The sequence below is a fragment of the Acipenser ruthenus genome, chromosome 47, assembly GCF_902713425.1.
Source record: "Acipenser ruthenus chromosome 47, fAciRut3.2 maternal haplotype, whole genome shotgun sequence".
In the NCBI taxonomy this organism is placed as follows: Eukaryota; Metazoa; Chordata; class Actinopteri; order Acipenseriformes; family Acipenseridae; genus Acipenser; species Acipenser ruthenus.
The window spans coordinates 7,103,451-7,386,668 of NC_081235.1; the positions used below are offsets into that span (position 1 = coordinate 7,103,451).

Sequence of the window (283,218 nt, forward strand, 5' to 3'; positions counted from 1 at the left end):
GGGCACCTTGCTTTCACCTTGAAGGTTTTTGTTTGAGCAGCTTGTGTTTTTCATCCAGACTGGAGACTGCAAAAAGCATTTGCTTAGACCTTTGGAGGCAGCAGGCTTGTGTTAAAAAATGAGGACTGGCATTGGGAAGGTACAGATTTTCATTTGGAGCTCCTCTTAATTAGAATGAGCTCCCAATTTCCCTGGAACATCCATCCATTTAATTTAATCCCTACCTCAAAGACACAACTAGGCTTTGTCTGGTGAATTGTGAGCTACATTTACATGGAAAATATTATCATCATCTTCATCATCATCATCATCATCATTATTATTATTATTATTATTATTATTATTATTATTATTATTATTATTATTATTATTATACGGTATCCTTCTAAAACAGTGTGGTGCTATTTTTTTATTAGAAATAATATATGGACCAGTTAAAAAAAAAAAACATGTTTTTGTACTTTTCTGATTTCCATCCTGCTATGGTATCAGGGTTTTCATGCAGTCATGTATTCTGCCTGTGGACCTGGTTTCTGCCTTGTTATTTATCAGCTGCTATTACATCATACACCTCCTGCTCAAATCACGCCACGTACTGTGATGATTGTTGTTGTGGAACAAGCTGACAAGCAGGTGGAAGCATTAAATAGAGGAAAACATGATTCCTGGACGACCGCGAAGTGTTATTGTATTAGCAGCCTATTATGAGCACCGTGTGTCTCTACAGCACCAAGATAGCATTAAGAACAGCTGGATGCAGCCTTTTCACAGGGCTCTGCAACAGCTTGACAGCCATTAAGTATGTTAGAAATGTGTTTTTCTGTTCACAACAGCACTGCAAAGTGGCTAACGGGCATTGTAAATTAACCCTGTCTGTGTAGCACTGAAGATTACATTTAACCACATAACAATCCTAATTGAGGATTGCTACACTTAAAGGAGTGTTAGCCAAAGTTTTTAAATCTTTTTTTTTTTTACCTGTTATGAGCACTGTTCATATTATCCCTCCTTTAATTCTGTTGAAGATCTTTTGGTTAATTCAGGCTGGAATTTGCATACGTTTTAAAAAACTTCCTGGCATATCCTTAGTTACATAGAAAATAAAGATCAAAACAAATGAAGAACTAATAGATTCATAGTGCAATAAAAGTGGGACCAGTTATTAAAACTAATAAATAAAATAGAGGTTAGTACTCCTTTAATCAGGAGATCCTATTAACTTAAAGTAGCTACTAACCAATTATTACCGCTATGCGCTGTACAGAGCTGTACAGACTGTGTGCAGGAATATTATATCACATGTTGCCGGGATCACATGCTGCTGTATAGGAATGTGTGCTGCACCTTCCCCCTCTTGCTTTGTCCAGATTAGTAGTCAAGGATCATACTCTGTTTGTAGTGTAAGTTAGGGAGTTTACTTGGCTGAGGCAGTAGGGCTTGTGTTGTTATTGTATGACAGAAAGTGCTGGAAAACTTACCAAGAATAACAACAAGTAAAAAATAAACTTTTATTGCGGCTAATCTTAACCTCAGTAAGATAAACAAACAAAAACAAACGAACAAAGAATTCCATTCCTAGTTTATGGGAAGTAATTACAGCTCCTTCCTTGTAATGCTAGTTTTGAACTCGTTCAACTTTCTTTGGCTGCGCCTGTTTATAACAGCAATAAATAAATAAATAAATAAATAAATAAATAAAGTTTTCAAATTAAACCAACAGACCTGCATTTATCTTCTGGAAAGGAGTGATTGCTACTCCGTTGTGATTGTTCACGTGATCGAGGACGTCGGTCAAGGTTACGTTTGTGTCTGGGCAGTGCTGCTGTTGAACAGACATGAAGAGGAAATATCCAGGGTATCACATTTCACTTCACAGATAATGATTTATTAAACCTGTGATACAGAGGTGTCCTGTAAACACACATCTGACTTTTATACTTCCTAAATTATTATTTATCCAAGGAGACTTAAAGGTATTACAGGGCAGTACAGAGTTACAATGCAATATTCATATTTAAATACAGTATTTTTTACAGTAAGTGCAATAATGCTAATAGAATATAATATGAAATAGGATGCAACCAATTAGGATTACAACAAGTTTATAAGTACAATGACACAGTGGTGCAATAACACATTAGCTGAGGATCAGGTGTAAGTGTGAGCATTCATTAAACTTGAATGAATTCAGGTTCCCTTGCATGCCTTTTGAATGCCAAAAGAAGAGTTCTGGCATCCATTTGAAATCCAGTATGGATAATTTCTTTTTTTTAAATAGTGGCTTTTCTGTTTAAAAAAAGGCTTTGGCATGCTTTAACTATAACTATTACAAAAAGTTTCGCTATGGCATATTGTGTTACACAATTGGATTGGATTAAATGATTTAGGATAAATGTTTCAGATTTAAAATGTGATTGCAACAGCGAAGGATTTGCTGACTCATAAATCCTGTCGAATGCATGTAAACACTGTTAGACAATCTCAATTGTCTTCCTTTCCAAGTATCTGGAAGCCATGTGGGGTGTCCTGGCATAACCACACTTTAATTCATTATACCGTTCCTCTGATCAGCTCAGCTAACTACAAGCACCAACTGGAGAGACAAGTGTGGGGTTTGATGGCTGTAAACCTTACCAGGTGTCCTCTGAAAATACAGGGTCCTCCCTGGGTGTTGTTGAAATAATGCCTGATCTTCGGCACCTGTGCTTTTCAGAGCAACAACATTGAGATCAGCTATTTTATGCACCTCAATTAATAGGTGGGTTGGAAACTCTGCTGGGGTTCCAGTAGCTGGTGCACAGAAATGGGATTTCTATAGTTTGACAGAATACATTGGCTTCAGCAGAGTCAAAGTAAAGTCTGGAAAACAAGCAGAATGGCAAGAGGCTTGAGGTGAGAAAATGTTTCTTTAATCATCCGATTCACTGCTTGTTTCCATTACAGTAGGTGTGTGTGCCTGTTATATGTAGAACTGTCTCTAGGAAAAGGGTTACATTGTGTTCTCTAGATAATGGTTTAATCTGATTTCAAGGTCATTGACTTTGCTCAGCTCTAGGAAACTGAGGGGCCGTTACTTTGCTCTGCATTCCAGTTAGCATTGCTGTCGTTTCTATAGACTACACTCATAGGATTAAGAGAAAATCCTTTGACCACGATTGCAAACAGCAATACTTTATTATTATTGAAATTCCAGCACCTGCCAACACAGCCTAAAACTAAAACATTAAAAAACTTTCTGAAGCACAGGATCATCTCAAAAGTGCTGAACAAGGTTCTGTTCTGCATTAGTAACTTAGGTGAAGCTCGGGGGCCCCAAACACAAACAATACCACTGCAATCCAGACACATTAACAAAATAATTCCAGGGCATTTTACCCATCACTGGCAATTCATTGGTCTGACATTTCAGCACACATTGTAAAAGGTTTTTTGTAGCGATTCACTTTGAAGGTGAGCTAAAGAGAGGATGAGTTGGAGTCTGAGTGTGTGTGTTGGAGTGCACTTCATATAAAAGCTGCAGATTGATGGGAATTTGTATTGGGGAAGGTTTACCAGAACGATGGTCAGCTCCATGTCCTGTAAGCAGCAGTGTGAGGTTTTCTTTTAAGTTCACTCATACAGTGAATGGAAAGTCCTCTGTGTGCTTGTTTACTGTAGCATGAAGAACAGGCACTTCACAGCACATGGAACTTCATCACGTGCCTCCTTTCCAAGAACTGGCTGTTTGCATGCTCCTTTACAATCCGTTAACAACTATGCCTTTTTAAAATGGTTATGTTGCAAGAAATCTCATATATATTACACTATAATAAAACTTTATTAAAGCTTAATAACCATGGTACCATAATTCTTGCAGATTTGCAAACAGTTGCATAGTAAAACCAAAACAAACAAACTTTTTTTGGCACAACTTTATTTTATAAACAGCTCCAATAAATACAATTTGCGTAGAACATCTAAGCTAGCAGATACATTCACAGAAGAGTTTTACTGCCAGTTGCTGTTTTTTATATATGGATTAAATAGCATGAAAAAAGCAACCTACAGGACTGAATGCAACAACGATGGAACAGTCAAGACTCTGCAGCTCTCCCACAAAAGTTATTTCATCGTTGCCCAAGCGCTTCTGCAGAGTAAGTACTGAACTGCCACACACGAATGCTTGTTCCACAATCAGTGAACTTCCATACAGTTGAATAAACAATTGTTTAGAATTGCAAACCTGTACACAAACCAAGCAACATGAAATACTGCAGCAACACCCATTAGAGTACAGTGAACAACCCTCACAAATAAAACATTAGAAAGAATATATATATATGAATATACATTGCAGAACACAGTCTTCTTACAGGTATCTATCACGGATGACCATTTGTTTCTTTATCGAAGACAGTTTTTTTTTTTACGTAGCAAACAGACGTCAAGATTAGGAAGACTGCAGCACACTGTACACCGGCGATCACATTCAAGCGCTTTTAGCAAACCGACGAGAGGTCTACTGGTAGAACTCTTCAAACCTAGCCAACATAATGGAAGTTACTGTAATCTGGTTTCAGGAACCTGCCACCCTGCCCCTGCATCCAAACACAAAATACAGAAGAAGCATGAACATCTACTGTCAACCCCTCACCTTATTCAGCTTCAGCACAGGCATCTACAATTTCATCTTGTGAACCCGATTTGTTCTAAATCAGGTTTGTATTGTGCAATTTGTGCCAAAGTGCTTCTGTCAAACACTCTACTGTGCATTATTGCAAGTGCTTTAATACAGTACCATGTGTATCAAGTTATTAAAACAACAACACTGTTACAAACAAGTTTTTTGGTTGTTTTTATGCAACAGCCTAACCCTCAAGGCGTGCAGCATATCCCTTCCTTGTTCACGCCAGGTTTTGCTCTGGTCAGCACATGTTTTATATTGCTCTGTCTATTTTGACCCTTTCTGTGCCTTAATGAGTGACATGGGGAAAAGCATACAAAAATAAAAGAAAAAAGCCAAGCATTATAGCTCTGGAAAATATAGGTAGGCTTGGCAAAACTAGCAAATATATACAGCCTATTACACAAATATATACATTAAATAAATTCATTTCAAAGTCTCTTTGAGATGCACGATAGCCTACGCACTTTCAAGTTCCCTTTTTTACATTCTTTGACTCTTGGTAAAGCCTTGTATGTTGAACATCTTTTGAAGAAAGAGGATTTTAATCAAACTGGATTGGAGAGATTGTTTTCAATACATGGATCTCCCATGTAAAAGATAAAACACACCAGACAGGAAGTCTCACAATTTACAGGGAGCTTTTTAAAGCTATAAATGTTGGGCCCTCCGATCTCACAGGAAAAACTTGTCTTGTGGTTAAAGAGTATTTTCTAAAAACACACTTTAGTGGATTAATTTATGGACTTTGTCCGTACATTTATATAAAAAAAAAAAAAAAGTTTGTGCATGCATGTTTCAGTTAGTAATAAAATAGTGCTTTTAGTATTTAATAAATGTTTTTGTGAAAGTTAAAATTACTTGGTTAAAAACATCTTAACTCCATGCCCTGTGAATATGTATATGCATATTTAAAATCCAACTCAATCCAGTTTAAATAGGAGACCAATTTAATTTCAGTTTTTACATATCAGGAGCTCCAGTAAAATGTAAAGAAACTACATTGGTGAGGCAAGTGCTAAATATGACCCAGTAAAGCAAATTAAAATAGTAGAAACTGAAATGGAGAGATCCCTGTAAAAATGAGTATTGTCATAACGCTGAACACCTTATTGAAATGCTCGACAGCTTTATACTGAGCTTACAAATAACCACGACAACAGTCGTTGTCCAAAATATAGCTTCCAGTTCTTGCTTCCATTTATTTATTTAATAATCCATATCATCGCAATATTGCTTTTTCATTCTTTGCATCGTATTCAATTGGAGTTCATCCAGCGCTTAGCATGTCTTTTGCGTTCGTGATGCCTAGAAAAAAAAACATTACAAAATTATATTTATATATATATATATATATATATATATATATATATATATATATATATATATATATATATATATATATATAATAAGAACTTCAGTGGTTTTAGGGAACTTTGCATGTCTTGAAATACACATTTTAATAAACTGCATTGGGGAACCAATGTCTCACTCCCTTCTCATTTCTTTAATGGCCGAGACATTGGGGTAGAATATTGTCCAGTGACCTACCTTGCATGCCTCTTGCGAACCTGGTCTTCTTTAGATTTCACAAAGATAGAAACGTCCCCTCCTCTCTTCAGATCTGCAAACTCACCATCTTTGGCACTGAACACCACCCTTCATGAAAAAAAAAAAACAGAACCAGACTGTCACATATGCAACACACATAGAACATCCTCCACTAAATTTACACAAAGTGTCCCAGGTATTTTCGGTAGCGTATCAATTCTCAGCTGGGAAATTGGTTGTACGTACTTTTCTTGCGTTTCTCCCGCCTTCACTCTGAGCTTGCGGATCTTGAAGTCGTTGCTTCCCCACCAGTCGGACCAGCCGAAGTAGGAATCCTTCTCCCATTTCATCTTCACCATGAGAAGGTCTCCAATGTCCACATCGGTGGTCACCAGGAACGAGATGGTTTTGTTGGTTGACATGTCAGGTCTGCAAAAAAAAAAATTAAATAAATATATATAAATAGCTTCTTGTTCACCTTTTTCATATGATGATTTAAATGGGAGTTCTAGCCACTGAGAAACTATTTCACAGAATGTTTCCAATGAAGCTCAGAAGCTCTCATGTCCTCTAAAGCCAGCAGTGCAAGTTTTATATTATCTCAGGTGATCTTGTTATATAATAAAGTCGCTGATAGTATTGTTTATAGTCTTGCAAATTCAGTCCCTCTTATTACAATCACAGAATCAAAATACCTGCACTTAAGGTTGAAAATTATGAGAAAAATAACTTAAAGCAGTCAGCAGAAACAAGATAGGAAGATTACTTAAATTACTTACATGGAGAGGGCAATGTCCTGGACTTCATTATGTGTCCCATACAGAGACAACAGGATTGGCTGATCTGTGAAGGAGATGTTTATCCTGTTGAAGAAATGCACCTTGATCTGAAAGTGGAAAACTGTATGGAGAGACGAGGGGAAAGAACCCACGTAAGAACCCATATCAACAACTGTATCTCATCCTTAACCTATATATTCTGCTATTTTCTGAAATAGTATACCAGAAACCACCTGATCACAGCACGGTCACATCTTTATAAAGCCTAGAGCAGTTAACTGTCTAACTGGACTCTTTTGGCAGTAAAAAATAAAATGGATAGACACACAGAAGTATGAAAGTGGTGTATTGGGATCAGTATGCCAGACTGCCACTGCAACTGGGAATACCTTCACATTATGGGCTGCACTGGCAAAGCAATACTGGGAATGTGAAGGGAAAGTGGGTTTTGATTTCCTGTGCCATTATTCCTGGTTCACCATCCGACAAACGCTTGCAGACAAAACGTCCATCTCCGAAAGCCTCTTGAACTCAGGGTCGCGGTGCGATCTTCTCCCTGGCTCACCTTTGTAAGGCATCACCTCCCTGGTCTTCAGATACATCCTGGCGCTCCTCTTGTTTCTCACTTTGTTGACGTCGTAGCCCAGGGTGTTGCAGCGGTTCTTGCGGCAGCTCAGGCAGAGCCCCTTGTCGAAGGCTTCCTTGGTGTTGCAGCGGTATGCCATGCTCGGCTTCTCCTCGTTCAACAGCGAATCAATGAACAGGTGGATGGAGCGTTCATGGGAGCATTTCACGATCTGGTCCATATCTACAAATAAAAGGGAAAAAACACAAAGTGGAATTTGGTACACAGAGTCAAAGACTGTCAAAACTAGAAAAAGGGCTCAGTTGCAGACCATATTTTTCAGCCACCCGTAGCTCAAAAAACTACAAGGTGTATAGAACACACCGTTCAGTATAGGGCAGCAGTGTGGAGTAGTGGTTAGGGCTCTGGACTCTTGACCGGAGGGTTGTGGGTTCAATCCCAGATGGGGGACACTGCTGCTGTACCCTTGAGCAAGGTACTTTACCTAGATTGCTCCAGTAAAAACCCAACTGTATAAATGGGTAACTGTATGTAAAAATAATGTGATATCTTGTAACAATTGTAAGTCGCCCTGAATAAGGGTGTCTGCTAAGAAATACATAATAATAATAATAGAATAGGAAATGGCAATGATTAGTGCAATGAAAATGTGATGTGTGGTACTAGTCAATAGCTAAGCATGGCATCAGGGTGATGTACTGTATATTGCAACTATTCGGTCAATATATTATACACGGCCAACCACGTGAATACTGAAGGCTGCGATTGGTCAAAACGAGTGTCACATTTAATTATTAACCACTTGTTTCACAGACCCCAATGAGCAATAATCTCCTGGACTACCTCGCATTATTTCGTTGGCTACAATCACCTAAAAAAAAATACCTGCAAATCCATTGGCAGCAATCATGAGCATGGCTTTGTGCAGATCACAGCCTGGCTGGAAGACCCCCCCATTGGGGTAGATATCAACGTGGCCCACTGGCTTCTGGATACCAATGCTCCGGTCGGGGGAGCCCCTGGTGTAGGTGTGCAGCACATCCACAAAGTTAGCATCGTCCGGGGACAGTCGCCGCTGCTCCTCCGCGTACTCAAACGTGGGGCCGGCCGGATCGAGGCCTGAAACAAACAACAAGTTAGATGCCTGTGTCCAACTGGAACCATCTGCATTGCCGAGACCAGCAACGGTGCGATTTCAAATGGTTTACTGTCAACACCTCGTGACGTCTCACCTGTGATTCGGTTGACCTTGTTGTTTGTGAGACTGCCGGCAATGCCAGCAACGTGAGCTCCGAGACTATACCCGAGCAGATGAAACATCTCCAAAGGGTAGTTTATTTGACTCTGAAATTAGAAAACACACTTTATAATAACAATTAGGTGGGGTGGGGGAGTGTACATTTTTCAACCTCAATGATCTTACACTGTAGGAATTTCCAGATTTAGTCTGAAGTTCCCTCTCTAGTCTACCTTCAGAAACAATTTCTTTAATATTTGTTGAAAATAGCTTGACACAGTAATGTACAATGATAATAAATATAAACAAAAATCAGCCAAAACCCAGAAATCCATTCATCTCCACCCCAAAGCAAGATCGCTGCTCCTCACAAAGTTGTACAGGTAGCCCAACTTCAGAATTTTCTTCCAACCAGTACATATAGCCAATTTCAAAAGACCCCAGTTAACAACAATCTTGTACTGCCCAATTAAGGTCTGCGAGTTTAAAAGCCATGATTTCCACTTGCCTCCATCCAGTCCACGAACTTGGCCACATCTTGCCCCACTAGCTCGGTGTACGCAGCAGAGGTGGGGTAGTGCTGCTGCGCTCGGTGCAGCCAGTCCACCACGATCACGTTGGAGTGGGGCTCTCTCTCGTACAGCGCTGCCACCAGCTTGGGGATCCAACTCTCAAACAGCCCAGTCACCTGGGGAGGGAACACACTCACTCAGAGAGGGCCAAGGATCACGCTACCCGCTATGGTGAGGAGGACCTGGCTCTGACTTCCTGTTCCAGCTTTAAATTCAACAATGTGGGGGGTGGGGTTCTGCTTACTATTGTAATGAAGTAGGAAACACTTTTTATTTTCCAATCCAAGTAAATGCTCCTTTTCTTTGTAAGGCTGGCAACGCTACGGCCAGACTTTCATTCACAGCCATGACATATTAGGAGACACTGGCTGGATAATTATTATTATTTTTATTATTATTTATTTCTTAGCAGACGCTCTTATCCAGGGCGACTTACAATTGTTACAAGATATCACATTATTGTTTATATACAATTACCCATTTATACAGTTGGGTTTTTACTGGAGCAATCTAGGTAAAGTACCTTGCTCAAGGATACAGCAGCAGTGTCCCCTACCAGGGATTGAACCCACGACCCTCCGGTCAGGAGTCCAAAGCCCTAACCACTACTCCACACTGCTGCCCTGAAACATCTGTTTGCATATTCCAGCCTTATTACAGCCTTTGAGTAATTGCAGACTCTGAACCTGCTATTTAAGCTGAGGCTGCATTTTTTGTTGAGCTAGTAACATAGAACCACATAAAATAAAATCAAACCGATTTAAGGGGAGCTGGCTAGTTCTAGCCCCTGCCCACACTCGCATACAAGCTGCCAAGTGGGATTCCTGCCATTAAAGAAAGCTGGGACCACTGTACAGTTCTATTAATGCTTGCAGCGAGCAGTTCTTGGAAAAAAGAAGCACCATAGCTGTTGATATTACACACAAGAGCTCCACTTTAAGCGTTCTTAGTTGGCACACGGATGAGATGTCAACAGTTATAATGTCGAACAGCTGTGGCAAGCTTTAGCCCCCCCGTGTAAAACAGTATGGCCCCTGTGTTAGCGCACTGGTGTGGTTGGTTCTACTGTATTATAACTTGCGTCATTTCACATACACCCGGTGTGCTTGTGTTTTCAATCAACGGCTTGTCGGATGTTAAAACGAGTTTGACTTTTTTTAAGTAATGGGGTGTTCAGGACACCTCTCTTCTGCCCGTTTTGAAGTCTGAACAGAGCGGGTCATAAAAGCCTCGCTATAAAGACTCCACCCGATATATACAACTCTAGACAAGGCTGCATTGTTTTGTAGTTTATTGTAATTGAATCCAGGCTTGTGTCTATGCAAGCCAGTTTTGATGTGATGTCGTGACTTATGTTTTTTTTTATTTTTTTTTTTAAATAATCTCCTTTAGAATCATCGCTACTGTTCTATAAGCCGCAACAGCAAACAAAAAATAAAACAAGAAAAAAGGGGGAATCCCTTCGTTTCGGTACGCTCACCGTCCACCCGTGGATGACCACGAAGGTCTTTATGGTCTGGTTGAATTTGCATTGCGCGATGGTCTCAGGTTGCCCCGGGACCAGGTAACAGGTGTCATCGTCAGGAACTTCAGGCGTGCGCAGAGAGAACTTGGATTCGATGCTGCTGTAGTCTACAACCCACTCCGTGCTGTTTGCTGTAAAGGAATTCACAGGGGTTGGTACGCTTCATTGCAATGCACTACACAACTAGCGTCGATTCTGACCTCCTTCATTTCAGTAATATGTATATTTGAATCTGTATGTTGTTTCTCAAAAGCAATCGGGAACCAGCACTGGACTGCCACTCTTATAAATATATGGAATCGGTCATTTTTTTTCGTGTTTAGTGACAAGACCTGGAAGTAAATTCTACAAACTTTCACAGCGCTTTGTGCTGCTGCATTATTACCAGATTTAATGCATGCTGGTTTGAACTCCTGTGGAGTTAACTAAATGTATGGTTTGTATGGCTGCGACTTGATACTGAATTGCATTAAACTGGCCTGGCCGACAGCTTCTATAAATCCCCACCTCATTCTTTATATATCAGCACGCACGAACAATGCCGTTACTGACTGTAGCTTAAACACTGCAACTGCGTCGGTATAAAAATAACCGCTTTACAAATGTACTATCTGCGTCTCAAAAACAGCAATTACTGTACATAAAGCACGTGGTTGCAGAAGCGCATACCCGTTCTCTTCTGTGTTCGTGACAGACCTGTATTCGAGCCCTGGGTCTGGTATACTCATAGCCACGACTGTAAGACCTGGCGGTTTATGGAAATCAATTATTTCAAAACAGCAACTTCAAACGGTACAGCACTGCCCTCAGGTGGTCACAAAAAAACGAGCTCTTAATTAAAACCTAAAAAAAAGTAGTCTATTTTCAACAATAACTTATCCGCTAACGGTCGCCGATCAAGGTTGCCTGTAATAAATAAATGCAACACTTGTTTTCTAATAAAATAATTTTTAAGATCAATAATAGTCTTAGAACGCAATGGTGTTCATTTGAGCTGGAATAGTGAACAACCAAGAAGCAGACATTTTATTTATGCTACAAAAATATCATATTTAAACTAATACACGGGGGCGATTTAAAGCAATGCTTTGCAACAAAATGTAACAGAACAGAGCTAAGTACTTGACGAGTATGTAATGCAAGTTACAACACAGAAACATGAGCAACGTGTAACTATTACTGTAGCCCTTTAGAATTTCCCACATGAAATACTCCGTTCAGCAGTCACTGGTCTTTAAACAGAGAGAACGCGAAGCCACCTTTTCAGTGCCTAGGAACCAGGTTCCAGGAGACCTCGCTTGAGGCAGCTTTTCTGTATCCAGTCCCAAGTTTCCCGTGGTATGCTATGCAGTCTCCTGAAATCAAGTTCCAAGCCACAAAGCGGCTTCGAGTTCCTTACAAACTCCGCTTTGAAATCCGCTCATTTGAAACTCTCCAATATAATATATGCTTATAATTGTGCCCTACATATATATGTTACTCTTATAATTGTTATTCATTAAAATCTCAGTTTCATGGGCGTTTTTCTGCGCTCAGACAAAAAACAAAACACTTGAGTCTTGGAGCGCCAGTCTTCAACCCTGACTCGTTCAGTAACCCAGCCGTTTGAGGTTACTCTCGGTCATAACTTTAGCATACCAAATCCATGAAACTAACTTGCTACTTTTTTGGCCAAGAAAAATTTTAACAGTCCAAAAAAAAAAAAGAGAGAAAGAAAAGCAATTCTGGGTTTGTTTTTCCAAAATAAAAAAAAAATTAAAAAGTTTGAAAAATCGTAACACAAATGCACTTACTTAAAAAGGTTGCTTCAGTTGTAGTATTTGAAAGACTTGCGCACGTTTTTAACAAGTATATCAATACAATCGCCAATAAAGCATTTTTTTCTCTTCCCATATTCGTTAGAAAAATCCAGGAAAAATAGACTATTGGTTTTGCAGTATTCCAACCTAACTGTTACACTAATAATAATGCTGCTGCTGCTGCTGCTGCTGCTGCTGCTGAACCTGCGCTGTATCCTTTAATCACAGACACCCTCCCTTCCACTTTCTATATTCTGAGTGCCACACAGGCTGTCCCAAACCTTTTATGTTTGTGCTGAGCCATATGCAAATTGTTCGAATGCCATTGGTTGCAATCCCCCGAAGGCGTGGCCGCTTAATTTGATAAAGGTGATGCATTAGCGCAAGTTCGGATATCATATTGTAATGGTGCGCGTTTTTAATTGACTATATAAATACAAATAGCATAGCACACAAAACAAATCTATAAACAGACCTGTGTATTATTAGTCCAAACTGCACTAAACGCCAAGTTCGTGAAGAACTAAAAAAAAAAAAGTCAAGCGTTTTATTTTTTAAAGGTAAGATGCATTTGACAGCATTGGAAACCGACACAAGCACCACAGCTGTATATACATGGGAAAATCAAATTCCATTAATAAAAATTGTTTTTAAAACTTCACTATAATCATCTTTAATTTCATTCATACCAAAAATGGAGCCTGGTGCTTTACTTTAGTGACATCGCTGACATCATTAACGTGGATTTTAAACTGGTTTAGTTAAACTGGGTTAACGCCGTGGTTTAACCCACATTTCATTGGTCTGATCCCGGCATTAAGCAGGTGGTAAAAAAAAAGAAGAAAAAAAGTTTAGCCTATACACAACAAACCTGGAAATGTTTTATAACATCTGTATTTCCGTTAAGTGCTGTGCTTGTAATAGGAAGTGCTTTGTTTGATCTGTTTACCGCGCAGTCGGCACTCTGCACATGCTGTAAGTGCTCTGTTCTCAAGCCTGTTCTTGGCCCCATTGCATGACACTATTTATACATTTAAACTTGTTCACCCAGTCCACGTGTTTGTAATTTGTATGTATTTCTGTACTCTATTAAATGACGTGTGGGCTGGTATTGCTTTTAAGTAGGCTGCCAACTGAAATCGAATTTTATCATTTACACACCAGTTATGGACAGATAATCCTGTATTAGGTTTGCGTGAGTGTGTGTGTGTGTGTGTGTGTGTGTGAGTGTGTGTGTGTGTGTGTGTGTGTGTGTGTGTTTGTGTGTGTGTGAGTGTGTTTTTTTTTTTAATGAAATATGAGATTAAATTAAGCTACTGTTATTATCCACATAATAAAGCCATGCTATCACACAACCACAGGCGATTTTACACCTAGATCGACTCGCTCTGTAACCTATAGGTTTTATATTTTGAGTATATGAACTGGATTTTAGATGGAAAACATTTTCGCAGTAGATCATTTTAAAAAGGTATTTATAACTTTATGTAGTCTTCTGACAACTAGTTATATATATATATATATATATATATATATATATATATATATATATATATATATATATATATATATATATATATATATCTGTAATAGTTGGCATAAGAAAATCGCACGTCTGGCTGGATTGCAGCTCATTATGAAAACAAATGGTTTCATTGTAACAATCTCCACCTACAGCACACACCAGTCCGGGCAATGCTTTTCCTGTTTCTACATTTCTACACTATTCTGCCTCCTAACGCAAAAAGCGGTTAAATTCTGGTATTCTCCCGCCCCTCAGAAGGTGGGCGGTGGGTGTGGAAGGAAACCACACTTTCTCATTGGCTGGGCGGTGCTGAATGTTAACCGCCACTGGCCAGCTGGGACGCAGAGGTTATCCGTTCAATCTGATTGAGAAACAACCCGCCAGTGCGTTATTGAATTAGAAAATATCTCATCCGATTTTGCAAGTATACCGCTTTTGGTTGCGATGCTGCAATAAACGTGTAATTATGTGTCCTTTTTCATTTTTATTAATAAAAGGCTAGTGTTTTGACAAATAAATCTGCAATACGCAGCGTGCCTTTTTTGTGATATGTATTCTGCAATATGTAAAAACTGCACCAGCTATGTTCAGTTACTTTTAAGAATAGGCTATGCAATTTGAGAGTTGAGGAATGGCCACATATCATGTGTTAGCCCTTATTAAAGTTTACCACAGTCTTTCTGTACAGTATTCGTGGAGTTTCCCCCATGCTTTTCCCAGGGTTATACCATGCATTAACTATAGTTTGCCTTGGTTTGTTTTTTTAATGTGCTTTACCATACCTCGTTATAATTTGCAATGCTTGTCTATGCTTTGCCATGCATTCAACATCAGTATTGCCAGATAAATAAGGTATTGTGAAAATGATTTGTTGTCTTTAAGAGTCTGTTTCCAAGAGTTAACAGGGAGGTCCTTGTGGCATCATTGGGATTATAAGATAACAGCCTGAGTTGAAGCCTTTACCAGCTGTCTGGGTTCTTCCTATGATTTAAACAGAGTGGTAAGGGTTAGAATCCACCATCTCCTGCCAATTCAAATGAATTAGAATAGAATTAGAATTTGAATTAGAATAGAGGGCTTTATCCAAAACCTGTCCCGCTGAGGCGCACTACAAACCTTTCACACTTTTTAATTTGCTGTGGAAATCATAATGACACAACTCTGGATCTTGGATATGGGAGTGCGCGGTAATGCAAACAGAAAAATGTGTGATGGGGGGGGGGGGGGGGGCTTAAACTGATGATTTCTCAAGAACGGAAAGGCACTGAGTTAGTCTGGGAACTCTTCATATCTATTGGACCCCAGGGCTCCACCCTGGCATTGTATAATTCCTTAGGCAGGATTTTGTTGGCGAGGCACTGAGTGTCCGAGACGTTGGCACTGGCTTGTGAAGCCTGTCAACTCAACACTGCCAGTCGATTGCGATATTAAAAGCCATTTCTCTGTCTGGGGGCTGACTGGCATGCGTTCTATTGCTGTGAGTCCAGCTGCGATGCGCAGAGGTCTACAATCCCATATCAGACACGAACGAGCAGAGAAGCACATTGACCAGTGTGACCGCAGACTGAGCTGCATGGGGTTCTGAGAGTCTGGTATGAGAGAAGAGGCAAGAAACCTGGCTGCCTGTGTCATTGCATCCTTATTCATATGCTCTCGCTACCTCTCGGGCTGTCTACCCATAATAAAGGAAGCATGGGTCTCCAGTGACCCCCTTATTCTCATAGCAAAGCGTAAAAATAGCATAGCGAAAGCATATCAAAACATTGTGGCAGACAATGTTAAACCATGGTGAATACATACTATAACCATTGCAGCGATCCCAATAGGAGCCGTGTTGGTGGGGCAGAGTGAGCGCGCTCACCCCACAGTGGCTTGTGTTGGTCCTGGTCTGTGTTTAGGTCACGCCCCCTGTTGGTAGCAGCTGCTGCTGCAGCGCATGCACTAGTCTCACACTAATATCAATATATAAAACATGTCACAGTTTATTTCCATGTCATTTGTAATAATTTACATCAATTAGCTGCCGATTATGTGTGCATGTGTCTATAGAAATGATTGACGATGACAGTGCTGTCAGTGTGAAATGTATAATGTTACACCCTCAGGAAACAGACAGACAGTTGTGTAGCTGCTCATTAATCATCTTAGTGCTCTGCGGTCACAACAGAGACAGAGAGGACAGATTAGAAGAACATTACCCTTGGGGGAGATTGGGTTAATATGCTGAAATATAACAAGGATTCATGTTATCCTGTATATTTTGTCTAAAATTTTAAAAATAAAATAAAAAAAAACACAGCAACATTACAGCCAATCAGATGGCTTCCTCGCATTCTAAACCACCAAAACTGACCAATCATAACTAGGATCAGAGATGACGCCCCCTTCCCCTCCCATTTTGCATCCTTGAGGACTGTTGCATGTATCTCTTTATTAAAGCCAGACACAATAATTGAATCACCACTTCCAGTAACAATCCTGCTCACATATGGAGTTGTTTGTGGGTCTGGAGGGTACTGCTGGTCAGGAGGGTTGGAGAAGATTTTTCTGTATATCTGGAAGGCCAGCTTATCCGATTGTGATGAAACTTTCTGTTAGACGTTATTGAGAGCATTAGATTCTATGCATGCGTCTGTCTGTGTCTCTATCATTTTTGCATATAGAAAGCCGCTTATTAAATCGAGTCGAAGCTTGGTATTCACGTGTGTTTTTTGACATGTGTCCATTGAGACTAGCACATTTATTCCATTTGTGATCAAACAAACATGTTCCGTCTCTGATGTCTTTGAAGATTGGTACATCCGCCCCAGCAAATGTTTTCTCAAAGTATAAGTGAGTTGTGAAGCAGGAATGTTGTGGCACCACATAATGATTCATTAAGAGAATGGTCCATTGTTCTGGTGGAGGAATTGTATGCTTGGCTATGTTTTGAAAAAGATACAAACACATTATAGATAATATTACCCACTCAAATGCAACATTAGTAACGATTAACATTATTGACTAAACTGAGAAATTCCTCATGGGAAATTCGAATTCAGATTTAAGCACCACATACACTAGCATTTCCCACAATCCACACAGCATGAACCCGTGGTTTAGGGGTTTCCCGTCAACCTTGGATCACAAACCGTCTGTCTTTGTTTTAAAACAATCCTGTCGTTTTTTTTCCTCCCTTACTTTAAGAATACAAGCTGCAACAGCTGGCGGTGGCATTTACCTACTTATTTCAAAGCCTTTTTTTGTCATTTCAGACTAAACATCTCATTACAAAAAAAGTCTACCAGACAAAAAGTCCATTAAGATAAACCTGCTGACAACTGCAGTTTCCAAAAGTTCCTTCTCGTATGGTTCAGTGAATTGAGCTGGGCTTGCAGGTATTATTATAAAGATGTTTGATTCTGTACGTCAACCATAAAACACTGATAAAGGGTCTAGTCAAAACGTTTGTCTGCTTGGCAAGTGTCTGAAGCCTTGGTGGCACAATGGACACACACCTCCAGGGACTGGCTTGAATCTGACCTCAGGACCTGCACCGTGTTTCCATCTGCACTGTGATACTGTGATCAAGTTTAAATCTGTAATAGCACTTGTCCTGTCCAAGGTTTGACCTCTGCCTTTGTGCATTATATACATTAGACCACTTCCTCCAAGCTATTTAGGGAGACAGATTTGTGCAAGTCTTCAACCCTAACTGTAGCACGCAGAGTCCAGCTGATATAATTCTGCTGATGCATGATGATCTGTGATTTCAAAACTGCTGCTGCACTCGTCCTATGGACAGGATGTTAATTTAATATAGAAATAAGATCATGTTACACAACAAGCGTGGAGAAATCTAGCATCGGATAACGTGTTCATATTCGATGCTGTGAGTGATTGGATTGATATCGGCTCTCATTTAGTTTGTGGGTTATGCGACCCGTCTGTCTCTGTATTATTTACATGCATGGTATGTCCTCTATATATTCAAGTCGCTGCTCATGATATATCAGGTATATAACATGACAACTACAATGTTAGGATATAAACTGTTTCAGACACAGAAGTCCTTCATGAGCTAAATTGCAGTGAACAATATTGAAAAGATAACGTGAGGCCCCATGACATCCAACAACATACAGACCTCGTGTACACCCTGGCACACAGAATGTACTGACAAAGCTTCCTGTGGATATGTGCAGCCATAAGGTTGGGAGGTAACCTCCTATTATTTTTCACTTCGTTGACATTTTTTTTTTCAAGCGCTTAAAGAAACAAGGCCCTGGCAGCTAATTCTAAGTCTTTTGAAGCGCCTGCGCTAACACTAACCTCTTGAGCATTGCCAGTGCTTCTGCCCCTGGAAACAGGAAGCTGCAAGCCTGTGTTGAATGGGACCCTTCTTTGTGCAGGTATGGGATTTGTCTCCTATAGCTTGTCAAATTAAAGGCAGGCTGCTTGTGTTTTATTAAGCCCTGCTAGAAAAGGTCCTTTCTCCCCCAGACAGAGAGTGGAATTCCAGCCCAATCATTCCATTGATTCTTGCCAGCTTGAATTACATGGTGGTTGGAATCTGTATCCCATATGGAAAACTGTGGCATGTCTTGTATAGGCCACTGTACACCAAAATGGAATTTTATCACACAGGGTCTCTGGGACTAACTGGGGTATGCAGAGACCATTGTTAACACAGGGGGGCTGACAAGTGATCATCGAGTGACTCCCCCCCCCATAGAAACCAGAATTCTATGGCACTGTTTGCATCCTCTCAGCTTTGCATGTTGGTGAATGGGGGTTAATTTACAGTGCAGTGTTCCTTTTGTGGCTCAGACAGTGGAGTTAGCCTTACAAGCAAATTGTACCCTCCGAGATTGTTTAGTGTTCAGTATATAGGATTGCTTTGTATTTTGGTGTTTAACCAGTACAGCAGCATTTCAATAGGATTCCTAATGGATCTGAAGAGGTCATGCTGTTTATTAGACTATGCTATACATCCACTGTAAATAAATCTCAAATACATTATCACTATTACCTTGAATAGCTCTCTTTCAACAATATGATTGCTATTGAGAATAACAGAGACTAGATTACTGTAGGATTCATCTTTCAGTATAAAACTCTGCTGTTCAATAAGCGCATCTTAAAGGATTTTTAAAAAGGATTCAAGCTATTTTTTCTTAAGGTGACGTCATTTTTTGTTTGTAAACAACAACGGGCTCCTGCTTCTGTCACTTTCTTACGCTTTTGGCACCAGCTGCTGTTCAATTAATGTCCAGACTCCGTCTAAACACGACAGACTTGAGTTCCCATCCAGCGCGCACGCTAGCATGCATTCCAAGCACTACCGCCAACCCAAACCGACAGCTGGACGACAGAGCTGGCCTCTGAAGTCTCCGAATTACAGGGTGCAGTTAACCACAGCTTATAGGGCTCCTTCAGCACCAGCTGTGACTCTGGCTTATACTGTAAACTAGAAGTGGCTGTTTGTCACGCCTTATCTAATCAAATTCAATGCTAATGTAGTGAGACTGCAGTGGCAACACAGCAGCCCTATGTTAGGGGCAGAGGTAGCGGAATACAATACAATACAAAGTCCTTGGTGACCTTGTGGTACCTGACGCATGTCCAGGCATTCGCACGGGTGCTGTGACCTCACTAAACAGGATATCACGTTCCCTGCGGTCCTACATCAAAAAATGCAAAAAGTACCCAAGCACAAACATGTTGTACTTTGCTATGTTTTCTGTAGTACAGTCTATGTCCCTAATAAGATAGCTTGTCCAGGCAGTACTATAAAGTGAGTGAGAGATTTATTTTCTGTGGCAATGCAAGCATTAAGCAATCTAATATCAATTTTGATTTTTTGCAGCCCAAACCCAGCAACCCTGCTTGCAATTTTGAGTCTTTTCCAGCCCGGGTATAAGATAATCTCTTATTTCTCATGCTAAATGTTTTTGTTAATCATGATTGCAAACACTTTATATTTGTATACAATACTGTTGTAATAGGTGACAATTATTTGACCATCTAATATGAAAAGAAAGTGGATTTAGCGAAATAAAGTATTTTGTTGGGATCAATGTATTATAGCTAGGATACTTTTTTTTTTTTTTTTTGCAAACTAAAATATTTTTTTACAGACAACATTTTGCATCAAAGTAACATAAAATCATTACCAGCGAGAACAGATTTTTTTAAAAAAAAAACGATTTAAATTATTCCAGCATGTCTGATGTGTCTTTAATTTCGAGAAGCTTTAAGAAGCACATCTTTGGGATGTCTTTTCCCTGAACAAAACCACAAAAAGAACTGAGAATACACCTCTGCAAGCTTATCCCTGAGCTCTTGAGAAATCCCAGCATGGCCAAGGAAAATAAAAACGCCAGGATGGAATTTCAGAAGCATGCCATTCTGCTGGATAACCTTCGAATGGGAAAATACTTTCTGAAAAATTGCTCTGAGGCAAGTAGAACGATGAAATCTAGTTCTATTACTCGATAGCCACTAGAGGGCGTAGTACTAATAATTCAAATACATCACTACTCTCTATAACTCATAAGAACACCAGGTGGCACTGTTGCTTAATTAATCTATTGCAAAATACCGTTCGGCTTTATTGAACCCTTCATTGATTAGTATCATATTCACAGCGTCTATGGACCACATTCACACAGCTATTACTCCAAATTGTCATTAGCACGTTTTTTTTTCTTCAGATAGCACCCAATAAAGTTACCAAGCCAGAAATAAACAGCTCATTTTAGTAAAGTAGCTAGTGCTTTATTCCTTTCAGACACTAATAACAATTTTGAGTAACTAGCTTTGAGAATCCCGCCTTATGTGTTGACACTTTTCTGTAGTTGTCATTCAAATCTGAAATACTGCAAAGTAAAAGAGGAATGTTTTCTCCAAACCTAAACAAATCCGTGATCCTACTGAGCTAGCTGCTCATCCACTGGATGATTAATGGGCTTTTAAAATATATATTAAGTGTTTTGTTTTCATTGTGTAATATGAACATGATATGGAATATCATAAAGGCCATTTTGTCAGTATGACCAATTATCCTCGGGTAGTTCAAAATGTATAAATAGCGCAGTATCCACGACTATAATAAAATAAAATGAAATAAGATCTACTGTAAAAGACAGCAATATGGTCTCAGGTGCATTTCTTTAATGTTTGGCATTGGTCCAGTGCTAGTTGCCCTCTGCCTTGTTTCTGAGCTTGTCTTGTTTGTATTGCTTTGGTCTCGTCGTTTTGTTCTCATTCATGCTTTCGGGTACTTGGTGTGTTTGGTTTGTTTTCTCATTCTGGCTACAGTATGAAGGTTTTTATTGGGCTGTCTCCAAGTCACGCTGCCTCTTCATTGTGCAGCTTTTTCATTCTCAGCTCAAATGGAGCTCTGAGGTGTATGTGTATACAGTGCTAAACTGCATGCACGTTTCTTTAAAGAGTTCAAGAACAGTGACCCTTACCCGCAGATATTTGCATGGCAGATAGGCTGACAGCTGGCTTTGTGGTTTAATCCTATCTGGAAACGCATACACCTATTGGCTTTAGCCCCCTGTAAACAAAAAATAAAATGAATAAACCCGCCACTAGAGGGCGACAGTCACAAAGTTGGCCGTAGATTGCAAGAAAATAAACCGTTGAGAACTTCTCAAAGTTCTGAACTCCTGAGTCACTTCTAATTTCACGATTTGAGCTGAGTTAGTCATTTGGGAAGATCTTGTGGGATTTTTTTTAACAATTACCAAGAAATGTTTAACGAACACAAAAATGTATTTATCAAAACACAGCCTTACCACATTGTTAAAATCAAAGACCCTGAAGTAGTTCATGATCTCATTTGACCTGGTAAACGTGGGGTGGAAGGGCCCTCCAGGACTGGGATTGGACCCCCCTGTGCTAGGGTTTATTCGGGGTGACACAGTGGTATTGGAATGGTATCACTGGGATTTGTCCAGTCCTGTCTGTACTGCTTCTTGTCTGGTCTGCACAGGGTTTGCTGGTTTGGGTTGGGCAGCAGCACACTTCACATGCATTCCAGAGGTTGCAAAGACAGACGAGACAGAGCCAAGAGAAAGAACCAGACTCCAGTTTTCCTTTTCTCCAGAAGTAACTTCACATTAGTCCCCAGCACACTTCTGTGATTCAGGCTACAGCTACCAAGTTGGTAACAATCACTTTTACTGTTAGATTACTGCGCACAAAGACACAAAGCATGGCTACGCTAAGCTGTTTTTGGAAGGCAAGCATAATAGCAACACCGAGGGGAATGAGTCATTTAAAGAGATAATGCCGAGACTTGGAATGAATCAATCTGGTGGCGCCTGCATCTCCAGTGGGACCGTGGGACGTTACTATGGGAGGCTGAGGTGCAAACGTTTCTTTATTCTAGAACGTTAATCCTAACTGGCCAGACCTGCAATGGCAACGCTCTTCATGCAGATCAAACCAGAATAACATATCTTTTATTCTGAATGCGAGTCTTTTAATTAGGCAAAATCTACTGTGTCTGTAAAATCAACCGTGTCTGTGCTTGGATCTCATTTGCATTAATGCTTCTTTAAAATATGTTTGCCTGTTATTCTCCCTTCGCCCCTGATCCATCCTGCTTTATCAACCCCCAAATCAAGGAAACAGGGATTGCCTGAAGGCCCTTTAAACAAACGTTACCATGGTAACGTTTCACAGATAAGATCAGCTTCTATATTCTTCTAGATGTTTAAATACTTAACAGTATATTACCATACCATTAACCCTAAATGAAAGCATCTGTTAATAGGCTGAACTGTGTTTTGCAGGCTAGTTTTTTTGCATGTCATCTTTTCTGAGGAGGAAATCGCAATTTGCATTTGCTCCCTTCTGGTACCAGTTTGCTTCATCTCTTTCCAGCACAGCCCCACAGCTGTTTTGCAGTTGACCCCACACATCCTGCCCTGTTTGCAGCCCTGCAGTATCGCTGTTTTCCCCGGAACTTGGTGCACAAACCTGGTTTACTCTTCAGCTTTCTGCCAAGCTGGTCTGCGTCAGGAAATGTAGATTTCTAGTATTCTAATTAATTCAGGGGTTCGTTTGTGCCGGATCCTACATCGGCTGCCTTTTCCGATAATTATACAGTTTTGTATAAAATTAAATTTCGTTCTTCATTTCTTTCTTGTGTGTGTCGGCTTACATATTGCACCGAGCTCAGGTAGGGTTAATGTGCTGTTTTTTTTGTGCAGTGGGAGAATGTGTTTCTGGCACCCACCTATACAGGTGTGGATGAATCAAGCCTAACGCAGTGCAAACAGGATGAGGTAACACCGCTGACATATACATGAAAACACCTCTTTCCAGAGAGCTAGGTGGAGCAGTGAGCTAATGCTGCAGTCACACCTGGAGGTCACAAGTTCTCTAGCTGGGGTGACACAGGATTGATGCATTTCACATAATCCACCCTGTAAGTCAGGCACTCTAGGCAGTGCCAGGCATTCTACATTACGATGTTCTTCGTTAAAGCAGCCGGCCACACCCCTTTGCACCGCACATCAGTATGATCTGAATTTGCTCCTCTTTGCTGACAGACATTCCACTCCTGCATGAAGCAGAACCAATACGAGGCCCTTACGGGAACGCCCGGTTGTACTGCTTTTGTTTTGCATGTAAAGAGAGAAGGCTGCATCATCCGGGACTTGCACAACAAAAGGCCTGCGTAACACAAAAAGGAACCGAGAGGAGAATAAACACAAAAGAATGAAGCCAGCTTGTGGGATTGTTCTTCACTTTGCATAGCGATTGTCTGTCTGTCTGTGTTGCTGCCCAGCCTCAGAGGTGATTCACTGTAGAGTCAAGCTGGAGCCAGACAGGTACAGGCATAAAGCTGGCTCAGGGGTCACACAGTTCAAGGCAAACCTCAGAACCCATAGAAACAACACAACGCTGTAGAGCAGAGGTACTCAATCCTGGCCTTCAGGATCCAGTCCTGGTTTTTACTCCAAGCAGGTTCTAAACTAGTTCGTTAATCGGGCTTGGAATACAGACCAGGATCTCGAAGGTCAGAACTGAGTACCAGTGCAGTTCAGTGAAGTACTGCCACAAATCCAGTAAGGTGTAAGAAGTTAAACAGACAGACAGCTCTGCTGAGGTGTTAGCCTAAACTGCTTGTCTAAGTTTCTTATAGTTTACAGTGAGCTACAAACCCTGAGCGGTGCATCTTTGAACTTGGATCGTTAACACAATCAGGATTTTGTCAGATCCTCCTAGATTAACTCCATACAGTAATATACCTCCAGTTTCACTCAGAACACAATGGAGTCTGTGATCTCAAGAATGATCAGCTCCAAGTCATTTTAAATTCGCTTAATTTTGCTAAAACGACCAGGTTGATAATTATTATTGCCCATTTAAACATGTGACTATATGTCTGTAAGTCAATTGCTAATATGATTTAATAAACCAGAAAGCGCCCTTGAAAATACCCAGGCAGCAAACACATTTCAGCTACAGCCTTCAGTGTTGTTATGATGGCTCAAGTGATAGACGCTCTTAAAGAAACACCAGTGGACAGAACAGGCAAATGTATTGCAAGGGTTTCATAAAATGGTATGACCTGTTCCCAGCACTGTTCAGTAGAGAGTAATCGTGTTTCTCAGTGCAGTAGCTCATATCCTGCTACCTCCCCACCCATCTTCCCACACCCGCTATGCCCTCAGAGTCTAGTTTGCATTCCAAACGTCTCTGTTTCTTTAAATCCAGCTTTATCTCACAGAATTCCCCAGCGACAGCTCGCTTTTGGGGAGTTTTTACCATACAAGGCCTTGCTGAGCCGAGCTGACGTTTCCTGTGGGAGGGATCCTGGTTCTAGCCTGTGACAGCCAGGACCCTCCCTGCACTCCTTCCCAGCCTCCCTCCCTCTCAGGCTGCCAGCCTCCCTCCCTCTCATCCTGCCTGCCTCCCTGCCTTCCCCCTTGGCTGCTTTGCGTTAGCTTCTGCGTCGACTGTCTTTAATGACTCTTACAGTGCAGAATGACACCAGGCTCAGAGACCAACTTGCACTTGCGTTCCAGTTTCACTTCCCTCTCACAACTGCGAACTGAAAAGACAGATGAAAAAGTACAGTGCCACTGCTAGAGAATAAGCAACAGGGTTTGCATGTGATCGCAGTCCCTGGGGCTGTACTGTACAAGCACTGTAATAACCACTCACTGGCTTCAAGTTAACAACACACACAGAACGCTGCTTTATAAACCGGAAAAAGTGTTCTTTGGGGTCAGATCCAGGTCACCCAGTCCCCCAGGGCAGGACCACTCATCGCTCCACCAGTTCATTTCCTCGACTGTAATGCTCTGTTGTCTTTTGCACATACAAAAGATGTGAGGCCTGCAGGGTCCAGCCGTTGGCAAGGTGTATCTGTGGTGTGGCGAGGGGGTCAGTCTCTGGTTAGGACTGGGTGAGTCAACGAGTCATCAGTCTGGACATTTGGCGAGTTCTTTGTCAGAAAAAACAAAGAAAAAAGTTTGTTTATATAGAGCCCATTGAACAGGAAATGGCCACCCACAACATATAAACAAACCAAACTATACTTTAAAGTACTTTATAGTAAGTGGTTCACCTTTCATACTGCAGCAACTCGGAACCACAGCAAAATGACATTTGTAAGATATTTGATTTCGATTGGGTTAGCAAAGTGGGTTCACTACTTTGTGGTCCGTATTTCTCACATAGTTGTGGGGCTGTAGTTTATAAAGATTCAAAAAGCTGTTGTTGATGGAAGAAGATGAACCCGTTTTAAAAGATTTTTGTGCTTCGCCTTTGGGAACAGAAGAAATACAAAGTGATCCTTCAACAGCACAGCTTTCATTCTAATGTGTGAGCAATCTGAAAAGTCACTCGATATCCCTTTGTGCTTTTCTGGAGAGAAACTCGCTGCGGACACAGTATTAGCTGACACTCAAGTCAGCAGATGTTTCCAATCCTTTTGTTGTAAATTTTACAAGCGAAAGATTTGATGTAACATTCATGGATTTCATGCGCTTGAGTTTCAAAGTCAGGGAATCAAAATCAGATGTCAGTAATACTCCTGCAGGCTCTGCTTTAACCCATATATTACCCATTATATATATATATATATATATATATATATATATATATATATATATATATATATATATATATATATATATATATATTTTGGCCCTGCTACTGTATATTATGATTTATTTATTTGGCAGATGCCTTTAACCAAGACGACTTACAAGGGGTTTCAGGGCAGTTACAATGCAAGCTTAATATTTAAATACAGGTCTAGTTCACAGTAAGTGCAAATTATACTACTAAAATACAATATAAAAACAGGATTCAACAAGTTAGGATCCCAACAAGTTATATCTACAATGACATATTAGCAGTGCAGTAGTGCAAGGGTAGTGCATCAGCTGAGGATCCAGTAACGTGGTGCAAGTCCAGTGCAGAGCAGGAGGGGTGGATCGAGAGATCTACAAGCGCAGTCTGAACAGGTGGGTCTTGAGGAGGTGGTGGAAGGCAGTGAGTGTGTGTGCGTGTGTATGTGTATGTGTGTGTGTGTAACACTATTTACTCATAACCTGCTCGTATTTCCCACTCCAGTGTAACATTAAGACCCTGTCCTTCTCAGCCAGCCTTAGCCCAGCAGTACACAATAGCTTTGAGTTCAGAACGGCCTTGTGCTACTAGATAGTAGATAGCATTCTATTTTTACTCAAGCGTTGTTCTATATTGCAAATGTACTCTGATAATCTCTGAGAATCAATTGTGGTCAGAGCTTTAATATGTTTTCTAACACTAACTTTTATCAGCATGTAGATGGCTATGGCCAGAAATGGGGTTATTACATCGGTACTAATAATATATTGGTTATCAGTTCATGATTTTTAATCTTTTGCCAAACAGTGGAAATCCAAAAGTCTGCTTTACGTTAATTTTCTGAAACATTCAACAGAAAATAGCATGTAGCATTTTAAGCATTAAGAGATATCATAGTTTAAAAAACTCCATCCACAGCCACGGACTCTGTATCAGAACTTGTGTTTGCATGTCCACACTTCATCTTCGGTCAGAGGGTTATAAATGGAAACAAGACCTTTTATTTTTCCTTCAAGAAAACACAGAGATCCAAATAAGGAGATTGGCTGAGGGCTGCAGAGAATCCTGTCCAAGTCATTCCTTAGAAAGGCGTTGAGTGAGATCTGGAGAGGGGGGCGCACCAGAGACCTGGGCAGTCTCCAAAACCTCCAGGCAGGTTTTGTGGGAGTTTAAAGCTATCCGAAGCAGCCCCTGGACTCCACGCTCACTCTCTCGTAGGCTGTGTGTGCCCCCCTCTCACTCCTGAGTGGTGCTCTCTGTCTCTCCTTGGGTGATTCCATCTCTCTCCTCTCTCAGTCTTGGAAGCCCATCTAGAAGTATTTTTTTTTTTAAAAGTTCATTTTATTTTGTTGTTTGGAAACGCCTAACCTCCAGCCACCATGGAAGCCATAAAGAAGAAGATGCAGATGCTGAAGCTGGACAAGGAGAATGCCATCGACAGGGCAGAACAGGCAGAGTCTGATAAGCAGGCAGCGGAGGACAAGAGCAAACAGGTGAGTGTGACTCCAGGGACAGGTGGGGGAGCCAGCTTCACTCCCTGCACTCCGATACCCAAACTGAGGACACATAAGAACCAAGGGCCTGAACCTGCACTATCTCATGGGAGAACCATAGCATAGTCATTTTTAGTACTGCTGCATTACAGTGAAAATGAAGTAGCACACAGGTAGGATGCTGAATTGCTGGTTTATGTACAGCTATAGCCAAAAGTTTAGCATCACCAAGAATTTTAGGATGGATTTAACTATATGAACATAATTTTGATCTTTTATTTAACATCATGTAATCAAATAAACGACAAAATGGTATCGCAAAAGTCTAATGGCAGCCACAGTACTAGTACAGTATTTCATGTTAGATTTTGAAATGCCACATTTTAAAATTGTCAGTTTTTTCGTTAAGTCTATGCAAAACTACAAAGCGGTGTGTAATTCAATATGTTAACATAACATTATTCAGCAGGTTCCATTCGACTTCATGGAGCAAAATTAGTTAATTCTAGAGGTTAATGCAAAACTTTTGACCATAGCTGTAGGCGACACATTGACCCCCTTATCAACATTACTAAATACAGATTGTAAATACAGTGGAAAAGGGTGCATTAAACTCCCTTTTCTAGAAGACTGATGCAGAGGATGTTGCGTTATAGGGCTATGATAGTCCTTTGCTTATGAGTAATAATATGGGGGAAAAAATCAAAGCCATATAAGGAGATGCAGCACAGTCATAGATATGTGAAACTAATAACATTACCAGTTACGCAAAGCATGGCATACGTAGCACATAATCAGAGCCTTAGCTGCCAGCAGTGAGATCAAGGCGAGTTAGCTTTATGATGGGGAGCCTTCCAATTGCACGTTTTTATTTTATATAAATTACATTTTCCAATACAAATCCAAAAACAAGATTTCCCCTATAAAAAATTACCAGGCTAAATTTGCACTGCATTTTTGTAGTTTTCCAATGTTTACAGTACTATACATTTTACCATAGTTTACCATAGTTTGCCATGTTTTATTTTTGTATATGCTTTACCACACCTCTCTGGACTTTACCATGCTTATCTATGCTTTACCATTCTTTCACAATGCTTTATAATGCTTTGATAAAAAGGGTTTGCTCAAGAATATACAGAATATTCCTATGTAATCAAACACCTGCCACCATGATATATACAGTCGTAAACTTTCAGAACTTATATCAGTTGCCTTGGTTTGCCTCATTAAGATAAAAATACGGAGAATGTAGATACGCAGCAAAGCAGATAAAGACACCAGCTGTCAGCTGTCAAAAGATGATGGGAGAGCAGCCCAAGAAAGTTGAGGTCCCAGCGGATGACAGACGACTCCTTCAGACTTTCACCACAGATAAAAACAGCCCAGCAACCCGGGACTAAAGCAATGTTTATTATAGAGGCAGAGAGATAGCTGAAAATGCATGAGGATTATCCAGGGGCTCTTCAGAGAATTAATGTTACTGGACGCGACTGTGATAAAGGATACTTTAGCGTACAGTGTTCTCAGGGGCATTGGGTTTAGCTGCCTTGGTAATGCTTTCTATAAATACATTGTAATGAGCAGCTGTCACCTTTACACCTTTTATCTCAGAATGCTAAACAAATGTTTCGAATTTGCTGCAGATTGGTGGGGTTAAAAATCAACTGATCATTCAGGGTCGCCCCTCCTAAACGATGTTTTTGGCATGCCTGTGGTAAAAGCAAAGTAAAGGGGTAGTAAAACACGCAGAGCTGGAATTGAAGACAGCAGGGATATACAAACCAGAAAACGCACTGAAGTAGACTTGCTGGCCAGTGTCTTCTTCAGTATACTATATACAAACCTAGAGGCAGTTTACAGCCAACAGATTCGATTCTGACTACAGACAACACAAGGCAGACTTTAGAACTTCACAGTAAAGAGAATTTTAATGGACCTGTTTAACCTGCCTCACAGCCATCTCCTAGTCTCCTGCACTAGAAAGACCTGCTGAAAACCAGTCAAGCACCACCTCGGACCAGCATGCACCAGTGCTGGTCATTGCTGGAATCTCTCTCAGGAAAGCACAGTGTAACCATGGCAACTGCACTGTCAACTGCACACCATGGTACACCTCTATTACATAAACAGGCAATTGTAACATCAAACTAATAGGAAACAGAAAATGTCCAAATTCAATTCATAGCTGTATGCAAAAACTTCCCAGAATTTCCCAATGACCCTATATCTATAGCACCCTTTTGCTCTCTGAGAATATGTCACATGCAGCAGGATGACAATGCTATGCTAAACATGTCCCTCTGTAATGCAGGAAATGTCTAATCTGGGCCTGTATTGCAGTATTTTACCCCAGGCTGGCTGTGACGGCAGGCTCTCCAGATGTTGGTGGCTGTGGTCCTTGATAGCTGATAAAAAGCCTCTCGATCTTTGCTGTAATTCAGTGCAATGGCTTGTGATAAGTTATTGTGTGCAAGGCAATTAAAGAGGCAGGCTGACAATGTGGGTGACTGTGGGGTTAGGTCAAGCTAGGTCAAAGAACAGCAAGTCAGGACAAAACTGTGTATCTCAATCTACCGTTGCTGTATAGTTCAGATTACAATCCGCTTCCTGGTCAAATACACCACTGCTTGGATCCAGAGATTGAAATGAATAAATAGTAATAAATAGCAGTTACCAGGATAGTAAAAACTTCAAGGTTTTTCAATGACGACGGGACTTAACAGATTACAACACAGAGATGCAAAGATAACTAAAAGGTTGAGAACACCATGCAGGCCTCTACCTGCCTCTGCTCACACACGATGCCCCTAGTCCTCTGCAATGCTGTTCCAGGGGTACTGCAGGCTCAGGAGATAGAGGAAATGAGAGACGGTCAGTTACATCTGGAGAGACGCATCTTCAAACAGCGTGTGCCACTTTACATGTCCTTTGATGTGAGTTAGGGTTAGGACTCAGGTTTGGGATTGGATTTCGTACAATGAATAAGAGTGAAACTCAATAGCTTACGGAGTTCATTAGGTTGACATGGAAACAGCAGGTCCTTTCTCATATTTCCTGGGACGGTTCTTCACTGTCATGAAGTGGCCCTGGTTGCACGTTGTTACTGAAAAGGGCTTTGGGCATGTTCTGTATCTGCTAACCCTACCTTTAAAACCATTCCCACTCCTTTCCTAATAATCATGCAGCCCACGAGTGCAAGAGATTGACCTCTCCCTGCTTTGTACTGGTTGTTCACCTGGAGGCTGTTACACTGCCCTGCTAACCTGCCATAAACCAGATAGATAAACTGCCAGAAACCAGATAGAGAAGTAGACAGGGAAAATATTGATTCAGGATGATAACCTTAACTTCACAAGGATATGGAAAGGAAACGACACCAAAGACAACAAGAAAGATGAGTCAGTGCCTGAGTCTGTTGTACCCAAATACTGACCCCACCCCCCGCCCCCCCTCCCCCTTCTCTCTCCCTGTCTGCCCAGCTGGAAGATGAGCTCGTCAGCCTGCAGAAGAAACTCAAAAGCACAGAAGATGAGCTGGACAAATACTCTGAGGCGCTGAAGGAAGCTCAGGAGAAACTGGAACTGTCCGAGAAGAAAGCCTCGGATGTAAGTAGCCAACACACCAGCCCAGCCAACACGCCAACCCACTGCCTTAAACTGAGGGAACACTGAGCCACTGTGTGGCTTGGAACTTGGTTTCAGGAGACTAGGTTTCAGGCCATGGCATGGCACACCAGGGGAGACTTTGGGTTTGATCCAGCAAAGTTGCCTCAAACTAAGTCTTTCTGTCTCCCTGGATATCAGGTTTCAAGCCACTGTTCCTGAAAAAGAGTTTTTCTGTTCCCTCAGCTTTAGATCTGGCATAGAAACCTTCGATCTGAAAACTTTCACAGCATACCGTACAAGACCACGACTTCCTTATTCAATTTGTGGTTAGCACGTTTTAGTAGCAAGGACTTGCAAGTCTATCATCAAAAAGATAGAGAAACATGTCCACACACATACAGGCTGCAAGCATTCAAATAACTTATGTTAATGTGATGACTATAGAAGGCCGATAAAAAAATAAAAACCATACACCGTACCTACACAAACATTGGTTGGTCCGCACTGTAATATCTAGCCATATCTAACATTATCAATGCTGTGAATGCAACAGAACCCGCAGTTTGTGGAGAAACATAATTTAATTTAGGCTAGATAGTTGTTAGCTTGGTTTGTTTTTGTTCTCTATTAAATATAATTGGGGCAGCAGTGTGGAGTAGTGGTTAGGGCTCTGGACTCTTGACCGGAGGGTCGTGGGTTCAATCCCAGGTGGGGGACACTGCTGCTGTACCCTTGAGCAAGGTACTTTACCTAGATTGCTCCAGTAAAAACCCAACTGTATAAATGGGTAATTGTATGTAAAAAATAATGTGATATCTTGTAACAATTGTATGTCGCCCTGGATAAGGGCGTCTGCTAAGAAATAAATAATAATTCTATTCATTGAAAAAAAGGCAAGAGAGAAGACCTTTGTAATTGTGTTTAGATTTTTTTGAATAGGGGAAGTTAAGGGTAAAGTTCCTGCTTGGGGGTAGGGGTACAGTCAGGCATGTACGTGCTTAATTTCAACAACAACCCTAAATAACATGTTGTTCCTGTTGTTACTAAGCAGTAGTAATAATCGGAAGCAGCGGTATTTAAAAATAACAAAGGCCAGGTTTCACTATAGTGACGTAGGCTACAATGTTTTTTTTTTTCCATTAAAAACTTGTTTATTGAAAATAATGTTCAGCTTTCATATTGAAGCGTGTTGTGTACTACTCATTCAATCATGCCAAGTAGTGTGAAGAATTTGCTTGTATCGTTCAAGACGTTTTTCAAAACAAGTAAGCTTATTGGTGTATAAAAAACGACAATCGAGTCGCAGTCCTTCTTTCGCAGCCCGTGTCATCTTTATGGCACGTCGCTGAAATCGTAAAGTAATTAAATGTCCCTGGCAGCGGACTGTGTTGAAGTTTAAGAAAATGCATTTCCGAGCAAAACATGTTATGACATTTTTAACGAGCTGAAGAGGTGCCGGGGCCATGCCTCGTCAAACCCAGAGGTGCCAGGGCTGAGCCCCGGCCAGCCCCAGCAAGCCCCGAGATGCCGGGGATGTGCCCCAGCACAAAAATTAACCACTGCACAGCTCGTGAGGGAAAAAGACAGATGTGTACAAAGCAACTTTCCAAACCTTGGTTGCAATTCATCTCTCTCTCTCTCTCTCTCTCTCTCTCTCTCTCTCTCTCTCTCTCTCTCTCTCTCTCTCTCTCTCTCTCTCATGTTTATTGTGGCATTTATGATTCAAAACTTTATTGACCCTTCCCGGCATCTTACAGGACACACTTTGTCCGTTTCTCCGGGAGTTCCCGGGTCTGGGTGTTGATAAGGCTACATTATCTGTAGGAAGTGCTTCAGAGGGTTCGCGGCAGCTCTGGCATTCCAGCTATGCGGCTTATGCAAACAACCAGCCCCCCTCCTCCCGTGCCTAATGCAATCACTATTTCAGCCTTTTCCGCTGTGTCACATTTTTCAAGCTATAGGCTACTTTTCCATTGGAAAATTCTCAGTAACTTTAGGCAGAACCCACAGAATTCAAACTTTAAAATCTTAGCTGGTGCCCAGAGAGGATATAAAAATACACATATATACACTTCGCTCTGAAAACGAATTGCAATTAAGAGACGTGTTCACAGTTGTTGTATATGCAGTTACTGTACTATGTTTACTCTGAGGGATTTAAGCACATTATCCTTTCAGTTTGCCACATTATCAAAACCACACAAGCTCTTGGCTGCTGTGCGGGGGGGTCGGCGCTGAGGAATGTGCTGCTTCGCTGCCAGTCTGCAGTAAACTGAGACACTGCATAAGGGAAAAATAGTTCAAAATCTAGAGACCTCAGGTTCTTTCTTAACGGCCTCCGGAAAGCTACACAAGTGAAATATTGATCATTAAAACGTGACAAATTTAGTTCTTTTAGTGAAAAGGCAGCTGTATGCAGAGTCACAAGACCACTGCCAGTATCTCCCACACGTCCAGAGCAGCCTAGGCCTCACTGGTTGTGTTTGTTTGGAAAGTCTCTTCATATATATATATGTGTGTGTGTGTGTGTGTGTGTGTTTGTGTGTGTGTGTGTATTAAATCAAAACACAGTGTAAACTATAAAGACTGCCTTTAAATTAAGCTGAAGATTCACTACACTGTTTTGCCCACAATCCTTCCGTTACTATATTTTCTAAATGCAGTGTAAATATATTTTAATTGTATCAAAATGTACTTTTAAAAGCAGTTCCTAAAACAGTCCACAAAGTTTTGTCAGTGGGGGCCCAAAACGTAGTCATTTAATTTCTTTTTTTTTTTCATTTTTTTTTTTACAAAATTGTAATAAACTAGTTTAGTTTCTTATGGGTAATCACACTGACTTAAATTGCCTTCAGTTGAGATAATAAAACCATGTCCTTGAAAAAAAAAAAGAAAGACTAGGGAACTAAGGAACGCATTCCAAACGCCCGCTATACAAATGCAGAACCTAGAGGTGTGCTGTGTTGCGTATCCGGAGTAGACCCATTCGACTTAACCCCATAACTACTGCTCTACTAAGATTCAACAACTGTGTTTTACAATCCCTAATGTAGCTTTTTCAATGATCGGTATCTACAGGCTCTTTATGCAACACTTGTACACACACTGTATTGAAACATGTGGCCTACGTTATATAAATCTAATTACAAAATAACCACTATAACCATATTTTGCATACTATATGAAGGATGTTGGTTTAATAAGGGTTACATAATTGTATATAACACAATAGCAATTTCGTTTAGATAAATCGTTTAATAACTGACAAGCCTTTAACGCGTTTTAATATAACGCGTTACCCACACCCGGTTACGTAGTAACACACTGTAACAGGCCACTTTAGTTTGGACTCCTGTGTTTTCCCCAAATATGTCTAAACTGCTGGATATTTGCATACACACTGAGGAAAGACATCACCTCTCCAGCCCCCGCCCATTTTAACCCTGACCTCATCAAAAGGAAACTGCTCCCTAGGATTGGAGGAGCGCGTCTTAACTTTCCTTCCACAGTCGTGCGTTTTTGTGCGGTGCAAGGAAAATTTCTCCATCGAGAACTTCGCAACATTCCAGCAACTAATACAGATAGCGAAAGTATTGAGCCGTACGCTTTATTAAGTGAACAGTGTTAACTGGACCATTTTTTTTGTCTTCTTCAGTCGGGGGGGGAAAAAATATATATTTTTGTACGTTTTAGTACACTTGGAAAAAAAAGCAAATTAGACGGGAAATATAAACGTTTTAATCGTCGAACGTTGTTTTGTTTTTTTTTATAAATATATAATTTTTATTTTATTTGTGTACTTATTTTTTAAACTCGATTTATTTTGTCAAAAGTTAGTGTTTTTTTTAAAAAAAAAAAAATCTCAGAAAAACAATGGCAGGTTTGAACTCATTAGATGCTGTAAAAAGAAAAATCCAGAGTCTGCAACAACAAGCGGACGATGCCGAAGACCGAGCTCAGGAACTCCAGAGAGAAGTCGACAGCGAACGGGAACTCAGGGAAAAAGTGAGGACACGTTTACTTTTATTTTGTTTCTTAAAACTATTCTTAACTTTTTTTTTTTTCCTAACTCTTCCTTTAAAAAAAAGTGGTTTTTGTTTTGGTTTCTCATTCAGTTTTTCCAATAGCGAGTCTGTTAAAAAAAAAAAAAAAAAAGCCACGTAAATTCATTGATTCAGCTTGCAGTATCAGGGTACAATAGAAGGCGTTGGCTGTGCAGTCAACATTGGCAAATTTAATTGCGGTCATTTCCGAAGCGTCCTAACGCCAGCAGTGTATACGCCTCGTCCATTGGAAACACCGCACGGAGTTAAATGGATTATTTCAGCGTTATATAGCACCTAGCTTCCTGTAGTAGATTAATACGTGTATTATTATTATTATTATTATTATTATTATTATTAATTCAGTTTTAGTGTTGACAAAACTGAATTTCTAAACTGGAGGTCTTTCCTCCTCATTCGTAACCCATTTCTAAAAGCTGTACCTTTTTGTTTAGTTAATGAACGTTACCTTTGACCTTAATCAGCCTTGTCTTGCTTTTCACTGCCTATGTATGTGAGGCAATAGATTTGTGTGCACAAAGTTGTCGAGGGACTGGCAGAAACCCATAAATCTGTACACTGAGTCTACGCTGCTTTTAACAGAACACCTTTTTAAACGTAGAGGCGTGCGAGTGCAAATCCAGCCCGTGTAGTCCAGTGCGTTATGCAGTCCTGCTGCGCGTTATTTCTGAGTCACAGCGAAAGCAGGATGTCGGTTTTGTTTCTTGTGTTGCTTCAGGCCAGGTGACACTTGTGTGGGTAAAGCACCTACAGACAGCTGAACAGTACTAAGGGATTACAACCCTGAGGCAAATGTACGCAACCCAGCCTGTGCAATATCCTGGCTGTTGGTCTTCTAAGAGCATTTCCTAGACTGCCCCATCGTGCAGAATCACCAAGCAGCATTCATGTAGTTAAACTGGGAAGAGGCCAGTTGTGCATTCCAATGCTGGAGAATACCAGCCATGTAAGAGTTATCCTGAATGAGGATAATCATGTTTTCTTTTTGCTCATTCCCTTGAGATACTAGGGTGGTGTAGGAAGTGGCACATGAAATCATACATGTGGTGTTTTTATGCTCAATCAAAATTCAAAGGTAAAGTGTATTCGACATTAGACTTCTTCTGTGAACTGGACTTCAGTGTTTCAGTAGAATCCCCGAGATGAAACCAGATGGAAAGAAGACAACTTGGGAGTGAAAACACATGGTTTCAGAACCCCTAGACCCGTCCCGAGTCATTCTCCATTCTCTTATCAGTCTGCAGCATCTGAGCGCAACTGTGTACAGCTCAGACATGGAACATAAGTCAGGCTAAAGCTTGGTACTGCAAGACCCCTTGAGTTTTTAGCACGCTGTTTATTTTTAAATCTGAATTACCATTTTTGAAACTGAAAATAGCCAAGGGGTTTTAAAAGGCCGGCCGCAAACATTTTATGTGATGCACCATGGGAATGTGTCTGGATTCCAGAGGATGGATGGGAGGGAGGGATGGAGGATGGGGGGGTTGGTTTATGACTGGATTCCATCCCTTGTGAAATGGTGTAGGGCGACCGGGAGGGTTGTGGCTGGTTGGGACTGCTACAGAGCTGAGAGATCCTTGCCTGTGAGCTGACCCAGGGGGCAGGGTTTGGGGGAGGGAGCCTGAAGCTGCTTCCAGTTTCTCCTCAGGAGGCTAGTCGCAGGTCAGAAGGGTGTGAGGAATCCCAAAGTGGGGATAGAGAGGAAACGCAGGCCAATTCACAAGATTAAAATGAAAACTAAAATGAATAACGCCACAACATTTTCAAACTCAGGGATGGACATAAGACTCCTATTGCATAGCAGTTTCACCCATTCCACAGTTTCACACATGCTTGAGTAGCCACAGTGTATAGGTAACACGCTCAGGTGTGTCTTCTTAACTCATCGTAAAACCAGGAACGGACCAAACTGCTGTGCAATGAGTCTTATTTCCATCCCTGCAAACGAATGTATTGGAGTTCAGAAAGTTTCTGTGATGAAGTGGGAGTCCAGTAGCTTACTGGCCTCTTCATACAAGTTAGGCAGCTGTAATGTGATTCCCACAGGTGTACTCCCCTGCTCGCCTTTTCTGATTTGGAAGTGGTTTTAAAGTCATCAAACTAATTTACTGTCTTCGTGAATTAAAAATTCTGCAACTTTGCATTGAGCCTTGAATGTGTGCAGCCCAGTCAGTACAGACCTGGGAGTCCCATCCTATCTTCTCTATAATAGAGCTTTGTCAGTCTGGTAGGATTTCCTGTTATGGAATGCAAAGAAAGTTATGTAAATATATTTAAAAGAAAATCAAAGCCATCCAATAATATTTCAGACGGCATTCCCTCCTCACTCGGCACTTTCCAGGTTCAGTCCAGCCTCTCCCTGTCCTGCTGTATCTCATCAGCACTGACCAAAACAAATCTAGGTGGTCTTCATGCCCAGCCGATTTTAACATGGGAAATCTGTACACAGAACTGGGCAAGCACAGCTTGTAAGCCGATAAGATTCACGTCTCCATTCATCCGCTCAGTCAGAGCCTTGTATCCCATCAGTGAACAGTGTCCTTTATAAATTACACATCAAAACCTTTGCTAAGCCATTACTGTACCATTTTCTGTTTTTAATTCCCTGCAAGAGAAACCCAAGGCTCCACAGGATTTTAAAGATCAAGTCATTATATTTTCTTAGTCTTATCCCCATCCTCCCTTAGAGTCTTCTTGACATGCGTTAGATTATTTCTCAGTAATGTAATCAGAATTCTGCAAATGCTGAAAGTTGACAGTTGCTTGTTGCAATGTGTATCCTGGTTGGGTTTCATTGCATTCTCTTTAAAGGAAATAACCATTCACAGTATACTGCCCTGTTCTTGTTTTGCTGAGGTTTTGAGGTTTGTAGTTTTGGCTTTACTTAGACCAGCAGGATGAGTTGAGGGGACAGGTCTACTAAACACACTTTATTTTCCTCAAAGAGCTGAAAAACTTGACCTGACATGCACGGTTGTGTTACCGAAACAAAATAAGGAGATAGCAGGAATAAAATGCAGTAAGTGGCTCATTGGCTCGCCATTCCTTCACGGCCGATGCTACAGGCATGGTTTGTGCGCCTTGCCTTTCCTCCACAGGTTCCCAGTTCAAAGTCAAACAGATGGTTCCATTTAGATTTTCATGCGATTTACTCTCCCATCTTCCTGTGATTTTTACAGCAAACATTCTCTGGCCATATAAGGAGTGTGGTTTTGTGTGCTGGAGAATGCTTTGTGGAAGAGGTGGGGCGAGCGAGAGAAAGAAAGAAAAAGACAGAGAGAGAGAGTTCTCATCCTGAAAGTAACGCCCCCTATCTAGGAGGGAGGCAGGAAGGAGGATGTTGGTTGTGCGCATGGGCTGTTTTTTTTAACATTCTTTTTGTTTGGTTTAAGGAGGGTAACCATATGAGTCAACATAAACCATTAAAAAAAAAAAAAAAAAACATATGGAGCCTTTCAAACCTGGTCATTTTTCCTAAAGAGACTTGCTGATACCCTAAGAATTCTTCTCAACTTCCCCGCAGTGTTTTAATGACCTTGCTGGTTTATTTTCGCTTGGGGCGGGTTTCAGTTCTCTCCACATAGATAAGACTCAGACAGACACAGCACTGCAGGCTCAAGCCTGCTCTCTGTACAGACAGGGCAGATAACCCGTCTCTCTCTAATCCCTCTGCTAATGTCCAAGAACAAAGGCTGCAGATACAATCGGGCTCCCCTGCTGATATCTGTGATGTGGGTTAAGTAGGAAACTTCCAGATCTATCAAGAACTGAACTGAGCAAACGGTTTTAACTGGGTGTTGCTTTGTACAACTGCCCCTTCCCCCATCACAATTGCAAGACCTAAACCAGATCTGTAAGAGCATTTAATCTATCAATATTGTGACCGTGTGGAGTAATGCACAGCAATGTGTTGCATATTACAGGGTTAAGGAACATCATTTTGATTTACATTATTACAGTCTCCTGGTGAGATGTAGGACTCCCTTTGTGTAGCTGTGTGTGCAGCTCAGGGTTTTACTGTGAGCACGATAATATACCTGATCTTGTAATCTCGAGTCAAACTCACAGTAAAGCCTGGAGTGGCCCTGGCTGCTGTGCAGTAGGAGTGCAGCTGGCTTCAGAGGGTTCATTTAGATGCACCGATGAGAGTGATTTGCACCGATGCTGCAGCTGTCATCACTGTGTAGGATGAAGTCAGTATGGTGACTCTCGCAGCAACTCTGTCCCTTTTGATTTTCACCCCTATCCTCAACCGGAAACTGGGAAGATTAAACCAATGTTTTATACTGTAGCCGTCCTTCTGAAAATGCTCAAACAACGTCCTGAGTAAATGCGTTCAGTTATTAGTCTCAATGTCTGACCGGTTTGTCATGCCTACACTGCACTGAGCTACTTAAACCAACACGGTTCCCATAAGGTGATCCAAAACTTCTTCTAAATCAGTTCATAATCACAGATGAAATACTTCAAAGGCTTTCCCTGCAGTCATTCCTGCAACTGTATAAATATAATGCCTGGCTGGAACGATCAAGAATATAAATACAACCAAGCCTAACTGTTATTGCGTAACATTGTGCTTTTAGATATGTGTAGGGCAGTGTAAACACACACACCCCCTTTACCAAGGTGTCCCATTACACTCTCCTCTAGTGTGCAGTGTGTGATGCCCTGCTCTTAGGAATCCTGCCCCATGCACGCAGTCTCTAGATTGGCTTGTGCACATTTTTTGCACAGCGGTTAAGATGCTGCCTTGGGTGTGGTCGTTGGTTGATGCCCGCCCTCCTTTTATATATATTTGAGGCTAAGAAAAAAATGCAATGCTGTGCATTTTCAGACGGGAACAGAAATTGAAAGCAGGCACGGAATGAGCCGGGTCCTAATGACATGTTATAGTGCATGAGGGAATGGATAAAGCATGCTGTACAAATCTCCTAATTGCAGGTTCCCTGTGCTCTGCTCAGTGGAGCTTGTGTGCCAGATCCTCGCGTATTCGTGTTGAATTTCCAGAGCGTCGCTTCCTCTCTCCACGCTCCACGTTGGAATTTAAGACCAGATTGACAGATGTGCCTAAAATGCAGCCCTTCCTGCTTAAGCAGTTTTGATACACAGGCGACTAAAAATCCCTTTTACTATCCTGTGTCCTGATAAAGACCTTGCTTGATCCATCTTACCTAATCTACACCGCCAGTGTACGTTTTGAACTAGACACAAAACAAGCACAGCATTGTTCTATTGGGTACTGTGATTTCCTTTGGATGACTTGCAAACCATAATCTGATTTTAGTAGAATACCAGTTTCTATCACATGTCCTCCCAGATAACTTTATGATTTCTGTGTCATACAGGGATGGAAATAAGACTCCTATTGCACCCATTCCAGGTTATAATACTTGATTAGAGTGTATCTAACAAGCTCAGGTGTGTCTTATTAAACTCCTAGTAAAACCAGGAAGGGATCAGACCGCTATGCAATGGGAGTCTTATTTCCAGCCCTGTCAGGCATTCACACATGGATAGGCAGTTGATGCAATCCAGTTTGATTACACAGGTGCTGTAAAATGCTCCAGTAAAAGTCTGCGGCTTATCCGGGCGGGGTATAGGCTGATCGAATGAAACCTTTCTTGTAAGCTGACCCGTGTGTGATTGTGACGGGGTGTGTGTGTGTGCGTGCTCTGGCTTTGCTCTGACCCCTGATCTCCCGTGTCTGTGCAGGCTGAGGGAGATGTAGCCGGACTGAATCGCCGTATCCAGCTGGTGGAGGAGGAGCTGGACCGAGCCCAAGAGCGCCTGACCACTGCCCTGCAGAAACTGGAGGAGGCGGAGAAGTCAGCGGACGAGAGCGAGCGGTCAGTACCGGGGTCCACGGTGACCTCAAAACATTAGGAGCTAGAACCGGGGTGGCCAACCGTGGTCCTGGAGAGCCACAATCCTGCAGGTTTTCTGGTTATCTGTAAATCATCCATGGCTAAAGACTTGGGAGAAATGTTGTTGGTTCAGTTCGGTAAAATGAGAACTCGGGTGGAATGAAAACCAGAAGACCCTGCGGCTCTCCATGAACAGGGTTAGCCACCCCCTGAGCTAGAGTCTCAAAGCTGAAACAAAAGGATAATCGCATCCAATAAAGTTACATGAAACTCGGACATTGTGGTCTATTACCTTGTTTCTTTGGCCTTTATCCAAGGAGACTTACAGGTGTTGCAGGGCAGTACGGGGTTACAGTGCAAGCTTAATATTTAAATACAGTGCAGTTTACAGCAAGCGCAAATAATACTACTACAATACAACAGGAACTAGGATGCAGCAAGTTATATCTGCAATGACATAGTAGTGCAAGGATAGTGAAAACACACGGCTCTGACACCCAGCGTCATCTTCTTTCTCCCCACCGCCAGAGGGATGAAGGTGATTGAGAACCGAGCGATGAAGGACGAGGAGAAGATGGAGATGCAAGAGATGCAGCTGAAGGAAGCCAAGCACATCGCCGAGGAGGCTGACCGCAAATACGAGGAGGTCAGCTGAGCCCTTCCAGTATCTCTACAGCTCCCCACCGCTTTCACAATCCCTTCGGTTCATCCCTGTTATTCGGTGGGAGGGGTTTTCAAATCTGTCAGATCACGAAACAGAGGGAGCACTGCATTTGTTGTTTCCAAAATTCATTGCCGTTTTAGTTGAACACAGAACATGATGTTAAAACACTTTCCCAGTTACAAAATCTCATCCTATCCCCCCCACCAATTTAAACAATTTCAAATTTTTTTTTTTAATGATATCATCTACCCAATGTATGGATTCTGTAGAAACCAGGGAAAACAACTGGCATTTAAATAGTGTTCTGGAACCCTCTGCTCAAGTCCATAGGTTAATCCTGCATGCTGTTGCAGAGATTCATGCATAATGTCTTAAGTCTTTACTAAACCCCCTGTGTGTTCTGTAACTTTTCCAGGTTGCTCGTAAACTGGTTATTCTGGAGGGTGAGCTGGAGCGAACCGAGGAGAGAGCAGAGATCTCCGAACTGTAAGCTCATTTTGTTTCTCTGAATCTTCATTAATGGGGGGGGTGTGTGGATTCAGGGCTTGATGGACTTGGAGCCCAGAGTTCTCTCACAGACACGGCATGTTAACGTAACGTTATTCAGCAGGTTTCATTCGACTTTATGAAGCAAGATGAGTTGATTCTATAGGGTGATGCAATGCTTTTAGCCATAGCTGTACACCTGGCTTTCCCGTCCCTGATTTTGTCTGATCAGATTCACAGTGTGGCTCACTGTGGGCTCTTGGGACACCACAACCCCACACTGAAGTTGTCCCACTTTCTCAGTTGTAACCTCTCGTGCTCAACATGAATTACCTGGCAGGTCTAGACACACATTCTGAATTGGAACAGTAGAGCATACCTGCATGTCTCAGCACAGCATGGGGCTCTCCGCTTCACAGCTTAACACTTTGAGGCTCTGCCAAGAGTGCTGATTAGGTGCAGATTGTGAATGTCTAATGGCTGCATGAAGCTCCTCATGAGAGGCAACAGAAATGCACAGATCCCTCCCAGCTCACTTCTGGAAGTAAAATAAGCTTATACCCTTAGATCACTTTAATTTTATTTAGTTTATTATTGGCACTGTAAGTGTCTACTTACTGTGCAGAGATCAGCTTCTCTATTGAAGTAGTTCAGTGCTATCTCAGTGCTACTGTTTCAGATTTAGACTGCAAACCTTGATGCCTTGATGCTTTTTCCATGATGTCCATCCTGGACAGGTTGTGAAACGAGCCTGTGGACACGCTCGCAGTCTCAATTTAGATTTTCCAAGGCTGACATTTCAGCTAACATGAGGGCTGTACAGCCTTTCCCAGGATTCCATATGAGACTTTGTAACTCTTCCTGTTTCCTGTTTGTCGCAGGAAGTGCAGTGAATTGGAAGAAGAATTGAAAAACGTCACCAACAACCTGAAGTCTCTGGAAGCCCAGTCTGAGAAGGTAAGAATCCTGGGTGTCGCTTACAAGCAGCACGAAGGAGAATATTCTCACTCCTAACAATGGAGGGCAGTGCTTCAGTCCAGCAGCAGTTATTCAGTGTGGAATGGGAACTGCTGCAGTAATGTGGGACAATCAGTCCATGTTCAATCACTGTTATTAGCAGTAGTTGCACTTCACATAGGGAAGCAAACTCGTATTTCTCTTTTCCAGTTCTGAGCATTGCAATGGTCTACAAGCTTGATGCAATATAAACTTGAAATGCTGTTAAAATCACGCACTGTTCGTATGCTCTTTTTGTTTAAGATTCCAATTTGATATATACATATACATCTTTTTTTTTTTACTTCTTTGCAGTACTCTGAAAAGGAGGACAAATATGAAGAGGAAATCAAGGTTCTCAGTGACAAGCTGAAAGAGGTGAGTTCACCCTTCAAGCGACGCTGTGGCGCCTTCTGTGAGGCTTCTCTGTAAAGTGGCTCTACACATGCTGTGCTGCACTAACTCCTGCTCTCCCTACAGGCTGAAACCCGGGCTGAGTTTGCTGAAAGGACCGTCACCAAACTGGAAAAGAGCATTGATGATCTGGAAGGTAGGAAACACATAATTCTCTGTTGCGCGGTCTCTGAGTTTGGCTGTTGAGTGCGCTGTGTTGGGTGTTCTCTGCTGTGGTGATTCTGAGCAACACCTGGCACTGACAGTAGGTGGCGCTCAATGTTTCTGTTTCTAAAGCAATTCAGGGATTGAAGTCAGACTCCCACTGCAAAGCAGTTTGATCCGTTCCTGGTTTCACTACCACTTTAATAAGACGCGCACAAGCCTATACCTATACGCTGTGGCTCATAGTAAAACCTGGAATGGGTGAAACTGCTATGCAATAGGAGGCTTATTTCCATCCCTGCAATTTCAGATCCAGTGTGGTGCTCCTGTTCATAAATAATATTTAAAACCATGACTGATAAATGAAGGTTGTAAAACACCTTTTCACACCTTTACCAGCAGGTGTCACCCTAGCGCTGGTGGCTGAGGAGAGCTGGACTTTAAAAAGCCTTCATTAATCTGGTTTAAGAAAACGGTTTCTCTTACCTATGAAAATACATATGAAATCTCTGAACAGATTAGCATTTGAAATGCCTGTACTTATTTACGTGGTGTTTTTGAGAGGCAGATTGCTTTAGTCAGTGGCGTACTACAGCTTGTTTGTTCCGAGAAGCTTCTTCTTAAGAGAGATGCCAGGCAGTAAGCCCGCTCTCTAGCATCTGGCAGCCGTTCCTGAATATATAGAAGTGCTGGAATTCAAAGTGGAACACAAACAAGTCCAGTCCCAGCCGGGGTTTAAAGTTACAGTTGAAATGGAAAATTGAAATGAAATCGGTGAAAATGACCTGGTGCTGAACTGGAGAGAAAAAATGTTAACGGAATATCGAGGCCAAAAAAAAAAAAAAAAAAAAAAAAAAGGTAGCTTGTCACGCAAGTCGCTTTGTAATCATTAAATCCACGTAAATGTTGTGATTGAGACACTAATTCATTCCCAAGATGTAGTAGAAAACTATCAGTTCATTTTAAATGGTATTCCCCCATTCGCCACTTAATAATAAGGCAAGCTTGTAGCTTTATTCCACCACCTCTGGCTGGAAAGGATTGGATCCCTGGGGCTTTTACTCCTGGAGGTCCGGGGAGCAGCATGTGGTCTTTGCCTCCAGGCAGCTGGAGGATTTATTAAACGTTTGTTAAACGTTCTATATTAATTAATAGCCCGCATACTTTGAGACTGCATTACAGATGGTGGCTGGTGAATGATTACCTAACGGTTAGATATAATGCATGCTTGCTATTGGCTGCAAGCCCAAATGCTTTTGATTGGCTCAAGCTGCAAAGCCCAGGAGAATCTGCTCTTGTTTTGTCCAAAAACTGAATAGAAATCTAAATCGCCCATTTGAACTTATTTATATAGCAGGAGCCGCCACCACTGGTCAAATGTAATAAATGCAATCTCTGTGACTCTGCGAAGTGGCATCATGCTTTAAATGCAGCAAAGAGGGTTAACCCCTTCAGGGACACAAGGAACTGAGCGGTGACTCCTTACAATACATTTGAGAGCGACTCAAGCATCACGAGGAGGAAACTGACAATTTGGATGACTGGATACAAAACAATTTTAAACGTGTTTTGTGCGCCTCATTGCAGAAACGTTAGCATCATTTATATTTTGCGGGACACCTATGTTCCTTGTACCTTTAAAGGGTTACATCCCTACTAGAGATTGAAGAGAATCTTACTCAGATATATTTTTGGTGGTGTTCATTTCTCTAATGTTTCTAACCTGTTTTTCCCTTTTCTCTTTTATATGCTGTCCTGTCTGCTCCATGTGTTTCTCCTTTGTTTCCGTGCTATTCCTTGTTCTACGGACCTGCTCCACCCTTCCTCTACCCTCTGCACTTTGACCTCTAGACGAACTGTACACTCAGAAACTGAAATACAAGGCGATCAGCGAGGAGCTGGACCACGCCCTCAACGACATGACCTCCTTGTAAACGACCTTTCAGCCCCAGCGGCAGCGCCTGCCTTTCTAATCTCCTGTTTGTCTAAAACGTTCGCCCTTCGATCTCTCTGTAAATGTCTAATAAAGTTCTTTCTGTTCTAGAAACGCTTTCTCTTTCTTTCTCTCTTCTTGCTTTGTGTTCGTGGTTCAGTGGTGACACAGACGACACGGACAGTGACTCCTTGTCAAAGCATTATTCTAGTTTGAGAACTAAGCTGCTGATTCACTACTGCAGAGATTCTCAGTCTTTTGAAGTTTGGAGGGGTCGGTCCCTTTACAAAATGTATTTTTTAAGATAGGGATTTCCTGCAGAGAATTGAGGGAAAGACAGATCGCAAGCAAAAAAGAGAGAGTACTGCAGTACAAGTAAATGATTAATGTATATGATGTGACTAGTGAACTCCTGCTCTTCTAGATATCTCTGCGTAACAGGCGGTGTTGTGTGATACACTGCCATTACAGATTCAGACCATGTTTCAAATGAACAATGTTTACCATGTATTAGTTCCAAATACCCACATTACATTCTGCATTGAACGTTATTGTCTAGATACACTGTGTGCCTCTAGTATTAATAGATTATTTATTGATCAGATTACCTGAATCCCCGGAGACAGCCCTCTGACTGATTCACCGATGATCCTGGAGGCATTCGGGGCTCTCTGTCTGTGTCGCCTCCATGCCTGTTATTTATACCATACGGGCTTGGGACAGACGAGACCACAGTCTGTTTCTGTTATACAAATTATCAATAGAATTCAGCCCTTTAGCTGTTACTCCATTCAAGTGCTTATCATATTTCATTCCATACATTTCTGCACATACTTTATCTTTGCAATCATTTTAACCAATACATTTTACTCTCCTATGATTCCAAATACATTTGCATTCTACCTGAGAATTATTGTAGTCAGAATCACCAGACTAGGAGCAACACGGTTCTGCTAATGAATGAAATTTAACCACGCTCCCTTTTTTCTAACAGAAAAACTGTCCAGTGCCAAAGAGGAGAACCTGGGAATGCATCAAGTTCTGGATCAGACTCTGCAAGAACTCAACAGCTTATAAACCCCCCAAAAATAAAACAAAACGGCAGCAAAACAAACCTGAAAAGGAAGAAACAGGAACAAAACAAGCAAGCGACATTCCATGGATTTTCAGCTTCATTCCACGTTTCAGGCTGAAATCTCAAATTTCCAGAAAAGAAAGAATGCAGAAACAAGTCAACGTATGTTATGCCTTTACCTGCAGCGTAGAAAACACATTCTCTCTCTATCTATCTATCTCTCTCTCTCAGCACTCAGATCCCCCCAAAAATGAATCCCCCCTCATTGATGTTTACAGGTTCCCCAGTAGAATTTGTGTTTCCAATCTGTAGATTACAGGGACCTGAATTAACAATGTTTTTACCTTGAAACACTAGTATTTCAGACAGGCGGAATATACAGAAATGTACATAGTAATTGTGACTATTGTATTTTCTCAAAGATAGCACAAAGTTCAAGCAAGAAGGACCAACTCTGAACCAAAGCTCCCTATATCAGTATATTGTTGAACTCAAGAATAATTCTCATTTTTTATTATTTTTTTGTACGTTTTTATCAGTGTGAGGGAAATGTTCAATTCTTGGTTTCCAGCGTGATTATGTACAGTACCTCACATCTTTCTCACTGACACTGTATGAAACTATTTCACCTTTCTTAGCTTTGAATCCAATACATTTTTATGAAAAAATGCCTGCCTTGTAGCCTTGTGTGTTTTTTTAATTTTTTGTTTTGCACAGGACTGGAAAATTCCCAGTGATACCATTCCAATACCAGTGTGTTACCCTGAATAAACCCTAGCACAGGGGTGTCCAATCCCAGTCCTGGGGGGCTGTTCCACCCCAGGTTTACCAGGTCAAATGAGATCGTGATCTACTTCAGGGTCTGGATGGAGGATTCAATATTTTATTTAACATCATGTAATCCAAGAAACTACAAAATGGTATTGAAAAAAGTCTACTGGAAGCCATAGTAGTAGTACAGTATTTCATGTCACATTTTTGTCAGTTTTTTTTCGTTAAGTATATGGAAAACATTATTCGGCAGGTTTCATTCGACTTTATGAAGCAGAATCAGTTAATTCTATACAGTGATGCAAAATCTTTGTCCACAGGTAGTTTGAACTCTGTGTGACACAGTAACTTATTACATGTTTTACTGAACTAGGCATGTGATGTTAAACATGTTTATAATCAACGGGGCTTGTAAAAGATAGATTGTATGGCTCGTTTGTATGTATTAATTGATTGAAATAACAGAACTCAAATTCATGACTAAAGTCTGCCCCCTAGTGGACTGTGTTAGTACATGCAGCACGGTAGTTGAACTTCGAGGAAGTGCAGTCCCCTTGGTAAACAAGCAACCCAATGGTCCACAATGAAATGAGTGCTGAAACATCTTATTACACTCTACCCTGTGGAGGTTTGACAGATTTTTTTTTTCCATAAAATCAACACATGCCGTGAAACCAATTAAATGTAAAAACACTAAATAGCTCGTGGCCTTACGCCTGTTTCAGACCGGTATAGCTAGAAAGATTATAACTCCGTAAAGTGACCAAACAATGCATTCAGAACCAGAAACACGCTGATCACTTTACAGACATTCAGCCCCATTGAAAAATGTTGGGTAAGGTGTTTTTTTTTAGGAAGGATTATTGATCGCTTACTGTAATATCCGTGAATGTACCGCGTACGCTATGAGTGTGCTGTTACTCGTACTCGGAATTGCTTTTAAGAAGTATTTACTGTCAGGTATTCAATAAATCCATTCATTATGCTGTATTTCTAGTCTATTAAAACTCTGCTGAAACACAATTTGCTGCTCATTAAACCGAGGCTTCAGCCAGCCTCTGGCATGTAGCATGAAGGAATGCCGGTGTAATCTATACCACGGATCAGCAGCACTTCAATCAGGACACGCATTCACACACACAGAGAGGCCAGCTTGCAAAAATTCCAGGGAGAAGCAATCCTTCAAGATGCCCCCCCCCCCCCGCTAGTTGTTTACTCCTGGAAAAAAGATACATATTAATGATGTCATTTTGAAGTAGTGAAGCAATTCTGTGAAGGGGTACATGTATTATTAGCTAATACACCCCCAGTTAATTTGATTGAAGCTTAGCCATTGCTACTTAAGGCTACACCCTTTTACGATTGCACTGTAAGGTTGCAGTTGACCATGCATACACAATGCATTGTCATACTTGGGTTTATTTTACCATGCTTTCACTGTGCTACTGCACTTCGCTCTGATTTTGTCATTACATACAGCAGTAAACTTTTATTAAGGAGTTAATACTCATACAGAAAACTGCTGCAAGACTGGCACACTACTGACCTCTAGTGGAAAAGATTGTGCATCACGTTTGGTGCACGCCCGAGAACAACATTTTTAAACAGATCTGATGAAAGCGTGTATCGCATTAGAAAAATCTTTCAAACTCACCTGCACTGTATAAAATTAGTTCTGCACAGCTTGTTCGTGTTCAGTAATGTCTGCTTAGTGTCTGTTTGTCTTTAGTCAAGACTAACTGCAACATTTAATGAGATTTCTGGACCTGCATCAGATTTATGAACTACGGATGCATTTCACTGATTTACAGAACAAATTCGGTCTGCACACTTTTGAATGAATGAATAAATGAGACTATTACCCTCCCTTTCATTTAAAACAGCAAGCTTTATTTGAATTGTATTACAGGAGACCTGTAGATGTATCCAGACTCACATTCCCCTTAAAAAAATCAGCACTGAAAACCCCCTGTATGATTAAAAGCATTTTTAAAAGCAACTGAAGGGCAGTGATTTTGGTTTAGAATCTTCAGCTCCAGGTTCCTATGTACCCAGAAGAAGCAGGACTGCCTTCTCTGGTTCCTAATCAACGCAGTCCACAACCCAACAAGCAGGACAGTGAAGGCTGGAAGTCACACCCCAAGGGGTGCAGATTGGGAATTGAAGAGAAATCACTTTCCTTCTTAAGCCTCGAAAGGAAACGATCAGTGTGGTTTTCTTCTAAAGGAGCAACCTATACAAAGACAAACACAAGCCAGAACAGAGATAGTCAGCGACTCTTTCCAATGTGGTTGGGAAGCACAGGGGCATAGCACTAGGGAAGGGTGATAGACAGACAGAGTGTCACATTGCTGTTGAACGTTTCATTTTATTTTGACTTGGATAAAGCCGAATTCACCCTGCCACAACATTATAAAGCCACTTCCTGTGCAACAGGTATTAGATCCCCACCTGACCCCATACAAGAAGCGTGTGGGCAACAGGGAGTAAATCTATAATGATGTTACGAGGAAAAACCAGCCTCAGATAAAGTCTGTTTGCGTGCCAAAGAGATGAAGCAAAACTGCGCTGAAAGCATGGATTTCTATTACCCTTTTTTTGAAAGATCCACTCAGAAACTATGACCAAGGGGCCACTACTGCACAATATAATACGCAAGCTGCTTTTCCAACCTTCTGTGAGTCGACACTTCCCTCCTTTGGGCTGGCACAGAACGTAGGAGCACCCCCCGCACGGCACAACCCTCTGCGCATGGCTGAACACCGTAGTGATCCTGTAGCAGCCTGGAGGGGAAGAGCATGGGGAGAGTAAATGATGGACATGCCATGATCCATTCTGGGCTTTATTACAAGCTGAATCAGCCACAGTGTATCGGTAACAATCTCAGGTGTGTCCACTAATGCAGCTCGCTGTAAAACCAGGAATGGGTCACGCTGCAGGGATTAAAATAGACTCCCTTTGCATAGAGGTTACATCTATTCCTGGTTTTCCTAGGAGTTTAATAAGACACACCTGAACTTGTTTACCTATGCACTGGGGCGAATCAAGCTGGTATTAAAACCTGGAATGGATTAAACTGCAATGCAACCGGAGTTTTATTTCCATCCCTTAACTGCCAAGTAATGGGATTCTTCATATTCTTCTCTCTGAAAGATGATCGGTTTCTTTATAAATACTAACAGAAGACGCTGAGATAAGACATCACATGATATTAAGTCAACAGGTCCTTTTCAGTTGTAAACACACACAGTACAGGGTAAAGGTTGCACCTTGTCATTTACTTGTTACTGAAGACAAATATAAAAGTTTGCTCAAAGCTGTTATTGAGAGCAAGCGACAACGTATTTCCTAGTCCTGTCCATAACAAACTTTTTAAAAGAGATTTTACAAAAGACTAGACCCAAACAATAAAGTAATGCAATTCACAGTGCTGTTGGCACTCTCCAGTTTTGTTTTCTAATTTTGCAACACATAAATAGGAGTTAATTAAAGACCGGTAGAAACTGAAAATACACGCCTTTCAACTTGTTAGTTAAGGGAGATTACTATTACTGTGTTATTCACTTTCTGAACATAAGAGCTGCTCAATTGAAATGGGTGATACTGCACGGAGCTGATCAATTGAAATGGGTGATACTGCATGGACTGTCTCAATTGAAATGGGTGATGCTGCATGGACTGTCTCAATTGAAATGGGTGATACTGCATGGAGCTGCTCAATTGAAATGGGTGATACTGCATGGAGCTGATCAATTGAAATGGGTGATGCTGCATGGTTACCTGTCAAAGAGCTAGTGAAGACTCACCTGGACATTTGACATCCATGAAGTAAGAGTTGGGACTCTGTACCAGTCGCTTCTTCTTGTGTTTCTGTCTTTCCACCTCAGCCAGGGGGTGCATCAGGTCCTTCGCAAGCTACAAGAAGCACGGGATATGGGAGTAAGATACCAAAAACATATCGTCCCAGATGTCACCATGACCAACACCCACATTATAATGTATAAAGGTATCCAGACCACCCAAGGGACCTGCATTTCATGGGTCAGACTCGCACATTGACATTAAAACCTGCAGACCTGCGACAGTCCTTGTACAGCCCACAAAATAAAACGTACCGTGAACTCCCTGTATACACTGTACTCTCTGAAGATGTTAGAGTCATCACAGACAAAAATATCCCATTTTGGGATAATTCTGTATTACAAAATGCATCAACTAGCCTATTACATTTTTCGACGGTATACCAACATCTGTACAAACACACACATAAATATAGTTGTCATTCAGTTAAAAAAAAGGAAAAAAAGGCATTTTTGCGTGACACCTGTCATGACACTAAATAATTTAATCAACGGACCTTTCCACGGCCAAATGACCCTGGTGTAGGAGATCAAACAATTCTTCTGTATGGATATTTAACACCTGCAGTGTCCGTTTCACGTCTAGAAATCAGCTTCTCTACTCGATAGTCAAGCAGTCGTACCTTTTAAGTCTACGGTACTGCCTCTTTCACTTTAACTAACTGCTTGTCATAGAAAACACTTGTCACTCCACTATTCAATCAGCGCCGATACAATGTGATCAAAATGGTTATTCATTACTGCAAGATCCACACGCGTTTCACTGGGAGCCCCCATTTCGAAACTACCCGCAATTAATTGCTATTCACAGACCGAGCAGCGTCTTCAAAATCTGTGCATTTGCTCAAAGCACATTTGGCGATTTGATTATATCGCTTTACTCAAAGCCCGAAGAAGCTGTCTCTCTTCTTTTCTGTTTCGTTGTTTGTTTTGTTATTTTCCATTTCGTAATGTGAGCAAAATAATTTGCTCAAAGACCGAAAATAACCTTTTTCTTATTTTCTGTTTCGTTCATTGCTTGTTTGGCGAAATAATTTGGCAGTTTTTGAGCAAAATAATTTCGTTCTTTGATCATTTGTAAATGTTCAGATCGCGAAAATGGTTATTTTTGTCGGTGACTGACCGGATCCTAACAAAGACCCCCTTGTCATTAGACATGCCCAGACATGCAGCAAACTACACACGCTCTACGTGATACAGTAACCAATGATACTACACAGTATTCTCCAAATCAAATCTGTTTATACTGACGACAGTATATATTAACTGTATATTTTACAAAAACAAAAGATATGTTTTAAAAAAATTAAAGTGACGAATATGATTCCTAGCCTATTGTATTGTTTGTATTACTAGCATATGCGACGCAAAACAGACCAGACTCTAAAAACACACAGAACATGTTTATGTTATTACATGTGTAATGTTATTGTTATTACATGAAGAATGTGCCGTTCCTTTATGGAAATAAATAAATACCGTAGAAACTATGCGGAAATTCTCAGTGTAAAACATAAGCGCATTTCCTGTTGTGGTTTTCTAACAGGTATCATATGGTACACATTACATTTTCTCAAACACAAATTACGAACCCGGACGACTTGAAGATGAAGGAAAAATGTACTTTTAAAATGACCGTAATTATTACATTAATTTAGTATTTGTTAAAGCTAAAACAACTAGACGTTTTCACTCTGGCTTATGCCCCCCACTTACCGGCATTGTGGTTTTCTTTAAGTAGTTCACTTTTTGCTTACTTCGTTTTCTGTCCAACTCACACTCAGACAGGACAAAGTCAAGCCTATTATTACTGAACGGTCTGTTTCTTGGATAAACAGATACACGTGTGTCTTCTGGGGTTTCCCCGCCTCCACAGCAGGGCCATAACAAAGACGTCATATTTCTTAAAGGGGTAACCTCATTTATTTTCAATACATTATATTGTGTGTTTTAAAATTGTATTTTGATAAGTCTGTGTGTTAGGAACTGCTCTTCAATTCTTCAAATGCCTGCCATAGACATATGTAATTTAGGCTAGATCAACCAAACTGTTTTAATAATCTGCAATAAGCACCAGCGCCATCTAGTGCGAAAGGTTGACTCTATGGCAAAATCAGCCGAAGTGTCTGTATGGTAAGAGGCGTGCCATACACATATATTCTATTTTATACAGACATACCCTTTTTTCAGTTTTTTTTTTTTTGTGGTTTTTATTTTGACGCACATACTGAAAACCCTTCACAATTGTTTTATTTCATAATAAGACATGCATATGGCAGTTTAAGTTTTAATATATAGGTAATACACATTCCAATAATAATAATAATATCAACTATCCCATTATCAGCACAATCTGCCAAAAACAAAACACATTATGCATTATAAAATATAGATAGGAAACTTAACCTGGTACAATTGCGCACACAGCGACTGAAGTGTGTTCTGGTTACCTTCTATCGTGGTAAAGTATGTTCTGCAAACAAAAGCGGTCTTTCATATTTTAAACATTATATTTCAAGCTCGGTTATTTACTATGCACTCATTTATTTGTAACCTGTGGTTTTTTTTTTTTCAGTGGGTTGGGCGGCACAGAATGCAGCTCCAGCGTGATGACGTCAGCCCCGCTGGAGTTCCGGAGCCACGACGACGGGGGCAGACCTCCCGGTGAGTGACGTCGCGGACAACCAATCCGACCTTCACTTTCGCGGCGGGTCGGTGCGCGACGCAACTACTCTCCAGTGTCGGGCGGGATTTCCGTAACGAGGAGCAATAATATGGCGAAGACTTACGACTACCTGTTTAAATTGCTGTTAATCGGGGACTCCGGCGTCGGGAAGACCTGCGTGTTGTTCAGATTTTCAGAAGATGCCTTTAATTCAACGTTTATTTCAACTATAGGTAGGTGGGGCTTGTGTTTTGTTTTAGTCTGGCCGGTACTAGACTGATGGCGATTGCGCCGGGTAGAGAAGAGCCAGCGGTGTGCCAGTCAGCAAAATCTCACATAACCAGAAATGAAATTAAAACCAGGACCCACCACCCTGCGCTACATCCGTCACACGACGTATTTAGTACCGAATGATACTCAGTTTGCTGGAAATGTAGGGTATTTGGTGATTTGTGTTATTACGGAATTGTGGGCACAAAAATGTCAAGCTAGTGTTTGCAGCATATCCTATCCGTGCTAAAGGACTAAGCTGTGTGTTTGAAGTCTCTGTCTCCCTGGTAACATAATAACTACACGGTAGTATTCAATACAAATAGAAAACACTGTGGTCCCGATTCGAGTTAAAAGCAGTTTTAAAGTAAGTTGACGTGGTTCACTTCTAAGATCAGGGGAAGTGTGTTTTATAAGTTCTATCCGGTTTCATTTGTCGTCCGGTGGTGACGGTGTAATATTGCACTCTGCTGAAAACAAAACTGGAAGCTTGGTTTTAATATTGCAGAGAGCAGCAGACACATCCTTTTAAAGGGATAAAAACAAACTGGACTGTCAACAGGTTTTGCTTTTGACAATAAAGTGCTTTGCTTTTAAAATGTCAATAACCCTTCCCTGCTGTATGATTCTTTGATCTCTCTGAGCGGCTCTGGGTTCTGTTGCACCAGCATTGATTGAATAAGGATATATTTTTTAACTTGTTTTGAACTTGCTGGGCCTTCCTAGTTCCATTCAAATCACGTGACAGTTCAACTTTCCACTTTGCCAGCCCCACCCACTTTTTCATTTTTTTTTTTATTGATGCCTTTGTCAGTATTCTAATTCCAGTGGGAACTGTGACGATTTTCAATTGTGATTTGAGCGTTTTAAGTTCTGTATGAATCACCTAAAATATCACTGTCACTAAAGCACACAATTCCCAATTATGCAGAGTTTCCAGCCTGCTGTTTCATCAGAATAACCAGGAGATTGAACTGATAATAAACGGGAAGGAGCACAGCGAGTGATTAGGACTGCATTGAACTTTAGACTTCGGTAAATAAATCCATCAACTGAATGTAAAAATCCTTTTTTTTTATTACCTGGGGTGATCTTGGTAATGCTGGCACTTGTTTGCCTTGTGTTATCGTAATGGAAATAACTGGGTGGGACAAAAGCATTGGGAGATAAAGCAATGAGGCAAGCCCTCAAGGCTCTTTCCATTTCTCTCCAGGGAGCTTTGTGATACAGGACCTGCTTACACCCAGGCAGCAAAGAAATCCATCACGCTAAATTAGATTGAGAACATCTGCTTTAAACAAAAGACCTGGTATTGTCTCCCCACACGTGGGATATTTCAAATTACTGGACGCTCATCAAAACTTCAGCTGTGGAAAAAAAAAACAAATACAGCTGTGGTCTTGCATCACCCTATAGAATTAACTCATGCTTCATCAAGTCGAATGAAACCTGCTGAATAATGTTACGTTAACATATTGAATCACACACCGCTTTGTAGTTTTCCATATGCTTAATGAAAAAACTGACATTTAAAAAGTGACATTTTGAAATCTAACATGAAATACTGTACTGCTGTTCTGGCATCTGGTCTGCCTTTTACTATATCATTATGTGGTTTCTTTTGATTACACAGTGTTATCTAAAAGATAAATTCTAGGTGATGCAAAACTTTTGTCCATAGCGGTACTGTTTTAAACAGGGCTTCCTTTGACGTTAAAGCGCTTCGTTGCTTGGCCCACTTCATCTAACTTTAGTTTTCTGCATGTGATTGGTGGTGAAGGAGTATGACTTCATTCCTTAAAGAGTCAGCTGTTGAAGGAGTTTGAGAGGCAGTAATACTGCCCTGCTGTTTAGGCGAGGGTTCTTCACTTGCAGAGTATTGGGCTGGGATCCTTCACATGTTAAATGACGCTGTTCAGCAGTTTGCCCTGTGGTTAACTTCAAATGAGGTACATCACAGCATATTGCAACTCCTGTTGAGGATTTCCTGTTCAGAGAAAGAGAAGATGAAAGCCAGCCTGCTGTCCGTGGGGTTTGTCTCTCGGACTGCTTTATTTGTCACGTATCAACTTTGATTAGATAAAGTGTGTCGGATTGTTGGGTGTCTAGAAGTTCCCTAAATTTAGGGGCAAAGGGATGATCAGCAACTTTAAAAACCCTGACGCTCACCCGTAGAAAAGAGGAACAAAGTCAAATGAAATCTAGTTGCATTCGCTTATAGGCTTCCTTCACGAGCTTCCTGTAAGGAGGCTCGTTTATTCTTTGAGAGTGTCTGTGCGCTTGCTGGTCCCTCAAGAAAAAGCGATTAACAGCGAGTGTCTTAAAGGAGGGCGTTGTAAATGGTATGTCTTGACACTGCTGTAAAACTAATGCGTTCTGTAAAACTTCATTTCTAAACGTGCCCTGCGGTAGAATTATCTTTCAGCATCAGTCATGCGTCTCTGAGCTCCTCAGACACCCTGCACTACAAACAGGCTAGGGAGAAGCTGTGCTGACATAAACCTAAAGGCTGCTTGAAAGCGTTGCTAAACTTGTACTCCTCTGGGTCTTTGCATTTGGCGTGTACGTAATTGCAAGCAGTCCGTTGTTTTCCATAGCTCGTGTCTGTGATCCTTCAGTATAATAAAGCAAGAAATCTGATTTGAAGAGGAATCATTGGGGCTGTTCTTCTTTCTCTAATTAAAAAAAAAAAAAAAAATCTCCTTTAATTTATACCCGCCTGCCCCCAGTAGTTTTAACACTCAAGCCTATTTTCCGTCCCACTGTCGCAGGTCTGTCTGAAAATGAGGTGTTTTAAATAAGGTGGGGCGACAGTGTCTACCAGAAGATAATAAATAAGCTTTGGCTCATCGTTAAAGGTATGTGCGTCAGCCTCCCTCCCCCCTTTCAGACAGTACCTGCTGCTTGGACCTTGGAGAGAGCTGCGTGCTTTAGTGGGGGTGTCTGGTGATGATCACCCGTAGGGTTTGAAGGTGAAATGCTCTGTAATTACACCAGCACAGTAAATAAACCCGCCATGTGGGGACTGAAACAACATCCTTCCTTTGTGAGAGGCTGCTGTCGCTGCCGCAGAGGTTACACTAGGTCTCTGTGCTACGATAATTAGTGGCTTGCTGCTTCATCTGTAGTGTGCTTTTACTTCCTGATCTTTTGGTCCCTTTCAGATAGCGTTTGTGCTCCGTTAACTATCAGAAGTAGGGGTATTCAGAGTTTACAGGGCTATACTGTGCCATGGATGTTTAAAAAAAGTTTCTTGCAGTATTTAGAACTGCCTGCTGCCGTGGAGAGTCACAATGTTAGTTGCTTCAATGCATAGTCTTTTTAAAATTCAGGTTAATAATGTTTATTGTGAAGTAGCTGAGATTCCGAATTCAGCTTGTAAAATACAGCACAGTATTCTGGACAGAAATGCATTGGTGTGACTTTAATACTGTGGGAGATCGAAGACAAGCTCAATTTTACGTCAGTTATAGTGATTGATGTCAGATTCAGTGGCAGTGCAGCTTAAGGTACAGGAAAACGACCCAGGGAATATCTAAAGGCTGTTAAAGGGAAATATGCTTCTGGTTAAATTGGTAATGAGATTTGACCTTCGGATCTACAAGCATGAAAAATAAAAAAAACCAAAAAAACATAAGGTTCAGGATTATCTAAGTACAGGTTTGACTGGATGAGTTCTTGCATGAGACGAAATACGATTGTATACTTTTTCCTAATTTTTTGTGTGCAGCAGACTGAATGTGAAAATACAAAATCATGACTGGTGTTCTGTGGTCTTTTTTCTAGGTATTGATTTTAAAATCAGAACAATAGAACTGGACGGCAAGAAGATCAAGCTACAGATATGGTACGTGCTTGAAATGTCATATTGTTTCATCCTTGAAGTTGAGTCACCTGTCATTTTTAAAGAGCATCTTTTATATTTTCTAATATTAGATTTCTTACCTGTTTTATAGAATATGTCTGTTTTGTATAATTTTTCTATTGATGTTTTGACTTGAATCATTATTTTCCAAGCCTAAATAACTAATAACTATAAATACAGGGAAGCATATTGATGTTGCACAGGAATTTGCGCACATGTATTCAGTAAGGAGCACAATGCTACCACACCCCCTTTTCAGAAGCAATTCTTACAAGTTAATGAGCATGGTGAATAAAAGTATGAAGGAACTGCAGATGACGTACATACAGGAAGTGTCCCTTTTAATGGAGGTCTTGTATGTGCGCTGATTTTAACCAGCTTGCTGAACTTGTACATTTCAGGGACACAGCAGGGCAAGAGCGATTTCGAACAATCACGACGGCGTACTACCGAGGAGCTATGGTAGGTGGCTTGCTGCTGACTTGAAGATCGTTCGCAAGGTTACGGGTAGAAAAGCATAATGCGACAGATTGATAACTCGCGGAAGCATCTACCGCAGGAACTGCAGGAAAGGATCTTTTTTACTTCATCTGTACGTCTGCATGCACGGATCTAACCTACTTGTTTTGCTCTCCAGGGGATCATGTTGGTGTACGACATCACCAACGAGAAGTCTTTTGACAACATCAAGAACTGGATACGGAACATAGAGGAGGTAGGTCTCTCGAGAGCTTGTGCTTGTTCTGCAGTGGTGGTAGTGAAAGAAGCGCTTGAGTTTAACCCGTTTTGTTTTGACGCAGCACGCCTCCGCTGATGTAGAGAAGATGGTCCTGGGAAATAAGTGTGATGTAAATGAGAAGAGGCAGGTTTCTAAAGAGCGAGGAGAGAAGGTGAGGCGAAGCATCGAGAGCTCCAACTACTGTTGTGTCCTGTGAACTTTAATCAGGCTTGCAGTGTGGTGAAGGCTAAGCAATGACGTCTTTTACTCCAAGCACAGTTCGGCCGCGGTGTCCGTTCCTTGCAAAGTGATTTTAATTTTCGCTAATGGTTAATACTTCCTACAGTAACTTCATATTATCTTTCGCTGGCTGTTTGTTCGTCAAGCCCAGAGGTGATTTAATCCTGCGCACATTTGAAAGAGCTCATTGAAATTGTTATCGTCTTAATTTTTGTTTTGCAGCTGGCATTGGAGTATGGAATCAAATTCATAGAAACCAGCGCAAAGGCAAATATCAACGTGGAAAATGTGAGTAAGGATTTCAGTAATATCCTTTTTTATAAAGTTATAGCAATCGCTAAAATTCACTGATATCTCAATGTTACCAAAACCTGTTTCTCTTTGTTTTGTTTTTTTAGGCGTTTTTAGCTCTTGCCAGTGATATCAAAGCAAAAATGGACAAGAAATTGGTAAGAACCTTTTAAGTTGTTGTTTTAAAGTTCCTAAAGCTTAGAAAAGGTGTTTCATCTTGCACTTCATATGTTCTACTCTAGTTTATTATGCGATGGGGGTCTGATGCCTTCTTGACATCTTTAGTTTAACCCTTTAAGGTACAAGTGACATACATGTCCCACAAATAAAAAAAAATAACTTTCTTATTTTTGCAATGGGGTGCACGAAACAGGGCCGGATGCCTTTTGATCACCTGAATGGTCCGTTTCCTCCTCGTGATTCTTGAGTCGCTCTCAAATGTATTTTAAGAAGAAATCGTTTGAACAGCTGCGTGATTCCTTGTGTACCTTAAGGGGTTAATCCACTTGCTTTTGCTAAATTGATAAACGCATGAAAAGATTGCTTCGATTTGAAACAAGTGGTGAGCTGATTTCTTTTTTTTTTTTTTTTTGGTTCCCCTCTTAGGAAGGCAACAGTCCACAAGGCAGCAATCAAGGGGTGAAGATCACCCCAGAACAACAGAAGAAGAGCAGTTTCTTCCGCTGTGTCGTGCTGTGAGGGTCCGCAGCCTTGCTGGAGCCCTGCACGGCTCAACCAAACCAGACTGCGCTTGCTCCCAGTGCCCTCCCTCCTCCCTCCTACCCCCCCCTCCCCCCCCGGATTCATCCACTCCCCTACAGGTCCTGCGCTACTGCGGACAGCCACACTGAGATTCAACCATTACTTCCAACTTGTTTGGGTGTCTTCTGCCAGGGAGGCGGGGTTAGGGTAGAGTGGGGTTCAAAGAGGAACTGCACCGAAGCGGGAAATGTCTGTGTCGTCTTAGCAAAACAGCAGAACTGTTTTTGAGTTCTCTCTGATGTTGTTAAATCTGGTTTTACTCTTCAAGGTCTGCACAGAGCGACCAAGTCCCCTCCCACTTTAGAATTATGAAACCTTGATGAATTCTATCCATTCCACGCAGGGTGTTTTAATCCCTCTGAGTACCTTGTCAGGTGAGCGAGTTTCGAGGTTTTAAACATGCATCCAGCTCAGGGCTCAGGAGCACATTCCTAGTTGATCAAATCACTCTTGAGACAGTAAACGACGATATTCACTCTCTTTCAACGCTCTGCCTTTCTGAAATGCAATAAAAATGATAACACAGCAGCCTCTATCATTTTATTGCACTTTGAACGCGCCGACATTTCCCCGTTGGGTTCAGTTCCTTTGTTAATAAATATTAGAAATCTAAGACTATTTATTTTTTGCTCTTATTGTATATTCAGGCTGAAGTCTGCAAGATTTCTTCACCTTTCTTGACAAATCAGCTCTGGTTTTCATATAGGAGGCAAATTACTTAAAGGAAAAAAAAGAAGTGTTTTGCTTTATTAAGCGTTCTTTCCTTTATTCCAAAAATAATTCTGCTCCTTAATTTCACGCCCATCCACATTCCTTGAAGACTAGATGCCTCCTATTATAGATGGTAGGTTTATATTCCATTGTTTTAATGGACGCTTAATTGTTTTTGGCTTTGAGGGCTTGGCTTAATTTTCAGAATATGTTTTTCAGCAGTTTAGTTTTGAAATAATCTCTCCCGTGAAATTTAACTCTGATTCATAAACTTTTCGTGCGTTTTCAAAAATGATATTGCATAACAATTTAATATTTTTTTATTTTTTTATTAAAATGGTAAGCCAGTATCCATACTAGATCCATCCTACAAACGCTTTGTCTTTTCATTTTGTAACTTGCCTAATTTGTTGTGTTAATTAAACAGGTGTTTTATAATCATTCATTTCAACTAGAGAGAGCACTAGTATTTTTTTTTTAAATCTCCCAACCACACTTCTAAGAAAGTATGACTAAAATCCTCCACCTCTTGAGCGTTGGTTAGTATTTACCCTGCTTCACTTGCACTTGAGAAAGCTTAGGGTGATTTGAGAGAAAGGACAAAGGATTTCTAATTTATTTTCATAGACTGGGGACCATTTTTAATTTTTTTTTTCTATCCCTGTCCTCATCTTGCAGTCCCTTTCCATAAAGACAGTGGATTGATTTAATTGTGTGAACCAGATTTTGTTAACAGTATTCAGTGCATGCTTTTCACTTCTGTCTTCGCACCTTCTAATAAAAACCACTGATTTTTTTGCTTGAGAGAGGTTTGCAAATTCAGGAGCCTGTTCAAACAAACCAGCAAAGTATCTCTCTACTCGCAATACAGATGCAAACCTTCCTAAAGGAAGCCGCTTGTGTGTAAATACCCAGCAGTCAGGTGCTCTACCATGACAGTCCCATGGGGGAAGAGGAATTAATCTGGGAGCAATTCCACAGATGGATTAAAGGGTCTTAAAGAGTAAAACTACCATTGTGATTGTGCAAAACCACGGCATGCACAACAGGAAGCGGTGGGAATGTTGCAGCTTGTTGGGGAACTCTTTGACTCAAGCATGCCCGCTCCATTCCCCTCCTTTCTTAACCAGCAGACTCCTTCATCCGTTGCAATCACTCTTAATTCAGTTTGTCTCTCTTTATTTGTGTTGTGTATTCAAGGGGCTTGCAGTGAAGGAGGCTGGATTACATATCCCTGGCTTTTGATGTTACTGTTCAGGCTGTGTTGCGATAAGTGTCATTGTACCAGTATGTATGCATACATTAACTCTTGTAGATTCTATATTGTTGGGTAGTTACGACCCGTACTTGTTTGAAAAGCTGTACTATAAGCATGCCATACAGTATATTTAATTTTTGCTGGCATAACCTTTGCTTTCAATATTCTCAAGTCAAATCATACAAAAACTAGGTTTGCCAACCCCAATTTATAATGGTAATAAAATAAAATTAGCCCAGATACTTATTATATATACATTTGACAGCATGTACACATACTTATAAATTGATTTGTATAATATTTCAGTACAGATAGCAAGACCAATAAATATCAATGCACAATACTGGCCTCTGTTGGCAACAGGTGGGACTGCGGGCAGTGTTTGTGAGTTTTATTGAGTACAGTAGTGTGTGAACTAGCTGTCACTTGCAATAGTGACCTGAAATCAAAGTAATCAGTATTACATTAGACCCAGAAGGGTTTTACTTGCTTGAATAACTAGTTATGTGTGTTTCTCTAACGATGCAGCCCTGCAGCCTAAAAGAATATCATTTGACACTTAACAAGATACTTAGGTTCTGCAAAACATGAAAGACTTGAGGCCCAATGCACTTTATAGCCAATTGTTTTAATGATGGCTATTGCATTAACCCATTGGATCTGTGCTTTTAAAGAATGGCTTTAATTACTTCATCACGGCTAGTGAATGCTTTGTAGCTTTAGACATGGTATATATTGACCCGAGTACAGACCAATGCAACTCCCTTAATTTAAAAGGATTATTCTCCAAATGAATCTTGATGTTTAATGAGTGCCTTTTTACTTGCATGGCTGAAGACTCACCCATTTGAATCACATTTGACTGTCTTTCGGATATCAGGATCTGATCTTCAGAATCGTACCCCTCCTCTCTCCGTCGCAGGCCACAAGCAGCAGGTGCTGATATTCTGTTTAGATGTCTGTGTTGGATTCCAAGTAGGGCTTACATTTATACCCGAGGGCAACCTGCACTTGTTCTTGTGGGAGATCTTGTACTGAGTCTTTTCTCTATCCATTATGTGGTTAGCCAGTGAGTGATTGTGTTTTTTTTTTTTTTTTAAAGCTGTTCTTTTGACCACTTCAGTGCTGTGTTAAAGGGATGATCAGGAGTTTTCCCTAAAGACACTCCAATTCCCAGCATCCCTTTGTGATTGCCCATTGACGCTCCTTATTTTATCTTACCAACAGGTGGTGTCCGTCTCTACTTCGATACTGCTTTTTAAAAGATTCTGCACTTGCTAGAACTGCTTTCAGCGTTTAAATACTTGCTGTTCTGTCCTATGCATCTTGCAACAGCAGTAAAAAAAAAAAAAAAAAAAAAAATGAAAAAGTGTATGCAGTCCAGCACTGAAGGATCCAAATACTGCACAACTGTTTAAACTGGGAATGCATTATTTTTATTTTTTTGTTTTGCTACTGCATCTGTAATACTTAAAAGATGAATTTTTCTTAGTCTCTTCTTCCTCTTCGAAAAACTGTAAAAGGAGGGTGGATCCAGAGGCAGTATTGTTTACAATGCTTTTTGTTTTTCTTTGCACACTCCATCGCTTATTAGCTTTAAAAATAAAAGAAAAAAGTACTGTGTCCGAAAAAATAGATTCCAGTGTCAATATTCATGTATGAGAATGTTTTTGGTTTTATTTTGTTTTTACCAGCGGATTGCTATCCAATCATTCGCATAAATGAAACACTTTGCATTCATCATCTCTGTGTCATTTTATTACCTTGTTCCACCTTCTCCTTGATTTTTTATGATGTTTGCCATCGCTGATTGTGATCCTGGGCTCTAATGCACAATATTGAGTTATCATGTTCCTATAGATCTGCCTCTTACCTTTGAGCTCGTCTGGCAAACCGCCTAGCTCTGAGTAGAGTACAGGAGGCTGTGTGGTCCAGTGGCTAAAGAAAGGGGCTTGTAACCAGGAGGTCCCCGCAAATCCCACCTCAGCCACTGACTCACTGTGTGACCCTGAGCAAGTCACTTAACCTCCTTGTGCTCCGTCTTTCGGGTGAGATGTAATTGTAAGTGACTCTGCAGCTGATGCATAGTTCACACACCCTAGTCTAAGTCGCCTTGGATAAAGGCGTCTGCTAAATAAACAAATAATAATAATAGACTTCCTCATTGCATGCAAACCAGGAGACAATGAGGCCTATTCCTGAGTATATAGAGGGTGAGCATGTGGGACAAACCTGGATGAAAGGCCTTATTGTCACATGATTTGAATGGAATGAGGCAGTCTGTTCAGTTCCAGGCTGTTAGCATTCTCCAGACAAGCTCACAGACCAGTAAAGACAGAGAAACTCGATATTGGATCAAGGGAACCCAGAACCACGCAACAGTATTGCAAACATCATCCAAAGGCAAGGGAAAGGTGACCAGATGAGTTGAATTACATGTGTGCTTTTTAAGCACGTCCCAATTGTTTAGCCCCACCAAGCAGTTGCTATTACTCAAAAGACCCTGAGGTTGACCATGTGAAGTATATTTGGTGAATTACCATGAATATGCAGAACATGTTGAAATATCTTTTACACTCTGTTTGTATTTGGTTGAAGTGGCTGATTGTGTTTTAATATTTTTGTATTATAATTTTTTTTTTGTATAACTTGACATTCCTTTGGCTTGATCACTCTTTTTTTTTGTCTTTATTTTGTGTTGATCGTATGTAAAGGGTATGTGGGGAGAACGTAATCGCGTTCCAAAGACAATTGCAAATAACATTTACCTGAAAAAAAAAAAAGTCACAAATGATCTACTTGGATTGTACTGTACTTTGTAAAAAATAAAAAATAAAAAAAAAATAAAAATCTTACTGAATTTATCTACAGATATTGTAGATTATGTGTACTTTTGATGATTTATTAAAATAAGATTCTTTTAAAACTAGTGTGTGCGGTTATTTGATTATTTTTTTGATCTATAAATGGTTTCTATACAAAGTATTCAGAAATAAATAATGACCCTGTCACACAGATTGTTATAATGCACACGGTCCTGATCACAGCTGTGACATCATGTGGCTTCGACTGGAACTGCAAGCTCATCCCACGCATGCTCAGTTGGATTTGGTCCCGTGGATTGTGGTGGTCCTGGGAGACGCCTGCAGCCTCTGTCATGCTGGGTACGATTGGGCAGTGTTGTTGGATAGAGTTGGCCGGCAGTGATGCAGCTTTGTATAACACTGCAGGAATGACATGGCACATCACGTGATCAACCTTATGCAATCTCTCTCTCTCTCTCTCTTTCTCTCTCTCTCTCTCTCTCTCTCTCTCTCTCTCTCAATAAATGAATACACCGGTATGTCCCCATTCCTTTGTTGACGCATCAGTGCTTTAAGAAGCTTCCTCTGGGAAGTCCGGTGGTGACATTGTCTGGGTATTCCCTCTGTGTCAGTCAGGCCATCTTGCTAGAGCTAGGCTGTGTGTTTAATAAGTAAGATTCGGTTAAACTTCCTGAGCCATTTATTTCAACTGTTTCAGAGTCGCTAAAGCTTTAATTGAATTGATGAAGAAAAACAAAAGTCCCAGTTTTTCACTCTGGAAATCTCGTAACCCTCTGCTTGGATTCTGTCATATTATGGGGTGGAAGTTCTTCCAAACACTCCTCTTTCCTGACATAGCAAGAAAGTTATATGAATAGAAATATCTGCTGCATCAATACATTGTTTTAGGGAAAATACGCAAGCATGATCGAGCATTTTCTGTGTATAACTTTACATTTGCAGTCTTGCGGATTTTTTTTTATATGTAGGCCTACATGATTGGTCAGTGATGTGTCGTTAAGTTTATTACAAACACGCGTAGGTTTTATTATCCAGCTACCACTCTGCGACTACCCACGTGTCAAAATCAAGTCTCTGTTTATGAGGAAACGAAACTTATATAATCTTAAATGGGCGTTGCCTCGGCTTGATAATTAACGTCGTCACACAGCATTGCTATCTGTTTAGCAACGCAGTAGCCGCAAGTCCCTTGAGCGATACACTTACTGTAAATGAGTAAACATTTATTCATTAGTTGTTGTTTTTTTCAAATTAAAATGCCATTTGGTTTGAAGGGATGTCTGATTGCATAGAATCAACGTGCGTGCCGGTGTTTGCACACCTCACCTGTCTTAACCCCGCCCCTTTCAACCCCGAAGAGACAGGTGCAGGAACTGCACTCCTTTCACAAACGTCTCGTTCACTGAGCACACGAAGTGGAGTTTTCAGACAGGTAAGTTCCCAGGCTTTGAAAACGCCGGATTTCATATTAGAATGTATTTGATTCTTAGCAATAATTTGTTTCTACTTTTTTGGGGAGCGTCGTTTTAGTTATTCGGGTTACCTCTGATCAAGCTAGAGACGCGAGGGTATAAGCGCCATCGACTGTAACAGGAGCACCTCGAGCTGGGTGCGCTTGTCTTAATTCACCTACATTATATAATTTATTAACAATTCATAATAATACATAAGTACTTGTTCACTTACAGCAGAGCCGAATAGACGCGAGTCTTCTGTACTGTATGCGGGAAAGGAACCAACAAAATTATATAGGAAATTATTATTATTATTATTATTATTATTATTATTATTATTATTATTATTATTATTATTATCGATGTTAGATACACAGAGTTATTTTTTCATCATTTGCAAACTATATATACTCAAAATGAATATATATGTACTCTCTATATATACTCTCGTGTAATGGCAATCATTATATATCTATATATATATATATATATATATATATATATATATATATATATATATACACTTTTTTTCATGAAATGTATTTTACTTCCTGTAATCCATACAGACGTACAGTATGATTCATCATGCTGGATTGTTTAAAATATGACATACTGAACTACAATAGGGCTGTGTGAAACTGATTGTCATGGGACAGGTATTGCTCCCGCAGCTTATTAAATATATTGGTAACCCTAAAACTTAAAAACCCAGACTGTCACTTGCTGGTGTGTTGATACCCCAAATACGACCCTTTATTCTGTCATCTTACTCCCCCAAAAAACATGCTTCCCCGGGCTGTTGAAATGGGGATCTGACTGCTAAGACCATGCATTGAATTGGTTGTCTTTCCAAAGTGGAGATGCCTTGGTCCCGCTGTGTATACCAAGCCTCAATGTGTTTAATATTGAAGGCGTTTAGTAGCCTATAGGATTCACGGTAAAACACGTTTACTGAGGAAGGAGATAAGAAATGTGTCGGCAGCAGTATTATTTGAATATTAAAATTATCCCGGAAAAAGGACTTCTTTGTAGTTTGCATTATTTTCCAGACTGAAATTATTAAAAGCTGTTACCTAACAGTAATGCAGTGTAGCATTGCGCATGGCATTGTATTTGAAGGGGCTGTATTAAAGTACCAGTCCTATTGTTGTCAGGATGTTAACAATGAAAAGAAAAATGACACGCACATTATTTAAACGGTTGTAGCGACTCATTAAGAGCTTAACTGAGCCTTTTCTGCTTATTATTATTATTTATTTATTAGCAGACGCCCTTATCCAGGGCGACTTACAATTGTTACAAGATATCACGTTATACATTATTTCACATTATACAGATATCACATTATTTTTACATACAATTACCCATTTATACAGTTGGGTTTTTACTGGAGCAATCTAGGTAAAGTACCTTGCTCAAGGGTACAACAGCAGTGTCCCCCAGTGGGGATTGAACCCACAACCCTCTGGTCAAGAGTCCAGAGCCCTAACCACTACTCCACACTGCTGCTAGTTGTATCGATCCTGTTATTGTCCTTTGTTATTCAACCAGACCACAATAAAGGTGTGATTCCAGTAATAGTTTTTTAACTTAAATAATAAATAAGCAAATAATTGCTGCTAGCTGCAATACTTAACGAGTGTTTGCTAGAGACGACGTAATGCAATGATCTTTTATAAAGGAATTCCCTATTGTTACTATGGTATTTGAATGCGCTCCTGATACGCTCCCTTTTGCTAAAACCCTCTGTTTGTCTGTGCTTAGAAATAATGACGTTTAAAAGAAGTTCAACAGAATCCGGTCTATTTTAATCTTAATAACGCCACCCTAAAAATAAACAAGCCATTCCTATACCGCACCGCACTGGATTTGAACGTGTCTGGTGATGTTAATGATGGGTCAATTCAAAGATATGTGATTCAGAGTCTCGGTTGAATCTCTGAGTCACATGACCACCTGGTGCACATTTTCCATATTAAATAATGGTGACTTTTTGGAAGCTTAGTCCAAATACAAGAAACCCTTCTATTCCGATTCAGTGGTCCCGACACATCCAAATACTGCCAACTAACACTAAGTGCAGAAGATGTTTTGAACATTTATGAGGTGGCAAGAAAATATCATATGCTTGGCCCCCTTATTAAATGCCTGAGCTGTCTTTTTTATTTTTCTCAAGATCATAAAAAAACATAAATAAACCATAAACTGTACGCATGCTATTGATTGTCATAAAATGAGAAAAATGAAAGCGGTATTGAGCTTCCAAAGCTCATTACGCTGTATGTATTTTCCTTTCCTGGAGCTGCCTATGAATGAGATTAGCTAGTTCGAGGACACATCTGACATGCAAATTCTAGCTAGAGTGTATGTTTTGCGGCTTCTCAGTGTCAGTGGGGTGCAGTGGCTTGTATTTGTATGTTCCTGTCTGATCTGTTTGAAAATCAAAAAACAGAACAACTTAAACAGCAGTGAACTGTTAAGTTCCGCATGACGTTTATTTAAACGGTAAACAAGCAAATATTCAATTCTTTACATTTCCCTTGTATACGTTTTATGACGCTTGCAATTACAGATGCAGCAGGTAATGGATTTATTGATTCATCTTAAAACTTATACCGGAAAACTTTTTTTTTTTTTTTCAGATCCTTCTCAAGCTGATTTCTGACCCCTTTGCCTTGATCAGATCCCAGAAAGAATGGACAATCCTGGAATCTGCAGGAAACGCGACGCTGCGATAAAGTGGTTCACGGAGTTCCAGGTGGATTGCGTAATGAGGAATGGTGTTATTCCCGAATGGTTTCATGGAATTATCACAAGGAAGTAAGACCTAAAAAAACAACAGTTTTGCTCCAGATTTTACCCATTATATATATATATATATAGATAGATATAGATAGATAGATAGATAGATAGATAGATAGATAGATAGATAGATATGCATGTTATACTCATGTGCCTTGATGTTTTTGTTGTCTCAGGGATGCAGAAGATTTACTGCAGAATAAAACTGCTGGTTGTTTCTTGATCAGGGTCAGTGAAAGTCGCATCGGGTATACCTTATCTTACAGGTAAGAACATATCATTTTCTATCTGAATCAAGTGCATTCAAAGTATATGATTATAAACCACTGCAGTAGTTCCCAGGTGTACAGGCAGCATTTATTTTTATATTAGAAACAGTCAAATAAAGAAAATCTAATGAAACGCTCTTAGAAAGGTCTGTGTAAGTATTACCCTAATGAATTGGGAACCAGACCTGATCCTGATGCAGAAGCACACTAGTACTGGAACTGCTATGCAAGCAGAACTGCCATATGAGACTGTTGGGATAACATGGGAATGCCAAAATATAAACAGGAGTCATTCTTCCGATGGGCGCTTCTGGAACGCGGACCCTTATTTCTACCAGGGATCGTTAACGACAGTGGACAACAAGAGATATAAACGTGTCATGTCGAGATCACGTCATTTCAAACCTTTCTGTCACGATCACGGTATAAATGATCTCAGAATCTAGACATAAGCACTTTTTAGTTTCATGTCCTCAATGAGCCACTGTGAATGGTATGTGTCTCTACCATAATAAGAATGTTCTTTCCCCGCACGTAGAACTGTGGATTGCTGCAGGCACTTCATGATTGATGTGCTGAGGAACGGCCAGTATACTATCGTGGGAGAGGCCACGTCCTACAGATCTCTAGACCAGCTGGTGGACTTCCACCAAAGAATTCCGATCCTGCCTTACAATGAGATTCTAACTGTTCCTTGTGGGCAGGTAAGCATCCAGTGTAACATAAGAGCACGTTTTTTACATGAGGGCAAAGACAACTGGGAAGATGGTTCTTGTCCTAAATAGAATATAATCAATCTGCATGCTTTTCTCTACACACGAGTGGAGTTGGGGTGAGGTGGGGGGGGGGACTGGTGATTCACTGTCAGTGTACCTTTGATCCAGTAAGTTACAAAAAACGTAACTGCTTTTTCAGTTGATAATTGACAGCCAGATATTATATTATATGAAAAGCATCCTGCCTTTTTTTTTACTTTGCAGATCTCGAAAGATGACGCTGATTATACAGAGCTGCTGTTTTCAAAGAAGAAGCCCTCCATTGCTCACAATCAGATTCCCCTTCCATTACCAAGGTGCTTTCCAAACTCTCAGGCAGCTCCAGAACTCCGCTCACTCAGGGACGTGCCTCCACCCCTCCCGTCACGACATTCACTCCACCGGTCGAGAGACCAAGACCTCAAAACTAGGGATCCGCAACCCTCAGCTGGATTTAAGGACGCCTTCCCTGTGAATAGACTTTACCCCAGTCTTAACAAGGAGCTGGCTTCCATGAACCTCCTGAATGATGCCAGAGTAAGTGGGGTACATCAAGGCAGTGTTACATTTAAAACTATCTCTAATACACCCAGACCTTCGCACTATTTCAACCGTACTTCATACCCCAGACGTTCCCTACTACATTGACATAATGATGGAACAGAGGTCTCTTACTGGATTATAATGGACCTAAAAATGACTTTGACGTGTCAAGTGATCTGTGTAATGCAGGGTCCATTATCACAGAGAGACTGCCTAATGTCTAGAATGATCACTGCACAGCAACTTTTACCTTGCTCCAATAGCCAAACTTGAAAAGTGACCTTAACAGCTGAGTCTTTGTGATTGACGACATGACTTGACTTGCAGCTGCATGCTTCTTTAACCTGCCGATACATCATTGCTTCTTTCTGTCTGTATTTATTTTTTTTATCCACTGTCGAGTATTGGAAGGTGGCGATTCAATGAGACAGCTGAGCATTGTCCGTGTGTATTTCAGATTTCAGATGATAAACCTGAGCACTTACCCTGGAAGAGCTTGTCAAAGAGGTCCCAGAGCACAGAGGCGATTTTCAAAGAGGCACCCCCACTACCACCAAGGACTCTGCTGCCTCCCAGTAGGGCACAGGAGCCCGCTCCAGCAAAAAGGACTTTTCCCACGGAAATCCCTTTGACAAATTCCACCGCCACCGAGAGAGAGGCAAGTAAAGCCCCCGGCAGTGGGATCTTCTCCGGCGAACGACTTTGCAAGGTGAAGAACGTCATAAAAGAAATGGAAAAAGAATTCAGAACACAGAGCACCACCATCAACCTCCTGGGTTTAAAAAAGAACTCCCTGAAAAAGAAAGGGGGAGCCGCGGAGACACCCGGACATTCAGAGCCCTTTCAGGCAAAATCTGCAGAGAGCTGGCCCGATAAGACCAGTGATTTCAACTCAGGCTTCCAGGGGACCAGCAAAGAGGCTAAAAACATTGGTAAAGACAGTGGTAAAAAGCAGCCAGCTCTCCCACTGGAATATCATCAGCCACCTCCATTTGCCCCAGGATATTATTGATTATTTAAAATAAATAAATTGGAACCTCATAACGTGTAACAAAACAGCGTTAAATGTACTTCTTGTTCTGTTCATGAGACTCAAATGATCAACTCTCTGGATCACTGCTGGTTTTCACACGACAATGGAAAAGGGAAGCCTGGACTTCAACATGGAACTGATCAGTTGCATCCTGATGATCACGCAGGAGCAAGCAGGACACAGTTAGATGTGACTCGGCAATCTTCACATAAACTCATTAATGTTTCCGAAATTTACGTGCAGATTCTGGTGTGTTAAACAGTTATCAGATACAATATTTAATGAAATACATCTTAGTGTTTTAGACATTAAAAAAAAAAACTCTAGATGAACTATTTGTCAGGGAATTTTAGCTTTAATGTATATTAAAAATAAAACAAAATGATTTTACAAAGACATTTTATTTATGTAAATATTAAACACACATATGAACTTACAATAAATAATAGCATATATATATATATATATATATATATATATATATATATATATATATATATATATATATATATCGTTTTTATATGTTACATCAGATTTGATTTTGTTGTGGTAGTTTGTCAGTTTGCATATTTGGTGTGACGTTTTGTAATATTGCTTTTATATATATTTATGTGAGTTCTGTACAGCCTCATCTTTTAGGTTTTTGCTGCCATTTCCAGTTAAAATTCCACCTGTAACAAAACTCAGTATTGTCTTTGCTTTTTTCATCTTAGATTTAGTTCCATCTTCCAATGCAAAGTTCAAGACTTAAGTTCAGAAGACTGTGTATTTTAAAACATGTGACCACCTATCTACCTTACCTTTCATGGCTAGGACAGGATTTTTCCTAACTTGGTATCACAGAAGCATTCCCTAAATCAGCAGTGTCTACGATTTCCTAAGTGTCTCATCCTTTCCTAACATTAGTTAGAGAATCCTGTCTAATGTGTATCTTATTAGTAAACGATTGCTCGAGTCTGAACAACAGATGGAGGAGCTTCGGGTAACTGACGCTGTCAGAATCACCACACAATAGAAACGCTTTTAAGTTATGGCGTCTGCACTCGGATCAGTTGCGACAAAGATAAACAGGGCTCAAGGCTTGTGGCGACATTGCACTGGCTGTTTCCACCGTCTGTGGTAACCATCGGATGGCTGATGCAGTCAAAAACAATTAGAGAGTCTGCGGTAGTGATTTAAGGACTGGAGTACAGCCGCAGCTAGTTGAACCTGGATGTTAATTTCGATATTATAGTGCTGCTGACATGCTTGCTAATGATTGCCAGTGTAAAACCTGGTTGACAGAAGAACAACAAAAAATGTAGGAAAAAATAGCGGTACACAATCCTGGAGACACGTGCACCATCCCAGCAACCAGCTTTTACATCCAGGGTTTTAGAAGACTATTCTTGGTCCTTCAGTCTCTTTCTGTCTGGTGCAGAAAAGCCTCATCAGTGTCTGCTGGTTTAATTATAACCCCTTGGAGTCCACATGGCCATTCCTCATATTCTGATATGAAACGTACTGTTGAGCAAAAATAGAGGAGGCTTAAAACAAAAAAACAGGACATTTCTAAATGTTTGCAGACAATAGACTTTTTGGTATGCTAAACAAAAATAATAGCCATTGCAATGTAAGTTTAAAACAATTGTAATTAGAAATCTCAGAACTTTTATGTAAATAAATATAGAATTGTAAGTAATTGCTCTGTTTACCAGTCTCTAATCACAATAAAAATCTGATCATTTGGCATTAGCTTGGCAGATGACCTTGCCTGTATGGTAGCGCCTTCACGATGCAGTCAAGTATCAGTTTGCTTTTCTAACGTTGGTATGAGTGCTCAACAGACCTAACTCAGCTGTTTGGTTCGAGGTCATGCGAGCTTCATGGCAGCCCAGGATTCAATGGACTTATTTCCATATGGGATTCAGTTGAAAGTGATTTGAAATCGACTTCGTCTGACCTGCAGCACCTGGATATCAAAGTTATTTAAAATGGGACAAGTTTGGAATATGCAAATTCGGCCAGTCGCTCCAATGGGGGAAGTGACTTAACAAGTTATCCCTGTGCAAATGAGTGCATATTTTTTGTGCAGATGGAAACAGTGTGAGTGGAGTTTGAGCTGGAGGGCTGGAGGACGTGCTGTGCTTCACCTGAGGAAGTCGGGGGCGCGCGCGATCATGTGCTGGAAGTCCTCCAGGGAGAGCCTGCCGTCATTGTCCAGGTCGGCCTCGTCCATCACCTTCTCGCAGACCAGCCGCACCTCCTCTGGGGTCAGCTCGTTCCGGGTCAGCCTCGTCAGCGTCTTCTCGAGGTCCGACTTGCAGATGTAATCATCGTCATTGAAATCTGAAAAAGACAGCAGAAGATTCTTGCACTGGTCGCTTTGGTTCTGTCCGTCCCTCCATTCAAGAGCTAAGTCACTCACAGGGCTACAGCAGAACCAGGGGCTTGGTGAGCTCAACACCTGAAGGGCTGGTCTTTGTCCTCTAGGGTTCAGTAGCTCCCTGACATCTGTTGTCAAGCTCCTGGGTTTAGAAGGCGATTGGCCTGTATTGTTGTGTATTGTGACCGCTGCTGCATTCTGGGATACATTTGTAAATGAATCACCCTTTTCCAACATGTATAAATAATTTCCCTGGACTTGCCAAGGCCTTTATTACGCGATACTGTGATGTGATAAATATTGTCTCTTGATAAGGTGAAGTGCTGTTTAAACCCGATACTCCTTCTTTTCTTTTCTTCCAATCAGCGTCCGTAATCACTCATTTACTGTACTGACACACCGCCGTTAGCTGCCAATGTCTCAATGCCTCTTCTTTTAATAATAAATGAAAACTTTCCTTGACCCATGACTCGGCCCCGTGCTTTAGAACAGCTTGATCTGTCAGCATGCTTTAATTAGAAAAAGTTGGCACACTAACGCACACGCAGGGGTTTGAAAACCGGGACTTTAATATAATGGGCTTATAAATTATTCCTAAATGTCTTTTTACTGCCTATTATTGTCGGGTTGTCTCATTTAAAGCTCTGAGTATCCCTATTCTTTCTGCCTCGGCACAGTGGGATTAGCAAGGTAAACGCATAAATTACTGCGTCAGACCACTCTACTGAAAGAAAGCCTTACATAACTTTGTCTCTTTCTTTTAAAATAATGAATGCATTAGTTACTATAATTTCCTTCTGCTTATATTGCTAAACCACAGTGGTTAAACAAAAGGGAGGTTCAAATCCCGGCTCAGCCACTGACTGATGTAACCCCCTTGTGCTCTGTCCTTCGGATGAGACATAAAACTCTTGTTTTATGTCTGTTAAAACAAGAGGTCCTGTTTTTAGTGACTCTTCAGCAGCAGTTGTTGGTGTATAGTTCACCCCCTAGTCTCTGCAAGTCGCTTTGGTTAAAATACTGCATACTCACCGTAAATTTTAAAAGCATAGTATGCTTTCAGATCTCTGGGTGCCATTTCACTCAGCACTGAAAACATGTCCAGGAAATCATCCAGGGTCATGTTCCCCTCTCCGTCCTCTGAGAAAACCTCTGCAATCCTCTGTCGGAAAGGGTTGTCCTGCAGTACAGAGAAAGAGGATGTTTTACCCTTAAAAACCCATGCTGTTAATTCAAACTGGGAGACCGAAAGGAGAAAGGAACAGTAAGTGGATTGGAGGTGGATTCCAATATATAAGTAAAACAAATAGCTCTTTATTAAAGCAAATCAGGTTCGAGAACCTTTAAATCTGGGAGTACTTGCATTTCCGGGTCTTCACCAAGATACTGTGCTGTTCTTCGACAGCCCAGCTTCCCTCCCTGCATCCAGCTGTCCTTAACTCCCTAACACTCTGTATTCTGCACTGCTCCGCAGACCCAAAAAACCTAAAACACACTGCAGAACTTACAATTACCCAGACTGACAGTGTTAAAACAAAATGCTAGGTATATTACATAGGAATCCTAGAACTTCCTCATATAAAACAATAGCAATAAAATCAGGGTAGTACATTGCATTTTGGGAGTTTATATGCTGATAAATTGAAATCACTGTGATGAATAATATTTATTCAGCTCTTTCATAGGTTTTATTCTGGCAGAGACATTTGGCTTCAAATGGGAACCAATTATTTATACAGTAACAGCCCTTACAAACTAGAGCACACCTGTATTGTGTCTAAAGGGCTGGGTAATGGCTTCAATTGCCTATAATGGGTCTTGCACAGTATGCAGTGCTCCAACGTGGCAGGTATTAAGTTTCTGATGCCCCCTCCAAGACTCCTCTCAATTAGTAGGAGATGAATTATTGAGTCTAATAGCGAGCCTGGGATTAGAATCCTTGGCTATTACAATGCTGTGCATACCTTGAGCTCAGGCATGCTGGTGATCAGCTCATAAGGAAGCTTCACATCTGGCTTACTGGTGTAGTCCAGGGGAACAAGCTGTGGAGCCAGGTCTCGGTATCTGTGGAAGAGTCTGGAAAAGAAGGCAAAGGAACCACTAGGAATGCTGGGGAGCGGGGTACCCCCAGAGCTGATGGCAACGTCCTGTTTGAGTTGGACAGCGACAGATAGAAGAAAATGAGATTTTTTTTTTTTAATTGAACCCAAGATACTAACGCTGCTGTATTTCAGATCTACACAGATTAAAGACCTGATTATATCGACCGAAGCAGAAATTGCAAAAGGAAAGTAACATAGAACGGGACATTGCACAGGTAATAGTTTCATAAAGCCGTCTTACCTTAGAATTTCTTTTCTTGTGAAAAATGTACAGTCCTAAAAATGAAAAAAGGTGACAGCAGATTGGTAAGAGATACATCAAGCTCATTTGTGCCTTTATTTTGTATGTATAGTATAGTGGGCAGTTCAATGGAAATCACTAAGTAGATCTATAGCATCAATTTAATAGGTAAGTTAAATAATATACTATACTGCCATAGTATATAATGCAATTGAAGAACTATGAGCATTCCATAATAGATAGAAAACAACAGATTCTAGGGTCAGTTCTAATTAGATCTTCTTGTGGAATAGACTCATAAGAAGTGTCTATCAAAATCATACAAGTGGTTGCCAAGACATAGTCTTCATTATCTCAGCATCTCAGAGGTGTGCAATAGATCTAGGCACACTGTAGCACTGTTAAAGATTTGCTGTGTTTGCATCTTTAAAATCTGTCAGTGTGTTTCAGAACGTATACTGTATTCTCTAAAGTATTCTACAATATGCAGCCATCACACTGTCTTGTAAATGGAACATCTAGTTTCCAGTTATTACAGCTGGAGAAACAAGTGAGGATTGTATTCTCGACAGCTTTCACACAGCACTTTAACGTAAAAGGAACTCAGAATTTGAACCATGCAAAAGATGAAAAACCTGGTTTTAAACTCACACACTCACATTCTGATCTCCCTCTCAGCAGATGGCAACCCAGCATGCACACAATCACACAAACACACAAATCTACGGTATGCAGTGAACAGGAGCAGCAAGTGGTTTGATCTGAAAACCTTGAAAAAAAACAAACCTTTACTTAAAATAAAAACCAGAAAGCTGAACTGACCTGATATGCGTCTAGCTGTTCTGCTGTAAATATAGTTTGTTTGTTCCCCATTCTCGAGCGCAGGTCCTATGTTCCGTGGCCATTGCTGTGGTTGTGCCCAGTGCCTTTATAGCAGCTCTAGATATTTCAGATATGACAATGCTCAAACAAAGGACCTGTGGCAGCGTGCGGATCAGGTATCCCCCCTTTATTTCACTGTAATAATGGAAGCGTTTCATCGATTCTTTGATCTGAATAGAACCAGCTTTAGAATTAAAAAGGGCTCCCGTCCAACATTCATACAGCCTTGCACCAACCCCTAGCACGTCTCTCTCGGCTGTGCCTACCGCATGCTCACCCAAGAGTCATGTTACACCTCATAGATTAATGCTATAAAGTGTCCTGTGGAGCTGTGCATCACCTGCTGTAATGGAGAAAATAAAACCCAGGACAGCTGTATAAAAAAACCAACACAATTAAAACAGCATGGCTGCACTTGCTGATATTAGAGACTTGGGATGTCTGGGATGTCTAGTCATTTTATCAGGTCTGCCATTTTGTTGATGAGAAATTGGTATGGTCATTTTCAATTCACATATCCCTGCTATGTGGAGGAATTGAAAATACCTTAGTTCAGATAAGATGAGGTGAAGAAAACTCCTGGTTAGAGAACTGAAAACTTAATTCCAGTCTGGAACTTCCGTACACAATCATGCTGAGAGATTAGGTTCTAGAATGCAACTCCATGGTCTTCACTGGAGGTTAGTTACCCATGCCAGACCCAACTAGAATCAACCTTTCCCCAAGTTGGTCTGGTTGCAGGTAACAGGTACAGATAAAGTTCAGCACAGTAAATGAACTGCAGTTTCCCCTTGCTTTTCTCATGGTCATACAGTACGATGCATTTACCATAGTTTACCAAGGTTTTTAACCAGATTAAAAAATTTAAAAACAGTTGATTACACAGTAATGTCACAGTATTGGCTTTTGTATTTAAGTTTCACCACAAAGACAAGCCCTATTGTATTGCTGTCCTGTGTGTATTTTTAGTTTGAAATTTCAGCAGAATGGGTTCAACGGGTGGTCATCATGACATCACAAGGGCAGGGTTCCGGTATTTTTATATCAAATTGACTCAATAAATAATTGATCACAAAAAGTATCAACTTGATTCTCCTGAAATATGCATGGACGTGTGCTTGATACATCAATAGAACATCATAAGACATTTTCAATACTACATATATATATATATATATATATATAATTTCGATATTGATCTCCCTGCACAAATCGGTACAGTAGTCGCCCATGCAGTTCAAACGCCCAGTGAAGACCTCATGAATTATTAATGACATCGCCCAAGCAGCTCATGAATAAATTATTTTCTTGTCGGTGTTGAGGGCAGCAGGTCTGCTCAGCCTCTTCATTCAGTCGGGAGAGGAGAACTCTTCAAACTGGTAACGATGGCACATATCCCGGGACTCCCAGTCACCGCAGTTGTGGTAAGTTTACCTGAAAGAACAGGAATGCATTTGTAGTTACTTTAAATAACTTCATTTTTGAACCGGTAGGCCCCCCAAAAAGCCTGAGACTTTCCTGTGTGCCGCTGCGGTAAGGGCGGTGGTGGAAGCTAGCAAATCTGCAGTTTGAAAAGCTTTGCAGAAATGATTTGATTTTGTCTGATGGGAACTATTGCGGTTTCGATACCGCACTTCTGTCATACTCTGCTTCAAGTTCAGCTGGTACTTTGAAATCTAGAGTACTGCACTTTTAAATATGGAGTAATATAATTTGACAAAGTGAGAGGCCAATTAAAATCAAACGTGTTGTAAAGATTCACCGTCCAATTAGAAATGCGCATGAGATTAGATCGCAAGTGACAAACAATTGAATTTTGAAATATCGGGCATTGTTTTGTCTCAAGAGTCCTAATGCTGAGATTTCTATAAACGGTTCAATTTTCAATATAGTGATGATGTTATCAGTACTTGAAATTCATGCATTTTGAAGATTCAGTCGCACCCACGATTCCACTGTAAAAATGAAATAAATTAAATATGGCGAAAAAACGGAATCGGATTCATGTTTTAATGCAAGGAAAGCTACGAGAAACGTAAAACATTATTACTGTAAACGGTGCTTGTTAAAAAAAAAACACGTCTTGTTAAAACATAATAAATGACGTAGTGTGTTTGCTTTGTTTGTGTCTCTGAGGGAGTGTCTCTGGGCTGGAGAGCGTTTTGCACACATTAGTTTTTATAATTAGGTCACATATTTTTAACTGCAGTCAGATTTTTTTTGCATTCTGTTTGCTTATTGACAGAGTGGGCGCGGTTGTTTTGAGTTTTAATATCGCAGTCCACTGAAGAATTTTAAAATAAAAACTACAAATACTAATACTTAGGGCAGCAGTGTGGAGTAGTTGTTAGGGCTCTGGACTCTTGACTGGAGGGTCGTGGGTTCAATCCCAGGTGGGGGACACTGCTGCTGTACCCTTGAGCAAGGTACTTTACCTAGATTGCTCCAGTAAAAACCCAACTGTATAAATGGGTAATTGTATGTAAAAATAATGTGATATCTTGTAACAATTGTAAGTCGCCCTGGATAAGGGCGTCGGCTAAGAAATAAATAATAATAATAATAATAATAATAATAATAATAATAATAATAATAATAATATGCAGTCCATTGTGGTACATTCAAGACCTTACTGTGTTTACAGTACAGAAAAGTTACGAACAGACTCGGCTAACCCGAACACGCCTTACAATAACAGTTTGTATGATGTTGCTAGGTGGAGATTTTATATTTTATAACATGCTACCGCTGCAAGAGAGTTTCAAAGCTTCCTGAAGAAGCTAAAACTTTTTATTTTGTATTTTTTTAATTCTATTTAAAAAGTTCCCTTCCAAGGTGTTTGCCTGACTGGCCGATAAAAACAGGTTGAAGTGTTGTTTTTGACTCCAGTCCAGACATCAGAAAATCGTGTGTTTTAAAATCAGGCAACACATCACCTTAGCAACGGGTCATATTGATCTTTTTAAACAGCGCTGTTGCTAATGGGACGGTTCCTTGAATTAGGGTGACGTCATCTTAAAGTATGTTTACTACGTTAGCAGGTGGAAAATATTAATGGGCAGCACAAGGCTTTGTTGAAACACAAAGTGGTTTAGTGGCGACGTTAATTTCGAGATGTCACAATACAATAGAAATGTATTTTTATATAGCGCCCTTCACGCCATGGAGCCCCAGAGCGCTGTACAAAGTTGAAAACAAAACAAGAGAGCTCATATACGTACAATCCACTCCCAGCTACAGCCAATTATATATATATATATATATATATATATAATATATATATATTCATTCACACACAACAGGAGGAAAAAGCAGTGGCTCTTGCTGGCTGATTATCCCCAATGCGCTCCCATGTTCCAGAAAGGCAGATCACTCCATAAATTAATGACATATTTATAGAGCCTATTTATGCATAGGTTTTTTAATCTGTCTGGAACATAAAAAAGCAGGAAAAATCATTACAGTTGATGCTTTTTTTTTTTTAACACCAGCGAGCGTATCTCTTTGGTTCCAATACTGTAGGCTTTGTTTATTGAAATGAAATAGCGTAGCAGAGGTTAGTGCTCCAATGCGTGGATCTGATGTGCTGAATACGATGACACACGGTCTTTATTTGGAGGGAGATGTAAATGCTGATGGCAGATCACAGTTCCTGAAGGGGTTGGGGAATATGTGTTTTTAAATAGATAGAGCGTCTCTGCAGGTATTGCATGCCAGGCCCTTGTCATCGTCTCCCACACAATGCAAATGTCATGCCGGGGATGGCTGATTAGCTGCAGAGTGAATGCCAGGCGCAGCAGCGGCTTGTTGGAATCTAATGCACAGCTGGCTTGGCACAATATCCAAAGCTGTGCGTTTTTTTTTTGTTTGTTTTTTTTGTAAACTTTTTTTCATACCGATCGTGTTCCTGTAAGCCTGTATCCGCTTTAGATACGGCACAGGAGCGGACATGTTTTAAAGTCTTTGGCAATTTCCGCATGACGTAACCGTTTGTGCATAATTATTAGACGCAACACTTTTTTTTGGTTAGGATTAGATCTATATAGTGCCGGCCATTGGTGTTTTACAGATTTTAATAGACCGAAATAAACCAAAGAGACTCGTATTCATGGTTGGCGTTTTATTTTGTTTAAATCAGTTTTTTTAAATCGTTTTTTTTCTTTCAAATTATGGAAACATTTTAATAGTAGCGTAGTTGTAGCTCTAACTCCAAATAAATGTAACGTTCTTGGGATGTTGCAGATGGAGGTTTGTGAATAGTTAGGAATCAAACCAAATTACTCACAATCTTAAATTAATACACAAATAAAGCACATTATCTGTCATTGCGCTGTGCTGCCAGTGTGAAAGCCATGCGTTCCTGAGGAGCGTGGCGTGGGTGTGGCTGCGGGGTTAGCATTCCCAGCTGACAAGATCATCTGGGGCATTTTCCAATATCCCTGGGTGCGGCTTTACAGTTCAGTCATTAGCATCCATTTCCTTATATGGAAGGAGGGTTTTAAAATGTGTTCAATTTGTTATGCTCTATAGCTTTTCATATATATGTGTGTGTTTTATGTAAAAGGAAGTGGTGCATGCTATCAGACACTGATGAAATGTCTCTCTTGTTGTTTCAGCAACGTATTGAGATTCATAAACTGCGCCAAGGGGAGAACCTGATCCTTGGGTTTAGCATAGGAGGGGGAATCGATCAAGACCCAGGACAGAACCCCTATTCCGAGGACAAGTCTGACAAGGTGGGTCGATTTTAACATGTACAGATCCTCTGTGATGATGCAGTAGGATACAGTGCGTAGCCTCGGGACCATCTTCATACAGTTCAAAGATCGAGACGCAGCATTTAGATGTAGTGTCTGATATTGTGTGGGGTGATTAAACTGTCAATTGAGGGGCAGCAGGGGAAAAAGACTTGCAGAGTGTTTCGTGAAAGGTGGGCTTGGTCTGTGTACTGTTGGGTAGCCAGTAGGTTTAGTGTAGTGGGCTGAGCCTCCAGTTATAATTGTTACAGACAAGTTTGTTAATCATCCCCTTAGTATTGAAAATGCTATTGTGTGGAATACTTTGTTCAGCGATTACAAGTTCCAAATAACTGCAGTGCAGCCACGGACAAAAATGTTGCATTGCCTAGAATTTAAGGATTGAGATATATATATATATATATATATATATATATATATATATATATATATATATATATATGAACATAATTTAGATATTTTATTTAACATCATGTAATCAAAGAAACTACAACGTGATATCACAAAAGTGATTGTATTGTGATGATGATGATGATGATGATGATGATGATGATGATGATGATGAGCGTGTTTTGCTGCAGGGTATCTATGTAACCAGAGTGAGCGAGGGCGGACCAGCTGAAGTAGCAGGTCTACATACTGGAGACAAAATTATGCAGGTACTGTGAAACGATCGCCACCTTGGAACTTGTGTCGGAGTGTTTGCTGTTCATCTGACCTGGACCAGCTTTACATCCCAGGAATCTTCAGGGCTGATTTCCAGTCAGTGTGCTCCCAGACACGTTCTCAGGTTTAAAGCTGCACTGTCCCACAATCAGTTTAGCAGCATAATATAACACGTGGCTGTCTGAGGGCAGCACTGTGTCCTAGTGCGGCTTTCCTTACATTGTGCTTCGGTGTTTAATTTACACACGGACAAACCTACCCCTGTAGAACACATGCGTTGGTGGAGGGTGGAGACAGGTATGGCACATATACAGTAGTGTTACCCATAATATTAGGTAACTAAAGGAAAATATATCTGGGTTACTGTACTTTCAAAATGAACCCTTTTAGAAGTGTTTCCATTGCTTTTTGCAGGTGAATGGCTGGGACATGACTATGGTAACCCATGATCAGGCACGGAAGAGACTCACCAAGAAAAACGAAGATGTGGTGCGACTGCTGGTGACGAGGACAAATCTGGAGACCGTTGTCCGGCAATCGATGCAATAACTGACTGGACGGAGACCAAAACAAATCCATATTTATAATACATATCGGTCACGTAGAGGGTGGAGGTATAGAAAGGGCTAACCAGAAGTGGCAGTTCACGTGAACAAAGGTTTCTGTCTTTGTTGATTTTTATTTTAAATTTTAATTTCATGCCTTACTACCGTTTCGTGATCTACCTGTTTACTATGCAAACAGAAGAAGAGGCAAAAAAAAAAACTAATACAGGGGCTACCTGAGTGAAACAAGACTAGTGCTAATTGGGAAACCAGTGTGGTATATCAAAGTAAAACAGAATTTAAACACTATTAGGCGTTTCAGTGTGCTCTTCCAAATGTTCCAATGGCACACTGATCCAGATCTGCATGTCGATGTACACGATACTGTGCAGGCGTAGAACAAACGATTCCTTTTAAGTATGACGTTTTCAACCCACTAAAAGTGCTGTAAGCAATACCTTGTGTTGTAAACACAGTCATTCTCACTAGAAAGCTTTAAACTACAACCTGTGCTGGGAAGAGCTCATACTTTCAACAAATTATTATTATTATTGTTTCATTTCATACATCCATACATAATCGATACCAAAGTGCAGTGTAAAATAACACCGTGATTAACGTCACCACATGAGTGCACACTAGGAGAGTCCCAGGTGCTAGTGGGAAACAGTGTCTGGTGTGGTGCTGTCTGTATTATCTAACCATTCTTCTAATGCCTTTGAACTTGCTGTGTGAGCTAAACTGTAAGAGATGGGTTTCATTAGAGGGAACAATAACATGCCACCAAGTGCCTTTGTTCCTTTTCCTTTAAAAGCGGACTTTTGTTTTTAAGTCGAAGTCACAGACAAGCTAATAATTACCGTGAAAAAAAAATGGACTTTGTTTGAGTGCAGTCTATTTCCTGGCCCAGGACTTGGGTTGCTAAAAATCAGGTTTTTAAAATGATTGTAATCCAGTTTAATTAGGCTCTTGCTCATGAGGAAAAGATGGCACACAAATCTATTAGTCCCTTTATGTAACTGACTGCATGGGCGTTCTACCTGAGATACAGTACCAAGCCATATTAGATATCTTCTATACAGTACCTTCCTTAATTTCTTTTAAAAGCGTTAAATCTGCTTTTGCTTTTCAGTAACTCTGCCCACAGCGCTTCCTTTAAGACAGCAGGTAATGTCAATCAGAACATTTCTAACACTAATTTGCAATAATTCCAACTGTATTTACTCAGTTAAATGTCATTTTTATTGTAGGCTTTTATGTTATAACACTAATTGTTCTGATCTGTGGTAGCTAATGATTATGTCCAGGGTAGCAGCTTGATGCTGTCGCCTGCCTAATAACTACTAGATTTCCTGATTTGTACTGCTGAAAATAATAAAATTTCTCAAAACGTATTCATCTTTGAATTATTCATTTGCTGGTCCATTACATGTTTAATAGGTGTAACTAAATGATCGGTCTTACAGGTCTTAATTGGTTTGGTTTAAGATGACGGGCTACCTGTGACAAGAATCTTACAAAACAAACAGGCAAAATGAAGTGATCAGGGTAGGAGTAAGAATGTGTTTTAATATTAACAAGCTGCCAATAGTTTTAAATTCTACCTTTATACATGTATACCATCATGAAACAGCTGGCACTCTTGGCCCTTCCAACACTGTCCTTTAATTATTAAACTGAGCAATTAAACTTCTGTCCAAGTCCTGGAGTACTTGATTATAAGTAATAATAATAATGCACTTGCAGGAATGTAGTTCTAAACCCCTGTGCGTCCAGCACTAGAACTGCACTCCCCAGCATGATGAACACTGGAGTCATTCGTCTCTATACTTATTTTTTTTTTATCAGAGTTGGTTCTTCTCACAAGTGGTAGCTAAAGGAAAGCTACTGGACCTTGAAAAGCAGAAGCACTGAGGTTCTGAAATTCAAAAGCAATGTAAAAAAACTTTTCAGAAAACATGAGAACACTAATCGCGTAGACTGCAGTTACATTTAATCATAAAAGACCAAAATGGTGATCTACAGGCAACTTTAAAATTATTTAAATTTTATTAAAAAGTCACATTAATTTAAATTGATTCTGATTATATATATATATATGTATATATTTGCTTCAGTGATAGAAAAGGCACTTGTTTCACATTATTTTGTACATGACAAAATAAAAAAAAATTTTACAGAAAGGCTCCAACATACATTAGCTTTTACAAAAAGATCTACAACTGCATTAAACATACAGAAAACTCATATACAACATCTTTATATAGTGTGATTTGTGGACAACTCCTTCTTTCAACAATTATATAAAGGGTTAGTATAATCTTGCTTATAATTTCCACCCTGTAGCTAGCTACTGCCTGCTTCTTTGTCATTCATTCAGATCGTTCTGTGCAGGTCACAAATGCATCGTACACTTGGTATACCGATTAGTGTAACATTAGCTCAACTGTGTGCCTCTGTGACCAGTAGGTGGGTCACTTTCATCACTTGCTTGATTAAAAACCAAAGCTGTACTATTCAGATCCCTAAAATAGTGTGTAACTAACTCCACAGCCAATGCAAAATCAAACTGAACGCATTAGCCTTGTTCAGTAAAGACACTGCAGGCTTTTTTTTCTGGCCTGGGACATGAATACATCTTTGTATACCTGCAAAGCTTTTAAACTAACACTGCCCAGTGCTTTGCATCGGTAAGCTTGGTTTCTCTGGATATGCTATGTAGTCTCCTCTCATGATCCTGGATAATGAGCAGAGTGGACATCATCTCACTAGTAGAAGCTAAGAAAGTTTCAATCTGTATAGCACTATCTTCTACTCCACAGCTGGTCTTAGCAGCTTAATAATTGTCCTCATCAGTGTTATTTTTTAGTTAGTTTGCAAGTCTAAAAACAATTAAAATGGGTGGTACCAAATCAATGTTATTCAGATCAGTTGTTATTATAAATATTCACCTCAACTGAACTTTGATGTAGGTCAAAATGTTTTTTTTTTTTTTTTGTCGAATTCTAAATTATCACAAAAAAACAAACTAAAAAAATGACTTTGCTCATATTTACAAATACATTTACAGTAACCGTAAACCAGATGCTGCTATGAAATCAGAAACAATTCTTTCCCTTTAAGCAGATTTGGATTTCTCACTTAACCTTCTACGCTGTTTAAGATTATTTTAAATGGGATTTATTTCCTTACTCCCATCAGAACCATATTATACAGATTATTATTATTATTATTATTTTACAGTTGGCAACTGTGTTAACAGTACGTTTTATAAAAAAAATCAGTTATCTTTTCATAATATGAATATTTCAATAGAATTCCATGTGTTATGTATACTTACATATTAGACATGTTTTTGTAATAATATAAAGATTTAAAGTATTCATTAACCCCTTAACGTATACGAGGAATTGAGTGCTTGTTCAAACGGTTTCTTCTGAAAACATTTGAGAACAACGCAAATATCACGAGGAGGAAACTGACAATTAGGATGAGCAGATCCAACCTCAGTAAATCTGAAACCACGTTTCGTGCAGCTCACTGCCAAAAATAAGAAAGTTAGCACCATTTTTATTTGTGGGACACATAGGTCCCTTTTACCATAAAGGGTTAAAAAAAACAGCCTGTTTAAAAACATCATTCATGTATCTTCTAAGGCTGGAGTGCCACATCCACCACTGGCATGTGTCTGAAATTCATAAGGACTCATGCACGTGTTTTGCACAATCAATGGTAGCCAACTGAGGTCTGCAGATGCTGGTGTCCATGCTGCTCCAATATGCAACTGGAGTCTTGTTTTCGAGAGTGCACAACCCCAACAAACCCACTGCCTAGAGGAAATCCACTTGCAGAGACTGTTTGTGTCTTTACCTGATGCATTGATTCGCTGCTGCTAGGGAATCATAAACTTGCATCTATGCTTAGGACGCTGTGGTTTGCAGTAGCTCGAGCCCTGTTTAGAGATGCCAGGGCATGAAAGACACAACACAAGAATGGATTGGATTGCTGTGCACCAGTACTGGAAAGGCACACAAAGGGGGGTGTGGAAGGGAAATGGAAACAAGGGGAGTTGTTACTGGTTCTACCCCAGCAGGGAACGGTCCCGCGAGGACACTGTGCTTCGTTGAGTTTCGGTGGGCTAGTCCATAGGCTGGTATTCAGCTGTTTTTTGTCGATACAAGCAGTAGTGCTGAGTTATGAACAGAACGTCAAACAAGATTGAGAAGACTCCCAAACCGAACTTTGTCGGGTCTCCAAAAATCAACATCCACTGATCTGAAACAAAAATAACACATATACGTACAGAGTTTAATAACAATAATTCTTAGTCACTCCTCTCCTATTTTATTCTAGCTCACTTGTATAAGGTTTGGCATTCCCTGGTCTTTGCTCGTAAGAGATTTGGGTTGAGAGGTCTGCACAGAGCTGCTCTGAATCATTCCTTGTCCCTTTGCTTGCATTCGTATCCTTTCTTTGGCACAGCCTCGGGGTCCTGGAATTGCCTTCCGGCTTCCACTGTGTCGTTGTCAAGCCTCTCTGGGTTTAAAACTGCTGTTCAGCATCCTCTGTGCTTGAGATCAACTCGTTTAACTGTTGAGATGTGCCTGTGCTAAACTAAACTAACAGGAACATTAGACCAGCTGTGTGTTTTGTGCTTACCGTTGTTGAATGACTGCAAGAACATCTGTATCAGACTGAAGCTCCCTCCTGTGAAATCCAGCAAGACGTTTCCGATACTCCAGCCAACCGTGCTTTTCCTCCGGTAGTTCATGTACGCCTGCACGAGAAAAGTTCAGCAAACTCCCCTGCTTTGTGCTTGCATAGCTGGTTCATACAGTAACACCCCCTTCCCTCCCGCAAGCAGGCATGTCACTTAAAATTACACCGTGGGAATGAAGCTACAAATGGTAGGGGAAGTCTTTTTTTTTAAATCTATATTCATATTTGATACACAGGTTAAGTCTGATGTACCAAAGAAACCACAAAAAAAACATGCATAAAACCAATAAAATAAATGCATTAGAGCCTTCACGGTTTATCAGTCTCTTACCTGTGGAATGTATTTGACCAGTGTGACCCCCAGTTTAATGTAAGAGAAGTAATACAGGTATTCCAGCCAGGTGATAGTACCTGCGACCGCCACAAACAGGGTGAAGAAGGCAAACGCCCAGGCGATCACCAGCAAACCAATAGCCACCTTTGAGACTCTCTGCTCACCTCTCTGTATTGGACAAGCAGAACACTGGTTACAGTATAGAACTTCATCTGTACCTTCATAAACTGAATCATCTGCTCTTTAAGAAACTGCCTGTACCATAATCGCTACGTGCCTGGGATGGAAATAAGACTCCTGTTGCATTGCAGTTTCACCCATTCCAGGTGTTAGCCATAGCGCAGCTCAGGTGTGTCTTGTTAAAACGCCTAGCAAAACCAGGAATGGATCAAACTGCTATGCAATGGGAGTCATATTTCCCTCCCTGCATGCTTCTTTCCTGCTCTCTCAAGTCACAGACAGGGATACCGTAATGGACTAAATACTCAAACCAAGGCCATGTGCTCCCCCAACATCGAGATGGGCGGATGTTGTAGGGCAGGGCGCACACAGCCCAGATCAAGTAGACAAACGTTTCATCCAATGTCTTTTATTAGTATAATGAGCTCAAGGGTTTTGTGGAGAAATATTTAGGTACGTCCTATAGAACTATACACAACACTCACCTCATAGAGACAGCACTGACAGATAACTACAACAGTAAGAGCAACTGCGTGGAGACTGAAGAAAACATCATTAGCTTCCACAGGATTCACCCCGTTGGGGCTGCGCTTCAGAAACTCCTCCTAGAAGAAAAAAAAAAAAAAAAAATCACACAGTTAATATCCAGATACCGTTATTAATTCCAAGGATGGCAATAAAACGTGTATTGCACAGCAGTTCCATCCATTCCGGGTTTTAATAAATGTTCGATTAGCCCCAGTGTGTAATAGGTGACAAGCTCAGGTGTGTCTTATTAAACTCGTAGAAAAAGCCAGGAACGGATCAAACTGCTGTGCAATGGGAATCTTATTTCCATCCATGCATTTAGATTTCATAAATGATTAAATCTGTAAGGTTTGTGAATTGGTCTCAAGACAACCTTGAATTATTATGAAAGAAATGTTGTCCGCCTGCAAAAAGTTGAACATCCATTAGATGGCGCCAGATACACACAAGATGTTTTCTTATGCCGCTAAGTGTACTCCATGTGGCTCAGTAAAATTCTCATGGCTCCCTTTATCAACTTAATTTAGGGGGGTGAAAAGTTCTAACGTACCTTTACATAGGGCACCCAGAACATACCCACGTTGAACACGCTGTATGCAATGAACCCTGTGAGGTTTAATGCCAAGAAGTCAAAATTCAACCCTATGACACTGTAAAGGAAAAAGATGCAAACAATATAACATAAACTGAGCATTATATGCCGAGTCACTTACAATAGGACATTGATTTAACATCTCATCTGTAGGTTAAATGACTTGCTCAGGGTCACACAGTGAGTCTGTCAGTGGTAGAGGTCGGATTTGAACCGGTGACCTTCTGGTTACAAGCCCTGGACTTTAACCACTGGACCACACTGCCTCCTTAATATATATCATTTCGGTCAGTCCTCTCAGTACGCACGCACCAATCACTACAGGTGTGAGATATGGTACAGTAAATAAGAACACGATTTCTAACTGCAGACTGCTTTAGAACTGCTTAAAAAAACATGACTTGTCATCTGTGTGTAACTAATTGCATGCTGAACAGCAGTTCACGTCCAGAACCCCATTGCAGGATGGGAAAGGAGTGAAAACTGCCGTGCCAGGTAATAAAGGAAGGTAAAGATGGTCAACTTGTAGCGTAAAGAAACGGAACCCCACCTTTTCCTTCTCCAGTTCTCCACGACCTGCGGATAAAACGAGATGGACCAGGCCAGGAAATAAATCCAGCCAATCACCTGGTTGACGATTTCAACAGCGGAACTCCGTACTACCAGGAAGCGAATTCGAGCGGGAGATCTGAAAGGCACAGGTTTAGAAAAAATGTTTCCACCTCTCCAGATTACAGTGGTGTGGCAGTCAGGCTATGGCAAAATACAGCCTAGCGTTCCAGGTCTTACCCGGTGTAGTTTGAGTTGTTGCTGTTCAGGTAAACAGTAACCTGGCCTACATGTTTAGCTTGGACTCCGAAGCTTGTAGAGCTTGCTTCAGGTGGTAATGTTACCTGTAAAACAACAACGCATGACGTCAGTTTCACTTACAGTGACAGGTGCAGAAGTGCAAGCAGCTGATGTTGAAACGAATGCGTTTCTTTTTTAAATATTCCTTTAACTTTACAGTAAAGAGTTTTGAGCAGATCCATCACACACATGCACACTCTTTACAGTGGCTCAGTTCTGTGTTGTATTTTACTAAAATACAGACCACACTGTGAAAGCTTCGTAGCTGCACTCTAACAAGTTCCGTTTTTTTTAAATTCCGGTTTCTCTGTGGGTATCACTTCCCTAAAACTTTTGCATATGTTTTCCTTGCAGCCGTGGTAGGATGCAGATGACAAATGCAGATTCCGTTATAGATTCTCAAAGATAAAAATGAAAATGAAAAACGCGGTTCGCCATTTCACATTTCTATGGTAAGTAAGCAATGGCTAACAAAGACTTAAGTTCCCCCTCCATCCCCTATTTTAAACGTACCTGGTCTGGGAGCTGAACGACGGTTGTGTTTTTTGAAGAATAGGTGATATTAAAAGTGATCTCAGTTCTCACACCTAGCGGGGAGCTGCGTGTGGGAGAGAGAAACACAAGCAGTGTTGAAGTGAGCTCTGCACTAGATCATAACCTTGAGCAATCTTAAGCAAACTAAGAACACTACGTTCAAACCAACACAAGACTAAAGCACAGTTCAGCATCCCATAAAAGAAACAAGCCTAAATAAGATCTTCAGGGCACTTCCACGTACCTCCATCCGATACTTATATTCCTTGAACTGTGGTTTTCTAGTATCACAGCTGCTGGAACTGAGAGGATCACGGTAGCATCTGAGAAAGAAGGAAATGAGATTAGCATGTCAAAGAAATGCCACCACTTTGTAGTCACTGACTTGATGGGAATGATAAATCTCATCTGGCTGCCCGGGAGGCATTTTGGTTCAAGTGGTAATATTTGGGATATGGTTGGTATCAATGTCAGTTTTAGTATTCATTCGACATGTCTTGGCAGTCGCTAAATAGGGATTTGTAGTTCATTATCAGGTTTTAGCACACATGGTAACCTTAGTGGCAATTTACAAACCCAGTATATATAACATGCAAGTTAAAGCTGTACTTGGATGAAACCCATTCCAGGTTTTAATACGAGCTTGATTAGTCACAGCGTGTAGGTAATAAGCTACGGGTGTGTCTCATTAAACTCATAGCAAACTTACCACACCCCGCCAGCATGTGTAAAATGAAGCCCACAGAAGGCAGAAGCCAGCAGTTTTTCATCTTCGTTTTTCTGCGGCAGGGATACACACAACAAACAAATACAAATAATGAAGTGAAATGTCCTTTATTGAAGTAACCGTGGAGTTGTTGAAAATTAGACGCGGTTTCAGTTTTATGTTGTTACAGCACATTGTGTGGGAGACTGGCGTAAACAGTGTTGGGGAGTACCCGGGGAGAAAGAACGGGAACTCGGACCTGGGATACAGGTAGGTATTGTTTTCAGTTCCCCAAAGAGATGCAACAAACCTGCCAGTTTTAATAACAGTGAATAAAAAAACAAAGATATGTGATCATATGTGGCTCACATATGACTGACAGTTCAGAGTGCTTGCTTGACACAAGAACTATTAACTGAGAACTAGCAGCCAGATCACGCGTCACCATACAGAGCTCTGAACTTGTTCCATAATACGCAATAATTTAAATGTTAACTGACCGTTTAAAAAAAAAAAAAACAATAACAATATTAACTTAATTTGTTGAATTATATGTCGAGTCTTCTGAGAACGCATTTCAAAACAAATAAATAACAATTTCTTACCAACTAACGCCGACCCAAGCTGTTCTTTCAACAATTACAATTACACCTTCCTGGTCGGAGTGGCTTAGTCACATGACCATTTTTAGTTTTTCACGTGACACGGCGTACTCTGCCTACGGAGGAGAAGGTCCAGCCAATCGCGTCAGTCTGTTTAGTCAGGTGGCGAATGGCAAGCGTCGTACGGTCTTATAAGTGACTCAAAAACAAACCAGTACTGGACTCTAGTGCCAGTGCCTCGACCTAGCCTGAATTAAATGTTTTAAGCCACGTAAGTGTATCGCAGCCCCCCAGCCTGAATTAAATGTTTTAAGCCACGTAAGTGTATCGCAGCCTGTGTTGTGTAAACTCTTTGGGAAGCGTAAGTAGAATATATGTCCATATTCCAAGTATAGTAATGCGTAGTTGAAAGCAAAACGATAAACACGGGCATGTAATACACTCGCACACATCCATTATCCAGTGTCAGTTGAGGACGTTTGGTGTCACATTTGTAGGTGTTATGTGTTTTACCTATTAATATTATAAATGAAATAATAAATAAATAAATAAATAAAAATAACAGGCAAACTGATTCTAAGTGTTTTGGTAGATGCGTCTGCTTCGAAATACTCTGAAACAAGGTGTCTGCGTTTTAAAGGTACCGCACCTTATCTGACCACTAGAGGGCAACGTTTCCCCTTCAGAATACCTGTGGAGTAAAGACTGGAACTGAAGCAGTATTGGGAGTAGGTATTGTGGCGCATAGGGCTGATTTTTTTTTTTTTTTTTTTTTTTTCAGATAAAAATGCGCGCTAATGAGGAATAACAAGCTTTGAGAATCTCGCCCGTATTTGCAGCACATGTTTCTGTTGTTATAGCAGAGAACACACAGGCTTCAGTTAGTAAAGACTTTTCCTTTAAATCATTATGAGCTAAATAATAAATAAATACATAACCAAAGAGCCAGAACTAGAACCAAATCTTGCTCTTAATTGTATTATTACTTGTACTGTGATTCTTGAAATGTGTTTTTGTTTACGACTGTAAGTCGCCCAGGATAAGGGCGTCTGCTAAGAAATTAATAATGATACAATAATGAAATAAATCAAATAAAAAACACACACTGTGTAATTCTAAAACCAATAAGAAACAACTTCGAACTACTAACACATCCCTGAATTATCCGATTAGTTTATTTCTGGCTCACAGGCTACAAAGTGACAGCCAGCATTCTGCTCCGCTGAGACACAATAATTTGTTAAATAAGCATAAAAAATATGATAATCATATGCTCGAGGTGGTACTGAGTAAAAACACACACAATAAACCACACGTTTAAACTTGTATACTGTGTGTCTGGCCCGGGTTTAAATGTACCGTCCGTGTTATTCCAGGTGGGTCTATGATCAATGGAGATTCACTTCATAAACTGTTCCTTTACGTGTTTAGTTTGTTTTTTTAAAGCTACTGCAGGTAAAGATAATGCATCACAAAGCTCAGGTAACATCATCAAATGCACTATAATATTTCAGTTCTACGGGGCAATGGTAGCACGGTGCTGTGACGTCATACTTTGACGTTCCAATGATATCACAATGACCAAACACGCGCAGGTAATCCATTGCAGCGCTCGACTACCAAATTAAACCACTGTGCAAAACGTGTTCCAAATCCTATTCCAAGGCGTTTGCTCTGTGTTAGATTCGCTTATGCATATAAACCGGACGCTCGTCTGTGTTCCAAAACCGCCGCTTTTTATTACTTTAGCAGAATAACGCAACATCGCGCAACGGATACAGGTCTCACTATGCTATACGCCACCTTACACTGCACTAAACTCCACTCGCTCTGCTACGGGGGCTCTTAAAGCTCATCCCGCACGCCCTGTTATTAAAGTAGTGCAAACAGAGTAATACAATGCTAGCTAATTCAGCAACACGTCACTAACACCGTGTTACAATATAAAGGAACAGAGAAACATTTTCTTGCACTGGTAATGCTGCAGTCTGCTAATGGCATTGCTAGGGTTTAAACAGGGCAACAGCATCCAGCTTTGTAAACGTACGCCAATGGGGTTTTTAACACATTTTATCTTCCAGTAGCAGTCAGTAGTAACCTAACCTGTGTTAAGCTCGTGTAATGATGCGTGTTGGAACAAATGGGCTGCAGATGCCTTAAGAATTAAAATACTGCAAACAGAAGTATTCTCTGCTGGTCCCACTCAGAAAAATAAGATCACAGCGAAACCCGTAAGAGATCAACCTCTGTGATATTGGATAGGCCTGTATTATATTCTCGGTGAGACTGGACAAGTTTTTCACTTCTAAAACCCATGTTGTGTAAGATATTTTGGGATGTTACTTTTTTGTCGTTTTGGAAGAGGAATCATATCGTTGTTTTTGCTAAAGAGGGCATTCTTTTTAGCATTGTTCCCACTCTGTGGTATTCAATAGCCCTCACACCTATCCTAGTTAAGAATTCAATAATAATAATAATAATAATAGCTAATTGTTCAATAGCTTTCCTGAAACAGACGGCCTGTTGATCTGTATAGCAGATCAGTAACCAGGATGATGTTAAAATGACGCCTTGAAAATCACAGGGCCACCTTTCCAAGGCGTATCCCCTATTCTGTTTTTTATTTTTAAAGAAAAAAAATCGTGTTAATGTTACAAAATGAGAAACAAAACATGATAAAACTGCCAGAACACAGCAGTAAACCTTCAGAAGGGCAGAGCCTCAACCAAAAGGGTAGCTGTGCTGAGATGGGGGAGGCAGTGGGTTTCAAAAGTCAGTACAAAATCAGCCACCAGGTTGTATTTCACCTGCCTGCTGGTTAATCTGGAAATTCATCCTAGTGTGTTCGGGGCTTCCCCAGCTTGTTTTATTATGAGTCAGTCTGTCTGCCCCATCATAGTTTTATATAGGTTCACGTTCAGACCACTGCGTGAATGTTAATCATTGAAAAGAGAGTTTCACCTTTGCTTCATATCCAGCATGTCAATGTCAATAAAATGAAACAACACCATTAGCTGTTATTAATCAGTCACATATTGTTCAGATGAAACGTTTTGTGAGAATTCTGAAACGAAACAATACTAAACGAACGCAGATCATAAATCACATCAGGGACTGTAATAACACGAATCTAATAAAGTGCTGACATGTTTCAAACAGCCCTGGGGTCGTCCAAAAAGACTGTTGATTCATTAAATGCTGCTCATCGGGCCAATTCTTGCATTGTCGGAACGTGACAATGCCATTCAGTCAATCCATCAGTGTTGGTCCTCTTTCACTCACTGCCGGGAACTGACTGCAGCTCTGACAAACCTTATTAAACAAACAAACAAAACTGTGGGTCCCCGGGTGGCTCACCTGGTAAAAGCTCAGAGGAGCGCAGGGGGAGCGTTCTGTCCTGGCTGTGTGAAGTCACCGGTCTTCGCTGGACATTCTGAAGCTGGCTCGGTCGTGGGATCGGAGGACGCCCGCTGAACCTTCAGTTCTCCTGAGGTGTGCGGGGAACCGCTGCGGTGAGGGGAAGACAATTATTGGACCTATAATATTGGGGAGAAAATCGGGGGGGGGGGGGGGGGGGGGTAAATAATTGGGCGCACTAAATTATATAAAAAAAATAACTCATTGTAGGTACATCAATTAGCGGGTAGGAATTATAATTGACTTACAAACTGTATTTGATTAGGGATAATACCTGTAGCAGAGTTAAGAATAGCATTGGGGTTTTCACCAGAAGTTGACGTTTGTTTCGTGAGCTGGCCAGCTTTGACACAAGACTGTCACGTTGTTAATTCTGTCTGCTTGCCAAAGACCTTCTGTACTGTGCAAGGGTGCATATCTGCAGGCTTTGCAAAACACACAAATGCCCCAAAAATAAATACCTTTCCTGGCTGAACATACAGTGTACATGCACACAAATCGCCGCTTTAAGGCAAACCAACAAATGGATTATAAGGAATTTTCAGCTCTTGCAGAGAACCGATCACACGAGAACTGATCGCTATTGGCCGGTCTTCCCGTCAGATGCTGTACAGCAGCTGCGATTGCCTGGAGCTTAATGTAACTGTCAGCCTGTCTGACGCACACACTATGCTGGCGTTTGATAATATTTCACAACATGCCTGTACCCACACATACAGCTCTGGCCAAAAATGTTGCATTACCGTCAATTTTAGGATTGAGACTTACTTATTATTTTTTTTAAACTACATGAACATAATTTAGATTTTTTTTTATTTAACATCCTGTAATCAAAGAAACTGCAAAATGATATTGCAGAAGTCTACCGGAAGCCATAATAGCAGCACAACAGTATTTCATTTTAGATTTTGAAATGACACATTTTTTTAATAGTCATTTTTTCGTTAAGTATATGGAAATCTACAAAGCGGTATGTATGTCAATATGTTAACGTAACATTATTCAGCAGGTTTCATTCGACTTTATGAAGCAATAAATAGTGTGGTCAGGGCTGTACAGTACACCCATCCATCTGCTCTTGTGGTTTATCATCTCATGAGAATCCCTCAATGGAATATGTACAGTTCCGGTGTTCTAGTTTTGACATTCTAGAATGCTGCTATTGTTTTCTTTATTCCTACTATTACTACTACTAATAGTATTATTAATAATAATAATAATAATAATAATAATAATAATAATAATAATTCGTTTTTAGGTTGCAACCTTCAATATTACCAGTTAAAATATTTAACGTTAATTAGGTTTACTAACAGGTTTACTCCTAAGTTTTATGACTTGTATCATTTGTAGGTGTGTTTGCACTTGCATTTTTTTGGGGACAGACCCATGGGGTGAAGCTCGAGAACACAAAGCAATATAAATAATAATAATAATATATATATTATTTATTTCTTAGCAGACGCCCTTATCCAGGGCGACTTACAATTGTTACAAGATATCACATTATTTTTACATAAAATTACCCATTTATACAGTTGTGTTTTTTACTGGAGCAATCTAGGTAAAGTACCTTGCTCAAGGGTACAGCAGCAGTGTCCTCCACTGGGGATTGAACCCACAACCTTCCAGTCAAGAGTACAGAGCCCTGACCACTGCTGCCCTATATATATATGAAATGAAGGACTCTGTCAGCATAGACCTAAACCATAAAGCAGTCAGCTACAAGGGAGTTAACTGTGGAAGTTACTAGTTCTGAATTTGCAGCTCTGGAGCCTGTTGAAAAGATCCACCAATCAACTGTCTCACCTTTGATTTGCAAACATGGAAGCTTTCCCCAATGATGACTGATGAAGATGAATTCCAGCTACTTGTCTCCAGAAACCCGAGACGAGAGCTTATGAAATGGAAGAGTCTAAACAAAGAGGAAAGCTATCAAATGTGCATTTGGGAGCATTTCACAGATTAATTACACAACGCTGGCCGCTGTGATGGCTCTGCATACAGGCACAAGGCCCTGGACAGCTCTAATGGGGGCTGGATGAGTGATGGGGGGAGCACAGGCACCACTGAAACGCTGGCATCAGGCTTTGAACTGCATAGCTGTTAAACAGGAGGCTTCGAGAGAGGCTTTGTCAGAACATGAAACGGCCTGATCGAACCACGTGGGTTCCAGGAAACAGCTTGTTTTTTTGTTTTTTTTTTAAAGTCTGAATTGAAGCCAAAGGAGTGTGGTTGAAGACCATTATGAAAACCAGCACCAGGTTCTAGTAAAGTCTAAATGGTCCTGTAGTCTTGCTTTCTGGTAAACTGCCTTTCTTTACAATACTACCCTCCAAAGACCTTCCTATTGGACTATGCATTTACCTTGTATTACTTTGTGAGGGATATCCAGCTCTTTCTGCACATTTGAAATAAACAGCAGCTGTGTCATAAATACACACACCACCTCATTGCAAAGTAGATTCTTAACCTTCCTTGTCGCCCCTCGTCTATCGGGACAGAACCCTTTGCACTTTGCCAGGCTTTTACCACGTTTTACCACGGCAAACTTTTAGAAGGAGCTCTTTATTCGGACCCAGTTGTTTGCCATCATGGTTAAGAACTCGGTGTACTCCTTTCACCTGGTGGTTTGAGTGAGAGACCAGGCAAGGGAAACGCTCTCGATAGTTGGATATTCTGACTCCAGAATACAAACTGACCCAGGTGTGTAAATATGAGAGAGTGTAACAAGCTCAGAACATTGTCAGGGAGCCAGATTCAAGTCTGGGAGCTCTTTGCATTGAGAGAAATAATTCCATACTGCTCTCTGTTATCTCGCTAGAAATACATTTCTTGTTATGCACATGCTTGTATTATCTTCAAGTTGATATCATATATTACCTGTTAATCATTGTTATCTTTAAGAAATGATTTACTTGATATATATTGATTCGGATAAAGAAGTACGTATGTTTGGAGAGGTTACACAACATGCTCCTTCTATTATATCAGTATACGGGTTTTGAATGGATAGACTTTTCATTGTTTCAGTCAAAGTTCTTTAAGGGTACAAGGTACATTTCCTTGAGTCCCTAAATGTCTTAATGAGGAGGTTGAAAATTCATGACTAAAGGTCTTCGGTGGATGGCTGAGAGTTATTTAGACTATTGTGATGACACACGTGTTTACTTAAGAACATTGAAGGGTGACAATTGAAGCCTTCTTTCACTGTGCTAAGAGCGGATTTCCATTTTTGACTAATAATGTTGTGGCTCCTGTATGACCTGCTCTTAGTTAACATCCCCAGCCCCACACTGTGTTCATTAGATACCCTGCATATTCCCAGGGCTAGACTGGGCTACCAAGGTAGGAAGCAGCCCCTGACTCCACAGCTCCAGCCAAAAGCTTTGCATCACCCTATAGAATGAATTCATTTCGCTTCATGAAGTCGAATGAAACCTGCTGAATGATGTTACGCTTACATATTGAATTACCGGGCTGCGTTTATGTTCATTACAAAGCAAGAAAGGGAAAGACGTGACTCACTTACCACTGCAAAGAAGTTAGACTAAAATACAGACACCCTAGAGCATGGAAGTGCACCAGCCTGTGGGCAGGTGCTTCACACAGCAGTGACCTTCAAATACATTCCTTGAAGAGCAGTTTCCATTTCCTGGGGGACTTGCGCTCCAGTCTAGACTTCTTTCAAATGTTCGCACTAGTATTTTACTAATCATGAGCACACTATTACAATACCAGCTCCTGTATAGCCCAGCCTGGAGCTTTGCCTCGTATTCAATCACTCTAAATAGAACAGAATAAGTGGAACTTTTGAGAACTGATCGCTATTGCCTGCTAATACATATTAGAGCAGGCTTGTCCAATCCGGTCCTGGAGTGTTATTCCACTCCAGGTTTTACAGGTAAAAGGATATAGTTAACTACTTCAGGGTCTGGATGGGGGTTTAATTGGTTCACTTAAACAATTTAGAACAGGGTTGGAACAAAGACCAGGAGCTGAAGGGCTAACTTTGGCCATCCCTGCATTAGAGGATACACACTTTTGTCTTTGTGTAGAAATCCACCTAAGTAAACAGCTAGTACTGTATATTGTCGCCATGGTGAATTATGCTCAGTATTAAATAACTGGGCTGTTTAAAAGCATTATACAATCTGTTACTGTCAAGTCTCATATTTGAAAAAGAAAAAATAACTGCCATTCAAAAAAAAAAAAAAAGTATATTTATATAATATGTACTGTATATGCATTTCACCAGTAAATGTGCTGGGCTGCTATAGTTTATGATTGACAAACCGTGCCATTATATAGTGCAAATAGGTTCTTGTAAGAAGGAGAGGGGGTTTTGAGTGCACAGGGGGTGAGGGAGGCCTGACACTAACGATTATCAGAAATCTAATCTTAGGTGAGGCAGTCCAGAATGAGTAATAATCAGGGTCATAATGCCGTCGTTATGTTAATGATCATTGTAATCAAGTCATAATACCAAATCAGAACAGAAACAGAAACATCAGAACCAACGACAGGACATGCTGTGCAGGTGGGGTTTGGGTAAGGAATTGTAATAAAGGTCGTCCACTAGTTTATTCAAACGAGTTCAAAAAAGTCCCTGTATCTCCCTGCCGATAAATCTATCTGGATCAAAGACGTTCACTTCTCAAATAATTTGGCGAAGACATGTTTGAACGGGGGAACATTGCTATCATTAAGTAGAAAACGCTATTTCCTGCCCCAGGTCTTTCACAATTCATGCAGTATAAATGATGGTTGAGAGCTTATAGATTTAGCAGTGATAGGTATTGCAAAACTATTTAGCTGAGAAAACACCTCAAGCGATCCCTGGCACTGTGCTTTTTAAGGATTAAGAATCTTGCCAAAATATCTTCTTGAAGTATGAAGTTCACCGGCGTGATCCTTACTTTGTGTACTTTGAAGGATCAATTCACTTTTATAACCTTATTAAACCCATTATTCTCCCTGGTACGCTATTGAGCAGTGTGGTGTTGATGTTTCGCAGGAGGTAATACTCACTGTCATTACTGTTTTTAGCACCCCAGAGTAGACATTTCTGTCTTCCACTGACTTCGCTTGTTATTTACTGCAGACAGGATAGTCTCTTGAGTTGCAACACAGCTCCTTTTTCAAGAGCATCCTGGATACATCAAACAAACAATCGGTTTCAACAGCCCCCCTTGTACACACTGTGTGCGCCTTGTAAATAAACGAAAGAGAGAACATCTTGTAACAGCAGCAATACTCAACAACAGTGCCAACTCACAGAAGACAAAAGCTTCCTCTTTAACATTGGCAAGCCAAGACAAACTAGAAAAAACTGAATGACGTCTGCGTGTTGAAAAAGACTACGACAGAGATGCTCTGTTACCATTAGCAGCACAGTCAGCAGTCTCTAAGCATTGTGTTTCGGGGTGCCTTTAGAAAGCCAGAGCCCAAGATCATCATTATTGAAGAGTAAGTAGCGGTGCTCCAAATAATTTAGCAGCGCACTGCTACAACTCCTTAAATGATGTACCTGTCATTTTTCTTTTCATCGTTAACATCCTGACAACTTTTTACACTTATAACTTTAAAGTCTGTTTCAAAGCTCTTTTCAAAGTGTCAGCTCTAGTGCACTGGGGTTTGAGATCTGTCCTCTAAATCACTGCAGGAAAAGCAATAATAAAATAATAATAAAAAAAAAACATAACAAGAGATATCATGGATTGTTATTGCTGTGTTATCTGTTTGACAATGTGGGCAATAATACACCTACACTATCAGTGCACTAGAGCAGACATCATTGTTTCTTTAGTTATGTTTTTTTTTTCGTTATAGTTATAGGTATGATTTTTTATTTGTTATAGTTATTAGTTTAATTTGAGTTATAGTTATTATTACAGTTAACTAAACCGTTCTAATTGAAATAACATTTGGTCACAGCGGAGCTGTATGTATAGATAAAGATCCTACACACATTGAAAATGGTCTCAAATAAACACAGACTTTTATAGCATACATTTACAGGTAAAAAATAACATGCACAGAACAAAACTAGAGATAGTTGAACAGAACTAACTTGCAGTTATTATTGGGAGTCTGAGGTCCACCCCTCTCCTGCTTCAGGACAGCTGGACTCAGAGTTACTGGAAGGCAGGCGGGCCGCTTCGTCCTGCCGCGGAGACTTCAGCCGTCGGTCAGGGTATTGTGCACAATATTCATTAAGCAGGGGCGTAGCTAGGAATAGATTTTTACTGAGGCAAAAATCTAATTTTTGTCTAAAAAAAACACCCCTGTTCATGAAGCCTAGAGACTATTAATTATTATTATTTCATTCTTAGCTGACGCCCTTATCCAGGGCAACTTACAATTGTTACAAGATATCACATTATTTTTACATACAATTACCCATTTATACAGTTGGGTTTTTACTGGAGCAATCTAGGTAAAGTACCTTGCTCAAGGGTACAGCAGCAGTGTCCCCCACCTGGGATTGAACCCACGACACTCCGGTCAAGAGTCCAGAGCCCTAACCACTACTCCACACTGCTGCCCAAATTAATGCAAAGTGACCCACCTTGGATGATGTTTGAAATTTCATGACACATATTTTTTTTAAACAAATCTCCCAGCAAAAACAACACCAACCTTGGTTTGCTGCTACTGAAGGTAATGCTGAGACTAGTGACACTGATGCTACTGCTGGGACTGGTAACACTGGTGCTGCTACTGCTGGAACTGGTGCTGTCACTGCTGGCAATAGAGTTTGCCAATCCTCCTATGGCCTGATCTATCTAAACACTGTAACACTTCCTCCAGGGACATGGCTCTGTGGACATATAGCAGGACAAGGCCGTTCAGTCTATGTTCACGCATACTTTTTTTGTTTGTTTGGGAAAATGGGGAAATGTGGCATTTCAAAATACTAGCTATACTACTATTATGGCTTCCGGTAGACTTTTGCGATATCATTTTGTAGTTTCTTTGATTGCATGATAAATAAAAAATCTAAATTATGTTCATATAGTTTTTTGTTTTTTTTTTTTCAATCCTAAAATTCTAGGTGATGCAAAACTTTTAGCCATAGCTGTAGGTCAAAGCACTGCATACCTGACCTGCATGTCCTAGGTTATTTAACCTGGAGAGTGACATTCTCTCCACTCTCAAAACCTTCCCTTCTGTGGTTAACAGCTAGCTGCCCACTTATCAAATCCTTTCTCGATAAAAGAAGGATTGCTCTGTGTTCACCACAACAGCAGCCAAGTCTTGTTATGATCTGCGCCGCACTTTCGTTTGCTTTATCAGATAAACATGCAAGTGTTCCGGTAAATTGAAGGCGCATTTTAAATTTATAGCCTTTTTGTTTCACGTCCGTAAACATTCTGCAAGTATCTAAAACAACAAAACACAAACCCGCAAAAGCAAACATGAAAACAAAACAAAGAACATTTTTTTTTCTGTTTTGACTTGAAAGCCTTATATTTCCAGAGAAGTGCAAGTGAAGCATACAGGAGCTGTCCGGGCAGGAGCTGTACACCTGAAACCAGTTTGGGGTCACCTCCAGGGGAAGCAAGCTGTCAAAATGAAATAGCGTCAGATAAAATGTGAGGAAAGCTCGCTCATGAAAAATGCGTATCAAAAATGATTGTTGTACAACTTCACATAAATCATTCCGGTTGCTGGGGTACGTTACAATTTGCCGAAAATACAACACAATAAGCGTTTGGTTTGGTCTTACTCCTTTATCTGTTACAGCAGGCTTATCTATTGTAAATAAACCACAGTCTCTTTTATTATTATTATTATTACTATGATAGCAAATTTCAATTTGAATGCGTCAGGTTGTGTTTAGAGATATATTCTTTATTCTTTATTTTTTTATTATTACATTTGACTGCAAAGATGATAATAATTTTGACATCCAACATCAGAATCGGGTTACAGATCTCAAGTGTGATAACTAGCATCAACATTCCATCCCACTTGTGCTGTTTAAACGGAGCCCAGATTCTGTTCAAGTCCTAGTTCCTCTTTTCTGTAAATGAAAGTACTGCCCTCAGACCCTTGGCTCGCTCTTTCATCTTTCATCAGGACTTTCATCTCCTGGTCTCTGAAGTTCCAGGAAAATGATTCCCTAAAGTATTTGTTTATTGGCTTTAATTGACAAGGTACAATTGGTGGTTTGGCTTTCCCTATGGTTCCATCCAAACAGCCCTGCTGGAAAGAACCTCAAAAGTACTGACCCTTGTTACAATTTATTACTGTAAAAGCAAAGAAAAGTGAAGTAAAGCACAGTGATAGCAAAAAAACATAATTGTGGTAAAACTGTGAGCTTTGGGTAAATGGGAAAAGCATGGTAAACTGCTAGTCAATTTAGAGATTGCAATATACAGTGAGCATATGTTTTATAAGATTCTGTTACTGTCACTTCCTTGTAGTTCTGTTGCATTGTCCTGGGAAGATCCGGAGAATTTCTTCAGGTTTCTTGTAGTTCTGTTGCATTGTCCTGGGAAGATCTGGAGAATTTCTTCAGGTTTCTTGTAGTTCTGTTGCATTGTCCTGGGAAGATCTGGAGAATTTCTTCAGGTTTCTTGTAGTTCTGTTGCATTGTCCTGGGAAGATCTGGAGAATTTCTTCAGGTTTCTTGTAGTTCTGTTGCATTGTCCTGGGAAGATCTGGAGAATTTCTTCAGGTTTCTTGTAGTTCTGTTGCATTGTCCTGGGAAGATCTGGAGAATTTCTTCAGGTTTCTTGTAGTTCTGTTGCATTGTCCTGGGAAGATCTGGAGAATTTCTTCAGGTTTCTTGTAGTTCTGTTGCATTGTCCTGGGAAGATCTGGAGAATTTCTTCAGGTTTCTTGTAGTTCTGTTGCATTGTCCTGGGAAGATCTGGAGAATTTCTTCAGGTTTCTTGTAGTTCTGTTGCATTGTCCTGGGAAGATCTGGAGAATTTCTTCAGGTTTCTTGTAGTTCTGTTGCATTGTCCTGGGAAGATCTGGAGAATTTCTTCAGGTTTCATGGAGTCTACCTGGAGCACAGGATATGGAAGGCTAAAGACATTTTGGTAAAAACAAAAATTAGAGTCTATGAGTCAACCATTGTTCCAGCTATGGGTCAGAATGCTGGAGCATGGGAAAATCTCATGAGCAAAAAATATTAAGTGTGGAAGAATACTGTGGAGAATACTTTTAAAATAAATAAACCTCCTGTTCCTTCTGTTCTACTTACCACTCGAGGCATCTTAATTCCGTAATGTCACTGGAATTCTGTTACAATGTTTGTATATATTGTGGATTACTTTGGAAGTGTGGGTTAAGCTTCATGTCTGGGTTTTTATATTTCCCATGGCTTTTTCTAACTTTGTTTTCAAGAGTTTCTTCATTGCATTGCACTAGGCGATAAACACTCTTATAAAATATGTAACAAACAACTTTGGAATACCTTAGAGCAGGGGTCTCCAACCCTGGTCCTGGAGAGCTACTGGGTCTTCTGGTTTTCATTCAACCAAGCTCTCAGTTACTTAATTATTGGCTTAATTAGTCATGATTAACAGGTGTTCCGGATCTTTAGCCATTGATGACATATACACCTATAAAACCTGAGGATTTGGGGCTCTCCGGGACCAGGTTTGGAGACCCCTGCTTTAGAGTCTTAGACCCTGCATCTACTGCAGCGTGCTTCCAGCACTCAGTACAGACTGGTTTTACATGGTAGCCTTGCAGCACAGGAATATAGAACCATTTCAAGTCCATAACAGCGACTCTCATGGAATAAAATTCACACCTGGTCATTCTGCATTGGAGATAAAGTTATAACTTTATACATGATTAACAGACGACTCAACAGAGTATGGAAAGATGCATGCTGGGAATAACAAGAAGAGACAGGAAAAGGAAGGAATCGATAAGAGTGCAAACAAAAGTATGCAATGTTATTATAAGAGAGAAAAAACTGAAATGGCAGCGTGGGACATGTAGCAAGAAGAACAGACCATCGCTGGACCAAGGAGATACTAGACTGGATCCCAAGAGATATAAAGCGACCAAGAAGAAGACCTCCAGGAAGATGGCAAGATGAAATTAGGAAACACGCTGGAGCAACGTGGATGAGGGACGTGGCAGACAGGCTTTTGTGGAAGAATCTTGGGGAGGCCTTCATCCAGCAGTGGATTGAAAAAAGGCTGAAGATGATGATGATGATGAAGATGATGATGATGATGATATATGATTATCTCTTCAGGGATAGATATTTAATAAGCAAGCTGTCAGGGTGGAGTAAAACAGGAAAGAAATGTCTCTGATCACCACAAACCAGTACGGGTGGCCCAACACATTTTTGCTGTATACACATATTATGTTTAAAAATACATGAGTTACTGTTTGGCAGCCCGTCTATGATCTAGCAGATGGATATTCAAAGCTGCAGTGTAATGTTTCATTTCTAACTGTTTATATATAAAAAATAAAAAACAAACTTGTAAGTGCAGCTGCTGATGTTGTTTCTTACTAATTTTGCAACAATAATATTTAGTAAAAAGCTAACAAATCATGTTTGTGTGTGTGTGTGTGTGCGTGTGTGTGTGTGTGTGTATGTATGTGTGTGTGTGTGTGTGTGTGTGTGTTTGTGTGTGTGTGGATATAAACATGAAATCCAGGTGGGCTAACTGATAGTTTACCTGAGACAGATCACCATGGATACGGGGGTGGGGAAGTGGTGGTGGGGGTGGAGAGAGCGGAGGTGAAGCTCTGCTTATATAATGGACTGGTGGAGCTTACAGAGTACTGCCACCGACTGACAGACAGACAAACCAGATCACTACCAATCAGAGGCTTGTTGAAGCAGCATCCCCAGCTGAATATTGTAAGTATTTGTTATATTGCATGCTGTGCATTTCTTTATAAACTAAACCGCACTGAAATATGAAGCAATAGTCATTCACGTCTACAATACAAGCTAAAAATGACTCTGGTGTGATTAACACAGTAGCACATTGTTCACCACACAGCACCAATACTGAGAGTAGGCAATGCTGTAGTGCAGTATTCTGTACAGTGATTATTACAGCTATGGACAAAAGTTTTGCATCACCCTGTGGAATGAACTAATTTTGCTTCATAAAGTCGAATTAAAATCTGCTGAATAATGTTAAGTTAACATATTGAATTACACACCGCTTTGTAGTTTTCCATATACTTTGAAATTGAAAAATGTGACATTTCAAAATCTAACATGAAATACTGTACTACTATTGTGGCTTCAGGTAGACTTTTGCAATATCATTTTGTGGTTTCTGTGATGCCATGATGTTAAATAAAAGATCTAAATTATGTTCATATATATATATATATATATATATATATATATATATATATATATATATATGGCCGTAGCTTTAGAGTGAGAGCTAAGGGCTGGCACATTATTGTATTTATAAAGGAATACATTTATAAAGAAAGTGTTTGACAGCTGCCTGTGATTGGTTATTAATGCACACATTCATACCATTCACAGTCATAGTCACACTCCCAGTGCGTAGCAGTTGTAGCAGTTCACGTTTTATAATGAACTTTATGGTTAACTGTTATACAAGCATTTATCAATTACCCAAAATGTGAAAATATACTGTCTGCAAACGTTTGTGTTTGGAAGCAATCAGTGAATGCTATGTGTATACTGCACCAGCACTGCGGTATTGAGGTGAAGTGATTTAGCATATGGTCCATTCACTACTTTGAGTAGCGTTACCAAGTGCTGGAGGGCAGGGTACCTTATTTAAGTGCTGGAGGGCATGCAGTCATGTTGCCTGGCTTTAAACTACAGTACTGCCTTTTATTTAGCAACTTCAGAGTATATTTAGAGAAAGATGCAGGTTTTCTCCAGCTGTGTTTTCCTGAGAGCCTCTTTTTGTTACTCTAGTGCATGCTTCAAGGTAGTCAAGGTTCACAACCAATCTAAATCATTTTATTTTTATTTTTATTGCTATCTAGATAACGTTTACTGTTTCTGGGTTCTGAGTTTGCCTGTTTGGGTTCACAGTCCAACCGTGAAGCACCTGAGCCCTGGGAATCCCCCTCCAGCGCTGCAATGAAGTCCAGAGCTCTCTTCTTCTGCCTCCTCCTGGCATGCTTCTGTCTCAGCCTGGCGCAAGGTCAGTATCGCGAGAGCAGGCTGTGAAGCCACGTGAAATCAGAATATATACATTTCAGTACAAAGTCACGACACCACTTTTCACTTTGAGTAAAATAAAATAAAATTCTTAACCCAATTGAAGGATTCAGCTAATCAATATGTGTTCTGTATCCCTGTGAAAACTCTCTATATATGTATTATACAGCCCTAACAAAGCGTTCCTTATATAACAGTCCTTAAAGTATCTTCAATATGAACCGGAAATGCACACTTTTTAAATTGTTGACATACACCATCTATGTCAACAGTTTAAACAACTAACAATACACTATTATACTTTTTTTTTTCTTAAATAAATAAATAAAACAATTTAAGAACAGGTTTTTATAAAATCACAAAAAAAAGACGGAGGCGTAATATCTTGTTTTAATTCAATTTCCTCAGGTTCCTACGAGAACTGTTGCTTATCGTACGTCAAGAGTGTCAAACCGTCCGTGAAAAAGGCTGTTAGATCCTACAGGATGCAGGAAACTGACGGGGGCTGCAACATCCAAGCAATCGTGTAAGTATAAAAAGAGCACCCCCCACCTTTCCCTTTCTTATTCCTACCTGCTTTCGACTTTATTCACTTCAGCCTCTCTTACCTAGAGAACTTCCATATCTAGCTTTCACTGTATTTCTGGAGGCTCGTGGCTTGCTACCAGGAGGCTGCCGGTTCCCTGCCACTGACTCACTGTGTGTGTGACCATGAGCAAGTCACTTGTGCTCTGTCCTTTGGATGAGATGTAAAACTGAGGTCCTACTGCAAGTGACTCTGCAGCAGCAGTGGATGATGCATAGTTCACCCTCTAGTCTCTGTAAGTCGCTTTGGATAAAAGCGTCTGCTAAATGACTAAATAATAATTTCGCTGCCCTAGTTATTAGTTCTCTAAGTGCTTTATTTCCCCTGTCTACAGTAACTGTTTCCAGAGACTATTCCTAGTGACCCAGTAGGTTAACATAGAGCAGTGTTTTCTACTGAGGCTGGAGCAGGTTACTACAAAACACTTTATTGAAACCCTTTCTTTATTCACGTTTGCAGAGTTTAGAATCTTAAGTCTTTAAATTAATTAATAATGTGTTTCTTTTGACCAGGTTTAAGATGAGGAAAGGAAAGGTGTTTTGCGCCAATCCAGAAACATCTTGGGTGCAAATGTTGATGAAAAAACTCGATGCGAAAAACAACAAAGCTGAAGTACGTGCTTTTATACCACACAGGGCCCTAACGAAGTAGAGCGAAACTTTAAAAGCTATTTCTTTTATATAATATGGTAATCTAAGCTGTGAAAAACCTGCAGTTGTATTGTTTTTAAAAGTAGTAGAGGCAGAAAAGCTGTCCTCCCCTCACCTTATCAATGGCATTCAACTTTTAAAAGCCGATTGGAAGAATATGAGTTTTTACCCACCTCTGATTAAAACTGTTGCCGGAAGCTAATTTAATGCTTTATTGTTCTCTGTTTGTTCCGTGTATGCAGAACCCAAAGAAGTCTGACTGAATGGAACCCTTCCAGCCACTGGTTTCATAGCATGCAAGAAATGAGATCAGTCGTTTTCAGGCATTCTGTATCAGCCTGTAAACTGGCAGTAATTAACATGCTTGCAGTGATGCAGGCCCCCCAGGGCATCTTATCCTTCTTCTGTCCTGAGAAATGACATCACCGGGCTTCCACACTGCATCCTCTCTCTTGCTACACTGCCACAACCAAACCAAAGAATCAGTCAACACTGGACAATCCTGATTGCTGTCACTAACTGCATACACACCGTTCCATAAAAAAAATGCTTATGTCCATTATGTAGCAATATTTTAATAATAATAATCTTTTTTTTCTTTAATGAAAATGTATAAGCAGAAATTGTGTGTTACGATTCGTGCAAATGCTTCTAATTATATAAAGATAATATAGACAGGATTGCATGACATCATATGTTTAATTTTTGTCAAATGTGGTAATTAAAGGCTAAATATGTGATACATGTGCATTTTGACTTCAAGCGCTCTGCCGCTAATGTAAATACAAGACCACTGAGAAATTGAGGAGAATTAAGATTTTTTTCCCCTGGTACCCAAGCATTAAGCTTTAATCGAAGGAATGTATTTTTTTTATATCACGCTTTATTTTATCAATGGCTGCTATTCTATAACCAGTATGGGTTGGGGGGGGGGGCACACATTGTTTTATATTGCTGAACTGAAATGTGAAATATACAATTGAAAAGAATGATGCATAGTTGTTCTGAAAACCATTATCATGCTATTTTTTTATATCTTTTTTGGATCGTCTGCTCTCGCATGTAATCTCCTTGTCCTTGTGGTGTTGTCTAATTTGGGAGGAGCGGGGTCCATTTTCATCAAAAGGGCTCCCAATGGAGACCAAGGATAAGGCAAAGCAAGTTGTAAATGTTTCCTGTGTGCCTGCGAGCCATGATTGTGCTCCTCTCGTTGTTTGTTATTTGTTTGTTTGTCCTTGTACAATTTTTTAACGTCCTTGTTTAATCCCATACGCACTGTGAATGCATCTCTGTAATCGTAAAATGAAAATACATTTTGTTTTTTGGAAAAAAAAAAAAATGGTGTGACTTTATTTTTAGGGGGAGGGGAGGGATTTGAGGCTCCTTTGAAATGATTTCTTCTGATAAGACATGACACGACCGAAAATGGTTTGATTAAATTTGCCGGTACACAAAGGTGGTACTAAAAAGGTTTTACTCATTGCCCAAGATCAGATACAGCTCAATACAACACCTGTAATGAATCTCCTCCCAGCGGCTGAGGAGTTCATAACACTGACATCAGCATAAGACCCGTTGAATGGTAAGATGTTCGTCTTTGAACCATGTGGTTTGTGGTTCACGTCCAGCCCTTGCATTTCCATTCAATTCAATGGGCTGAGATGCCAATTCATAACACACTTCGCTAACTGAGGGTAAGAACACTTAAACTATAACATGGAAGATAAAGACAGAACAATAACACTTATTGGAGCCACTCGGAAAGATTGAAACACCATAAATAACTCCAGTCCTTCGCGTTCCATTCGCTCCCACATTTTACTCAAGATTATACACGTCAAATCATATTGCAGCAGCAGTGAGGAAGCAATCCGCTTCTTCAATATGACTGGACATGACATAGGTCAATAAACTGAGATCTGGCTGTGTGAACCCAATCCTTGCCAGGCAGTGCAGTGCAAGAGCGAACGCCCCAGAGCTGTGAAGAATTTAAATATCGGGACTTTCTTCCTATGCATCGGGACGCGGGACATTTGCTAGGAAATCAGGACTGTCTCGACCATATAGGGACTGCTGGCATGTATGTTAACCCCGAACAGGTTGGGCCGTCTTCAAAGACATGCTGAAAACGTACTGCCGTTTACTGGGGTTCAGTTTCTTACAAGCTAGCAATCCAGATCTCAGCACGGCCTGTCTGTTCCTGTTCTTCCTATGATTGACAGTTTCCTACTGGCGGCAATTCATAAATGAACACTTTTGTTACTCAATCAGACTTTTGAAGAGGTTGGCAAGGCTTACTGATTTTGTGCGACTGCATGAGAAAACACAAAGGAGTATTTTAGCACCACTGTGCGATGTTGCAAAGACTGAGTCACTTTAATAAACCATGCCAACAAAGGAAAATAAAATAGAATTGACAGATCTGAATAGAATCGCATTGTTTATCCTAAAGACTATTCAAAACATCGGCTGCAGACCATTGCAACACCCCAGCATTTCTCATAATAAACGAGGAGTGCTGGTCACGGATGAAAAATATCTAATATAAACTCTGGAACGTTAGTCAGATTTTGTCTGCAATATTATATTACATGACAAACGGATTCAGTGGGATAGTATCACTTGTGGAATTGTCACTGTGTGTCTCGGACCTCGGACGGGTTGTTTAATCAATGAAAACACTAAGCAGATTCAAACCAGCACTGTGTTTTTGCACTTGCATGCGATTCATAAGCCTTTGCTGCTTAGAGATTGCAAGAAGCTATTGCATTAATCATGTGGCCAAAAAGGGTACCAAATGATTATTACTCAGCCTTTTAAGCGCCTGATTCAAAAAAGCGAGCCTGCCTGCGTTCTGCAAATATAAGCCAGTGATTGTTTGGAGGCACAGACAGGTACAATGCTGGACTACCTCACCTAGGGTATCAACAGATACTACTTAGTAGGCAAATATCACCATCAGCGAAACAGAGGGCCAAATCTATACAAATCCCTCAAGTACAAAACCCCTCAAGTACAATCATATCTGACTTGTCCCTGACGTTGCTCCAGTCCAGTGAAACAGTCGCACTTAGTTTGCGTTGATGTACATACTGTGACAGGTCAGAGCTCCTGCACATTGTGGGGAATGTCTGGTTTGTGGCTCTTTTAAACAGCCACAGGTTTAATTGATTAATTGTTTTATTGAGCCAGGATCACCTGGCACTGATGTAATTAAGTACACCTGACTGTAATTAGCAGGCAGGTATTTAAACAGGTCTGGAAGGTGTGTCAGGTGTCTGTGTTAAGGCCTAAAAAAGAGAAACGTAAAGTTCTGGCAATACTTGATACAGTATATGTATTGTGGTTGCCAGTAAACGGTTTAGCCATCTGGTTTTATCAGTTAAAAGCTTGTAAAAGTTTAGTTAGCACCCCTGGGTGGAGTTAGGCTTCTGTTTTGTTGATTTTGTTTTGTGAACCTCCCTGTTTTCCTCTCTATTTGTTGTGGCAGTCCAATACTTCTTTATACTCGAAAGACAGCGTGAACGGTCCCAAGAGGGGCAAAGAACGCCCCACTTACACTCTTTGCAACCCAATGCAATCCACTATGAATAAAATGGAGGGGGGAAATCGTGTAAGGAATTATGCCTTGAAGCACTGAGGATTTATTTAATCAAAAGGATATCAAATAGGATTCAACATTAATCCCCGTGCACATCAACACAGCTCTTCAGTTCTGGTTGGCTGTGTTCCAAAAACGATTTCAGCATCTGCTTAGCCTAATGAAGCCTCAATAAAGGCTTCCCACAAATGCTGCAGTGTCCCACAACGATGTTGAAATATGGTTTATTGCTGTCTGACTGTTTTATTATAGCTTACTATGACCTTCTGGGCATTTAAGAGAGGTTTATAGTTCAATTTCTCGAAGGTCTAGCTGCAGTAGCTGGTGCTTTCCCCAGTTTCGCTCTGTGATCCAAACTGGCCTCCTGCACTGTGAAAAACAGCCCAGCAGTGACCTGCACCGCGTACCAGGGCTTGGTTTTTGAAGCAGAAGCAGAAACAGTTTATTTTTGCATTGGTAGCTGATGCCATGCACAGATCTGATTTAATACCACTGCCAAGCAGAGCATGTTTATGCTCACCCAGACAGCACTGGCTCTTTAGGATGCATGGGAATGTAATTAAGTACAACTAACTGGGCATGCATGCCCTGTAATTTTCCTGGCAGGCCTATGACATGTGATACAGTCGGTACCATAAATGTACAGTATGATGCCCATACTGATTACTTCTTCATGAAGTAGCATATTCTTAAAAGGTAAACAAGTTAAGATGCGTATTAATAATGCATTCTTCTTTTGCCAGCTACAGTAAACACCATAAGAAATGCTATCATTTATTGGGAGACCACAGGAATTTAAAAATGCATAAGATTTGCAAGCCTTGTGTTACAAAGCTGTGCTGAGCTCTGAAACACGCCTCCCATGTGGACAGGATGCTATGAAAGCACAGGTACACATTTGTCTTTCTTTGCATTCCAGCTGTGTTCATTCTGGCTAAGCAGGGGGAAGGAAAGCGAAATTGCGTGAGAGTTTTGCATTCTGTGTCCTTGCCAGTGCTTCATTCTTTGCTCGTTTGTCAGAAACACTTCCTAGCTTGCCTTTCGCTGGCTCCCACAACCTGAATCACATTTCTTAAATAGGTCATCCAGCCAGCATGCTGCCACTGCAGTTCTTATCTCCCATCTCCGTAAATACTCCCCTTGTTGAGACACTCAAGTTTACTTGGAAGAGGGAAACGCATTGAGCAGGAACACTTGCTAACTATAGTGCAGTCCAAGCTTGCACCCCCTTTGTCGTGCATCACGCTACAAACTTTAATGTCCTGTTTCCTAGGCAATCAGCCAGTAAAACCATTTATCAATAAACTCCCTCACCACAGCCAGACAAAATAAGTTCATAGAAGGAGAATAACAAGTATCTAGTGAAAGCATATGGTAATGCATAGTCATGCATGTTTTACGAACAAGCAATACTGTGGTTATTTTCACCTGGGAATGCACAGTACTGTTTGTACCTGGCACTGCAAAATAAGAAGTGACTAAACTTCAGGGGAATAAATATTTCATCCGTGATTGTGGATTTTATATCTGCTTGCTTTGTTGTTTACCTTTTCATGAAAAGCGTTTTTCTGATTACATGTTGTAGAATCTATCTACTGACGCATATGCCAGATCGGAAGAATTCTGAATCCATCCATGTGACAAACAAGCCAGCTGATACAGAGAAGCCCTGCTAGAATTACCAAGGGGTTCTGATCCTCTGCCCGCCTTGGAGGTGTAATGAATTCCCTTTATGGGGAATGGGTTTCAAACAAAGGGGTACATTTTCCAAATATCCATTAGCGCATTTTTTTTTTTTTTTTTCAGAAATGAAAACCAACTCCATTGAAGTTAGCAAATCAGATATAAACGATTTGGAGCACAGGAACTAGCTTTGACAACCTAGCCCAAGGGCTTTGAGGTTTGGGAATCCTGTCCTTTGCCCTGCAGCTCACAATCCAATGATCTACTGCCCACCATGCTTAGTTTCAGTGAGAGTATATAATTACAAACGTAATCTTTACCGCAGGGTCGTAAAACAAATGATAGCGAAGGTGTCAAAGCTGTTCATTGCCCAGCACAGCATAAAAGACTATTGTGACGCTCCTTAAGTAATCCTGAGATTTTTTTAAATTTCATCGCAGTTTTATTTTTATCGCATGCTGTACACCAATATTCTTAAGGGTTTTAAACCCTAACGAACACAGATTTACGACTTGATAAATAGACATCTGAAAATCCTTCACATGTAAATAGTGTTTATTCCACCAGCTACATAGCTCATATTTATATTTATTCATTTTGAGCCATAATAATCTCTTAATTTCCATGTGAGAATGCGGCTGGATTAGACCTGATTGGTAGAGAACATTATTATTATTATTATTATTATTATTATTATTATTATTATTATTATTAATCAGTCTTTTAGCAGACGCTGTTATCCAACGCAACTTACAGAGACTAAGGGGTGAATTATACATCACAGCTGCTGCTGCTGCAGAGTCATTTACAATAGGACCTCGGTTTTTTCCGTCTCATCTGAAAGATGGAGCACAAGGAGGTTAAGTGACTTTCTCAGGGTCACACACAGTGAGTCAGCGGCTGAGCTGGGATTAGAACCGGGGACCTCCTGGTATCAAGCCCTTTTCTTTAACCACTAGACCACAGTGAGAACATTATATGATTATGTATGTGTCAGGCTGAATTGCTAAATTGATTGGCAATTTATCCTGGCCCATCTGTATTTCAGCACAGATCTTTGTGCTAGCAGTTAGTTCTGTTTTGGACTGCAGGGGGATGCTAGCTTTCTCTGCTACATAGAGCTATTTTGTAAGAAGCCTGTTCTGCAACCTTTGTTTTGTTGAATGATTGAAAAGTATTTTATTTTTTGATTGAATTAAATAAATGAAGTGCTGTTGACAGAAGCTGGATTTAAGAGGGGGGTGGGGGGTGTGCTATCTGTGTCATAACAAGAATGGGCTGGGAACAAACGTCTTGGGGCACAAATGGAGACCAGATCATACTGCGGTATGAATGGGCCCCATGTGACAAAGTGCTTTATTATTGCAATTCAAATCATCCTGAAACCAAAAGTTACCTTTTTAATCTTCCAGTTTATGAGCCATTCATTAATCTCACACTGTAATTTCTCTGTCAAGCGTTATCTCATTAACCTGTGCAACACTGTCCCAATGTTACAGACTCCAATGCATACTCAATAAACAGTCACTCCAGTAACAAAGCATAATACCTTCATGAATCATTCCTATCTTTTTTTTATCAGATTCACAGCTGCCTCAAGATAAAGGTGAGTTTATTAAAAAGGCTTTGCAAGCCCTGTCTCACCTCACAACAGTTTTGTTATTCACTGTTAAGGCAAGGTGTGCACACTGCATCCACAGCAAGAAGGTTTTTTTTTTTTCTGCTGGAAGTTCTATTGGAACCAGCTGAGGTTCTGAAGATTGTTGGAACCCTGTTGAAAATTCCATCTGAAAATCCCAGCATTCCGAATAGATAAGGCAGATTTCTCCAGCAATTAGATTCAATAAGGAGTGGAAGCAACAAGCAATTGGCTATACAGTTTTACTGTAACTTTACAGTAGTTGACTGATTGTGTTCGTCTGTCACACTCTGCCTGGCGAACACAATACTGCCTTGATTCTGCATTAATCTTAACCCAACTTTTCTTATCATACACTTCTATGCATTTGGTTATAATATGATAAACTCTTAAGTCTTTTTATCCTTTCAAGTACAGTGTAACTATTAAGTTATTATGTATGTGTTTGAACTCCTTTTTGTGTTATCAGTATACTGTCTCTTAAAACCAGCATGTCACCAGATAACCCACTAGCAGTCATTGCTGGAATTATCAGCAGTAAATTATATATATAGATAAAGTGGCAAAAAAAAGTGTTGCAAAACGCAGATTGAAGTCTGTTGAAACACATTAAAGCGAGATTTATTTTCTTTTTGTTTTTAATGAAAATAGTAACTAGTAAAAACTTGCAAATACCTGTGAAGTATTTTTTTTTTTTATGGTACAGGATGTGCCAGGACGGGTTTCCATGATGTGCTGCCAAAGGTACAGCAATAGTAAAATAAAAGGGGGTTCTGCACTATCGCATGTAGGACCATTACAATTTATGACTCTAATTTCTCATGTGTAAGGTGGTAAAGTGTGGGTTGAGAATGAAACCAACGTAACAGCCAGCGATTATGATAAGGGTTACTGGAAAAGGCGTTCATGGTGTATTGTTAACTTTTCAGTTATCTTCAAGAGGAAATGGCTTTAATATATATGTGATGTACTTATCTAACCTTAAACATCCGGTGAATATTCCTAGCAGTTTCACACGAGGTGTTCTGCTCCTGCCTTCCATTGTAATATAACTTGGAATCCACTGAAGAAAACTGGTAACACAGCTCCCCCTGCTGGTGACTTGATATTCCGCCTCAGTACTTTTCTCGTTCCAGATACTGTATTTAACAAGTGAAAAACAGGCCTGCTTCAGCACAATTGATATTGAATGCATTTGGAAATCGTGGTTCACTAAAGTCACATGTATAGAAAAAAAACCATATATATAAAAATCATATTGCACGTCACTCTTTGTTCTAAGTTATATACAAATAAACAAGTCCAGCAACAATTGTGGGACTATCTTACAATAAGACCCATGCTGTATCCATGTTGATAAAGGAAATCGTGTCTCTTTTATTAGATTGAAAAAAAAAACACATCGAAAAACACAAACCAGAAAGACTAAAGATGTCTTCTCGTTAACATTTTAGTTTTTTTCTATTGGTCACTCAGTAAAGAAGCATTGCTATTTTGTCCGGCTATGTAAAAAAACCAAGGCTTTAAAATCCATGTTCTTCTTATTCGCATCATTATCACTCACTTATTTCTTGTTATGAAGGGCAACACTTTACATTAAGTGTCTCTGATTACTGTATGCTTATATAGCAGATACTTAGCAAATACATGTGGTACAATGTACTTAATGAGTAAATCATTTTGCATGATATAACCCTAACCCTAACCCTATTCCTAATCCCCCCTAACCCTAACCCCTTTCTGATACAATTGTGTACTTACATATATCGTACATAAAGATTTACACTTTAAGGACATTGTAACTATGCATAAAAACATTGTAATTATGTGGAAGTACACATGTATTTTACTATGTGACTACTATGTAAATACACAGTAATTAGAGACACTTAATGTAAAGTGTTATCTTATGAAGATCTGTCTTCAACGCTATGAATTTCTAAACTGCAACTTCCAGGTAAGTATCACATCCTGTGCTGCAGGTCATGCTGATTAGAGGCAAGAACCCAGACAGCGAGGATGAAGCTGATTCAACTTAAGAACCTGTGAAAAAAAATTATATTATTATAATTACTGGGATATGAACTTTATTATGCCTTGGCAAAACGTTCCTGATAAAATCTGCAAAATAAATGTTAAATAAATACATGCTATTACATTCTATTTATTCGCACGTGCAGCGTGCTGTAACGCGCATTCAGAGAATCACGCAGACGGTGGATGCAGTCAGCTTGTCCACTGCCAGGTTCTTGCTCCAGCCTTTCCTTGATCGGAAGTCGGGACACTCCGCAGCGAAGCCCACCGCTTCCACGAACCTCCTCTTCTGCACGCGGTACAGCAGGATGCGGTAGATACCGGTGATGGAGCTCTGGGAGTCTCTGAAGCCGTTGTTCTGGATGTGAGCGTCAGTGATCCCCAGCTCCAGCAGGGCGTTCTTCACCTCCTGCTCCTCCGTTTGCTTGGGCACGCAGTCTGCCAGGTGAGCCGGGGTGAGAAGGAAGGGCTGGTATGGCTGGGGGAACTCGATCCCCTTGAGCCAGGGGCTGGACATCACCTGAGCGATGGAGGAGCGGTCCACCGGCACGGGACGCAGGATGCCTTTGATCACCTGCTGGCACTGCTCCGGAACGTGGGCCGGGATGGTGTAGGAGCCCTGCAGGATGCAGCGTTTCAGCCTGCCCAGGTTGTCTGCATGGAAAGGCATGGTGGCAGTGACCATGAAGTAGAGGACTATGCCGAGTGCCCAGATGTCCACGTACCTCCCTAAGTAGCCCTTTTCCCGGAAGAGTTCAGGGGCCGCGTAAGGGGGGGAGCCACAGAAGGTGTTCAGGAGGTCGTTAGGGCCGCAGGTCGTGCTGAAACCAAAATCTCCCACCTTGACGCAGTAGCTCGCAGTGTAGAAGATGTTCTCTGCTTTTAGGTCCCTGTGGATCACGTTGATGTCGTGCTGAAAACAGAAAGAATAAAGAAAATATATACAGGGTGATTAGACAGTAAGTTTAGCACATCAACGCACCATACCATTGATGTGATAAACTTACTTTCGAATGACCCTGTATTTGAACTATTTCAGAAACAGTTACAGTTTAGCCACAGAACAGTAAAAGTGGCAAAGTGAACGTGAAAGCAAATCTCTTAAACGCTTCCCAATGTCCTTGAAAGATCAAGTCAAACTAGTATTTAAGACAACATGTAAGGAAAGACCATCCATCTATTATCCCTGTATAATACAATACGCACCAAAACATTGTGTCTTCCCCATGCTAAATCACCTATCTCTTAAGATTGTAATTGCCTGCTATTAACTTTGTCTGCTACCGCTGCTCTAAAAGATCCATGTTTCTTTCTACCACCCAACTCAGAGAGTACAGTCATGCAATAGGAAGCATCACCTTTCAACAGCCCCACCCCACCCCAGTCTCAGAAGCTCACCATGTGCTTGACTGCTGAGATGACTTGTGAAAAGACCAGCTTGCTCTCCAGGTCCGAGAGGCGCCCCCTGGTGCTGATCCTGGTGAAGAGCTCCCCGCCGCCCGCGTACTCCATGACAAGGTGCAGCCGGTTCAGAGTCTCCAGCACCTCGTACAGCCGGATGATGTTGGGGTGGGAGAGCTTCTCCATGCAGGCGATCTCGGAGTCAAACAGACTCTGGGACTTCTTATCCAGACGGGACTTATCCAAGATCTTGATAGCAACCTTTTCTGGGGTGAAAAGGAAGGCGAGTCGGTGTATGCATTCCTCATTAAATCATGCAGAAAACTACGCTGCCGGCACCCTATAGAATCAGCTAATCTCGCTTCATAAAGTCGAATGAAACCTGCTGAATAATGTTACGTTAACATATTGAATTACATACTGCGTTGTAGTTTTCCAGCTGCTTAACGAAAAACTGACAATTGAAAAATGTGACATTTCGAAACATGAAATACTGTACTACTATTATGGCATTGGGTAGACTTTTGCAATATCATTTTGTAGTGTCTTTGATTACATGATGTTAAACAAAAGATCTAAATTAGGTTAGTTTTTCTTAAGATTCTTTTAGACACACATAAACACACACTCACACACACACACACACAGCATACCCTTTGTCAGCACGTGAATTCCCAGTTTGACCTGAGAGAAGTTCCCGGAGCCGATTTCTCCGCGGATCTGATAGAATCCCATTCGCCGGCCCAGCGTGATCTCCTCTACCACCTTCTCGTTGTGCACCATGTCAGAGGTCACCTTCTCGAAGGGGGTGAGCTTCACCTGCGGCTCCTCCCTCTCCTTATCCTGGTCCTTCCTGTCCTTGTGCTCCATCTCTTTCCTGCTTCGCCGCTCCTCCGTTTTCTTGCCTCGAGGAGACGGATCTCTGTTTCTCGTCCGCCCCCCTTTGGAGTCTTTGGTACCTGTTATCAGAGAACATTGTTATTTCGGGGGATCACAGAAGCAAACCTTTATATAACGGAACTGGTTGAGATTTGGTGGAGGAGCAGGCTAATTCTGTATCTTTTTATGTCGTTGAGACTTTGAATCTGGCTCGGCTGACAAGGAATATGAGTTTCCCCCAATTGACATGTCACAAAACCATTTCAGCTCATTTCACATTGAGAGTGTCCCCTTGGTTAAAAAAACAAACAAAAACTGTACACTTAAATACTGATAGAACATACCATATTGTCAAAAAAACGACATTTGAATTAGAAAATACAGTCTTACTTACAGAGTACTTTTCTCCTCATCTGTTTCTGCATCCTGATCAGGGCAGTGTCGCTGAAAACCATTGCCTTCACCGTCTCCCCCCGAACTGAAGCAAGTCAGAAATAAATATCTTCTAGTTTTATAATCTTCTTTAAAAAAGTTATATATTTGAAGACTAGGAGACTTCTACTGATCCATGGCCTGATGGAAAAATAATCTTGCACAGTCAGATCCAAACCTTGGAGAATGGCCAAAGGCTCTTTGAAGATTTTGTAAAGACTGTGATACAATGGATAACCATGCTATAAAACAGAGAGCTGTATAGAGAGCAGAACCTCAAGTCTCAGTGGTGTCTGGAGCAGCAGTGTTACAATGACAGGCTCAGGGATCACACCTGTGCTTGTCAGGTGTCTTATCAAGTGGTTTTATGCTTGTCTACCAGGAGGCTGAGTCTATCTAATCCCCTGAGCAGAGTGCCTACAGGGTCTAAATTAAGAAGCCATGGTTTACATTTGCATCCTTAGTCAAAAACATGGAAGATTAGCCTTCTTCCATGCTGCACGGTACTTAGTCATGTTCTTACAGTGAAAGCAGAACCAGAAGTAAAAAAAAAAACAACAGAAAGGCTGTGGCGGTTCATGTTTCAAGTACAGTGCTACAGAAAAAAAAAGAGCTGTAGACAGGAATCAAATGATTATTTTCCATGAAGGGCATGTTGTCAGCTATCAATGGACAGAAACACGTTTCCACAATTGTCGTTTTTCATGCCGGATGAGAGTTCTGGCACTTTCCTTGCTCGTTCTGGTAGCTCTTCTTCAGCAATGTCAGGATCTTCAATCTGTATAGATCTGCATAGTCACATAATTGCATCTCCACCAGATCTGATGCAGCAATCTGTTATTATGGCAGGCATCCAAGTTACACCAAGACTCAAGCAGATCAGTCCCTTATAACAGAGAGACTGACATCAAATTATTAAACCATACTTTTTTTTAAAACACACTTTACCATACATCTGTGTTCTTTAAAATATGCTTGCTCTATGCGTTACCATGGTATACTGCAGTGAGCTTTTACAAAAGTGTATGTCCTTGAGATATTCCAATCCTGTACCCTGGCTCTCCTGCATAAAGCATTAAGCTGCAGGTTAATGCCGAGAAGCACCATTCCCTGACAATGTCATATTTGTCATACACTGATGATGAGTCATGGAGGTCCGATGATTTTTTTGCAAGCTCGACGTTTTTGGAGGTGATTGGTTTATCCTAATACAAATAAACATCTTCGGATAGTCTGATATTGAAGTAAGAAATGCTACATTGTAAAGGAGGATCCCACTGCAATGCACTTTGTGAATTTCTATACTTGTTATGTATTGTCCAGAGAGGGGTATTTTCAACGCAGTTTAATTAAACAGACAGTTTGACACTCCGAGGGTTCAGTTCATTCAAAGACACAGGCATGTTCTAACTATCGTGTCACGTGCAATGTTAAGCGCATTGCCCTATTTTGAAGCGAGCGCAGTGTTCGCCCCCTATCATTGACGTATATAATCTTACAGCATGAACAAACATTTACCTGCTCCTGACCGCAACTTGTTACAAGCTGTTTGTTCCTGTCAGAAAACGTGTGCATCCCTGCAAAACGGGTTCACTGGGGTAATGTTTAGTTACAGTGTGACTAAGGCATGTCTGTATATCATTCATATTACTATATATATATAGGCTTTTTTCCCACCCAGTACTGGTAGATGGGTGAAAATGTGTTGAAACAATTAAATAATCTAACTGTAATTAGATCTAATAAAATAATTGTACACTACCTGCTATCTGTGGGCCTTTCATTCAGATGAGATCCAAGACTGAACAATCAGTTATGTCTGCTGTATGTACAATGTGATACAGGGCAACACTAAGCCTGTGTTCTGATACATAACCCTCAAGTCAATCCTATTAGCAGCAGTGTACAGATATTAATATCTTTTAGCCAAGGATTACAGTCCATAAGACAGCAGTTAGATCTGGAGGGCACAGTCCACTTTTCCTAATGTATGTTGAGCATGGTAATTTGTAACACCAGGAAAGCACGGTTTTTTTTATGGCAATGCATACCAAACGACTTATATATTACACTGTATTGTAATTACACAAGTGTTCAGCAAATTAATTGAACACACAGGAAGGAAGCTGCTGCGCTCAATGTAAATGCTTCTAGAAAGAACTATGTCGAGCGGTTGTCACTCCATTGAGGCACCCGAGATTTGAGTGCAAGCTCAGTGTTACAGAGAGCTCAGTGCTGGCGAGGTCAGTCAGTCAAGTGCAGCTCATGGTCAACGTAAGTAATTGTAATGGGTTAATAATATCCCGTGCTTAATATTGCAATTCAACCTCTGATAAAGTCAGTCACCTGAACTTTAAAATGGTGCAAAGACCATTTCTTAAGCACTCAAGACCTCGACTTTAAGCGGACACAGCTCCTTCTGATCGGTTAATGCAGGTTTCATATTAGTTTTAAAATGGTATATATATATATATATAAAAAAAAATAAAAATAAATTAAAAAGTTTGTTGTTTCTCGCAGTATATAATGCAACTTCAATGCTAATGCCTGAAAAGTACCGTTTACATCCCCCGCGCAAATAGATTGAGGAGGAGTTTTGCAGTCTGGCGGGAGAAGACAACTTGCGCGTATTCCTGCAAGCAAGTTTCAAAGGATTTATAACGTAAGCGCCTGCATGACAACTGCGGGGTGCGTAGTTTACGTACTATCAAACCATTAGGATTGTTTGTGTGTGTTGACTGCCTGTGTAAAGGATGGCGGCGGCAGGAGCAGCTCCGGCAGGTCCGGTCGAGTCAGAGCTGGACCGGAGTGGGACAGAAGAAGACCCCAGAGAAGCGGTGTCGGAAGAGGAAGGTTGTCCGCAGCAACAGGCCGGGGCTCCGAGCTCGGCCTCCCACAACCGCCTGGCGAAGCTGCCGCTGTCTCGGATAAAGACACTGATGAAGGCCGATCCAGATGTGACGCTGGCGAGTCAGGATTCAGTGTTTATCATTGCTAAAGCTACAGTAAGGATTGTTTTGTTTTTTAAATAATGTAACGCACTGTAATATTGATAAACAAAACTAACGTTTACGTGACTCTGTCATCAAACGCATAACAACAAAAACATCAGTACTGTACTGTCTGCAGTTACTGCTTGCATCCAAAACGCGGTGTTTTACTGTTATTTGTTAAGCGGTGTTTTTTGGCACTGTTATGTTGCTACTGTAGTACTTTAGTAACTGTGTTTTGTGACGCATTTTTCTCTATACATTATTACACAGCACGTTTGTCTATATAGTACGTGAAGCCTAATCATTTATGGTATACTGTTGGCAAGCTGCACAGTATTTTGGGATTTAAGAAGCAAGCAAGTCTTCTGAATTATTTGTTCAGATCAATGCATTTGCTGTATGCTTGTTTGCTAGTTGGTTGTTTTTGAGGGATGTATTTGGCATCCATGCACAGTTTATTTAAGTTTTTTTTTTTTATTTATCATTTTGATGTAGTAGAGGGATGGGAATAAAACACCCATTGCCTAGTAGTTTGATCCATTCCTGGTTTTACTTTTGAGTTCAATAAGACACACCTGAGCTTGTTCCCTATACGCTGTTTCTAATCAGACTTCTAGTAAAACCAGGAATGGGTGAAACTGCTATGCAGTAGGAGTCTTTGTATATAGACTTATGTGTTGTTCTCCACTTTTGACCTGTGAACCCTATTCATCCTCTCCTTATACCACTCTGTTGATTCACTTCCAGTGCAACAGGTATTACGACCCTGTTGAATTTGTGTTTTTTTACTAGTTAACATGAAAACAAAAAAAGTTTGAAAGAAATGAGGGTCTTGAAAGAATGTTGTATATGAAAATGTTCTTAGACTAGGTTAGCTACCCCTTAAAGATACCAACATTAGCAAGGCAGAAATGCAGTAAAAGTAGTACATCTCAAGTGATGCTTGCCTCATGTCCTAACAGTAAAACTGTGTTTGTATTTGTATTTACAGGAGTTGTTTGTTGAAACAATAGCCAAGGATGCTCTTGTTTATGCTCAGCAAGGCAAGAGGAAGACCCTGCAAAGGAAAGATCTAGGTAACCTTGCCTTCAATTTGCTTGATACAAATACACATGTTTTATCTTAATTATTAAAGGAATGAACTTTTCCGTGTTACATTTTGCTGTTTCAGATAATGCAATTGACGCTATTGACGAGTTTGCCTTTCTTGAAGGTAAGTTTCTTTAAAAAAAAAAAAAAAAAAAAAAAAAAAAAAGCACTTGTTTTTTAAATTGAATTCTGCAGGGATGGAAATGAGATTCCCTTTTCTAGTGTGATTGCAAGTTGGAACATTGTCTTCATTGCAAGTCAGAGGAGTGGGATGAAAAATCATTAATCTGTCATAGGTACTCCCATGCAAAAATGAGAATTGGAATAGAATCATTGAAATTGTTTACTGCAAGTTTTAATGTTGGGTGTTCTGCTTTTATTTTATTTAAGGCACTTTGGACTGAAGTTTGGAAAACAATTCACAAAGAATGATGCGACTTTACCCCGAAGGAACCGTGGAATACATTTGCAAGTAGTTCATTTTTATAGTTTTGTACAAAGAAGGTTTTCTATGTAAAATGCTTTGTTTTGTGTGTATATATATCCCGAAGTGATTGTTTTTATAAACTTATGATTTATAAAGCACTCTTCCAGATTACAAACTAGTCGTCCGCCAGTATTGCACATGTTCAGTTTTCTGACCAAAATCATTATTTGCAGCATGAGGAAATCCTTCATTCATCTTCCCTGCTCAGCCCATAAAGACTTCTTTTGCAAAGTGCCTTCACTGCTGTATGTAGCTGACCCACCACATCAACATGACCGTTGCTCTCAGCTACTGGAAGTGTGTAAATGTCCACTCTTGTGTAATAAAACTGATATTTTGTTTTAAATATTGTAACATTTGTCATTTTTAGTTTTTTCATTTAAAAGTTCGAGTAATGCATAGAATTACTGCTCAGGCTTGGTGTGAATAAATGTAGGGGTGTATATTTAATAACCAACCAAATAAACATTTATGTAGTGTAACTAACTAAAATCATTTGTTTTATGAATCTTCTCAAAATACAGGAGCTGGTAGGGTGTTGAATCAAAAGAAATACTTCAGTCAATAATACAATACATCATTCTTTTATTTGACTCATTTCTATATACATTTCTATATTCTGAAGTGTTACTAAAACATGATAGATAAATAATTTGCATGCCACAGACAGTTTTCACTATGTCCACCCTTTAATTATTGTTTAAATTAAACACTTCTTGATTTTACACACATAACTACTACAGCTAACCCCACACTTCAGAACAACTACAGTTCACAAAATTACATATTCCATAAGTCTACAGTGCTTGATAATGAATTCCAGATTTGCAGATTGTAAAAGTAAAGCCAGGTAGGGATAAATAACTAAATATATTATACAGGTGAAATAATCTACATTATTGAATTTTGTGTTTGTTAAATTTTTTGCCTGTTTAGTCATAGTCAGTTCAGGGTAAAAAAAAAAAAGAAAGAAAAAACATTACTTGCATTTCCAGTATCATGGATGAGTTTGCCTTATTACTGGTACACCCACTGCCAATTGGAAAATAAATATTTGCAGAATGATTGCAAAACGTACTGATGTGCTCCTCTGCTTTTCGGTTTGCACACTGACCTGATCGTCATGCCTCACTCTTGGGGGTTGCTTGCTCAGTATCTGAACTGACAATTTATGGGCAGAACTTTTGTGAAGGAATAGATCCATTTAGATTTCTCAATTAGGAACCACACAGAACTTTACAAGCTCTACTCTTCAGTTATTTTGTCACAGTACGTGAGGTTATAGAGTAACGTAGTAGTTGGCGTCGTTCTCTGGTAGCGTAATGCCTTCATGCGGCATGCCTTTCAGATATTCACTTGTGGCACAGCGTTGGCCCTGCCTCCCTTTGTGTGCATTACACTTGGCACAGCCTTGAATATAACCATTAGCAGCCACTGTGATGACTCCTCTTTGGGGTCTGATGTTGGCCACATAGGAATGAAAAGTAGTATTTCCACCGTCTTTGTAGAGTGCATTCGGGGAAGGTCCAGTCTTGAAGTTTTCTTTTCCAGTTTTGGTGAGCAGACAGGCGGAAGCGTACGTTGTGGTGCTGTGCTGGGAGATCTCCGCGCTCTTGATGGCCTCTGCTCCTAGACTTGTGCCCACCAGAAGCCCTGCTTTTGAAAGGAGTCCCGCGTCAAGAGACACGCTTTCGGTCTCGCTAGAAACCGAGTCGAGAGAGTTACGGATGAGGGATTTCCCGTTTTTTGGGCAGCAGTCTGTTTCAGCGCTGCCGATGCTCTCCCAGCCCGAGTCGCTGCCGTCGATGGAGCCGATGGTCAGGGGCCCCTTTGTGACGCTCTCTGGATCTCCCACCACCTTTGTGTCGTCTTGGAGGTCCAGCTCTGGGAAGTCTTCCCAGGGTTCCTCTTCAGGCTCCATTGTGCTGTTCACACTGAAGAAGCCAGAGAGCATGCCAAGCTCGGCTGGACTGCCGCTCTGTGCAGAGTTTCAGACGAGGAAATTAATTGAAATTGAGAAATTGTCTGTGATTAGCATTTTGGAAACCGATTATGAAACATACATGAAAACATGTACTAAATGGTGATACAGGGGTATTCAATAGGATACTGAAGCTATATATATATATATATATATATATATATATATATTTTTAAACCTTATTTAGTACTTGGCTTTTCAGGCATTATTTTTTTTAACCTTTCATTCCAGTGGGATTTATACAAGCCAATTCAGAAATCACTGAACAAATGGGATGAATAATCGTGTTTTGAATCAAAACACAAGTTTGAACCTTATCTGTAACTTGCCGTTTATACATTAGTCCAGTGACTTCTGATTCAGCCTGTATCGTATCAGGTTCACCTGTTTGCTCACTACCGGTCACCTGTTACCAGTCTCGAGCACAGGAAGCAGCCTCCGGTATTCTGTACCTGTAGCAGGTCTGTGTTAATCCCTGCAATCTTGGGAACAGGTATAGGAGGCAGCAGCATGGCTTTAATTCTGGAAGCACAAAACCAAACATAATGAACTAACAGCACCCCAGCATTTTTAACAAGGTCACTATTATTAGTCTTCCTGTACAGTGCTGCTCAGGGTGGTAAATTAAGAAAGCACTGCAAATTCTGACAAGGCTCAATACGCCTAGCAGTAGTTTTAGAAGTCAATATGTGCTCTACATGTTTCTTTTTAAACCTCTGTACTATTTTAGGATTGATTATATGTTTCACAGACCCTGATTTAACACTACTGCTTGTCCAAGATTAGTGCTAATCGTGGTCTGTGAAACCAGCCACGAGTGTTTGACCTTCAGATACTGAATGCATCATTCACATTAGTTCTGCACTAGTATGTTTCTTGTACCAGGCCCTCACGGTACCCCACCAGCTATTTCTCTGGAGCCGAGCAGGGCCAGGGGCGAGGTTAGTGATTTTCATCATCATGTCAGTATGTTGCTCGTTGGATCCAAATTACTGCTCTCTCCTCGAGAAGCGTTCTCCTCTTGGCGTAATCAGCCCGTTGTTGCATTTCATGTGTACTCAGTTATATATGAAAACGAAGAACAACGCAACCATAACCTCTGGATCTGCCATTCCTGACTCAAATACAGCGCCTCTTAATACCCCATCATCTACACGCGACTCGCCACATTCGTTGCGTGTGTCGTCAGCTGCACGACTCGGGCTCTGCAGTGGAAACAGCCAGGCTCCTCCTAAGCAGCCCTGGCTCGGCTCGGTTGGACAGCGGGAAAGAGGTATCGGAGAGTGTGTTGGGGGTCTCGCTACTTACCGAGCTGTGCTGCAGAGAGAGTAAAGTAGAAAGAGGGACAGGGCCATGGTGAGAGGAGTGAGCATAACCCAAGCTAACGAGACCGCCTCTGAAAGAATTGAGAACAGGGTTATTATCTTATAAGTTGGGTTTTTTTTTTGTTTTTTTTTTTGCTGTGCTAGGCGGTGCTGCAGAAACTGTTACCACGTTGGCATGGTTTTACAGGCAGCGCGCTCACCGCTCGCAGGAGCTGATGGGTTCTTGCAGTCGAGAATAAACCCGAGGGTTTTGCTGAACTGGCTGAACTGCCCCTCGGACAGAGGCTTGCAGCGGACCTCCACTTCGTAGTAATGGAGAGTCTCCAGGGCGTAGAGCGGCAGCGAGTTCTGCGGCAACAGCTGGCTCTGTGGAAACAGAACACACTCTTAGTTTTAAGGAAAGGGTTGCATATTGATGTCAGACTGAGAGCTTTAGCTTGCAGCACAATATACTATGAGAAGTAAAGTTTGATAATACCAGTGGGATACCATTTTTAATGTCAGGGTAACAGCATGACACAATCCAGTCTTTTCAAATGCCTTACCATTTTCCACTCGCTGTTGGAGGACCTATAGCGGAGCTGATACTGTAGGGATATCCAACCAGAGTCCACGTCTGCAGAGGGAGGCGGAGACCAGCTGATTATGACATCAGCGTAGTGGGTGGAGTCACTGCCATTCAGCAAGGTCCAGGTTAGTGACACCGGGGGGTCAGGTTGTACTATTGAACACAAAAATGGATCAGTCCATCAGTTCCATTATTCAATCATTGAAAACAGTTTTGCAGTCACCCTCTTAAAATTTTAAATTTGCCACAGAGTACCGTAGCTTACTCTTTTTAAGAGATTTTTAAATGTTCTGATTGAAAGGAAGTCTGTGTTAAGTTGCCAGTTGCCTGCCATTGGCACATGTAATGCAGGCTAGGATCAGCCACAGTTTCTAAACGACTTACAGATATCAAGGAAATCAAAGTAGTGTGGCTGCGAGTTGACTGCTCCCCACTCTGTGTTGACACGAATCATGAAGCAGTATCCAGTCCAGACAGATGTGTACGTTTCGTTGAAGTAACAGCTGTTCTCTCCAGATGTGACATAATCTGGGCACTGCATTGGTTCCTGGCATCCTCTGAAGAACATAGCAGATGATCAAAGATGCACCGTATTAGTGAGTGAAGTTTTACAGATGTCCGGGAACAACGTGCATTCAACCAATAGGGAATTGTAGTCTTTTAAGGGATATCAAACTACAAAGAGTTGGAAAAACTCATGCCTGAAACTGTAATGATATAATTTAAAACACATATTGTAAAGCCAGAAATATTGGCGAATCACACCTATAGAAAACTATTTTGCTCCAGAAATGCTGCCGCCCTGTTACAATACACTGAGTATGTATTGTTAGTGGAATTTGATATTCGTGCCAAAAATGGTTGCATTGTTTTTTCATACGTGAAAAAAAGCTCCCAATATAATTATGGCTTTACAGTATTCGCCGTGCCTCTGCAAAGTTTGATGGCACGTTGAACACAGTTGTAAGGCTAAGCCATTGAATTGCAAAATAGAACTGAATCCAGCAGGAATTCAACTCAGAATTGGAACAGTACCAGCTAATTGGAAGCAGATGAGGGGCATTGATGAGCATTGCCTGTTTGTAAAAGGTTTTTATGTTCCGAAACAGTTAACACAGTTACTCACGATTTGGAGTAGAGAACCTTGAAGGCAGGGGTTCCAGTGAGGTTCCCATAAGCCCCCGGATCCCACCAGCACGTGAAGGTCTCCTGCTCAGGCGACCGGCAGCCAGTGAAGAAAGGTCTGCCGTCACGACCTGAAATAACAAAAGCAGCACTTCTTCAAATACATAACAAGTAAATTGAGTGTCTCAGAAAAGAAAAAAAAAACAACAACGCTTCTTCCGCTAACCCATAGCAGCAAATGGCAACACAGTACATAATAATCGGAAATAAGGACCACATTACTTAAATCATTTGTTTCACTTTAGAGCAGCACTGAGTCATTTTCTGGTGAGAAGCATGTTGTGGTAATTGGGAGCACTCAGAAAATGGGGTTTGTTGAATAGAATCCATTTATATCTGATTGTGGTTGGCAGACAGGCTTTTTAGTGCTCTCGGCTGATTTATATGTTACTAGAACCAATTACATTTGCAACTTGGTGTATTAAGGGCTATTAATTATGCTAGTATTTGTCCATATACTTAAATATATCTATGCGTGCGTGTGTGTGTGTGTGAATATATATATATATATATATATATATATATATATATATATATATATATATATATATATATATACACACACACACACACACACACACACACACACAGTAACAACAGTAGAGACTGGCCCACTATCTCATATATGAGGCACGTATACCTGTTCCAAATGGGGGATCATATTATGAAGCGTTATACTTACTGTAGTTGGTGGATGCGGACAGACTGACCATTGCTGTAGCCACCACAATGACCGCCGTGGGGCTCATGTTCATTGGTCAGCGAGGCTTTGCTTCTGAAACTAATGTTTTTCCTGTTCTTGAGAAACAGATGAGGCTGAATGCAAACAGAAGGGAGATCAGCATGGGGCGCTAAGACCTTTATGCTGTGGTCAGGAACTGACTTGTTCATCTTGGTAAAGAAAAGTTTTTACATGTGTCTGTGGAAACTCCCGGTGTGCTGCTGTCTCTCTTATTGCAGCTAGTAAAGGTAATTCCAATTAGGGGGTCTGATTTTCATGTGTTTGTTATTGTTTCCGGGTAAAAAAACAACAACAACTTGGAATAGTGTGGTGAAAATCACTTCCCTTTAAGGTGTCATTGCTTGGTTTAAATAGCGCCACCTAGTGGACGAGTCAAATGTGAATTTTAGTACAGTCCAGGCAGCATATATGATTGCGCTGACCTTTGTGTTTCTTTAGAATCCCGTTGATGAATGGCTCTGACTGTTTTTATTTCATGTGATAAAAAAAAAAAATCTTAGTACCGGTTTTTATTTAATTTCAATAAAAAAAGAATATGCAGAAAATATATGATTATTTTTTGACATTGCGTGTAATATATCCTTATATGCCCATTCTTACATTCCCTGCATTATGAAAATGCTGAAATATGAATTAACGTACTACATTAACATTTGTATGTACACAATTGTATCTATAAAATCCAGTAAATTACATTAAGAATTCATAATCTTTCATATTTGAAAACATTCCCCTTTTTAATGTAAAACATGTTTACAAACAATTGCATATGAAAATACATGATGATATATTTATTACATTTTTAAAAAAAATAATGGATGTGCAAAGTGCCATTTTTAACTATTACAAGAAAATAATTTTCTTAAATGTGTCTCGAATATGCACATCATAAGCAGCCCTAAAGTGGATAAAGACTTACCTTAGCTTGTAAAAGGATAGGTCTGCCTCTCTCCCTCCTGTCTCTCCCTATGAAATGTCAGCTCATCTGTGACAAATGGAGAATCTAGTCTATTGCAACTCTATCAGCTAACAGCTCAATGCAAAGGCTCTCCTGTTGCTAAGACGTTACCAGTTCTCTGCCTGCCTGGATATCTGTGTCTTTTGGTATGATGTCACTGGAGCTCTAAGCTCTCAATTTAGAAATGCTTTGTGCTCTGGTGTGCAATTTGCAAACTGTACTTTCTTGAGCTCCTATAAGTTGGGTTTCACTACAAGCTGTGTCTCTCATCCAAAAAGATAAGGGATAAAGTGGCTTCACTCCAATCAAGACTTTAGTAAAACGATAAAGGCCTGGAGAATGCTGCAGTGCGTGGTTATGACCCTTGTACTGTTCTGTGCCCCGTGTTCTGTGGCAGTCTGTACACGAAGCAGGCTGTGAAGTGCGCTGACCGCAGGTATTTTTATTTTGCTCTAGTACAGCATGGGTCTTGTCTTTTGAAAACAATAAAAAAAATACTGGTGGTCTAGATGGCACTGGCTCTGGCTGCTGTGTTTTTGTTTAGTCTAGCCCTTATTAACTGTCTAGTAGTTGTTTTTCCGTTGTATCAAGCATTGTTTTGTACTCACATTTTGTCTTTAAAACATTTAAGCTAAAGTTTGTTCTCTTTCAGGCACAGTAGACAGAGGAAGACCAGTGGGAAATCGTTACAAGCGCAGCAAATAAAGACTTTTTAGTTTTTTGTTTGTTAGTTTTGTACCTCAGCTACGCTGGATGCATGCAAACTATCTAATCCTTTTACAGATTTCCCCAAATGTAGCACATGTTGAGTAAGTGTATCGACTCCACTGTTACAGGCAAGGCCAGAGCATGGCTGCAGTATTTCATTCTGAAGAAGCTGTTGTAATGAGATCTTCTGGGTTTGCATTGCCTGGCTGACCATTTCATTGCAAAGTCAACTGGCATTCACCCTATAGAATTAACTCATTTTGCTTTATAAAGTCAAATGTTGCGTTAACATATTGAATTGCATATTGCTTTGTAGTTTTCCATATACTGTACTACCATTATGACTTCTGGTAGTAGATATCATTTTGTAGTTTCTTTGATTACATGATGTTAAATAAAAGATCAAAATTATGTTCATAGAGTTTTTTTTTTTTTAAGTTGTCTCAATTCTAAAATTCTAGGTGATGCAAAACTTTTGGCCAGAGCTGTATATGTAGGAAAGGAAACGTCCCTTTATCTTCGGCGCCGCTTGACCCAAAGTCAGACCAAAGCCCAGCATCCGGGGATAGGAACGGGTTTTGAAGCTCAAATGTACATCCTTTGATCTGAGCTGCACAATCAATGTGAAAATGGGCGATTGTCAGAAACAGCCACAACAAGAGAGACTTCAAAGACAACAGACTTAATCCACAAAGGAAAACTATTGCAGTGTCTACCACTAGGAGTTTAGCAGGGATATACTTTGATAAATTAGGATTAATTATGAGATGCAGTACACAGCCACTTCAAGTGCAAATCTACAAAGGCACTGTATACATGACTACGATTTCACAACCATGAAATCTTTGGGGGGAAATAAATAAGATTTTTATCTATATGTACATCCAATACATGTGCCCGTTAAAATGTACTGTTTTCTAAAACATACTGTAGATACATTTTATTAAGATTAATTAACATAAGCAACATCTGATAACTTTGCTGAAGTTGCATTTACAGTGATCACAGTGGAAAGTTTAAAACCACCCTTTGTTATTGAATTTTAACCCACGTGTATCATTATTCTGTAACTATGTGGCTCGCAAAATCCGCTACTTTCATCCTTCTAACTTCTAAGCAGTCCTCCTTAGACTCTTTTAGACAGACGAGGAAAGATCCGAGCAACTCGCCCAAATCACTGCTGCATATTATTTTCAATACCCTGAAAGGACCAGCAAGTACACTACCTATTTTTACAACTTTTGCAACTAAATAGCTGTCTACTCTGCAATATGGATCTTAAAAGATAGAAACAGCATGCTACCTGCAGAACAAAAAGCTGGTTCTCATCTATAATAGTGCTGCAAGATTTATACAGAATGCAGATTACAAGGAAGGTACCCCATCCTCAAGGATTATATCCTGGTTAAATAAACACATTTGACATTTGAAAAAAATTGTCCTTACAAGTTTAAGATATTTAGTCAGTTGTTTTTTGGTTTTTTTTGCTGCAAGGCTTCAATAATCTTAAGCACTGGCCGGTTATCTAAACTTTATTCCTAAACTCTCAAGTAGGACAGCGTGAAATGAAAAGCCATTTGTTGCTGCGTTGAATAAACAAAAGGAGGATCGTTTTCTTTAACCCTGAACCCCAGCTGCTGCTGTTTACATTGGCCTGAATAGCTTTCGTTTCAAGTCCAGGTGCCAAATACTTTATCTCCCACATGAAAGATGATTAATGCAATGATTGCTGTGCCAAAGTGCCTTGACCCCCTTAAAACCGCCAGCGCTTAAGCTGCTTAAGCAGTTAATTAAGTTGAAGTGGGACTGTAAGCAAACAGAGTCAGGAGAATTCCCAGCCCAGGTGAGAACTTGATTCTTGGAGATTCCCTTTGAAGTGCAGCCCCCCTCCGAAACTCGATTAACCCTTTGGCTTTGAATCCCGCTGGTGTTTATCAGGCTTATCCAGTGGCATTTTGTGAGGAATATACAAGCCCAAGCAAGGCTGGACATAAATATCAGCAGCACTCAGGAGCTTTGCAATCACAGCGCAGCATCACTGGAACATGAGGAGCCTAGCAGTGAAGATGCTCTCTCCCTGCCTTGTCATTGCACTTTCCTTCAGCCTTGCCTGTAAGTACCACATGCTTTCAAATCATATCTAGCAATGTCTTTCACTGAATTACAGCGTACCATTACTGTGGAAATGTAGATAGAAGTTTTTTTTTTAGATCAAATAAATGCATGTTTGTGTATTAGTAATGTGGAATATTAAAATGACTTGTATAGTGACACAGATTGACGAGGCATATAGAGAAGTTGGAGATGTCCAGTAAGCCTGTAAACCCTGTGCTGCAGGGGTGTTTAATTATGGCTTTCTTTCCTGTGTGTTTTAGTTGCTGCGGTGCTCAACAGGCAAGGGGACCGGAGGAATCTCTTCACTGACAGAGGCTGCTGTAAGAGACACAGCCACTTCATTTATGTGGGCCAAGGTATGTTTAACAGCAGACAGCTAGGTGTGTTCTTTTTGAAGAAGACAATGCCTGAGCTATCATTGGCTTGCACAGTAGTGTTTGGCCCTGATGATATTTTCATATAAATAGTTTTTGTTCAAAAGAACCAACTTCCCAAGTTTCGGTATGTTTTTGTCGTGGGAAAGTGTTTGAAAACAAACAGCGGAGGTACTTGTAGGCTTTTGATACCATGGTAACTGCACTCGCTTATTTCTCTTTAAATCTTTAAATGTGTTTATGATGTAATGTACTGCATAGTTAATGATGTAAGAGTCTACTGTTCTGTTCTATTGAAACCTTCAGGCATCCTGGTATTGAGTCTATTCATCCATACAATGCAATGAAACATTAGCAAGTTTTATACCTTGTGTCGTGCTTTTGAGTGTGTTGCTACTCTGTACTGAATTTAATCTTTATTTTTCTCTCCAATAGATATCTCCGGCAGTCCTGTGAGTGTGGATGTCGGGGTGTGCAGGTCACACTGTGGGGGCTCCCAGAGAAACCACGCCCCCTATGGGTCAGGATATTCAGGATACTCCAAACACACATCTATGCTGGATTTCCTCAGGACCAAGAAGGTAAAGCAAAAAGAGTCACTTCCCCCTGATACCACTAGGTGGTGCTAATGCACATGCTGTCATGTCATTTTCCATCTTTTCAATAGTGCCCTCCAGAGGCTGTGGGATCAATTGTAATACAGTGAATTGCTAAGATTTTTGGAATTACTAAGACAGTTCTTGGAAGGCAGAAATTTATGACTAAGAAAAAACGCATTTATTTTTTCATAAAAAGTAGTAAAATGCTCTTAAAAATGCACATATGCATTTATATATGTGTCTGTGTCTACATTCATTGGGTATTAAAAACTGTAATAATTTTTGTGCCTCCTTCCTGCCCCCTTGTGGTGAAAATAATTGTTTCTTTCAACTCATCAGTAGTACTCAATCGTACCAGTCAGGTGGTGTTGTGGATTTCAGGAGGAAAAAAAAAAAAAAGCCTACAATGTTTTTAATAATAATAAAACACATTCATGTTACGAAACTAGAAATGATCAAAGTCTTACAAGTTCAACACTGAATACGCCTCTCTTTCTCTTCCCCAGCTGCGTGAACGCCCTGCCCCCGAGCTGTCCGCGGCTGCCGGTCTGGAGCCGTCCTGCCCGGCGGGGTCTGTGTGCGAGCCGACAGCAGTGCGAGTGGAGCGCGTCCTGCTGTTCGAGGGGCTGCGGGAGGTGGAGGTGATTGATGAGTGCCGGTGCGAGGCGAGCCCTGTGCAGTGCGTCCGCATGCCAGCTCTCAAGACCTTCTTCTTTGAGACGCCCTATGAAACCGTCATCGACACGGGCAAGTGCTCTAGCCCTGCCGTAACCACAGGTATGCGTCGCTGCAGACACCAAAGCAATTATACCCTTATAAAAACAAGACAGCATCGGCGGTGTGCTGTTACTTTGTGGTACGCTTTAAAAAGTGGTACGCCATGAACCAAATGATTTAACCTCAGAGAACAAGGAAACGGTCACCTGAACTGGGTACGATGTACTCAGTTTGGCTATTAAGCTGAGGGAACACGAACACGACCATTCATTACATTTATGTGACCTTAACTGATGAGCAACAAATTGGGTTCTCTAAAATTATAAACCTATACGATTTTATGGTTAAACGACAGGTTGTCTTGTTCATAGTGATTTGTGCAGCCGTCAATCACAGCTCTGGCGATGTACCACTTTCTGGGTCTTCATATTGCAACATTACTGCGTCCAAAATAAAGCTGTACTTTATTTTATTTATTTATTTTGTAAGGCCAGTTCAAATAACCCTTAGCAAAACAATTGTAAATGAGCAATCTAAATTAACTATCAAAATAAAAACTATGCTTATTTGATGTCGTTCACAGCTTGTGTTTTCACATTCCAAATTCAGTATGTATGTCACACTCAGTTTGACCTGCAAAACAAATGGTACTGTGCTATTTATTTAAATGACATTCTGACAGTACAACCTTGTTTTTTTTTTCTCTCTCATGGTTATTTTCTGATCAGACGGCTTCTCGTGTGTCCCCACGAAGTTCCAGTCCGTGCTGGTGGAAACCCCCAACAAGGTGGAGCTGGTGCAGGCAGTGGAGACGTGTGAGCTGAAGGAGAGGTGCTACAGGGTGCCCTATCTGGAATATTACTACGAGACTGTCTACAGCGCCAACGGAGTCAAGGAAGAGAAGCTCAAGGTGAGCTACGCTGCACATGGCCTCTGCTGCCTGGGTACCAAGCTGTGCGATGCCCTAGCAGGTCAAAAAAACCCAGGCGTCTGCCGAAACGTTTGTCTTGCATGACCTGGGGTGGGAGATTTTAGGAGAAGCCACCCCCTGACACTGTGGAATCTCCCTGGATTACCGCAACCCCCTACTTGGGTTATACCAGGGTTATCCCAAAAATAGGGGGGGCAATGCAACCCAGGGATACAGGTCGATCAAATTAACCCCTTTGTTTCTTACAGGGGAGACTGATACAGCAAAGTTGCTACAAACGAGGTCTCCTGAAGCCAGGTTTCAAGCCACTGTTCCTGAAAAAGCGGCTTCATTTTTCCCTGTACAGCTATGTTGTCCTGTATATTTTATAACATCCACAGTGGGTCAACCAGTTCAACAGGAACTTTCCCTGCCATTTAAAAAGAATGAAGTGATTCCCTATAAATATGTTGCACTAGTATGACCATACAGAAAATAATTCCTTACTGTTAGTATCAAAAATAATCTTTTCATTATACCAGTACACTATTTGTTACAGCATCTGATTAATCTGCTGCCTTGGGTGGCACCAGTCATTTTGCAAATTGCTGTATGTTTACCACACACAACATGTGCTAGGGAGTGTATTCACAAACAGTCTCCTCAGGAACCAAACCAAAGCACTTAAAATGCTAACGAACCGGCCCCTAACTCCCCCAGCTGGGCGGGGTGGGGGTGGGGGGGGTCTCTGCATATTCACCACATGCTGGGTCGTAATCGTCTCTTTGTTTTGTTAATTTTCTCCAGGAAATTGACGTGGGCAGATGCTTGGGAGCCTGTTCCCCAGGAAATCGCTGCCTGCTCAGGTAAGTACAGCTGGGGCAACATCCCCACCCTCCTCCCCACCTCACCCCTGCAAACCTGCCAGTTTACTTTAACACCCGAACCTCGTGTGTAAACCTCACAGGGAGGGTGCGAAGTGCTTTTCTAACAAGCCCTTAGAGCCAGCTTGCACCACCTCACGTTTAAACGACACCCCTATATTAGACACGGCTTCTAAACACAGCTTTGAATTTTAGGGGTCGATGTTACACAAGGAAGCCTTTTGGGAGCTGTTAATTTGCAGCTGGCACTTGGAAGCAATTGGCCACCATGTGCAGCAGTCAGGGATTGGAATACACATTAAAGGGGCTTTTTGTTGGTTAATAACCCTAGCACAGGTTTACAGCTGCCAGATTGATCCGTCCCTTTAAACACCTGCATACAATACATGGTCTTAACCCCCTTTGCTCATTGTGTAACTGTGCATGTACCACATTTCATATCCATGCTATACTTTTTAATGCATGCAGTTTTGGCAGGGTAACGTCTCATACCCCATAGAAGTGGATATAGTAATACTGGTGCAGCAACTAGAAAAAAGCACCACCAACTAGCACAACAAGCAGTTCATAGAGAAGTTTGTTCAAGTTTGACATTCAAATCATTCGCCAGTCACAGGTTAACTGTCTAGCTTTCTAAAATGTATTTTTTATAAGTGCCCCAGTGCTTGGTGAAGGATAGGGTTTATTTATTCTCACAGGATAGCGAATAGCCAAGGTATAGCATCCTATTGTATCCTGCAACCCTGGTCCAGGAGAGCCACAATCCTGCAGGTTTTCTGGGTATCATTAATGGCTAAAGACCTGGAAAAAAATGTTGACCAGTTTAAAAAAACATGTGGTTCAGTTAATTCATTCATAAGTCAGGTGGAATGAAAACCAGAAGACCCTGCGGCTCTCCAGGACCAGGGTTGTCCACCCCTGTCCCACAGTGTCCTGTTTTGTGGTTTTGAGGAGTCATTTTCCGTGTTTTCTTTCTCGTGTGCTCCAGGGATTCCCGTCACAGTGATCAGTGTCTGGTGTGGGCGGAGGGATCTTCCAGCTCCTGCTCGCCGCAGGAATACGAGAGCTACACTTTCCGCAGTCGGAATGGCCTCATCCGCACCGTGCTGGCCATCAGCTCCTGCAAGTGCCAGTCATGAAGACATCCACCCGCTCGGGGGGTTACAGCACAGCCTTCACCAGGACTCCTGCAGCAGCCGCTCAAGCACATAGACAGCAACCAGAGAAGAAACTGCTGCCACTCAATTCTAAAGACTTTTAAGAACCATGCACACACGACACTGGCCTGTATATACATGTGATGTGTGGGAATGTGTAGGGGGGGTTCATCTTCAAAACGCTGTAGGAATCATGATTGCAGTCAAGGTGAACTGGAACAGCTTGGATGAAGGCGTGGATTGTTGTATGCTCTGTACAGGTGATCCATCAAAACGGGTTTTCGAGTGTAACTCAAACTCCTTTCATACGTGTATGCTGGGTATATATGTCAAGGGGAGCAGAGAACTGCAACGTGACGTATTACATGGCAAGAAACGCTGAAATTGGCTTTTTGAATAAGGTGCACGTTTATGTTCAGCCCACCAGGTGGTGCTGTGCTGCAGTTAATTTTGGAATTGGGTGCTGTACCCGTCTGTTAAAATATGATTCGGTAAACTTCACTGACGCCGGGTGCCGTGGATCTGGTGCACGCATTTCCTCGGTTGTGCCTCTGTAATAATAAATAATACTGACAAAACTATTTAAAGTACAGTTTTGGGCAGAAACATTGAATACAATTTCAAGAGACGATCAGATTTCAGTAATGTAGCCTAAATCAGTTACACGCAGCGTAAGGACGTGCTTTCCCCGAACTAGAAGAATCTAGTTGTATAATATGTATAATATGGTGAAAAAGTAAAAAGCAATATTTTGTAAATAAAATGTATTTGAAAATGGAATGACGTCTCCGTGATGGAATTTAGAATGTGTGAGTTATTGCGTTTTCGATTGCTAGGTTTTGACGAGAATAAGGGTTATTCCTGATGTGATAAACATGTCTGAAAAACGACATTTACAAAATGTACACTCTATAATATTCTAGTGGCGTCTCTAATAAATAAGAGACATAGGGCTTGATTGTTAAAGCTATGCCAAAGTTTTATTAGGAGGAAAAACAACGTAAGGCTGAAGCGCCAAAGTCTGAGGGGTGTGTTTCTGCTTGAGTAGCTTTATAGGGAGGTTTTCCCCATTCTGCGACTTCTAATTCTTTGTCTGTTTGTGAATGAATATGTAACAACACCAAAAGAGACGTTTACAATTCTATAAGAAATGTTTCGACTGGTAATCTTTCTCAGTTTCTTCAATGTTAATGCATTCTAAGTGAATGTTTTATTAGTGAAGGGATCTTCCACAGCAAACTACAGTGCACTTTACTGTCAAAATATCCAAACAGAGAACTAACCTAGAAATGCAACTTATTTTTAATAAGAACATACACATAAGAAAGTTTACAAACGAGAGGAGGCCATTCAGCCCATCTTGCTCGTTTGGTTGTTAGTAGCTTATTGATCCCAGAATCTCATCAAACAGCTTGTTGAATGATCCCACGGTGTCAGCTTCAACAACATTACTGGAATTAATGATGAACATTAATGATGAAGCACTGTACACTGCCGCTTTACCATTAAATAAAATCGTCCCAAAATGTTCAGTATTCATAAAAAAATATTCGGGACAGATTTACTGAGAGCAGAGCAGACTCCGGCAATGTTGGGTGGGATAAAAACACAGGGTGCCGGATCACGGTGTCTGTTTTGCTGGTACCGAATCTGTTTTTATTAACGAATTTGAAAAATAAATAAATAAATAATAATAAAAGAATACGATCTCAAAGGGAGTTTTCTCTTCGTGATATATAGGTTTGAAAGGAGGTATGACTACAGTGTACAATAACGAAATAAAATGTATTTTATTGAATTGAATAAAAAAAAAAAACAATAACACGTTTAGTGCAGTGTGTTTTGCTTTTCTTTCTACATAGCTGAAGGTTAATTTTCCCTAGATAATAATCAATTACCACATTCCTGATTGATTGATTTTCCTCATCGGCATACATTGAGGTGAACAGGGCGTGGCTTGTTTCGATGTGCGATTTAGCAGCTTGGAAAAGTTGAAAGGCAGGAGCTGGGTGTGATTCTGAGGGCGGCTTGCCAGGATTTAAAATGATTAAAATCACCCCAGTAAATCATCATCAATCAAAAACCAGAGAAGCTAATCTAATTAAACGGAGATATACAGCAACAATATGACACATGCAAATATATAAAGGCAGGTCTTGTGAACCCCTTAAATGCTGAAGAATAAAGATTTAGCGCTGAATTGTATTGCACTGAAACACTTTACACGCCCATTCAATATTATCAAAGACCTTGATCACTGCATACACTAAATAATCTATTCGTACTGATCAATCCTTAATAGTATGTATACCACTGGTAAATAATCAATGGGCTATACTGTTGTATTTCTAAGTCTAAGATCATCAATATTATATACCGAATGCTGTGTAACGCACATTTACAATCCCCAGTTAACGAAGCTGATAAAGTCGAATGTAAATGACATCAACTTGATGTTTATCTGGATTATTAAAAGATAACTCCGCTGCGGCCGATGAGATTGGATGCGTTGGCAAACACGCCACCCATAATGACAGTGCATGCAGCTAGCGTTTGTCCTTCTACTAATTGCATTAAGAGTTAACAAGCTTTGCCGCTCCCCACAACTCCCTGCATTGAATAAACACGGTGCACATTTGGCTGCTGTTCTCCAATCCGTTTCTAACAGTTTCAGCTTCTATTTGCACTGCTTATCTGTGGCGTTGTTCTCATTAATTCTGAGATCGACGATAACACAAAGTCAACCCAACGGTACATCGGTGCAGAATCACTGTATGCAAGGCTGTAGTCATTGCTGTGTAAGGTAAACGGCAAGCCGTGCTGTATGCGCATCGCTGTTGTGTATAAATAAACCATTTATGTGCATGCATGAGCCCTTACATTTTTTTTTTCATGATGCAGTTTCCAGTCCCAGATTTTTGGCTCCTGGCTCCACTCCCCTATGTCTAGCTCAGATGCTTTCATATTTTGTCATTAGCTTCCGTATTTCCATCGATCAAAAGTTGATCTGAATTATAGAAAAGCCGCAGAAGCGCATCGTGCTTTCTGCTTTACATCGTTATGTTTCATGACTCGCGGTGACGTGTAATATGTTTTATGGATTGCTTTCCATATTGCTCTGTGTCATTATGATTCGTATGGAGAAGTACTGTTTTAATTCGGCTGTGTCTGGTTCCCATGTAGGAGTCGGGGTTTCATATGAAAAGGTGTGTTTTCAGTTGACTGCTATTATATAAATCAGGTTTCATTACATTATTCACAGGTTGATTAAGATCATACATAAAAGCACGACGTTTAAAGAAGCGTGATACATTTCTCAAGTAGACTTTGTGATTACAAAGATATTAGATAGCGTACTTAACCAAAAAGCGTCTGAATAAAATGTATAGCATCCCTTTATCTGTGCACCACGTTACTGGATCCTCAGCTGATGCCCTATCCTTGCACTATTGCACAGTCTTTGTAGATATAACTTGTTGTAATCCTAACTTGTTGCATCCTAGTTCATATTGTATTAACAGTATTATTTGCACTTACTGTAAACCACATTGTATTATATCTGAATCTTGCATTGTAACCCTGTACTGCCCTGTAACACCTGCAAGTCGCCTTGGATAAAGGCGTCTGCCAATTATTAATATATATATATGTATATATATATATATATATATATATATATATATATATATTTCTCCGAACACATTTACAGATCTCCATTTTAAATTAGAACACCGTATATTTTAAATATGTTTTGTGGTTGTAGCCTACCGAGGCTATTTTGTATTTATAGTCTAAAACTAAATAGTATTAGTTCTGATAGAAAGTTAAAAATAGCTCTTTGGTGTGGGGAAACTCGAAGCTCGTTTCAAAGGGACAGTACCTGAACAAAAGAAAGCTATTAGGCTACTATAGGGATCCCCTAACAAGTCTTTATTCTTCCTAACCGAGACTCGCTGAGGAACATTTTTATTGGTTTCAATTCAATGTATTGTTTTATTTTTTGAGCTGCAGACAATACCGAGTTAGAATTTTAATTTAATCATTCTTATTGCTCGTTATGAAAAATTGTTGTAGACCAACTGTAATTTTTCTTTTCATATTTTAGTCAAATGAATGGATGACACCTATTTTAAACAGAATAGTTTCTATGGTTTTCACAGCCTACCATAGTTTCGTCTTTTGCATATTTTTGTAATGCAACAACAATTTACCAATACCATAACAATTGTATTATTATTATTATTATTATTATTATTATTATTATTATTATTATTATTATTCTTTTAAAATAGCTGTTATTTCATTCAAATATTATTTCATTCAATTACACAGAGAATTGTGAGGGTCTGGAACCAACTCCCCAGTAATGTTGTTGAAGCTGACACCCTGGGATCCTTCAAGAAGCTGCTTGATGAGATTCTGGGATCAATAAGCTACTAACAACCAAACGAGCAAGATGGGCCGAATGGGGCCTCCTCTCGTTTGTAAACTTTCTCATGTTCTTATATATATATATATATATATATATATATATATATATATATATATATATATATATATATATATATATATATATATATGTTGTTTTAGTATGCAATGCTATGCACCCATGACACGCAGTCCTATTTACACAGTGACCATTTCTGCATCAAACCGAGGTCGCAGTGTATTTATAGAGACCTTCAGCCTAACTTTGTTTGACCAGCTGACCAATTCATTTATTAATAGCAACCTATATATTAGAAGGGCCTCTCTGCCGAGACAGTTAGCAGGTGATTTTCCGTATTTAATTCTTAAGGTAATTGGCATTCCTGTAAGACATTATTCTGTTATTTGTCAAGTTAATCGATCCATTAATAAGAAGTTCGCCTCCCGCGGAGCGTAAACTTCCCTCACTGAGATCTCAACAATGGGTCTTATTTTTCACGTTCGCTGTAGAGAAATGGTTCCAAAACCTCCCCTCCCGTTCCTAAAATCGCTCGTAATCGAATGTGTTGAAAACCAACGACTTTAACCCTGCAATTATAATAGGCCCATCCTTAGTTGCTTATTGGACAGTGCAATTATCTCTTACGGGGCCGAAGAGTCGGGTTTCACACCTTGTTAACGCCATATAATCTTTTCTTTACATTCGCTGATTACTGATTTGCATACACAAGTTAATGTCATCTTTACTGTTGTTGTCCTTGGGTCTCAGAGTTGTGGCTTAGATATAAAACAGAGTGGCCGGAGAGGCTTGCAAATCACTTCAAGTCTGGATTTCACGGGAGTATCATCAACATTAGACGGTTATTTTTGTAGGCACCATGTTTTCAGCGGTCTTGTTGTTGTCCTTTTCCTTGGTCAGCGTCTGTCTCACGAGGCCGTCCGCCAATGTCTTGGAAAACGACTCTCTGCTGGCGCACGAGTCCGAAGAAGTAAGGTATGCGGCCATCAAGCGGCTACTGGAAGTGTTCGGCATGGAGGACCCGCCGCACTCCCCGGGGCTCATGAAGCAGCCGCCCCAGTACATGCTCGACCTCTACAACACCGTGGCTGATGTGGACGGAGTTACCAAGGACCCCGACCTGCTCGAAGGAAACACGGTCCGCAGTTTCTTCAATAAAAGTAAGATATGTTTCATTGGACAGTTTACACTTAAATAAGCAACCAAACAAACAAACCGAAGATAATTGTGTTATGGGTGCGTAAATCATACCTTGGATGTATTATTATTATTATTATTATTATTATTATTATTATTATTATTATTATTTATTTATTTATTTATTTATTTCTTAGCAGACGCCCGTATCCAGTTGTTATCTCTTACGGGGCATTTTCTTACAGGTATTATATAGATATCTGCAGGGAAATGTTTGACTGTTCTCCTGTCTTGGTGCGCATTTAATCACACTGCCCTGCTTTCGTTTTTTCTGTAGTTCACGATGAACAGGTTCAGTATCTCTTCAACCTCTCCACTGTGGCTAAGAAAGAGAAGGTTCTGACTGCGGAGCTCCACCTCTTCAAGATGAAACCCCGCGCGACAGCGACATTCACTAGACATCACTTTTGCCAGGTACAAAACTTACATCAATATACAGTACTGCCGTCTCAGGTACTTAAAACAAACCCCAAAACACTTCTTTCAGTGTTCATTAAATGCAGTCATATTTATATGGATTCAACTATTACACTGTACTATGCTTTTTTCAGTTTGAAACATTTTGTTAAAAATATAATATGTGAGATTGTGCTGGGACGATATGTTGGCTATTTTGAACCCATATATCAAGGAATAGAGTTTATTTTGTTTGTATTCCTATATTTGTGGGGACTTCTCTCACTATATTTGTATTTACTATTTCTAACTCCAGTCAGACAAAACTCCACACAGGGTGAAAGTCGACAACAAACTAAATATTTTGGCCATTTCATTATTTTTCTTTTCTTTTTTTTTTTTTTTTTTTGAAGACATGTTTAGTTCTTAAAAACGTGTTTTAAAAAGTGGGGACCTCCCCACAACGTCTTTTTTTCAGGAGTTACCATCTTTGTGGGGACATTTGATAGTAATACCTGACCCCCCCCCCCCCCCACACACACACACATATTGTAGCTAATTATTTAAACAATACGTTTTCAGTTTATCAATTACTTGTGTTCTTTTATATACCTATGTAACTGCAAAAATGAATCTTATCCCAGTTGCATAGAATTTAAATGAGTTTAAATGACCTTTTTTGTGTTCATGTCCTATTATCAACAACCAGAGCACAGTGGGAGTGCGATTAAGTATTCTCATTCCTTATCACATCCCAATTATGCTGAGCAGCGCTCATGAATAACACTATACCCAGGTGTCCTGGCTGCTGGATGTGTACTAGATGTTAATAAGAGCCTCTTTCCTTTGGTAGGTGAGTATCTATCAGGTCCTTGATGTGAACAGCATGAACACCTCCCAGGGCAGGAAGCTGCTGTCTTCCAGGCTCATCCCGATCCATTCCTCTGGGTGGGAAGTCTTCTCCATCACACAAGCGGTAAGCCCAGGATCCTTCCTATAATATTTACATTGACCCATAAGCCATTCCAGCTTGAATGTGAGCCCTTAGCTTCCAGCAAAACTCCTGGATGGGGTCTTGCTGTGTTCTCCCTTCCAATGTAGTAAGAGATGTTTCCATCTGTGTCCCACCCACCTTTTTGATAGGTGGTACATTCCACACATATATATTAAAATTATGTCTCCATCCTAAAATTCTAGGTGATTGCAAATTTTTGTCCATAGCTGTAGTTAATTATATCATTTTGCCTGTTTCACCTGGAGTGGACGAGCCCTCTAGGACTGTGATTGATTGGACGCCCCTACGCTTGATCAAATCTAATTGGGAGTCCCCTGGCTTATTCCTGCAGGTGCGCTCGTGGGCTGTCGATGAGCACAGTAACCACGGCCTCTTGGTGAAGATACGCAACCTGGGGGGCAGCCAGGTGGAGCCCAGCCCGGTCCGCTTCGCCTCAGGCAGGGATCACCACCAGAGCAAGCAGCCCATGCTGGTGCTGTTCACTGACGATGGCCGCAGGACTGCTGCCCTGGAGAGCACTTTGAACGGTAAGAGAGCTTCAGCGTTTCACCAGACTTCAGTAGAAATATTACCAACAGATTATAAGATTGACATCCGTCCTTCAGATGAGACATAAAGCCGAGGTCCTATCGCAAGTGACTCTGCAGCAGCAGCAGTTGTGATGCATAGTTCACCCCCAAGTCTGTAAGTCGCTTTGGATAAAAGCATCTTCTAAATGACAAATTAATAATTAAAATTAGAGCCCTGCTGTAATTGGAACCAATGATAATAGTTTTCTGTAGAAATAATAAGTGGTAAGTTATTGTATTTCTGAAATGTTTTGGCTCGGTTTTCTAACCCCTCTGTTTCCTTTGACAGATCTCAATAACGATGACCCAAGTGTCCCAAGCTCCCCCCAGGGACTGAAGCCTCCTAACTCCCGAAGCGTACGCTCCCTGGAATACTCTGAAGAGGACCGACTTCCCTGCCAGCGTGACCCTCTCTACGTGGACTTCGAGGAGATCGGCTGGTCCGGCTGGATTATCTCTCCCCGGGGTTACAATGCCTACCACTGCAAAGGTTCCTGCCCATTCCCCCTGGGTCAGAACATGAGACCGACCAACCACGCCACGGTGCAGTCCATTATTAACGCGCTCAAGCTGACCAAGGGCATCGAGACCCCCTGCTGCGTCCCAGACAAGCTCTTCTCAATCAACCTGCTCTATTTCGACGACGACGAGAACGTGGTGTTGAAACAGTACGACGACATGGTGGCTGGGAGCTGTGGCTGCCACTGAGACCTCACAGCACCTTTCAGTAGGTAGACGGGTCCCATACAGAGTCAAGCGGCAGTGAGAGGACAGTGAACTTGTAGAAACAACAGCAGGAGTTTCCAAACGCATAGTGACTGCTCCTTCATATCAATTCACTGCACTCCCTAAGGGGTGGAAAATATACATACACTTGCTGTGTATTTATTACATATTGCATATAAAATGGCCCATACATACATGAATGCACAGGGTTTTACCTTCACCTGCGTTCAGAGAAGCCAATATCATATAGAAATATATGTATATGCAATGGACAATTGGCCATTGTGTGGCTAGCCAGATATTATGGCAATCGGCCCTTCAAAGCACATTGGAAGTGGAGAGCATAGCTAGCCTGTCAGGGCAGGATTGCAGTTTAAGTTATAATGTTAGAGGGCTGGGGTGGGGCAGCTGTTTCCTGGTCGTGTTTTTTGTTGCTATGTAAGATATATGTAAATAGGTATTAAAATAATAATATATGATGGGACGGTGAGATCCTTTTAAAATTCTGTAAATGTGTACATTTGTAAATGTAATGACTGGATATTTTTATGGTTAATAAAATAAGCCATAAGGAAACTGAATGCTGCTGTGTGTATATTCCTTCAAACTCAGGGGAAAGGGACACAGCCTTCATGAATGCATGACAGCAAATCTTTCTCGTACTTCTCAGCTGTGATAACTGGCATCTGTTGTGGTTTTGTGTTTTTTTTTGTCTACTTACACCTTGACTGGATGCAGGTGGAACATATGCTTTGCATGTTTCCTTAGCTACTCCCTTGAGCGAAATAGAAGCTCTGCCCTGGTGTTTTCTGTCTGTATGTGGTTCACATTAATGTCTCTACAAGTACCACTGCAGCCGCACACAATAATCATCATTTTTTATAAAGCAGTGTCTTAATTGGTTTACTACATTCTTCCATAGCCGTCGTGTGCATTTTGACAGAAAGCAGGACTTGTTGAAAGTCCAGTTGGTTTACATCGGACAGCAATAAGTTCAAAGCCATTTATTGTCATTTATTTTCACTCCACATAGTAACGTTGACACTTAATAATACAATTTAAAACTCAAAGTCATTTAGACCCGTGTGGAACCCCAAAATAGTAAAACCAACAAAACAAATAGTCAATACCCTCCTCTAATGTCTAGCTTCAGAACACTTCTGAAACAAAGAAACCTTTTTTCAAAACATGCCAACTGGATATAAACACAAATGTGCCACATATATCATGTATTTATTAAGCTTCCTCAAAACAGACAGCTCAGGTGTGGAGATCGGGAGAACCCAGGCAAGTGAACCTTGTAGATCCAAATCCTGAAGGTCTTTCAGCTCTAAACAGTAACCCTGGTGTGCAAGAGAGAACTACCATACTGCCTGCTACTGCAGACGAATTAAATCAGGAAGACATGTAAAAAAAATGGTGTTTTTATAATCGAGATGCAGCAGCCTTTGTTGCCATAGTTACAGAGACAACAGGTTCAATATTCTCATTCCATAAATGTATTTTAAAACAAATATGGATGTAGTGTTCTCTGCTGGTTGCGCTTAACCCATGCTAAAGTGTCCCTTTTGATAAATAATTAATAAGGCAATTTACTACAATTTAAATGGGAAACGTTCGCATCAGGAATTTGAAATGTTGGTTTTGGTCACTGTAGATATTGGGTAGACAGTCACTGCATGCCACTGGCCATATTTAGGAGTTTGTTACAAAGTTGATATAAGTCTGTTTTCTATGATGTTATTTCCTCAGGGAGTGTATTGCTTTTACACCCATAGCTAGCCTGCACAGGATGCAGCCCCTGTACTATGTATACTGTAGGAACCCCCACCCTACTGAGTAAATAAATGGATTAGGAAAAATAATCCACTCATGACTAGGAGCATTGCCCATCAGCCTTCTTTATAGCCCACATAATCCCTTCATTAGTACAGGCTACCCTCGATTTCATTACTACATCCACGCACCCCCACACAACTAAACCACGAGTCTGCTTTGCAACACCTTGCCCAGTGTCTCCACAAACAAGCCCCATGTCACATCCTGGCTGCTAGTCATCCTTGTGCTGTGAAACTGAAAACAGTGACAGACGTTGCACATGAGAAACAATCAACGACTGGTGAAATGCAATCACATGCTGACACGTGTAACTGCAATGCCATTTCACTCAAAATAAGTTAAACACTCACACAAATAAATAAATAACAGTAGTTTATATGTATGATTTTGGTCCTGTGCTGGTAGAAGGAAAATATTGAAAAAAAATGTGTAGTAATTTACTTTTTCAAAATCAAACAGATGTCTGTTCATCAATTAAATAATCAAACGGTTTGCAGATGACCCTGTAAACAGGATGCGGAGACGAGAAACCCAAAGCAGAGCGTGTTTTAAGTTGCTAATCCTGGGACTGGAGAAATGACTTTTGTAGGTAAACAGCCCTCTTTATACAGCAGTAAGCATGCCATTTAAAAGAAGCCTAATTGATAAGCAGGTATATATGATCAACAGCAATACAAGCTGCCCTTGGTGCCTTAAATAGAATGCATCTACAACATGTCTTTGTGCTATATACAATGTATATAGATATATACACGTAGATATTCAACCATACATCCAAAACTACTTCAGGAAATTGTTACACAATACCAATACAAATCTATTAAAATTACAAAATAGGATCTGTTGAAAACACAAGTGCCGTCAATCATGCAATTCAGGTAAACATTGCAGGCCTGATAAGATAGGACTGCAGCATCGCCTTCATCATGTAAGAGAAGGAACAAGAACATTCACTGAAACAATGACCCTGCTCTTAAACTTAGCGGCTAAAAAAAAGCAAAACGCTTCTTTTAACAAAACCACTTCAAAGAGAGGCTCAAACCAGCACTTAAAGTAACAGATAAAAGGCTCTATTACTCTTCAGATAGAGGCAGAGCAGTAATGCACAGAATGCAACATTCAGCTTCAGTAATGCACAGAATGCAACATTCAGCTTCAAACACAGCATTGCAACCTCACTTCTGCAATGTAAAAGCAATAGATATATTTTTCTTAATGGAACAGAACAGTAATGAATTAGGAGTCATGTAACACTTCATTTTGAAGAGATCGTTTTAAAATATATCAAAGGCAATACAGTAAACTTTTTAGACACTACAGAAGTACAGTTTTTTTTTTTTCTATTACAGTAAACCATATAGAGTACATTGTAAAGAAAACATCTGAAAAACCACAGGAAGAAATCCAATGTATCAAGTAAAATTGTGTGATTTTAGTTAATTCTTCCCTCGGCTCAAAAAGTCAAATATTCTGGGTTTTATAAAGATATAAAGTGATGAACTAAAGCAGAAGTAATATATTAGTCCTCTTTCGCAGTGTTTTTGACAAAACAAACTGCTGCACACAAGCCATTACAATACCTTTGAATGTCCACTAGATGGCAAACTTGCTCTAACTTATTTTAACAGTGCGTCTACTACAGTAAAGAGATACTTCTAAATAGAAAAAAAAACAAAATAATTCACCATGACCATGGCCAGGTACTCCATTGGTCTCAGGGTAAATTCCCCCATTCGACCCTTGGCGCCTCTAACCACGGTCGAGGGAGTATCATTTTCATCACTTGTTTAAAACGCTATTGTCAGATGCTTCTGGTATGTGCCGTCTAAACATCTTAGCAGTAAAAGCATTTTTTAAAATCACGGCAGGCAAGCAAATATACAAAAAGGAACACTTTGAATATTTACGAGGTAGATCCACAATAATGATGTTAGTGTCGGGGTGCACTAGAAAGACCAGCGAATGAAACAGGGACAGAAACAGGACAGCAACGCCTGGATCCCATTTAAAACACAGCCCTTCCCTTTGCAGGAGGATCATTTCCTTGAGTACAGCAAGGATATAAAAATACCGGACCAGGGACACTAGCTTGCAGGTTTCAATCCATTCCAGTCTCTTTCTACCCGGGTCCTTCGTTATGTTATTTTAGACGTTGAGAACGGATTTTAATTTTACTGCAGTTTTAAAATGCGTACGCAGCAGTGATTTTAATACTTAAGGACATGGAGCAGAATGGTCAGCCACAGGCCAGCCCCTGTGGGGAATCCGGGATCTGTCGGACAGGCACAGTGTGTTGGCTGTTGTTCTGCTTGTTTCTGACAGGGGCTGGGTGTTGCTGCTCCCCGGAGACAGAGCATCACATCATGGTCTCGCTGTTGCGGTGTTTCTGGGTGTCGCTGTCCTGGCAGATCAGCTGGTAAGGCTTCTCGTTCTCCTCGATGACCGAGTTGCCGATCTCGATGTCCTGGGTCTGCAGTTCTTCCCGGGAGAGGTGCTCTACGATACCGGCTCCGAGCGAGTCCCCCAGGACGTTAGTGGTGGTCCTCAGGCGGTCCCTGCAGTCCCAATGGAAACACCTTCAGGGCTGAAGCACTTTTTATTGTATTAATATATATTCATAATGCATATCACTGCTGTGCCTTCATTAGGGTCCTTTTGTGTGAAACAGGGAACTGTGTGAAACTAGCTGTTTTTTGATAGTGTAAAAATCGTCTGAATATGGATTAAGTTTGGTGAAAATAAACATGTTTAAAACAAGATTCTTGTTTTTTTTTTTTTATAGTACCCAGCACAATTAACCCAGCAGTGTTAGAGGGCTTGGGTAAAAAAAACAGTGTGTCAGCTCTAAGTATTTTACACAGTATTGAACTGTTCCCTGCAAGCAGGATTCTAAGGGGCTTTTAAATAATTCAGTCTATCTATTGGGTGCTATATATCTGGTAGGGAGAATATTTCCTGATGTAAAACTGTTTTCAAATCAAAAAGCTCACATGGGCATCCTTAACCTTTAAGAGTGTGTGTCGACCAGCAGCAAGCTGAGGCCACAGTGACATCACGAGAACTTACAGGAACCAATCCACCGCAAGGATCAGGGTGATGTCCTCAGTCGGCAGCCCCACCGATGTCAATACGATCACCATGGTTACCAGACCAGCTTGAGGGATCCCCGCGGCCCCAATGCTGGCTGCTGTTGCCGTGATACTAAAAAAAAAAAAACACAAGCACAGTCAGAACAATCCTCAGTCAGAATAACCCTTTTAAAAAAATCTGCTGAATGTAATACACTGGTGATGAAATGCACTAGACTCTCCCCACTGGAGGCTACGATATGAACAAAGCTTTAAAAAGTGATTTTTCATTTAGCTTTTTTACATCTAAAAACAACCGGCAATTATTCCGGTGGCCTGATCAACTAGTAGAACTTTTTTTCTGGTGATGTCATATTGAAGAGTGATGTCATATTAAAGAATGATCGCCTCATTGGACGGTACAGCTATAGCCAAAAGTTCTGTAATGTAACATTTCAAAGTCTAACATGAAATACTGAAATACTATTATGGCTTCCGGTAGACTTTTGCGATGCCTCCGGGTTACCTGATGGTTATGATCTGTCCGAAGTTGAGCTCCATGTGGTTGACCTGAGCGATGAAGATGGCGGCCACAGCCTCATAGAGCGCGGTGCCGTCCATGTTGATGGTCGCGCCCACGGGCAGGACGAACCTCGTCACGCGCTTGTCCACTTTGTTATTCTCCTCCAGGCAGCGGAAAGTGATGGGGAGCGTCGCTGAGCTGAAACACACACCGAACCCGGGTTTACAAAGAGCCTATCACTTCATTCGACAGACCGGACTGGTTGAAAGAGGGCTGAAAACAGCTTTTAAAAAGCCAGTGTCGAATGCACTCAGAAATGTGTCGTTTGGTGTGAGCCTCCAACGCATTTCAGGAACGCGTTGGGTGTCACTTTTAGCAGTCTCCCTCCTGAAAGACAGAAAGTTTAAATGGAGTATTCCCAAATCTCACTCATTCGGACCCTCTGACCTCGGCATCTCTGTGTACTGCAATGTGTTTAAATTATAAACAGTCGCTTGCACAAAAGGATCTCAATGAACAGTCTTGTTTTCATCATTGCACGGACCTGTATGTCTCTCTGGGTACAAGACAAGAAAGAATCAAGTGTTTGCCGATAAGAAGCTGAATGAACTTCGAAATGAGTATACAGCTATGGCGAAAAGCTTTGCATCATCCTATAGAATGAACTAATCTTGCTTCATGAAGTCAAAGTTTAGGGCTGTTTTACCTTGATGATGTCCCCAGGGCGGTGATGAGGGCTTGCAGCAGCCCCCCGATGAACAGGTAGGGGTTCTTGCGGGTGACGATGAAGTAGAGCAGTGGAAGCACAAACAAGGCGTGGATCAGCAGCCCCACGATCACCGTGACGGTGTACATCCCCAGCTGCCCGCCCATCTGAGCCAAATCCTTCATCTCCAGGACCTTCCCAGAGATCAGGAACATGATCCCCACAGGAGCGTACCTGAGAGGGGCCATTCAAGGCACAACCACATCAAAAGCAATTCCACCGTTACAATCGCTGTAACTTTCAAACCTAAACTGTTTTTTTTTTTCACGGTCGTACAGGATGTACAGCTTTGGCCAAAAGTTTTGCATCACCTAGAATTTTAGGATTGAGACTTTGTTTAAAAAACCAAAAACTATATGAACAATATCTTTTGTTTGACATCAGGCAATCAAAGAAACTACAAAATGATATTGTAAAAGTCATAATAGCAGTACAGTAATATTTCCTGTTAGATTTCAAAATGACTCATTTTTTTCAATTTCTGTATATGGAAAACTACAAAGCTGTATGTAATTCAACATGTTAACTTAACATTATTCAGCAGGTTTTCATTCGACTTTATGAAGCAAAACTAGTTCATTCTATAGGGTGATGCTAAACTTTTGTCCAGAGCTGTGCTTTGTTAAACCTTGTTTCAACCTAAATACCTGTTAACCAGGTAGAGCTCATTGAAATGTAACATCTCACTTGTTAACATTCTCCCACAAACAGCTTCATTCTGCTCAGTTGGGCCGTACGATCTTTAATTAACTCCTATGTTTTGAAACAGATAAAAAAAAAAAAACATCTGCTAACTTCTAACTTTACAAAACTACAACCAAACAAGTCAAATAATCCGTAGCAGGAGTTTCATAAGTAAAGAGTGGAAGGGAACGCTTTGAACGTACGTCCCAGCGGACTCTGCTGTTTCTAGGTAGATGATAAGCTGAAGAAGGCTTACCATATGATGATTGCCACCAGTCTCATAATGGCCTCATTGAGACAGTCAAAGAACTCCAGCAGCGCCTGGCCTTTCTGTTTCATTTTCCCAATTACCAGGCCGAAGCACATGGAGAACGCCACCAGCCCCAGCGCATTCACCCCATTGGAGGAGCCTGGCCCAGGCACCGCCTCCTCCATTGTGATGGTCTCCTGCATGGTCTGGATGGCCTGGGTGACATTGGCCAGGATGGGTGACTCGGTGGCGTTTGTGGCATCGGTGAAATTCACGGCTGTCCTGACGTTCCTCTTGACAAGCCTCTTGATATACTGGGTCTTGTACTGAAACAGACACAGAGATATAGTTTAGCTTTCTTCTAGACGCGGCAAACTGGGGCTTCTACAGACGTGTTTAAGATTCTTACCTGCTTGAAACAAGCTTCCACCAGGTTTGGAGGGAACATATTCCTTAGGGGGAGACAGGGGGTGTGGGACGAGGGACGGGGGACGGGTGGATGGGGACAGAAACATCGTCAAATAGCAGTCTGTGTTTACATTGTACTGTTAATATTTAATCTCTATAGCACCAAACGAATTAGCTGTAGCTTAAATAAGACTTTACACAAGTAATGTACTGCGCAACATTAAAACAAGTAAAGATTTATAGCCAACCTGGGTTATTCTGTTCATCATTGTGATTTATATAGAGTGGCTGCTTTGAAACTCTGGTACGTCACTGTTTATAAGGCTATCCTTGGTAAAACCCCAAACGACTTTAATAAATTGTTAATTATCTGTAATAGTATTTCTAATCTTAGATCTCAGACTGTTCTAAGTGTTTCCGTTTCTAGTATTCATATTTGGAAAAAAGGCATCCAGTTGACATCTATGTAGTTTTAAACATGTTTTTGTTTTGGCCGATGCTCCTAAATAATTTCTTGCAATTTGATGATCTTGTTTATATTGGTTGTGCTCATTTGAATTTATGTGTGTGTGGGGGAGGGTGTGTTTTTTTGTGTACTATATGCCACCTTCTTGACCAGGTCTCCCTTGAAAAATCTTGTAGTACTTTGCTGGTTAAATACAGGTTAAATAAAGGGGTACATTGCGACTGCAAAGAACATGTCTTAAAAGAATGCACGAAGCCATTGCTGACCGGATGAGGTCCAGGAAGGCGTCCACAGCTTGGATCTGCTCTATCTTGCTCTCCGTCGGGACGGAGCTGTCCCTGTGCCCCTTGCCAGGCCGGATAATCATCACCATGACGATGCCAATGAACACGGCGATGAAGGTGGTCACCATGTAATAAACCACGGCTCGCACCCCCATCTTCCCCGATGCCCTGCTGTCCAGAGAAGACATCCCTGGAGGACAGACAGACAGTTTAACAGGGTCAAATGAGATGACCATCTACTTCAGGGTCCGGGTGGAGGTTTAACCTTTTAAGGTACAAGGGACATATGTGTCCCACAAATAAAAACAATGCCAACTTTCTTATTTTTGCAACGGGGCGCATGCGAAACAGGGTTTCAAATTTGGATCTGGTCATCCAAATTGTCCGTTTCCTCCTCGTGATGTTTGAGTCACTCTCAAATGCATTATAAGAAGGAAAACGTTTCAACAACCACTCAATTCCTTGTGTACCTCAAGGGGTTCATTGATTCAATGAAACAGTATAGAACAGGGCTGGAACAAAGACCAGGAGTGAAAGGGCCAACTTTGGCCATCCCTGCATTAGTGGAACCAGAAGTGTCCCATTAACATGACACCTAAAGGCAACTTTAAAATTCATATTAAATACAAGGTTTACTGCATTAAAAATGACACGCCTCTGTAGACAACTACATAGCTATAGCAATGTCATAAATTTAGATTGCACCCAGACTGTGCTTATGGCTTTATTAACTGCTTCTTGCAGCATAATGTGGGTTTCCTATTCTCTATTCAGTTACTGAGAAACCTCATCCCGTCTCCACTTTCTCTCTGTGGTCTGCCCAGTGCCCAGCAACCCAATGACTTAAATAATGAGCCTATAATAATTCCGGCCTCACCGCTCACAAGACTGGAAACAATGAGCGGCAGGACCAGCATTTGCAGCATCCTCATCAGCAGCTCTCCGGGGAAGGAGAAATACTTAATCTCCCGCAGGGACATGTCGTACCGGCGCAGACCGAAGCCTAATATGATGCCTGAAAAAAATAAAATAAATAAAGCAAACATAGTCCAGTTACTTCATTGATTTGTCATTGGTGATCCGATAAGGCTGTTGTGCCTGATACATGAACATTTTTTAAAAAAAAATCAGATTTTGTTTGGGGCTACAAATAAAGGTTCCTGACATTTCTTCTGCTCTTATGACGAGCTTTGTAACCACCACGAACGCCACACAGGCTCCCATTACCCAGCACGACGGCCGCCACAGTGAGGAGCACGAAGGCGTTCCTCTTGAGGAAGTTCCTGACGCTCTCTCTCGTGATGGAGCTCATCCTCTTCTGAGCTCGGGTCGCCTGCTTCTGCATGGCCTTCTGGAAGCGCTGCACACGGCTCTCAGGGATCCGGCACTTGCTTGCGTCTTCGTTCAGGAAAAGGCTGTTGGAGTGGGTCTGACTCTCGCTCATAATCAGATCCAGCACCTGGTCCAGCAGACACGACTCATGCGAGACTGAGGAGAGAGAAGCAGAGAGTCAGGGTTTTCAACTGAGGATGGATTTATACAGCTCTGGCCAAAGGTTTTGCATCACCTAGAATTTTAGGATTGTGACACAATAAAATAACAAAACTATATGAACATAATTTAGATCTTTTTATTTAACATCATGGGTTTTGGGAATATCTTAGTTCAGGATAGCTTCATACAGTACCCATTATAATACATACGAGAGCCAGAGGCTTATAAAACAGATTACCAATATTCAGAGAATACCGTATTCCTTCGAATTTAAGATGCACTTTTTAACCATTTTTTGCTTCTCAAAAATAGCCTGCATTTTAAATTCATATTGAAATCGCCAACAAAAGACGTGACTACCCGAGTACATAAAACACTAACGTGACTGACTGCCGAGAAAAAACGAAAAAGACTTCACTGCCTGATCTCGAATCATCCATGATATACAGGCAGCCATTTTCAAAGAAGAGTCATTCGCTTCCTGAGGAATTCAAAGACAATTTTTTACAATTTCAGTGTTTCTAACAAACAGTACCAGCTTAGACAGATCGGATATGATGATCAAACCCCCATATTTTTCGACATGCCAAGCAATACCACAAATTGGGAGAAAAACAGGTGTGAGTAATCTCGACTGGAAATGAGAAGCTACGGGAGGTTATTTTGATGTCGTAGTTAGTGGCGCACAGTCATATGTCGTCAAAAATTACGGCTTTTGTTAATTAAAAAAGCTTTGAAATTTGGTCGAGTTCTGGTGATTTTTTTGTGGTGACAAGACTAGGTTGTGAACTGACTTTTCTGCAACCCATGGAAATGATCTAGCTGATCACTGCTTCGAGCACCTCAGTGCAAGAAAAGACACCATTTATAATAACTGCAGCGGCACTTGGAATCAAAAACCATTCCCAACCAATTATAAAATATTTCATGCAGCTCGATAGCTTATCTAGCACTGATGGGGGTCCAATTAAAAATTCAGTAAGGTACATTGTGTTCCTATAGGGGAGAAAAGGCACACTGACAGTCATTCGAAATTCTGTTTCATGCATTCAAGGATGGTATTAAATATGCATCAATATCTCAGCCACACACACGCTGGTGATATGGCAGAAAATGCGCTGAAAATGAATTCAAAACAGAACAAAATGTCGAGACCACCAAATTCATGTCACCTATGACCTGAGACAGGTTGTCGCCCAGGCTGTGGGAGCATAGTGGTTTGAGATGCCAGGTGGTGGCTGGCAAACACAGGCAGACGAGCGTTTCATTGTGACCCTTTGCAGATAACAAGCGTTGACCTGCCAGTGCTCCAAATGGGGTTCCTACCTGTTGGCAACAGGTGGCCTGTGAGGGTGTTCTCCAGCAATATGGCTGGAACAGTATTTGGGTTACATTTAGCAGCTCTGCCATGATAGGTTAAGATGATGGTCTACAGTTTTCATATATTTATTTCTGACGGTCGGCTGTGCTTGTGATTCCAGTTCCTTTGAACCACTGAATGAGCGTTGAGCCATCCCCGAACCTGATTTAATGAATCAAAATGGGCTTAACAAAATTCCTTAAAAAAAATCCTTAAAACATTGATCGATCGATAGATAGATAGATAGATAGGTAGATAGATAGATAGATAGATAGATAGATAGGTAGGTAGATAGATAGATAGATAGATAGATAGATAGATAGATAGATAGATAGATAGATAGATAGATAGATAGATAGATAGATAGATAGATAGATAGATAGGTAGATAGATAGATAGATAGATAGATAGATAGGTAGGTAGATAGATAGATAGATAGATAGATAGATAGATAGATAGATAGATAGATAGATAGATAGATAGATAGATAGATAGATAGATAGATAGATAGATAGATAGATAGGTAGATAGATAGATAGATAGTATATAAATGATGTAGTCTGTGCCAGATTTTAATTAAATGATTCAATATCCACTGCACAAAATAGTGTCTTCATTAAGAAAGCTTACTACAGTGGTGCCAGCTCCCAAGCCCTGGGTACTCACCACTCATGGTCCCAGTTTCCTGTGCTCCCCAGTTCCCACTGAACTCTAATAATCCTGCAGTGTTTTCCTTCAGTCAGAGGGACTTGAGCCAAACTGAGACCTGGCGCCTCTGCTCAGCCCTGATAGCCCACCAGACATGAAAGGACTCTCGCATCGCCCTCCCCTGACCTTCAAGAGCACCATCCAATTCCTCTCCCGGAGAGCACACGCTGGGCACACGACAACAAAGTAACTGCCCAGACACCGCTGTGTCGTGTCCCCCCCCCCCCCAGACATCCAGCTCTGCAGCCCTGCGGCTCACCCAGCACCTCCCGACTCTACCACACTGGAATAAGAAGTGTGCTGCTGTATATTTAATACAGCTATTCAGATAAAGAATATAGAGCCATTGAATGTGTTATTTCCCAGTTCTTTGGGCAGCATTGAATCAGGTTTTGTCTGGAAATTGGGCGCCATAGACTCACGCTACAAAGGACATATTGTGTGCAATATTTACCCACAGCGCTCAACCACAGCACTCAAGCATTTGAAATGTCCAGACGTTTTTCGGGACAGATCACATGGGGAACAGCTTCAAAACATTTCATCTTTGATTAGGAATCGATAAGCGATATTAATTAAGGAAGATCAAAATCACGAATAGTGCTCTAAATCATTGTTAAAGAAGCCACTGACAGTCTAGACCATTTTCACGAACGTTAACGTTTTGCAAATGAGGTCTGTCATGTAAGCATTGGACACTGTCAGGGTCAAACACACCAAATCTCACAAATCTGCCAAATAGATGGAGGCAAGTCTGCTTCAGATACAGAACAACAGCCCCCATCAGTGAATCAGAGGGACAGCCTTCTGAACCCAGACAGCAAAGGAACTGAAACCGTCACCTTAGGAGGATTTTGCAGCGAGATGAAGGGGAATGAGGGATTACACAAAAAGCTGCAAGAGAAATTCCTACTGACCACAACAACAAAACAGCAGCCGTTCACAGAGGAGCTGCAACGCAGGGAAATCAATGCTCGCTTGATTATTTATTTTGATGTATTCATTTATCTCTGGTATTATTTGTAAAGGAAAGGGTACCACTACCAGTGAGCGAACCACAAGCATAGGAAGCATTCCACTTTACATTTTATGCACTAAGTACTATACAGTAAATTCAATAAAGTGACCTTTTTATGAGTTTATTGCACAAGAAGTATGAAAGACCTCTGTTTCAGACTACAGACAGGATTGGTTAACGGCAAAAATAGTACATGGCAAATCACAGATTACACACACACACACACACACTCACACAATACAGCCCTGTAAATGTTCACAAACTGTAAAGGCAGGTAGTGCAGATGGCCAGGTATCCCAATCACAAACGCTACATAGGGACCTACTGTACATTAAGCAGTGCGTAGCTCTCTGGGAATGAATAGGAACCCTGCTGGGTTGTTGACTGGAGGGAAGTCCCTCAGTGTGGGCTCCTCACTCTGTGACTAATGGTACAAGGACTGGTGAGGTGGCAATGTGCTGAACATTGCATCCCCAACACTTTAGATTGCTCAGGCATTATTTGGAGTTTGCTGTCTGTCAACATATGGTTGCACTGTTACAATAAGGGAATTAAGAAGTTATTTCACATGCAAGTTCACCTTAATAAAGCTGACTGTGGTAAAAGCATGGTAAAGTGTAATAAAGCACAGTAAAGCATGGAGAAGGCAAGCATGGTAAATAATAATAATAATAATAATAATAATAATAATAATAATAATAATAATAATAATCATCATCATCATCATCATCATCATCATCATTATCATCATCATAATCATCATCATGGCAAACCTTGGTAAATGCATAACTTAAGAAAGGGAAACTGCAAAATTAACGTGCAAATTATAGTAAACTGTCCAAAAAGGTTCAATTACATTATCAGCATTTGAATAGACAGCAGTTTACTTTTAGATCAATCACCGCAGCGTTACCTTGTTGGTTGAATAAAAATAAAAAAAATGATTTTTGTATTTACTTACCGTCTCTGTATCAAAACGTTGCAGAAGCAGTCTGACAGAATCTGGTTTTGTTCTGTTGTTTTTTTCTTAGAAAATTCTTCTCCAACTCCCCCAAAAACTCCCTGCCAGCTAAAAGGGAACGTCCAGTAATTGCTTATATTAATATTACAAATAAACTCTTTTTGATTTTTTTTGTATCTTTTTTTAAAGAAGATAAGTATTGCTCTCCCTCCTCTAACTGCGTTAGTACCCCAGCTCTCGATAGAAAACGCCTCGTAAAGGAAGGGCGCATGCGAAGGAAGAGGATTTGAAGAAACGCTTCTTCAGAATTTCCGTGCAGGGAAAGGACGGAGACACCCGCCGTCTATCCGCGTGCGCTCTGCAGACATACCAACAGCATAGCAATGAGCTGTGTTAACGCTGTTTCAATCGTGTAGGAGGTTAGCATGCGATAATGACGGGAGAACCGCCAGTGTGATACGAAGCAGCCATTTACAATTACATATTCAAATTCCCACTTCACTCTGGTCCAGCCCGACTTCAGAATTAGAAAAGTGGTTTCTTACTGCTTTCGGATAGTACATTACATATATGCGTGTATAGACTATATCAGTCTGTTTTCATAAATAAAATGCAGTTTGCCATTCATGAAACGACTGGCTAGAAAAGCTTTATGAATACTATAGTTTATTAACAACATCATTTTTTCTTTTAATAAGAAGGAAAGCCGTCCTGTAGTAATATTAGGAACCCATTCATTTGATGCCACAATCAATTCAAACCCTTACACGACTTTTTTTGAACGCTATGTAAAAGCTGCATCTCCCTGCTGCAAATCAGTTATAGTCAAGATAGCAAATCTGAGGCGATTGCATGGCAATTGACTCAGCCAATTACTATACTTATTCTTGAATAAATAGTAATTCTAGAAAACTTTGCTGCAGCCTCTAGCTAGGTGGACACCTAGAATCAGAGCTGGCCTGGCCGCCCAGGATGGTACAACAACCGATTGACAGTGATGTGGCAGGTGTTTCTAATTTGATCTCCCGCTTACATTATGCCAACAGCATGGATGAACTGAGTGGGAAGTGAGCCGGGGGCCAGGAGGTGGTAGGCTCCATATTCCATTCCCATTACCATGGCAACCTCAGGCACACATGTATTTTTTGCGTGGAATGGTTCAAGCCATGGCTTTGCCGTTAGTTCTCTGGGGGAAACGGTATTGCTTTTTCTATGTATATCTGCCCACGCATCCTCCTACAAATCTTCTCCAAATCGTGATTGACCGTGATCAATTTGCATAACAGGTTGGTACATTATCTCCCATTAAAGTTCTGAAAGCGTTTCCAACTGCGTTCCTCGAGAACAAAGACGCTTTGCGTTTCCGTCCAAGTTCACTAGAAGTTGGATTGGATTTTTCCCAAGCAGTGTTATATTAAATATTAACACAACGTTAAAATGATGACCTAACACTAATCTTTCATACAGTTTTATAATGGGATAATATCCAGCATCTATATTAATAATCCAAACAGGTGCGCTCTGTTTATTAATCTGGCATGTTTTGGTATTGATATTAACATCGCTACATGCATTACAAACCTGTGGAGGAAGCAAGCCTGCAATGTTGCAAGCTAACCAGTTGGAGGGTGGCATTATTTAGACTATTCCATCCTGACCTGAGTTTGAATTTGTATTCAGTGTTTCCCATTCATTCCTCAGGCTGTGTATAAACTGTTAAAGTGACGTCGCTGTTTCTTAGCGACAGGTGTCTCTCCCACAGCAGGTGGCCTTTTAATGAAGCGTGCTGCGTGGGTACCTAACGAGGCACTGTCAATTAAACCCGCAGCCCTTCATTTAAGAGAACAAGACTGATTAACACAGAACACCCACACACAAAAACGCATTCACCAAACCTGCTGGATAATTGCATTTAATATGCTCTCCTCGTTCTGCCTGTCGATCTGCTAATCTCTGTCTATCTGTCTATATCTAATCCCTTAATCCCATGCTTTTACTATATGATTGTACAGTAGTTATCTATCACTCTGTCCATCTAAATGTCACCTTCATTGACACTGACTGCCTACGTGTTTATTTTCAATGCTCCTACTAATACCGAAATACCTGCCCCGTTCTGGATGAAGCTGCTCCTGATCCGCTCCACTGCACGGCACCGCTTGGTTAAGAGATACCCAGCAGAATGCACTGAGGGTCGGGCAAAGTTCTGTGCTGACAGTGGGAAGCCAGTTTCTGATAGAAGCTCGGAGCTCCACATCTTGCAATTGGCGCGCTGCATAGTTTATTGCCTGGCGGTATAGTTTGCGAGTCTGGCTGCCTACCAACGAATAAGACATTTGCTATTCGCTTGAACTAATGGCAAAACTGGGGCGCATGTTAATTTGGCTCAACAGTACCGGTATATGGTGAATGTCCATCAACACTGTACAACGCCTAGTCTTAAGTTTAGTCATAAACATCAACTACTGTTCCTTAAGGGGTTTCTGGCATGCCCGAAATAACGATTTTGTAATTTTATTTATAGAATTGCATGCTGTAGCCTAAGCCAATAAGCACAAGGGCAAAAGGGGAGGTGAGGGAGGAGGCACTAGCTGGGGTTATCAACAGTCATCTTCTTGTGCTAATTAGGCTGTGCAAAGAACGTCTTGCCATTGTGGCTTTTTTTAGACAATGGCTTTGCAGGCAGTCTGTAGGGGTGGAAAGACTGTGCAACTGGGTTTCAGGTCTGGGCGTTAGGCTACTGTCTGCTGTATCCCTTTGAACAAGTCGTTATAGAGCTAAATCGTATTACCTCATCTGACCACCAGGGGTCAGCAGTTTCCCCTAGAGATTTGTTACACAACATCTGTATTAACGGACACCCTGAGCAGAGCCAAAATCTGCGTTTAACAGCCAGTGAGTTCGGATATTGAAGGATGGCACTTGAATAAGCAGCCACATATCTGTGTGCACCGCAGAGTCAGGGCACTACTATACTTTTAACCCAGTTAGCCAGGACATCAACAGCACTGACGTCGTTGTCTGAAATGAAGACCCGTTGTTCCTCACAGTTCTGTATGTCACGTGAGGCAGAGAAAAGAATACTTACATGGCCAATAGTACTGTAGCAGCGTTTACAGCCTAATAAAATAAGCATCTACAATACCAGAATTAGCTTCCTATCTTGACTATCATTACCCTGTTGTGTGCATTAGTTTAGATAATCTATACAAGGTGGGTTTATTTAAGGCAGCGGTGTTCAGAACAGTCTATTTCAGATCAATCTTGGAGTACAACTCCCCTCCGCACTCAATTAAAAAAATATTAATTATGACAGCAAAAGGCCAAGGATAGGGTGAGTCTAAAGTGAGCCGCTGTTTGGTTTTCAATTTTTGAATGGCTGTAATTAGGCAGCTAACACCAAGATAAAAGAGACTTCATTAAGGTATTCAGTAGGGATCGCGTCTAATTAAATGTCTCCCTAATTAAAGACGCCACAGAGAAACTCTTCCGCTCCTTTCATTCCAGCTGTTCGTGTCTTGAAAAGGTGAGGAAGGGGGTTTAAATATGAAACGTCATTCCAGCAATAGATATGAAGACATTTAACCAATTCAAACCGCCTCTCGGAATTGGAAGCTCTTTCTTGTCCATTCCATTGTTGCCTTGACGGCTGACAGGATAAAGACTGTAATCACAGCAGCCTCATTCATTCATCTGACTACTTCAGGGATGTCATGTGATGAGTCTCTTCATGCCACTGTTCCCTGTGATTATACACCTGCTTGGGTAGGGCTGTGGGTGCCTAACACTGACTGTGTATCATTCTGAAGGCACTGCATGGCCAGGGGTCGTCCGACAGAGCCTATAAATATGCATTAGTAGCCCTATTCACCAAACTTGTGAGCTATTTAAAGAAAGTTTGAATAAAATATACAGTTTCATGAATATCAAACTGTATTTCATTCACAACAACAGACTGTGAATTTTTTACTAACCCATACAGTTATAACTTTGTGAACAGGGCCCTATACCACAAAACAGGTAGATAATCTTCTTATAAATACACAGACAGACAGGCTCACAGACAGACAGTCAGAGCTCTGGTGTAATTGACCTGACGGTAGGTAAGGTTTATAAACACACACAGCCAGACAGGCAGACACACAGGCAGGCACCAGAGTGCTGGTGTTACTGACCTTGTAATGATGCTGATGAACACAGACACCAAAAAGACAGTCAGGCAGAGAGATGGACAGACCCCTGGTATAATAATAATACACACCGGCACACCTGTGACCTTTCTGTTGATCAGCTCTGAAATCCTCCACCTCCCCCCCCGGCCCCCCCCCCCCCCCACGCATAGTCTCCCTGATCCGACCAGCTTCAAAGGGAATTCTTCCAATAAAGAAACACACACACACACACACACACACACACACTCAAACTAGCACATTGGAGGAAAGGTCACTTTATTTTTTTAGGTGAGACATTTGACAAAGTACAGGAATATATATATATATATATATATATATATATATATATATATATATATATATATATATATATATATATATATATATATATATATATATATATAGCCTTATTAATTATTTATCAAAAGGGACACTTTAGCGTGGGTTAAGCGCAACCAGCAGAGAACACTACATCCATATTTGTTTTAAAATGCATTTATGGAATGAGAATATTGAACCTGTTTCTGTAACTATGGCAACAAAGGCTGCTGCATCTCGATTATAAAAACACTATTTTTTTAATGTCTTCCTGATTTAATTCGTCTGCAGTAGCAGGCAGTATGGTAGTTCTCTCTTGCACACCAGGGTTACTGTTTAGAGCTGAAAGACCTTCAGGATTTGGATCTACAAGGTTCACTTGCCTGGGTTCTCCCGATCTCCACACCTGAGCTGTCTGTTTTGAGGAAGCTTAATAAATACATGAAAGCCAAGAATTTCTTTAAACAAGAATCACTGAAGCACAAAACAAGAAGGTCAAGTAATAGATTCTCCGGGCTTTGATATTTGACCTGATTATTAGTTTAAAGGCAACGAGAGAAATGTCACTTTATCTGAAATGTAAATAATAAATTCGTAGATTTCTGTTTTTCAACTAGCATACCGTAAACAAAATAAAAAGAGGCCATTCGGACCATCAATGTAAAAATAAAAAATATTCATGGGATTAAGCATCACCAAAACATTATTATTATTATTATTATTAGTAGTAGTAGTAGTAGTAGTAGTAGTAGTAGCATTATTAGTATTATTACTACTACTAGTACTACTACTATTACTACAACTATTACTACTAAGAAGAAGAAGAAGAAGAAGAAGAAGAAGAAGAAGAAGAAGAAGAAGAAGAAGAAGAAGAAGGAACTCCACTATTCCAATACAGGATTATCAGTTTTAGCAGAATATGGATCTGCCGCATTTTGAAAGATCACTGTGTGAAGGGTTTTATTGCTGGTCCCATTGCACGTCGGATTGGGGGACTTTGTTATCTTTCCCAGAATAAAGTCTATTTAGCTGATTACAGTGTGATGTCATGGTCTCACGTTGCCGTCTCTCTTTGAATGTGATTAGCAGCTCAGAATCTGTGATCAGCACCTGCTCTGGCAGGCTTCCTTATACAGTGCCTGTTTTTTGGAAGTAATGTGAGAAGTGCGTCATCCTCACAGTGCATCTGTTCACTCTCACTTCATTCTTCAAGCCTGCGTTTTAAGTAACTATTGGGAATAAATACTTGAAATGAAAAATTAAAAATAAATAAATAAATAAAACATTCCGTTTTATGCTTAAACATAATTGCTTTATGTCTCTGTACAGGACTGCGATCAAGAGTCCCGTTGCATTGTTGAGTTTTACCAGATTCATGCTTCTATGCCCCTATGCTTCAACATGATTTGACTAGCATTGCCATATCAGACATGGAATCACTGTGTGTGCGTGTGCGTATGTGCGTGTGCGTGTGCGTGTATGTGTGAATGGTTTTTCAGAGTTGTGTAGGTGGACACTGCCAGGTTCTTTCATTATGTAACCTACAGTAAGTCAGACCGTAGGTAAACAGCTAGTGCATTATCCTTACAGTGGCTCCCAACAGGTTAGTTCCTGCCCGCCTAATGGTTGATGTAGGTATAATATGGAATGCTTCTGGGTTCATGGTTGCCAGCCAGGAGAAATCTGGGCGGTTCTTAATAGTAAACCACCAAGATGATGAAAGAGAACCCAATCTCTAGACATTTGTACCTGACCACCCTTATGCACTATACTATAGCGCCACCCTGAGGCATACTGAAGAAGTTCAACTCCCTAACAGCGTTATTCCATATTCTTCCTTATAAATTAATTTAATTATCTATTATTAAGTCAGACAGACACATTGTAACTTGACAGCAATTTCCGTTTCTGCAATATCCATCACTTAAAAGGAATGTGTATGGCATTCGTTAGCATTACGGGTTTGGATGACAGGCAACACTAGGATTTTAATTACAGGTACAGAAATACACTCCTAAAAGAGTATATGCTGAACGAGGCGAGGCTTCTTGACAAAATTACCATGCCTGTGAGGCGTTTGTGAAATTAAAAGCATGATAGTCCCGGTTGAAATTTATCAACCGGGTGCAAACGTAAAAACAAATTATAAAATAATTAGAAGTCAAATATCCAAAAAAAAGCGAGAGACGAGGCTGGTGCGCTATGTACGCAGAACCCATTTAGAATGTAAATAATCAAAAATATAAGCTTGGATACCAGCGTCAAACTCAACTCTCACAAGCATGTTTACTGCCCTAACGACGCAGCAGTATTGATATTGATATTGATATTTGTGACACATGTTACGCAGGGTGTGTATACCGCCACAGCCAGTCCCTCTTGAAATAACACGCATGCGCGGCGCGGGGGGTTGTGGGGGGTGAGCGAGGAAGTAAAATGGCGGACCTGGCAAACGAAGGTAAGGACTCTCGGAGAAGTGACAAAAACAAAGCCAATTAATGAGGAGAAATGCATAACTTAACGTGTGATAACCGAGGTAGGGAGAGTGCGGCGCCGGGGGGTGGTGGGGAGGCGATTCCCAGGGCTAGAAAGACCCAGAGTGGGCGATGGGAGGGAAGGATGCGGAGCCGAAGGTTCCCGGCCTTTCTAATCTCCTCCCGAAGAGGAGGAGGGGGGCCAAGCCGAGGCCCAGCCGAAAGGGAGCGGGACGAATTGGGTTCGTAAATCGAGCACATCAGCAGTGCCGCTGTGTGCGTTAACGAAAAGCGACGTACCTGGCTTGAAACATCTTCATGTTTCTGTTTTTTAGGGCTTGTGAGGTAAACCGCCCAGACACAGTACATGTTGAACGATTTACAATCGCACCGTGCCAGACAGCGAGGGCGAGGTGCCATGCATCATCACTGTCTGACTGCTACAATGCGCGTTGCGTTGGTGACACGCATTTTGAAATAACTATATACCGCTAATATTTCCATCAAACTGACGTTGACGTTTCGAGTCCAGATTCTCTAACCAGCCATCGTTAATAATAATAGAAACAGTGGCAGGCGCTGTGCCAGTCCACGGCAGTGACGCCTGATCTTTGCCTTGGCTTTATATTAAGCAGTGTTCTGTATTTTTAAATCGCCCCAATAATGTACCGGGTAGCATGTGGAAGTCGTTTACGTGTTTGTTCATTACTCCATACCTGTTTTACAAACTGTATATCATCCATAATAATTCAACTGATGTGGAAGATTGTCATAACTAGTTTATGAAACCAGTACATTGAGTTATAACTAAGGGCCATTCGGGTATTGTTATGTGGGGAGGTAACGCTTTGTTCTCGGTGCTACAGGTTTCCATTGTGGGGAAAGCGATTTGAATACCCATTTTTTTGCAGCCAGGTATATGCTGAATAGACCTGATTTGCTTACAGACAGTAAACAGATCTAAAGTGAATGTTGTAAATAAATAAAATTAGACAAACAACATTTTCATTATAAACCAAATATAAACCAGTTGCAAACACACTGCTTTTTTTTTGAGAGTGTAAGTTTAAAAGGCCAAGATGATTTTAGCAACAAAGGTCCTACATGGTCCAGTTTCCTTATTATTATTATTTTTTTAAGGCAGCTACATTTCATTTCAGAAATGGGAACAAACTGGACTGTTAGTCTTGTAAATGATGTCTGTTTAAGTGTGCAGAAAGTCAAATTGTGATGGAATAGAAAACATACACCAGGCAATTATATTTTAGTGTGAAGTGTAACATTATTTTGGGATTCTGTAACGTTTAAGTTGTGTTGGATTTTTAACTCTTCATCAGCAGGAATAATTGAGGTCACACAGAAGGCAGATAGAGGGGCAAATGCAGCCCACATACAGCAGTGTGGTTCACTTCTAATTTAAAGCCAAAAATAAATAAGTAAACAACACACAACTGTTTTATATTATTATTATTTAAACATTTCTTTATTGAAAGAAGTATTTTATTTATCTATTTTAAAAAATGCTACATACACATAACTACAAAATTAAATACAAACTACAAAAAAAATATGACATAGTACTTAAACTTTAACATGTACAAAAATCTAGTTTTAAAAACAAAAAAAAAAGCTGTTTGTCACATCACACTTATGCAGGCACATTTACGCTAAACTATATCGTCTCCCTCAGGCATGGGCTGAGTATTATCGGTAGCCTAGTGGAAGATATATTTTTTGCAACCTGCAAAATAAAATCATATTTTAGCAACAATACCTTTGGATGTAATAAGCAGGGTACTATAAAGAATGCAGAAATCAAATACACACTGGGGCGCTCATTCTAAGATAGGAAACTGAAATAAATCAATCTGTAGGGCTTAATCAATAAGTTTAGAGGCGCTGCGTCTTTTCTACATCTATCCAAGCGCCCCGCAACTCTCAGTACTCTGCTCTGCAAATAAACAGGAGCTGTGATTGTGGTATGTGAAGATTTTCCCTCGGAACCATGTGCACTTTGAAGAAGGATTGCTCCTGTAAGTTGGACAGGACATGTAAGGATATCCGGCGATCTTCAATGAGATATGTTCGTTTTAATCACACAGCTTTGCATTTGCAGCCCTTGCTGCTGACGAAGGGTTAATTGTAGTTTCATCACTCACCCATCAATCATTTGAGTCACTGTTGCTTCAGGCCTTTTTTTGCAAAACCAAAATTTACAAAACCTTTATTGAGGAAACCCTGTGTCGTCACTGGTTAAAATATAAGCTGTTTGTTCTAAAGAAATGAATGCTTAGAAGTTAGTCAGTGATTATCTTAACAAATATTCCAAGGCCGTTTTTAAAGTAGCAACTGTATTTGGCTGCAGTTCTAGTGCTGCTAAAAATAAACTGAAGCCAGCTAAAATTATCTTCTGTACTTCTGTGTTTATAAACACAAGTCAGTGATGCGGGTTTAGAGTCTAGCACCATCTATCTGTTCTAACCAGTACTTGCAATGGAATAATAGCTGTGACTTACAATGTAGTAAATTCTGTGAACTAAGTCTGTCACAACTTCAAACACTCAAAGATAAAACAGGGATGGAAATAACTGCTAGCAGTTTCACTCATTCCAGGTTTTACTACAAGCTTGATTAGCCACAGTGTCTAGGTAACAAGCTCAGGTGTGTCAACTCAGTGTTTTGAGACATTTTGTGTCCCCCACGTTTGCAAGCATTAGTTTTGAGTGGGTTAAAATGAACACTGAGAGATTTAAAAACATCCAGTTTTGGTAGAGTCTTGAAGTCTTTCCTTGCACATATAAGCTTTTCATTCTACTAAGTACAAAATTCATTCAGAACGCAAAGCACATTGAAGCCGCTCCACGTTGAGTCCTCCTGATCTGCAGAGCACATAGCACCCATTACAGAAACATGAGGCTAGAAGCATGGCATCCTCCACGTGTCAGCTGGATGACAGTCAAGAATAACAGCCGGGTAGCATGATGTAGAGCCTCTGTTTTTAACGACTAGGGCTGAGAGTGGGTGACAGTGTTGAGTGTTCCCAAAACAGCTTGGAATTCCATCCCTGGTGGATAGCAGTCATTTTTTTGAATTGGAAATCTTAGAACTTGGGATAGACCAAGACTATTAAATTTTAAAAAAAGTAGTCTACGGCCATGGCGGGCTGCAAGATCTTGAGTTGTAAACCCCAGTCAATGACTGTCTTTCTAACCTACTATGGAATGAAATTTAACTGGAGAATGAATCCGAGTTGCATGCTCTCATGTTACTGTAAGTCAGAGCAAGCAATGTCCACGTGGACACTGAAATCTAAGAAAATGTCAACACGTCTTGTATTAGTAAGTTGAAGCACAGGCATGCTAAAAATAGAAGCAAAGAAAATCCTAGCAGTGCTTCTGTTGGAAGTTTACTGTATCCGTCTGTTAAGAGGGTCTTTCATTCCTCTCCCTTCAGCAGCAGCGGTGCCAGGTAGGATTTGGCTGAAGCAAGTGTTTGATTTGTAACTCCCTATTGGGTCAGTATGACTTGCAGCCAGTGGTAACCCAGGTTTAAATAATAAACAATAGTTCTTTTAAAGAGAAATAGACTTGCTTTTAAATATGATGCAGATATTTCATTATTTCAACTTCTACACACTACTCTAATAAAAAATAGTTCAATTAACAACTGAATAGAATGTGCGTCCTCACCGTATGTCCCTTTTTAAGACATATATTTATAATAATAAAATTAAAACTTTTTTAACAGAATTCATTTCGATCTGAAATATGTTTAATTAACATTACTGTTACCGTTTTATTTCGAAAGCATTTGCCATCTACCCAAAATCCAGTGCGTTGCCAAACAATGCTTTTCCGTCCTCCCTTTTCTGTACCCCCTGATTCTTTCATTATTTTTTTTTTTTTTTTAAATAAGTTGTTTAGCTTTCAGTTTTAAAACGGGGTAAATGAGAATAAATAATTAACTGATGTGAATCCAGCGGAGAGCTGAGGTTAGCTACCTACCTTACTAGCACTAATATAAGCGCACAACTACATGTTTTAATGCAAACTGTTAGACTTCAAACCGGGCTCTAATTTGATGCATCAGTTCACCAATATGTAATTGAAGCGCAGAGTATTTAAGGATGGATGATCAATAATCGAGGCATCAATTTAATTGTTGCATCTCGAATTATAACCTTGTCCTGATTTAATTTCAGAGCTAACTGAATAAAAGCTTGCCCATACTGGATTTCAGAACGTTTGGAAACTGCAGCTGTGTCAGTCTACAAAAATGCAGAAGCTTCTTGTTTTGTGTTTTACAGAGAAACCTGCCATAGCTCCACCCGTGTTTGTGTTCCAGAAAGATAAAGCACAGAAGGTAGGAACCACTCCTGCAGATGATTTTATGTTTTGTTTAGAGCAATAACAATTGAAATGTAACCTCAAGCTTCTTTGTGGTTTAAATGACATACATTTAAGCTATATTGCTTCAATTACCATGACTTGGCACAGTTACTTTGACTGGAAAATGTACTTGTTTTGTTTCAGAGATCAGCTGAGGGTTCCAGCCCAGAAGGTGGAGAAGGTGATATGCAAGAATTATATTTGGAATTATTTTATTTTAGTTATACCTGTATTCATGGCATGTGTGTGCTGTTGTGGAGCCTAATTCAGAGTATTGTATGTTACAGATTCAGACAAGGATGATGGCAGTTACTGTCCCCCTGTGAAAAGAGAGAGAGCGTCATCTCTAACGCAGTTTCCCCCCTCACATTCAGGTACAGATTCTGCTTACTTGTGAAGGAATGGGTTTGAGGTTCAGGGATGGGAGATTCTGTGCCAGGTTTATCATGTGCTTTCATTTGCTGCTGCTTTTTCTTTCTGAGTTCGTTGGGCTCATGTTGTTAAGTGTCCATTGCTGTTTTGTTTTTTGCAGTATCAAAGAACAATGTGTTTATGCCCTCGAGTTTCTGCCAGTCCCCAACAGGAAACTCTGACTCGGAACCTGGTAAGATCACGTCATTTATCTGGGAACGCTCCATAACTGGAGTCGGTAACTTGGTTAAAATTTAAAACCCACCTTCTTGTTGTGAGTCGCCATTTATTGTCTCACAGTTTAGCTACTCACTTGGTACCTACCCCAGGCAAAGCAGGGGGTGATGGTTTCCATTTCAGATAATTTCTCCCGAGTCCTAAGCACTAAACACGGTAAAACTAATGATGGGGAGAGTTCATGTTCAGATTTGAGTTTTTGTTGTGTTTGTAGAGGAGAAGACTGTTGGGTTTCGTCTGAAACCGCCTACCTTGATCCATGGCCAGGCACCAAGTACAGGTTGGTACGGCAAACTGGTATTGCATTGAGATTGAGCTGGTAACTGTTAAAAGCACTGGTGGGATTCTGGGTATAGTGGGATACTCTTATCTAATTTGCTGTGCTTCTAGTATCCTTTTACAAGTGGTGGTGGTTTATTTGCAGTAGTGTTGGACAACAGATTGAACTTTGGATGTCCTGATGGGCACCTGACATCATAAAAAGTGGGGCAGGGCATATGTTTTGGAGATTTAATGCACACTACAGTGTGAATCACAACCTGCCAAACCTGTTAACATGAAAGAAACCCCTGCCAACTGGTAACTTCGTTCTGATCACACCAGAACTTTGCAATGCAACGTACTGACGGAGCGGCACAGCTGTGAGATGGATATGGGTGGGCTTTCACTGCGTACCAAATCGAAAAGGAAGCTGAAGAAATATACACATGGTGTCCAGCGAAGCATCCTTGGACTAAGCGCTGAAAATTCCAATTGACTTGCAATACTCTTGTTTTAAAGCAGTCCCCTGCATTTCGTGTTAACAGGTTTCCACTGTATTTTGTGCCACGCTGGTAACTGCTCAGTCAGCCAGGCAGGCTTGTTGCTTCAGAACCAGGCTGTTATACAGATTGTCTTCCAGGTGTCCCAAACCAGAAGCCTAAGGAGCAGCATCGCAGTGTCCTTCGCCCAGCACTCTTGCAGGCCCCACAGCCCAAGGCTTTCTCACAATCTAGTAAGTAAAACACTTTTCTGTTCATTGAGTTGGTTTCCACTAACTTAATAAACAGGGGGTAAAAACGCTCTGGTGTAGTCAGCTGCAGGCCTGCCAGTTGTTGTCATGTCTTGTGAAACTGAACTACCTGCCTTCCTGCATGTTGTTGGCAAGTAACACGCATGTCAGTAGACTAGAGAGGTGTCACAGAAGTTCATAATTTGCATGGGAATAAAACTGCATGCAAATCGCAGGTTTTTAGCTGGAACCAGTTTTAGCTAAATAATTTGAGTCTTATACTAATTGTATCCCCGGATTCCAGTGCTTGGTTGAACTGTGATAGCTTCTGAATTTTTAAATTTAGTTACTCTGCTGATAAATGGCAAAGACTGATGCTTTTAACATCAAATCAAAATGTATGCAAATTGGTTTGTACTAATGGAAAATTATCCTGTTCACTTATATTAAACTGTGTAATACTGATGTCATAATACTGTGATTGGATGAGGCGTAAAACCAAGGTCCTATTGTAAGCGACTCTGCAGCAGAAGCAACAGCAGTTGTTGATGATGCATAGTTCACCCCCTAGTCTCTGTAAGTCTATTTGGATAAAATTCAATTACAGTTACATTTCTGTTTGAATTTTATTTTAAGTGGATTTGGTTAGTTCATGTTGGCATGCGAGTAGCCTAAACAAATACCAGGACGTAAGTAAGAGTTATCATAGGCCATCAGGGTTGATTTGCTTAGGCATGTGAGTATCCATTTTATACTGTGAGTTTGGAATTTGATCTGATTTACATGTTTTTTTGTTTCATCTTGTAGGTTCCAGCAGTGGAACCAATGGTGTAAAAAAGCCCCCAGATTCCTCATCTGAAGGTTTGTCTGCATCCCAGAATAACACTGAGGCCTCAGAAAGTGCAACAGAGGAGGCATCAGGAACCGCAGTAAGTACTGTGAATATACAATGGGGTAGAAACTGCAGGGAAGCCCTGGTTTTTATAAACCACCTCTTAACCAATTTTATTTTAAAATCCAAGACTCTGCCAAGCAGGCACCCATATATTTTTACTGTTAAGTTGCATTAGACAGGGCAGCAAACCAAAATCACCCCTTCCTTTTTCCTAGGAGAACGAAAAGGATGCGGCTGGCATGAGCAGCACCAACGAGGATCAGGCAGAGGAGAAGCAGCAGCCAGCTGAATCGGACTTTGTGTTTGGGCAGAATGTGGAAGAACGAGCAAAGGTTTTGCTTTTTAAAAATAAAACGGCAAAAATAAAATTGCGTTTTTAGTTTTTAAGTAAAATACAGTATGTTAACGGCTTAGTCTGACACAAAAATACCGTTTTGATTTGATTTGTTTTTTGTTAGGTTGAAAGCGGAGCTACCTCTGTAAATACAGGTGGTGGTTCCTCTGGTTCTAAAACAGCGTCGGGAGCAACAAACTACTTCCTGCATTACAGCAGCACCTCCAGGTCAGTCCCTAGAGTATACACCTCACCCGGTCTCTGACATTGCTATTATAATGCTATTTTATTCAATTACAGTTACAATTCTGCTGCAATAATTGCAATTCTACTAAAAAGTTACATAAACGACTACACACATTGACGTATTTTTGAAATTCCTGCTCTATACTTGTGTTAAATAACAATACAGGCGATTTTTATTTAAACTGTCCATTTGCTCTTCCAGCTCGCTGGGTCCTGCAAACAACAAAGACACAGAAGCAAAGTTTGTTTTTGGACAGAACATGTACGAGAGAGTATTGGTGAGTGCTGGATGGCATTTTACACACGTCTTGTAACCTATGTTAATGGCTAAATCATTCCACACAGATGAGAGGTGAGACCTACAGCTGTGGCCAAAAGCTTAGCATCACCCTAAAACTGAACGAAGCCTGCTGAACAATGCTACATTGACATATTGAATTACACCCCGCTTTGTAGTTTTCTAAAAACCTGGTAAATTAAAAAGTGTGACATTTCAAAATCTAACATTAAATACTGTACTACTATTATGGCTTCCGGTAGATTTCTGCAATTACATTTTTGTAGTTTCTTTGATTACGTGATGTTAAATAAAATATCTAAATGATGTTCATTTTTAGTATGTCTCAACCCTTACAATTCTAGGTGATGCAAGGCTTTTGTCCGTAGCTGTATGGATCAGTCGTTGTAACATTCCTTCTGCTGTCTTAGAATTTAGAACTTCATCTTCAGGTTGGGGGATACATTGTATCTTGCACACGTGGCTGTGATGCAGAATGCCACTTCTTTATATAAAGGAAATGTGCATTGACTGTTTGTACAGAGTCCCCCGAAGAGCAGTGACTCGGTTACGGAGGGTAACAAGGAGAGTGCTGCTGGATCGACCTCGGAGCCTTCCTCACTGGACGCCACTCCAGAGAAGCGTATGTATCCACAGGCTCTGTCAAATCTTTTTGGGGATAGGGTCTATTTTTTTTCTTTATACTCTCTTGGCAAAAAACATGAGTGGCTTTGCACTTATGTCCTTTTTTTTTTTTTTTTTACAGCTAGCAGTGCTGTGATCGAGTCTTTGGAAGAGTCGGCAGCAGCTTACACCAAGGCGACAGCAAAGAAGTGTTTGTTGGAGAAGGTCGAGGTCATAACAGGAGAGGAGGCGGAGAGCAACGTGCTGCAGGTACACACGCAGACTTTATTGGGAGATTTCAAAGCTGAGGCAAGCCTGTGGGTTAATCGGGACTCATTTGGTTGCCACGTACCCAACGCTGTGTATAATAATCATCCCAATCTTGATTTTGCTTTTTGTTATGTGATATTTTCACAATGTAGATCCAATGCAAGCTGTTTGTTTTTGACAAGATCACCCAGACCTGGGTGGAAAGAGGCAGAGGGCTGCTGAGATTAAATGATATGGCATCTACAGAGGATGGGACTTTACAATCAAGATTGGGTATGGAATAGGATTTCAGTACCTAATATCAATATATAGGGGGTATACATTTGTGCCCTACACCTTCAACATTGTAAGGCTGGAGTCTTTGTCGAATACTTTAAATTCCTATTTTCATGCTGTATACAGAACATTTATCAAAGCTGGTGTTTCTTCCTGGTGAGGGTCAGGGGGAAAAGGTACAAGTCCTTAAAAACTGAAAGCCTTGAGCTGTTTGTTTTGGTTTTATTGTAGTTATGCGGACACAGGGCAGCCTGAGACTAATTCTCAACACCAAGCTTTGGTCTCAGATGCAAATCGACAAAGCCAGTGAAAAGAGCATTCGAATCACAGCCATGGACACAGAGGACCAGGGGGTGAAGGTCTTTCTGATATCGGTAAGTCTGTTTGGAAACAGGATATTGGCTGTATGCTTAAAATAAGTCGCAGTGTTGTGGCACATCGTTATCCTCACACCTCGTATTCAGACTGCTTTGCAGAGGTGACACAAAAAGCTTGCATCTTCTTACTCGTCCCCTGGGTTTAACACTCGCCTGCGTGTCTCCACCCACACAGGCAAGCTCGAACGACACGGGCCAGCTGTATGCAGCCCTGCACCACCGAATCCAGGCGCTGAGGAGCCGGGCGGAGCAGGAGCAGGAAACCAAGAGCATTCCGGCTGAGCCCGAAGTGCCCCAGTCTAACGAGGAGGACAGCGACGAGGATGAAATCCTCGCCCCGGCGGGCTCCGCCACAGCCAGCGGTGAGTCGCTGCTTCTGCTTTCTCCTGCAGCCCACGCACATCCCCTAGGCCAGGGGGTGGTTTTCATTCCACTCGAGTTCGCAATTACTTAATGTCAACACTAAAAAGAAAAAAGTCAGCCATTGATTTCCGCTGAAAACCTGCAGGATCGTGGCTGTCCAGGAACAGGGTTGGCCAGTCCTGCCCTAGGCAGTGGTGGGCAGTTGAATGTAAATTGTGTTGCACCGGCCGCGTAGCGAAACAGATGGCGTCTGAAATATGCTGTGTTCCTATTTCTCTGTGTGTAAGTGGCAGAGCAGGGCTGATCATCTTCCTTCATCTTCTTTCCTCTGCAGGTTCTACAGATCCAGGAGAATCCCAGGCTACCGGAAGCACATAGCGCCCCCTTCACCAGTCTGCTTGCAAGGTGGCTGCTGCTGTGGCGTCTTCCTTGCAGGCACCTCATTTTTTTTATTTTATTCTTTTTTTGGAGGGGGAGGGGGGATAATTTAGAAGTCCAGCTCCAGGACAGACCCAGCACAGATGGTTATCATTCAATCTGTGCAACTCAGTTCTCTACATTAAAGAATCTGGAGTAGGTTTTTTTTTTTTTTTTTTTTTTTTTTCCCCCCCCACAGCAAAACTACGAAGACTTTACGGCTTTGGTTTGGGACTTGGAAGCTCATCATATTGATGAGTGAGAGAGGCGACGCGGTTTCCTCCTCTCCAGTAGACATGGCACATTTAAGACTACAGTTTTAAAACGGGACCTTTATATTCAGTGCAAACCTCTGGGATTTCCAAGAGGGCTTTTAAGTTTTTCTAGGAATCTAGTCTCCTGACTAGCAGCTTGTACACACAATTGGGACTCTCTCTTTTTGTTTTTCTTTGTTACTCCTTTGTTAAAGGTTCTAATATTCCGTCCCATTGTCTGCGGAATCAGTCTCTCCACTGAACTGCATACAGACACACACTAGCCACCGCTGTCTGTCTGTCAGACAGTTCAGTTGGCAGCAGTAGAAATATACCCTGTCTTATGTCCTGTTACATACAAGTGTGCTCTGCTCTGATGGGTCTACCACAGAGGTTTAGCATAAATGACTCCAGAAAAAAAAAAAAAAAAAAAGTTTACAAAAGCTCGAGACTGGTATCCAATAGCTGAGTTTTTGATTGTGTGTGTGTGTGTGTGTGTGTGTTTTTTAAGAAACAAATTCTCGAAACTAAAGCATTCTACAACGTACAATTCTGTTTCCAATTGTTTTGGGGGTTTGTATTGTATTATTCATTTTTTTTTTTTTTTTTTGTTCATTTCTTTGGATAATAAACTCTGGAATGATAAGAGTTTTTGAAAGAGAAAAAAAAAGGTTTTTTGTACACTTCTATTGTAATTGTATTTGCTTTCTCAGAAGGGCAGATAGACTTGACTTGAAGGATCAACAGGCTAGTGTATCAAATTCCACAAATCTCCAAACTCAAAAGTTTGGTGCAATCTGTGACTCCTGTATCAAAAAGCCTTGCAACATTATGCTAATATTATTAAAAACATTGTAAACCTGTAGCTGGCAGTTCATGAAGGTCTGTTGCAGAACCTCAGAAGTTGATTATGCTTTCTATGCAAACAGCAGGATTGTTGAGCTCTCTGATGCAAATTTGAAAAGGAACCCGGTGTTAACCACATTTAAGAGCAGTCAAAAGAGCTGCATCAAAATGATTGCCCTGTACCATCGGCATCGTCACATGCTTATGCCTTCTCCTGTCCTTCCGGTGAAATTGAGCTTATGTTCCAAATGTCAACTCTGGGGTGGGAGACTTTTTTTTGTGTGTGTCTTTTTAAAAACAAACGGAGCAGGAAGATCAGCTGAATTGATAATCTGTTGTCTTACTCCAAAATCGGTTTGCTTAGTTAAAAAAAAAGATTTCTCCTGTTATCCAGTCAAGTTTAGCAGCCCTTTTAACTTTGTGTGTGTCCCTTTGTGTGCTCTTCCTCCTCTTGTACTGCAGGAAGCCTTGGAATTGGAAATATGTGTTAAAAAAACAAACAAACGTCAAGTGTGATATATTGTTTGAAACTATAAAAAGCCCAATTAATATGTATATTCTTGAACAGCGCAGCGCCTTGTCAAAAATTGATCCGTTCTCTTTTATTTTTTTATAATTTTACATTTTTGTATTTTTCACTGCATTGTTCCTCTGGGAGTTTTAGTGGTTTGTTTTCCCATACTGCTAAGTAGCAAAATGCATAAGAGCACTTGAGCAGTCGCAGGGTTCACAGATGAAGGTATGACCTTTCTCGCCTTGTCCTGGGCATGTTCGTTCGGCGCTTCTGCCATGGATTTGGATGTGAAGTAAAATATATATATATATATATATATATATATATATATATATATATATATAATTCAAATACCAAACTGGGATAGTGTTACGATGACCAAATAGCTAATTTAGGATCGCAGTATCATATATATGTATATGCTCTGTTTTACTGGGCTTTCCTAAACCTAGCCCGAGTGAGGAGTAGCATCTGTGTGTTTGGATGGGAGGGGAGGTGGGCTGCTGACCTGCTTACCATCCAGTGTTCTAGCAGGGTGGGACCAAAGTGTAACGAGGGGAAAAGTGATGCAGGTGGTCACACAGCAAGCGACTTGTGGCTGACATGGGGTTCAACACCAGGATCAAATGGTTAGAAGCTCATTGCAGTTACCTAGCAGGTTGTAACGTGAATTCTGTGCAATTGCAGTACTACCAGCTTTATAACGCATTTCTGGATTCGTCGGGGGTGAATATAACACAATAATAAAATCTGGTTACCTGTGACTGAATACTTTTTTTTTTCTGTTTCATGCTCTTTTTGTTTCTTTTTTTTTTTGTTTTCTTCTAATGTCTAATTTTCCCGAAAGATCGATTTGGGATTATGATAAAAATTTCTGTCTTCTTTTTAGGAAAGGCAACATTTTAAAGTAATTTCAGTTCACATATTTCAAGGCATTTGTACAAGTGTAATTCAGACTAGATCTGTTTTGGGGGGGTGGGGGATAAGGAGTATGTCATTGCAAAAATGCATTTTGAGCCCTGTCTAGCTGGATCAAGGTGGAGCCTGGAAGAGCTAAAGACCTGTTAATTTCTGCTTTCAGCTTTAGTACAAAAACAAAAAAAAGAAATATATAATAAAAATAATTTGAAAAGAAAAAAGGAAGTGAAAAATATCACTTGTGTTTCAAGAAGGTTGATGTAAGATTTGTCATATCAAATGTATCTGAGAATTACATTAAAACTTTAACAGAAAGCATTACTGGTGGTTTGCATTTTTGCGTTTTACAGAATGACGGAGCGCAATCTTCTTCAGCACCACTGTTTCTTCAGATGTGTGTTTGTGTGTCATTTACATTTCTTTATTATTATTATTATTATTATTATTATTAGCTGCAAAGCCTCATACTATTCACCAGAAAGTTGTTGCTTCGTGCCTCTTAAGTTGCAGGTTTCTTATCTATCCAACAAGAAGAAAAATATGTTGGAAATGTTCAGAGGGTCTGGCTGCTGAAGACACAAAAAAAAAACAAGGTCTTCTCTCGCATGCTTTAACATTTTATTTTTACATTTCATTAATCGCCTGTGTTGACACGTCAGTTATATCTAGTCTAAACAAACAAATACTGATCATGAGTGCAGTCACTCCATAACATACTCTTCAGTATTCCCAGCAGGTGGCGCAATTGGACAAAAGGAGAACAAATGGTTATGAGTAACATTGCTTAAGATAATACAATAAATACTGTTTGCCATTTGCAGATGAGTTGGGGGTGGTTGTTTTTCACCCCAGTCTCCAGCTGTTTTTCATGATCAGAAAAAAATAGGCGTCACTGTCCACCAAGGCACTAACTCCTGAATAGTAATTTAAAACTCATCCTTTGACACCTAGAAAAGAGACAACAGAAAATAAAATGTGTACATTTAAACCATCTCAAAAGATTTATTTCTGTCCTTAGGCTCAACTTTCCTGTTTGCAATTATGCTTGTTTTTTGTGTGTGTGTGTGTGTGTGTGTGTATATATATATATATATATATATATATATATATATATATATATATATTAGATTCTGCTATCTCAATGCACACAGATAGGAACATGTTCTGCTAGATGTTTTCTGAAATTAATCCCTGTAAAAACAAAGCAAGAAAGAGAAAGGAGGTGGTGGAAAGAAGATGCAAGTATTTCAGATTTCAGATCCAGCCAAGGACTGTCATCATCAAACGTCATTTTGATCTAGCGGGTGTGTGAAATGAGCTTTGGTGTCCTCAGACCAATTTCTTGTGAACAGTTGTGCACGTTGCAAAAACCAGCAATCTAAAATTTGGCAAAAAAAGGAAAAATAAAAAAAACACGTGGGTTCATCTGCCACTCCGAAAGAGGAGGTTATTTCTGTAAAGAAGAAAGCAAACTTGCTTGCATTACCCTGTCAGCTGCCTACAGCTTCCATGCATTTCTCATCATCACTACAAAGTAGGCGTCGCTGTCGATGGAGGCGCTCACTCCGCTGTAGTAATTTATAAACTCCTCCAATGTAACCTGCAGGCAGAGACAAGCTGAGTCACTTAAAAAAAGAAATAAGGGAGACCTACTATTGAGGTGATATGGACCAATCGGATGGATTCACATTAAGCTGTTTTTACTAGGGGGGAGACTACGAGAAATGATTAAAATTGCAATTAAATGCTGCAAAATAATCAAAGTTGATTCGATTGTTTTGGCACAGTGGACTTCTGTTAGGAATTGCAGATCTTTCTGTCTGGTACATGAGAATAAAAAACAGTGTGAAGTATTGTCACACAAAAAAGCACCTGTAATTTCAATGAAAACATTCCTGCACGTAGCTAAAGAATTATATACAATTTGGCACTGAAAACAAATGGTGAGCAACTTGTGCACAAAACACTATAGTGGGACACTATGGGAAGCGATAGCAGCTGCAAAGAACGTGCATGGGGCAAAGCAAATTTGCAGTTTGGACTTTCCACAGACAATTTGCTACCTTCCCATCTTTGTCGTAAGGCGAATCAAAGTTGTCGAGGAAGGCTCTGAAGACCTGGTCCTCGCTCCACTCTCCGTTCCTGTATTTCGGATGGTGTTTGGCGTTGTAAACGTTCTGCAGGTCTTCAATCGTCACGACTCCGTCCCCGGTCTTATCCAGCTTCCGAAACGCCTCCGAGATGACCTGCTTCCTGGCGTTGGACATGGGAGGCTGCATCGCAAAACATGCAGTGTGATATCAGAGCCACACAAGGACAATTAACACGTTCCTTTTGTTCAGCACAAAATGCTGCTCAGTAAGACATACCTGATTGAAAATGGGATACAAAGCCGGCCGTTCATGATTTAAAGATTAAAGTGATAATAAATGCCTGTGCAAAGCTCCATTCAAATTCAGGGGGTATAGGCTGAAGTACAATGACGTTATTAACCCATTAAGTGCCATTATCCTCATTAGAGGACAGGCAACTTTGTAATTTATTAGAGCATTTTTAACTGGCATCTACCTGTTATTAAAATGTTCTCTTTAAATATTGTTATAACTTACTCTAATTGTGCTAACCACAAAAGTCTAAATGTAATGTATCAAATTACATAAATACAGCTTGTGTTGTGATTTTTTCAAAGAAAAATGTATTTGGTACTTAATGTTTTACTCATATCCCAAAGAACTTAATGGAGGGTGGTTCCCAAAGGCTTGTCAAAGTGTTTCACCCACCCTGAGAGCTGTGAGAAACTCGTCGAAGTCGATCGTTCCCCCCCCATCCTGATCCAGGAGGCTGAAGATTTTCAAGGCTTCCTCCTTCTCAACCGCCACGCCAAAGTCGTTCAGCCCTTTCTGAAACTCTTTGAAATCCAGCGTTTTGCTTTCATCGTCGTCCATGATGCGGAACATCCTGGAACACAATCCCAAGTTTCGACAAAAAGAAAAAAAAAGTTTAGTGGAGTTTCCACAGAGCGCCTCTACAGACTCTCCATAGAGCTGTCTCATTTCCCTATGGAAGTGCTCCGTAGAGATTCTATCGATTTTTGTTATGGAATTCTAGAATAGAATTTCTACAGAAGGATAGCCACTGCACTGTTCTGTAGTCGTGGATCATTGCTATTATAAAAAATGCATTCATAGTTTGTTATGGCAGGAGTTCTATTTCTGGCTGTAGCTTCAACTTTCCTGTACATATACAAAGTCATCATTTATTTATTACACGTAAAGAAGTTTTTTTTTTATATATATATATAATATTTCTTTCTTTCTCTTAAATTAAGCACAGAGTAATGGATTCAGAGTTGCTTGCCTTCCCAATCCCTTGATGCCGGAGGAGCCCCTGGCGAGACACTGGAGCCTCAGCTTCTCAATGGGATCTGTGCACTGCGACAGCTCCTGCTTGACTTTCATTGCCATCTCGGTATCATGCCTCACTGTCCCTGCCATGACTACAATCTGCAATGCAACAGGCTGCAAAGGAAGCAGAAGCAATGTAGCATATACTCTGTACCAGGCAGTGTTACCATTCAAAGCAGCAGGACAGGTAGGTGTGACTCAGGGTTGACTCTGCTGCATAGCAGACCTGGAGCACTTAGCTGCTGTGTAACTCTTAATGCAAAATATCAGTGTCCATCTTGTGAACGCACCCTATGAAACAGTACTTTGCCAGCCTGTGAAGCATATTGTGTTTACAATCCAGCCTCAAAGTCCAACATGTGTATTAGAACTCATTTTGGAAGACCGTGTTTGAATTTAGGTAAGGTAGTTCAAGATTAGTCCTAATCAGGGTCAGTGAAACCAGCCGAATTTGTTGCCTGGAATGCAAAACAACTTGGGAATTACTGAGTTAAACAGTGCGTACTTCAACACAAGACGAGCCACGTGTGCTTGTTTAATATGGGACTGAACGCACTAAGTAAGCAATGATGTAACAGCCAGTGTGTACATGGAAGGTATTACTCCATAGCAACTCAGTCGACAGTTTAACATTGTGAATGACTCACCACACGCTTGCCTTGTTTGCTTTAACTTTGCCCTCCGTCTGTCGCCTCCCCGCGTTTATTTATTGAAAAAAAAAACCCTTTCTTTTTATAACACAAGTGACTATTATTTACAGTAGGCCTATACTGGTTATTCTCTATTTTTTAAACACATGTTGTACTGCGTGTGCGTGCGTGCGTGTGTGCGTGTGTGTGTATATATATATATATATATATATATATATATATATATATATATATATATATATATATATATATATATATATATATATGTACACACAGAGTACAAAATGTGTTAAAAATTATTATTTTATTTACTGTAGGCTCATTTCTCTCTAAGGCTTCGTTCGCCCAGAAGTTCAGTATAACGTATTGCAATTGCATTTACCTGAGATGTAGTCCAGGGAATGGTCCGCTTGACTCTGTTGCATCTGTCACTTTGTGGTTGCTTCCTACCTGTAGGATGTTACCGTTTAGTTGCCCTAGCAACACTGACGCCGTTGCGTTTCCTGCACTGCAATAAAGCAGACCGGTGTCGTTCGTTGTTGTATTTCTAACTTGAAGAAGAGGCCTTTCTGGTGTAAACAGTTAGTGTATTTACATGCATATCCAGCTGATCTTATTAAACGTATCACAAAAAAAACCTTTACTCGTCTTACCCTATTGGAAAGAATATCCTAGTCATTCCTGTTTTGAACATAGAGGTACGGCCAAAAGTTTTGCATTACCTAGAATTTTAAGATTGAGACACTATTTAAAAAAAAAATCTCCGAACATAATTTAGATCTTTTATTTTACACGTCAGTTTTAAATTATTAAATGTGGCGCTTGAGTCAATAACACTTTCCAACCAGCAGATGGGGCTATTACTTCAGTGTGTAAACGAGAAGGTGTTTATATATATAAATATAACTGAAGGTCATACATTACAATTAGCGAACGTGCACATGGCATGCAGTTAAAAACGCCCTGGCAGACCCAGCTAATGGGTCGCAGCCCTGGACCACCTTCAGAGATCCAGCAGTCCAGTTGACTCACCTCATTGGTACCTTCTTGATCCTCATGGAAAGAGAGGAGGGAATAGATGATTTCAATCCGTACGCTCCGGAACGCCGGGCTTCAGTGCGTTTGTCTGTGTGTTCACTCTATTTCTACATCTCTCAAGGGTGCGTTTGTAAACACATTTGGTTACAATCAAAATGAACAAATCCATCTGCAAAAAAAAAACAAACAAACTGTGGTCTAACCGCCTCAACTTAGACAGGCTTTTCTGTGACGCCGACGTGTTAAAGTACTGTAAGTAGAAGCGAATTGAACCCGTCGTTTGTAGATCAGCATCTTCAGCTTGTATTGAATGTATTTATTTATTTTGCTTTGGAATCTGTTTATTTTGCTAACTCTTAAACAAGTCCTGATTAAAAGAAATCCACAGGATTATGTTGCAACATGTGAACAGAAACTTAGCCGTCGTGACTTTTCTCGTAAATGTGAAGAGACGGACCAATATTTTACTAAGCTTCAAATGCAAGTTGCATTGCAATAGCAGTTTCTGCAATGCACATTGGAAAGAATGAGGTTGAGATACAAGCTGCTATATACAAAAGTGGCGCCGATACACACATACTGCACTCTCTGTTCCACATTGTCCACGGACACATTGTGTATAGACTCTGAATTAACAAGGCTTTCGCATTCCCCACCTTTGGCAATAACTGCTAATTAGTGTCTGTCAACGGCCAATTTTCCAGCACTAACTATTATTCAGCATGTATTTGCGCCTGGTCAAAGGCTATCACCCTTGAACAGCGTTTTAATGGGATATGGCTTTCATTTCAGGTTCGAGGAATGACCCATGAGTTTTATCCCCCACACTCTCAAAGAAAAGGCTTCCTGCCTGGGCGTTCTTTTAGATCCTTTGGGGTTCTAAAGGGCTTTGTCTGGAACCCTGATTGGTCAAGGTTCTATAAAGAACCATTCCGATTCAGAACAGAGAGCCAGACACAGCTTCTCAATGCAATCAGCCTGGGGTTCCATATGTGAAGCATTGCAACACCGGCGACTCCCACAGCAAGTCACAAATGTTCTATTGTAAAATATGATATTCTGAATTAGTTTCCATGTCTAACATGACCTTTGATGACATAACTCTTCATTTCAGTGGAGATACTGTACAGCAGTAGACAGAAAAGACACAGATAGGAAGTTTTATTACTCAATGAAACTACACTAATGGACAGGCTAGCGAACAAGTATGTTATAAACTCTAGTCAATGTAAGCCATACTGTATTCTCAGTCCATACCAAACCATTAATGAGATGCCTCTTCAGGATCACATGACTGCCCTGCTTTCCTGTTACCTGCCTGCGCGCTGGACTGATGACAGACAGGACCTCCACCACACAGGAAACAACTGTTAGCCTTTCCCAGGTGAGTCTGATTTAGGGGTTTAAGGATCCAAAGTAGAAACACATTTACCCATTTGGTCCAATTCGACTGTGTCCGAAGAAACGTGTGAGTTTATTTTATGGAACTGATGAGATCAAATAAACATTACCTTGAGCGTGACAGGTAGATAGTTAGGTGGTAATTGCATGAAAGCCAGCCCCACTAATGGTCTGATATATTAGACGGGTAATAAAAACAGGTTGTATAAAATAAACAGAAATAATGAATTGCGGGTGTGAAAGAACTCACAGTAACAGTGGTGGATTTGCACCAATGATTGATTGGACCTTACTGGCTTCTAATCCTGGTAATCAGTCCTGGAGCGTTTACTGGTGCTTATCTGTTACAACACTGCGGTGAACTGAAGCGTTTTGTGTGTGTGTGTTTTGGAGGCTAATTTCATCTGCTTTTCTCAGAGCCACATATAACAATAAAACTAATTTATCAAAATGTGTGTTCATGTCTGATCTATAACTTTTGCTATGTCAAAAAATCTATAGATTTTTTTTTTGTAAAATATTATAATGTTTGCTATGTCAGAAATCTATAAAATTATTATTATTATTTTTTTAAACCTGTAGGATAACATTTTAATTATGGTGCCACTATCGTTATAGAGGCTTTTGGTACCAAAATAACACCTGCGACGCAGATGCTTTTGGGGTGTGTTGTGCAGTGTTAGCATACCTGCACATAGTTATCATAATTGCTGTTTATTCTATACTCTTTAGAAGACGCTATAAGGATAGCACTGCCATAATTAAAGTTTAATCACAGTGTTATGACAGCTAAAACTACCTTAGGGAGTTTTAAACAAAACTGCGCACCTCTCTCACAAGCTGGTCTGACTCCTACTCTTCCAGGATGGGAACTATGGCAGAATGGCTGGCAGAGGCAAATACTGCAGCAGTTTGAAAATTAAACACAGGAAATTAGGTTATTTGAGAGCACACTATTGCGTACTGGCCCTCGGGCTCTATTTACACTCGCGCTTGGGCAAACGCCACCTGTCTGAGCGGAGGTTTACGAGGGAAGCAATGCATGACGTGAAGGATGCCAGACTTAATCAGGGATGATGCAGCGTTTACAATAGCCGTGCACGTTAACCTGAACCGCATGCATGTTAACCCCATCTGCACTCCGGTCATCCCTCTGACCCTGCCTGAGAGGCAGCTCTCCAACAGGTTAAAGAGTGACCATTTAGAGGCCGTTCGGCTTTTTACACCACTTCTTTACCCACGTTGCTGATTTGTAGTTCATTAAAGTCATTTTCTATTAGAGATGCTACTTCAGTCAATGTTTTTAAGTCAAGATTAAAGATTTACTTTTATAGTTTAGCCTTTTTAATCCGACTTACAAATATAATCGTTTTCATCTATTTTGTTTGCTTGTTTTAATAATTTTAATCATTCTTATAGATTTCCTGTTGTTTTCTTCAATAGTTTTTTTTAATTATTATTATTATTATTATTATTATTATTATTATTATTATTATTATTTCTTTTTGATAATGCATACTGTTTTAACAGACATGTAAAGCACTGTGCAATACTGTGGTATGAAGGCGCTGTATAAATAAAATAATTTGAAATTGAAATTAAGGTAGGAAAATGTGACCTTCAGTTCTCCGTTGCAATTGGAAATACAATACAAGTTAAATAAACGCAAAAATAACTTTGGTCAACCTCACGGAGGGTCTAGAACTGTGAAGGGATAAAGAACGAGAAATAGAAATCAGTGATCTGTGTTTACATCTTCAGATTCATTTCATGTTGCCCAAAGGCTGTTTCTGTCCAGCAGCTCTTAGATCTGTTTTAATAAAACCCAGAGAAAGTCTAAATATTTATGTGTTGTTTAATACCGTAAGGGGGATACCTTTGAAACGTGAGGATCTTGTGATGACTTTAATTCGGGGTCCAGTTGCAACCCCTCAGTGGCTCATCAGTGGGGCTCGGTGTTAGTGTGTGGAATCTGGAGCAGCATCAGAGAACGGCAGTCATGGACTCCAGTGAAACTGCCAGCTGTAATGAGATCAATTAGGATGAGGTGCCAAAATGGGGATGTTATCCTATACAGCACGGGCTAACAGACAATGAGAGACAAGGGAGCCCAAATTCACAGTTTCCTATCTGATATGTTGGAGAAAAGAGTTATTAGACATATTATTATTTGTTTATTTAGCAGACGCCTTTATCCAAGTGGACTTACAGAGACTAGGGTGTCTGAACTATGCATCAGCTGCAGAGTTACTTACAACAACGTCTCAACCGAAAGGAGGTTAAGTGACTTGCTCAGGTTAAGTGACTTGCTCATTAACCACTGGACCACACTGCCTCCTCATACTGTCAGCTTTCAATAGTGCTGGGCTGGATCACTTATAGCTGGACAGCACTTGGCCCCCATGCATTTATGAGGCATTGTTTCAAAGAGCAATTTGAACATGAAAATCACACCATCTATAAAACCACAACCACAATATTCAACAGCCAGGACCCCCACACATCATGATGCTACAAGACTATCACATACTGTAGGTGGAAGCAAATGCCCAGGTAAAGTTTCATGAAATGCAGACGAGTCAAATGGATGCCATGCAAAAGCAGTTCACTATGCCCTAGAATAACAAATTCAATCAAATGTAAACTTTTCAGACCGTTGGTTTATTAAAACTGAAACGCAGATTAAACACTGTTTGCACCAGATTAAACTAACACACTGCTGCTTTTTTAAACAAACGTCTTATTTTTGCAGAATGTTTACTGTGCCTTCTAACAAAGACAACTACTTGTCCTTGTAGTCAAACCGATTTGAATCCATATAGTTTACCTGTAAATCAAGAGATATAGTTTGGTGTTCAATAAGCTATAGATGACTCATGAGCCCTTGCCTAGATCATGATAGACCCTCATTAAATGTAAAACATTTCAAATCCTTTTTTTTTTTGCTTTGGTCTTTGTGAAAGACATGTGTGTGTTTTTAAAATTCTTTACAGTGCAGCATTGCAGATGGTTATCGTTGTGTCAGTCTATCCTTGGGAACTGCAAGAGTCAACAATGATTAAGAGCTTCCTTCTGGCACTTTTTAAGATATACAGACATGAAAGGAGGGCAAGAGGGCAAAGGTTAATGATGCTGACAGGAGAGACACGTTGAAATTAGAGGACAAGGCAACAGGGATTAGATATGATTACTAACTACAGGGTCCCTTATAAAATATACCATAGTAAAAGCATAGAAAAGAGTGAAACGTCATAGTGAAAGCATGGTAAAGCATGGTAAAGCCCAGAGAGGAAGGGTAAAGTGTTTTGAAAGACATGGCGCAACATGATAAATGCATGGTGTAAACATGGGAAAAAACATGCTGCAAAAATGCAATGCAGATGTACCATGGTAAACCTTTTCAAGGGGTAGATGTACACAGTGAAATGCTATGTCACAAAATCTGTCTTTATCAGGATCTGTGCTGTATAATTGAAATCCAGACTACCTCTTAATTGCCTAGGGATGCATGACTTTCTGAAACATGACAGGGATTTCTGCACACTCCAGACGCGTCCATCACAGCCTGACAGCTCCCAAAACAGAACAAAACACTGACGGCAAAATATTCCCATTGAACACAAAGATAATAACGTTTTGTTATATTTCCAGGGTGCAAAAATATACAAAAATATTCACTAGTTCAGCTTTGATTGAATGAAAGAACGAAGCGTTTATTGTGACGAGCTCTGATTCAATAAATGCACAGTGTATTAAAAATATACATGAAATCAACTTCTCGCTGCACTTGTAAACCTCTTGATTTAATCCTTCTACTACTGTATGCGCTGGATTCGCCTGACCTCCGCACCACGTTACTGGATCCTCAGCTGATACACTATCCTTGCACTATTGCACTACCGTCATGTCATTGTAGATATACATTATTGTAGTCCTAACTTGATGCATCTTATTTGATATTGTACTTTAGTAGGGTCATTTGCACTTACTGTAATCTACACTGTATTTAAATATTGACCTTGCGTTGTAACCCTGTACTGCCCTGTAACATCTGTAAGTCGCCTTGGATAAAGGTGGCTGCCAAATAAATAAATAATTTAGAGACTTACGTTTCATTTCTCAACTAATTCCTATCCTACCCAGGCAGTTATTAACTCACGGCTAAGTTGGTGCTGCTCATCATGAGACAGTGGTTAACTTTTGTTATAGGAGCTAAGATGAGTTGTAGCATATAGTGCAGCACGGGTCATCCTTTGAAAGGAATTAAAGGAAAGAAATGGTCTAAATCTTATTACAGTGACAAAACCATTTCCAGCTGTGTCTGTATTGCTACTGATTAAAGTATTATCATTGCCAAACAGGTTCCTTCATGGTCCAGGCTCGCTACACGGGGCTCAGTCCCACAAGTGCTGTGTTCATATTGCACACATTGAGTCTGCAGCGTTTGCCAGTAAATGAAATCAACGTGGTTTCGAGTTTTACGCAACGCATGGTGACATTACTACATGCGGTTCATCCTTATGCACTTTCAGTGAGAGGTTCTGGAGCCCGCTGAAACTCCCTGGAGCCAGAGCAGGTCATGTTAGTAATCCGTTAGAGACTGACTGAGAGGCAGGCACAGGGGGGGTCCGGTCCCTGGGAGTCATGAGAAACAGGGCAATTCCTCGATTGAAAACAGACATCCTCCCGGGCCCAGTCCAGAATGGGTAACGAGGGGGGGGGGGGGGGGGGGGGGGGTTGCAGGGCGATGAGGTACAGCTTTGGGAAGGCTGGGAAGCCGTGATCCACACAAAGACAGCAGCCAGCAGTCTCTCCCAGACAGGTTCTAAAGCAGCTCTTGAATGGATTGCTTTTGTCTTATTTTATGCACAGTCATGTGTGTTTTCTAGGATTGTGTTTTGCATGAATCCCACCACGTACGCAAATGTCCCTCACTCATTACATGCTTCGTGCATCGTGGCTCTGACCGCATACCTGTTGTGATTTTTACAACCGTATTAAAACAGCTTACCTATTTGTAAAAACCTGAATAAGAAACACCAAGCAGGAAAGGGCATGTGGTATAAACACATGGTGTTTAGGATAGTGTGGGATTTCATGAGCCGCCTTTCTATCATTTACAATGAAAGCTATGACCTTTCCTTCAACTGGGCCAATAGAATCGATGGCCCTGCAGTACAAGCATTGCCTCATACACTCATGAGAGTCACTCCCCCCTTAACGCGTGCCAGCATTTCGACCTGCACTTTCTTATACATGAATGCCAGGACGTGCTTCTGGAACGCTAAAGATGTGAATGGATTTATTAATGTTGGAGAGTGCCGTAAGAAAATAAAATGGCAAACGACACACAGGAGCACAATAATAATAATAATAATAATAATAATAATAATAAAAAGTTTGGTATATTGAAATATTTATTTAACAAGGGATGTATTATTATTATTTTTTGTATAGGACCTGGCTGTAAAACTCAGCATTCCCTTTATTGAAAACGTAATGATTTGACAGAAGATCTGTGAAATTGATAAACTGGCTTTACGTTCGAGGTGTCTTAACTACATTGTAACACTTGCATGAGTGTTTGTCTTGCAACAATGTAACTACATGTTTGATTACATAACTCCTAGCAGAGCTTTGGCCTGATATAAAACAGAACCCACAGCAGCCTGGCTCTGTGCTGCTGCGCAGTGTCACATGCAGATGGAAAAGAGGCCCAAGGTGTAAAAGCTGTTTGCTCAGGACATTTGTGGTTTGAGGTGAAGACTGCTCTTTATTTAATCCATGAACAGGATTTCACGTAGGAGGAAAAGAAAATCTCAGTTGAAGCCAATGGAGTTCCTGCATACTGAAAGGTCACCGTCCTCCTCCATCTCATTTAGATAATCGCTCTGAAGAGCCTCACCAAACATGAATTCCTGGCCGAAAACCAAGACACTTGAAATATCACAACCACATGCATCCCTCTTCCCATCAGGAAGCGGAGAAGTTTACCATTTCATTTCTGAGTGCAAGTTCACATCGATTACTTATTTCAAGTGACCCAGCGCTGTATTTAGAAGACATGTCCACCACAGGCCTTGCTGATGCTGAGCAGAGTTTGCCTGACTGTAAACACTCACTCTTGCAATTCTTCTCACACATTTCTATTTCTCAAATCAGTGTGTGTCCAAGCTTTAGGAATATGTTTCTAGCTAAGACGCTGCCCTTTACATCTTGAAATGTTTCCTACAAGTTGCACAGTAATGTGTAATGTTCTACTGACAGCATGTTGCTGTGGATTTATCTCACTTCTATTCCAATCCAGCCCAGTCCAGTAATTACTGGAATATAATGTGCACTCTGTGTATAACGAGCACCCACATCCCATGTATAATACACACTAGGTGCGTGCTGTTATGAATAAAATAGGGTATGGTAGCAGTGATCAAAGACAATGGAGTATATAAAACACCAAAGATCACGCAATAGATGATTTAGCCATACAGAAATATATTTCAAACTCCCAGGGGGTGGATGCATATTGTCTTAACTTATATGAACAGGAATAAGGAAGTGGCCAAAGAATTTAATCAATGAGGTAAATCCTTACTCAAATGCAAACTGTGAAAATGTATTACAGCAGTGTTTTTTGTAGAATATAATGAACTTATGAATTTAATTTCTGGATACAAATAAAGCTAAAGCTACCAGTCCTTCTGCACAGAACACCAAACAGTAGCATTGAACAGACCCCAATAAATAATAAGGTGTGTGTGTAAAACGTATTCGCTGAGGGATAGCGTTACTATAGGGCATGTGCTGGCTGTTTATGAGACAGCTGTCGTTGGCATGTTTCTGTGCAACGTTTAAAGTAAGCAGCTTTAAAATGAATGTTCTACTTTATGAAGTTTTCAGTCATTGTCAGTGGTTATAATTATAATGGCTGTTTTATTATGGTACGTCATAACTGTTTCTGTGTTCCAGTTATATATAACCCAGGCTAGATCTGTCAAAGAGTCTTCATAGAAATAGGAGGCACCAACAACATCAGCGATCTGCCACTTTACAAGTTCCCTTTAGTTTTCCTTGCAATACACTGCGGTGCGCTAGCTGGTACTGGCTTTTACTAACATAAAGACACTGAGATGTAGTAATTGCAATACGAAGCACTCAGAATGACTGCATCCATCACAAAGTGGCACAGGGATAGTAAAAAAAAAAAAAAAGTTAAGCTACTGTGCTTTGTAAAAGATGAACCTCAGTATACACAGAAAAAAAAAATCTCATGCAGTCTAGTTAGGTTAGGAATGCCACAAGCTCCTCTGGACTGTATTTACACTCTGGGATACCAAAAACCGCAACCAATACATCCAAAATGAGCCACGCCACGGCCAGACCTCTAGGCAATCACCACTGTCTGGTCGTGGACACGAAACACTGCTGGCTTGAATCCAATAGCTGAGAACTTTCCATTGCGGTGGAAAGCAGGGCCAGGAAATCTCCTGTCAGCTAACTTAAAGAGTGACCTTGACATCTATATCAGGAGCCACTGTAATGCAATACTTACCGAAATCCTGCAAGAAGTGCTATATCTTGGAATAGTGTAAAATTGAGAATAAAATAGTATAAAAAGGATCTAATCGAGAGCTAGGTGGTGCAGAGTAGGGACACCTTCTATTCACTTCTGCAACCTTTAATCCAAACCTGTTTAGAATTGCAAGTGATTTAGAGTATACTGCACTTCTCCAATGAACAATCGGTTTATAATACATAGAAACACATTATAAAAAAGTGAACCTTATACGTGTATAGCTACAGTAACTTGTGATGTGAACAACTGGGATTTAGTCAGTTAGCAGAGACATCAACAAGCCACTGGGGTACAGAATTATCAAACTCCCAGGGGGTGGATACATATTGTTTTAACTTATATAACTTATACCGGCGGTGTGTATAACTCTGATAAACCTGGCGCTCTGATGTGGGCAGAATAGGCAGGGCCAGGTGGAAGCCGTCTCCATTCTCTTACGTGGCCTCTGAAACTGAATCAGTTGCCTGATTAGCAACATAATGGAAATCTTACATCACAGACATCCCCTCTGCTGATTAAATAAACAATAAAGGAGAGAAAAGATTGATGCACGCTGAGGATAAACTCGATACCGGAGTGGGGTGTCCAAGTGCTTTCCCATCAAAAACTGCTTTCAACTTCCACAATCGAATTGATGCCACACCAGCAGTGACGTTACTTCCCATGCCTCAAGTTTTAACCTGCATGCAGCCTACTGTAGGAAACTAGATGGAACCTTATGTTTCCCCAATGTGTGTAATGCTTTTAATTTAAAATGCATGCCTGTCAGCTCTAATATTGAATGTATGAAATATGTCTGCACCTATCTCTCTGATCTGAGGCTGAAATCCTGGCATATGCCTTTCGTTTAAACCACCACTGAACCACTACGTCACAGCAGATCCTCTCCTCATCTTTCAATCCCCCCCAAAATAGATAAATGTAACATTGATATACCAATGTGCAATCCATATGCATGTTCACTGAATGAAACAAAGTAGGGAGCTGGGTCAGCATGCAAAGAAATACATGTAATAGGTTACATAAAGTACTGCTATTCACACTTACCTATTGTCAGTTCGAAATGTACAAATTATAGATGCTGTTGATCGCCGCAGACTTGGTTGCACTGCCAGCTCTGCCACGGTTGATGAGATGGTCCACAAGTGTTGCTAGGATTTCATTTCTTACAGCAATATGCTGTGGTCTCACCTGGGGCTGGGCTGTCTCCTGTGTGGAATGCCACGACCCTGACCACAATCGTGACCATGATCACCCCTCTGTCCACGTCCATGTTCACGTCCACGTCCACGTCCACGTCCACGTCCACGTCCATGTCCACGTCCACGTCCACCAACTTGCCCACCTTCTCCTGCCTGCTCCATGTTTCAGCACAATTTGTAACATCAACCTTGTATGCGTGAGTGACATTTGATTATAGATTGATACGTTGTGAAATTTGCATTTTCATGTGTGGAATGTGTATTTAAAGTAATTGTGAGCAACGGCATAGTGTTTTGAAAACTCACATATCAAAACTTGCATTAAAGTGATGGAATTGCATTGAGTGAACCATACAGACGGTTTAGAATTGAGCATTTTGTGTGCTAACCAGAGAAATGTGTTTGTAGTTTTTCAAATGAGGAGTCGGGTTCGCTGTTTGTGTTAACTGTTTTGAGAATTGTGCTAATAGTTTCAGGAATTTTGCTTTAGAATTTGAGAAAAAACATATTTGCTGTAACACGTTGTTCTTTCAAAACTGCACACGTGAGACCTACTTAGAGAAGGGTTAAAAGGTCACACCTTGCTGCGTCTAATAAGCTCTGCCAAAAAAAAAAATAGTATAATGTTATTTGGCCTGATGCAAATCAATGTAAGCAGAGAAAAACCTAAAAGCCTGAAAAACAACTGAAAGATTTCAAAGACATTGTCTGCAGTGTAAATGGTGTGAACACGTAACGAAGGCTCTTTATAACTCTGTACTGGGACCAGCCTGGAAAAGCGCGGTGTGAGTGTGGGAAGCAGATCCAGGCCAGCTTGTAAAAAGAATCCCAGGACCTGCAAAAGTTCCACGAGCATGTCCCTTAGATACCAGTGTAGCCCTTAACAGAAGTCTGTTTCACAGCAGCTGTCAGTTCTGGCTTGATGTTAATGTCTGGCTTGAACAGTGGACCTGTCCACTCCCACTCATTTCAATACCTCTAGTTCAGTTTGATTTTAAGTCACAAACTGCCACAGTATTTAGTGAAGCCAGCCATGTAAAACATTGATAATTGTTGATCACAAAGGTGTGTAATTCTCACCACTTACACTAGATGGCAGCCTCTGGTGGACCCTGAGCTGCAGATCCTTAACCCTGCAGGCTGTGTTAAAAGCTGTAAAACTGCTCGTGTATCCTAGCCTGGCTCTTTTGTGTAGTGGTGAAGGTGCTTGCCGTGCAGTGCATGCTAGCTGACTAGTTTCCCAGCCTCTGCCTAGATTTAGCAATGGAAATGTCACAACTATTATTTGTTTATTTAGCAGACGCCTTTATCCAAGGCGACTTACAGAGACTAGGGTGTGTGAACTATGCATCAGCTGCAGAGTCACTAACAAATACGTCTCACCCGAAAGACGGAGCACAAGGAGGTTAAGTGACTTGCTCAGGGTCACACAATGAGTCAATGGCTGAGGTGGGATTTGAACTGGGGACCTCCTGGATACAAACCCTTTTCTTTAACCACTGGACCACACTGCCTCCTCATACTGTCAGCTTTCAATAGTGCTGGGCTGGATCACTTATAGCTGGACAGCATGGCCCCCGTCTTGCATTTATGAGGCATTGTTTCAAAGAGCAATTTGAACATGAAAATCACACCATCTATTGCAGTCTGTCTTAAAATAGCAGTGCTTACTGTAACCCATAAAACAGATGTCAAACAGAAATATACCCACTGACAAATACACCCTTAAGCAGTTAAACAAGCCTTAACATTGCTAAATTATGCACCAGAGTTTTTTTTTTTTGGTTTTTTTTAATAATGACTAAGTGGAGACTTACAAAAGCCAGGAAATTGGTCATTTAGTTTGTTTCCTACATTACAGTTCCCCAGACAGATGTAATTGAGTAAATAGCTCAGTCAATTACAGTAATTACTGATCTAGTGTCATCGGGCTACTGTCAGAAACATGGAATTTACACACGGGTCACTGAAATCAGCTCAAAAATGTGTTTAGTTTTGCATCAGAAAAGGACCTATAAATTGGAAAAAATACCATGGGGACACATGATTATAGCAGTAGATTGATGCCATGCCAAAATATTATAATCTAGGCACTAGTGGTCATGCTATTGTAGATTCGCTTTCCCTTTATACCTTAGAACTGAACCAAAACATTATCACTGCAGGGCCAAAACTGCATTCACCTGAAGATTATTTGATCAGTGAAATTTGACAGACTTTGCCAGAACAGCCAGACACCAAACAGCAACCCTTTTCTTGGACTAACAGTAATTTCTGAATTTAACACGCAGTCCCTGTATATGCCACTCAGAGAAGCCTCCCGTTTATTCAGCATTTCTTGCAGAAGACTCAACTTTTGTACGCTACTGTAGACTATCAAAGACACTACGTTATATTATTGAGAATACAGTTACCTGAGAATACTATGTAGCTCTTAGAACCTGTATATAACACCCAGAAATTCACCCAGTATAAAGAGTGTTTTTTATATTCTGTTTGGTGTTAGCCACTCCGTTTACCCCGGTGCTGATGATGTGGGTCACACTCCACAGAGATTTATAGCCGGCCTCTTTGCTCAATTTCTTCAATTACGGTCGAAAAAGAAAAATGAGCACAGTCACAGCTTCTAAAGAAAAGCTTGGAACTCTGTCCAGACAATTTTTTATTTTTTTTCTTCTTGAATCTCCATAAATTTAAGGAAGCGGGGGTGGTAAATTACTCAGGTAATTTAAAACAGATCTTTTCTTGCTCGGACTCTATAGGGTTTGAATGTGCTGTCCTCATTAGGGTTCGGATTGTATCATGCAAAGAGATGGACACATTAAGTGCATTATAACTATGCATAATAACATTGCAATGATGTGTCAGTGCACATGTATTTACTATGTAACTACTCTGTAAATACACAGCAATTAGAGACACTTCATGTAAAGTGTTAACAAAGTTTATATGGTTTGTGGTTTTTGCTTGTCCACTGGATAAGGAAGCTGAAGAAATCCTCAGTGAAATAAAAGCACTATCTTCACTGACAGTGAACCACAATGCATACGTATCAACTGTAGCAACAGACCACACAAGAATGTAATATTAAGTAATGGTTTCATTACAAGAAACAAACATCAATTCAGAAATGACATCGAATCTCTACTAACATTTCCTCAGCGGTGGTTAGCATAACCAGTAGCATGTGAGCGGAGTATGGATCATTTCTGGGCCTCGCCCCATCAAATCTCCTCCAGTAATCTAATGGCTTTGTGAAATCTTCAAGAGCGGTTCAATAGTGAAACGTGAAATTGCACCACACAGATGCTGCTTATTACAAATTGGCTAAACCAATGGGCTGGAAATCTGAAGCACATGGTAGCTGTAGTACAATGACTGCACATGAAGCAGAACGACCTAGGAATTTAGGCTACTGAATGGCATCAAACCTTGTCACAGTGACGAAGCACGATGGAATGCTCATTAGATCCGCGATAGGAATTCTGCAGGTTTGTAGCGCCTGGATTCAGATAAGACACATGCTGAAAATGATTTTAAAAAGGTGACACACTGAATGCTTACGGGTACATGAGATGCTGAATTGACAGGACAGGAGCCTGCAGACTGTTGTTCTACCCGTACAGCATGCAGATCATTGAGGATTTCATGGAGCTGGTGCATAGCGGCATGACGTCAAGATTCTCATAAAAGGAACCTGGTTCTGCTATACAGTGCTTGAGTAAAAAGAAACCCTCAGCTTGTGTATCGGGCAGTGTTGTGTGATACAGATTCGGTCCTGTGCCCTGTCGTGAGATCAGATTGAGCTTAAAAGCTCTCAAACCACGAATGCAGACGGGCCAGGCTCTTTTTGCATTGTGGTTAAGACTCTCGCTTGCGGTGTGTGCGGTTGCCGGTTCGAGCCCAGCCCCTATCCTGTTACACTTTGAAAGCTGTAGCAGTTGTTGGAATAAAATATCAGAATGAGGGTCATTGCTTTTGCCCTTTATAGGATACCTTGCATCGGCCAGCTGTTTCTGGTATGTTGCACAACCACTTAATACTGGCTCTCTACTGCTCTGTATAACAGAGTGTTGGGAGTCATTGTTTTTCAATGAAATGAAAAGCGTTTAATGGTCTTATGCAGCCAGGAACTCATGCCAAAATGAGTCATTAGCGACCTAATGCTAATTCTGTTCTTCTAAACACAGATGCAGACACACACACAGAAATAAATAGCTAACTTTACACAGACTTTGCACTTGTATTAAGAGTGATTCTAACCCAACATGGCCATGGATGGACACTGTTTTAGAAGCTGAGGCTAAACTAATCCCTCCTGCGTTCAAAGTTTTCTTTTACATCAAAAGAGGAATGGGGTCATGCACGATAACAGACCTTTGAAATAATCATTTGTTTACGTGCAATTGATTAGGGCACCTCTATCATTGTAGAGGCTGATAAAAAAATACCAAATAATAGAACAGGCAATAACTGTGATAAAGGTTCTCCTTTGGCTGGCGGTTATATGACCTGCAAACATGGAATGCTAGTCTAGTTCATCTAGAAGTTTACCCTGTCCATAATAGGCAGCGTTGCTTGCCTTTACCCTCGTCGTTGAGATGAGGTTAACAGCGGTTGAGGTGCAGTGTGCATGGTCTCTTCTGTGCATAAAACCATCCTCTCTCCTACACTGTGGGTGCTCAGCTACCACTTTGTAGTCCTCATGTTCACCCAAAGTGCTCACTGCCTAATCTCCCCTTTCAAAAGCAGGTAAGTGAAGTATTTTGGGTGGGGGCGAAGAGCACAGCACAAGCACTTTCTTTTAAAGACTTTCCTGCATGTCTGATCCTAAAGCAAATACTGTTTCCGAACATGTGTTGAAATAGCAGGAGATTGTTAATAGTTTCTTTTGCATCAGTATAAGCTCCTAACCACAGCCACTGGGAGGGATTGTGTATGTACTGTTCAGAGTATACATAACCCAAGGGAAGGGTACTGTCATTAGGCAGGGTTGTCATGTGCTTGTATACATGTGCCTGTCAGCACATCAGCTTTCTTATCCCAGATGTATTGCTCTGTAATGTCATCAGTAAACAGTGGTTTTCAAGAGCAGTCAGCATGCAGGTGGGGGTGAGTCGGATCACTGTTGCACTGTTTTGGTCTCAAGCTACTGTTCCTAAGCAACCGTAACAAAATGAAACTTTCTCCTCGGATGATGTTTTCATTGAGAAAAAACATAAAAAAAAAACAAGGGAAATTGGCGTTGTGTGAGAAATTCGGTAACAAAAAAATTTACAAAAATGAGCAAACGGTGTTTTCAGTGTTGGCAAACCATACTTACCGTATGTTAGTTTGGAACAGAATTCACGCTGAATTCAATCTCAAGCTATTTACAATATCTTTCGGGTGAGCATTAAACAGTTTGCTGGCAACTGTGTGGGTTTAAAATCTACCAGACAGTTCAGGTCAAAACTCTTTGGCTGTTTTCTTTCTTTTTTTTCACAGAAAATCATAATCTATTTCAAATAGTTCTAGTTTCCTCAAGATTTAGTCTTTTTTAAACCCTTTTTACTGCATATTGTGTATAGAAACACATGCTATGCATTACACATCGTGCACTGGCCCATCACTCCACCTGCACCAAGCTACGGCTCTGGGCACAAGTTTTCCAGCACCTAGAAGTTTAAAAAAAAAAACCCCGTTATGATCATATTAGATCTTTTGTTTATCATCATGTAATCAAAAAAAACATGTCACAGTTTTTCGTTAAGCATATGGAAAACTACAAAGCAGTGTGTAATTCAATATGTTAACGTAACATTATTCAGCAGGTTTCATTCGACTTTATGAAGCAACATTATTTAACCCTATAGGGTGATGCAAAACCTTTGGCCATAGCTGTAGGTACAGTATCGCATGAAGTGTGTGAGACTTTGCCTTGCTGCCTTGCCACCCACTCAGTGCTAGAGTCACCCTGCCAAACAATGCAATAACAAATCTAACATTATTATTATTTATTTCTTAGCAGACGCCCTTATCCAGGGCGACTTACAATTGTTACAAGATATCACATTATTTTTACATACAATTACCCATTTATACAGTTGGGTTTTTACTGGAGCAACCTAGGCAAAGTACCTTGCTCAAGGGTACAGCAGCAGTGTCCTCCACCGGGGATTGAACCCACGACCCTCCGGTCAAGAGTCCAGAGCCCTAACCACTACTCCACACTGCTGCCCGTGAAAGGGAGTGTTCTGTCACTGGCCTGGGGTGATATCTAGACCCAGATAGCTGTGTTTGTGGTTGGGTAGGCTGTTTCATAATAAACACTTAGTGCTCCGTGTTCATGTCAGTCAACGTGCCGCCACCAGCATGGGTTTCTATCCCCTTAGTTGAAGTCTTTAAGGCGCTATTCAGGAACGCTTTCAGTCGTTTGTTGTGTACTGAAGGTTCAAGTGTTTGGTCTAAAGAAAATGAAAACCAGATCTTTGTTTGAAGATAGTGAGGAAACAAGATAGCTGCAACTTAATCCAACAGAAACGCCGACAAATTTCTCCCAAGCTCAGCATTCCACTAGACACACAGCTGCTGCTGCTGTAATTGGCTGCTTTTCAATGGGATTTCTAATTATTACAAAGGATACTGGTTAGCTACAGTCAGGGCTTGAACTTTAGGGGGTAGAGGGTTTCCAAATCTCTACCTCTCTTTACATGTTAGTCGTTAATAAGATGTCACTGCATCGTAGTAAAGAGAAAACTATTAATTAAAAACTGGATTTAACATGATTTTTTTTTCTTTGCTACAAATCCAGGAGATTTTAAATGATGGACTTGCTATCAGTGTACACTCCGTCCTGGGTATTTTATGCTGAAAAGAAAATCTGCCAGCACTGTAAGCGACTTAAAATAACAAAAACACAATGATAAACTAGGCGACTGCAAGAATAAAATGCAATTAGGATCAACGATGAGCAGTTGACTTAATTTGTCACGTCTGTTTGTAAAAATTAAGCGAAACACAATCATGCTCAGTCAAGATATGAAGGTACAAACAAATCACACTGTTTTGTAATTAACAGTTTTTTTAGTTTAATTAAGAAACAGGATTGGCTCAAAATAAGTTTCAAGCCATATCTACAGTATACCGCTATGGCCAAATGTTTTGCATCCTATAGAATGAACTAATTTTGCTTCAGAAAGTCGAATGAAACCTGCTGAATAATGTGACGTTAACATATTGAATTACGTACCGCTTTGCAGTTTTCCATATACTTAAAGAAAAACTGACAAACATGACATTTCCAACTTTAACATGAAATAATACTATTTCGGTAGACTTCTGCAATATAATTTTGGAGTTTCTTTGATGACATGATGTTAAATAAAATATCTAAATTCTGTTCATTTTTTTTTTAATATCATGTCTCAATCCTAAAATCCAAGTGATTGCAAAACTTTTGGCCATAGCTGTAGTATTGTGTCTTAAATAATAATCTAGAGCATGAGTTTCCTGACTGAAGATAAGAGCAGAAGAAAACGTAGGTACGAGAAGAGCCGCTTCCCTGACTGGCTCCAGATGCACGATTGATCTCAAGACTTTGTCAAGCTAGGTCTTAAAGGACCCCAACGATTCAACCAAAAGAGATGTTTAGCATTGTAAATTACTTCATGCCAATCATTCTGGAGTCATGGACAACCACGTTATTATAGTCTGGCACGGCTGCAAAATAGTGTTCTCTAGATTATTGAGTGGGAATGTGGAACCTGTGCTTAGGAAGATCAGGCTATCTGCTTGGGTTTACAGCTTAACCTGGCATGCAGGTCCAGCTGCCCCAAAACATGATCAAGAATATCAGTTAGCATTCTCACCTCCTCAGCAATAGTAATTAGATCTTGGAGCACTGCACTAGGGTTTATTGTTTTTTTTTTCAGTTTCAGTAAAACTCTGTTCACATCCCAAAATAGAGCTACTTTGTCCCGCTTCCCAAAACAAAAAATAAAAAGGGTTTAAACGATTAAAAAGCCACAATGGTTAAAAGGCATCTCAGTGCTAACAGCTGTCGGGTCTCAGAGGAAAGTCTGTTTTGAGTTCTGGCAGATTTTTCAAGGATGATCACGGTGGTGACAAAGGGAACCAAGCTATGGAAGAAAAGGGGAGCAGACAGCCAAACGAAACGAGAATCGCTGCCCGATTCACTCGCCAATGTTTAGTTTGGAGCACTAAACCCCTGTACTGTATATCAGACAACTCTACGTCGATACGCAGGAGCAAAAACTGGCCTAAGCAACTGTCGAGATGGAAGCTTGTGGATATCCCTTTGCTTTTAACATGTGTAATGCAATTCTGTTCTCTTTGAATGGCAGCAGTGACCCCCTGCACGTGCCCAGGTTTCCGAGAGCTAAATGAACGACAGTTCTTGATGACAGCTACACAGGGCACTAATGAAATAATCCTCTTTGGGCAGGTTCATACACTCGCAGCACTGGTATGTGGAGTTTTATATCAGTGCAATCAGGTATGAACAACAGAGACATGTTACAAATCTGTGACGCTTTCCTTCAGTGTTCTTTGGTTAAGTCAAGGTACGACTTAACCAATAAAGGAAACCTCCACCCTGTGCTTCAATAAAAAAAGCCAAGAAAAGGTCCTAATTAACCAAAGAGCAGGCTTGCATTATATTCCAGTAACTGCTGGGTATGTAATAGTAAGCTAAGTAAATGAAAGTGGTAGGGAAAGAAAAACACAAGTGCTCAACATAAATAAGTAGCTTGGAGAGTAAACAGAACTGTTCTAGTTGGAACATGCAGGCCGGATGCTGCAGCGGGGGCTCCTCCCTGGCTGGTGAGAGAAGCTCAGGGTTACCAGTCATACTGCCCCGTACCGCTTAACCACTCCGGGCAGAGCTGCGTTTCAACAGCTGGGGCTCCTGTCAGCAAGACTCGTCTTATCTGCATTGACGGGAGAATGTGTGAACGACACAGATAGAATCATACCCCCGCCACACACACACACACACACACACACATGCACGCACACACACACACACACACACACACACACACACACACACACACACACACACATGCACGCACACACACTCTCTGTCCTTCATCTACTTTTTGGGGAAATGCTATCAAATAACAGCGGGTGTCAGCAGCTGTTTGAGTTCCCAACAAAGGAACGTACAGGACTGCAGCTGACAGATGCTGCCATTTTAACGTCATTTCCAAGAGGCTGTCTGAAAATGTCAGTTTTTTTTTTCAGGTGTGAACTTGTAGATCTAGTAAATGGAAGCAGACCAATAATAGAATTTGAAAAGGTCTGAAATATAAACCGAAGGGGAAATAAAAGAAAATGATGAAGGTTTCCTATAGATTACAGAGCAGGGATAGCCATGTAATTACATTGTAATAAATGGTTAATTGCCAACGATTGCTGCTCTTGCTAGATAGTTAATGTCAAAGGAAATGGTTTTTATTACTTTTCCACTACTTACCCATGATGTGTGCCGGCTGCTGGTTCAAATTATTTTTAAACCACATTTTGTCCTGGGATTGTTTTGATGTTTGTATGTATGGCAATGGCTCATACGTTAACTTGTTTTCCACATTTTTAGCAGCCAGAAATCACGTCCGACTCACATAACTGCACAGGACGAACTGTACTATACAATAAGAGAAGAATACAGCACACTGTATTCACTTAAATGAACCAGCTGGGGGGATTGCTCCTGCAGGAATTCCACTGACCTCCTTTTAACCAGTCTTCGGAGAGCAGCGTTTGGTTTCTGAACTGTCTTGCAGCTACAGCAGGTCAATATCCCTCCTGGTCCCTCGATACCACTGCTGGAACCTGCTTGCCAGAACACCAAGGGACCCGGGGCTACCTTCCTTCCTGCTCTGGAAGGCCTCAGTGCCAGAGTCTCAGTCAGCTCAGATTTAAATGATATTACATTTTACACTGATGTACAGTATATATTAAAGAGCTTTTAAACGCTCTACTCACCAGAGCCAACCTCCTGTCCTATTTTCTTCAACTGAACCATGCACTCTAAGAGCTGCCAAGATGTAGCATTTGATTGCTGTAAGGATTGCATACACACACAGTCAATTATAACTGGGCTAGCTATGCAGACTAAGCCATCACTGTGCAGAGAAGTTTATCATTGCTGCACCAGTTAACCAGAGACAAAATATATATCGCTATTCAAAAAATGTATTTTCAGCAATGCTATCACTACTGTTATATAAAGTTCAGTCGGACTCATTGCATATGAATGCATTAATCCCTTTGCAGTCATGTTTTTTCTTACATGACTGCAAACGTTACCACCGCTGTGTGGTTGATTTTGTGATGAGTTTTACAGATTAAGAAGGCCTGATCGCCCGGTGCTTCTGTTTCATGTTTAGACTGTGCTCCTAAGGCAATTTATCAACTTGCAATGTAAAACAAACATTCTTCAGAGACATTTCAAACACGTTTAACAAATTTGTTTTTTTACAGGTATGTGGATAATGAAGTTCTCCTGCACATATGTCACGCAGTCCCTGTACATTATGGCATGCATATATTCCATTCAGAACGTGTAACTTAATTTAAGAAATGACTACTCAGACTCGGCATCAGCCACCGAGAGCAGATTTAACAGAATGATCTCTAAATATTTAGAAAGATCTCAAGCTTCTACCATGAGCGATTTGTTAATATTTCAGGATGGTGTACTGAAGATGACAGCCTTTGTACCATTTACAAAAAAAAACAAAACACTTTGTACGTTTCATACAAGCTTCTGAGTTACTGTGTAGAAAGAACTGCTTTTCAATTGTTTATACTGATCTTATGTTCTGGATGGAAAAAAAAACTCATTTTTAGGTTTTATTTTTACTTTGATGATTGAGAGTCAGGCATGTATGTATTAAACAAGTATTAATGATATCGCTATAGGCAATGTTACTTTGAAGCACTCATCAACATTATTCGTAAGTCTTTTTATATGTTTAGCACAGGATTTTAAGTCCACAATGGACCTGAGACTTGAAGGGGATATATGAAATTCTAAGCGACGCCATTGGCTCTAAAATATAACAAACCCAGTGCTATGTCAAAATGAGTTTCAGTTTTCATCTTCCATGCCCGTGTACGGAGTCCATGTGATAAGGTGCATCCTTGTGTCTGATGTAAATATTGCATGAGAGTCTGGTAAACATCATTTGAAAACGCTGCACCATCTAAATGAAAAACAGAACCATTTCTAATGGAATTAGCCTCTTTCTTCTTATTATTATTATCGAGTTCTTATTTCATTTAATAGGAACCTGCGTGCTGTTCCTTGTTTTTATTTGAGGTTATTTAAAGATTCACTGCTTATATAGTGTCTGCCAAGTGTGCACAGCCTTGGAATTGTACACTTTGTAGAAGTTACTGGAATGGTTACGTTTCAGCTGCCATCAACACTGACAGCACACGGAGCAGAGCCCCTCTTCAAGGCTGCTCCAGGATGATGATACAGAGAAAATATCTGAACATAACGCTGCACAGCCCGGCTTAGGTGACCAGCAATCCTGCTAACTAACTCCTGAGCCCTGAATTTAACCCTCATCAGCCGATTCCTTACCGTAGTACATTTCTAGCTTAATAACTTGCATGGATCTGGATTTGGCTATTCCTCACCAGAACATTTGCATTGACTTTAAGGAGTGCACTGGATCATCACAATATCATCTTTTATATGTCATGTGATGATGCTTGAGAAAACTGCAGAAGAAAAAAGGATGCAAAATGGGGTCTGGTTGTGCTTTAAATGAGAAAGAGAATATCTTCAGGTGAAGGGCTTCATTATCTGATAATAGAAGTTGCAATAACTCTTGCTTCCATACCAAGTGACCCTTTTATAGAGAAATTCTCAATGTTTCTAACAACTAGTTCAGTGTATTTTCCACTACTGTAGCAAACTGTTTTTTTCAAAATTGAAGTTCTACTGGTGGTACAATAGTCGCTAATGCTTTTTTGTGTAGTGCTGCTTGTGTCATTTGATGAATTAGCCCCAAAGTGTTTATAGGACCTTGCTTGTGATTTGTTACCAGTTGGTTCCAGCTGTGCTACGCCGGTGTACAGATGTGTCAGCACAGACAGATAGCCCCCCTTTGAATAAACTTGTTCAGCTTAAAAGTAAGCAGAATCATCATCTCTATAAACACAGCAAAGTGATTGATATGAGGAGTTCACGGTGGCAGCCAGGAAACAGCCAGGAGTCACACATTCCTGCTGTGCAGCCAAGTCTGTTTAGACCGCTGGCATATTTCATCAAAATAGCCAAAACGCTGCTGATAAATTCGGTTCCCGCTCTTCAGCTTTAAGGAGCGCAAGGAACAGACTGGGGGCACCGCAATGAAGTGAGGTGCGACACAGTAAACTTACACATGCTCCTGGTTTCAGCCAACATCAGCAGCAGCAGCCCGTGTGCTAATGCAGGGCCTGTGGAAACGCTCAGTAACAGCACAGATACAGCTTTCTGATTGCAGGGGAATCTGGTTGTTCCACCCTGCAGAATACACGTCTCTCCAAACAGACTCATTTGGGTTGTGTCTGTTTTCGTTCCTTTAATTAAATCAAACTCTGCGGTTCGCTTTTTAATTAATTAATTTATTTAATTTGTTTTACTGAAATCGTTTGTATTCCATTCAACATGTGGCGCTGCCAGGCATACTTGATAGTTGAGTACTTCATAAAAACCTGCTTCTGATGTCACAAGCCCTGCCAGGAACTCACTCTTAGACACAAAGCCAACATTAAATAAGTTTCCAGTAATCAAATAAAATACAATAAAAAAGTCTTTATCCAGCCTCTCCCAAATGTAACTGCTGTTAGTGCCCTTCTCCTTTAGATCTCTAACCCATTACCTTCCATAAAAGCTGGCTGTGAGGTGAAGGGGATGAAGACCCAATCTGAGCCACAGTTAAATCAAAGAAAATGCGATCATCAGACAGCTCTTGTCTAGCTTTGGCACTGTGCAAGGCACTGTGCATAGTTATTAAATAACAGTAAATGTGGAAATCTCAAGCAAAACTTGATATGCCTTCAGCATTGTTAAATTTCATGCTTGCCTGAGATTGTTACCCTGAATAATCCAGCTGCATTCGCCTCATTCGTTTCTACTGGTCTGGCGAAAAGCGATTCAAAGTGGAACATAAACAAATAAAGGTTGGCAGAGGTTTAGTTTCTGAATTATCAGATGACAGATGTGTGGCTCGCAATCAGCTGCTGTTTCGCATAGATGGAAGATGTGTCTCTGAGCGATGACATGTAATACCGGTACTTGATCTGCTTAATATGGAAATACTTCCCAGAATCAAGCATTGAAGGTGAAAATCCAGCAATTAAAAGTGCCTGGACAGGATTCTCTTTCTCTGACAGCTTAGCGTTGGCACACGGTCTACAAGATGACAGATAAGAGTCTCTGTGCCATTTCTATAAGCTGGGGGTTGAGGGACGAGATGAGATGTGTGAACTTGGTTATCTAGGAGTGTTTTGAGATACATCATCTGTGGTCCAACCTGTGGAGAGTGCACTTTGTTCTAATGTAGAGTTTTAAATATGGTAACAGGAATATTGAGAAATCTGCACTTTATGGATTTTGAGTAGTACTTTACACACACATCTGCAGCTATCATGTAACCAAAGTCACGCCCCCATTGCAAACTATTAGTAACAGCAACTACACATAGAATTTCACTGAGAGAGTAGATCTCGCACTCAGAATGTCAATGACAAAGCATTGTAAATGTTTAAGCCACAACATGTTGTATACAAATAGTCCATTAATATCAGGATTCCTTCTGATTTTTAATTAGATTTAAATACTTATAATATGTTTCTAAATGACCGGTGGCTACCTCAAATCCAATTGAAAGCGTACTCTGGCACTCCCGTGAGCGACAGGCCCGTGAGCGAAGTGAGTCGTGCGAGAGTGTGCAAGAAATACACCAACCAGGTAACCACCGAACCCTTAGAAACATACAACAGAAGAAAGATGTAGTAAGTTATTGGAGAAAAAAAATAACAGGGCTAATCAGCACTAAAAGTTTCTGATATCGAATTGTAGTTTTGCTGCATATCCCAGTTACGCTGTTTATACAGCCTGGGTGCCTCGGGTCTAATTATTGCTCTGCATCAATATCTCAGAGTTGAACTGTCTCTGTAAACTGTTCTTTCTATGTGCTTCTGTGTTAAATAAAAGCCTGTCACCCACAGTCTGTGAGAGGACCTTTAATTGTCTGGTTTTCGGTTCTGAACTTGCGTCACGCTAGCGGGAGTTAGGAGTGGATCACATTATTCATGTCCCTCTGGAGTTTCACAAGCCTTGATCTAAGCACAAACACAGGCTGGCAAGTTCAAAAACCTGAACCTTCTCAGATTGTATTACCGCAGTGGCAAAATAATTACCGAAATCCTTTAAAAGTTCTCAAATTGCGCATTTGAAATGCCCTCCCCATCCTTTGTTGTTTTGCAGGACATGCCTAGAGAGAAACAGGAATCCAACAACCCAACGTTCAGTCTTTGAAGTCGATACATTTTATTCAACAGTTAAGTATAGGGTGTAGAATATAATACATGTAAACAGTTTGGCACCGATAGTTAAATAAATAAACGTGTTCTTTTTCTTTATCAATGACGATATACCTAAATAAATAAACATAACTTACTTTTGAATAAATAGAGAGTATCCATAATACAGATGCATTGCATCAACTTGCTCCAGTTGGTCAAACAGTCCAACGATGCCAGAACAGAACTCTAACATGTGTTACTGACAAGTCATATGTGCCACATATATGACATACATATTTAACAATTTTGCATATATATATATATATATATATATATATATATATATATATATATATATATATATATTCTTGAAATGTATTTTTGTTTACGACTGTAAGTCTCCCTGGATAAGGGAGTCAGCTAAGAAATAAATAATAATAATAATATTTAGTAATATATGTTTCATATAAAAGGGCCCTTACATACATACTTTTTTAAATGCAGATATGATAAGGGCCGCTTTCATGTACATATAAAGTTAAATGTATGATATTTATACAACCAGCATTTAGAGAGAAAAGGAAACAAACAACATTTTATATTCAATGCAGTTGAGTATTTTTTTCTTTTTTTAGCAGAGCTGATATTTCTATAGGGTTTAGACCAAATTCAATGCATGGCAGGAGTGGCACTCAATTCCCGACTCAACGGCCATACCAGTACAGGTTAATGATTGGAACAGGCTCTAGAAATAACTGCATACAAGATACAAGATATTTACACATGAAGTACATTGTAATTATGTGTAAGCACACGTGTATTTACTAAGTAACTACTATGTAACTACACAGTATTAGAGACACTTCATGTAAAAGTGTAATAATGATGTTGCTGGTGCTGACAGAAAGTAAGAAAAATGTCTTGCTTTTCTCTCCTTTATCCAACAGGGGAGCAAGTCTTATTTACAGCAATTGTCAGGTTATACCATTCTATGGCGCTAAACATTTTCTTGTGCATCACTTTACATTATCAACATATGTTACTGTAGTGTACAGTAAAAGGATGCTGGATTCAGTATTTAGTCGGGGGAGTTTAACTTGAGTTTATTACAGACCTGCATTGCTTGATTTGATTTTAAAATGGTCTACCAGGCAAGCCCAGGACCATTGGCGTTTGTGGAGACATATAGGATTGAACAGCACACATCCCTGCTTTGTTTTTTCCCCTGTGTGCTCCCAACATGCAATGAACAATTCTGTCTCTAGCCACCCCAGTTACAACACAGGAAGCAGAGCCTGTGGAGCATGTGACAGCTTTCCTGGTTGATTGACGCTTCGCTGCGTACCACAAACAGGAAGCAAAGTCGCACTTGACTGCAAGCATATTTTCTAAATGATTAAAATAAAAAGCCACATGAAACCAGCCCCCAGCCCATGCAGATAATGTTATGGTTTCAGCTGAAATTCATTAGAAACTGCAGTCTGTTTAGGGACATTTTTTCCTCGAGTCGTAAACAAAAAAGCAAAGAAAATACTTCTGAGAGCGCAGTCCAGTGGAATGCTTGGATAAGGAAATTATTATTTTTTTTGTCAGCTCTGAATCATGTCGAAGCAATGAGGGAACCAATATGGTAACGCTTCAGTTTAAGGATTTTTCATAAACATAATTCATCTATAAATGTTTTTGGTCTTTTTAACATTGTACAGTTATTAATAATGACCACAGACACTACAGTGTAAGCAAACCTTATTTTAAACCATAAGCTTGACACTAGTAACAGTGGTGATGCATCGCATAGGAAACTATTTTACTGTGTTATTTCAATTTTGATGAGAAAGCGATTATGAAACAATGCATGGTGTCCATACTGGATTAAAGCCATGAAGTAAACAGTAACTGATTGTAAATTCAGAAATATGTAATGCATTTAATGACAAACGTTTCGACAAGTCTTTTTCATTGGCTTTAACTCCTTAAGGTGCACAAGGAACTGAGTGCTTGTTTTTTTTTTGAGAGTGACTCAAGTATTTGGATGACCTTTCTTATTTGTTCACCTCATTGCAGCAATAAATAAGCTGGCATCATTTTTGTTTGTGGGACACATATGCCCCTTGTATCTTAAAGGGTTCATTGAAGTATTTCTTAATATAACACTATTGTATGATAGTCATGTAATTATAAATTCAGAAATCCTCAAAGAACTGTAATGCATTCATTTCGACTTGCAGTCCTTTTCAGTGGCATTAATTGAAGTATTTAATTTAGCATTCTTCAGTTTTTCCTAGTTATGGATGTAATTATAAATTCAGCACTTGCTTATATGACAATGCTTCCACATAAAGCAGCAGTTAACATGCATCATTTTTTTTTAGGGCCTGGGACGTTAACAAATGTTTATGAATCTTAAAGAGTTAAAACTACGCAGCAATTTCTGTGCGTTAAACTGTTATTACCGGGATTTAAAATAAAGCATTTCAGAAAAAACAAAAACAAACAAAAAAAAAAAAGGGACATCTTTGTTTTGAAAATTTTTTTTTTTTAAAAAAAGGCTTTTTAAAAAAAAAATCAGAAATGCAGAAAACTTTATCCACTTCCTGATTTCTTATCTACAGCAGCGTATGACAACATCTACGGATGCGTCCCATACTATTTGCACGTGCCACGAATCACACCATAAATCAAAATATAAAAAAAATAAATACATAAAAAACACACACTGCCTGGGAAAGCTTCCCCGTCACTATTGATTGAATCGATTGGTACTGGACTGTGGTGGATTGTATGGCTCTGGACAGCTGTTGCCTGATCATTCACAATTACACATCTACAAGCTATTACACAGCAGGGAAGGTGAGGCTTGGAGCACAGTGTTATAAATATAAATTATGCAATGCTTAACATTCGTTTCCTTGTTTAATTTTGTCCACCATGGGTAACGAGACATATATACAAATATATATAGTGTGTTTCACTGTAACCCCGTCTTTGTTGGTCTTTGATATCAAGCCTCTGTGATTTGGTGGCTGTTCTTTACTGCTGAATGAGAATCCTCAGTCCAAGCAGGCTTCCCTTTGCTTCGATTCCATTCTGGGGGGCCTCCCTGCAGCTAGAGAGCATGGTCAGTGACTTCCTGGTTTCCGATGGCTGTCATTCAGTTGTGTTCAACTGAAATGAGGTAGATTGTCAGAGCTGATTCATTGGACAGTTTGAGTTAAAAAAAAACAAAAAAAAGTGGTATTGTAGACACACACACACACACGTATGTATAGAGATACATGACAAACGTTTGTATTCACTCCCCATCAACACAGAGGACGACATTCTCAAACCTTCTACTCCAAACAGGCAGCAATTGCAATAATAAAACTGATGAGACAACTTGGGACTTCTAAAAAGTGCCTCAATTACATTTACAGTAACTTTATTGGGTGTGTTTTTTTTCTTTTCTGAACAGATCATAGGAATGCCAATGTGAAGCTTTGAGAATCTAGCCCCGTTTCCCTTACTAATTTGACTACAATGTTTTGTCAAGCAAAGTATCTATGTATACAGTCTTTTCCATCAGTATGTGAGTGCTTGTTACTGTATCAGAGAATGTTTTTGGGCTGACACTTTCTCTTGCTGGGACATTTGCACTGAAGATGACAGCAGTCTGTATGCAGTCAGCTCTCACGCACTTATGGGAGAAACTCTTTAGAGTCTACCTTCTAACTATGACTGGCACAATACAGTGAAAGCTTGTGTCAATAGAGCTTCACACACAGCTCTTTATCTGGGACAGGCTTATATGAGTCACTGCGTTAACATGCAAGTAGGTTTCTGCTTCAACCAAGATTCTACACTCCAGGAATAATCTGGATACTGGATTATCCAGATAAGAATAGGAATACATTTTCAATGTTTTGCACGTCAATCCAAAATTAAAAAATAATGCAAATCCTGGTTCTGTCTAGAGGCTCGGGCTGAGGCTGCCCGTTCTAGCGTTATCTCCACCGCCCTAGATGCAGCCACACTCCTTGGCGGACACCTCTTTGATGGTGCGATACTCGTAGTTGTTGTCCAAGAAGGAAAAGTCGTCATCATAGGTGGTGGGCCGGCAGCAGGGCTTGTGCCTGGCCTTGCCCTTCTTCACCTGGCCGCTCCGCTTCATGTGCTCCAGGGTCAGGTCGTAGTTGCGACGGCCCGCGTTGCACTTCCCGCTGCAGTAGCGGAAGAGAAGCGTCTCGTCGCTCTGGTAGCCCAGGCCCAGCTCGCTCACGCTCACCTCCAGCTCCTTCAGTGAGCACGGCTTCAGGCCCTTTTTGGCCCTCTTAGTCCTCTTGCCTGCACCGGCCGGTTGGTGTCTGTCGATGAGGGTGTTGATCAGCTGCTGGACCTCCCCTTTTGTGTAGCTTTGAAACAAAGCTGTAACTAGGAGAGAAATCATAATCATAGTCATAATCATAATCATAATCATAGTCATAATCATAATCATAATCATAATCATAATCATAATCATAGTCATAATCATAATCAGAATCAGAATCATAATCATAGTCATAATCATAATCATAATCATAATCATAATCATCATAATAAAGATAGAAAAGCTTGAATAATTTGTTGACATATATAATATAATATTTTGAATTAGTCCCCTAAAAATATTACACCGCCCCCTGCTGGATGGAAGTCCATCTTTCCTGGCATACAAAAGGTGATAGAGAATTTACACAGGGCAACGGTGAGGAACCCTGGAGAGAAAAAAAGATCAGCAAAAAACGAGACAAAAAAATCTATTTCTGTGAAAGGGCGGGTGGAATTTAATGGCATAGTTTTAAAACTTATCATTTGCTGTGGGCTGGGCTTTCTCAGGGTCAGGGGTTGTCATTTACGTGGTCCATCCCAGCAGTGTTAATGTACCAACCGACAACAGCAAAAACATTTAGAAACAGAGGGAGTATATGGGTTTTACTGTATGCATATTTCATAATTATATATATACATATATATAAAATTACATTTTGTGAATTATGCCAGTCTTGCACAGAGTATGCATATAGACGCTCGTAATATTGATTGTAAATAAAATATTGTATTCCTATTGTTGTTGATTGTGTATTATGGAATTCTTTTGAACTAAAAAAAAAACATTATAATAATTAAAACAGAACACTAAGCACAAAGATAAAGTTGGAAGGCGGTTTGTGTCGACAGGAATTTGACTAAAAACAACTACATCATGCTAATCTGGGTCTGTTTCGTGGAGTGTTTTGACCCTGTTCTGCAGCCAGCAGGACAAATAAACACTGTCAAGGTAGGAAATACCTGTTGCCCGAATGATTAAGCTGCAAACATATATGCTTGTTGACACAGCATCAGGAAAGCATTGATGTTCCACAGCGAGGGAGAGGCTATGCTTGGCTGAGAACAGAATACCCAGGCGGCTGCTTAGCACAGGTGACTTTGAACTGAACCAAAGATTCTACCCTCAAAAATTCTACCTTCAGGAATTCCAAGAGTGTGGCGATATGTAAGGGTTTAACTGCAAGCAGGGTTCAGTTATTATATCATTCAACCCTGATCCAAGCTATTCGAGAATGCATTCTCGCCAGTATTTAAGTTTTGCTTTATTTATTTTACGACAAGGAAAGTCAAAACATTAGCCAAAACATGCGTATGATTGACTGCGTTTCGTATTTATACCTCAGAAGAATGCATTTAAATGCTTTGTTATGAACGCTTTGTTATGAATGATACCGTACTTCTTTATTTAAAGGTGCTTTTAAAACATTTTCCACCCGCAAGGATGATTGCTGTAACCCAGTGTTTAGGAAAAAAAAGGGATTCCTATAATAATTTTAACTGTTGAGAAATACAGTAACTCTTTTTGCAAGTCATCTGTAATTAAACCAGCTCTGGGATTTATGAAAGAAAATGTTAAAGCCGTGAGCGATACAGGGGGAAGGTTATTTCTTTTGTAAAACGTTCTGGGACTATACAACTAAAGCCTATTCTTGCAGTACTGTATATTTCTGTCAGGGCAGTAAAACTGAACACCGGTTTCAAATGGAATTCAGTGTATTTATTTACAGCACCTGCTTCTAATTTGTACAGCGGCATCGAAACACTTTCGGTCCATTTTCCTGTAATCAACATGTAAACTGGTCTTGGCAGGTTCTGGAAAACATCTGTTTGCGTTTTTCCTTTGTATTCTAATGCTGTTCATTGTCTTTCAGCAAGGCTGTGTAACTTTGCGTGTAATGGGCCCATGGCAAGACCAGAGCAAACATCTTGAGCATAACTCAATTTGGAGGGCTTGTATACTTCCCTGTTGTTGTTTCAATTCTTTATTGTTTCCAGCAAAGGAAGGAGGAGTGTGGGAGAACGAGTCATCAATGTTGTTCCCAGGCATCACGTTCAACTACAACAGGCTATATTGAAATCCTCCTGTTATCAGCAATGCATATACAGCTATGGCCAATGTTCTGCATCACCCTATAGAATTCACTAATCTTGCTTCATAAAGTTGAATGAAACCTGCTGAATAATGTTACGTTAACATATTGAATTACATACCGCTTTGTCGTTTTCCATATACTTAACGAAAAACTTCAAAATCCAAACATGAAATACTGTACTACTATTATGACTTCCAGTAGATTTTTCTATCTTTATCATTTTTTAGTTTCTTAAATTACATGATGTTAAATAAAATATCTACATTATGATCTTTTTTTTTTTTAACTATGTCTCAATCTTAAAATACTAGGTGATGCAAAACTTTTGTCCAGAGCTGTATGGCAATTAAAGGTAGGGTAAAACTACACTAAAAGTACGCTTTCATTTGAAAAACACCACGAGAAACTAAGAGGGGTGCTTCCAAGAGTATCACTAACTCTTAAAGATTTCAGGTGGTAGGATGCATGCTGTCATACACATATAGGCTGACTTGCATACCTATTCTGTGTAATGTATACATATTTAATGTTAAATATGTTAATAAGGAACAGTTGTAAACTGATACTAGTACAGATTTTAGGTAATAAGGAGCCATCTCTGTTTAGGTATAGTCCTAGCCCCACACACCTCATACAAAATTGACCATGCCTGCACTGCACTGCAGTTTGTCTATGCTTTTCCAATGGATATGCTATGCATTTACCATGTAGCTTACAATGTTTTTGAATAATCTTTGCCATAACTCAGTACAATGCTTACCTTTGCTTTCGCATGCTTTCTGTATGCCTTACAACACTTTGCTACGCTTTTAATATTGTAAACTTGTTTAAGGGTCTCTGCACAGTAGTTGCTGTTAGGAACACTTGCGCTTACATTCTCTCAGGAGGGAGCTGGGTTTGTTTGTGTCTCTGGCTGATCTTCGAAGGCCCGTCGTTGAGGATGATGGTGACAACGATGATGATGATGATGATGATGATGATGATGATGATGATGATGATGAAGAGTTGGCTCTGGGTCCCTCTCCTCCAGAAATCATGTCTCTACTGAGTAAAGCTGACAGCACGACACCGAAGAGCATCAAGGAGATGGCTGCAAACTTCCATAACTTCATCTTAGAGCAAGTGAGAGCATTGAAACCCTGCAAGAGAGGAGAGGCGTGAGTAAGCGTGCTCTGCAAAGAAGATGTTGCCCTGCCTGCAAAATGAATCGCCAGAACATGCGACGCACACTGTGGAAGCGAATCCATGCAATACACCGCTTGAACAAGTTATTAATTGCATACAAAAACTGAACAAACCGTTTTCAGAAGGGGAGTATATGATGCTCCTCTGCCTCATATTTTTTGTTCACCGGGATGAACACATCGCTTAGAGTTATTATTTTATTGTTTGTTTTTTAGCAGCGCCACTGTGATGTTCTGAAGGATAAAGGCTGTGCTCCAACTATTTTTTACTCTACTTATTTTTCTTCAACCATGGTTTAGGTTTGATGTTTTTGGAAGTCTTGTGTTCTAATAAAGGTGGTACTTTAACGCAAGAGTGTCCTGAAATACTAATAAATTCAACGACCAGCGTTATCACTAGAAGCCTTCATTAGAGCCGAATGTCGAAGGCATTAAATAAGACTTCTAGTCGAAACGTTGGTCACTGATAGTATTCAGTTTCTTTTAGTATTTCTCAAATGTAATCTGTGTGCTCTTTCCTGGACCCAGTCTGAACCGGATAACTCATTTCAAGGTTCCAAACCAGAACCTAAATCCATATTTCCCAACAGAAAGAAGAATTCCTCTGGCTCCAAACAGGCCTCCAAACATGTGTATCTTTAAACCACACCTATTTACGAGAATGTGCTGGGCCTCTCAGATTTTCCATATGTGTTGTTGAGTTTCAAGCTAGCTTCCTCTGTGGGATTGTAGTCCTTGCATCTATTTCGTTATTTTCTTTTAGACTTTTACAAACATTTGCACACAAGTGGCTTTATTGTTTTGGATGGGGGGGGGGGGGGGGGGGATTTTAAAATACTTATCCAGGACAGGAAATAGTAAACTGTCAGGGACTGAAGACTTAACCAGATAAAGGTTTAAAAGTGTTTTGCCAGATTGAAGGTGAATGCAGCCTTGGGTTAGATTGTACTGAAGGCTTTGCAGATCCTCCTGCAAAAGCAAAGTCGCAGACAGGGGAGTCAGAGGGGTTTGAATTGGGAGTATTCAAAGCCTTCCTCTCTCCAGCTATGATCTGTCTGTCAGTCTGCGTCCCTCTTCCTATCCGTCAGTCAGTCTGGTGGTGTTTATGATTATTAAAACCCTAGAAGAAAACAAAGTCCATACATACGGAAACATTTGAAGGAAGGATTTCAAATACAGAAGTAAATCTGAGTCGGATGCCATAGTGCAGTGCAGGTACAACAAAAGGTTTTTGGAGTTCATTTGCAATTGGTTTTCTCTGATCAGCTGTATACTTGTAGTTCAACCAGTATTTAAACAAAAAAAAAAAATCAATCCTACAACATATAGAAGCTACAAGTAACAACAAAGGATCTGTATCATTGACGTAATATTACATGAAGACGTTGGTCATGAGTTCTCATCAAAAGCTACTAAACAAAATATTCCCTTCCCAGAAGCTTGCCATTTGACCGGCCTGAATTCCTCTATACACCTGGCAATTCATTCCAGCCAAAAAATAAAATAAAAAAAACACTCTTCAAAAAGCACACCCAGCTCTTTGATCTTAGCCTCTTTATTCCTGCCAGCTGCCAGCACAATTCTCCCAACAGCCCATGCTTTCTAACAATGGGCTGCAGCGCTCCTGCTCTAGATAATGCACCTACTGGTACCAACAGGGCGGCACTATTGTACTTGGCAACTAAGGTATTTATTTAGTTGCTTCTCCCAGTGAACTTCTGCTTGTCATGTGACAGAGGAGGCCTGCTGGTAACCTGACCTCAGCGTGCTTCAGTCGCACCCCACTTCAGACTGTCTTCGGTGAATTAGAAAGGCATTTTGTTTCAATGGCTTTTAATGCTTACTTGTTAACTGGGTATAGCACTCTTTGTGTGCATGTGGGTCTCTTGAGGGTGTTTTTAATAAAGGGGTGTCTAAATCCTTTGCTGCCACAGGCAGTATTCTCCAGTGTTTCCATTATTATTTAGAAGTGGTTTTCTAATTCAAATAATGGTCTGCTCATCTTTCCCTGTGACCCCAGCCTGCAGCACACTACGCTACACTCCGTAGAACCGAAAACACTAAGGTTTCCGACAGCTGGCTTCAAAACATTTTCCCCGTATTGTTTAAGGGAAAGATGTGTAAACGAACATGACTTGTTTTGGGCACATCCTTAATCGTATTGCCATGACGACTCCTAAGTAGACAATCAAATACCACTATGCACATTGTTAGCACCTATTAAATGATTCATAGTTACAGTATACCGTTCATGGCTCAGTGATCGTCTTTGGAATATATTCGTAAGAGACTCACCTGTGCAGGCTTTGTATTTCTCTGTCCTCTTTTCTGCTATATTGTTTGTTGACAGGTTTATTCCGGATTGTACAAGCGTGACAGTGAATGGATGTATTGTATCTTTAGTTTTATTTATCTGATACAAAAGACTCAAAGCTTGTACTCCAAATTGTCATTAGCAATTTCTTTTTGTTCAGAAAAGGAAAAAAAAACACACACCCAATAAAGTTACGTACGCAGCCCTGTCATTAAGGGGACTCGAAGCCACTTCAAGCTCATAAGTTTTAACATTGGTTTTGTCTTTCAGTAATTTTTTACAGGTGATGATTTGGAGAAAAAAAAACCCCCTTTGAGAAGGTGTCTAGTACATATTGCTGAAGCGGATTTTATTTTTGCTAAAATAAATGATTCAGAAATGGCCGAACTGATTTTGCTGTGTTTTTAAAGGGACTATTCAATTCATTTATTTAATAATGGTACATCTCAATTACGACCATTTTACTTACTTTTATAAACACCTTAAAGTGACTGTTAACGAACTACTTAAATAACGGTGGTCTTTATATCTGCCATCATTTACATAATTGCATATTATGTTTAACTTGCTTAAGAACAAGTATATTTTAGAGGCCTAAAACAAGGTGTGTGCTATTTTTTATAAACATACAAGAAATAGCCCTATTGAGCAAGGTTGACCAAAATAAATAGCAGCTCACTTCTTAACAAACAATGGAAAAATGGAATTAAACAAATGATTTGGGGCAGGGCAGGTCCCTCCCTGCTGATCAATTTAGACCCCGTCAAAGAGCTCTGAAGAGCTTTGAAGTGGCGTTGCATAAGAGAGCCTAAATGGAAGTGCAGGTTGCAGGCCTCTTTGGTCTTCGCAGTGACAAAGGCCGAACAGATGAAGACTCACAATTCTAATTTGCACAGATGTTTTTGAACACAATGAGGGCCACGATGGCGTCACCAGATCTGACTGCCTGCACACACAGGTGCTGGGAAGCCGGGGGCGTGCACCGAGCACACACACAGACCACAGTTCGACAAGGATCGGAACAGGGTGTGGGTTCCGAAACGCACCCTCCTCTCCCGCCCCTTCCTCTGCTTCCAGTCCAGCATGGGACTTGCTGTTTATATACAGTCCGCAGTTCCAGAAACAACCCTGCAGAATCAGGGCGCCAAACTAGCCAACCAAAACATACTGGCTGCTTTTTACTGAAGAGAGAGTCCCTGAAGCCATTACATTTAAAATAACACACTGCATTACATTGCATTACTCTCATTATCAAGCCAGCTGTTATACTTTATCATCCAGAGGAATGCTGTTATGAATGGGTTTGGTTTCATAGTGTACCTGCAGAGTTGCACACAGCTGGAAGCCAGATAACTTCATCTGATTAATCCAACTAGTCTCTGTCTGTAAGAGGATGTAACTTGGATCATGTTGGCAGAGCACCTAGCAAGGTGTAGCGAAGCACAGTAGAAACATAAAACTCTGAGATGTTCGTGTGCATTTTAGGAATCAAATGCAAAGGGCAGGACCAAAGGACTGCGGCTGCCAAGTGAATAAAGAGATCTATTTCTCCTCCTTCAGTCTTTATGCCCACTGTGGTATGACCAGCTCTGCTAGTATCTGTGCTTTTCAAGCCGTCATAGTTGAGACATCAAGCCTCGGTCATAATGGGTGGGAGGGTTGCTTACTCCAAACTGCAAATTAAATAAAGTACTAACAAAGCTACTTAGAAGGTTCATTTCAGGGATGGAAATAAGACTCCTGTTGCATAGCAGTTTGATCCATTCTTGGTTTTTACTATGCATTTAAATAGACACACCTGAGCTTGTTACCTATACACTAGGGCTAATCAAGCACATATTAAAACCTGGAACGGGTGAAACTGCTATGCAATAGGAGTCTTATTTCCATCCCTGCATTTATAACCTTTGTGAGTGCTTTCATCCGAGACGTTTTACATGGGTCCTAGAAACTTTTCTCTTCAATATTTCCAATTCTACCTTCTCAGGTTTGTAGAGAGCTGATGGTTCGAGCCCTTTCTTGTATATAAAGTACATCTGATCAATGCCCACCTTTCCCTGCTATGAAATCTGTAGCTTTGTGTAAACAGTCCTGATGTGACCATATAAATGGTTCACCAAACCGTCTTACAGGCAGGCAACAGCAAGATCGTCCAGAGAGGATTGTTCTTTTTAAGCTCTGAGTCTGTGGAAAACAGCAGAGGAGAGATGCGTCTTTATAAATAGCCATTCTCAAGGAAGTTTGCAATCTTAAAAATGTCGTGTTTTATGTGTTTCATTCCCACCAAAAGGAAAGGAACGGGTAAACAATGGGTTATTTTTAGCATACAGTAAACACATTCAAGTGTTTATGAAATGTTCAAGTAGGGGCTTGAAACCCATTCTCGACAATTCCAAGGGGCACTTTGTGTTCATTTTCCTAAACATAGTTTCTCAGGCTCATGTTAAATAAAAACATGTTCTCATAATTGACCGTGAACCTTCAAATATGGTAAACATCTCGTGGGAGACTGCAGGTAATTGACAGTTATTTTAATAACCAGTTGATTTTTTAAATCATAAAACTCTATTGGTCTTGCAAACAAGGCTGGCTTTTGTTAGGATGGAAGGCATTTGCCAAAATGTTTGTCTACTTCCTTTACAATACAATTTGGATTGGATGAACACCAAACTATTATTTCAAAAGAAAGTTACAATGATGAAACAGACCACACAGTGAAGTGCTAGCACGGGAAAGCCAGGATTAGAAAGCCTTATTTAAATCATCACAACAGTGGTTTAATCAGGAAGCAGTTAAGGTTAATACAGCACTGATACGGGCATTAGCGTACACATTTTTCAACTTAGCTTTAGTTCTGCAGGAACAAGGTATGAGTGAGTGTGTAAGGAAGGCTCTATGTTTGAACCATGCTGTAAGATTAAAGGGTAATCATGCTTTAAGGATCAAGTGCAGATTAACGTTGATACCCTACTGCTTACTGCACCTCAAACTCAAATCCTCAACCGGCATAAGCGTGCCAGTGAGTTATGCTGGTGTTTTCTCAACGCTGAACACAACTGCCAACCCTCACTGGCACAGAACTAGTATTGTGTTTGGCACATGACTACCGTTTACTCCATTCCCTGCGTCTGTTACTGTCTTTTATTTTCTGCTGGTGATTTTTAGCACGGTGAAGGCTGAAGGGTTGACAGAGCTGTAGACTGAACTCCTGTATTTACTCAAAGGCAGCTGTAGTTCACACTGTCAGTATTAAATGTCACGTGAGTCAATGTCAGAACTGTACATAAGACATCTTTTTTTTTTGTTACAGCATACACCATGAATGTGTGAATAAGGCTTTCGCTCTTGTGGTTTTTCTTGTCTCACCAGAACCCCTTGATGGAATTACAGCCAGTTGGGTGACCATATTTCCTTATGTAATAATAATAATAATGTTTCAGCATATAATATAACACATCATGGTGATACATTATTATTATTATTATTATTATTATTATTATTATTATTATTATCATAATTTTGTTTTAGAAATGAAAACCGGCAGCACTGTTAAATCAAAAAGGGTGAGGCTTTGTTTTGTGAAACCACTTGAGATGTTTAACACAAAAGAAAACTAAAATGGTTGCAGAAATTCCCTCCCACGGAACATTAAGCAACCACCAAAACCCCCGGCAGATCATTCTGTATATTTGAACTAGTCAAGTGTGCATTCTTTGGTCAAATAAAGAATCGCTAGAGTCTGGCATTCATTTCAGAACAGCCTTGAATGCCCAGTCAAATGTATCCGTATGCCTCAGAACTAGCTTTCAACAGCAAAAGTTACACAGCCTCAGCACTCACTCTCTCAGAGCTGCAGGATTAACAAGCAGATCAGATTTGGCCATTGTTCAGTTCTTATTTGTTTTGGCTGCGAGGGATTTATCTTCACACATTGATGCTGGCACTCAATCATCCGCTGGGTTGTGTGCAGCAGGAGAGGACTAGGAGCCTCTGGATGTCATTAACAGCCCAGTGTGTGTGTGGGGGGGGGGGGGGGGCGGGCAGCTCTCTGGAGATGCCCAGGAGTCGTGCCGGCCAGGTGAAAGGTCAAAGGACACCTTGCATGTGTTTTATTAGCCCCTGCATCCAGATCTGGTGTTCATATGTACCAGAGGACAGTGAAAAGAGTTCAGCGGAGAGTTCACTTCTTTGGCTCAGAAATCAACCTGCTGAAGGTCATGGGTTTGTGTTAAAGAACTAGCTCTGGGTTCAAATCTGGTTTGCCGGTCTCTGTTAGCACTTTGCGTACAGTAGAGCACATCACAGATCCTAGAGATTGTACAAGGAGAGAGAAGCAGGGGATTGGGTCAGTAAGGACGCTGGGGAAGCTCGGGGTTCACAAGCAGGGAACTATGGAGAAGCTCACATCGCTTTTGCAAAAAAAGCCAAAATAGCAGCTTGCATGAGTTGAGAAATGCACAATTGTAAATGTTATTTTCTGGTAGAATCACGGTATAATGTAATACACAGGTTGTGCGTGATTGTGTCTTTCTGAATATTTATGACATATTGTTCCAGAAAGTCACATTGATATGATTTCTAATGGAAGGGTTAAAGATCAGAGGAGACGAGTGATAACTAGTTCCACGTTTTCTCTTGAGCTCCTGGCTCCTGCTTTCAGCCAACAATAATATTTCTTATTTTATTCTGCAAAAAAAAAAACATTGCACAACCTCCATTGACAATAAAGAGCTGGCTTACAGTGGGGGGATTACATATTGAAAGTTTGGTGGCGTTCAAGTTCGGCGAATCAACCAGTTTTATTGAGGGAGCAGGTGAGTACACAGACTACAGCCATTATTATTATTTATTATTTGTTTATTTAGCAGACGCCTTTATCCAAGGCGACTTAGAGACTAGGGTGTGTGAACTATGCATCAGCTGCAGAGTCACTTACAATTACGTCTCACCCGAAAGACGGAGCACAAGGAGGTTAAGTGACTTGCTCAGGGTCACACAATGAGTCAGTAGCTGAGGTGGAATTTGAACCGGGGACCTCCTGGTTACAAGGCTGTTTCTTTAACCACTGGACCACACTGCCTCCTGCTCATTAGCATGCATAGAGCACTCAACAAAGTAAAAACAGGCTCTCCATAGATCCTCTGGTAACCCACAGTCCCTCTAAGCTCTCTCCAAATATGAAAGAAGTCATCACCTAGTGAATGCATGTAAACCAATACACTTCTGCCCTGCTGAAGGGAGTGCCTTATACCAGAAACGGTCAGTAACGTTTTAGAGGTTTCACATTATCACCACATTGAGTGTATTTATCAGTGTGAACCCGCACGTTGTAACTGAGTTATAATGCAGTCCGACAGAGTTTGCTCTTGTGCATGAAACACAATGACAAAATGCTTTTGGTTTATCAATATACATTTCCATCCAGAGTTCTGTTTAGGGTTATCTAGTGTATTCTGCTTACTATCCCCATAGAGGAGAGTGGTGCCCCCTACTGGTAACCTCCCATACAGGCACGTATCATGCCCATCTCCGATTAGCTTCTGACAGCAGGATTCGAGGTGGTATGCAATTGGGCTTAAGCAGATTTGCTAAAGGACAGTTCACACAAGCGCAGTAGGTTGGCACACCCAGTGGAAAACTAGATCTGTTTCCGGTGGCTGACCCCTTTCAGCAGCAGAGTGTTTGTGATTGCACTTAGACTGTCAGTGGGAGCACAGCAGGAGTACTGAACTAGAGAGATACGCCAGCAAAACCTAGGGCAGAACATAAAAATATATATATAAATTGAAATAGATCCAGAAAAAAAATAGCAAGATAGTTTCAAGGGACCAATAATAGAAAACACTGAACTTATTGTTTGGAGCAGAGATGGAGATGTACAATTCCATCCCTGAAGTCATAAAAAATGATGTGCTTTTCTTCTGAGGTCACACTGTAACCACTGTCAGCTTGCAGGATTATCAGAAGGTAGAGTTACCAGTAACCACGTCACACAGAGAGCAAATGCAGGACTAATTACAGAAGTCGTGGTTTGAGAGGTTGTTATTCAAGGGTTTTTGCACCCCATTTTAACAACTAAATGAACTATCGAGGGAGAGACGTGTGTGCTGGTTTCAAACCTTGGGATCTTCCATGCATACAAGTAGGGGTACCATGTGACTCCGTGTTCACTGGGACAGTTCAGGCTTTTTAACTCACACCGCAGTGCATTCTGGTAAGTGTAGTCCTGCTTCTCTTAAAGAAAAGAGATAAGTGAAAGTGAGAATGTGAGCTGAAAAGCCTGAACTGTCCCAAACTGTCCCAGTGAACATGGAGTTACAGGGTTACCCTACATACAAGACCCCTCTTTGGTTTGTTGTTTAATGCCTCATTTTCATGCTTCTCCCTCCCTCACTATTTATTTTTTGAGATCAGCAATATTCAGGTGAACTATTTTACACAACTTTTTTAAGCGTTTTCGAGTTACCTGTATAAGCGGAGCTTTTTTTGGCTTCAGCACTGTGATCATAAAACCTGTTTATAACCTGACCTTGAAAACGTCTGGACTAGTTAGTTTTTAGACATTTAATTCAAAAGGGAAAGTAAAACCATTGTATTAAACAAAGGATTTAAAATAGCAGCTAATGTTAAAAAAAGCACCTTGCCACATTTGGCTAATTTGACTCGCTTCTAGATTAAAACCACATGGCACCATCTAAATACTTAACGACCCAGCCAGGAAACTTAGTACTTCAAAACCAGTGTACCTGCTCCAGAACTGCACTCTCCAAATGATTGACAACTTGTTTAATTAACCTCTGAATCTGACTTGGCTGTACGTGATCTTTTTAATGACTATTAATACTATCAATGTCAGAATGATTAAACAAGCAAAAAATAAATCACATTTTTTTAATTCTGTACTTTTTCAATCGAGAGTTTTACTATGCTGAGACTCCAGCTGTATGTTAAATGCCTGGACACTATCAAACTAATTAAACCCATTAGGAACAAGAACGTTAAACAAATTGTTCACTATTAACTCTTAAATGAAACATGTCTTTTAAAAACCTTTGGTGGTTTAAATAATGCTTATTATCTGATTATCTGCCAGATGACCTTGTCTACCCCCTTCTCCCATCACAGTAATTCAATAGAAAATCACATTCACAGCAAAGGCCTAATACTGATGCAATTAGTTTTGTGACGCGATTTTCCGTTGAGTTACTTTTGTGATTGACCATGTTCCTGGTTTAGATTACATTTTAACTAAGATCAGTTACCAGGCCAGCGTTAACACTGGTACACTGGCCCTGAATATCAAAAGTGTCTTAAAGGTGGCGGAATAACTATTCATTATTTAAACGAGAAACCAATATGTTAATGACGCAAACGACAGTTTTTAGGGTCATTTCAGGATTTCAGTCAGTGGACCGTAAAGGCGGAGAAAAACAAAACAGACGGGTGTTTCAGGAGATAGGGAGAAACAAGAGAAGATACATTCAATAGAACACAATAATAAAACAAGTGTGTCAGGACAGAGAGAAAAAAAAAGGTTAGAGCTCATTTTGTAAATGTGTGTTTTGTATTAATTAAATTCTAGTTTCAGGTACACCCGGTTATAGCGGCTATTTGATGCCAAAATGAAAAATAAATCAATACATAAATACATATAGAGATACATAAATATAGAGAGACATTTGTTCATTTATTTGTTTATTTTTTCATTTTGGCATAAAATATTCTCCATACCCGGTTTCACTTTATGAAAATGAATAACACGCGGGTGTATGATAGGGTATCAAACACACACAGAACGACAGCGCTGTGATACTGGCAGTGCATGACCCCTCAGGGTGCTTGACTCTAAATGATCTTTAAGTTCATCACATAAATACAAGATCGCTGCTTTATCCATTCGATATCTCCGTATCACTTGCTCTTCTGTAAGGTTCAAACAGGTGGCCCTTTGACGATACACCGGTGGGGTGTAACTTCATCTTCGATTCCATACTGGAGGGCGGCGGGCAGCTATCCTTTTCATCCTCTAAAATCGCAGCAATCCCTAGCATTGGGCTCCATCACCATTAGTACAGTCAAAGAGTTCCTCCACCCACAGCAGGACTTTTTTTCTTGTAGCAGGGAGAAAGAGATTCCCACATCCATTAGGACTCTTTGAAACAGGTGGAATCAACCATATACGGGCAGCAGTGTGGAGTAGTGGTTAGGGCTCTGGACTCTTGACCGGATGGTTGTGGGTTCAATCCCCAGTGGGGGACACTGCTGTTGTACCCTTGAGCAAGGTACTTTACCTAGATTGCTCCAGTAAAAACCCAACTGTATAAATGGGTAATTGTATGTAAAATAATGTGATATCTGTATAATGTGAAATAATGTATAATGTGATATCTTGTAACAATTGTAAGTCGCCCTGGATAAGGGCGTCTGCTAAGAAATAAATAATAATAATAGTAATATTCTACCACATCAACCCTTTAGATTTCTGCACGGGGGGGGGGGGGATGTTGATTAGCTACCCACTTCATTTGCATAACATTCCTCATGCTGTCGGAATTGGGGTTAGAGACTGTTCTCATCCTTCCTGGCCATTGCCTTTGTTTGGAACAGGAAAGACAGTCGGAAATTTAAAACCCACAAAAGCCCTCCCCGATGGTCGGAAAAGCTTTCAGGGCCACGGTGTCTGCAGTATGTGCCAGCTGTCTGGAAATGAGCTTGGCATGAATTGGCATTTCATTATCCTTTTTCCACACCATAAATGCACTTCCTGTGCAGCAGGTATGAGGTCCCCCCACCCCCGTCACCCAACACACACCTATAGAGTTCTATGTGCTGCACAGGAAACAAGTGGGAGAGGAAAGACGCAGAGGACAAGAAGTGATCTTAATGGTGTTATGGGCTTAAGAAAAAGCGTCTGCGTGTTGCGCTAATGAGAGTGAAGCTTCGGTTGTTACTGTGCTGCAGACACCAGCTGGTAAAGCTCAGAGAGAGCCATGAGTTCTCTTGTTGATATGGGTGCCTAAATATCATCATAACTCACGTCTCTTTAGTTTATGCCCGCAGAGTTGACCTGAAGTAGTTCTGACTGAGCTGCTCCATACTTAGTCTGGCTCAGTGTCTGTTTCTAAAGTTAGGTCCTTCATTATAGAATTGATTATCTCCGCAAAACATTACAATGAGTCCATAATTCATGTAATTTAAAGTAAAGGTTATTTTACTAGTTTTGCTTAACCTATTTAAAGGGAACCGTTCGTTAGAATGCAAAGGCAAATATATGCGGCACTATCCGAGCAGTGTTGTGTTGAGTTTTTAAATTTTAAACTATTTTTAAACGTTGAATGTTTTTGCTGTGGGTGCACTCAGGAGATTTTCCATCATATATCTGACCCTGAGTTAAAATTTACTTTTGTTAGTGTTACAAAATCGGAAATCATCCATCAAAGATGTTAAGCTTGTAAGAATGAGGGCGAGGTTTGAAGACATGGAATCTGTGTAAACAGCACCTGATGAAACTGGGAACTCACGCTTCCTAGTGGAGGATACCGGGTACTGCAGCTGGTTCCGTTCTGTATTTGTGTTGTGTTTGTTTTTGGAAAAAAATTATATATATATATATATATATATATATATATATATATATATATATATATATATATATATATATATATATACTGTATATCGTTGAATAGTTTGCCTTTGATAGATTGCTTATGGTCTGTGTATTTTGTATCATTAACCCTTTAAAGTACAAGGGACACAAATATAAAATGATGCAAACTTTTTATTTTTGCAATGGGATGTGCACGAAACAGGGTTTCAAATCTATTGTCAGTTTCCTCCTTGTGATACTTGCGTTACTCTCAAAAGTATTTTAAGAAAAAACTTTGGAAACTTTGGATAAGAAGCGCTCAATTCCTTGTGTACCTGAAGGGATTAACGTTCAGTATATGACACGCTTCTTTATGTAATGTTTATACTGTATTGAAGACTGATGAAAAAAAATACAATTTGTTCAGGATTTTTCAGCCATAAAAGTCCTTCATCAGCTCGACGCTGTGCAGTGAAGAATTTGTCGTAAAAAAAAAATGTATTCGATTTGGAATCATGCCATGTTTTGATCGCCACGGTAAAATGTTCATTCCAAAAGATTGTAAGGCACCCTGTTTGAATATTATGCTATTCTGGCTTCCGAGAAGTGAGTCTTCTAAAGTAGCATTCACGGATTCTACAAACAGTGATGTCATCAACAGAATGTCCCTCTAAAATATTTAGCTAAATATAAAAATATCTGTAAATAAATGATTAAAAAAAACAGCTCTTCATATATCACTTGTGTAATCCTTTTTACTCAAATTTGCAGTATGTGTGTTTTCTGTAAAGTGCTGTGGGAATAGTTTAAGAGCTGTAAATGCTGACTACTGGCGCTCTATCCCATCCTACAACATAACCTGCATTACCCTGATTAAAACAGTCCTGCACCTTTTAATCGATTTAAACCATTTGCTTAGAGTATGAACTCAATCGCGGCCAATACTGAAGTTAGAAATGTAACAGTGTATGTGGTCGAGTCGGTAAATGGATCTCTTTTCATTCGACGAAACTGCTTCTAAAGCAGAAGGCAGAAATCCTTTTTTAACAGGCGCTTGCTGAGATAAGGAAAGTCCGAATTTCATCCTTCGGTGGCAAATTCATTCCCAGGAGAAGCTTTAATGCTGAGTGTGTGTAACCCTTCAATCCAGTACTTGTATCTACAGTAAGAGCTCCTAGGTATGTCTGATTCCTTTCTTGCGAGTTCTGGGAAATCACAGCATGTCAGATATTTTTTTTCCTTTACCTTTGCACTGGAGAAAAGACACCGCCAGTTTGACCTTTAACATCAAGAGACGCAATAAATAACGTGCTCATAAAGAACAGCTTACCAGCTCAGCTGCGGTTCCTAACACACTGCAAATGGAAAAGCCATGGATAGGGATCACATTATCTGATCCTGGTACCTTTCTTGTGCTTCCCAAAAACATTCCAAAACCTCATCATCGATTTTTCTTTTTAACGTCTCTGAAGAAGCAGATTAATAGTGACAGGGATTGGATTTTTTTAAAAAATGTAGCTCAGCTGATCAAACTACATTTCACTATATGGTATACTAGCTTCCTAGTTACTGGACTTGCCCGTAAATTCATTTAAATGATTTGTTCTGTAATGCTTCAGATAACATTCACGTCTGTGTCAATCGATCAATCAATCAATCAATCAATCAATCAATCAATCACATTTATTTTGTACAGCGCCTTTCCTGCCAAGGCACCCCACAGCGCTTGTCAATTCTTACTGTTCTGTGCTCAGTAGCATTTTTTTAACTTAAGGTTTCCAGGTTTATAATAGAAATAATCTCAATTGCTTCATAGGTAGCGTCCTTTCATTCACCTGTTCCATTAACTAACTGAGTGGGTATTACATAGTGAGAATCTGCACTGTCAGGTATGGATTCTTAAATAAACATATTTTACTATACACATAAAGAAGTTGATAACATGTTGGGGGTCATCGGTATGTAAATGACCTTTAAAAAAAGGCGATGGTTTATACAATCTCGGTACAGTTTAATATTTAAGAAGCACAGGGTGTCCTTACCTTTAGCCCGGATAATCCAGACTTCTCTGTATCAAACTTTAATTGACCTCCAGGTAAAAGCAATGTCGATATTCCAATACCATGACAGGAAATAATAAACTGAGATTGATTCGGCTGCCCCACAGATCATCCATAGATCAAGCCGGGATGGGGAATTGTCTTGCAGGGTGAGCAATGCGAGTTTAACACTTGCAGCTAAAACACCGCAGCGTCTTAAAACCGGAGAGATGGGGGGTACCTGCGCACAGAAACAACCCAGAAATCCCCATCTTGCCTGGAAGGAAATGTCCACAGCGACCACCCAGAAAAGAAAAAGATACAGGCTGCTTTAAATCATATTAACACTCCATCAAGCAGCAATAGAAAACTGAGATTCCCTCAAGCCCGGACCCTTGCCTTGCTAAGCACCAGGCAGGAGCTCAAAGGGGTTTGCAGAATACAAAAATTAAAAATAAAAAAATATACAGAGATTCCTCGATCACTTTGACAAATCACTTGTCATTAGGATCTTTTCAATTAGGCACCCAATGGTAAGAATAAGGGTTTTTTTTATCTCTTAATAAGAGCCTCTTTTCTCTCACAGTGAAAAGTCCTGATGCTTCTGTCTGTTCGACTGCACAGATCAGGGTCTGAATCTGTATTCTGACAAAGGCAAAGGGTGAGAGAATGTAAATCCCTTCTTAACCTTAGATCCCTCTAGCTTGAATCCTGGTTTAAATGTATCCGTGGTATAAGTTATTTAAAGCAGCTGCATAAGACCGGTCAAGTAACTGTTTTTATATATAGCGTTTTGTCACTAGACAGGTAAAGTCTGTTAATATCACAGCTGCCAAAAACATCTTCCTAGAAAAAAACACAAATGATCCTCCTTCTTCTGCTCAGCCTCTGAGCTCTAGCACGTTCCCCTAAAGTTATATGTAGCCTTTGCTGTTCCCCACTGTTTTCCACTGGTTCATTCCGCAAATACCTCCAGTAAGGTTCATCTACGCCTGGTGTTCATATTTTTTAAGGGATCGGCAGAGATGTTTTGTCTTCTTGAAGAAGAAATTCTCTGTGTTGTTTTTTGACAGCGTAGCGGCAGAAGAAGAGGCAAGCTGTCTTTATTTAGAAAGAAAAATATGTTTTGAAGAGATGATTCTTTTTTCCTTAGAGAGCTCTGCCTGTCTGTATCCTCCTGTTATGAATTCTCTCCAGTGCCCTTTACAAAGTCCTCAAGCTTCCTGCGATTCTGTTGAGCTGAGCTGTGCTGAGCTGTACGGGGGTCTGTTCTACTGGAGGTGCTGGGTGGCTGAGATATCAGAACTTGGAGATTTTTTTGGGAGGCAAGAAAAAAATAGGTATGGATTTACACACACAGAAGGAGAGAGGAGAGGAGGGGATGAGGGAGGAGTGGAGGAGGGAGGAGGGAGGCGGGAGGCGGGAGGGCTGCTACAGCCTGATCACTATTTTCCCTCCCCAGCTCCTCCTTGAAAGCTTCTGGTGTCAGTTTACTTCTAACATGCAAATAAGTTTTAAAGCTGCAGTTTCTCAGCACAGGCGCGGGATACAGGGAGACAGGGAGGTAGGGACGCAGGGAGCAGGGCAACAGGGAGGCAGGGAAGCAAGGAGGCAGACAGGCAGGCAGGGAGCAGGGAGGCAGGCAGCAGGGAGGCAGGCAGGGACGGAGGCAGGGAGGCAGGCAGCAGTGATATGCTGGCTTAAATACAAACAGTGCTTCTCAACCAGCAACCCTGAACTGCATGGAGGCTGTGGAACAAATATGTGCACCCACTGTCCAACATGCAGCTGCAACTTGTAGCTTATATAACTCTGAATGGAGAATGCATATAAGCAAAAGCTGTCATAACAAGGGTATTAACTGTTTGGATAACATGGGGATTGTTGAGGTCCATGCTGAAGGTCAAGGTTTGAGGAATCGGACAACTAGAAGTCTTCTCAATGTCTGGCTTTGAGCTTTGGGAGGACTCCCAGGGCACAGCTACTGAAATAGTGCAAGATAACCAGCAGATTAGTTTGCGAGTCCTATGGTGGTTGTAAGCAAAATCTCTGGGGACTAGGAGGTGCAGAGGTTAGGTGCGCTAACTGTTCTGCTGTGGTAGGGTTGGGCTCGAATCCAGTTTGAGAAATATACACAATGCATTTGGTGTTCTCAGCTCAGTCCTTAGTAGATAATTCAACACACAGGTTGCTTAAGAGGATTTGTCTAGTCAGGGTGACATAGCCCCATTAAACTTCAAGCATGCCTTTTTCCATTTCACAAAGGTGACACCCTCGCTTTCCCCTTGGAATATATTGAGATCTTCATCATTCTTTCAACAGACTTTTTGCAACAATACCGTTTACTCCTGCAGATCTGAATAGCATGCGTTCATGTGGAATCAAAGCAATAACCTGAAAGATGAAATGATTCTCCCTACAATACTCTATCTGTAAACATGAATAGGGTTTAATGTATGTATTGAATATTTGCACAAAGGGACTTGTGATCCCTGTGTCCTGTGCAAGCCCATTGTTAACCTTGCATTCCGGATTGAACCACAGAATCCTGCAGCACTTGATTGAAGCTCATTTTGGTTTCCACAAATATATTTACTCTTTCACTCTAAAATAGAAACAAGACTGCAAACACAGTGTGTACATAAAGAGAGAACAGGAAAATCTCGAGCAGAGGCTACTAATATGCAAAGCAATACATTGGAGAAAGAATGGGAGGCTAATTCAAGTACAATGGCATGTTTTATGTGGTTGAGAATCAAAGGACTTTTACACAGTTTCCTAAATGCTTTTAAAATGAAGTTACAATACTTAACATTTCATCTTCTATTTATAACTGCAAACACAAGATCACATTTGCCTACGTGTACAAGGGAATTCTGAAATTACAGTAAGAAATACCATATGGAACAAACATGTTCATCAGCTGTACTGAGAGAGATATTTGAGCACTTTGTAGATGCCACACGGATCCTTTTAAAAAAGGATGTGATGGCCAAAACAGAAAATGATATACAAGATCATAAAAAAAAACAGAACAATTCTAAACAAGTTGCAACTGCCCTTTCTACATTGCCTTTTATTAGAGAGCAGAAAGGTGACAAGAAATATTGCTCCAGATGGCAGTGCTATCCTGTACTCTGCAGGTCAATCCAACGAAACACATATTAAATCTGTTCTGTCCCTCACAGCTGCTTCCTTGCTCTACTGTCTGTAGCATTGAGCTCAATGCCAAGTCCTTGACCCTACACCGTGGGCTGCTGCGTGACACTAAAACTCACTTTTATTCAGAGTCTTTCTGGAGGCCTACACACACCCACACATACACACATACCAAAAACTGTGAAAAGGGTCTGTGTATTGATAATACTGTACAGAACGTCATTGACTCAAGGCTGGGATACAATCAAAGAAGTGCGAAAAGACGTCATGAAAAAATTCTCTTGCAATCCAGGCATCTATTGTGCTGGAGGATATGGAAGACAGGGAGTGGGAGGGAACAGCTGCCTGGAAAAAAGAGACGTCGATGAGAATTGTATCTCTCCAAAAAATGAAAAGGCCAGCGACGTAAGGAGGATAAATGCTCTATGTGAAGAAAGGAAGGGAGGAAATTAAGGTTATGAAACAGGATGATAGCAAGGAAAGTTTACAGGTAAAGTTTACACAGCCGTTTCCAGCAACACTTTACATTAAGTGTCTCTAATTACTGTGTATTTACATAGTTGTTACTTAGTAAATGCATGTGCACTTACACATGATTACAATGTTATTATGCATAGTTACAATGTACTTAAAGTGTACATCTTTTTGCACCATATACGTAAGTACACAATTGTATCAGAAAAGGGTTAGGGTTAGAGTTGGGGTAAGTCTGGGCACACTTATAAGTTAACAGCAAAATCTTAGAAATCCACCGTACCCTGCTATCAGGGTCGGATGTTCAGAAGTGACTTGTCTTTCTCATTCATCTCCTTGTAGTAGAGTCACCATAACCATAGACTAGAGCAACTGAACGCTCTGCCTCATGCACTCTACAACACACTTGGTTGGTCTAGCTTTTGTGATATCTCTATGGTACTAGGAAACAAGGAAATAAGCAGGAAAGGCAGCTTCAACTGAACGTAGCTCTTCCAAGTTAGTCTGATTGGCTCACAAATTGAAAAGAAAAAAGAATAATGATCTCTGTGCAGGCTCCCAAAACGTGTGTGTGTGTGTGTCTTGTTATTGGATGATAATAAACGATTGAGACCATGGCAGCAGTTAAGGGGTTAAACCCGCAGTTGTGAGCGGCAGTTTACCACTGACTTTCCGAATGTCTGCAAACAGACTCGTCTTTATCTCAGATCTGGCACGCATGAACCCAGCAAATCCGAAGCAGATGTCCATCCCAGTACCTGCATTTTGTAATTTTGAAAATATGCAGCGTTGAAAATGCACTATTCCTACCCCACACTCGCACAGTCGTTTGCAATGAAGACCAAACTTTGCCAGCCAGGAAAAAAAATTACATTTTTGTTTCCGTGCAAATGTATATGTGTTGGTTAGGGCTATATAAACTTGAGAAATGGTCAAGGATGCAGTAGGACCCAGCAGGTTGATTCCTCCCAGCCAAGGTAACGACTTGAAGACCACATTGGATTGCTGCAAATGGGGCATACTAAATATCTTGCTATCCCTGATTAGATAATTGTCCGTTGTTCACAATCGGTTTTTAATAAGATTTTAACACGCAAGTGCGTTGGTACTCCAAATGCTATGCCTTACGACCAATGAAAAACACATGCATGGGTTTTTTTTTGTAGATGACTGCCAGGACTGGTATGACACTGAATGTCAAGACTGCAAGAACCCACTTGTGGGGTAGAAAGAAAAAGACATGCCCCACCTTGTGACACTGCCGTTGTTAAATACAGCATTTAAAATACCTCCCCTTGGCCCTGGCTCCTGGTCAAGTTGAGTTTTACTTGAGTTTTTATGATGGCCCTTTAAAGGTTTAGTGTCAGGATTGTAGGCGACTATTCCGTGCTGGGTAAAATGATGAACTGCAATGAAACTAAACCTTCTTGTAAAACCCATTCGAACACTGGGGTAGTTTTCAACAAGAGGTGCACGCACGCAAGCCAAGGGACTGTAACATGAGAATAACCTGGTGCCATATCGCATTGTACCCAACCCAATACATCTTCTCCCATGGAAGTCTAAGAGCCCATAAGTGCAAAAAGGCAATTTCCTGGGAAGTCTAGAATAATTACTAAGAGTATACATTTGGCAGGAACAATTTACATGAAGGAACAGCCAGATTATTCTGGGGGGTGGTTTCTTCCTATAATACAATGCAATTGACTTCACACTTGATTCAAAATTGAAGACAAAATCTTTGAACTATTATGGCATCTGGTCTATTCTCTGACGTTAATCTCCCTTAAATTCTTGGTGGGGCTGCTCTAAGCCTCTTACGTAGCCAAAGTAATGGAAACAAACAGTGTAGTTGTGTTTCGCAGAGAACGAAACCTGGTCTTAATCACAGCATTTTAAAACTGCGTTAATAAAAAAAAGCTTTTGTGTGTATGTTAAGAAGAAATTACTGAGGCAAGCCGGCAACGGGCATTAGAAAAGGTTACAAATAATACATCTTAATGCAAACAAGAAACAAATCTGCTTGCACAATTAAATGGTATCCTTTTGTCCCACTCAGAACCCTTAATCACTAAATATCTCGGTATCCCTGAATAGTTAACGACCTCCTCTTTAAATAGAGGCAAAAGATTTTAATGATCACGCCATCTCATGAAGTAGTCATCGCCATCGGGGTACAAGCGCAGCATTGTTGGATGGGCTTAATTTGCAATGACGCTTACATCATTCATTCGTCCATCCAGAGAAATCAAGGGCCCCGGGGTATATCAGGAGGGCATGCCAAATCCAACTGGGCAGCCAGCTAGCCAGGCAGTGTGTATATTTGTAATGGAATTCCAAGTATTTTTATTTATTCTATGGGAGTGGTGTTCGTCATTTATAAATAATGGAAGAAACAAAAAAGCTGAAGCTGTTTTGCTTCGATAATAAGAATCTTTTAGAGGAAAGAAACGAAGCCAAAAGATAATTCAAAACAGAAAACAACAGCAGCCGCGAGAAGGGAAAAAAAAGTCTTTATATTGGACATGGTCGGTGTTAAACCACCACTGCAAGGGTCTGGAAGCAAAACCGGCAACCCAGAGTTTTATTTCACTGGCATCTTGTGAGAAACATATAACAATTAACAGGTAATCCTACAAACAGACTGGCACATAGGCTAACAGGTGCATTTCAGAAACACACATTCCATTTGGTTGTTTTATGGTCGTAAATAATATTTTAATACAAGCGTTTTCAATGCTTTAACGCCTATGGGTCAAAGGTTCTAGTGTTACCAGGACGGTATATTTTTGATATTATTACTAATAGCGCTCGTGTTTTGTTTTTTGTGTTTTGACCGCTCAAGGATGCAGTGTGAGTCTGTAAAATTGTGTCTTTATTTTGCTATTTTTAGGTTGAAAAAAATCAGAAGATAAAACCAGACAATGGCAATGGTTCAGGGATAAGGGGCAATTGTAGAACGAGGGTAGATTTAACGGTACAATCCATCAGTAGAATGGCTCCGCAGTAGTACATTTCCTAGTTTGACACATTGTATTTGGACTATTGTGCGCTGTTGGTTCCAAATCCATTGTTGCTGCCATTGGTGGGAGTGATGTGGTTTGTCAATGGTTCTGCTAGGTTTTCTTCATGGTAATTTACCATGGTATTATAATGGGATCCCACTGGGGGGTCGGCACTGTAAGACGAGGCATTAGCTCTCCTTACCGCTCCACTGCAATAGTCATTTAAACGCAAGTGAAACTCTTTATTGAGAGTAACTCTTACTGCCAGATGTGGTTCACAGACAGGTCCTGCTTGTGCTCAATGCTTTGAGCTTGTTGGGTCTGCTTCACGTGTGCTTGGCAAACCCGAAGATTAGTGCTGAATATATAGAAGCTTCATGGTAACTGGCTGCTTGTGTCATTGTTAAAGTGAGAACATCCTGTCAAATGCCAGCACCTCGTTTCCATGGACATTGAAATTGTCATCTCATTTCGCAATTGACGTGTTTCTTTTTCCAAAGCTGGAAGTTCTATATAGGTCTGTGTGCTTCTTTAATTAGCAAAAAAAAATCAGGGCAAAATTCATTCATAAAACACGGAAATGATTTATTCCAGGTTTTGACGATTCTAAACAAACACCAGTTTCAACAATAACAATTAAATGACACATAAATCTTTCATTTTTCTACAGTAAAGTAGTTACATGTTCTTATGACACTGTATTGCCTATTATTACTGTCACAAAAATTGCTTATAACATCCTTTATAACACATGTATTGATGCATTATTGCTTGTTTATAATAGTTCTTTAAAATAAAGTGTTTCCCTTCTCCCTATTATTTTGCACATTGTATCCGGCACAAATGAACCCCTGACCGTCCGAACTAAAAGATCTTGAAGAGAAAAAGACAGAGCAGCGATTGCGTGTTCTCTTTTAAAGGTTATGTAACTTCTTCATGCGAGGGATATGGTTTTAGTCCAACTGTTGTATTTTACCTGTTACTGTAGCGCAGTGATGTTTGAAGCGTTTCCATGCTTTTCATTGCCAGCTGTTATTTCAAAGAAGGGTTCTTCTTTACTCCTGCTGTATATGCGATGCACACAATAAACACCATTTTATGTTACGATCATGGGCATGTTTTTTGTCCGGATCTTTGCAAATGGAGTCGGACATTTTCATGAACCAGAGAGTGTTTTTTTTTTCCTTTATTGCTTTATTTTGATCTTACAGCGTTTTGGGTTTTTTTGTATTTATTGAACCTCTGAGACACACTGTGAAATTATTAGAATATCGCAGAGAGATTATTTTACAACAGAAAGCAAGAGGGCGACTGCTGGGCACATGGCACACTTATAAAATGTGGTGCTTGAGCATGTGGTTTACATTTCTGCTGTTCATGGTGTAGTTTGTAGTGTGTGTATAAAGGCACGGTCATATAACACACAGGCAGGGGGCTGGCAGTGGTGCATTGCTTCATGCAGACAGTAAAAAAAAAGTGCTGTTCCTCTAAGCATGTGTTTAATAATCATTGCAATTAAAGTCATTAACAGATCATGATTCTACTTTTTAACCTGCAGTATTTTTTTAATTGTATTTTCTAGCAAAAATGTGTGCCTGGAACAAATTATTTTTTTTAATCAAGTCATTTTGAGGATATTAACCTTTTAAATCCTATTTACTTCCTTTGGTTGGGATTTGGTTTGATTGATTGTGCTTTATTTCACACTATATGTAGCATTGATAACACAAAGGCGACATAATCCATACGAATCACTTTGAAAAAACGACAGTGTCCCGCGCCTCTAATAATCATTACATCATGAACTGCAATCGAAAACACAGCCTGCATATCTGGCATTGCAGACATCTACACTTCATCTGAAATTGTTGTGATCTTAAAAATAACGTTTACAACATTATACTGCAGTACCAAATGTCATTGCAACAGTGTTACACATGCATATTGAGTCCTTTATCAGCGATGATTATACCTGTTCTGTTTATGATGCTGTGTTAAATGTTTCATAGCATCCATTTCAAATGTTTAAGGAGTTTGTGTCAATACAGTGCAGGGAGGGACAGAGGCAGTGTATTGCAGTTCTATTGATAATAAACTAGCAGTCTCAGTAGGGGGTTGGTTTGACAGCTCCTCCCTATCCTGTGTGTTCTTCGGTCCAGCGTCGCCACTCCCCCCTTTTCTTTACAATAATATACATTCATTAAAGCACGTCTGTCTGTTGAATGTCAGAGCGTGGCGCCTCACATCTGTTCCGGTTTCACAGAACAAGCTCATCTCATGCATTTCAGTACAGCATTCTGCCTGGGTTCCCTTTAAAGGGCGACACTTAACAAACCATGACTGCAGATCTGTTTCGTCTATAACAGGAGTTCTCAAAAGGACCATGTTGTGGTTAAACCCAACTGACAAACGTATGTATTATAAAGAGCAGTGTGGAGTAGTGGTTAGGGCTCTGGACTCTTGACCGGAGGGTTGTGGGTTCAATCCCCAGTGGGGGACACTGCTGTTGTACCCTTGAGCAAGGTACTTTACCTAGATTGCTCCAGTAAAAAAAAAAAAAAAACCAACTGTATAAATGGGTAATTGTATGTAAAAATAATGTGATATCTGTATAATGTGAAATAATGTATAATGTGATATGTTGTAACAATTGTAAGTCGCCCTGGATAAGGGCGTCTGCTAAGAAATAAATAATAATAATAATAATAAAAGATGTTCTGTGCTCTTATTGATTCACATATTCCTAATGCTGTCACTTGTTTGTAACAAATGGAACACTGAATTCACTTGTCACTCCCAGGATTCTAGAACTGTTCCTCTGAACCGGAACCTTCTGAGGCCGGCTTGTAAAGCAGAGCGCCTCTGGTCAAACTGAGACAATCAAACAACTTGAATGGGAAAGCCTGCCGCTGTCAATGTTTGAGTCCAATTCATTCCTCTCTCCCCCTCCCTGAGGGGTGATCCAAATTAACCACAAAAGCAGGATTTGTGCAGTTGCATGTAGTAACATTCTGTTTATTCCTCCAGCCGGTGAAGACCGTGGCATTTCAATGTTCATTTCTTTCAAACTTGTTTTGCAGAATGAGGTCTTTCTTTAGCAAAAGGATGAAACCCAAAGGGTTATTATATGTGTTACTAGGAGTTCAGTGTAGAGATTAAATGTGAATTTGTATAACGAGTTTGGATACACCACCTTCAGATGTCACCCCGTGCATGGAGCATGTGGACCAATTCAAAGGTTAACAAACAGCAATATTTCTTTGTTTTATAGCAGTTCCTGGCTATTGTCTAAGCAGCACACCCTAAAGACATATAAAGACATAGTACAGTTTAGTGCGGGGGTTTGGACTCAAACAGAAACGTTCAGCGTTTACACCAGTGCTGCAATATTTGCACCCAATTCTAACGGGAAGGTATCTGGCAATGCTGTAAAACTTGAATGTTTTTTAAAAGCTGTGTTACAATGCTTGTGTTAAACACACCTAACCAGTAACACTGGCACCTTTCCCTGTGGAGGTATTTCCCCAATAAACTGCCCTTTTTATCTTTCACTAATGTAACAGCCTATTGCTCCCCCCCCTCCAATATGTTCTCCAATAAAATACAAACCAGATGCAGTTCCAAACTTCCAGGAAAGCACACAGCAAGAAACTCAGCCTAATGTGTGTTCTGTGATGATGGAAACGGAAATAACAAAATGCTTGATCTGTGCAGAAGATTTGTTTAATTTAGCAGCGCTTACTAGGATTGCATTCGGGTCAGATATATATATTTATAACATTGCAGGGGGAGAGAGAGAGAGGTTGATCTTTACCAGGTGCAGCTATTAAAATGTATCACTTGCCCTACTGTTGATATGGGGGTCCTGTAAACCCCTACTAATGAGCTCCCTTTACAGCTCTGAGGACAGAAAGATTTACAGCAACTGGGGGATGAATTTGAACCCGGATCCCAGAAGTGAAATAATATTACACTGCGATACGGCTCCATTTTCATTTCCTGAACCAGCGCTCAAGGGGGAGAGCAGGGAAAGTGGCAGGCATGAGGTCGGGAGAACCCTATTCACTGCTCAGAGCATTATAAAGAGGAGCTTCTGTGGGCGTCATTTTGGATCAACTGACTGACCACTTACAGAGAGGAGTTTGATCCAAAATGCTGCTCAAGTAAAACATTAATGAGAACGTTCGGTTACACTTTACATTAAGTGTCTCTGATTACTGTGTCTTTGCATAGCAGTTACTTAGTAAATACATGTGCACTTACACATAATTACAATGTTATTATGCATAGTTACAATGTACTTAACGTGTACATTGCACGTACACGTTGCACTGTATATGTAAGTACACAGTTGTATCAGATAAGTTAGGGGTAGGGTTAGGGTTATAGCATGCAAAAAGAGCAGCAGGGGTGTTTACAGAGTGTGTTTCCCTTATCAGTATTCTCACAACATTTCTCTTGTATTTGTTTTTTAACAGGCTGAATGGATGTGGAGAAGTTTTACAGGGCGTATCAGATTTCTCATCCTCAGCGCACTGTAAATTATTTATCTGTGGGACTACCTTAACTCTGGATAAAGTTTAGCTGCGAAAGCATTATAGTGTGCAATACTTTACACTTGATCTTTTAACAGACGGGATTCAGTTGGGTTCAGGTAGCTTCAGTTCCCCTTTCACAGTTTCATGCAGGAAATATTGAAACACTGGAAAATGGCATCCTCATGAGGGCATCATGCATCTGCGTCTTCCGTATGTCTTCCATACTAGCAGGAAGGGGGTGGCTCTATACTGTTTTAGTTTTAAAAAGTGATGATTGGAAAAGTTGGACTGCATAACAGAGTTTTTCATTAACGGACCACACCTTGAAGCCGTGGTTTTGTCAGTGTTCTGTGAAAGTTCTTACAAACCACAACGAATGAGCAATATGGTAAGCCCACTGAACAATGATTCTGTACAGAAAGGATGTTGCTTTTCAGCAGACTCTGTTACTCACTCTCGCGGGCACTTAGAACTGCAATTAGCTGACGTTGATTCAGGTTTGTAATTTCTCTTTCATGTTCATTCCTGAGCAGCTCTGAAGAGAGTTTTCCTATGATATGTAGCGTATGGTATCTGCAACTCTGGCCAAAAGTTACATCATCTAAAACAAACTATAGGAGCATAATTTTGATCTTTTATGTAACATCATGTAATCAAAGAAGCAACAAAATGATATTGCAAAAGTCTACCGGAAGCCATAATAGTAGTACAGTATTTCATGTTAGAGTTATGAAATTTCAATTCTTGTCAGTTTTTCGTTAACTATATGGAAAACTACAAATCAGTATGTAATTGAATATGTTACTCAACAGGTTTCATTCGCCTTTCGCTCATTTAATATTAATTTCTTCAGTCAATCATGAAAAAGTAGGTGGAGTCTGTACAACCTCCAACCACTTTTTATGGCAACGAGAAGCACTTTTCCACAAATCTTGCGCTCCCTGCCTAGAACATCACTGCTATTCCAGCTGTGCTCCTCCTCCTCCTCCCTTCAGAAACCTCTCTCCTGGCTGCTGTTTCTACCAGCTAAATTATGTGCTGTAAATAAGGAGACACACTCATTTCCCACTTGAGTAATTGGCTTTTAAATGTAAGATTGCTTCGCTCATGTGTTAAACCCAGGCATTCATCCTCATCAGGGCTGTGCTGTCAGTCTGACTTTTAGAAACTGATGTAAAAAGAGGCCCTGTGACCTAGGGAGCAGACTGTCAGAATACACTCTGATCTCAGTAATGAGCCGATGATGTAAGAGCACAGTATGCTGGGGAGATGTCTACATGTTCAATGGAGACAGCTCGCTTTTGAACATCTTCACACATAATCAGAATGCTAACCCATCCATTCCCTCGTTTGCACGCAAACAAACGATTGGGTTAGAGGGACATGACATAGATTAGCTTGGAAGACATACTTGAAAAACACTGTCCAAGCATTTTTTTTTTCAAACATAAAATGTTCAATATTAAAAGAAACATTAGCATCTGGAGTGGGATTTAGAAGCAGACTCAATTTGAACAGTCATGCTTGTTTTCATGTTCGTTACAGATGTTTTCTGTTTGCTATCATCGCTGACACTAAAAATGTCACCAAATTTATTGGCTCCTCACAGCCCATATGCACAGACGCACAGACATGCACGCACACGCACCGTCATGCACGCACACGCACCCTCATGCACGCACACGCACCCTCATGCACAAACACGCACCCTCATGCACACACATGCACCCTCATGCACGCACATGCACCCTCATGCACGCACACGCACCCTCATGCACACACACGCACCCTCATGCATGCACACGCACCCTCATGCACACACATGCACCCTCATGCATGCACATGCACCCTCATGCACGCACACGCACCCTCATGCACACACACGCACCCTCATGCACATGTGTTTACATAAACAGCTAATCATCCGTGTCGGCTCCATATTGCCATCAGATGGGAGTTCCAACAAACTGACAGGCATCTGTTTCTATTGAGAGAATTGAGAAACTACCAAGTGTGTCATCATTAATCAACCAGCTGCCCCCATTGACTGACATTTCAGCCAGTAATCTGCTTTGATCCAGAAGACATTACTGAGACCTTGGAAAAGATTTCCTGAGAATAAGACATGGAAACTGAGAACTTTCTTTAAGCTAATTGCAGTACCAGAAATCCTGTTTTTAAAATACGTGTTCCTTTCAAAACTGCGCACCTGAGACCTATGAAGCCATCGGAAGTGCAAACGATGTAACAGGCGGTATACAGAACTACAATCACTTCAAGTAAGCCAAACTGAATGCCTGAAGCATTGCGCTTCCTTTGGAGTGCCACTAAATTGCCACTGAAGAATCACATCATGGAAAAATAAATCAATTGTAATGTAGTCTCTCTACCTTACACACATGATACAGTAAATCAGACACTTTCACTAATTTATAATAATGGGAAGGAAATCTCAAGAGACCAGTTGTCTAAATTTCTATTGAGCAGCGGGGGTGAGGGGTGAGGGGGGTGGGGGTCTTTTACATTACTGTATGCAGCACATTGCGGCTTGAGTCAAAAGCAGTTCCTCTTTGAATCATTCATTCCTGTGTGTTATATACGAGCTGTGCAATATAGGTAATAGTATTTTATGCAGTAGTATACTATGGTGTTTTGATAGGGTAGTATGCAAGCATGGGTTTTGTGTGGTAGGAAACCTGCTTGTGAGGTCATGTGTTTAGTATCTTGCCCTAAAGGCTGCACGTCTGTTTCTAATGCATGCTTTCTGGTTGGTTCGTTTCTGCCTTCTCTACCTCCACCACTGAACATCTGGGAATCGAATCTCATCCTGTCCCTTCTAAAGAGATTCCTACATACTTGACATTATCACTGGCTGTGCAGCTAACCATCATCCTCCTGATTCGGAATGGGCAGCAATGGCAGCACAGTGTTAATGTTATAACATGTTGGTACCAAGATAATGTAAATGGTGTGTATATTGATTCAGAACATTGTGATACTACTGGTATGCCAGAATATACAAACTCTTCCCATTCTGCTTTCATTCTACCAATGGACACAAACAGGGTTCCTTCATTTTAAACTGTCATCAAAAATAATTCTTAGGTCAAACTGTAATAAAGTCAAGCAGACAAAACATTTTGGCCAGTGGCTTCTTGACTTTTTATAGTTTTACCTTAACTTGAATCTATGCTGGTCCAATAAAAATGTTTATCCCAGTGGTATGGATTCCACATGTCTGTCTTCTCATACAAAATTCCTTTCTTTTCCCACCTCAGATACCCATAAAACCAGGAGTGGTGTCTGTGATTCGCTCTGATAATGTGAGGATAACGGAATTCCTCGGAAATCGCAGAATTTCCAGTCTCCCGCGGAATTCACATTTTTCCACAGAATGGCCATATTCTGCAGCTACATCAGCATCATCATTATCATAAACACACTGCTAAAGTGACCTGAAATATATAGCTTAGTTGTGCGGTTCTAGTTTTGTTAAATTCACAGATGTTTTGTCTCCTTCACAAAGTAGGAGTTAATTAAAGACTGGAGCTGAGGCTTTGAAAAGGTGGCTCAATAAGAAGTCTCGTGTGACGTGATGTATTTGTTTGATAGTTTCTAAACATTTTAAATGCTTGATATATTAAATTGGAAGCACTTAACCCATAAATTGTTCGATACAATGATGCTTACTTAATTGACATTTCTATAAGCCACGATTAATACTAGACACATAAGATTCTCTGTAGAACACTCTGCAGAATTGGACTGCCTCTAGCTATGACTAATCTACAGTAAGCCTAACGTTGATAACTGACATCAGAGCCTCAATGCCACGGGGAAGCCACATGGCTCTCCTTAGTTCATTTAACACCAGTCCTGGGGTCCAACCTTGAGCCTGCCCTTGAGGTCAGAGATATTAAAGGCTGTGACAGCAGCAGATGTAAAGCCAGGCTAATAATCTCCACCATCAGCCTCCTGCAAAAATACACAGAACGAGGAGAAGCGCGGTGGGGGGCGGGAGTGAGGAAGCGAAAAGCTGTAAAGCTTGCTGATCTGGAAACACTGAGGTGAAGGAATGGGGGGCCGACCTGTCAGACCAATGTTTGGATAGCCTTAACGAAACAAGCTTAGAACTGCTGTGACCTAGACACGTCGGGAAATACTGTCCCGAGATGAAGTGACAGATAGTGCATGAGCCATCCTTGCATTATTGCACTATTCATATGTCATTGTAGATATAACTCGCTGTGATCCTTGCTTGTTGCATCCTAGTTCGTATTGTAGTATTATCTGCACTTTCTGTAAACTATACTGTATTTCAATATGGATCTTGCATTGTAATACTGTACTGTCCTGTAACACCTGTAAGTCACCTTCAATAATCAATAATAATAATAATAATAATAATAATAATAATAATAATAATAATGTAATAGGCCTATCTTAGTGTTGTATGTGAAAATGCACATATTACACAAGATATTTTCTGTATGTGGTACTATGTCATGTATGAGGTCCCTTTCATTGGTTAGTTAGAAGTTTGAACCATTAGCAATGCCATAGACAGTATACCTAGCTCTATTTCATCACCATGCATATAAAACCCATGGCTGTATTATTTGTTCTACCCAATTTCTGCTGCAGTAACAGCACAGCCTGTTTTCATTCTGCATTGTGTTTGTCACGCAATATTTACAATAACCCAAACGCTGACTGCCGGGAGCTATCAAGATTGACAAGGCAACAGAGAGTTTCCACATTCTTACAGGGACTACAGCATTTAAACAGATTGAAATCAAATGCAATCCTTATATGTTTTGTCACATAGGAATGGCAGGGATACATTATGATCAGGCTCTAGCACTGTGCACTGGTATGCAGGGCCAGCAGGCTATGCGTTTGTTACAAAGGGAAAGAGCTTTTCGCTGAACCTTAAGATTTCCGAATACCACTTTTCAGGAACTGTCAAAACAACATTCCCGATGTTTCCCCTTGATTAGCCTCAGGATCCTTGAACCCTGTCTGTTTAAGGAGCCTGATGCCTCCCACCCACAGCCACTGGAGCTGTCAGAGTACTGAGACACAGTGTTGGGGTTGTGACAGCCTTGTGTGGGGCCCGTGAACTCTGAGACAGGAGGGTGGGCCATCAAACAAATGAGTGTGAAAGTATTTACAGTGCTGGTGTTGCTGCAAGCATCATTCAACCAACTGAACTATTTCTACTTAACTAATGACTGCTGCTTAGACAAATGGTGTAGTGCTCTGAGCATTCACTGGGAGATTTTCATGCTGCAATCAACATGTTTCTCTGAGCACAGACCTTCTTCTTTGCATAAGTTAACTGAATTAGCATTTATTTCCTGCTAGAACTGACCCATAGAGATAAAAGATAATTACCGCTGGTAATCCACTGTAGTGTGACTGACATGTGGGCGGCATTTCATTCCCAATCCGTTGCTGGTAAGGCTGTGGTCTGCTAATGGCTTTGCAAGGCTTTCCTCAAGGTAACATTATAACGGCACCCCAATAAGGTTTTATTGAGCTGAATCCAAACACATGCTCCGCTCCTTCACCCCTGCATTGACCTGCCCCCTCCTGTGCTGTTCCTCCATGGTCTCAATGCAGGAGAGAGGGAGGAAATGCAACAAGACTCCCCCCAGTACAACCCTGAAGGTGGCAGGGGGGGGCGAGGTGTGCACAATTCAACAAAAATACACAGTGATGAAAATAACTTTTGGCACCTGAACTCGAATGCTATGGGAAGCTAATCGATGAGATCCTTTTATCCGTGTTGCTGTTTCCTGGAAGTTCCCCTTCGTTTTAGCACCGCACAGTTATGACTGAGTGTTTAAAGTGATGGGTGATTAACAATGGAGAGGAACAGCTTGGCAAACCTGACTGAGCCACACAAGCATGCCACAAAATAACCTGCTCCTGTTGCAACAGTTGCCTCTCTGCGAGATTCCCTCGCCCTGTTAAGGCTGGGAGCCTCTATCTTCAACAGTGCTTGGTATAAATAACACACAGTAGTAACCCAACACCAATATAAAAGACAAAATGTTTTTAATGACTTGGCAGGAAAAAAAAAAAGACTTGCTAGTGTTTTCCAGGACTGCATTCTGTATCGATTTGGCTATTTTAACTTTCCCTTACGCAGTTCATTTCAAAACACATCCAAGGAGAGGGGGTGGGGGGGTGGAATCTTTTTGCATGATATAACCCTAACCTACCCCCCTGAAACAATTGTGTACTTACATATATGCAAAAAGATTTACCCATTAAGAAGTACATTGTAACTATGCATAATAACATTGTCCCTGCGTGTAAGTACACATGCATTTACTAACTACTGTGTTAATGTGCAGTAATTAGAGACAGCTAATGTTTATACATTACAACATACTTGCAGCGTCAGGTTGGTAACTATAGGCAAGTGTTTCATCTATATTCATCTATATAGACCGCATTGAATTCAGCACCATGTCATGTCTTAGAAAAGAACAGCTCATTACTGAAGTTTCTATGGAAAACTAAATTGAAAGAAAGCCTGATCTATTGAACCAGGATGACATACTGCTGCTGTGTCTATCTGGCTGCTGCAAGGCTGTTAGCATTGATCTGCTCCCTGTGTTTTTTGAAATTGCTGACTGATACTCACATATTTCTTGCTCCATGCTTCTGTTCATTAATTTCAGCTGCAGTTGGCTTGTCTGTAGTGAGTCAGGTGGGGGGATGCTGGCCTCCTCACTTGCTAACGTACTTTCACAATCCCTGCAGGCTGATTTCAATTTGATTTCCGATTCCAGGAGCTTTAGTTAAAGAAGTATTTATTATAAGCAGTTAGCACAGTTGGTATCCTACATTTTGTGATCATACTTTATTAACTAGGTTCTGTTGTCAAGCCTCCAGAATAAACGGTGCAAATGCTTTTTAAAAAGAAAAAATTGCCAGCTATAAAACAGGATTAAAGGCAGAGGGGTTTTTTTTTCCTTCCAGAAAATCACTACTCACGCTCATTTTGAATTGAAAGACACCGTACTAACGATCATATTAGAATAACAATGCAGAGGCATTGACGCCATTAAACGCATTGCCTGAAGCCGTTCCACCTGGCAGCGCATCACAGCTCAGGAGCTCAGCAAGAGCGTGATCTCCAAAGAAAACCAGACACTAGAGCAGCTGGAAGTCTGCTATTTCAACATGGTAACACTTTACATGAAGTGTCTCTGATTACTGTGTACTTACATTGTAGTTACATAGTAAATGCATTTGTGCTTCCACATCATTACAATAGTATTATGCATAGTTGCAATATACTTAATGGGTAGATCGTTTTGCACACTATATGCAAGTACACAATTGTATCAGAAAAGGGTTAGGGTTAGGGTTATATCATGCAAAAAATGTACACATGTACAGTATATTGTAAACTATGCATAATAACATTGTAATGAGGTGCAAGTACACATGCATTTACTAAGAAACTACAATGTAAATACACAGTAATTAGAGACACTTCGGGTAACGTGTGTCAACATTTGCCCAAAAGGGAAAGTCAAAAATGAGGGATACAATCTATGAGGCTCTGGGAGTCCAAAGGGGGCCCCTGTTTTCCATTGTGAGTAGAAATACAGGGACTGGTGCTCCTCGCTGAGAGAGGAAGGTGTCAGGGGTTACAGCCCACCCTCCTCCCGACCCTCTAATTGGACACAGACGCTTCGGATTTGACCTCAGTGCTCCTCACATCAGGGGATCCCAGCTACCTGACCCTGTGACATTAAACTACCATTACTGGAAATGTCAGCCTACGAAACACACCGTTACAGCACATGCACCAGCAAACTAGGAGGCTCGGTTTCCTAGGGTGCTACGGAGGTAGGGTTCCACAGCACTGTGTAAGCAATGGGAAGCTTGAGAAGTATGCACCAGTTGTATAGCAGTTTGATCCATTTAAGGTTTTACTGCAAACTTGACTAGCTAACAAGCTACTAACTTGATGGTATACAGTAGGAATTGCTGGTAAAAAAAAAAAAAGCCAAAGCACAGTTTTGCAAAATGTAACAAACTTGGTAAACTGCAAAACAATCTTGCAACTTTGCAGTGAGTTTAAAGGCATTGCTTATTGTTCTCTGAGAAAACTGCACAGCAAACCAAGAGCTGCCTCATCATTTCTGTCAGGTATTCACTGGCCCCTAGAGTGGGCTTGAGCTGTGTTTTAAAGAGGCAAGCGGACAGCGTTTCGTATTGAATATCAGATTTAGATTAAAAAGTGTGTTTCAGAGGCTCCCTCAGTGGGTATCAACATTCCCTGACAAGCTTTCTAAATCACAGACGCGCTGCTCAGGGAACTCCCTCACTGCTTTAAAACAAATTGCACATGTTCTTGTTGTAGGGATTGGTACTGATATGAGTGCGGCTTACACATGCTGGTACATACCGGATAACCAAAAAACTCAGAGAGACCCCAGCACGCAGTCACAAGTCCAATTCCCAGCTGTAGTTTATGGATCAGCTAGAACTAAAGCCATCAAGTACATTTCTAAGGACCATTCCCAATGTCCGTTGTTGCTGATCTCAGGTGCATGCTGGGAATGTGTTCTTGCTGACAGCCATGCTCTTGAGACTACCCTTGTAAAAGTGTCCCTAGTATTAGCACAGCAAAGCATTATAAAGCATAGTGAAGGCAGTCTAAAGCATTGGAAACCATTGGACAATAGCGAGGCACGGTAAAGCATATTAATAAACATGGCAAACCATGCTAAACGCATAGTATAACCATGGGGAAACTGCAAAAATACACTGCAGAAATACTATGGTAAGCTTGTATAAGGACAGTAATCGTGCACCAGCAGTAAGATCAAAGTTTACTTAAACATAAGTAACATACATAAGCTTTTCAAAATCATTGAAACAGCACAGTGCTCATTGAGAAATCATGGTGTGCTGAACGGCCCCTTCCGAAGAGTGTTGAGCTTAAGTAGACACACTGTCACTGTATTCATGGATATACTGTATATATATATATATATATATATATATATATATATATATATATATATATATATATATATCTCAATCAGTGCTAAGATAATACTGAGCACATTGCTATTAATTATAGACAGAGTGGCTGCCAGTGCTATTAATACCAGGCACTTATGAGGAGCATCACTTTGGCATGAATGAGGCGACACAACATATCGGACACAGCAATGGCTAGAGCCGCGAGAGACACTTAGCAGATGATCCTGTCATTAAGGTGATGCTGCAATCAGGATAAAAGAAACCCTTCCAAGTCAATGTAATCACTGCTGGCATGCATAGACCGTAATCAGGCTGGGCTTCAATTGGATTGCTTTTACCCCCAGAAGCATCCATTTAACCACAGCAAAGGTTAAACTTAAAGGGGCTTCATGTTCAATTATTTGTAATGTGAAGGCAGGTTTTTTTTTCTTCTTTTTTGTATAACAATAAATGCATTCCTTTGCATCAGTAAAATAATGCTATAGAGATTGGGTATAGATTAAACGCATTGATTAAACATTTCCTTGGCATGCGTGTTTTGAATTTGGAAAGAATGATCAAATGAAAGCAGCTCTGAATGAATCCTTTTGTAAAGCTAAGCAATTATATCTACTCGTGTGATGATTCATTAATCATACTTAATTTCAAGATATGCAGTAAGTGTAGCCTCCAGCTCACAGTGGAATATCACATGGAATTTTGCATGGGTCCCACCAAGCTTATATCAGGGAGTTTCAAACACTGCGCTTCCTTCCTGATGACAGGATCCTATGGATCTGCAGTTTAAGCTCATTCCCTTAGAGCCTTGCAATCTGTGTGAACTGTTAAACTATTGTTCTGTCAGCAGAGTGATTAACCTTCATTGATCGGACCCAGGCTTCACCCCCTATCTCTGTCTATCAGGACTGGAAGATTCTCCTAAGCCTGTTTGCCAAATCCTTCTAAGAAGCGAATCAATACAGCCAACAACTCATCTGCGGGCATTGATAAAGGCACAGCCGCTACCAGAAGCCTGCTTTACTCATCTTCAGTTGGCAAAATGTCATTGTCAGTGCAAACATTTTCCTGCTCTGTTGCCCTGGGGTGACCCAGAATAGATTCACTGACTCTCATTATCTCGCGGTCAGTTGCAGTGACAGTGAATATCGTGCTGGAAGTTCTTGCAATGTCTGTTTCGCTGTAACATCCAACGATAATTGGGAATAATTGGAACATTTACTGTGTACTTCATGCTGGCATTATTTTCAGTTTGAAATAGAAATGTCACCTCACTGCTGTAACACACCTACTGCCCCAGGAGGACTAAAGACCAACAGTCTGTATTGTTTCATCTGCCATGTAGCACATTTTTGGTTCAGCCACTAGAGGTGCCACGATGCGAGATACAGTATTCAAATATGTAATTACAAACTTAAAAGTTGAACATCAATCAGTGGAATCCCTAGACTGTAATTAATAATACTGAATAATGCATGCAGAATATTTAGTGTATTAATAAATTCAAGTCTAAATAAGCTCCAGTTTCCCTTATCCCATTAATGCACATTCAAAGCTGTCAAACAGTTTTACCTCAACATAGCCGCATTAATATTCACATTCCACTCTGCTGATTAATCCCTTCCAGCACAGCCAGTCCCAGATGGGCTCTAATGAACGACGGTAGGGATGTTTAAACAAGGCTTAATTCCTCTTGATCTCACACCTTATACATTTGTTCCCATTTAACAGGAACAGACAGCATGCCCCATTAACTGTATTGCATTGTCTGACACATTAGAATAGAGAGGGGTGGGGGGATGCTGCTTACAAGACTGCGCTCATTAAGAGCATGCAAAGAGTCTCAATTCCATGTGGAATCTCAGCTCCCTGGAATCCACGCTCAGCGTTTAAATCTGTGCTCTTCATCCGTGGATGCTGGAACCCGAATCTCCCCGGTGCATCGCTGCTAAGGTTAGGAACTAATGGTATTTTAATGTAGCAGGATGATTTGTTTATTGCCTCTCCCAATCACAGAGCTCATCAGATCCGGACCCCACCGTTACCTAAATAACCTTAAACACGCTCTACTGTGATTAAAATGTCATTTGAGGCTGCTCTTCAACTGCACCTGCAGTATTCCATGAGTCTTATAGGGTATGCAATCCCACCGCTTACACAGGTCTTAATAGTGAGCACAGGATACATGTATTTACATTTTTAAAACATGATACTGCTAGGTTAAAGAAAGAGACACCGATTTGTCTTTTGCCTCGTTTCCTCTGCCTCTCCCCAGGTACAGCAGGCCGGTCTGGGCGAGGTGAATAAACTAAAAACAGCCACAAATGCTCGTTCAGCTTCGCTTGTTTGCATATATCATATTGCATGTTGCACATTGACCAATCCTGCCGCACTGCTGAATCCTGAATCTGCTGTTCATCTCAAGCGAGCTTTGCGGCGTCTTATATTTATGAAAAGCCGATCCTCCTCGTTCTCACTGTCCCCCCGCGAGGACTGCGCTGTGTGGCAGATGATTATAAAGCAGCCGTGTCCTCCATTGAAGTAACCTACTGCCTTCCTTCCAGACAGATCATTGGTCAGCCGCCCCTGCATCTGCTGCCTGGAATGGAACCAACCCCTTGATGTTTACCAGAAGCCACTGAGAATAACTCAATCAAGACTGAATCAAGCGAGAACTCACCTGTTCCAGAATCCTGCAATCCAAAATGAGAATTCTGCAGCTGAACGGACAGCATTCCAGGGATCGTCACATCAGAACCTCTGGTTCCTTCCTACACTTTCATTCTAATTGCTCTGGGCCTGACGGAAAGCTTTGCTGAAAACCACAGGGATCCTATTACATTACTACTGTAGCACCTGGAAGAAACCCAAGCAGAAGCAGGATCAGACTTCAGCATTACCAGGCAATGGCAACACAGTGGATTGGGAACACATAGAGGTGCTGACACAGCAGCACACTGTCTGGTACTGAAATCCCATGGGATCGCAATGGATTACCAGTATGCATTAGATTATACAATTTAAATATCATTGTCCACTAATGAAAATGTTAACCACTGTAGGACCACACCAATAGCTGTGAGAGGTGCCACCTGATCATCCGGGGACACTAAAAGATCACTATTTTGAATGTTATACTTCCACACCCATGTAGATTATTGCACCTCAGGGCCAGCACCGTAAATTGAGCACAAGTTAGATAAACCTCCGTCCGATTGCTGTCCTTCTTCAAGGGTAGCGAACGAGACGAGGTAATAACAGCAGATTATTCTTAACCTTGGCGTCCTGGTGAAGATGGACTCTAATCGAAGAGGTGTCCGTGCATTGCAATCGAGGAGACTGGGAGTGAAGGCACGCAGCTTGTGCAAAATCATTGAGGTCCTTTGATTTCTCATTACAGTCCCCACAGAATGTGTCCCGCGGGGTTTTAGAATGGAGATGCCTCTCTAAATGACTTGGTAATTCACTTTAAGCAGGCGTGCTCGGGTGATAGGGGCTGGGAGGAACACACGATGCTGCACTCTCAGACCCATTAGAGGATGAAACCTGAGTCCACACTTCCTCACTCATTACCCGAGTTAATTCATAATTCCATTAAGGGAGGGAGGCTGAAGGAATAAGCAGATAATGAATCCCTTTCTCGCATTGATTTCTTTAATTTCATCCTGGCCCTGGTGGATTCTGTCTGATCCTTCTTCTTATTGTTACACTACAGTAAATCCCCCACACTCTGATCTCAACACTGCGTCTTCATGAATACTCACACAGAGAGGAATGTCACACTTCGGTCTCCATATAGAATCTGGAGATCGTTAACCATCCGACAACTTATCAAACAATGCTTTCTATTTTTTTTTTAAATGTCACCGTGTGAATAGAGGCTTGGTGGTCATTAGTTAAAAAAAGGGGCTTGTTACCAGGAGGTTCAATCCCAGCTCAGCCCCTGACTCACTGTGTGTGACCCTGAGCAAGTCACTTAACCTCTTTGTGCTCCGTCCTTCGGATGAGTAAAACCGAGGTCCTATTGGAAGCAGTGGTGATGCATAGTTCACCCCCTAGTCTCTGTAAGTCACTTGGGATAAAAGCGTCTGCTAAATGATAATAATAATAATAATAATAATAATAATAATAATAATAATAATAATAATAATAATAATAATAATAATAATAGATTAAGTAACTAATAATAATAATAATAATAATAATAATAATAATAATAATAATAATAATAATAATAGATTAAGTAACACATTTGAAACAATCTCGATTTGCTCTGCTTAGTGAAAATTCATTCAGATATTTTTGGAACCTTTTTGGATCCCTTCCTGTCAGGAGCGATGATGCTTGCTCTGCAGATCTGAGTGCATTCTATTCCTTAAATGAGAAGAGGTGAACGGCCTATTTTCCAAATGAGACGTGGGTATCCACGGTTACCCTCGACTACACTACTGACTGAAAGAGAAACCCTGGGTTGCTACACATCTGATAGGAGTTTGAAATGCACAAGAAACTATTTATCTTCGATTTTCACCCCGTCGAGCCAAGACACCCATAACACACATGAAACTGGCCACTTCTATATGCTGGGAGTTTAGAAAAGGCACAATGTCATTTATATACTGCATGTTAAGAGGCTCCACGGTATCTGGGTGTGTCTATGATTTCATTTCCTGTTTCATCACACGTTGTTACCCACTCCCAGGGCAAAGCGGATGTCTCCTTCTGAAGGAAAAAAAAAAAAAAAAGATGGATTTTTTTTTCGCTGGCTTTCCATTCCGCTGTAAAATCCCCTCATGGATCGCGCTCTCCTTATCAAGAGTTTGATCTCCACTTTTATAATTTAAGGTAAACACAGCGTTCCTTGTGTTTTGGAACCAATAGCTCTGCTCATGACCTCCCACTCTGCCAAGAGTTGCCTTTTATATATATATCCAAACATTAAATCACAGTTTTATACCAAAACCTTTAACTTAAACTTCATTTTAATCTCAGAGTCACTCCCGTGTTGTGAAACTGCTCTCCAGTGCCCCAGGGGACAGATTGCAATATTATTTCTCTGTACAATAGGTGCTTGTCAAAGTGTTGATGTTCCCCCAGTGTTCATCAGAGGACAAACCTGCATCTGTGTGCGTCCGTGTGAAGTATGAACACTTTGTTTAGTGCAAATGGGAACCATGCTAATCAGAAACCAGCCTGGAGCACCAGCTCCTCCTGCCAGCGGGTCGGAAAACAAGACTGGAATAAAAGAACCAATGTTAAAAATGTATATCACTACCCTGATTAAAAGAAATAATTAGAAAATTAAAACATACGAGGCATACAAATTTAAATGCAGCTGCTCCTGAGCTGTACAGTGGGAAAGAGGGAAAAGGCATAATTCTTCCCACTGGCTATACGCAGTATGGAAGTGCATGTCAAGGCGCTGGCTATACCCCTTGCAGTATGGAAGTGCATGTCAAGGCACTGGCTATACCCCTTGCAGTATGGAAGTGCATGTCAAGGCACTGGCTATACCCCTTGCAGTATGGAAGTGCATGTCAAGGCACTGGCTATACCCCCTTGTAGTATGGAAGTGCATGTCAAGGCACTGGCTATACCCCTTGCAGTATGGAAGTGCATGTCAAGGCACTGGCTATACCCCTTGCAGTATGGAAGTGCATGTCAAGGCACTGGCTATACCCCTTGCAGTATGGAAGTGCATGTCAAGGCGCTGGCTATACCCCCTTGTAGTATGGAAGTGCATGTCAAGGCGCTGGCTATACCCCCTGCAGTATGGAAGTGCATGTCAAGGCAAGTCTACCGCATGATCCTCAGAGCTCCATGGCTCCCCTTCCCTACCTCATGAGTCACCAGTGACTCACAGGATGGAAATTCCAGCTTGATAAAGGATGTACAGTAACTCTTTCACCCATCATCAGCCCCACACCCCACTCCAAACTACACCCTGTGAATACATACTTGCTTTTCTTAAAACTGTGGAGACATGAACTTGTTAAAAATACCAATGTTTCGGTATGTTTAACATACTTTGTCAAGGGAAATTTGAAATTTGTGAATATATATATATATATATATATATATATATATATATATATATATATATATATATATAGCAAATATGGACTGGAGAGGAGGTGTAATGTGAGAAACTATGGCCCCCGAGGGAAGAACTAGTTACTAATAGAGGACTATATTGCCCGAAGCCCTGGGCATAACTATAGTTCTTCCCGAAGGGCCTTTAGTTTCCCACTATGAGTTTTATGACTCTAAAGAAAGCCCTGTTTTTGAATTCCATAGCAGTTATTAATTTTTTTTTTTGGCAGAGAACTGTCCTCTGACTTTCTCACTGCGGCATAGAATTCTCTGAGGAGTCCGTTGAGTTTGTGAAGGGCGCAGGTTGGATTTGTTTGTATTTCAGGGAGTCTGAAAACACTGAAAGCGCAGTTTTTTATGTCGATTTCAGTGTTTGCAGCATCTTTGTTTTGTAGTATATTTTGTCATTACGTTATACATATTTACTGTTATCTTTTCTTGATGTTTGCAATCATTCTCGGTGGGTCACCCTTGTAAAAGTTTATCACTGTACTTTTGCATGACATTTCTGCAGTTTTCCCATGCTTTTCCCATTGTTATACTATGCATTTACCATAGTTTACTTTGGTTTGCCGTGTTTTCACTATGCTTTGTGACACTTTGCTAGGCTTTTACTAGAGGAAACTTTCACAAGGTCCCTGCTGCGATTGCTCAGACGGCATGTATTCTTGTGATAAGTCTGTGTTAAGGAGCTCAGGAGCTGCTCTCCGGCTCTTGTTGCCTGTCATGGGCATATGTAATATAAGCTAGTGTCTTTGGATTAGTAAGAAGCAGCAGCACCATCTAGTGTACAGCAGTGTATTTCCAGCCAAACTACAGCAATCTCAAACATGCAATCTGAATCTACTTACTCTTTAATCTAGACGTATTGTATATTCCTTTGACTTTACTTCTCTTTAGTAGTGCTATAAAATAAAGCATGACATGCAAAAACTACTTCAATAGATTACAAGGGCATTGAAGCCATGTCTGTCTTTCCTTCCAAAATGATCTTCAACGGCAAGGCAGTGCATGGCTATGCGATGGTTCGTACGAGGCAAGGGTGGCACAAAGGCAGCTACAGAAGAGCTATCGGTAGAACGACACTAGTTTTATTTATTTTTTATAATTGAAAAATGGATTCTCAAGCATCACCAGGTATGTGATGAGTCCTTACTACTCCTTATCAGATTGGGCAATCTGTGGTTTGAAGAAAAGGGTGCGTTTCCCAACACCTACTGTACTGTGTACATCATTTTCACTATTACTGTACAGGCTTGTTCAGTGTAACGTACACCAGCCCTGGTTTGTGCTAGGGGCTCCCATGACAAGCAATACAACCCATTCCATTGGAATATAAAACACTGCGAGTCACTTTTCCTGTAGCTCTGGCAGACACGCATGTTGTGTAATAGGTTTTGGAATGAAGATTTGCAATGCATTGCAGGCTGTTTGCCTGATAGATATATGGTTATCTTTCTTCGCTGCAGCAATATACAAACAATTAGATCTTGGCTAACAGTGCAGTGCGGTGGTGAATTTCTTAACTGGAATGTGCATAATTTTCATTCTGTACTTTTAACCATCCAATTGCACATGTTATTCAGTCACCCAGAAGCCATTGTGAACTGTCCTGCAGATGAAATGAAGCCTTGGGCTCCTGAAGCAGGCGTATTCATGTATTATTATTGCAGCAGCAGCAGCTTCCAGGATGGTAAGTGACATTTCATTTCCCGTTCCCAGTCTGGTGTGTAAGCTCCGGATCACATACCCAACTAGATTCATTGTTCTGGGTCTTGTCTCTAAGATATTGTTTTGAAAAGAATTCAAAGAGCAGACAGGACCCAAGTGCAGACCGAGTTCTGCAAATCCTTTAATTGCACTGGGATCAACGTTTACGACTCTCTCCAAATAATGGAAATCCCTCTTAATTGTTTTTTTCCCTCCCCAATAATAACTTGCAGAGGCCCTGCCAGTTGGCAGATGTGCCAGATTCCATCATTCCTCCTCCTCCCTCCCTCCCTCCATCCATCCAGAAATCACAAGTTTATCCAGAGCACTGGTGAGCGCAGTGTTTTGGCCCTGGGCACATTTGCGCTTTTCTCCTAAGGTCAAGAGCCTCATAACTGTCCTTTAAATAAAATACATTCAAACGCTGATTTCTCAAATGGCACAAAAGCAGAGATTAAGAGCACAGGACAGTCGACGAAGAGGCTTTGGTTCCTCTGCTACTACGTCAGCATTGCAGATTGTCATGAGCCACCACAGACACAGCACTGATTGGCCCACGGGCGCAGGCCACTGAACTAGAGCCACGTTAAGCAACAGGCAATGGAGCCCAATAGATTAACAAAAAGTTGCCCATCCCAACTGTCTACCGTAACAGTCAAGGTCAAGCGAATTTATATATGAAGTCTACGTCTTGAAAAACCATGACATACAGGTTCTGGAGTTTGTTCAGTATTTGTGTTGCAATATGTCTCATGACTTAAAAAAAAAAGAACTCATGGAAATGTAGTCACATGGTTTAGTTTCTATAATGCAACCCCTGTACCTTAATACAATTAAAAATGAACTGACCACTATGGCATTTAAGACCTTGCTGTACCCCACATCTCCTCCTGAAAATCTTATCATGCACAACCATTGTTTTATGCCACTCAACACAAGTTTGTAACCAACTTCTTAACTACAGCACTGTTGATTATTACAACTGTTTATCTTGCCGATTCCTTCCAAGAACTGCATTACATTAAGATCCAACATGAGACACATATGCAACCCATTTGTTTTTGGAAAGTAACCCATATTTTCTGATTCAGCTTTAAGTTTATTTGCTGTGGAACTGACCCACAATTCTGAGTTTTGATTATTTAATAGCCTGCTCTGGCGCTCCCGCAGATTAGGGAGGCAAAAATGGCAGGATCTGTTTCTCCTCATCGCGCTACAGCGGATCCTACTGGCCAGGCGCCTGGTGGGTGGAAGCAGACACCCAGAGGGCTGGAGAGGCCAGGAGCTTGCTGACATCCGCTCCAGAGTCCTGGGTGTAAAAGAGACAATCGGCCCTGGTCATGAGATCGGAGGACGCCCGCTGAACCTTCAGTTTTCTTGAGCCGAGTGGGGAATTGCTGCGAACGTAATTTGACATTCTAAATTGTTATTGTTAGAGGAAGAAGGAAAATAAGTGTTCATTTTACACTCGAAAGAAGGCGCCTCCTTCAATCATATTATTTATTTTAAAAAAACAAAACATAATTAACCTCCCCGCTAGTGGAAAACACAAGCAAGATTATTTTAGAGATAAAACGGGGCTGAGGTATTTAGTGTTCTTCTTTTTAGCGTCTTTTCTGTTACCAGCAACTACTTAAGAATGATGCAGTAATCCCAGTGTGCTTTCAACATCCGCGCTATGAAGATTTCAGCAATGTGTCATTCATTCTTAATGACTTACTGAATACTGCGCCCAATACAATGTGAGGTTTTCTCTGTGCAGTGGGTTGATCTTATTGGAAATTAGATGTTGCATTTCCACTGGGCTATCCAGAGAGAATAATTTATAAGACGCAATAGCAAGCTGGTTCACAGTGCGGCAGTACTGCCCTCTTCTGGTCAAAAAATAAAAGTACAATTTTAGTGGTGCGTTGTTTTGATAATAATGTTTAAAAGCATTTAAAAGGAGGAGATACAGACTCCTCAGGGAATATATTTAAATTTAAATCCATTCCTAGTTTAAATCATCCCCTAAAGGTTTGCTGTATAATCCTTGCACTAGCGTAGATACAAACTGTCTTAATCAGAAGTTGTTATCTCATATTGTGTTCTAGCAGTATTTGCACTTACTGTAAACTACACTGTATTTAAATGTTGTTTTTGCACTGTAACCTTGTCTTGCCCTGCAGCAGCTGCAAGTCGCCTTGGATAAAGGCGTCTTCCAAATAAACTAATAATAATAATTACAGATTATTACTGTATTACCTTTAATAGATTTTTTATTTTAAACTTTATTTAACAAGAGATATTTTAGCAATGTACAAGGTTATGCGAGGATTGTGTAGGTCAGTGTGAGAGTTTAAAGCCTGGGCGCTCCCGATATCCTCCAGCCTTCCTTCTTCCCAACCTTGGTAAGGGCTGCTAGTGCACCCAGTCCCAGGCAGGCTGTGGTGCCAGTCATGTAGCTGTGAGCTGCAGACACAAGAAATACATTCAAAGTTTTATAGAGATTAATGCAGAGTTAATGAAAAGACTATAAAACTATGACTGAGTGCAGCTGTGCAAAGCATGCGCTTATCTGGCTGCTAGCAGGGAAAGAATGTTTTATTGCCTAAGAGTCTCAGTAAAACTGACAGGCACTTGGAGGTGCATTTGAGAAGCATCAAGATCCTCCATAAACACGTCATGCCCGATGCTTCTTCCACAAACTGGTAACTGATATCATTGCTTAATAACTAACTCATTATCGTGTTTCCTTACACTAGCAGGCTGTAGTGCGTTTACCTAGCTTCAATCTCCAACCATAACACACAGTTTTCTGTCCAAAGCAGAGACGAAAGTCAAGAGCTGGACAGAGTTTGGATGGGAGGAGAAAGGCGAACCCGACTGATTTACTTACTCCGGACTCCAAGAAAGATCCCAGACGCACAGCCACCGACGAAATAATTCAAGGGGTCATCGGGCGTCTCGCGAGCCTGCGCGCTCAAGCAGGTGGTGATCCCGAAGATCGCCCCCAGAGACGCTGCAGGAGAAATGGCACAGCACGATTCAGGCACGGCATTCCCTTTCGTTCGTTCGGTTTTTATTCGCAGCTGGAGGAGCGCGCAGTGTCGTTTGAATACCGAAGCGCTGCTCCGTCCTGAATTTCAGCGGCACGTCACTGGATTTGAATGGACACAAAGGCACATTCTAGTCCCGGTCAGCACTGAAGTGCGATCACACAGACGTACCTAGATATACCCACCCACACACATAAAGGAAAACCATAGAAAGACTATTCTACAGGTAGAAGCTGAACTTGAAAAATGATGTCATTCCTAAAGCCAGGAAATGGAACTAACCCCCTTGCATTGCAGTTTCAAATAGCTTAATAAGACACATTAGACATTGTACTCCCTCATCCCCAATTAGGCGCACAGTGAAGCCGGCAACAGATCAAAGCCCTATTCAGCCGTTACCATTCCTGTATGTGCACCAAAGACGAGGTGCCGTGTCAGGGAAGAGGAAAGGAGAAAAGGGTCTTCAGGGAAGGAAGGGATGACACTCACCCATAGCGATGGTGCCTGTGGCTGTTCTCTGCACAGCCTGAATGGCAGAGTCGGGCTGGAACGCTGCAATGTGAAAGGCCGAGCCAACCAGCCCTAAGCAGAGACAAAACAACACGAATAAATAACACACAGGGGTGGAAATAAGACCCCCATTGCATGGCAGTTTGCTCCATTTACTGCGAGTTCAATAAGAAGACTCTTGTTACCTTACACTGCGGCTAAACAAGCTCGTAAGAAGTCTTATTGTCATCCCTGACTAAGTACTGGTAAGCGTGTTTGTATCTGTTGAAAACCAGTTATTCGGGTTATAATGTCACAACAACGCAGTCACGGTCAGCCTACTCGGGACAGAGTGGATTTCAAAAGTCTGTTCACGCTATCAAGCTTGCGAGGGTCCGGTACCAAAGTAACACAGCCGCTATTATTATGAACAACCTGCCTTTGCCCGCTCTGGTGTGCAGTCAGAAGCACAACACGGGCCCCGTTTCTACTTTGGCACTGTTGCAATCCCAATGCTTGCGATCGTTTTCAAGATGGGTGAGCCTCACTCACCCACGGCTGTCGCCAGCTTTGTGGTGATCCATGTCTTCTCTACGCAGTCCTTCCCATCCTCCAGATCCCAGTAACCCATCTTGGAACCGAAAACTGCAAGGGCACCGCTACGGGGCACCACTTACCGCGAGATACCGCGAGATCCTGCGGGCTCGTCAAAAACTTTATTAACACATGTCCTGAGAGCAAACACACAGGAGTGTAAACGCGGAACATTTGCCACAAGAGGGGTGTTCGAGCAATGACGTCATCATTTTCGTAACTTTAGTTTGGTTCTAAATATGCATGTGTGTTTGTATGTATATTAAAATATATGTGTATTTGTACAGAAATTAGAAGAGTCCAATAAACACGCCCAGTGATTGCGCATGTGCAGTAGTACAGTGTGCGCACAGTGTTACAGACTTTGACGCTTTTGAGACGTACGGTATCGTGTTTGTCTTGAAAGTTCCAGAAAAAGATTAGGGGAGAAATAAGGTGTTTATAATGTATCACCGGTACTTACAGTCTAAGATCTCAGGCTGTAATTCAACAGTTCCTAACGTTGGAACGGAATGTTTAAAAAAACCGTCATTCCGAATTCTTGCTCCATGGTCTTGGAATAAACTTTAGGAAGAACTGAAACTGGGTGTTCTGGTATCTCTAAAGAGGTTTTAAATAAATAAACATATCCGAGTAGCTGAGACTTTTTTTTTTTGGCAGGTGCTCCTGAATTGTTTTTTTGTGACTTTGTTTGACTTGCATGTGTTTATTTGAATTTGTGTGCGTTTTATGTTGCATTGAATTTAACCCCTAAACCCGTTTTGTAATCAGCCACAATACAATTAGAATCACAAGTCTTAATCCAACATCTAACATCCATCACAAAAAAAAAAACATCAAATGCTTCCCCTCTGTCACAATGTCACAATAACCGGTGTCCTTTCTCTATATTAATGCACTTCTGCGGTGCATCAGGTGACGTTGTTTGCAGTCCAGTTTGTTTACATGATCTGAAATCTAATGCAACCCCTCCTGCCCTCCCCTCCCCAAAACCTGTGTCATTGTGCACGTCAGACGACGCAAATAAAAGGTTTAATGACACCCGCATGCGTGTTAACTCAGCTGTGGCAAGTTTTAATTTTTTTTGCGCAGGCGCAGTGGCACCTCGCTACCACAACACAGTCACACAGCAACGGCAGCTTCCGGTTCCGGTGTTTCGCTCTGTGTTTACAGCTACAGGTTAGCAACTTGAGAGCAAGTTTACAATCGTTAAAAGTTAACCATTAACACTTATCTTGTAATAATTCGCAGAAAGTGAGGCAGCCAGTTTAAAAAAAAGACAACGGGTAATCAATTACGAGGCTGTTACAGTGTTAATTTGGGCTCATTTAACTTGGACATTAATGTAATGCTGACCAGTCACTAGGGTTTGACAACAGCAGGTTGAAATAAATAAACATTAAAAACGGGATCTTAATTATTTAAAAAAAGGCGCGTACATTTTTTTAGCCGTACAAACAAAGCGATATGTTATACGATGCGGTACCTCGTGTACACTGAAGTTACCGACCGTATTCACTCGCACGGTCAGTATAGTCCCTGACTTGAGACTCGTAATTCAGTCCAAGCAGGTGACCCTGTCTCAGTCAAAACAAGACATTTCAGTATGACGCGAAAACTGTGACTAAAGAACTGGAAAGAGAAGCCGGACCGTGCAAGAAGGAACCGGAGGAAGCAGGTCTCATATTCTAGGATAGTCCGCTGGGGCTGCTGACATGTCCGCACCCTCACCGGTCCAAATCAAAGAGGCTAACGCGCACCTCGCCGCGGTGCACCGGCGTGTGTCAGAGCTGGAGCGGCGGCTGGCGGCGGCGGAGAACACGGTGCGGGAACAGGCGGAGAGTCTCATCCGAAAAGATGAGCAGCTGCGGGCCGCCACTCAGGAAATCACAGAGGCCAAGGACAGGTAGACACCCTGGTGTAATCCCGCTCTGTGCTAGAGAAAGGTGCCGGGCACTTTTGACCTGGTTGTTAACCAGCTGTTCATAGTCCTTGATGACCTGACATCAGAAATAATTAAGCTTGTTAGTGTTATTAACAGATGAAACAATATGAACATATATCTCCTTGGTATTATTCTTATTATTATTTTATTATTATTTATTTCTTAGCAGACGCTCTTATCCAGGGCTACTTACAATTGTTACAAGATATCACATTATTTTTACATACAATTACCCATTTATACAGTTGGGTTTTTTACTGGAGCAATCTAGGTAAAGTACCTTGCTCAAGGGTACAACAGCAGTATCCCCCACTGGGGATTGAACCCACGACCCTCTGGTCAAGAGTCCAGAGCCCTTACCACTACTCCACACTGCTGCCCCCAATTCTGATTGCTGCGTGGGTTATGAAACTACTTACAGCTACAGAATCAGTAGAACTGGTAATCAAAACATTGACAACTAACAGAAGAAAAAACGCTTCATCTTAAATTTTGGCAAAGAGCCAGCAGATTTAACATGATAAAGTAAAGCATTTTTTTAAGCGGGGTGAAAGATATGCAAATGAGCGAGTATTAAATTAAGCTCTGAATCCAATTACACTGGGAAGGACGCGAGCAACCGTTTAATAGCAGAGCAGCGCTAGCACGAACACGTGATTCATTCACATGCGGGTGACTTCTCATTTGATGGGTCTGTTCTGATCGCGAATCGACATGCAGTAGATTGAGATGCAAAGAGAATGCATTTACAGTTTGTAAAGATTTTTCAATTGTCCAAAATCAAAATGAAGCCAATCTAGTGCCAAAATCCATAACCACAAAATCTATTACTCAATAAGAATTTCTTTATTTTTGTTTCCAAGGGAAATCACTTTCTTGCATGAAAAGCTGTGCAGCTCAGAGGAGACTATTCAGAAGTTCCAGTGCATCATCAAAGAGAAAGACGGTTTGATCTTGCAGCTGAGACACAGGAGCCAGATACTGAACAACATCTGCAAGAGCCGCCCCCTGCTGGACAGCATGCTCTCCTACATCGCGGAGGCTGAGCGGCTGGGCTCAGTGGCTGGGGGAGGGGACACAGTGATGAGCATGTCTATTGCGGATGAGCTGGCTCATTCAAACTGTAGCTCCAACAGACTTGTGAACCACAAGGATTTCTCACTCAGCGAGGATGACATTGACGAGCAGGACCTGGACGAAACCATGTTTGGGACAACTGTATAGAGTTGAGCAGGCAAGTGAGCAGCTGCTACCACCGGTCATGTATAGCTGTAATCAAAGGATTGCATCACCTTGAATTCTAGGACGTAATTAAAAAACAAAAAAAAACAAAAACAAGTATAGGAACATAATTTAGATCTTTTATTTATCATGTAATCAAATAAACTATACAATTATATTGCAAAAGTCTACCGGAAGCCATAATAGTAGTACAGTATTTCTAGACTTTGAAATGTCACTTTTTTTTTCGTTAAGAATATGTAAGTGCAACATGACTCAGCAGGTTTCATTCGGCTTGATGAAGCAAAATTCATTCATTCTAGAGGGGTGATGCAGAACCTTTGGCCAGAGCTGTAGGGGCTTTGGTACATTCCAACAGCTTCTCTTGAACGGACGCTTAGGGCCAAAAGGTAAGACTCCTGAATGGCCCTGGTCTGTGGCCCATAAGTGCAGTCCAAGGCACACACAGCGGGCAACAGTGTGCTTGCAATGGGCTGCGGCCCGTGCGCGGGAGAAAACTGCCAGCTGCACGCAGCTAGACCAACATCTCAAGAGAAAACAAAAGAAGTAGTCTGCTGTAAGATTCTGTCTTTCAGGTTTTTTTTTTTTGTATCTAGTTCTAGCACACAAAGAAAGTTGCAATTACTGTATATAAATATAAATATCTATATTTTAATACATTTTTTTTAAAAGCTTTGTTTGTTCCACTTAAAGGGGACTTTTCAATTGTGGTGCATTCTGTAGCAATGTGGCTGCAGAAATCTGTGTCGTTACAGCAATACCATTGGTTTTTTTTTTTTTCACTTTGTTTATGTGAAGCTGGCCCTGCGTATCTTTATCCATACCACAGGCTGTTATAACTGATCATTGAAAGCAGTTTTCTTTTTTATCTTTTAAATTGGTAAACTTCAGATCTAGGTCTTAAAAGCACTTGTTTGGTTATAGGGATTGGGTAAAGTAAACTATGTGGTTATTTTTTTTAAATAGTTAAATCTATATTTTTGTTTTAATTTCTTTTTTTTCTGGGTAATTTATAAATATACTACTTTGGGGGGAAACTTGCACCAATGTGCACCATTTTTGAAAATTCATATATATATATATATATATATATATATATATATATATATATATATATATATATTATAATTTAAAGGGTACTATTTTTTTGTATAATATTTATGCTAACAGCAGTTATTGGGGAGATATATATATATATATATATGTGTGTGTGTGTGTGTGTGCACTAAATCTTCTTGCATATTGGGTACCATTGACCACTATTCCAATATTTAGCATTTTGACAAAACAGAACTAAAGCCTGCTGTTGTGCAACTCTCAGCTCAAACACCTCTTACTTTGGTGCTGATTATGAAGGTAATGTCAGTTTAGTACATACATACATACAACAAGTTCACTTGTGTCTAGCGTTCAATGTGTTTATGTGCTTCATAAAAAACAAAAAGCACATTGCCTTCCTAAAGCACTGGTTTTCAACTCTTAACCTTCAGGGACCCCAGTACCAAATATTTAATATTTATCAGCTTTCCCGTCTGTAACTAGAGATTACTGTATGATCTTTTATGACTAAATTAAAAAGAAACTGCAGAAACAGTAAACTCAAAACGGTACTACAAGAGATCTACATAACATTTTGTATAATGTTCTGGTTTTAATAACAGATCACGGTTCGGGGTGCATGAGGGGCAGATTTGAGAACCTGTGTTCAGCACAGATTGTCTAGTTGCTTCAGTGAAGCAGAAACTATGCAACTTGTACCTTTTGACTTTAGTCTGTCTTTTAGTATGTTGCTTCAGGTTTAGTGATTCCGTTTCTCAAATAGAGAAGCAAAAGGGTAACCCGCGTTAACCCGAGGGGTCTCGCTTCGATATCTGGGGTCCCTTTCTAATTCCTGCCCTTCTGGTAGCCTTAAATTGCACCTTTAATGTTTGAAACCTGGGTCACCATTTTTGATTCCGTTCACGGTCACCAAAAACCTGTCCATTCCGCTCTTCAGAGCAACACTGCTAGATTCTAGGATTGTTGTTTAAGCTGTGAATGATTTGCACATCGAATGTTATGATTTCATTTTGAATGAACATCTTGTCTCATTGTCAGAGGGCGGCACCTCGTACATTCTGCATGCTCTGCTGCAAACATAACGAAAGCTGGTCTTTAAAAATGTAATTTTACTGAAAGCAGTCACATTGCTTTGCATCACAACTCCTCATGCACCGGTATTGCATTGAAATAACCCCTTCTCGTTTAGACCCCAGCGAGAGTGTTTGTGAGAATGGACTTGAACAGCAGGGACACACTCTTATCTTCAGTCTACTAAACGCTCCGCACTTATCCATTATAAACCGCATATATAAGATGTAATCAGTGTAGTACAGCAGTGTTCTTTTGTAATTTCAAGAAACACTTCACGCATTAACCATCTATAAAGGAGTATTATTGTATTGTATATTTAAGGTGGCCTATACCGACCAAGGAAGCAAGAAATATTACACATACAGGTCTGAATGCAAACGGTTCACTTGCTTGAGCTTTAATCATGTATGTAGATGCCTTTAAATGTACCAGGCATTGCCTTAGTAACTGGACTGTAGTTGGAAACCATGCAAGAGTGTAGACTGGTAGCCGACAGTACCTCAGACTGCAGTCCATGTGTTAGACAGCAGAATGAAGCAATGCACAAGGTGTTCGGTGGTAGAGGTGTATTATACTTAGGAAGGCACTTCTGGGATATTGTAGAAATGCTCTTGCTGAAAGTAGGTTCTTTTAAGTGACAAGCTTGTTTCAGTAAACACGTATAGGATGCAATAGATAGTTTTCTCGTCTTGAATGTTTCGTAGAATAAGATAAAACACCAAATATTTTTCAGCAACTGCAGATTTTGAACATGCATTGTGTTCCACATTAGTAGCCTGGACCATGTTGTGTTCCGTCATCGCACATACCAGGGCTGGCCTATTGGACCAAGATACATATTTTAACATGACAATAAACAAACCTGATGCTTTAATAATCTTGCCTGTTTGGGGAGGGGGGGAGGGGGGGGGGGGTCATAATGTGTAAGTGTATCCAAATATTGGCTTCAATAAAATACATATATACATATGATCTCTCTCTGCTTTTTTAATCCTTTAAAATTACTTTACCCAAGTTCAGAAATAGTTTGTGGAACTGGAAACCAGATGCTGCCTTTAAATCAGAAACGATTCTTTCCGTTTTAAGAATAAAAGCTTTAGTATCTGTGCCCTACAACATCGCAGCAACAAAGACATTGCAGATTTGCACAGAAAAAAAAAATGATGCCAACTTTCTTATTCTTGCAATGAGGTGCACAAAACGAGGTTTACTGACAGGTTGGATCTGGTCATCCAAATTGTCCGTTTACGCCTCGTGATTCTTGAGTCACTCTCAAAATGTATTTTAAGAAGAAACCATTTGAACAACTGCTCCATTCCTGGTGTACCTTACAGGGTTAATGCATTACAAAAAGCAGGACTGGGGTTTAACTGTTCCTGTACCATCTCTTGCATAGACTTAATTCACTCAGACTCAAACCACTGATCTTAAAGCAAAGCTAGTAAACCACTCTAGTTTTCTGTTCTTGCTACATTATACCCAGAGTACACAAAAATATTACTTGTACATCTTTATTTATTCATCATGAAGCATGTAGGAAGTCAAAGTTACAAAAATGCACAACACAATTTACTACAAAAAAACACTTTGCTCTTGTAGGCATATATATTGCAATTTAGAACAAAGGTATATTTTTTCAAACCAGGACAGACACACAACACTAACAGCATTGGCTAGAACAAGTACTAAACTTTTTGGATAAAAATGTACTGGGGAGAAAAAAAACAAAAAAACAAAAAACGATAAAGAAACATCACCACTCCTCCTATGCGATCCTAGTCCAGGAAAACAAGTCCCTTAGCAAGTGCTACCCAAACAATAATGAGCTTTCATAGATTGCAGTCAAACCTCTACAGGAGGAACACCAATTTATATAGTGACCACTATAATTAATCCCTATGCAGCTATAAATAATTTTATTAAAACAGATTTATATGGAGATAACCTGACAACTTTGGACCTTAGTGCAAACATAATTTTTCCACCCCCATGTGGGGGAAAAAATATCCCGCAACTTGAAATGTGTAAACTGGAGTTCGACTCGTGGACAAACTGGATTCCTTTTTAGTATAAACACAGCCTTAATGTCTCAGCATCAGTTTTCCCCGGCCGATGCAGTTAAAGAAGCCTTTGGTGCCGTCAGGGCCACGTGGCTGGCGGATCAGCGCCGAGGACGGCACAGTCGACTCCACAGCTTTCTTCCCCAGGCTGGACACCAGAACCACCTTCTCCGAAACGAAGGCTTGGGCAGCTGCCATTTTACGCCGCTGAACCCAGGGGCTGCCCATCAGGATCCCGCTGTCCGAGGAGACGTCCACCGACCTCCGGGAGCCTTCAGGACTCGATCCGGACACTAGTGAGGGGCTGCTGAGCTCGGGAGCAGCCAGGGGGGAGGGGCAGTGCCCGCTGGCGAACAGCTTGCGCGGGAGAACGGGGCTGCCAAGAGAGTCGGCGGCCAGGGGGCTGCTGAAGGAATTTGGCCGGAAGGCGGGTGCCACCCTGGGGCTCGCGAGGGGGCTGCCGTAGAGAGCCTGGGGGCGGGCGACCCTGCGGACTGGGACGGGCGAGGCAGGGGCAAAATCTGACTCTGAGGAGCTGTACAGCGAGGAGTCCTCCAGGGCATAGGGGAAGCGCTTGGACTTGCGGGTGGGCTTCTTGGGGGGCTTGCTCTCGCTGGTCTCGTCCAGATCTTCAGACTCCTCGGGGTCCAGGACGTAGTTCTTCTTCCTGATGCCCCGGCCTCCCAGGAGGACCACCTTTATGCCTTCCCTGCCGGCCACGCACTGCTGGGCCCTCAGCCCTTCATAAGCCTTCCGGGATCCATCGAGGAACTCGTACTCCACCAGGGCACAGACCTTGCTGCTCAGCTCCGGGTACTTGAAGGCGTGCCTCTTGAGCTCAGAAGGCAGTTCTTTGCCGGGCCGGAGGATGCGCAGGGAGCTGATGGTGCCGTGAGCCCCGAAGACTCCCATCGCCGTCTCCATCAAGTTGCGCTGGCCTGGGTCTGGCGAGCTCCCCGGAGCCTGGGGCTCGCCTGGCAGGTTCCAGGCCAGCAGCAGCTTGCTGGGGGGGATGCCGATGAGAGACTCCGAGACTGGCTTCCTCCGCCGAACCTTCGTCCCTTCTTCGTTGACCACCAGGGCCTCGGAGAAGCGGAGAGCGTGCAAAGTGGTCTGCCAGTCTCTAGTTAAGTATCGTACCTGCAAAAGGGAGAGCGAGCACAATGCAGCACACTTCTCAAAGCTTCCTAGATTTCAGAAAGGAATTACGCCACATATGCAACAATTGCAGCAGATTACATTTTAGAGAGAACAGCAGCATTGGGCACCACAGCCGTCAATGTAAATTTTTTCCACTGGCCCAAACTGTTCTCAAGAACGGGGTTCTGTGAGGATGTACTGTAGGTCTAGTGCAAAACCTCTTACTCAAACTGCTGCAGGCTCATGGAAAACGTTTGAACAGGGCAGTTTGGCTAAAGGAGGTTCTACTATATTTGTGCTTCATTCCTCGTACCTTCTTGAAGGAGGTGAGCAGCTTGATGCTGACGTAGCCCATCCTGTTCCTCCGCACGTGTTTCAGGAGGAAGGCGTCTTCGGCCAGGCTCTCGTCCGACAGGTAGCTCTCCACCTGGGTGTGGATCCTCCTGATCAGCTCTGAGTCCGGGGGCCTCCACTCCCTGCCCTCGGAAGAATCCTCTTCGAACGTCTCATTGAGCTCACAGGAACTCCTGCCCAAGGAGTCAGACATGCTGCCATGACCCACACGCACCAGGCACAAAGTTACCTACGTAAACTGTCAAATCGACTCTACAGTAAAAATACAATCCCTTGGCATCTACTGAGGACACTGTCCCACTCTACTCCAGCAACCCAGTTGGTTTATACTTATAGAAATTCTCCTCTCATCGCAACTTCTATAGTTTTTGGTGGGGGATCACATTTACTTAAGTTTAACTTGGTTTTTTAAACCCCATAACTCCACTAACACCTACATTTATTATAATAATAATAATAATAATAATAATAATAATACACATTATACAGTCCTAACTAGAGATATCAAATCACCCACCGCTCACCCCTCACAGAAGCTGTCCTCTGCCGATAGTCTGCATGTTCTCAGTGCCGGGGAGTCAGTGGGCGCTCGGGCCTGGAGGAGAGAACCGAGGGGCAGGGACCCCAGAGCAGAAAGCGCCGAGGAATCAGGGGAGGACATGAGGGCTGCCAAAGCCCAGGACAGCACAGCGAACAACTGGAGCAAAGTTGTGAAGAGCAGTTTATTAATATTATTATATAGTACCAAATATATTACTCCATACTGACCTCTCTTGCATACTTCATGGGCACTTTCCTACAATTACAACACAGTATTTGGTCACTGTAGGTTTTGAAATGATTATTGTGCGCTGTATATCACGCACACGCATGCACGCACGCACGCACGCACGAATAGACACAGACATTGACACCAACACCAATCAAGTGCTTATTTAATTAGTCTGAATACAGAAAACAGAATAAAAAACGCACTGGAGTGAAACAGCATTTACATTACTAAAATGCTTTATTGAAAAATCCTGCTATCAAAATAAATTAGACTAGAATAAAAACAAAGTTTCCATATAACACACAAGCATGTTTTTCTGCAAGCTTAATTCATGAAGATACGAAATTAGTTAAAGATGCGCTTGCGATTTTATTATTATTATTAAAAACACGGGTATGAATAATGTTGCAGATCAAGACGATGTCTATTTACACACAGCATCGTTAATAATCCCAATCACGCATTCCAACTCCATTGCTTATGCAGGCAAAACAAACTCCAACCCTATTTCAAACCCGATTCACCTCAACTTCACGCGGCAGGACCTTCACCACAGAACGAAAATACATTCAGTTAAAAACAGGCGCATTGCACAAACTACACATTGAAAGTCCCGCATAATAAATGAGACAAACTTGAGAAAACATCGACTGCTGCTTATAAATGCAATAACTTACCAAGGTAAATATATATTTGTCTCTCTCCACATTAGTCTATTCGGTGTGCAATGATGAGTTTTCAAATCTTACACAGCACTTGTTTTGACGTCATAAAGGAAAATACAAGATTAATTGAATGATTGCATCAATTATCAATCAACAACGAATCAACCTCTTAATTGCTGTAAAATGTGCCGTGTATATATATATCTTTAAATTACATGCAGTGGTGACACGTCTTACGTGGTAGCACTGCATGTACCTTAAAGAACTAGCCAGATTGATTAGCTTTGCATTACATAATCATGTTGTTACAGTTCATGCATCTTCCACCTATTTATTTGCCTGCAGAGAAGCACAGCCGCTCCGCCCGGAATTCTGCAGTTCATAACAGTGGCGTGTTTAAAAAGACGCACAAACTAGTGCATCAGCTTGCTTTAGAAACAGCCAAACAGTCCCAGTGGTAGCAGAAGAAGACATCACAAATGCTGCAGCTTTGTGTATTTACTCAAAAACAGTGCATTATAAAACCCGCCTCCAGTTTCACAACTTAATAATTAGAATGGCGCAAAAGGTACATTGGTTCAAGTGGGCAGTGTGTATCACGTGTGTGTAACTGTGGAGAGTAGGGTATTCATTGCATGTTACTGTGACACTGTTTCTATTCAAAGTGTATCTAAGAGAATGTTTCCTTTTACCTTATCAAGGTGGTGTCAGGAGGCTTGTAGGTAAAGGAGAGAGAGAGAGAGAGAGATTGGAAATGTTATACTTATGAGCCCATGTGAAAATAAAAGTTTATTCTTCAAATACTTTTTTTTTCTTTTTAAGTTCACATTGTTGTATTTTAGAGCAGCAGAGAGCATAGAAACAAAAGCACATGTTTTTTTTTTTACAGGAAACAGGTCAAGTTTAATTGAAAACAAAGCTGCCATCAGATACAGCTGTGTACGCTGTCATTAAGGACACATGAAAGAGCAAACCTCAGAAACTCTACAGTCCGAGTGGTCTGGCTTGGCGTCTCTCCTCAGGGTGGTGGATGTGCAGAATCAGAAGCCAGGGATATTCCACACACCACGCTGCTGCTTACTGTTTCTAACCCTTTCATATCTGGAATGGAATGGGCTTCCAGGCCACGTCTTTGTTCCAACCACGTTCTTCATTGTGAAATTAAACCCCTCCACATCCACATCCCAAAGCTTATTATTAATTCAATTCTAGTCATGTTTTTTTTTTTAATAGGCTGTTTTTAATTGTTCTAGTTTTACAAACTAGCGTTTCATCTTTTACAATTAAAACACATTTTTTATCTTTTTTTTTAAATGTCTGTTTGATTACATTTTGTATCGGGTTGTTTTAAATTGAATGGTTTAACGGTGTGTGCGTGTGTGTGTGCGTGTGCGTGTGCGTGCCTGCGTGCGTGCGTGAAGCTCTTTGGGATCCTTGTGATGAAAAGCGTTATAGAAATCTGAACTGTAGTTGCTGTTATTTCACATCATTGTAGAACCGGAGTTGCCCATCCATTGCCTTGTATGCTTTGTCGTGAGAGCTCCCGGCAGGTCAGCACAGCAGAGCAGAGGCTCGTCTTTGTACGTTAAGGGTTGGGTCTTTTTAGCAGGAACCACGGCAGGTAGAACCCGACCAGCATTATCCCTGCGAAAATGACCAGGAATACGACCAGGGTCAGCGGCGAGTCAAACTTCGCTTCCGGGAAGGCACCGTACACGTACACGCTGAAGGTGACAGACAGCTCACAGAAACTGCGGGAGACAAAGGAGGCGCACTAGCACAGATCCCAGACTTCTATCTGAGTGCTCTGGTGGAAGGGACAAGCATTAGCTATAGCTTACGCTCTCGGGATTCTGTTCATTTGGCTGGTCCAAGGGTTCGAACGCCTCCGGGAGAATTATCTTTTACACATCAACTCTCGAAGACGAGGGACTGTTTCCATCACAGCACGAAGATGGAATCTGATAATCTCTCCTTCTCTGGTTTTAAAGATCATATCAGGGAATTGCTTAGAACCTCCTGCCAATGCTTCTCCCTCAGTCCAGATAAACAAATAGATATGACTGATTTATACTATCCTTAGATCTCTGTAAGCTGCTGATTAAGTTTCAACCACACATGTTTTTATTGTGCTGTTTGTACATTGTGATATTTTTATACATTGCAGTTGTCTTTTTTACTGTGTTCCAGGACCCCCTGGTTAATGAGGCCTCGGTCTCAAAGGGTAACTCTCCTGGTTAAATACATAGAAATAATTCATTATAACTGCAAAATCCACAACAGCAGCAGCCAACCAGGTTAATTTAAGGACTCAAATCTTAATGTTTGTCACTGGTTACAATATCCATTCACAATATATGGTGCAAAAACACACCTTGATAAATCACATCCAAACATATATATAATTGGTACCTGTATGTGGGATCCACCACAATGGCTTTGAAGATATAGAACCCGTTGTAGCTGGGAAACATGACCATGTTCCCAGAACCGGCTTTCAGAACCTCGTATTCCAGCTCCGGTGATGTCAGAGGAGGCCCGGACGGATCTTTACAGCTCACGTAGTTCTGGAACCAAACAAACACCCTGCTGTGAAACCCGAGCCCTGAACCGAAATGAAATAACACCTTGCAGGTTTCACATGCAGCAGCGATGGCCAAGCCTGGCGGATCACAGTGGAAGTGACAACGTGGAGCCTGTTTAGGTGGCAGCTCTTTGATTGCTGTATAGATGCTACAGACTGGCATCGCTTTGGTTTTCACACAAAGAAAGTGTTTCAATGAAACAGAGTCGGGCAGTGGAAGCTGCTGGTGTGTTCTTGTACTGCGCTGTTGAAAGGATCTGACGGCAGCCTCTTTGTTACCTTTCTGTTCCAGGCAGTGTGAGGGTTGGGCCGAGACTGGGTTTTCAGCATTGATCTCCAGGTCTGAGGCTGGGACACGCACCCGGCACTGCGCGCAGACTGCTGGTACTCATAATTGTACATCCCGTGGACTTCGAACATCACAAAGTCCGCTGGGACAAATTCTACAAACGTCTTGCCTTCCCACCTGAAAGAAAAAGACAGCTGTGAGCTCCCCCTGTTCCCCATCCGAGTGTGAAACGCACAGGTCTTCTTGAAAATAAGGCTGTGACGATTGGGGGGCACATTAAACTAGCCGGTGGTCTCTGCAACACAGCAGAGGCGGGACGCGCACCGCCAACCCTGAGCTCCGTAAGCGAGCGTCTTAACCGCAATGCAAAAGAACCGGGCTTCGTCTGGATTCGTGGTTTGAGAGCTTTTAGCCTCACCTCGCCGACGGAGGACAGGACAGAATCTGTAAAGGCACTCAGCACTCCCCATTACCTCTCCATCTTTGATACTGCTAAATGTTATCTGTGCTGCAGTGAGGCAGTTCGTTTTTACTGCACAACGCCTGTAATGGAAATTGATCGGGAGCCTACAGAACGGAGGACGTGGAGGTAATGGAAAAGGGCCTTACAGTTCTAAAAGCGGCAGCCAAGGATTATCGACATAAACCAGCAGGGGGCACTGTAGATCAACAAAGCTGTATAGCACACGGAGGTCTTCTGCAGCTGAATCCTGACGATACAGATACTGGGGGTCATAGGTCTTCCTGCGTAACGACAAAGAGCAATGGCATCATTTGCATACAAATCAAAATGTACTTTCAAAAGAAAACAGTTCTGAACAAAACAAGGCCAGTGATGCTGTTCAGAGAAGCCACTGTGTGGATCTGCTGAACTGACCCCACAGTCTGTGCTGGGTCGACGTGAGCGTTTATTTCATTTTCTTTCAGTACAGGTACCCACTTGGAAATGGTGTAGGTGAAGTTGTTCTGAAGTGTTTCCTGATTAAACTGTCCCTTGGAGCAGACTGTCACATTCCTGATTTGTGTAATGGGAGAAAAAGGGAAAAAGAAGCCATCAGGATATTTCTGGTCTCTTCGTAGTAAAAGCATTATGATATCTATTAAAATAACACACACTCGGATCGTTTTAAACAAGATAGTAGTTTTCTATTGGTTTTTAGCCTGTTTTATGTTAATTTATTAAGGGAAAGGAAAAGAAAAAATCAAACAAAGTGTACCTTAAAACTTTGATGTGTTTGTTTGGCGGACATCCAACATTGATAAATGCGTTCTGAAGTGACAGGAATAAAAGAACATTAACCCTTAAGACACTGTGACCGTTGAGCTGTTTATAAAGTTAAAGGAGAGCCAGCATCTCAATAGGGTCCACCCTGCTTCCTATCTGCAGTGTGGAGCACAGCAACAATACAAATCTCAGATGGGATCCTAATACCTGTAACAAAGGAAGGGCTTTCAGAGAAATCAAGGTCTTTTCAATCGATCTGTGTGGCAACAGGTCTACCTCCACCACTGTTTCCATCACTGTGCATCACAGAGGGAGGTCATTGTGCATTGACGTATCAGACTGTAGCTACAGAGCCTCTTTGGTGTATTACTAGCGTTTCTATGTGACATCCCTAACACTGTGTGCTAAAGCCTGGGTGTCTCTCTGCTTACCAGCGGATGCATGTCCTTGCAGGTAAGGCCTTTATCCAGCACGTCGACCGTGAGGGTGGAAATGCCTCCCTTCAGTAAACTAAACAGAGAGAGAGAGGGGGAGCAGAGTAAATACTCCTACAAGAGACCAGCGCTACTTAATAGTATAGAGGCTTGTACATCCCCTTCGGTCGCACATTTTTTTATTAGGTTTTTTTTTTTTAAACTGTAAAACAGTCTGCGTGTGAACTCTACGGAGTTTGAGAAGTTGCACGCTGAAAAAATAAAATGAGTTCTTAGTTCTAATGTAAAGAGAATCTCTGGCACATTTAGGTTACAAAGGGATCAGTCCTCCGTATCCTTAAACATACTGCATTCTCATCTCTCATTATATTAGACTGGAAATGCTCAAAGTGTTCATTACCTGTGAGAAAAAGTTGGATCAGCCATCTTTGTAATCAGCTGCTGAAGCAATACAATATTCTGCAACAAAAAAAAAAAAAAGTACTTATAAAGGCATTGGAAGAATACGCTGTACCTCAAGGTGTAGTTGTTGATTTGTATTTTAACTTCTTGAAATCAGATTTTAGTCACACGCACACACTTTTCTTCTGGCTCAAGGAAGTGTGCAGCTTCGCAGTTTAACAGCAACAGAACAGAGGGAGGCTCTTCCACTAGCTTAACAGCCCCCCTCTTCTCTAAACAGTAGGAACGTGACACTCTTACCAGCTTGTATTTCTTGTCTCCCTCGGAAGTTAAGCCGTCGATGTATGAAACAGCTTGGAAAGCCAGTAAATGTGGGTCTGTCACAGTCACCTATGAATAACACACAGTGGAGCCTGACATTGATGTGATGCAGCCTTCAGAAATGTCTTTGTCTCGTCAGATGGCTTGCATCAGACGTCATGTGTTGTCAGCCACTCACCAAAGGAAATATCTCAGCAGACGCCTTGGGTACGTAAACTGCAGACAGTTGCAAAGACTGGCTCATGTCAATGTAATACACACGCTGATCAAATTCACTGGACATCAGCTCCACCTGGAAGTGAAACGATATCTGCATATGTCAAAGAGAGTTCGGAATGGAATCAGCAGAACCAGCACAGACAGGAATGCTACCTAGAATTACCAGAAACACAAGCGTAATATAGAGGTGTGGGAAAATACATGGTAAACCGCACAGTTACACTGCAGATGGATCACAATCCGTTTTTTATAACGGACTGCACAGAAGAAAAGACCGCTGTGTGTGTGCGTTTCTCTTCGTGAGTCCCGCGTTATTCTCATTGAAATCAATCAGAATGCACACTCTTCTGTTTCTCTTGTCCCGGGAGCCCTCTCTGCAGCACTCACCGGACAGGTGGCTAGAGGAGGCGTGACGCTCATGAGCGCCTGCTGAATGATGACGAGGCAGTGCAGGAAATCCACACAGCCTGCAGCTGGATCTTCAACAGGAAGGATCACGACCAGCTCTCCAAATGTGTTGAACCTCATTCCCATCCCAGCAGAAATGTCACTTATGGTTTTAAACTAGGAAAAGAGGACGGTTTTGATTTATACAGATTTCTATGTATGTACAGATACATATACATATAAAGCATTGTATACTGTCTGCTATCCACCCAATGAGAGGCTTTGAGAAAATATGTGTTTTATAATATATAGTTAATTAAACAGTCTATCTAATTTTAATGTTACATCATGTCCATCTGATATGGAGAACTTTCAGATGGTTGTATCACATCAATATGAGGGTCTAATATGCATACTGTATATCTAAACCTCAGTGTTCACAGCTTGTTCCTCTTGCATCAGCTCTTGTGCCCTTACCTCAACGATGACAGGTTCCATGCTGAGCCTCCCATAGAAGAGACGCTTATCACTGGTTAGTACAGCAATCTCACTGCTGCCTGCTTTAGTGAAGCAAAAAAAATAAAAATTAAATAAAGAATTGTCAGCTTGAAAAGGTTCAATGCCCTGGTTTGATTTGCTGAGTGCACTGCCCAGCTGAGCGCTCACACAGCGTTCTAATCAAAGTGCCCTAGAGCTCTGCTAGTGAAGCCATACTTGGACATACTTGTGGCAATACCATGGAGGGTGACAGCAGGCCCTGGGAATTCGTTATTCCCAATCACAGCAATGGGCTGCGTGACTTGCCCTGAGAAAAAAAAAGCAAAAGATAAATTGTTCAGCAAGAGACAAACTTCAAACACGCAATCATAAACACTGCTGTAAAAATAAAGGGACTGATCCCTAGCCTCTCTGGCTGTGGGTTCGAATCCTGAAAGCCTGTAATGGTTGACCTCTTCCACGTGGTGGCAGCGGTGGGATTTGAAATGATCGAATCAGATCTGAATACTGCTGTTTGAATCATTAAAGGGGTGTTAGTGAAACCCAACAATTGTAACAGTGTGTGCAAGTCTTGTGAGTATTTAAAAGTCATTAAAAGCCAGGCTTGGTAATATTTTAAATACAATGGCTGTATTTATATGTGCCACTGTTTAGATAGACCCCAGGGTGTAACACTGCTTGTTGGGAATAAGCCTCTATTCATGCAGTTACCCCTTTGAGGTACAAGGGGCATGTGCGACTCACAAATACAAAGGAGGCTAACTTTCTTAATGTTGCACGAAACAGGGTTTAAAATGCACTGATCAGGTCATCCAAATGGTCAGTTTCCTCCTCGTGACACTCGAGTCCCTCTCAAATGCATTTTAAGAAGAAGCCTGTTTGAACAGCAAGCGCTCGATTCCTCACGTCCCTGAAGGGGGTTCATGAAGCTCTGATCTGTGATGGAGTGGGGGCTCACCGTCGTTTGGAGAGAAGAGCAGTGAGTGCTCTGTCCAGATCACCAGACTCCCTTTCATCCCTGCCGGCTGGATCACTGACAGCACAGCCAAGGACTCCTTCAGAGGGAACACTTTGGAAGTCAAATTCAAATCCGACGTCCAGTAGCTGAAGTATGCCTAAGAAAACAGAAAACAGACCAGTGGTAAAATAACAGGGTCGCTATTTTTTTAATTTATTTTTTTACTGTGCCTTGATAATTAGCAATGAATTATTACATGAAGTAAGGTCCCAATGTATAATCACATGTTCTGGTTCTTATT

The 283,218-nt window shown here is 40.8% G+C and overlaps 22 protein-coding genes across 41 annotated transcripts in view; 10 read left to right on the forward strand and 12 right to left on the reverse strand.

Annotated features, from left to right (window-relative positions):
* Positions 1–5,409: 5,409 nt before the first annotated feature.
* LOC117963032 (lipoprotein lipase) lies at positions 5,410–12,963 on the reverse strand. The gene is made up of 10 exons (XM_034912328.2): positions 12,707–12,963; positions 10,869–11,044; positions 9,325–9,504; positions 8,812–8,923; positions 8,465–8,698; positions 7,559–7,801; positions 6,994–7,114; positions 6,461–6,643; positions 6,215–6,322; positions 5,410–5,971 (listed from the first exon to the last, which is right to left on the reverse strand). The coding sequence occupies exons 1-10, from the start codon at positions 12,804–12,806 to the stop codon at positions 5,923–5,925; spliced, it is 1,506 nt and encodes a 501-aa protein (XP_034768219.2). The 5' UTR covers positions 12,807–12,963; the 3' UTR covers positions 5,410–5,922.
* A 14,528-nt stretch (positions 12,964–27,491) lies between these two features.
* Positions 27,492–47,259, forward strand: LOC117401406 (tropomyosin alpha-1 chain). 4 transcript variants are annotated; one of them, XM_034002076.3, is made up of 9 exons: positions 27,492–27,817; positions 31,300–31,425; positions 41,202–41,335; positions 41,882–41,999; positions 42,433–42,503; positions 43,385–43,460; positions 43,815–43,877; positions 43,980–44,049; positions 45,909–46,538. In XM_034002076.3, the coding sequence occupies exons 1-9, from the start codon at positions 27,704–27,706 to the stop codon at positions 45,989–45,991; spliced, it is 855 nt and encodes a 284-aa protein (XP_033857967.1). In that variant the 5' UTR covers positions 27,492–27,703; the 3' UTR covers positions 45,992–46,538. The 4 variants fall into 4 exon arrangements, with proteins under 4 accessions (XP_033857967.1, XP_033857965.1, XP_033857968.1 ...); XM_034002074.3 differs by lacking the exon at positions 45,909–46,538 and adding an exon at positions 46,985–47,259 and having other exon boundaries at positions 27,496–27,817; XM_034002077.3 differs by lacking the exons at positions 27,492–27,817; positions 31,300–31,425 and adding an exon at positions 34,891–35,430.
* A 2,445-nt stretch (positions 47,260–49,704) lies between these two features.
* LOC117401323 (small ribosomal subunit protein eS27-like) lies at positions 49,705–54,258 on the reverse strand. Of its 4 annotated transcripts, none has more exons than XM_059014200.1 (4): positions 54,147–54,258; positions 51,643–51,751; positions 50,509–50,619; positions 49,705–50,069 (listed from the first exon to the last, which is right to left on the reverse strand). In XM_059014200.1, the coding sequence occupies exons 2-4, from the start codon at positions 51,734–51,736 to the stop codon at positions 50,041–50,043; spliced, it is 234 nt and encodes a 77-aa protein (XP_058870183.1). In that variant the 5' UTR covers positions 51,737–51,751; positions 54,147–54,258; the 3' UTR covers positions 49,705–50,040. The 4 variants fall into 4 exon arrangements, with proteins under 4 accessions (XP_058870183.1, XP_058870181.1, XP_058870180.1 ...); XM_059014198.1 differs by having other exon boundaries at positions 54,103–54,238; XM_059014197.1 differs by lacking the exon at positions 54,147–54,258 and adding an exon at positions 53,413–53,681.
* Positions 54,259–54,427: 169 nt separating this feature from the next.
* Positions 54,428–62,022, forward strand: LOC117401430 (ras-related protein Rab-8A). The gene is made up of 8 exons (XM_034002141.3): positions 54,428–54,594; positions 58,418–58,478; positions 58,898–58,958; positions 59,134–59,211; positions 59,297–59,386; positions 59,677–59,742; positions 59,853–59,903; positions 60,352–62,022. Exons 1-8 carry the CDS (start codon positions 54,471–54,473, stop codon positions 60,442–60,444), a joined length of 624 nt encoding a protein of 207 aa, XP_033858032.1. The 5' UTR covers positions 54,428–54,470; the 3' UTR covers positions 60,445–62,022.
* Positions 62,023–66,395: 4,373 nt separating this feature from the next.
* LOC117401358 (hematopoietic SH2 domain-containing protein homolog) lies at positions 66,396–72,626 on the forward strand. The gene is made up of 6 exons (XM_034001970.3): positions 66,396–66,733; positions 69,398–69,575; positions 69,734–69,823; positions 70,365–70,530; positions 70,807–71,118; positions 71,582–72,626. The coding sequence occupies exons 2-6, from the start codon at positions 69,451–69,453 to the stop codon at positions 72,134–72,136; spliced, it is 1,248 nt and encodes a 415-aa protein (XP_033857861.3). The 5' UTR covers positions 66,396–66,733; positions 69,398–69,450; the 3' UTR covers positions 72,137–72,626.
* A 33-nt stretch (positions 72,627–72,659) lies between these two features.
* Positions 72,660–78,915, reverse strand: LOC117401523 (calcium and integrin-binding family member 3). The gene is made up of 6 exons (XM_034002295.3): positions 77,688–78,915; positions 76,866–76,900; positions 76,487–76,598; positions 75,555–75,702; positions 74,290–74,485; positions 72,660–73,660 (listed from the first exon to the last, which is right to left on the reverse strand). The coding sequence occupies exons 1-6, from the start codon at positions 77,736–77,738 to the stop codon at positions 73,639–73,641; spliced, it is 564 nt and encodes a 187-aa protein (XP_033858186.1). The 5' UTR covers positions 77,739–78,915; the 3' UTR covers positions 72,660–73,638.
* Positions 78,916–79,016: 101 nt separating this feature from the next.
* LOC117401439 (tax1-binding protein 3) lies at positions 79,017–85,109 on the forward strand. The gene is made up of 4 exons (XM_034002156.3): positions 79,017–79,171; positions 82,364–82,483; positions 83,086–83,163; positions 83,585–85,109. Exons 1-4 carry the CDS (start codon positions 79,133–79,135, stop codon positions 83,717–83,719), a joined length of 372 nt encoding a protein of 123 aa, XP_033858047.1. The 5' UTR covers positions 79,017–79,132; the 3' UTR covers positions 83,720–85,109.
* A 582-nt stretch (positions 85,110–85,691) lies between these two features.
* Positions 85,692–96,134, reverse strand: LOC117401438 (cystinosin). Of its 2 annotated transcripts, none has more exons than XM_059014334.1 (11): positions 96,117–96,134; positions 92,161–92,231; positions 91,696–91,774; positions 91,431–91,515; positions 90,858–90,961; positions 90,619–90,756; positions 90,027–90,126; positions 89,434–89,553; positions 88,766–88,936; positions 88,375–88,492; positions 85,692–87,990 (listed from the first exon to the last, which is right to left on the reverse strand). In XM_059014334.1, the coding sequence occupies exons 2-11, from the start codon at positions 92,219–92,221 to the stop codon at positions 87,854–87,856; spliced, it is 1,113 nt and encodes a 370-aa protein (XP_058870317.1). In that variant the 5' UTR covers positions 92,222–92,231; positions 96,117–96,134; the 3' UTR covers positions 85,692–87,853. The 2 variants fall into 2 exon arrangements, with proteins under 2 accessions (XP_058870317.1, XP_058870315.1); XM_059014332.1 differs by lacking the exon at positions 96,117–96,134 and adding an exon at positions 92,763–92,846.
* On the forward strand, positions 92,347–110,352 carry LOC117966322 (C-C motif chemokine 25-like). Of its 3 annotated transcripts, none has more exons than XM_059014335.1 (5): positions 92,347–92,427; positions 108,205–108,316; positions 108,742–108,859; positions 109,432–109,531; positions 109,812–110,352. In XM_059014335.1, exons 2-5 carry the CDS (start codon positions 108,253–108,255, stop codon positions 109,830–109,832), a joined length of 303 nt encoding a protein of 100 aa, XP_058870318.1. In that variant the 5' UTR covers positions 92,347–92,427; positions 108,205–108,252; the 3' UTR covers positions 109,833–110,352. The 3 variants fall into 3 exon arrangements, with proteins under 3 accessions (XP_058870318.1, XP_034768085.2, XP_034768086.2); XM_034912194.2 differs by lacking the exon at positions 92,347–92,427 and adding an exon at positions 106,907–107,028; XM_034912195.2 differs by lacking the exon at positions 92,347–92,427 and adding an exon at positions 106,935–107,028 and having other exon boundaries at positions 108,156–108,316.
* Positions 110,353–116,231: 5,879 nt separating this feature from the next.
* On the reverse strand, positions 116,232–123,657 carry LOC117401397 (serine/threonine-protein kinase NIM1). 2 transcript variants are annotated; one of them, XM_059014047.1, is made up of 6 exons: positions 123,001–123,657; positions 121,201–121,284; positions 120,581–120,886; positions 119,925–120,193; positions 118,650–119,439; positions 116,232–118,535 (listed from the first exon to the last, which is right to left on the reverse strand). In XM_059014047.1, exons 1-5 carry the CDS (start codon positions 123,020–123,022, stop codon positions 118,690–118,692), a joined length of 1,431 nt encoding a protein of 476 aa, XP_058870030.1. In that variant the 5' UTR covers positions 123,023–123,657; the 3' UTR covers positions 116,232–118,535; positions 118,650–118,689. The 2 variants fall into 2 exon arrangements, with proteins under 2 accessions (XP_058870030.1, XP_033857943.3); XM_034002052.3 differs by having other exon boundaries at positions 116,233–119,439.
* A 92-nt stretch (positions 123,658–123,749) lies between these two features.
* Positions 123,750–126,161, forward strand: LOC117962711 (DNA polymerase epsilon subunit 4-like). 3 transcript variants are annotated; one of them, XR_009319831.1, is made up of 5 exons: positions 123,750–124,243; positions 125,223–125,307; positions 125,403–125,444; positions 125,711–125,792; positions 125,981–126,161. XR_009319831.1 is itself a non-coding variant. In XM_059014048.1 (4 exons), exons 1-4 carry the CDS (start codon positions 123,992–123,994, stop codon positions 125,722–125,724), a joined length of 393 nt encoding a protein of 130 aa, XP_058870031.1. In that variant the 5' UTR covers positions 123,750–123,991; the 3' UTR covers positions 125,725–126,161. The 3 variants fall into 3 exon arrangements, 1 of the variants encoding a protein (XP_058870031.1); XR_009319830.1 differs by having other exon boundaries at positions 125,711–125,788; XM_059014048.1 differs by having other exon boundaries at positions 125,711–126,161.
* A 214-nt stretch (positions 126,162–126,375) lies between these two features.
* LOC117401398 (growth hormone receptor-like) lies at positions 126,376–132,588 on the reverse strand. Its single transcript, XM_059014046.1, has 9 exons — positions 132,528–132,588; positions 131,549–131,682; positions 130,808–130,937; positions 130,066–130,238; positions 129,659–129,834; positions 129,314–129,479; positions 129,097–129,184; positions 128,241–128,310; positions 126,376–127,785 (listed from the first exon to the last, which is right to left on the reverse strand). The coding sequence occupies exons 2-9, from the start codon at positions 131,619–131,621 to the stop codon at positions 127,087–127,089; spliced, it is 1,575 nt and encodes a 524-aa protein (XP_058870029.1). The 5' UTR covers positions 131,622–131,682; positions 132,528–132,588; the 3' UTR covers positions 126,376–127,086.
* On the forward strand, positions 131,453–141,777 carry LOC117966334 (uncharacterized). Its single transcript, XM_034912229.2, has 7 exons — positions 131,453–135,386; positions 135,650–135,745; positions 136,199–136,344; positions 136,869–137,139; positions 137,808–137,989; positions 138,797–138,855; positions 139,862–141,777. Exons 1-7 carry the CDS (start codon positions 135,320–135,322, stop codon positions 140,010–140,012), a joined length of 972 nt encoding a protein of 323 aa, XP_034768120.2. The 5' UTR covers positions 131,453–135,319; the 3' UTR covers positions 140,013–141,777.
* Positions 141,778–145,205: 3,428 nt separating this feature from the next.
* Positions 145,206–148,961, forward strand: LOC117966292 (bone morphogenetic protein 2-like). The gene is made up of 5 exons (XM_034912101.2): positions 145,206–145,637; positions 145,952–146,088; positions 146,924–147,046; positions 147,417–147,612; positions 147,944–148,961. The coding sequence occupies exons 1-5, from the start codon at positions 145,337–145,339 to the stop codon at positions 148,360–148,362; spliced, it is 1,176 nt and encodes a 391-aa protein (XP_034767992.2). The 5' UTR covers positions 145,206–145,336; the 3' UTR covers positions 148,363–148,961.
* A 424-nt stretch (positions 148,962–149,385) lies between these two features.
* On the reverse strand, positions 149,386–164,016 carry LOC117401226 (excitatory amino acid transporter 1). Of its 4 annotated transcripts, none has more exons than XM_059014186.1 (10): positions 163,791–164,012; positions 157,896–158,156; positions 157,546–157,683; positions 156,651–156,858; positions 155,920–155,962; positions 155,517–155,836; positions 154,517–154,750; positions 153,814–154,008; positions 153,286–153,420; positions 149,386–152,774 (listed from the first exon to the last, which is right to left on the reverse strand). In XM_059014186.1, exons 1-10 carry the CDS (start codon positions 163,897–163,899, stop codon positions 152,576–152,578), a joined length of 1,842 nt encoding a protein of 613 aa, XP_058870169.1. In that variant the 5' UTR covers positions 163,900–164,012; the 3' UTR covers positions 149,386–152,575. The 4 variants fall into 4 exon arrangements, with proteins under 4 accessions (XP_058870169.1, XP_033857655.2, XP_058870170.1 ...); XM_034001764.3 differs by lacking the exon at positions 163,791–164,012 and adding an exon at positions 162,210–162,631; XM_059014187.1 differs by lacking the exon at positions 163,791–164,012 and adding an exon at positions 160,189–160,261.
* Positions 164,017–169,076: 5,060 nt separating this feature from the next.
* On the forward strand, positions 169,077–182,126 carry LOC117966398 (ran-binding protein 3-like). Of its 3 annotated transcripts, XM_059014066.1 has the most exons (18): positions 169,169–169,235; positions 173,480–173,535; positions 173,706–173,742; positions 173,849–173,935; positions 174,094–174,165; positions 174,424–174,489; positions 175,111–175,203; positions 176,008–176,129; positions 176,311–176,427; positions 176,554–176,657; positions 176,878–176,953; positions 177,496–177,595; positions 177,719–177,846; positions 177,999–178,119; positions 178,354–178,496; positions 178,675–178,861; positions 179,197–179,267; positions 179,479–182,126. In XM_059014066.1, the coding sequence occupies exons 1-17, from the start codon at positions 169,208–169,210 to the stop codon at positions 179,238–179,240; spliced, it is 1,581 nt and encodes a 526-aa protein (XP_058870049.1). In that variant the 5' UTR covers positions 169,169–169,207; the 3' UTR covers positions 179,241–179,267; positions 179,479–182,126. The 3 variants fall into 3 exon arrangements, with proteins under 3 accessions (XP_034768270.2, XP_058870049.1, XP_058870048.1); XM_034912379.2 differs by lacking the exons at positions 169,169–169,235; positions 179,479–182,126 and adding an exon at positions 169,077–169,157 and having other exon boundaries at positions 179,197–179,474; XM_059014065.1 differs by lacking the exon at positions 179,479–182,126 and having other exon boundaries at positions 179,197–179,474.
* Positions 182,127–182,415: 289 nt separating this feature from the next.
* Positions 182,416–186,366, reverse strand: LOC117401521 (calcyphosin-like protein). 2 transcript variants are annotated; one of them, XM_034912041.2, is made up of 6 exons: positions 186,248–186,366; positions 185,169–185,329; positions 184,592–184,769; positions 183,875–184,084; positions 183,298–183,411; positions 182,416–182,758 (listed from the first exon to the last, which is right to left on the reverse strand). In XM_034912041.2, the coding sequence occupies exons 2-5, from the start codon at positions 185,303–185,305 to the stop codon at positions 183,310–183,312; spliced, it is 627 nt and encodes a 208-aa protein (XP_034767932.2). In that variant the 5' UTR covers positions 185,306–185,329; positions 186,248–186,366; the 3' UTR covers positions 182,416–182,758; positions 183,298–183,309. The 2 variants fall into 2 exon arrangements, with proteins under 2 accessions (XP_034767932.2, XP_058870295.1); XM_059014312.1 differs by lacking the exon at positions 182,416–182,758 and adding an exon at positions 182,914–183,189.
* A 25,249-nt stretch (positions 186,367–211,615) lies between these two features.
* LOC117401368 (neurturin-like) lies at positions 211,616–234,503 on the reverse strand. Its single transcript, XM_059014284.1, has 3 exons — positions 233,175–234,503; positions 218,923–219,187; positions 211,616–216,018 (listed from the first exon to the last, which is right to left on the reverse strand). Exons 2-3 carry the CDS (start codon positions 219,158–219,160, stop codon positions 215,606–215,608), a joined length of 651 nt encoding a protein of 216 aa, XP_058870267.1. The 5' UTR covers positions 219,161–219,187; positions 233,175–234,503; the 3' UTR covers positions 211,616–215,605.
* A 28,905-nt stretch (positions 234,504–263,408) lies between these two features.
* Positions 263,409–265,405, reverse strand: LOC117401497 (NADH dehydrogenase [ubiquinone] 1 alpha subcomplex subunit 11). The gene is made up of 4 exons (XM_034002258.3): positions 265,248–265,405; positions 264,696–264,788; positions 264,047–264,169; positions 263,409–263,619 (listed from the first exon to the last, which is right to left on the reverse strand). Exons 1-4 carry the CDS (start codon positions 265,324–265,326, stop codon positions 263,507–263,509), a joined length of 408 nt encoding a protein of 135 aa, XP_033858149.1. The 5' UTR covers positions 265,327–265,405; the 3' UTR covers positions 263,409–263,506.
* Positions 265,406–266,272: 867 nt separating this feature from the next.
* LOC131721039 (vimentin-type intermediate filament-associated coiled-coil protein-like) lies at positions 266,273–271,219 on the forward strand. The gene is made up of 2 exons (XM_059014011.1): positions 266,273–267,195; positions 268,098–271,219. Exons 1-2 carry the CDS (start codon positions 267,005–267,007, stop codon positions 268,456–268,458), a joined length of 552 nt encoding a protein of 183 aa, XP_058869994.1. The 5' UTR covers positions 266,273–267,004; the 3' UTR covers positions 268,459–271,219.
* An 840-nt stretch (positions 271,220–272,059) lies between these two features.
* Positions 272,060–275,717, reverse strand: LOC131721038 (la-related protein 6-like). Of its 2 annotated transcripts, none has more exons than XM_059014010.1 (4): positions 275,613–275,717; positions 274,688–274,860; positions 274,123–274,336; positions 272,060–273,809 (listed from the first exon to the last, which is right to left on the reverse strand). In XM_059014010.1, exons 2-4 carry the CDS (start codon positions 274,822–274,824, stop codon positions 272,691–272,693), a joined length of 1,470 nt encoding a protein of 489 aa, XP_058869993.1. In that variant the 5' UTR covers positions 274,825–274,860; positions 275,613–275,717; the 3' UTR covers positions 272,060–272,690. The 2 variants fall into 2 exon arrangements, with proteins under 2 accessions (XP_058869993.1, XP_058869992.1); XM_059014009.1 differs by lacking the exon at positions 275,613–275,717 and adding an exon at positions 275,460–275,576.
* Positions 275,718–275,843: 126 nt separating this feature from the next.
* Positions 275,844–283,218, reverse strand: part of LOC117401278 (cation channel sperm-associated auxiliary subunit delta-like) — a 10,642-nt gene continuing 3,267 nt past the window's right edge. The window contains exons 9-22 of the mRNA XM_059014012.1: positions 282,918–283,074; positions 282,186–282,266; positions 281,939–282,021; positions 281,462–281,638; positions 281,034–281,147; positions 280,835–280,924; positions 280,533–280,591; positions 280,130–280,208; positions 279,691–279,743; positions 279,414–279,488; positions 279,083–279,217; positions 278,464–278,650; positions 278,013–278,167; positions 275,844–277,351 (exon numbers count right to left, since the gene is read on the reverse strand). Coding sequence (XP_058869995.1) covers positions 277,186–277,351; positions 278,013–278,167; positions 278,464–278,650; positions 279,083–279,217; positions 279,414–279,488; positions 279,691–279,743; positions 280,130–280,208; positions 280,533–280,591; positions 280,835–280,924; positions 281,034–281,147; positions 281,462–281,638; positions 281,939–282,021; positions 282,186–282,266; positions 282,918–283,074 — 1,611 coding nt within the window. The 3' untranslated portion in view covers positions 275,844–277,185. The remainder of the gene's footprint in view (positions 277,352–278,012; positions 278,168–278,463; positions 278,651–279,082; positions 279,218–279,413; positions 279,489–279,690; positions 279,744–280,129; positions 280,209–280,532; positions 280,592–280,834; positions 280,925–281,033; positions 281,148–281,461; positions 281,639–281,938; positions 282,022–282,185; positions 282,267–282,917; positions 283,075–283,218) is intronic.

Bases quoted from the DNA above. Each gene is read 5' to 3' on its own strand.
- LOC117401439 (XM_034002156.3), top strand. From the start codon at position 79,133: ATGGCACATATCCCGGGACTCCCAGTCACCGCAGTTGTG. The intron at 79,172-82,363 runs GTAAGTTTACCT...TTGTTGTTTCAG, and splicing joins TCCCAGTCACCGCAGTTGTG to CAACGTATTGAGATTCATAA. The intron at 82,484-83,085 runs GTGGGTCGATTT...GTTTTGCTGCAG, and splicing joins CCGAGGACAAGTCTGACAAG to GGTATCTATGTAACCAGAGT.
- LOC117401521 (XM_034912041.2), bottom strand. From the start codon at position 185,305: ATGGCAGGGACAGTGAGGCATGATACCGAGATGGCAATGAAAGTCAAG. The intron at 184,770-185,168 runs GCAAGCAACTCT...ATTGTGTTCCAG, and splicing joins GGCATCAAGGGATTGGGAAG to GATGTTCCGCATCATGGACG. The intron at 183,412-183,874 runs GTAGCAAATTGT...CTCTGCCTGCAG, and splicing joins CTTACGACAAAGATGGGAAG to GTTACATTGGAGGAGTTTAT.
- LOC117401323 (XM_059014197.1), bottom strand. From the start codon at position 53,595: ATGACGTCTTTGTTATGGCCCTGCTGTGGAGGCGGGGAAACCCCAGAA. The intron at 51,752-53,412 runs GTAAGTGGGGGG...TGCTTCTTGTAG, and splicing joins TAAAGAAAACCACAATGCCG to CTTGCGAAGGACCTGATGCA. The intron at 50,070-50,508 runs GTTGGAAAAGCA...GTCTTTGTATAG, and splicing joins GAAGTGTCGACTCACAGAAG to GTTGCTCCTTTAGAAGAAAA.
- LOC117966334 (XM_034912229.2), top strand. From the start codon at position 135,320: ATGAGGAGCCTAGCAGTGAAGATGCTCTCTCCCTGCCTTGTCATTGCA. The intron at 136,345-136,868 runs GTAAAGCAAAAA...TCTCTTCCCCAG, and splicing joins ATTTCCTCAGGACCAAGAAG to CTGCGTGAACGCCCTGCCCC. The intron at 137,990-138,796 runs GTGAGCTACGCT...AATTTTCTCCAG, and splicing joins TCAAGGAAGAGAAGCTCAAG to GAAATTGACGTGGGCAGATG.
- LOC117401226 (XM_059014186.1), bottom strand. From the start codon at position 163,899: ATGGGAAACACTGAATACAAATTCAAACTCAGGTCAGGATGGAATAGT. The intron at 155,963-156,650 runs GTCAGCAATGGC...TCTCCCCCTAAG, and splicing joins GCCTTCCTGGACCTCATCCG to GAATATGTTCCCTCCAAACC. The intron at 154,751-155,516 runs GTAAGCCTTCTT...GGCCCCTCTCAG, and splicing joins CTGGTGGCAATCATCATATG to GTACGCTCCTGTGGGGATCA.
- LOC117401406 (XM_034002076.3), top strand. From the start codon at position 27,704: ATGGAAGCCATAAAGAAGAAGATGCAGATGCTGAAGCTGGACAAGGAG. The intron at 42,504-43,384 runs GTAAGCTCATTT...TGTTTGTCGCAG, and splicing joins AGAGCAGAGATCTCCGAACT to GAAGTGCAGTGAATTGGAAG. The intron at 43,461-43,814 runs GTAAGAATCCTG...ACTTCTTTGCAG, and splicing joins TGGAAGCCCAGTCTGAGAAG to TACTCTGAAAAGGAGGACAA.
- LOC117962711 (XM_059014048.1), top strand. From the start codon at position 123,992: ATGGCGGCGGCAGGAGCAGCTCCGGCAGGTCCGGTCGAGTCAGAGCTG. The intron at 124,244-125,222 runs GTAAGGATTGTT...TTGTATTTACAG, and splicing joins TTATCATTGCTAAAGCTACA to GAGTTGTTTGTTGAAACAAT. The intron at 125,308-125,402 runs GTAACCTTGCCT...TTGCTGTTTCAG, and splicing joins CCTGCAAAGGAAAGATCTAG to ATAATGCAATTGACGCTATT.
- LOC117401430 (XM_034002141.3), top strand. From the start codon at position 54,471: ATGGCGAAGACTTACGACTACCTGTTTAAATTGCTGTTAATCGGGGAC. The intron at 58,959-59,133 runs GTAGGTGGCTTG...TTTGCTCTCCAG, and splicing joins CGTACTACCGAGGAGCTATG to GGGATCATGTTGGTGTACGA. The intron at 59,904-60,351 runs GTAAGAACCTTT...TTCCCCTCTTAG, and splicing joins CAAAAATGGACAAGAAATTG to GAAGGCAACAGTCCACAAGG.
- LOC131721038 (XM_059014009.1), bottom strand. From the start codon at position 275,504: ATGTATTTTCGTTCTGTGGTGAAGGTCCTGCCGCGTGAAGTTGAG. The intron at 274,861-275,459 runs GTGAATCGGGTT...ACTTTGCTCCAG, and splicing joins TCCTGCCGCGTGAAGTTGAG to TTGTTCGCTGTGCTGTCCTG. The intron at 274,337-274,687 runs GTGAGCGGTGGG...CTCCTTGGGCAG, and splicing joins GAGGACAGCTTCTGTGAGGG to GAGTTCCTGTGAGCTCAATG.
- LOC131721039 (XM_059014011.1), top strand. From the start codon at position 267,005: ATGTCCGCACCCTCACCGGTCCAAATCAAAGAGGCTAACGCGCACCTC. The intron at 267,196-268,097 runs GTAGACACCCTG...TTTGTTTCCAAG, and splicing joins ATCACAGAGGCCAAGGACAG to GGAAATCACTTTCTTGCATG.
- LOC117401368 (XM_059014284.1), bottom strand. From the start codon at position 219,160: ATGAAGTTATGGAAGTTTGCAGCCATCTCCTTGATGCTCTTCGGTGTC. The intron at 216,019-218,922 runs GTAAGCGCAAGT...TTTCTCTCCTAG, and splicing joins CAGCTCCCTCCTGAGAGAAT to TTACAGCTTTGTTTCAAAGC.
- LOC117401398 (XM_059014046.1), bottom strand. From the start codon at position 131,621: ATGAACATGAGCCCCACGGCGGTCATTGTGGTGGCTACAGCAATGGTC. The intron at 129,185-129,313 runs GTGAGCGCGCTG...CAATTCTTTCAG, and splicing joins CCCATCAGCTCCTGCGAGCG to AGGCGGTCTCGTTAGCTTGG. The intron at 127,786-128,240 runs GTACAGAATACC...AACTCTGCACAG, and splicing joins TTAACACAGACCTGCTACAG to AGCGGCAGTCCAGCCGAGCT.
- LOC117963032 (XM_034912328.2), bottom strand. From the start codon at position 12,806: ATGGGAAGAGAAAAAAATGCTTTATTGGCGATTGTATTGATATACTTG. The intron at 11,045-12,706 runs GTAAGTGCATTT...ATTCCTTTACAG, and splicing joins AACTGAAGCAACCTTTTTAA to CAAACAGCACGGAGTGGGTT. The intron at 8,699-8,811 runs GTGAGACGTCAC...TGTTTGTTTCAG, and splicing joins CAAGGTCAACCGAATCACAG to GCCTCGATCCGGCCGGCCCC.
- LOC117966322 (XM_059014335.1), top strand. From the start codon at position 108,253: ATGAAGTCCAGAGCTCTCTTCTTCTGCCTCCTCCTGGCATGCTTCTGT. The intron at 108,860-109,431 runs GTAAGTATAAAA...TCTTTTGACCAG, and splicing joins TGCAACATCCAAGCAATCGT to GTTTAAGATGAGGAAAGGAA. The intron at 109,532-109,811 runs GTACGTGCTTTT...CCGTGTATGCAG, and splicing joins CGAAAAACAACAAAGCTGAA to AACCCAAAGAAGTCTGACTG.
- LOC117966292 (XM_034912101.2), top strand. From the start codon at position 145,337: ATGTTTTCAGCGGTCTTGTTGTTGTCCTTTTCCTTGGTCAGCGTCTGT. The intron at 145,638-145,951 runs GTAAGATATGTT...TTTTTTCTGTAG, and splicing joins CCGCAGTTTCTTCAATAAAA to TTCACGATGAACAGGTTCAG. The intron at 147,047-147,416 runs GTAAGCCCAGGA...TTATTCCTGCAG, and splicing joins TCTTCTCCATCACACAAGCG to GTGCGCTCGTGGGCTGTCGA.
- LOC117401523 (XM_034002295.3), bottom strand. From the start codon at position 77,738: ATGGGGAACAAACAAACTATATTTACAGCAGAACAGCTAGACGCATAT. The intron at 75,703-76,486 runs GTATGCACAGCA...TCTGTACTGCAG, and splicing joins CCAGCATGCCTGAGCTCAAG to GACAACCCTTTCCGACAGAG. The intron at 74,486-75,554 runs GTGAGTATGCAG...TGTCTTTTTCAG, and splicing joins CTATGCTTTTAAAATTTACG to ATTTCAATGACGATGATTAC.
- LOC117401358 (XM_034001970.3), top strand. From the start codon at position 69,451: ATGGACAATCCTGGAATCTGCAGGAAACGCGACGCTGCGATAAAGTGG. The intron at 69,576-69,733 runs GTAAGACCTAAA...TTGTTGTCTCAG, and splicing joins CATGGAATTATCACAAGGAA to GGATGCAGAAGATTTACTGC. The intron at 71,119-71,581 runs GTAAGTGGGGTA...TGTGTATTTCAG, and splicing joins ACCTCCTGAATGATGCCAGA to ATTTCAGATGATAAACCTGA.
- LOC117401497 (XM_034002258.3), bottom strand. From the start codon at position 265,326: ATGGGTTACTGGGATCTGGAGGATGGGAAGGACTGCGTAGAGAAGACA. The intron at 264,789-265,247 runs GTGAGTGAGGCT...GTCTCTGCTTAG, and splicing joins AAAGCTGGCGACAGCCGTGG to GGCTGGTTGGCTCGGCCTTT. The intron at 264,170-264,695 runs GTGAGTGTCATC...TTTCTCCTGCAG, and splicing joins CACAGGCACCATCGCTATGG to CGTCTCTGGGGGCGATCTTC.
- LOC117401397 (XM_059014047.1), bottom strand. From the start codon at position 123,022: ATGAAAGGCCCACAGATAGCAG. The intron at 121,285-123,000 runs GTAGTGTACAAT...GACTTGCTTCAG, and splicing joins GAAAGGCCCACAGATAGCAG to TTCGGGGGGAGACGGTGAAG. The intron at 120,887-121,200 runs GTAAGTAAGACT...CTCTGATAACAG, and splicing joins GATGAGGAGAAAAGTACTCT to GTACCAAAGACTCCAAAGGG.
- LOC117401438 (XM_059014334.1), bottom strand. From the start codon at position 92,221: ATGAAAAACTGCTGGCTTCTGCCTTCTGTGGGCTTCATTTTACACATG. The intron at 91,516-91,695 runs GTACGTGGAAGT...TCCCACACGCAG, and splicing joins AATATAAGTATCGGATGGAG to CTCCCCGCTAGGTGTGAGAA. The intron at 89,554-90,026 runs GTACGTTAGAAC...TTTTTCTTCTAG, and splicing joins TCTGGGTGCCCTATGTAAAG to GAGGAGTTTCTGAAGCGCAG.
- LOC117966398 (XM_059014066.1), top strand. From the start codon at position 169,208: ATGCATAACTTAACGTGTGATAACCGAG. The intron at 169,236-173,479 runs GTAGGGAGAGTG...TGTGTTTTACAG, and splicing joins CTTAACGTGTGATAACCGAG to AGAAACCTGCCATAGCTCCA. The intron at 175,204-176,007 runs GTAAGTAAAACA...TTCATCTTGTAG, and splicing joins CAAGGCTTTCTCACAATCTA to GTTCCAGCAGTGGAACCAAT.